General features: G+C 45.1%; 1 protein-coding gene and 2 pseudogenes across 8 annotated transcripts; 2 read left to right on the top strand and 1 right to left on the bottom strand.

Moving 5' to 3' along the window:
• The first annotated feature begins 42,277 nt into the window (after positions 1-42,277).
• Positions 42,278-213,865, top strand: RAI14 (retinoic acid induced 14). Of its 8 annotated transcripts, none has more exons than XM_051853524.3 (18): positions 42,287-42,486; positions 73,583-73,666; positions 144,053-144,183; positions 174,260-174,348; positions 183,780-183,844; positions 188,043-188,100; positions 188,933-189,003; positions 191,671-191,777; positions 192,387-192,565; positions 192,835-192,863; positions 193,914-194,000; positions 195,221-195,307; positions 199,981-200,038; positions 203,380-203,498; positions 205,072-206,604; positions 208,291-208,440; positions 210,753-210,818; positions 211,970-213,865. In XM_051853524.3, exons 2-18 carry the CDS (start codon positions 73,631-73,633, stop codon positions 212,045-212,047), a joined length of 2,943 nt encoding a protein of 980 aa, XP_051709484.3. In that variant the 5' UTR covers positions 42,287-42,486; positions 73,583-73,630; the 3' UTR covers positions 212,048-213,865. The 8 variants fall into 8 exon arrangements, with proteins under 8 accessions (XP_069912734.2, XP_051709484.3, XP_069912731.2 ...); XM_070056630.2 differs by having other exon boundaries at positions 199,984-200,038; XM_070056633.2 differs by lacking the exon at positions 193,914-194,000 and having other exon boundaries at positions 42,278-42,486; positions 199,984-200,038.
• Positions 157,392-170,574, bottom strand: LOC127492752 (large ribosomal subunit protein uL18-like; annotated as a pseudogene).
• LOC127492921 (U6 spliceosomal RNA) lies at positions 172,859-172,957 on the top strand (annotated as a pseudogene).
• Positions 213,866-217,315: the final 3,450 nt, after the last annotated feature.

Consider the following 217,315-nt stretch of genomic DNA (forward strand, 5'->3'; position numbering starts at 1 on the left):
AACATCAATGACTCTACTCCCAACCTGTGTGTACTGATGGTCCTCTCCTCCACTTAATGTTGTATAATTATTCAGAATTTCTCTACCTGGTTAATGTCACTCTTAGGATCATTGGTTGCTATCCTCACCCTGACTTGTATACTACAGTGTCTGTTAAGTGTTTACAGCAGGTTATAATGGAATGAACCACGGCCTTCAGCAACCAGGCAGTCAACCAGATGCTTCTCCATCCATACATGCCTGTCCCTGCGGAGCCCCAAGATACTCCCAGTGGGCCCCTGTAGACGACGTCCCCAGTCAGCAGGAAGTAGCCAGAGAGACTCATCATCACCCCCTTTCCTATCATCAAAAGATCGGGATGGTAGCTTTGGGATCTGCAAGGAAGAAAGGCCTATACTTCTGGGAATGGGAGAGTCCCTACCTGTACTTCTGGGGAAGAAAAGTCCTTGTCAAGGTCCCCGCGGGTGCCTAAAGGTCAACCAATGAGGATCAGACCTGCCTCAACCTTTAACTCCCACGCCCTGTATCTATAAAAGGAGCCCTCCCAACCTCTAACGTGCGACTTCCCTGCCCCCGCTCTGTTGGGACCGGTGAACCTCGCCCAGGAGCGGAATCCCAATAAAAGCCTGTGGATTAAAAAATAAATAAATAAAATAAAATAAAAACTATTCATGGATTTTGAATTTTTAAATGATTTTTTTTTTGGACAGGCAGAGTTAGACAGTGAGAGAGAGAGACAGAAAGGTCTTCCTTCCGTTGGTTCACCCCCAAATGGCCACCACGGCTGGCACGCTGCACCAATCCAAAGCCAAGAGCCAGGCACCTCCTCCTGGTCTCCCATGCAGGTGCAGGGCCCAAGCACTTGGACCATCCTCCACTGCCTTCCAAGGCCACAGCAGAGAGCTGGACTGGAAGAGGAGGATCGGGGACAGAACCAGTGCCCCAACCAGGACTAGAACTTGGAGTGCCGGCTCCATAGGCGGAGGATTAGCCCAGTGAGCCACGGCACCAGCCAAATTTTTAAATAATCTTACCTTTTAATTCTATTTTCATGAACTTTTTAAAGTACAAATATATAGAAGTCCAAAGATAGGGCACTCTATCTATTTGCTGTGCCATAATAGAATGCCACATATTGAGTAGTTTAAAACATGCAACTATATTTTTTGACAGTTCTGGAAACTGGAAGCCTTAGATCAAGGACCCAGCAGGGTTGGTTTCTCCCAAGGCCTCTCTCCTTGGCTTATAGATGGCTACCTTGTCTATGTGCTAGCATCCCTCGTGCATTTGTGTGTCCTAAATTCCTCTATTCCTAGGAGTCCAGTCATATTGAATTAGGACCTGCCCACATGAATTCATTTGACTTTAGCTACCTCCTTGAAGGCTCTATCTCCAAATACAGTCATATTTTAAGAGATTTCAACATTCAATGAGAGTGGGAAGGCACAATCCAACCTTTATTAGCCAGCTCTGAGGTCGATGAATTCCGTGGTTCAATTATATCTTTTGGCTCCAGGGCTTTGCCATCTGTAAGCTCAGTCATCCTTAATGTGTGGGTTTTATCCTTAGGCGGATTCCCTTCAAACTGTACAACTGTTGAGTTCCAGATACCACATCTAGACAGTATAAGGCTCATAGAATAAGAATAGTCTTGTGTGTCTCTCTTCATAAGCCTTTCAAAAGATCCCAGAGTAGACATATCTTGTCTCTATAGCCAATATGTCTTCATGTACACATGCCTAAACTAAATATCAGTAAGAAGAAAAAGATTGTCATGATTGGCTTGAGTTGACCAATGTTCTTCCCCTGAGCTGGGCCAAAGTCCCTGGGAAGACAAAGTTGTTTTAAGAAAAGGGGCAGGTTCTATGGTTTGGATGTTGAATGTGCTCCAAAAGCCTGGGTGTTGCAGACAAGGTCTCCAAGAACCAGGATCTGGTGCCTACAAACTAGAAAGGCCCTAGGTCACTGGGGATCCGTGCCTGCCCTCAGAAGGCAGCTCTCACAGGGGGATGTTATAGAAACCTGTGTTTGAGCCCACTGACTATCTCTTTACTTCCTGGCTCATCCTGTGATTCTGCCTCCCTATACACTCCACCATTGCCATCCATCACCCTCACCAGGGGCCAAACCAATTGGGCTGACTGCTCATGGACTTGAACCTCCAAAACTCTGAGCTAAATAAACCCTCTTTATATAGTTATCTTGGGAATTTTGTTATAGTAACAAAAAGCTGACCAGTATAAGGGAGAATAAGAAGAGCTAGATAGAAATATGGATCCCTTAGCATAAGCTCATCACCAACATCATGAAATTAACTTGCACATTATGTCATATAAATAGTGGGTTACTATTGAGACATTCTGGTTAGCACTGGGCATGTGTCCATATCATTCAGAAGCTATTTCTATACTAAAGAAAACTTGTTTAAGTTTAGAAGTTCTCGTTTCTTGTTGGTTTCATTCTAGTATTGCTTGTATCACAAAGGAGAATAAGGTTTTCCTGTTTTTTTCCCCAGACCATCCAAGAATTTAAAAATCTAATATGATCATTAAAAAAGCCTACAGTCTATTTTTAATCATCTATGAATCTTATTTCTTCACAATTTAGTTTGTTTATTTGAGCTGGAAATGTCTTTATATCCAAGATATAATGTTATTTCATTTTGTTTTTTGATGAGCAAACAGAAATGTGTGAATGAATAACACAGAGAGAAAGCTTTATTTCTCCTACAATTTCTATGTAATATTTACTTTCTAAATTGAGCTTGCTATGTTCCTGATGTGATTGATGTCTGTCTTCTTACCCAAGCTCTTCTCCATAAATTAATGCTATATTATATTTGACTCTTATTTATATGCCCTCATATTTTCCACCCACATTAACAAGCCACAACTTAAGCCTCCTGATTTGGGGATTTGTTTCTGATAAGCATAGGGCAGAGGGTTGAAAGAGGGCTTTCTCTGGAATGAATGGAGCCCAGATCACAAGAAGCACTGGTCACCACTTGCCTATGCCGGTGAGCCACATGGCAAGTGAGGGGGAGGGGAAGAACCATAGGGATCTGCGAGCCAAGTCACAGGTTTAAGCAATCAAGGAAGAAAATGAAATGGAAATCTTGATAACTACCATTAGTTATTTTTCATGAAGGAAAAAATAATAATAGTAATAGCTGAATGTTACTCATCCCATACTAGATGAAGCCTCCAAAGAGTTAAGTTATGCCTCATCATGAAAAATAAACCTAACCATCTGAGGCTAGGATGGGTTCCCTGGCAAACTGCATCCCCTGTGCCCTGGAGTATTCAGATGCTGTCCTCATCTGGGGGCAATGCCCTAGGACAAGTCTTCTCTCTTGAAGTAGGGTTTGGGCTAGATGATCTCTCTAGCATTCCTTCTTTGTGCTGAGTGTGTGATCCCTTAGAAGCCAGGAAAGCTATCTGATGCAAAGCATTTTCTTAGAGAACATTCGGTCCATTCTCTCTCACAACATAGCAATGCTCTTAGAGTCCTAACACTAAAAATGTGCCCCTTCGCTCATTTATTCATTCACTCACTCATTTACTCCACATTAGCACGTTGAACTACTAAGCTAGATTCTGGGATACACAGAGCAAACACAAGCACAAAGAAAGATACAGGCTATTCATGATTTACCAAAGGAAGAAGATAAACAATTAAATATATAAATCACATTGCTTTGCTTTGGCCGGCGCCGCGGCTCACTAGGCTAATCCTCCGCCTAGCGGCGCCGGCACACCGGGTTCTAGTCCCGGTTGGGGCGCCGGATTCTGTCCCGGTTGCCCCTCTTCCAGGCCAGCTCTCTGCTGTGGCCAGGGAGTGCAGTGGAGGATGGCCCAGGTGCTTGGGCCCTGCACCCCAGGGGAGACCAGGAAAAGCACCTGGCTCCTGGCTCCTGGCTCCTGCCATCGGATCAGCGCGGTGCGCCGGCCGCAGCGCGCCGGCCGCGGCGGCCATTGGAGGGTGAACCAACGGCAAAGGAAGACCTTTCTCTCTGTTCTCTCTGTCTCTCTCTCACTGTCCACTCTGCCTGTCAAAAAAAAAAAAAAATCACATTGCTTTGGATAAGTAAAACAATAGAAACACACACCTCGTAGAATGATAGCTATGGACTCTATCTTTGCGTTCAGTGAAAACTTCTTGAAGAGAATGAGAGCTAAACATAAATTTAGGGGCAAGCATTTGGCCTAGGGAATAAGACACTGGTTAAAATGCGGTATCCCCTATCTGAAATACATTTGTTCAACTCCCAGCTCCAGCTCCTGACTCCAGCTTCTTGTTAACGGAGACCCTAGAAGGAAGCAGGTACTGGCTTAAATAATTGAATTCCTGCCACCCACATGGGAGACCTGAATTGCATTCTTGACTCTTGGCCCTGGACCTACCCCTAGCCATTGAAGGCATCTGGGAAATGAATCAGAAGATGGCAGCACTGTGTGTGTGTGTGTGCACACACGTGCGTGCGCACATGCATACATTTGCCTCTTGAGTAAATAAACTATATATATGACAAATACAGAAAACATAAATTCAAAAATTCCAGGTAGACACAGGAGTAAGGTATTCTAGATAGAAGAATAGAGTGGTCAAGGAATCAGCAATGAAACATGAAACAAACATTGAGGTAGAGTAGAATCTTGATGGCCCAATTTGCAAATTAGATTTGCCAATATTCTAGAGTCACAATCAGACTCTGCACTCTACTTTTCCCAATCTGTCTAGCCAGGTACCAATTCCTGGCTTCTTCTGGCCTTCCCACACCCAGCATGGACAGCTGGAAAGGATACAGTGGCTCACTCAGTGGGTTGTCCTCTCCCTCAGACATATAGACCTTCCTCTACCAGCCAAAGCACCATGCTCAAATTCTCTCCCACGATAAACCTTGCTGCTCCACTAGACACCGGCAAGACTGGACTTCAAAAATAATCACCTTCACCTTCCTATAGGTTTTCTTGAGTTGTGTGAACTGGCCTCAATGTGCTACTTCATTTCCAGACAGTGCCATGCTTCTTAGTGACATGTCCTATAGTTTTGCAGCTAGTTAGAATAGAAACCTAGGAATTTAAAAATTCAAGTGGTTGCATGACTGATAATTACACAACTCAACTGAAAGCACAATTGAAAAAATGCCCCAGAAAAGACTCTTACCCTGGCCCCAAACAGCTGGGTCAGGATGACTTCATGGGTTATTTCACTTCTAATTTCTAGATTACAGGATAATTTCAATAAAGACTGTGATGGGCAATTACTGAGTCAGCCACACACTTGAGTTACTGCCTTTTCAACTTTTACAATGGAGTGGAGAGATGAGTCACATTTTATTACAGAGCATTTGTGTCTGGTAGAGCTTTAATCCATCCCATCATGAAAAAAAATCAAGTGCAGGAAAAAATATCCCAAGGAAGTCTTAGCACAGGGAAAATGATAGAGTGAATATCCCCTTTCTCTTTAAACACTGTCACATCACCCCATACATGAGTATTTTAACCAATCTGTGAATATTTTATAAGGCAAAAATTATTTCAAAATGTGAAATATATTGTCAGCCTAATTAATGATGCATGGTAAGACATTTTTTTCTCTTGAAACTGGCAGATTGTGTTGCTTCAAACTTGTGTTAGATTTCTCAGTTGTGAACAAATGCATAAAAATAGCATTCTATTCTATATTTGGGTCTAAGCCAATTAATGAAAATCAGGAAATGACTCACTGGAAAGTCCGAAATACCCTACATTTTAGAATTCATATTATCCCCCCTGCCGACATACACACATACACACTCATTTAAGAATGGACTTAAGCAAGACCTCAAAAAGCATACGGTGCTCACTTCACATGGAAATGCGTGTTCCAGAGAGTCTCCAAAACAACGAAACATGGTTGGCCGGCACTGTGGCATAGTGAGTTAAGCAGCCACCTGCAGGGCCAGCATCCCATATCAGTGTCTGTGTCCTGGCTGTTCCACTTCCAATCCAGCTCCCTGTTAATGTACCTAGGAAAGCAGTGGAAAATGGTCCAGGTGCTTGGGCCCCTGCACCTGTGTTTGAGACCCAGCCATTTGAGGAATGAGCCAGCGGATGGAAGATCAATTGATCAATTGATCTCTCTCTTTCTCTCTCTCTCTTTCTCTCCCTCCCTCCCTGCCTCTCTCCCTCCCTCCCTCCTTCTCTGTAACTCTACCTTTCAAATAAATTTTTAAAAATGCTTTTATAAAAAAAGAATGAAATATGTCCATTGATAAAGACTCACAACTGGGGACTGTGGTGCAGCAGTTAAGATGCCCCTTTGGAAGTCTACCTCCCATATGGGAGTACCTGATTGAGCCCTGGCTCCTGTGCTTCCAATCCAGTTTCCTGCTAATGCTAATTCTTGGAGGCAACAGATAATAGCTGAAATCCTTGGGTCTCCTGCCACCCACAAAGGAGACCCACCTTGAATTCTGGGCTCCTGGCTTCGGCTTGGCACTGTCCTGGCTGTTGTGGGTATTTGGGGAGTAAACCAGTAGATGGATGCTCTCTCAGTGTTTCTCACCCCCACCAGCTCTTCAGATAAAAAATGGAAATTTTTTTTTAAAAAAAGATTCACAATCAGAGTGAATTCTTTCCCTCAATACATATCTTAGAACTACTTAGTACGACAGACAGAATGCCTTTTCAACCCCTCTGTAAACTCTTATTATTCCACAAGCAAGAGAGGCTCATGGGGTGATCATTTGCCTTTAACTCTCCCTTTAAATATCTTTTGGGTTCTGATTAGCAAGTTTAGGGCTACTGATTTCCTCTTTGTCAAGGAGGGAGATTTCAAGCTCAAACATCTGTAAACACCATCAGCAGTGAAAGGCAAAGCCAATGGTAAATAAGGATGCTGTCATGTTTAAGAAAGCAACGGGGCCCACGCCGCGGCTCACTAGGCTAATCCTCCGCCTTGCGGCGCTGGCACACAGGGTTCTAGTCCCGGTTGGGGCTCAGGATTCTGTCCCGGTTGCCCCTCTTCCAGGCCAGCTCTCTGCTGTGGCCAGGGAGTACAGTGGAGGATGGCCCAAGTGCTTGGGCCCTGCACCCCATGGGAGACCAGGAGAAGCACCTGGCTCCTGCCTTGGGATCAGCGCAGTGCGCCAGCCGCAGCGCACTGGCTGCGGCGGCCATTGGAGGGTGAACCAACGGCAAAGGAAGACCTTTCTCTCTGTCTCTCTCTCTCTCACTGTCCACTCTGCCTGTCAAAAAATTAATTAATTAATTAATTAAAGGTTTAAAAAAAAAGAAACGCTGAGAACTCACAACAAACCTTGAACTGGAAGTGCCTGGTGTGCTCCATACAGAGCATAAGGCTGTTCTTTGAGCACAGTTTTAAAAGAAAGAGCCCAGGGCCGGCGCCGTGGCTCACTAGGCTAATCCTCCGCCTGCGGCGCTGGCACACCGGGTTCTAGTCCCCGATCGGATGGGGGCGCCGGATTCTGTCCCGGTTGCCCCTCTTCCAGGCCAGCTCTCTGCTGTGGCCCGGGAGTGCAGTGGAGGATGGCCCAAGTCCTTGGGCCCTGCACCCAACGGGAGACCAGGAGAAGCCCCTGGCTCCTGGCTTTGGATCAGCGCAGTGTGCAGGCAGCGGCGGCTATTGGAGGGCGAACCAACGGAAAAGACCTTTCTCTCTGTCTCTCTCACTATCCACTCTGCCTGTCAAAAAAATTAAAAGAAAGAGCCCAGGATTCTCTATTCAAGGGAGGCTGTAATCTAGGATAAACTGCAAGTAGACAGTAGGCAGTTTCCTTTTTAAGCATAAAAAGACTTTCTTCATTTTGGTCATGCGGAGAGCCTCAATTAAATGTGATGGGCATGGATAAAAATTAGACCATGGGAAGAAAAATGAAAATAAGCTTCAGTGGAATAAACAAGGCTAAGCAAAAATGACACACAGAAAAGGAAATGTGTTGGAGTTGCTACAAAGGAACTAAGAAGAGACTTATGAGTAAGCTCTTGAAGCAAAGAAAAGAATGTAGGCAAGGAGCTGAAACAGAACACAGGGTGTGTGGAAGAGAAGGGAGCAAGCAGGAGAAAGAAAATCCTGCATACTGTTATCACTATTAGTGACAAATGGTTAATTCCTATTTAATGCATGTTTAAAAGAATGAGCCATTGTAACATGGAATTCTAAGTCCGCCCACTGTAGAGGTTATACAATCCATTGCATTTTTGTGTAGGAAAATACAGTCACACTTCACTTCACAATGGGGATACCTCCTGAGAAATGCACCATTAGTCAATTTCGTGCTTTTGTAAGCATAACAGGGTATACCTACACAAACTAAGACAAGGATGTCATTAGACAATACAATCTTATGGGACCATCATCATATATACAGTCTTTCATTGACCAAAATGTCATTATATGGTACATGACTGTAAGCAAACCACAGACCAAAGCCACCAGTCACTGAAAATGAGTGCCAACCTATTTGTTGGTAAATATTCTTCCTGACACCAGAAGGTATTCTTGCAGTATCGTCTATGACTATCAGGGGAGATCTATCTTCAAAGGATGTACAGACAAGACCTACTTACTAGAGAGCCTCTGTGTAGCCTATAATAATTCATTAAAATTCCGATTCTACTCTCTAGGTGTCACCTCTACAGCATAATAAAATATCTGCTGATAACAAAATATGTGACTGACCAAACCTCTGAGCTCCAGCTGTACTTCTGGTAGATTTAGCTGTGTTCCCTTCATATGGATTCTTTCCAGAAGGAGGAGGATTCGGGGTGGATTCCCTAAAGAGATTTTGAATGCATAAATGGGCTCTGGAATGACAAGGCTCAGTGTTTGCAAACATGGAAAAGACTGAGCTGACATTTTTGTTTATAAAGGAAGGGCAAGGTTAAGGAGCTCACTTTTGAATGGTCAGACATAGTATATGGTCTCTTCTTACCTGTATGACAAAAAAAGGGGAAGAGGGTAGCTGGAATGGGAAGAGGGCAGGGAAATTGAACCAGCCAATAATTGCTACTACTGGATACGGAGCAGAAAACAATATCTTATTTTGTTTTCCCAAATTATAGGACATGGTTTTAGTGCAGTTTTTATAAATCCTGATTCAGCACCATGTGATCATGGCTATTACACATAACTATCAGGTGCAATTATTGGCAAATGGGATGTTGGGCAACATTTGATGGTAATCTCCTTAAGATAATTTTCACCCACACTGGTTGCCTAGACTACAAAACATAAAGACTACCACCATTTATACCCTCATCCTACTGGTCATTTACAATTCTAGAAATCTCATGGGAGTCAGGAAAGATCCCCTTTCAGATGTGGATCACAAATCTCTCACCAACTCACAAAATGAAGTGTCCACAGTGCACGAAGAACACTGCTGAAATGCATCAACCTGGCTAATGGGCACGGAGATTGATACAGCAGTTCTACGAAGCAGCAGGACAAGTATCTCCCAGTACGCTCATACCTTTTGCTCAGAAAACTCTCTATTCCAAAGCAGTAGAGGATTGCAAAGGTCTAGCTCCATGCCTGTTTGAAACAGCAAGACACAAGAGTCAATCTAAATATCAAACCACACGGCTTGCTTCAATAAGCTATAACTTGGATTGAAGTCATGTGGTAGATTGAATGTGATGTTGTAGTAGAATACATAATGACAGAGGACCCTATTCTCAAAACACTAAATGAAAAAACAACTTCTATGGTTCCATAGAGAATATTTCTCTATTTTGTTTTGTTAAAAATGCACACATTTGGGGCTGGTGCTGTGCTGTAGCGGGGAAAGCCGCCATCTGTAGTGCCAGCATCCCATATGGGCACCAGTACAATCCTGGCTGCTCCCTTCCGATCCAGCTCTCTGCTATGGCCTGGGAAAGCAGTAGAAGATGATCTAAGTCCTTGGACCCCTGCACCGGCATGGGAGACCCGAAAGAAGCTCCTGGCTCCTGGCTTCAGATTAGTGCAGCTCCAGCCGTTGTGACCAACTCGGGAATGAGCCAGCAGATGGAAGACCTCTTTTGCTCTCTCTACTTTTCCTTCTTTCTCTGTGTAACTCTGACTTTCAAATAAATAAATAAATCTCTTTAAAAAAAAAAAAAGGCATACATTGGAGTGGACATTTAGCCTAGCCATGCCATATTAGAGTGTCTGGGTTCAATTCCTACCTCCAGTTCCTGCTAATGCTGACCCTGGGAGGCAACAGTGATAGCTCAAGTTATTGGGCTCCACTTGGGAAAACCACATTGGGTTTCCTGCTGCCAGCTTCAGTCATGGTCACAGCCCAGCCTCAGCCATTGTAGGAATTGGTAAGAATTCTCATTCTCTCATTCATATTCTCTCATTCATATTCTTTCTCTTTCTCTCTGTCTCCCTCTCCCTGTGCTTCTCAAGTATTTTCTAAAGCTGGTACAAAGTAGAATTAAAAGATAAGTATATTTTTAATGTAAAAACAAAAATAATACATATTTATATATAGATGCATTAAAATATTAACAATGATCACCTCTGAGGAACTTGGCTATGAGTGATTTTTTTAAAAGATTTATTTATTATTTGAAAGGCAGAGTTACATAGAGAGGGAGAGAAATAGAGAATCTTCCAAGTGGTGGCTTAACCCACTACGCCACAATGCCAACCCTACATAGGTGGTTTTTAAAATTTTACTGCTCTTGATTAGTGAAAGATTATGTTCATCGATGAATAGTATTGTATAATAAGTGAAAATGTTGAATTCCTATTTTTAAAAAAATTTTTCTTTATTTATAAGTAAGAGTTACAAAGACAGAGGGAGAGAGAGGAGGAGAGGGAGAGGGAGAGGCAGAGAGAGAGGGAGGGAGAGGGAGAGAGGGAGGGAGGGAGATTGATTGATTGATTTTCTCTATCTGCTGGTTTCTCCCCATATGGCTGTAATGCCCACGGCTGGACCAGGCTGATGCCAGGAACCAGGAGCTTCTTCCAGTTCTCTCACAGGGGTTGTAGGAACCCAAACACTGAGCCATCTTCTGCTGCTTTCCCCAGACCATCATTAAAAGGGAGCTGAATCAGAAATGAAGCAGCCAGGACACGAACCAGTGCCCATATGGGATGCCAGTGTCACAAGCAGCAGCTTTACCCACTATGCCACGATACCAGCCCCGAGTTTAAATTTCTAAAATGAAAATGCTTTGTAAAATAAAGATTTTCAAAAATCCCAAAGCTTGGATCTTGATGGCTAGAAACTGAACTTCTTTCCTTTTTGCCTGTGCCAGAATGTGATCAGTAGGTTAAGTTCTTTGAAGGGAAAAGGTCTCAAATAAGAGACCAGGCTTCCATTCCCAAGCATTTGAGATTGGGCACCAAGCATCACTCTTAGGGGCTTCAATTAAGATGGAATCCCTAGGCCACATAGTGGGCAGTGCACTTGGTCCCTGCTGAGGACAGGGGTCTCTGAGGCCCACACACAATGGGCCTTTAAGTGTTCTCCGTCCTGATCCTATGCCCCTTTGGATCTGCCAGCCTTGCGTCAGCTTATCTGCAGCTCCATGACCTTGCTCTATCACTGTCACCGTGAGGTTACTATTCAAGGGCAACAAGTTGGATCAACTTCATAATTCCCAGGGCTCAGTGCAAAATGGAAATGCAGGTGTTTTGACACAGCGGTTAAGATGCTACTTGGGCCGGCGCTGCGGCTCACTAGGCTAATCCTCCGCCTTGCGGCGCCGGCACACCAGGTTCTAGTCCCGGTTGGGGCGCCGGATTCTGTCCTGGTTGCCCCTCTTCCAGGCCAGCTCTCTGCTGTGGCCCGGGAGTGCAGTGGAGGATGGCCCAGGTGCTTGGGCCCTGCACCCCATGGGAGACCAGGAAAAGCACCTGGCTCCTGGCTCCTGCCATCGGATCAGCGCGGTGCGCTGGCCGCAGAGCGCCAGCCATGGCGGCCATTGGAGGACGAACCAACGGCAAAGGAAGACCTTTCTCTCTGTCTCTCTCTCTCACTGTCCACTCTGCCTGTCAAAAAAAAAAAAAAAAAGATGCTACTTGGAACATCTTCATCCCAGAGTACATTGGTTTGAGTCCTGGCTCTGCTCCAGATTTCAGCTTCCTGTTAATGTGTATTCTAGGAGGCAGCAGTTGATGGTTCATGTACCTGGATCTCTACCACCCATGGGGAAGATCTGGATTAAATTCCAGGCTACTGCCTTGGGTCCAGGGCAGCTCTGGCCATTGTGGGCATCTGGGGAGTGAATCAGTAGATGGGAGATTTCTGTTTGTCTCTCTGCCTTTCAAATCAATAAAGATATTTATTTAAAAATGGAAATGCAGATCCCTTGTCCAAAACTTTTAAGAAGTTCAAGATGGTATGAACATTAACCAAGCACAGGCTTTTCTGAGTGTGGAGTCCTTTCAACTGCATAGGCTACACTCTCAGGGAGCCATCCTGGCCCCAGCCATCCTCTTGTTTCTTATCAAGGCTGTTCCAGTGTGACGTGTGGACACACTAATTTGTCTAGGGTCCCGAAGGAGAGGCAATCTTGAGAGGTCCCATGTTCCAGGACCCAGTTCTGCCTCACGGTGTTGTGTCAGGGCTGCATTGGTCTTCAGTGCCTGTGTCTATTTATCCTCCTGCTGTAGCGATGGGGGTTGGGGCAAGGAAAACTTCACAGCTGTCAGATCGGCTTCCTCTTTTTTCCCCAGAAAGTCCACTCTTGGGCTTCACATACCTTTGAAACAAAAGACGCTGACTTCTCATTATTCACCAGCTTACTTTCTGTTTTTTAATTCTTTTTATTATTTACTAAATGTGAATTTACAATGTGCAACTTTTGTATTGTTGTGGCTTCCCCCCCCCAACCTCCCTCCCTCCTGCGGCCTGCCCCTCTCCCACTCCCTCTCCCATCCCGCCCCTCATCCAGTTTCATTTTCAATTGCCTTCATATACAGAAGATCAACTTAGTATATACTAAGCAAGGATTTCAACAGGCTGCACTCACACAACCGCACAAGGTATAGGGTATTGTTCGACTAGTAGTGTTGTTTTTGAGTTTCATAGTAAAACACATTAAGGACAGAGATCCTACGTGGGGAGCATGTACCCAGTGACTCCCGTTGTTGATTTAACAATTGGCACTCTTATTTATGACATCAGCAATCACCCGAGACTCTTGCTATGAGCTGTCTAGGCTATGGAAGCCCCTTGTGTTCACCGACTCTGAACTTGTTTAGACAAGGCCGTATCACAGTGGAGGTTCCTTCCTCCCTTTGGAGAAAGGTGCCTCCCTCCTTGGTGGCCTGTTCCTTCCGCTGGGGTCTTGTTCACCAGGATCTTTCATTTAGGTTGTTTTTGCCACCGTGTCATGGCTTTCCATGCCTGTGAGACTCTCATGGGCCTTTTAGCCAGATCCGAATGTCCCAAGGGTTGACTCTGAGGCCGGAGTGTCACCAGCTTACCTTCCAACAAAAGGATGGTCGTGGCCAATTCATGGACAAGTGAATTAGAAATGTGTGGTCTGGAGTTCAGAGCAGTTAGGCTTTGAAAGTTATCCTGGGGCTGGCATTTTCTCTTTGTCTGATGCAAACATCTCACAAAACTCTACCTAAAAGGACCTTACAGGGAGTGGCAGAGCCTGTGCTGAAAGGCGGCAGTGAGAAGTAGGTGCTGGGGAGCCTGAAGCAAACTCCAAGTCCTTCATCTCTCACTGATGTGCTGGGTGGGTGCTCCCAGCCAAGCCCCGCGTGACTGCTCTGTGTCTAGGTATCCTCAGCTGCCAAAGAGAGTCGTCACAGGGTTGTCAGAAGAACAAATAAAATAGAGAGCTTTGTAAACTGCTTTATGAAAGGTAACACATATGATGAGTCTGAGTGAGTTATTACTCTAAATGACAGTCATTGGGATGGGGGCCGCTGTGGCGCCAGCATCCCATATGGGTGCCAGTTTGGGTCCCGGCTGCTCCTGTTCAGATCCAGCACTCTGCTGTGGCCTGGGAAAGCAGTACAAAATGGCCTAAATCCTTAGGCCCCTGCACACAGATGGGAGACCCAGAAGAAGCTCCTGGCTTCAGATTGGCGCAGCTCTGGCCCTTGCAGTCATCTGGGGAGTGAACCAGTGGATGGAAGACCTCTCTCTCTGTCTCTACCTCTCTCTGTAACTCTTTCAAATAAAAAATAGATAAATAAATAAATAAAATAGTCATTTGGATATGCAAGGAAAGGAAATGATCAACACTAAAAATAAATATGTGTATGTATACATACATGTACACACATATATAATATATACTGGGTTCTTTTAGAAGGAAACTGGTTGCTTTCCTGTGTCTAGGTTCACAATGTGCATCTATGCAAAATGTTTCATAAAATGGAAAATAGCAGTCCTTGTTCGGCCAGGGATACATGACTGGCTTTTGTTCTGGGATTTGGACAAGTCTAAAAAAGTTCCTCCTTATGAAACATCATTATAATAAACCATAGACAAGGGGAAAAGATTGTGTGCTTGTAGTTGTAGCTCCTTTATTTCAAGCGATGTTTTATATTTCAAACTAAATTTCCACAGAAGGCTCTGAGTATGGGCTTCACTTATACTTTACCTGATTTTCAGATACATTTCCTGGCTGGGACCTAGTTATTACATGTAAACCCCATGCATAAGTTATCCCTGGGTCACATAGGGTCCTCAGAGGTAGTACTGCAGGAGAGGGCCTTGTGGTATTGTGAATATTTTGAAACCTGGGAGGGAAAGAGCTGAATTTGCTTATGAAGAGGCTATACAGGGCAGCTGGTACATGATAAGCACTGCTTTGGACTAGAATCTGAGGAACTCTGTGTAACATTAGCCATCTAAGGAGGATCAGAATGGAATTGGCCATGGACCATTGGGAGATCACAAGAAAATAAGAGGGGCTGATGTAAAGCAAACCTCAGAAACCATTGTTCTAGATGATAAGAACCTGACTCCTCACAGCTCACCTGTACTTGTGTATTCATAACTAGATTTAATCAATATTTTTGATGATCCTGTTTTACAGACGTATTCAGGGACAGGCCTTGGCTACAGTGCCCACGTTCCATATCAGAATGCCGGTGTTCAAGTCCTGACTCCACTCTTGATTTTAGCTGGTTGCTAGGAAGTACTCTGGGAGACAGCAGTTGATGGTTCAGGTACTTGGACCTCTGTTCAGAAGTAAGAGACCCAGATGGAGCTCCTGACTTCTGTTTTCAGTGTGGTTCAGTTCTGGCTGTTGGAGCACTTGGGGAGTGAACCAACAGATGGAAGATCCTGCTCTCTTTCAAACAAAATGAAAATAAGTTAAAATTTTAAACTCTATTCTTTACAAATTTCCCAGGCTCAGATATTTTGTTAAAGCAATAGAAAACAGAGTGCTGGAGTCAAAGGCCTATTTGAATCTACTGTTCCAACTCTCCTGGTGACCTAGCCTGCAGGAATAACCAACTTTTCCTGACAGTACCCCAGAACTGTACTGTGTTTGCAATGTATACATGGAAGAAGCTAGGTGGTGACTGCCCAGAGAAGCCATTAATGGGGATAATGGAAAAGTGCAGCTATATCTTGAACATTTCCCAAGGGTGGAAGTTCTGAAAGCCTAGGGATTCAGGGAGTGGAGTGTGGTGGGACCCTGGGTTGGAGATCCACATTGTGCATGTACAGTGGTATCATGTACATCAGAAGCAACAGGAGGATCTCTGCATAGTGTTCATGGGGGCAAAGGCACAAGAATCTACAGAGACAAGTGATTTGAAACCATCTAAAGGCGAACACCTTACTAATGATTCTACCGACTTACTGGTATGTAAACTTCCCCAGATACATGGATGAGATTTGCCTGATAAAATTCAAAAGTCCTCATTCATTTCTGCATTTCAAGTATGATTTATTAAAGCCTCATTTCACCACAGCCTGGAGGGTTACCAGGCAACATAGTGTAAAGGAAGGAATGCAAATTTCCATTCAGAGAGGAATTTGTTCAAAGCATAGCTCAGCGATATTCTAGCTCCACTGTCTTGGCAAAAGTGTTTGAATCTCCTTAGTCTCAGTTTCCACATCTGTTTAATGGATATTGGAAAAATTATGGATGATCATTGTAAAGGTCTTGGCTCCATCAGAATTATATCCAGAGGGCCAAGCAAACAGGACTTTCTCATATGAACTAGGTAAGTTATGCAAAAAGAAAAGAAACGTCTTTTCATACCTGCAACTCAGGTAGTCACAGAAAGAGGTTCCAGTTAAGGAGTGAAAACGACTAAGCTTGAGCCCTCTGTTAGTGCTACTCCAAACAGCTCACAAGGGCTTGAGAGCAACATCCTCATCACATCCATTCATCATTTTTGACCTTTTCCTTTTGAGGTTGTGGATGGACACGATTAGAGTTAGGGAAATGACTGGCATACTCTCCTCAGTCATGAAATAATGTCAACACAAAAGCTCGAATAATATCCAGCAGCCTCAAAGCTCATCGGGGTGGTGAGCCTGAATTTACTTACTTTTAACTCATAGATGAGGACGGTTCTTTAAATGCCATGTCTCACTGCATCCAGAAATGAAACATTCCAGCTTGTCATTGATCTCTTCCAAATCTGGCAGAAGCTGGCCCCTCCTGTAGGCAGGATTCATGGACAGCAGCCTAACCCTGGGCCTTCCTCCTCCTCTGTTTACTCCGTGTTAGGTTATAATTAAGGGTTGCATTCTTGAGGTTTCTTGCCCACGGAGCCTCCCTGTAGCAGAGTTACTAGAGCGTTAGCCCTGCCTTTCAGAACAGGGAGACTTTCCTCTACCACTGTCAAAATATTAACTCACCCAAACTAGCAGCTTGACTGGGTCCCCGTCTCCAGTTCTTACCCATTCCTCCCAGAAACCCAGGGTCAAGACAGCAAAACCAGGAAAACCTGATGGCAACTTTTTGAATTGCTATTTTGCTTGTTTATTTAATAGATCACAATATCTACTATTTCCTTCATCCATGTTCATGTTTTAGACTGTGGAAGGCAAAGTAGTGTGAGAAAGAAAAAATGGTATAAGAAAAGAAAATATTAGAGGGCAACTCCATTGTTTGAAAATTTTAAAAGCAAATAGAGAGGGAAATGAGATGCCCTCGTGATGGGAAGCAAAGGTTAAAAAGGGGAGAGACCGAGTATTTTCTTCACTCCAGGAACACATAATCATTCAGGGTGTCACTGTGAACTGAGTCAGGGTTTTGAGAGTGGGAAGCTTGATTTCCCCCTGTGGTCCTCCTAACAGGATGAGGAGGACCAACTACAGTTCCAGGGTACTGGTCCCTTGCAGAAACAGAAGAAAGGACTCTTTCTCTCTTCCTCTCTCTTCTCTCTTTTCTCTCCTCCTCTTCCTTCTCCCCATGAGAAGTTAGAGCAAAAAGTTCTCAGATACAGATATCCACAGGGTGCTACGGGAACGCAGGAGGTAGGAGCTTAGCCTGGCTCCGAGGGAGAGGCCAAGGATGGTTAGAAAAGGCTTCTAGGAGGAGGCGATAGCTGTTAGTGGAGATTATCTCATTTCACTCGTCTGAGATGCCCTTTCTTTCCCACGTTGTCACATCTCTGAACCTGGGATTCGTTTGATAATCGATAGAGATTTACAATCGCTCTGGCCCAGGAAGCTGCCATGGCATAATTGTCGTTACCCACACAGGAGCAGACTTGGTCATTTTGTCATCAGTGTGTTTGTTAGTACTACACATGGGGAGTTTAGTTGTAATTTAATGTGTCTTCAAGAAAATTACACATGATTTGGTCTTGGAGAAAAAAACTATTGTCTACACAGAAAATCTTGGGAACAGGGTAAGGGCTTACATTAGACATGAAGAAAGTAGGTGTTTATCAACAGAGAATGACCACAATTCTGTGTTTTTCCACAAAAAAGGGGGGTTTACTAGGCTCAAGAAAAGAAGATTCCTAAAAGTAAATGAAGCTTCATTTCATTTTGTTCCTAAGATACTAGAAAGAGAAAGAGAGAGAGAGAGAGGACCAGCTGTCTATCCCACACTAAGCAATGTAGCTGCAAATTGGCAATCCCACAGGAATAGATATGGAGCCGTATCAAATGAGCAAGGGCTGGTGGTGCTGAGGTCATGAACAACACAGGACTGTCCTTAAAGCATTAAATCCAAGTTTAACAGGCAGAGTGGTGTTTTTCTCTTTACTAATTATAAATAGATTTGCCAACCAATGCTGTCTCAATTTGAGATAGTACAATATTTAGTTCAAAAGAACAGAAACCTATTTATATTAGCTTAAACCAAATGCGGTAATGTGCTAGAGCCAGCTTACTCAAACACAAAAGATGGATGCCTGTGTGCACATGCCCACACTCAGTGACAGCATGTGTCTATGTTCAATGACATCACAATAACTGGAATGTAGCCAGGAAGGGGTAGTTGCAACTTGGAAACCAGAGGGTCAAATCAGAGCCTTGTTGTCTGTTTACTTTCTAAGAGCTGGTTTTCCACTGCCAATGGGGAAATTCGTGGATTATATTGGAATATATCACAGAAGCTTTGCTGGGGTTTGTAACCAGGTAATGTAAGAACAGTTTCTTTCTTTATTTTATTTTATTTTATTTATTTTATTTGAAAGTCAGTTACACAGAGAGGAGAGGCAGAGAGAGAAAGAGAGAGAACAGTCTTTTTTTTTTGACAGGCAGAGTGGACAGTGAGAGAAAGAGAGAGACAGAGAGAAAGGTCTTCCTTTTGCCATTGGTTCACCCTCCAATGGCCACCGCGGCCGGCGCACCGCGCTGATCCGAAGGCAGAAGCCAGGTGCTTCTCCTGGTCTCCCATGCAGGTGCAGGGCCCAAGCACTTGGGCCATCCTCCACTGCACTCCCTGGCCACAGCAGAGAGCTGGCCTGGAAGAGGGGCAACCGGGACAGAATCCGGCGCCCTGACTGGGACTAGAACCCAGTGTGCCGGCACCACTAGGCGGAGGATTAGCCTGTTGAGCTGCGGCGCCAGCCAAGAACAGTTTGTTTCAATGGTTGTTTTCCTCTTAGTCTTGCTGGAGCCACATGGCCTCTTACCTCCTTTATTTTTTTTAAAAAGATTTATTTATTTATTTGAAAGTCAGAGTTACACAGAGAAAGGAGAGGCAGAGAGAGAGAAAGAGAGGGGTCTCCCATCCGATGGTTCACTTCCCAATTGGCCGCAATGGCCAGAGCTGTGCCTATTCGAAGCCAGGAGCTTCCTCCAGGTCTCCCACATGGGTGCAGGGACCCAAGGACTTGGCCCATCTTCTTCTGCTTTCCCAGTCCATAGCAGAGAGCTGGATTGGAAGAGGGGCAGCCAGGTCTTGAACCAACGCCCCTATGGGATGCCCGCGCTTCAGGCCAGGGCGTTAACCCACCGCGCCACAGTGCCAGCCCTCTTACCTCCTTTAGATCTACACATTTCTTCATTCTCTCTCCTTCTCTCCCTCTTCCTCTGTGTCTGTCTTCTCTCTCTCTCCATGGCCACCTCTGGACCAATCGGCTTTGGGTAAAGTCGCACCATATTGTGACTCACCTTTTCTAGAACTAGAACTGAGTAAGTTCTCAAGAAGGGGATGCAGGGGCGGGAGAACAACGATGGGCATCTCCAGTTCGTTCTTAAGGGATTTTGTTGGAGTGAAACAGTGACGAGGAAGGGCATTTAGCACTGCAAAATCAAAGGCTTTCAGAGCTAAGGCGAAAGCAAGCATGGTAGGAGACGGGCGGAGGCCAGGCATGAGGGCTCACGGGTCGTCTTGAGGAGAACTTATTCTGTACATGGCAGGGTTTCAAAGGCCCAAAATATCCAGCCAGGGCTAACTGAAGTCTAGAGAGTCCCGGTGGGCATGCAACAGCCCTGCAGCAGACGGAGGACAGTGGAGGCAGGGGGAAGCTTGCACTGTAGATGTGCCCATCAAGTGACATGCCTCCAGCAAGTCACTCATCTCCCACAGCCTCGGCGGGAGAATCTACAGAGTGAAGGTAAGGAACACCGACTTTGTCACCACCTCAAGGGGCGTCAGGAAGACAAAGGATAAAATCTAGGTGAAAACCCCTGAGGACTGTAAAACATGCTTCAAGTGTAAGGTCCTTACTCATCTGTAAAATGACGGGTTAGTCTAGATGGGACCTAATGTTCTTCAAGTTCTAAAGTGCTACAACTCCATTATTATCCTTATTATCTGATGATCATGTTAAAATTATGGGTTTTATAGGCCTGAAACACCCTCCTCTCCTCTTGCCAAGAAACTTAATGGGAGCCTCTTGGGTTTGGAAATTACCACTTCCTAGGCGGTTGTTTCCACGGAGACACCAATACCCATAAAGTTAGGCAGGAATGTGGACTGTTTGGGTTGGAATTGGAAAAGGAAATTGATTTCTAAACCAGGAATAGACTCAAATCCCCAAAAAAGAACAAAGGGTTTCTTTCTGTATATTACATGCAAATGTATGTTACATGTAACTGAATCCACATTTGGTAACCTGTCTGCTTTTTAAAATATTGCATATTATGCTACCACCAAAATGCCAAATGATTTAACAGTGGTTTTCGACAACTGTGGCTAAAACTTAGAGGTTTAGAATGATGAGGGTTAGAGATTCCTGCATTCCAGCCACAGTGCTCCATATTCAGAAACTTTCGTGTTTTAGAAAGGAAAAATGGAAACATCATCCTCTCCCTAGAAATATTTCATGCAAAGGAGCACAGTGAAGAGCCAGGAACAGCTTGGAAGCAGGGCTGCTCCTTGCAGAAGGTTCCTGCACGTCAGGCACTAGGATGCCTGCTTTCCTTGCATCCTCTCCTTTAGTCTTCATTACACCCCTGATGCAAGAGCTCTTATCGCCCCCATTATACAGGTGAGAAACTGAGGCTCAGACAGGCTAATCGGTTTGCTCAGGGTCCCATCGCCAGCAAGTGGTGGTGCTGAGCATACAGGGCCACAGAATCTGGCTCAGCACTTCACCCTGATTATCGTCTTGTCAGAGTTTGTCTCTGACTACTCCGTATGATTCCCTAAAAACAGGTTTTCCAAGCAAAAGATAACCTTAGCAATAGGATCTCGCTAGACATAGAGGCCTTGTGATCATTGCTTTGCAAGTGAGGAATGAGTAGCGAGTTCAATGTTCTCAGCAGGCGCACTAGGCACCCCCTTATCTGCAGTTTCATTTTCAGCCATTTCAGTTACCTGCAGTCAACACTGGCTTGAAAATATTAAGTGGAATATTCCAGAAATAAACCATTTATCAGTTTTAAATTGTGTGATGGAATCTCAACACTGTCCCATTCCTTCCCACCTGAGGAGTGAATGATCCATCCCTTTAGTCAATGTATCCATGAGGTATACAACCCTGGCATTAGCCGGCGCCCCGGCTCACTAGGCTAATCCTCCGCCTGTGGCACCGGCACACCGGGTTCTAATTCCGGTTGGGGCGCCGGATTCTGTCCCGGTTGCCCCTCTTCCAGGCCAGCTCTCTGCTGTGGCCAGGGAGTGCAGTGGAGGATGGCCCAAGTCCCCTGGGCCCTGCACCCCATGGGAGACCAGGAGAAGCACCTGGCTTCTGCCTTCGGATCAGCGCGGTGCGCCAGCCGCGGCGGCCATTGGAGGGTGAACCAATGGCAAAAGGAAGACCTTTCTCTCTGTCTCTCTCTTTCTCTCACTGTCCACTCTGCCTGTCAAAAAAAAAAAAAAAAAAAAAAAAAAAAAAACCTGCCATTAGTCACTCGGCAGCCATCTTGGTCACTGTACTGACTGTGGTGATGTCACAGTGCTGATGTTCAAGCAACCCCTATACAGTAGCCTAATGCTACATCACAATGCCTAGGTCATTTATGTCACTTTATCTCACCACAGAGACATTGTCATTTCACATCATCACAAGAAGAGGGGTGAGTACAGTATAGCTAGAAAGTTGGCAAAGAGAGAAACCACGTTCATGTATTTTTATTACAGTGTGTTGTTATAATTGTTCTGTTTTATCCTTGGTTATCATTACCCTGTGCATAAGTTATAAATTAAACTTTATCATAGGTATTTATGCAGAGGAAAAAAACATTGTATACATAGGGCTTGGTACTCTCCAGGGTTTCAACCTCTACTAGGGGTCTTGAAGCACCCTGCAGATAATGGGGTGACGGTGCCAATGGGCCGTGTTTTCTGTTACAGCAGCCCTAAGCATCAGAATCATTGTGAACTGGGAAAGGCTCAGACTTTCAAAAACCCTTTTGTCCCATAAATAAGTGGCAGGCCTCCTCATTCCAGCCAACAAGGATTTGAGAGAAGACAGCAGCTCTTTGCAAAACCTGGCTCTCCCCTTAGTGGTTGACCAAAGTATCAGTTGAAGCTGTTTCTTTTAGTTCAGGATGATAAAGCTTCTGGGAAGTGAATGAAACCCTGTTGAAAAAAATCCCTCCCTATTTTCCACGTAAATTCCTTCAATCTAATATATTTTTTTCATAGGCATTTAAACACACTTCAAAAATAGACTAGGAGAAAACCAAAAATTTGCGTTCGATCCTCCTTTTCTGTGGTTAACCATAAATGTTTGTGAGGCACAAAAGCCTGGCTGGGGAGCAAAATAATAATGTAGCTCAGTGAAACACTTCTATTTCTAGAATGTAATTGCCAAGTAGAGAGAGCCAGGGGCATGCATTTACTGAGCACTTACTAAGTGCCTAGTTGTGTGGGATAGCAAAGAAAGACGTGAAGATCTCAATTAACGGATGCCTTGGAACTGAAGTTGGGAGTAGCAAGCAAGACTTCTGTAAAACCTATGCAAGCAAAGCTGCCTCAGGGTGGCAAAGAGCCCCAAAGGATGCAGGAGCCGTGCAGCCGTCTCTGCCAGGCCAAGCTCCTCGCCCCTCGGCAGGAAGAGCCTCTCTGAAACTCTTCCCTTCTCTCTCACTTCATCAAGGGATGCCGTGGTGGGCTCCTGCCACCGCTGACCAGGCAGAGGAACTGGCGCCTGCTAATGAGCTACAGTTCTAACCAGTATTTACACAAACTTAAAAAAAAAAAAAAAAAAAAAAAAACTTATGTATTTAGGTGGTAGAGAGACACCCAAAGGCAGGTTCACTTCCCAAATGCCCACTACAGTGTGGGGCTGGGCCAGGTAGAAGCGAGGAGCCTGTGTGGGTGGCAAGAACATTGCTTTCCTCACTCCATTCCTGCTTGGTCAAAACAGACTGGGAAAACCAGTCATCGCACTGATGGAGGGCTTGGCCCATTGCAGATCAAACAAGGCTCATTTACGCTACAATAGGACTCCGCTGTGCTTTCTAATTGGCAGTTTGTCCTTCCAATTGTGCAGAAGTTTCAGACACCACTCTCTGGTTTTAGGGGGAAGCAGGGGAGCTTGGCATTCCCTGGGTCCGCTCATCCAGGTGGCTATCAGCTGCAGCTCAGCGTCACTCAGAGCCTTTCCGTGACACTGGCTGCTGTCACATGGAGATGCCGGCTTGATTCCCAGAACTGTGAGCAGCAATGATCATATCTCTGGCTTTTTTGCGTGTCTCCCCGCTCTTTCTAAGTACCCAGAGAGTGGTGACTCAGTGCCATGACTTGAATGTGTACATCTCTCCAAAATCCACGTGGACACTGGACTTGGGGTCCTTTGAGGGGTGATCAGGTTATGAGACATCCATGCTAGTGGATGGGATTAGTGCCTCATGAAAGGACCAGAGGAAACGGGCTAGCCCCTTTCTTCACTTTCGTCTCTTCCATGTGAAGATGAGCGAGAGGCACCGTCTAGAGCCCTGACGGAGACGCCACCAGACACTGGATCAGCCAGTGCCTTAATCTTGAACTTCCCAGCCTCCAGATCTGTGAGAAACAGGTTTCTGTTGTTTATGAATTACCCAGTCTAAGGTCTGCAGCTACAGCAGAAGGAATGCACCAAAATTCTTTGTCAGTTCTGGGTTTGTTTGTTTACTTATTTATTTATTTATTTATTGACAGGCAGATTTAGACAGTGAGAGAGAGAGACAGAGAGAAAGGTCTTCCTTTTTCTGTTGGTTCACCTCCCAAATAGCCTCTACGGCCGGCGAGCTGCACGCCAATTCGAAGCCAGGAGCCAGGTGCTTCTCCTGGTCTCCCATGCCAATGCAGGGCCCAAGGACCTGGGCCCTCCTCCACTGCACTCCCGGGCCACAGCAGAGAGCTGGCCTGGAAGAGGAGCAACCGGGACAGGATCTGGCACCCCAACCGGGACTAGAACCTGGTTTGCCGGCGCCGCAGGCGGAGGGTTAGTCTAGTGAGCCACGGCGCCGGCCTATCAGTTCTGTTTCTTACTCTGACCCCAGGGCCTAGCATATTGGCTGCAACCTAGGAAGCCATCAGAGTATCAGGTAGGACGAACAAATGAATGAATGAGTAATTAACCAGCGGATGCATTTCAGTTCATCCAGAGTGTCTGGTGAGACCTAAGGAGTCAGAAGTTCGACTCTGTGTCCCAGACCAGTGGTAAGCAAACTGTGGGCCATTTGTCCGCTTTGATACAGTTTTGTTGGGACACAGTCACATCCATGAGTTTAGTCATCTTCTCTGGTCACTTTGAGACCCAGTGGCAGGGCTGAGTTGTGACAAGAGACAATATGGCATGTAATCTGAAAGTATTTATAACCTGGCCCTTTAAGAAGAAGTTCGTTGACTCCCACCTTAGTCCTGCCCCAGGGAGGGTGACCTACACTATTGGACACCCAAAATTTGTGGGTTGTGGGAAATTAGTGCCTTGTCTTCATTTAAAAAATGTTTGTCCTCTGCATTAAAACACACTTGGGGTGGGTGCTTGGCACAGCAGTTGAGTTGCTGCTTGGGACAAGTGCATCCCAGATTGGAATGCCTAGGTTCAAGTCTTGACTCTACCGACTTCAACTTCCTGCTAAAGTGCTGGGAGGCAGTAGGTGATGGCTAAACACTTGGGTCCCCGGCACTCACACGGGAGACCAGGGTTGAGTTCTGGGCTACTGACTTCAGCCCAGCCCTGGTCCAGATCTCACAAGCATTTGAAGATTGAACCAGTAGATGGAACATATTCATCCATTCATTCATTCTCTCTGTCTCCATCTCTGTCTGTCTCTCTTTCTCCTCCCCCTTCCCTGCCTCCCTCCCTTTCAAAATAAACATAAACAAATATTTTTTTTTTTAAATATGCCCTGGCAAGACCATCATTATAACAGCAGGTAAAGCCACTGCCTGATACATTGGCGTCTCATAAGGGCACTGTTCAAGTTCCAGCTGCTCTACTTCTGATCCAGCTCCCTGCTAATGGCCTGGGAAAAACAGAGTAAGATGGATCAAGTATTTGGGCCCCTGCCACCCATGTAGGAGACCCGGATGATCCTCCTGACTCCTGGCTTCAACCTGATCCATCCTGGCCATTACAGACATTTGCAGAGTCAACCAGTGGATGGAAGATATTCTCTCATTCTCTCTCTCTCTCTCTCTCTTTCTCTCCCTCCCTCCCTCGCTCCCTCCCTCTCTTTTTCAGATAAATAAATCTTTTTAAAAAATGCCCTGGGGGACCGGCACCGCAGCTCACTTGGCTAATCCTCCACCTGTGGCGCCAGCACCCTGGGTTCTAGTCCCGGTTGGGGTGCCGGATCCTGTCCCAGTTGCTCCTCTTCCAGTCCAGCTCTCTGCTGTGGCCCGGGAGTACAGTGGAGGATGGCCCAAGTGCTTGGGCCCTGCACCCGCATGGGAGACGAGGAGGAAGCACCTGGCTCCTGGCTTCGGATCGGCGCGGCATGCCGGCTGCAGCGCACTGGCCATAGCGGCCATTTGGGGGGTGAACCAATGGAAGGAAGACCTTTCTCTCTGTCTCTCTCTCTCTCTCACTGTCTAACTCTGCCTGTCCAAAAAAAAAAAAAAAAATGGGGAATGTGCTGTATTGCAGTGGGTTAAGCAGCAGCTTGGGATGCCCATATGCATTGTCTGAATGTCTAGGATTGATTCCTACCTCCAGCCCAGCTTCCTGCTAGTGCACTTGAGAGGCGGCAAATGATGGCTTAGTCCTTGCTGTTGTGGGCATTTGGGGAGTGAACCAACAGATTGAAGATCCATCTCTTTCCCACCCTCCCTCCCTCACTCTTACTCTTTGAAATCATTTTTTAAAATACACTATTTTTAGCATGCAATTTAAAAAATAAACTTTTCACTTAGTTTTTTATATATTTGTTGACTAAAGGACTATTTATTGTATTAGTATAGATAGGTGAGGTTGCACTGCACTTACAAACCAAAAATTTCAACTGCTTACAATGGTCAAGCTCATTTCTTGCTCACATTTTATTACCCATGAGAGTTGGCAGGGGCTCTGCACATTGTAGTTACTCAGGAAACCAAGGCTGATGAAAGCCAATCTCTAAGCTACTCCCATGATTTCTAAAGATTGGCGGATAGAGGGATGGAGACCAAAATGAATCCCACAGAGACTTTGAAAGCTTCTACTTGGAAGAGACACCTGCCACTTCTGTCCAAAGCAAGACTCAAGACCTCATCTCAGTTCAACAGGGTGAAGATGTATATATTAGCCCCACAGGGATAAGCACAGAATATTGGTGGAAACTTCATAATAACTTGTAACTGTTCTTTAAGTGCTTTGGTTAGGAGAGAAAGTACTGGATTTGGATTGAAGATATTGGACTCTAATCCCCAGCAGAATTGGATCCATGGACATAAAAGAGAGGTCTCTTTCTGCAATCCCACCTCTTCAAGTACCTTGAGAAACCACAGGCTCCAAGAATCGCTGTTTTAAATAAGTCACTGGAATTTCAGATAGTCTTTAACATTACATATGTCCCCAATTTTAACACTTAAAATTCTTTTGAGACCAAATTCACCTAACGAATAACATCAAGATAAGGTTCTGTCCCTTAGAGCTGGTCACATTGCTCCAGAGTGGCCCATGGTTTGTGTCTGGGGACAGTGGGAACACTCCGCATTCCTTCACGCAAGTGCCGCGTGTCTCTGATGTGCAGCACCAGGACTGGCTGTCTCCCCGCATTTCCGTAGCTGGAGAGGGGAAATGTCTGGCCTGCGCTTTCAACATCTTATTCATCTCCTTCCTGGGAATCAGTGCACATCCTGGAGCCAAAAAAGTGGAACATCTGGGGTATGGATGGTGCAGGGAGCAGGGGTCACAGCTCAGCTGGGAAATTGAGCATGGGGAGAGATCTTCGGAATCGCAGGCCCACAACTGGCTGTGGCTGGGGCCAGACGACCAGGGAGACTGGCTACAGAGCAGCGCACGGGGCTGCTGCAGGAATGACAGGGAGTAGCTGAGCCTGTCTGGACCACTGGATGACAGTTACCCAGAAGGGGAACTCTGAACTGGAAAGGTGAAAGCTTTGCATCCGGTGCAAATAAGCAGAAGCGTTGGATGAGGATTGGAGGTCAGGTGTGTCCCAGAAAGAGAAAAGAAAACTCACGTTTGCTCAGACTGTCCTAACAAAACACCACGGACTGGTGGCTCAGACAACAGAAACAGATTTTCTCAGTTTTTGGAGGCTGAAGTCCATGATCCAGGCGCTGGCAGTGCTGGCTCGCTCTGGGCCCTCTCTCCTTAGCTCGCAGGGGGCTGTGCTCCAGCCACCTTCCTGTGTGCTCATCCTCCATGGGAAATTCATAAGGAACACAAGTTTTATTTCTCAGAGTTCTGGAGAATGGAAAGTCCAAGATCAAGGCCCACAACACGTGATGGGAGACTGCTTTCTGCAACCTCACTTGACAGAGGGTAGAAGGCCCAAAAAGGTGAAATCCATGTCCGCAAGTGGTCAGAGAGTAGCAGACGAGGAATCCACTCCCATGAGCCCTTGTTTATAGCTGCATTGACCATTTATGAGAAAGGAGGCCTTGTGACATAAAAACCTATTAAATCCCACCTCCCAACACTTTCGCACTGGGGATTATGTTTCCAACACATGAATTGGGGAGGGGGGGAGGTACACTGAGCACTAATTCTCTCTTTAGTGAGGATTTATCTGCTATTGAATCTATCTTTGAGACAGGGAGACACACACACACACACACAGGGAGAGGGAAAGATCCCATCTATTGCTTCATTCCCCAAATGCCCACAATGGGACAAGCTGGAGCCAGGAACTTAATCTGGCAGGGACCCAACTACTTGAGCTATTACTTGCTGCTTCCTAGGGTTTGCACCGGCAGGAATCTAAAATTAAGAGCCAGAGCCAGCACTCAAACCAAGGTATACCAATGCATATTTTTCCTTTTTATCTATTTCCATTTTATCTATTTCAAAGACATAGAGAGAGAGAGAGAGAGAGAGAGAGAGAGAGAGAGAGAGATTAATTCTGCCTACTGGTTTACTCCACACATGGCTGAAACAGCTGGAGCTCAGCCAAAGCCAGGAACCCTAAACTCTATCCAGGTCTCCCACATTAGTGAGGCGTGCAGGTACTTGGGCTGTCTTCTGCTGCTTTCCCAGGCACATTAGAGAGAGAGCTAGATTGGAAGTAGAGCAGCAGGACTCAAATTGGCACTGTGATAAGGGATACCAATGTTGTAGGCAGTGGCTTAACTACATCACAATGTTGGCCTCTCAACTAGCATATTAACTATTAGACTACATGTCACCTCTATCCATTATATTTGTTCATTATATTTTACATGTACAGAAATCCAACTTGGTTCTTTTAAGAATTATTTATTTGAAAGAATTACAGAGAGAGGTAGAACCAGAGAGAGGGAGGACTTCCACTCTACTGGTTCACTCTCCAAATGACCACAATGGCCAGAGCTGAGCTGATCCGAAGCCAGGAGCCAGGAGCTTCTTCCAGGTCTCCCATGCAGGTACAGGGGCCCAAGGACTTGGATCATCTTCTACTGCTTTCCCAGGCCATAGCAGAGAGCTGGATCAGAAGTAGAGCAGCTGGGACTCGAACCAGCGTCCATATGGGATGCCGGTGCTGCAGGCTGGGGCTTTAACCCATTGCACCACAGTGCCGGCCTCAGTTCTTTTAAAAACTGTCTAGTTAATACCGAAGATCTTTTGATCATTTCTTACCTTTAGTTTACCATTCCCTGTAACTTCATAACCATTTTAAGCATACTCATTTTATAATTCTATATCAAACAATACTATGTATAGTTTTTTGGGGGGTCTAATGTTCCACTGTTTCTTTTGGCTTATTTTGGTACATGTTTTTAACTTTTTTGTTTATTCATATTAGGCTCCTTTAAAATATATATTTATTTATCTGAAAGGCAGAGAGAATGAGAGAATGCCCATAGTGGTGGGACTAGACCAAGGCCAGAAACAAAGCCAGGAACTAGAAACACAATCCAGTTCTCCTAAGTGGGTGACAGGGACCCACGTACTTGAGCTATCAATGTTATCTCTCAAGGTGTGCATCAGCAGGAAGATGGAATCAAACAGTATAGAAGGCAGGTATACCAAGCCACGTCTTACCTGATGTACCACTTGCCCATGCCAGGGTTTCTTGTAATTAGAAGAATTCTGAAAAGTCTTGGTGGCAAGTGTATCTACCATATATCAGGTGCCTTGAGTGTTTGAACTAGAAATACTTTCCAAATAACTCTTCCAGCTAACGTTTCCCAGACTACATAAGCAGTGTAACCACCAAACCTCCACATGGTCGGGTCTGGGGTTATAAATTCTCAGGAAAGTCTCATTTTTGTTTTTCATTCCTTGACCAATACCTGAGACACACATTTCCTCACTGAATTCGCTTGGCCAGAGGAAAGGAGTGTTTTGTTTTGTTTTGTTTTGTTTTTTTTCCTAGTCCAACTTTTCATTTGAGGGTGTGGATGTCTGAGATTACTAGTTTTTTCTTTACTCCACTTTTCCCAAGAGAACTAGGTTTCCAGGATCAGCAGCTGTGACAATCAGTCCACACTTGGATTTTGCTTGCCACCCTGGTTGTGACATCTTTTTCCTTGTGAATCTCACTTCCTTTCTCCTGGGTTTAGCGGTACATTTATCCAAATGATATCCCTTGTTCATAATTCTTAAAAATTTTACCTATTCGTAAGGTAGAGAGAAAGAGAGCTCCCCATAAGCTAGTTCACTCCCCCAAAGCTCATCAAGACCGGCTAGGGCTGAATCAAGAATGGAATCCAGGAATTAGGAATGGAATCCAAGTCTTCTACATGGATGGAAGCAACCCAATTACTTGAGCCATCACTGCTGCTTCCTAGAGTAAGCCTTAGCAGGAATCAGAAGCAGAGTGGAAATTGAACCCAAGCACTCCAATATGTAACAATAGTGTTTCAACCAACCAGCATCTTACCCAGTAAGCCAAATACCCACCCCATCCACTATTTTTAAGTACTTCATTTTGGAGGGGAATTATTTTTCAAATAGCATGAGCTATGTGGCTGAAGGCAGAAGTCCATTCCCAGGCTCTGTGAGCTAGAGCTTTGGCAGCCACTTTGGCCTTCATCAGTCATGTCTGAAACATCTGTACTCTTCCTCTGATACAGTGGTGAAGGGAGCCTCCTTTCTGCCTAGCCTCTGGATGGGATTCCAATAACCCACAGATATGCTGCATCATAGTAAACAGATCCTGGGGCTGGAAGTCAGAAAATAAGAGTTCTGCTTTTGACTCTGTCCCCCAGACAAATCTCTAGAACTCTGATGGTGTTTTTTTTAAATCTGCAAAACAATCTAATTGTTATTAGTTTACTCATTTTTTTTAATAATTAGGAAGGTAAAAATGCAAGAAGAGGGTGGGAAAGTATTTTGTGAATTCCACAGAGTTCCTAAATGCAAGCTACTCTGTAACTGAACCCAGGTTAAGTATACAGCTCATCTCTGGAGGAAAATGCACTATGCTCAAATATGCCTGCTGTTGGAGTATCATCTAGCTAAACAGGGTCTCCAGATTCACTGGCCAGGATCAAAATACACTTTTTTTTTTTTTACATTTTTAGTAAATCAGCATATAGTACATAATGTCACAAACAACTGTACACTAGAAACATAATATCACAAACAACTGTACACTAGAAAGCAAGGACTGAAAGGAAAAACAACTCTTAAATGCAACTTGTATATTATTGTACTTCAGTCTACTTAAATATGTTTTGATTCCATTCATTTTGTTCTATCTCACTTCCCGAGTTTCTTCCAGTTCAGTTCTTTTCATGACATCTGAGCTCCTAAGGATAGATGTATCACAAAAATACCCGTATTACTGCTCCCTGATGCACCTGTGCAGCCACCTCAGCGAGGCCAGGAGAACCCACTCTGAACATCTCTCAACTCTCAGCTTTGCTGCTGTGTCTGTGTCTTTTATCAGTGACCTGTCCTTTGAGAAAAAGTATCCTATTGTTTGTGTTGTCCTCTGTATTACACAAGCCTAAAAATGTTCTTTTCTTCCAGTTGTGAAAAAAATTGCTACTCAAAGTAGTTTCTCAAACTAGCAGCACCACCGAGAACTTGTTAGAAATGCAGAATCAGGCTGGGAATAGACAGTGGTTAAGACACCTGTAGGGACAACTGGACATCCTCATCCCCTACTGCAGTACTTGAGTTCCAGTCCCAGTTCTGGTCTGATTCCAGCTTCCTGTTAATGCACACCCTGAGAGGCAGCAGGTGATGGCTCAAGTACTTGGGTCCCTGCTGATCCAACACACAGGTTGGAGACCTGAATTGTGAACCTGAATTGAGTACCCAGCTCCTGTTTCAGTCTGGTCCCAGCTTGGCCCAGCTCTGAATACTGCAGGCATTTGGGGAGTGAACCAGTGGATGGGAGATCCGTGTGTGTGTGTGTATGTGTGTGTGTGTGTGTGTGTCTTGCCTTTCAAAGAAGTAAAATGAATCAAAATTCAAAAAAAAAAAAAAAAAGAGGAAATTCAAAGCCTTTCTTCAAATCTACACAATAGAATCTACTTTCAAGAGATCCCAGGGGATTCACATGCACAGTAAAATTTGAGGAGCACCGATTTAAACATCATCACATGGAAATAGCATAGTTAAACCAGTAACAGGCACAAGTGCATATGCATAAGCAGGCAGACTTTCTCTTGTGCCACTCATGGGGATCCAGACTGTTTCTGTAGACAGACCAAATGCATGGGCTGCACTTGGAGAAACACACTTTCAAGTAGGAAAGCTACAGAGGTTCCTTGGAGCCTCTTGGGGGTTGGTTCCAAGTCTCTCCCTGCCCCAGCATACTACATTCTGCAGACACTCAAGTCCCCGACATAAAGTGGGATAGTATAGAGAACATGTGGGAGCCACACACATTCAATATGAGACTGGGGCAAGGTGGAGCTAAACAAATCAGCAGGGGCCTGGACTCCCGTGGAGAAGGGAGGTGGCCCAGCCAGCAGGGCTGTTTCTTCTGGCAGCCCCCTGGGGTCATCGCTGTCTGTGGCTCCCTCCTGGGAGAAGATCTTTCCTAGCCAGAGAGGTAGCTATCAGGTAGAAAGGCCTGGTTGAAGGCCGGCGCCACGGCTCACTAGGCTAATCCTCCGCCTAGCGGCGCCGGCACACCGGGTTCTAGTCCCGGTCGGGGCGCCAGATTCTGTCCCGGTTGCCCCTCTTCCAGGCCAGCCCTCTGCTGTGGCCAGGGAGTGCAGTGGAGGATGGCCCAGGTGCTTGGGCCCTGCACCCATGGGAGACCAGGAAAAGCACCTGGCTCCTGGCTCCTGCCATCGGATCAGCGCGGTGCGCCGGCCGCAGCGCGCTGGCCGCGGCGGCCATTGGAGGGTGAACCAACGGCAAAGGAAGACCTTTCCCTCTGTCTCTCTCTCTCACTGTCCACTCTGCCTGTCAAATAAAAAAAAAAAAAAAAAAAAGAAAGGCCTGGTTGACACCCTGGCTTGTCTTCTTCACTTCTGTACATTTCCTTTAGAGATGTAACTTCTTTTGCCAAAGGGCAGCCTCTCCGAGCCATTCCTCTGCCTCTGTGGAGCCCAAAGAAAGATACTTAAAGTGGGCCATTTTACTCTCCTACACCATGGATGTCTGTACACCTCTCTCCAAATAGGATTAGGGACTCTTCAGGGTCCAAAAACATCTCTCAGGAGGAAACTTCAGAGTTCACAAAAACATGGAATTAAAAGATTTGGGTACAAAACAGGTTTTTTCATAAAGTGCATTTTCATGAATTTGAGAGAGTTGGCATTTATGTATTTGATGTGGTATCTTATAGTCCATATAATTTCCATTTAAGACTCAGCAAATTGGGGTAGCTGTTATAGCATAGTATCTTAAGGCACCACTTAGGATTCCTACATCCTATATAACAGTGTCAGTTCAAGTCCTGGCTTCCAATCCAGCTTCCTGCTAATGCACCTGTGAAGGCAGAGGAAGCTGGCCACGTGTTTGAATTCCCACCCCTTACACTAGGGACCTAGATGGAGTTCCCGGCTCCAGGCTCCTGGCTTCAACTTGGCCCAGGCCTAACTGCTGCAGGCATTTGGAAGTGGAACAGTGGACAAAAAGATGGATAGATCTGTTTCCCTTTATCTCTTTCTGCCTTCCAAACAAATATTTGAAAAAAAAAAGTTGGCAAATAATATTCGATCATTGCTTAAATTGTGACCTATCACATTGTTATTAATAGAATTTCCATATATCTTGCTATTTTAATTTCTCAGATTTTATGACTCTATGCTCCTCCATATTAGTAACAATTGATATTATTTAATAGCTCTGCCTCTGTGCCAGACACCACTGGCACACATTAACCATTTAACCTCCCCAGTAACCTGAGGCAGGTATAACATCACGCCTCATTCTGTAGATGAAGAAACTGAGCCAAGACACAGCTCTTAAGTGGATAAACCACTTAATAGTTACTTACATTCACTACCGGACATTGTTTCTTTTGTTATTAAAAGCATTCTTGGGGGCAAGCATTTGGCACAGTGGTTAAGCCCCTGCATCGGATGCTCGCATCCCATAATCAAAGGGCTGGCTGGAGTCCAGGCTCCACTTCCAATCCAACTTCCCGGGAGGCAGCAGATGATGGCTCAGGGATCTGGGACCTTGCTACCCATGTGGGAGACCCTGATGGAGTACTAGGTTCCTCCTGTCTTCTGCCTGACTCAGCCTTAGCCATTGCAGGCATTTTGGGAGTGAACCAGCAGACAGAAGCATGCTCTTTCAAAGAAAATTTTAAAATTAAAAATATTCTCATTTTCAGCTTTACTTCATGTTTAAAAGCTGAGGGGTGGGCACTGTGGCACAGTAGGTTAGGCAACTGCTTGGGACACCCACATCGCAGAACTGAGTATCTGGATTGAGCCCCGGCTCCCCTGCTTTCAAGCCAGCTTCCTGCTAATGCACCTAGCAGACAGCAGATGACGGCTGAACATGATAGACTACTACTTAGCTGTAAAAAACAAGAATGAAATTCTCTTTCACAACAAAGCAGATGCAACTGGAGACCATTATGCTTATTGAAATAAGCCAGTCCTAAAAAGATATGTTTTCTGATTTGTGATAAATGAATATATAGACTACAAAATATACTGTATGAGTGAAATTGATGTTTTGAGATTTGATTGTTTTTAGCCCTCATCTATACTTTTGAGGAACTAGTTTTTCTACCTACTTCTTGTTGAATTCTTGATTCAGTGGAAGGTTAAGCTTGTGTTTACAAGGAAAATTGCAAGTATGTCATTGTAAAAATTTATAGAAAATAATAAAGGAGGCGTAAGGGTGGGAGTGAGGAGGGGAGAGAGAGAAGTATCATTATGGTCTTAAAACTGTATATATGAAATACATGATTTTTAAAAAGTAAAAGTTAAAAAGATATAATTTAAAAAAAAAAAGATGGTGGTATTAAGATGGCAGTGGATTGAGCCACCTGCTGGGATGCATGTAATTCATATCCAAATGCCTGGGATTAAGTCCACCCTTCACTTCCAATCCAGCTTTCTTCTTCAAGATTTGAGAAGCAGAGTTACAGACAGAGAGAGAGGAAAATCATATTCCATCTGCTGGCTCACTCCCCAAATGGTCACAGTGGCTGGAGCTGGGCCAATCAGAAGCCAGGAACTTCTTCAGGGTCTCCCATGTGTGTGCAGGGGCCCAAGCACTTGGGCTGTCCTCTGCTGCCAGCCCAGGTCACCATCAAGGAGCTGGATCAGAAGTGGAACAGCCGGGACTCGAACTGCTGCCCATATGGGATGCTGGCACTGCAGGTGGAGCCTTAGCCTACTATGCCACAGTACCAGCCCTCCAACTTTCTTCTAACGTACATACTGGGAATCAACAGATGATAGCCTAAGGAATGGACTCACTGCCACCCAAGGGGAAGACACAGATGGAATTCCTGGTTCCTGGCTTTGGCCTGGCTCAGCCCTGGCTGTTGCAAGCATAATTGGTGTGAACCAGTGGATGGAAGATAACTTTCTCTCTCCCCCTTGCTCTGCCTTCCAAATAAATGAAAATAAACTTAAAAAAAAAATAACAGAAAATAAGATTGCAGGCAGCTGCCAACTCCTTCAGTCTTGAGAAGCCATGGGATCCCTGGAGACTTAACATGCCTCACACACACGATTCTCAAGTTTCCCCAATTCCCCTCTAACCTCTCATCACTTCCCATCCTTCTGAAATGGACATGCAAGTAAGAACCCCAAGACTGGGAGCAAAGGCAGAGAGGTCCGTGTGGAGAATCAGGATCAGAACGCATGTGTGTCCCTAGCTGTGTTTTCTACTAACTCATAGGAGCACAACTATGTGGCTTGTAAATGGACACTACCCCTAAGAAAGCCGGTTTAAATGAAAATGCCCAGAAGCCCCGAGAGCAGCTAGGAGACCCACGCAGACCTCCACTCCCCTCTCTTGGTCCCAGGGCCCCAAGTTTCCCAGACTCCACGCCAACTTTGTCTTCCGGTCCTCTCAAGGGTCTCCAAAATTCCCTTCTCTGTTGCGTAACTTGAAAGAACCAGCTCCCCTCCGGTTAGGCAACAGTGACCTGGAAAGCCGTCACACCACAACCTTTCCACCCTCGCTTGTGGGTCTGTTCATCTGAAGCCAGCTTGTCCTACTGGCCGTTTGTGTTCTCAGGGTTCTAGGAATCCTCGGGAGGAAGTCGCTCTGGCCTTTCTTCCTGCTTCTCTGGCCTTCTGTGGCTCTTTCCTTCAGCTCTGGCTCTCCCATTCCTCTCCTCCCTTTGCCCTGTCATACAACAGATAAAAGACATTTTGGGGGCCTTAATCTTATGCTAAAATGCAAACAGCAGGTCAGCACTTGGTACGCGGTGTAAGACACCACCTGAGATGCCTGCATCCTACATTCTCGCATCAGAGCGCCTGGTTTGAGTCCTGGCTCCATTCCTAGGTCCAGCTTCCTGCTAACGCACACCCTGGGAGGAGTGCAGGACGCTCTAAGTAGCTGGGTCTCTGCCACCTATGTGGGGGACTCAGACTGGATTCTGCATTCCTGGCTTCTGCCTGACCCAGCCCTGGCTATTGAGGCATTTGATCCAATGGGTGGGAGATTTCTGTCACTCTGCCTTTCAAAAAAACAACAAAAAATTAAAACTCAAACAGGAAGTATAGAACAAGAAATTACAGGACTGTTGAAAAAGAAGACAAAGAACAGTGATGACTGTAACGAAGAAGAATCCTCATCCTGACTGTGAGAAACCTTCTTAAGGTGCATATTTGGAAAGAGGAATTTGTATGAAAGCAAAACAAACAAAGAACTTGTGGAATTTTGTTAAATATCTTCACAGTAGTGCAAATATCTCAAGCATTCACAATCTGCTGTGGAAAAGGTCTTAAAAATGTGTTTGCTCACATGGGAGAAAGATCAATTTCAGGAACAAGCAATCAACTTCATGCAGGCAACCAAGGATTTTAAAGGGAGCAAGCAAAAATGGAAAAGTGAAAATCAGTAACAGAAGCCAAACGGCTACAGAGCCTTTGAAAAGGATGAACAGGAAGCCATTAACAAATTCGAAATAACTCATCTGAAAAAGCAGTACGCAGATTTATTACGGGTGTACTACTGGGATAAGGATAAAGAAGGAACATGGATTAAAATTTCTTATGAGAAGTTGAGCTCAATGAAGAAAGCACAAATCTTGGCACTCAAATTTAACTCCATAACAGAAAATAAGTGTACCAGGTCAGCCAAAACAGCAGCTCGGTTAGGAAAAACCCTGTCAAGAGATCTTTCTGGAGCATCAACTTTTCCAAGGGCCACTACAAGAACCACCCCTCTTACCTCTAGTCACTCTGCTTGCAAGCTAACAGCCAGATAGCCCAGACATAGCTGGGAGAGCCAACCAAGCAATGTCCTCACCTGGTTTAAGGGAAGTAAAACACCCTTCCGTGGGCTACACCCCAGACGACTTTAATCAGAAGCCCCCAGTATGAGGCCAAGGCAGCCCCACAGTCTGACCCATTGCAGATAGAGCCACAGCACACCTCTTGCAACTTGTGGATTACATGCGTGTTGATTTCACCCACTGCAGAATTCTGTGACCCTCCTTCTCCTGGTCTCCTAAGAACCCACTCATTACTCTCTAAATGTGGTCAGCTTCTCAGAATATCCTCCCTGCCGCTGCCTTAAGTGGAGAATATTTCCTGGAATTTCTGATATGCACAGCAGAACCACCAACTTGGCACTACGGATAGTTATTTGAATTCTCTTAAATGTTCCTTTGAGGAAGGAGAGACCACCAAGATTGCGCTTCTGAGTTAGGGTGCTGCTTCCATGGTTGACATCACCTGGGCCTCGTCCTCTGCCTGCAGACCTGGAAGAGATAACGAGATCCACGTGGGAGTCATCTGGGAACAGGGGTGACCTGAAGACAACTGAGGAGTGATTTGAGAACCACTCTGGTCTCAGATCTGAGCTTTGATTCTTGCCTCCACTCTTTCTGGTTCTAGAGTTTGATCAAGTTGCTGGATCTGCTGTAATTCAGCGTAACACTACAGCCAAGGTGCTGTGTGGATTCAGAGAAAACTTGCACCTACTAAATTCTGAATCCATCGGAGCTCCTAAGCAGATCGGACTGTGCAGCACTTAAGAACAAAGTCTCTTGAGCCCCACTTCCCTAGTCCAAATCCTGACACTGCCATTTACTGTGCCACCTTGGACAAATTACTTAGTATCTCTGTGCCCCAGCGCGAGCACCATACCCACAGGAGTGACATAAGAAGGTCCCCTGACTCTTTTTGCACAGGACACTTCCGTGTATGCCTTTTGTCCTCATATCCCGACTGGCTTAGAAACTGCTAATCCCGTTGCACTCCCGAAGCTCCCCTGAATCTGAAGGACTGCCTCCCACAGGCTTGGATCCAACTTCCTGCTGCTGGTTACTCCAGGAGCCACCCATGTTGGAGACTGGATAGAGTTCCAGGCTCTTGGATTCAGCCTGCCTCAGCCTGGGCTCTTGCAGTCTTTTGCGGGGAGTGAACCAGTGGATGGAAGATCTTTCTCTTTCTGTCTCGGCCTCTGTCTCTCTGCTTTTCAAATAAAATGAAAATAAATAAATTGAAAAAAGTGTCCCTGATTGGACAATGAATTATATGATCACTGTAGTGTATATCACTATCACTTCTCCTGATATAGAATAGATCCTAAATGTGTTGGCTGCTAACACTACCCTAGATGTTGAAAGCATTAGAAATAAACCAGTAGCTATGAGCTCTTTCTGTCCCTCTCAAATAAATAAAATTTATGATAGGAAAAAAATAGGTGAATATAGTGTTGGTAATACTTTTAATCCAACATACCCAAAATATTAGCATAATTAGTATAATTATGACTTCATAATAAATCTTTGAAATCTGGCATGTTTTCTATTTATAGCACATCTATTCAGACTAAAATTTTTTTTAATTATTTCTTTTTATTTGAAAGACAAAATATGCCCACAGAGGCAGAGACAAAGATCTTCCATCTGTGGCTTCGTTCCTCAAATGCGTGCAATAGCCAGGGCTGGGCCAGGCTGACATTGAGAACTTGGAACTCAATCCAGGTCACCCACATGGGTGGCAGAGTCTCAAGTACTTGCTCCTTTACCTGCTGCCTCCCTGGCTGCGCACTGACAGGAAGCTGGAATTGGAAACGGAGCTGGGACATGAAGCCAGGCACTCCAACCTGGAATGCAGGCATCCCAACTGGCTTGTGTGGCCAGCAGCTACGACTGGCAGCCCAGCCCTCAGAGCTTACATTCTTTATGTGTGATGATGACTCAGAGTCTTAAGGCTTCTTAGGTCAGGTGCAAGGTTGAGAGGAGTAGCACCTGCCACTCCGTAAGCAGGGCACTGAAGCAGAGTTTTGGAATGCATTCATTGCCAGACATCTGAGCCTCTTCTGAGTAGGTGTCCAAGCTTACTGAGAGGAAAGCATCATAACACACCCTTGGAGAAATCTCTGCTGGCTCTTCAGCAGGTGGAAAACCATGGGACAATTGTGTTTCAGGCTGCCTGTACTGCAAGAGACTTGATAAATTATAAAAAGCAATGTTAGAGTTATTTTTAAAATTTCTCCCATATTATAGTTTCCTCCTATTGGAAACATCCCCAGAAAAATACAAAAAGTGTTTTTCTATGAATATTTGGACTTTTTGGTAGGTTATCTCCCTCCAAGCTTCTGACGGTGTTGTTGTGTTTTTGTTCCATTCCCTGGTCCGGGTCCAATATCTCCACATTCCTCTAAGTCATGCTGCTTTGAGCTAGACCCAGGAGTGCAATCAGATCCTGACCAAACACCAAATGAAGTGTGTGTGTGTGTGGGGGGGTTGGGTTCTGGTGTGATTCTATCTCCACTTCCGCCTTCAGGGGTGTTTTCTGTTACCTGGTTTAAGATGCTCCCAATCTGGCAAGAACTAAAGTTGACTTGAGCTTGGGCAAGGAATAAGGGATGTGAAGTTGTTTAATTTCAGGAACAAAAATATGAAGCCTACGGGTCAATGAGTTCCATTAATGGCATCTTACTTGGTGCTGAAGGGCAATATTCTTTACAGTTTATCATCGTGTTGGGGTGGCAAGACTCTGATGGTGAGAGAGCGATTAGAGAGCAAGGCTTTGCCATCAAATGACAGAATTTCGCCTATGAAGGATCCACAAACTTCAAGAGTAGGTTTAGGACATTAGAACCAGAAAAGCAAGCCAGCTTCACCGCACACTTGGTGAGGCTCGAATGGAGAAGAAGTTAAAGGACAATCAAGTCTCCGCGCTCTTAGTCCTCACTGAACCGCACATTCTACCACCGTTACCTTGATGTGGATTAAGGAGCGTACCATGCTGTTCCTCCAGAAAGGTTTCAGTACTTTACGCTGGTTAAATAGTCATTTTGGTTTTGCTGCCTTCTCTCAAACCCTTACACCTGGGCTAGTCTCCATCAAAGGGGAGTATTCAGCATCTTCGGAACCCAGCCAGCGTTTCTAAAAGGCCTGGTCATAAACACCCAGCCGTTCAATCCCACCTCTGACCACTAATCAATCTCCTTGGAGGAGGCAGGACTTTGGCTGATGGCTGAAACAGGAAAACTCTATAAAGTTGGTTTTGAGTTTCAAAAGGAGGGGTCTGGAAAGGATCTTGGCACAACCAGTGAAAAATAGAGTCCTTGTCTCCATAGCAACCTTTCACTCTGTTAGACTTGCTGATATGAGAGGGTGGGATTATAATCTAATGGGAATAGCATGCAAGCCACCTATAGGAGCCAAAGAGCTAATATAGGCAGGTCGACTTTTTGGAGGTGACCGAGACAGAGAAAAAAGAAGAGGGGGAGGGCTTCTGTGAACCAAAGGCTGATGAGCCTGCCAAGGTAGCCATCATTTAATGTCTGATATTTTATCTCCCTCAACTGGTCAACTGTTCTCATGGAATATGCACACGTTAAATTCACCAGGCAGCATTGTATACCCTGGACCAAGCTCCAAATCCCGTCTTCTCCAGCTTGGACAAGATTGAGTTGCTCAAAACGGCAGAAAACTCACACGTTTTCCCTTAAATGCCCATGGTTCATTAGTATGAACCATGATGAAACCACCGTACTGTGGAAAGTGCCCAAAATATTTGCCAGTGCACATTTCTTTTCCAGCTCGATTTCATTTGAGAGAGGAACAAAGGACAGGAAGAGGAATGTGTGTTTGTGTTACACTGACTTTGCCTCACTTCCCTAAGGAATCTTGGCCAGATGACGTCAGGAAGTGAAGACCATACAGCTACAGATACAGTTTTTTTCTCTCTTTGGCAAGTTCACCTGCTCCAACTAAGCCAGGCAGTTCCCTTGGGAGGAAGGGAGGGCTTGAGGGGAAGGAACAGATAGTGTGATGTGTAGATGTTAAGATAGAGCCAAGGCATCCTATACCCAACTGTGCTGGGCTCAATTTCACTTTTGTTGCAATTAAACTTTTTCTTTCTTTTAAACATTCAACTGGCTTACAGTAAATCCCAGAAAAGGACGCATACTTCTTTTTTCTACAAAGCTTTCTTCCCTTCGCCAAGGATGGAGAGCTAACTCGGAGAAGGGAGGAGGGGCTGTGGTGCACAAAACTCTCTAAGTTGCAGCTGCTTAGCATGACCTGAACGCATGGAAAGGCTGGCTCCAATTAGACGAGTAGGTGGAGAGCTTTGAAATCCTTGGAATTAATGGAGGAGTCCAGGGTGGTTCAATGGTCGCTGAGAGTGGGCTGGGGAACGGAGAGCCAGCTGCAGGGGACCTGGGGCCGTGGCTCCCTGCTATACCCCTTGCCTCCTTAGCACTGCTTGGAGGGCGAGCCCCTTTGTAGCCTAGGCAGGCAGGCAGGCGAGCCTGTGGATTCTAACTCCCTAGGAGAACTACCTGGAGTTTTATCTTGCCACCTGATGAGTGTTAGGAAGCACTCCCTTCAAACAATCGGTTCAGAGAAGGGGAGAGCGATCCAGCTAATCACTCTCTGTTCAGTCCCTTAGGAAAATGTAACCGATTGATTCTGCTTGGAAGGGGCTTGGGTCAGTGACTTTTACTCACGCCCCACGACCACAAAGGACTTTGGAAGTCGCTCAGGAGGGAATGCGATCTGAGGTCGCATCCGTCCTAAACCCAGGGGTCTCGGCACAGGAGGTTTCCACTAACTTGAGGTTCATTCGACAAAGTAGATCTGCGGGGAAGGGTCCCACGGTCCGCAGAAAAGAAAAAGAAAAGCAAGTCACGGACGCCACGGTGGCGCCAGGCGCGCGGGCCCAGCCGGGCCGGGCGGGCCGGGCCACCTCCCGCAGGTCCTGGCCAGAGCGCGGGCCCGGGTCACCTGACTCGCGGAATTTGGGGCCGTGCGGGTGGAAGGGGAGGGGAATGGTTAGCACCTCCCTTCCCGCGCCCGCGGGATCCAGGTCGGCGGGGGCCGGCGCCTTGCGGCCACGTGGTCCTGCTGCCGCTGCCCCCGCCCCGCCCGCCCAGCCCGGGAGCCACGGCGCCCGCTGACCCCCGCAGCGGGGGAGGAGGAGGAGGGACCGAGTCGCAGGAAGCCGAGCAGGAAGCGAGCCCGGCGGCCGCGTTTTCCTGGGGAAGAGGCGGGCGGGGCGGCGCAGCCAGCGGAGCCCGGGCAGCCGGCGCGGCCGCCTTGATGGGGTGAGTGCGCTGCGCGGAGACTTGGGAGGCTCCCGGCGCGGATCCCGCGCTCCGTTCCCCGCCTTTGTGTCTGGGGCGCAGGCGGGAGAGGCGGCGAGGGCGCTGGGGACTGCGCGGGGACGCGCGGCTCGCAGGGCGGGAGCGAGGGTCCCGCCGCCACCCCGTGGTCCGAGAGGCAGGGAGGATGGCGAGGACCCGGAGAGAGGGGGAGACCCAGCCAAGTTCGGAGCCCCGGGTCCCCGCGACCTGCCGGCCGGCTGCGCAGGGCGTTGGGCAGGGGTCGCAGCCGAGAGTGTGCGGGTGAGAATGAATGGCCAGACCCCGGGAGGGCACTTCGTGCCGCTGGCCAGCCGCGCCCGTCCCACCTGCCTCCTCCGGCTCCGCCGCCCCTGTCCTTGCTTCTGGGCTCGACCCGCCTCCCGGCTGAACTTGGAGGAGCTGCGGAGGGCTGCCCGCGCCGGGGGCCCCCAAGTGGCTCCGGACACCCAGGGTCCGCTATTGTTCCTTTCCTGACTCCAGGGAGCCTTCCGGCTGGCCCGAGGACACGGGCGAGACCACCCGGGGCCTGCCAGTGCCCCCCTCTCCCGCCCTTCTGGTCTTTCCCCACCGCAGTGCCGAGAGCGCGGGGCGCACGGATGCTGGAGTTGGGGCAGACTCGGGGCCCGGGGACTTAGGAGGGAGCAGGCGGTGGGGCTGCGAGAGGGGCGCCCGCCGTCCGCCGCGATCCCGGGCCTGGAGGGTGGGTGGGTGGGTGGGGGGCGGGGGTCCTCCGCACGCGCTTTCGCTCGGCTGCGGGCTTGGGCAGTTTGTGAACGCGATTTAGTTTCTGTAGTTTGCGGGCTTCCTCTGCTTACCCCTTTGGCTTCGCATCCCCTTTTGTGCAGGGGGCCTCAGAGCCCGGAGAGGCACCAGATGGGGGGATTAGGGCAGACGGAGACAGCGCCCTGTGGGGGAGTCAGTAGCGACCCCTCGCCGCCCACTCCCTCCCACCTCCACCCGTGTCCTGGGCAGGGGCTGTGTGTCCAGGGTCCCTTTCATGTCCCAGGGAGCCCGGCTCAGCGCAGCTTGACTTCACTGACGATCGACTGGGGCGAATCTGCTGGCCAGGGACCCTCGGCGTCTTTTGCGTGCGGCTCCCTGGTGTCTTGGATGGGACTCCGTTTTCTTTGTGGGATGGGGGAAGAAAGCACTGCCAGTCTCCGGGGCGAGTGCGGTCAGGGCTGCAGGAGCCTGGCCGAGAGAGAGAAAAAGTTGGTTTTGTCAGTGAGTAGGACTAAGCGGAAGCTCTTTGAGCCAGGACAGTGTCGCCGAGGTTGGCCATCCCAGGGATGCTCAGTCCCCAGCACTCCACTGGGCATTTTATTCCTAATGGGCATTATCTGATGTTTTGTTTGGACCGACGCTTGAAAAGTGTGTGGCACCCCCCCCCCCCCCGCCCCACTCGTGCTGGGCTTGTAAAACAGTCAATATGATGAGAGGAAACCTGTCCGTTCTCATCATCCTAAACGATGCTTGAATAACATGGACTGGGAAAGACGCCCCATGCTGGGCTGTCACTGCTTATCTCTTTCGCTGAAATCTTCATGAACGAATTTAGTGCATCATTTATACTCCTAAGATTTGTTGGGTGATTTTTTTTTCAACCATGTTGAAAAATCTTACTCCTGGTTGTGATTTAATGAGAAGAGTTGGTGTTGAGGACTCCTCCCCTGCCACTGGGGGCGTGATCTAGCATCCTCACCGCTGTGTGCTCGACAATGAACTTCTGTTTCCAGACTGCTGCTTCTGAAAGCATCTTCCAGGCAGGGACACCTCCTGGCACTCAGGCTCTGGAGGGGACAAGACTGAGATCTGGAAGTTAAGGATTGACTGGGCCCTTCTTCCTTCTTTCTTGCTTCCTAAAATAAAGTATGACATATTTCTAAAAACAACAGCAAAAAAAAAAAAATACAGTAAGGAACCTATTGTTCTACTGTGTGGGTTTAAAAGTTTCTAATATTTTATAACCATATCCCTACATAAATAACTGTAAACATAACTGTAACTTAAATATTTTTTTCCATTCCTTCTCCTCTGCCTGCATTCTTGGGTGTGAAGTCAGTACTATATGTTGCCAAGCATGTATTCCTGTGTATCTCCAAAGATAGGATGGGAGTTGGCTGGCTTGCTCAATGGTTTACATCAATGCCATCCTTTTTTTTTTTAAGAAAGGCAGAGTTACAAAGAGAGAGAGAGAGATCTCTCCACTGGTTCACTCCCCACATGGCTGCAATGGCCAGAGCAGGAGCCGGGAGCTTCCTCCAGGTCTCCCACGCGGGTACAGGGGGCCAAAGCACTTGGGCCATCTTATACTGCTTTCCCAGGTCACAGCAGAGAGCTGGATCGGAAGTGGAGCAGCTGGGATTCGAATCCACGCCCATATGGGATGCCGGCATGGCAGGCGGCGGCTTTACCTGCTGCACCACGGCGCTGGTCCCAGCGGCATCATTCTTTACACACACAGCTTGTATGTTTAAACCCACATTGTCGAGGTACATGTAGTTCTTTATTCACTTTCATTGCTGCATAGAACTTCGGCGTGTGAATAAATTACAGGATACTCATTGCTTTGCAAAGAGAAAATTAGAGTTCTCAGTTGTTCGCTATGACAGGCACTTTTTCTGCTGTGGGACAATCTGTTTCTGCTTTTTCTCTCTCACAAAGACTGGTACAACAGAGACTCTTCTGCACAAGTTTCTCAGTTACACGACTGCATAGCCGGTTGCTAAGTAGTGAGGTCTGTGTAATGCTGCTTTTATTATTTCATTCATTCCCCAGCACATGTGCAGGCTGTCTGTCTGGTGTTCCATGACTGTCTATTCAAGAAAAAAGCAAAATCGATCAATCAGTTTTAAACTCTAAGAAGATTATATTAGTTGGCTATGTAATTTGTTGCTTGCTTGCTTTTTTTTTTTTTTTAAAGAAACAGTGTTCTTATTGTAAAGTTGAAGCCTAACAGAAAACTGTGTTGTTGAGCTTGGGTAGCTGGACTGAAATCTTTTCCTCCTAGTCACTGCCGTGTGACCTTGGATTACTCACTCCACCTCCTCTTCCTCATTTCTTCCTTGGTGAGATTAAGGACTCTGAGTAAGCATTTACAGAAGCGTGTTCCTGCTCTAGGCATTTGTGAAAATGAATCTGTCAGTGATAATTTCGCTCCTAGTGGTCACCACTTAAACTGGAAGTTGAAGGCATTTAATGAACACATTGGCTTCCTCCTCATTCCTGGTTCGGATTTCTGCCTCCGAGCCCTTGGCACCTGCTGTCCCCATCGCCTGGAGGGCTCTTCCCCTACCTGGCTATATCCTGAACTCCTGGGTGTTGACTCAGATGCCACCCTTATTCTCATGTGCCCTGCGGCCTCTTCCCTACCGCCTTGCACTATGGCACCCATGCTTCTTGGCCTGCTGTGTGTTTTAGTTGGTATTAGTATTGTCTTTCTGCCCTAGAATATCATCTACATGAATCAAAGGCTTTACCCTCTTGTGCACTGCTGTGTCCCCAGTTTTTGGAACAATATTGCCCGGAGTAGGCCCTGAAATGTTTGATGAATGCGCAAGTAGAGTGGTGTTGCTGCTGATTTTCTATCTGGAATTCCCTTTTAGCGCATAGTAGGTATCCTAAATGGTGCTGGTTGTTCCCGACTGTAATTGAGTTCTCCAGACGACATATTTACAGGTTGCGTCAGGATAGAAATACATACGTCTTACAGAGAAACCATTCTATTTAAATATGTGTGATTTTTTTCCTATAAAGCACTTGTGTCTGTAGACTTTTTTTCACACAACATATTGCCTAAAGCTGGAGTCAGAGGAGCTCAGAGCTAAGACGATGCTCATAACCACACCCGCTGTTCTGGTCTTGATAACCTAGTTTCCTGGGTTACGTGTGGGAGGATGCATAACTAGGGGGTGTCTACCCTCCACTCCATTGGGCCTCTCTACAGACAGCCCAGCAGCCTCTGCCAGCCACGCCGACCGCACTCTGAACTTCTTCACACAGAAAAGTGAATTTTTCTCAGCTGTTGCAGAGGGTATGCTTGTCCTTGCCTTGACTTTGTATGTTTGTGAGGTATTTCTTTTTGGGGGGAGGGAGGATGGGGTGGTTTTCATGATGAAGGGAAAATTATGACCCCAATCTGAAGATTCTAGGTAGTATGGTACCTAGAATGCTCTAAGAACTGTCACATAAAGTCCTTAATCCATGGTGCAGAAAACATTCATTATAGTACAGTCCATCATTTTGCTAGAAGCCAAATGAATTTTCTCGACCTTGCATGATGAATATAGAAGTTGACAAAGCCAAACTAAATATATCAAAGGCCTTTTGGGTATATTATAAGTAGATGTTACAGAGAGGAGTCTAACCTTTTCTCTTTTTTTTTGTAGCAGTTAGCTGTGTAAGAATATGATACAAACAGTATACTTAAGAAATATCAGAGCCAGCGCCGTGGCTCAATAGGCTAATCCTCCACCTTGCGGCACCGGCACACAGGGTTCTAATCCCGGTTGGGGCGCCGGATTCTGTCCCGGTTGCCCCTCTTCCAGGCCAGCTCTCTGCTATGGCCCGGGAGTGCAGTGGAGGATGGCCCAAGTGCTTGGGCCCTGCACCCGCATGGGAGACCAGGATAAGCACCTGGCTCCTGGCTTGGGATCAGCATGATGTGCCAGCCGCGGCGGCCATTGGAGGGTGAACCAATGGCAAAGGAAGACCTTTCTCTCTGTCTCTCTCACTGTCCACTCTGCCTGTCAAAAAAAAAAAAAAATCAGTAGAGTATTTAAACATAACCATTTTGTTTTCTCTAATAAAATATTGAAAGAAATGAGTATATTATGGATTGAGGTATGGTCAGTCAACTTTCAAGCTGGAAACTCTAAGCATAAAATTATATGATTATTATTAACATGATGCATGATTTGAAGACAGTTCTGCATGGTTTATAGCTGCCCATCAGCAACTACAACTCCAGATGGTTCATCAAATGCCAATCTCCCAGCTCCAGCCATCTACAGTGAACAAAAAAGTGATTTTTTTTCCCAAAATTGATTTATTTATTTGAAAGTCAGAGTTACAGAGAGGGAGAGATCCTCCATCCACTGGTTGATTCCCCAAATGACTGCAGTGATCCGGGCTAGGCCACGCTAAAGCCAGAAGCCTGGAACTCCATTCAGGTCAGCCATGTGGATGGCAGAGGCCCAGGCACTTGGGCCATCTTCTGCCCTCCTAGGTGCACGAGCAGGGAACTGATCAGAAGAACAGCCAAGACAGCAACTGGCTGCCATGTGGGATGCCAGGCTGTAGGCAGTAGCATAAACCACTGTGCCACAATGCCAGCCTTGACCAGTGTTCTTTAACTTCAGCCTCGGCGATGGATATCACTAGTTTTAGTCAGTATTTTAAAAAGTAACTTCACTGGCTTACCCGTGCGTTTTAAAACAGAACATTTTATTGAAAGAAGCATACGTCGCTCTTCAAGGTCTTCTGTGTGTCTGGAAGAGTGATACTTAGTATGTACCTGATGGTCATTGAACTGCACATCCTCCCAGAGGTCTTAGTCCCTCAAGCTGACCATCAGATGCACAGCCCTCCTAGTCTAGAGGAGAAGTTAGTAACGGCAAGGTGTAGAAATGCATGGACTCATCAGCAGAAGGCAAACTGAAGTTCAGAAGATGGGAGAAAAATCACCTTTCCTCCCTGTCCCCTTGTTGGTGGAAGCTGGTGCAGTCTCGTGCCCAGGTGGGGCTTCGTGTTGAGTCTGGCCGCATCTAACCCTGGGTGTGGTCTGGTCCAGTCTTTGTGGCGTCTACTGAAATTACAGTGTCTTGTCATGTCACGTGACCACTGGTCACCCCGAGGCAAGGAGAAACCTCTGGGAGTTCTGCATTAGTTCACCCCTGCCCCGAGATAAACAGAATCCAGTTCTGAGAGGTTGGTTATAGTTCAACAAGACTACTGTGGAGTGAAGAAATACACTGACTCATTCCTTAGTTTTTTTCTTAAACTGACATCAAGTGAACTTCAGAATTTATCATCAAGTAACCCAATGTAAGCAACTCACTGCCTACTCTGTCAGTTTTCCTCACAATCATCTACTGTTATATTTGTTACCTTTTGGCAATTTGACTTTTTTCTTTTTTGTTGTTTTTTTAATGTCTTCCCTCTGTTGGTTCACTCCCCAAATGGCCGCAATGGCTGGAGCTGAGCCAGTCCGAAGCTAGGAGCCAGAAGCTTCTTCTGGGACTCCCATGTGGGTGCAGGGGCCCAGGGACTTGGGCCATCTTCTAATGCTTTCCCAGACACATTAGCAGGGAGCTGGGTCAGAAGTAGAACAACCAGGACTTGAACCGGTTCACATTTGGGATGCTGGCGCTGCACCCTGGCTTTCAACTCCCTATCCACGGTGCCGGCCTCCTTGACTGTTTTTGATTCCTGTTAGATACAAGCAAATTAAAAAAAAAAAAAGAAAATCACAGACAATTTAAGAATTATTTATTTGAAAGGCAGAGTTACAGAGAGGCAGAGAGAGAGAAAGAGAGGTCTTCCATCTGCTGGTTCACTCCACAAGTGGCCACAACAGCCAGAGCTGGGTTGATCCGAAGCTAGGAGCCTGGAGCTTCTTCCAGGTCTCCCACAGGAGTGCAGGGGCCCAAGGACTTGGACTGTCTTCTGCTGCTTTCCCAGGCCACAGCAGAGAGCTGAATCGGAAGTGGAGCAACCGAGACTTGAACCGGCGCCTTATTTGGGATGCCAGCAGCGCAGAAAATGGCTTTACCCACTATTCACAGTGCTAGCCTCATTTTTTTCCCTTATGATTTCTAGATGAATTCAGTTTGCTTGCCCTAGAATGTTTTTTAGAGAGCTAAATATCATTAACACCAGAAGCAGCATAGACCGCTTTTCACTTTCATTACATCTGTCCAGTTGCTTTTGCTGGCTTGTAGCAACTGAGTTGCTGTTGGTGGCATCTCAGCCAGAAAGACGACTCTGGCAGATTGAGCTGGTGGGTAATAAAAAGCCTGAGAAGTTCCCTTTTGCATGAGGGTGGCACAGAGTTAAATGGTTTTCCTCCTAGAAGAATCCATTTTGCAAACCAAGGAAGACCATTGAGCAATTATTCTTAAATATTAAGTCATAGTTTTACAAATGTGAAAGTTTTGGACTATTTTTCCTCAGAAGTTTACCTATATACAGTGATGCAAAGTTTGCTTGTACACAATGATACTCTATTTTTGGATTCATAATTTCAGTTTCAAGAACTTCCCACTCTTCAGGTCATCCATGAACCTCTCTGGAGAAGTCAGGTTAGGAAGCTAAGAGCTGTTGAATATGCCTAGAAAACCTTGTTGCATTTACTCAGTTTACCTTTAACAGCCGTCTCTCAGGGTCAAGAGTAAAATTATGAAGGATCTATGAGTATTTTCTGCCAAGTGCCACTACCCCCCTTTCCAGGGTAGTCATATATGAGTGAAAAGAAATAATTGTGGGTTTTAAATTTGCATTTATTTCAAACAGGGAGGAGAGAGAGGAGAGAGATATGATCTTGCTGGTGTGCTCTCCAAATGCCCACTGGGGCTGAAGCCAGGAGCCCAAAAGTCAATTTGGGTCTCCTGGTGGGTGGCAGGGACCTAAATACTTGAGCCATCACCTGTTGCTTTCAACGGTGTGCACTAGCAGAAAGCTAGACTGAGAAGCAGAGCCAGGACTCAAACCCAGGCACACCCATATAGGATGTGGACCGTCACGGGTGGCATCCTGTGTCCCAAATGCTCGACCCCCCGTTTGTGGGGTCTATACATTTATTTGGAACACTAGTCACTGGCTTCTCTGCTGACTAATCCACATACGATTGATGCTGTTTGATTTCTGTTGGATGCAGAAGATGCTGTGTAGATGCAGTAAGAAGTAGCTCTGTAGTGTGACTGTTTTAGAGACCTGAAGAGTCTAAGGATGGACCTCCAGTTTCTCACCCTCAGGATGTTGCTGGATTCAGAGTGGGACAGGCACTGCCCTCCTGCTCTCCAGGGGCAGCCATGTCCTGGCTTTGTTGTCGTGGGAGAGAAGTCAGATAGCCCGGGGCCCCACCTGACAGCACTGCTGGGCTCACAGGGCTCAGCCCAGCTTGGGAACTACCCCCAAATCACCCTCTGTGTTGCCCTCCTTGTCTTTGTCTTCCGGTCTGATGGAGCTGTCTAGCTGGAGACCCGAGGAAGGCAGGGCCACATCTCCTTGTTGGGGAGCTGAGCCGCAGCTAGAATCCTATTCTTCAAGAGGAAAACATCCTGCTGTGGTTAGCAGCGGGCACCCGGGGAGAGGACTGGCCACTGTCAGTCACACTCAGAACTGCTGTTGGTGTGTCCACCTTGGGTGACGTCCTCAAGCCACGGTAGTTATGGGCAGAAAGGGATGCGCCGTGCCCGGATCAGAAGGCCCAAGAAGTTCCGTCCACAAGTCACTTTCACTGCCCTGGGCCCTTGGCCCAGTGGCCTCACTCACTCTGATTTCCCGTGAGCAGAACGTGAAGATCCCCGGCTGAGCGGCCAGCCCTGCGCTTTGACCAGGTTAAGACTTGTTTGGAATGTGCTGTAGCACAAGCTGGATTATTAGTAGTTGGGAGGGGCTGGTGGTGGAGGACTCATTTTACAAACAAGGTTGAGGCCCAGAGAAGTGAAAATGACCTCTTGGAAAATGACAGGCACAGCTAGACATGACCTTAGTTCTGGCTACTCAGGGTGTTGGACTAATAAATGTGCGGCTCTGTTTCTGTTGAGTCCAATTCATAGCTAATTGTAACTGTCACAAAAGAAGAAGGGTTGTAGACATGGACAGTTCACGTTGAAGAACAGGGTGAAAACTGGGATCACAGGTGAGTCAGGGCACTGAGCAGAGGCCTCAAAGTCAGAAACGATACAGAGTCCAGGCCCTTCCTCTGCTGAGTGAGAACGCATAAACAAATCTATTTGTCAAGCTTTGTCAATGAGTTACTGGACTCTGTGGTAAGTCTCCTAATGTGACAAGATTGCTCAAGTAATTTGAACGTCTCCTCCCTTGAAAGTTGACACTTGGGTGATTGAGCACTTTGCAAAAAAATGGAGGGAGGACTAGCCTGTGTTGCTGCAAGGTGCATGGTGGCCTCTTGCGGCCACCCGCAGAATGTAGAAACTTGGGAGTCAAAAGGCTCACGGACAATGGCTTGTATTTTCTTTAAGAAAGGAAGCCACAAGCAAAATATTAGCCTCTGGGAGCAGGCATTTAGCTTCACTGTTAAGATGCCTGCATCCCATGTCAGAGTGCCTGGTTCGATTCCTGGCTGTGACTCCTCACTCTTCTTCCTGCTAAGGCAGGCAGGCCCTGGGAGGCAGCGGTGACGAGCCAAGTAGTTGGGCTCCTGCCACCCACGTGGCAGACTCAGATTGCATTTCTGGCTCCTGTTTCGGGCATTCGGGATGTGAATCAATGGATGGGACTTCTGTCTTGTCTGTTGCCCAAATAAATACAATTTATAGAGGCCAGCCACAAACACATCTGGCCCAGGCAGGATTCAGTGTCATCTATTTTCCACGTCAGGAGGTGGGAACGCCATGCAAGGTGCCGGTTCTTCCCATTCTCTCTCCGAGCACTTCGTGTTGCAGGTCCCGTGCATGTTCATTATAGGTAGAAGTTGATTAGAATGCTCTCAAAACCTTCTCGGGTCTTTAAAGAAAACAGAACCCTCAGATTTTCTTTTGGACTGATAACAGTTTTCTTTTGAGAAAAATATTTCATGTTTCTGTCCTATGAGCTTTTTCAGAATTGGAGAACTTTAAAATGGAGGCTTGGAGATTCTAATCAATATCAGTGCATCTATGGAGGTTTCCCTGGGGTTTTTGGTTTTGTTTTACTATGGAAAATGCCTTTCCACCACCAATCTTCTGTATGCATCCTAGGTGATTAGATTCTTTGTGCTTTACAGCTGTATAGGATGTTGCATGTGCTGTTTGTTTACTTTTCTGTTACTCTTTTAGAGTCTCTGAAAGCCAACGAGACAGAAATAGAGTGCGGCGACTTCCCCAAATCACACCTATTCCCAGGCCTGTCTCTGGCCAGTCTGTTTGGCTGTGTTACTGTTTGTGCGGTATTCAGCAACAAGCTTGCTTTCTTCCTCTCCTTTGAAACAACCCCTGATTATTGTAAGTGCATACCGCTTGGAACAAAGGGCATTTGATGCTCACTACATTGGAAGTAGGTGTTTATATCCACTGTGGCAAAAGCAACAGAAGGAGCCACTCACCCTATCCTGGTGCCATCTGCTCGGGCCTGAGATGGCGGCACGCCGGGCTGTGGGTGCTTTTGTGTGTGGCTTCCAGAACAAATACAGCCCCACACTGCAGCCTCTTGTCTTATTGGGTGATGTTTTCAAGATTCCACTTTTATTCCAATAGGTGCTTTTCAGTCCTGAAGAATTGCAGTATTTCATTTACAGTTTTTAAGTTTTTTTTTTTTTTTTCATTTTATTTGAAAGGCAGAGAGAGGGAGAGAGAGAGAGAGAAAGAAGGAAGATCTTCCATCTCCTGGTTCGTTCTTCAAATGCCCATAATAGCTAGGACTTGACCAGGTGGGAACTACAGCCGTGGACTCCACATGGGTGGCAAGGACCCAAAACTTAAGCCATCATCTGCTGCCTCTCAGAGACTATTAGCAGGAACTGGACCAGAAGTGGGGAAGCTGGAACTTGAACCAGGCGCTCTGATATGGGATGCACGTGTTCCAAGCAGCAACCTAACTGCTGTGCCACACATTCTCCCTGCAGTATTTCATTTAAAATAAAAAAAAAAAAAAATGGAGAGTCAGAGAGAAAGAAATACCACCTGCTGCATACCTGCTGTGACTGGAGCAGGGATGGGGCTGGAGCTAGGAGCCAGGAGAGCAGTGTAGGTCTCCTGTACAGGTAGTAGGAACCCAGTTACTCCATCACTGCTGCCCACTGTGCACTGGCAGCAAGCAGGAGACAGGAGCCAGCGCTGGAAACTCCACTGTGGGCTGTAGACATCCTCACCACCAGGCTAAATGACCAATCCCATGGATTTCTCCTTGAGTGGGGCAGTGGGATGGGAGTGAGGCCACCAGCCAGAGGGCTGCCTCCTGCCGTTGGATCTGTTCGGACTTCCCAAGGGAAGCTCTGCATGACCTCACAGCAGTTCTGAGGGCTGTTTTACCTCTCAAGGCTGTTGATTTTTTTTTTTTTTTTGACAGGCAGAGTGGACAGTGAGAGAAAGGCAGAGAGAAAGGTCTTCCTTTGCCATTGGTTCACCCTCCAATGGCCGCCGCGGCCGGCGCGCTGCGGCCGACGCGCCGCGCTGATCCGATGGCAGGAGCCAGGAGCCAGGTGCTTTTCCTGGTCTCCCATGGGTGCAGGGCCCAAGCACCTGGACCATCCTCCTCTGCACTCCCTGGCCACAGCAGAGAGCTGGCCTGGAAGAGGGGCAACCGGGACAGAATCCGGCACCCCAACCGGGACTAGAACCCGGTGTGCCGGCGCCGCTAGGCGGAGGATTAGCCTAGTGAGCCGCGGCGCCGGTCGGCTATTGATCTTAAGTACTGAAAAGTTTAGTCTGTTGGCTTGACTATTTTTCCCCCCCAGTGTTGTGTCCAGGATTTGGAAACTGAACTTCAGTTTAGCCATCTATGATCTGTGCTACTTTGGCTAACTAAACTTTCTATGCTATGATCTCCTAATCAGGAAGCTGCAAGTAATAGTAGTAGCATCTAATTCCAAAGTGGTTGTGAGCATTAAATGAGGCAATACTCATTTAAAAATGAATAAACTGTTGTGATATAAAATAAAAACTTGCAAGGTAGTCATTTAAGTGAATGATAGCTGTTGTGGCTATTATGATCATTGCTGATGCCATCATGTTCTGTGTCAACCTACCTTTAAAGAACTATAGATATAGATATATTGGCTAACATTATTATTTAAATTCTTATTTATTTTCATCTACTTGAAAGGCAGACACACACACACACACACTCACTCACATACACACATACACATATACCCTGAAATACACGGAACGAGGGGTGAGACTTCTTGAGATCTCTCCCATCTCTTGGTTCATTCCCCAAATGCCTGCAACAGCCAGGATCCTGGAACTCCATCCACGTCACTGGAAGCAAAGTAGCCCACATGCGCCAGCATTCCAGGTGGTGGCTTGATGTGCTGTGTCACAGTGCCTGCTTCATGGCCAAAATTATTACTCCTGTCATTATAATCTATAGCAAAAAGAAATTGGTCCATATGTTGTTGTGGCACATGCATTGTGCGTCTTCTCTGGAGTTCCAGTTTCTCTGTATTGTGCTTTCCTGTTAGTCCTATTTTTAGATCATCATTATAACGTGGACAGTGCAAAGACAGTTCCTTTATTAGTGACCGTTCTTATTCCAGATAATATTAACATGTTCCTCGGCTTCAGTAGAGAATTTATCTTGTTTCAACCATAATTCACGAAGACAGCAGTAAAATCTTGGTTGTGTTGAAGATGATGGTACTTACATGAAGCAGTGGTGAAGTTCAGTTCTCTATCAAATTCATTGTCCAGCTGTTGATATAGAAAAAATATAGACATGTTTTCTGATAGTCTACAACAGGATAATAGAGTTAGAATAGACTGGGTGTTCAGTTTTGTTTGTTTCTTTAATTTGGAGGGAAAGAGTGAGAAGCAAATTCCCATTCACTGGCTTATTCCCCAAACGGCCACAATGGCCAGGCTGGGCCAGGGCCAAAGACGAGAGCTGGGAACTCAGTCCTGGTCTCCCATATCAGCAACAAGAGCCCAGCCACTTGAGCCATCACCTGCTGCTCCCAGGATCTGAATTAGCAGGAAGCTGGAATTAGGAGCTTTGTAGGGTGGGACGTGGGCCAAATGCCCATCCCTGTTCTACAATCTTAAATTGTTGATGAATTATTCCTTCTCCATGTGGCACAGTGAAGCTTTTAAATGACATTTTTTAGAAAACATTTATTTAAATGATAGAGTTACAGAGAGAGGGGGAGAAATGTCTTCCATCTGATGGTTCACATCCCAAACTCCATCAGCTGGTTCACTCCCAGCTGCAATGGCCGGAGCTGGGCCAGTCTGAAACCAGGAGCTCCACAGTGCCAGCCCCTAAATGATAATTTATAATCATTGCTTTATCACTAACTTTCAGTATTTATTAAATCTGAATTTTGATCTTAAGACAGTTAAGTCAATGTCAAAACTGGTGGCATATACATTTTCTGTCTGCCTTATTAGTAAGATGCGATTATCAAGTCTTTGAAGGGAAAATCTAAATAACACAGATACAAGGCAGGGGCCAGTGTTGTGGTGTACTGGGTAAAGCCGCCGCCTGCAGTGCCAGCATCCCACATGGGTGCCGGTTCGTGTCCCAGCTGCTCCACTTCTGATCCAGCTCTCTGCTGTGGCCTGGGAAAGCAGAAGACAGCCCAAGTCCGTGGGCCCTTGCACCAGTGTGGGAGACCCAGAAGAAGCTTTTGGCTCCTGGCTTTGGATCAGTGCAGCTCTGGCCATTGTGGCCATCTGGGGAGTGAACCAGCGGATGGAAGACCCCTCTCGCGCGCGCGCTCTCTCTGCCTCCTCTTCTCTCTGTATAACTGACTTTCAAGTAAATAAATAAATCTTTAATAAAAAAAAACTACAAAGCAGCCACAAATACAAGCCAGATAGTATTATAAAAATTGAGAATTACCTAATAAATTAATTTCACCCATTTCTTTTAAAATTAACAATACATTTAATTTTACTTGGTATATCTAAAATATTTCTAATACGTAATGGCTATAAAATTTACCAATGATACATTAGTCTTTGAATTCATTATGTATTTTTAAAAATTTTTAGAAGTTTGAAAGAGTTAGAGAGGGAGCAGCGACAGAGAATCTTCCATTTGCTGGTTCACTCCCCAAACGGCTGCAACACCTGTGGGGCAGGGGGCAAGGCTGAAGCCAGGAGTTTCCTGTGTAGGTGCAGGGACCAAAGCACTTGGGCCATTTTTTGCTGGTTTTCCTATAGCAGGGAGCTGGATGGGAAGTGCAGCAGCCAGGACTCAGACTGGCACCCCCATGGGATGCTGGGCATTGCAGGCAGTGGCTGTCCCTAGTATGGCACAATGCTGGCCCCCATATGTGTTTCCCATGTACAGTGCACATCAGTGTGTCCTAGTCGCATTTCCCATGCTCAGTAGCCACACGTGGCTAATGGCCGCACTAGTGGAAAGCTCCAGTCTAAGTCCTGGGTTTGCTCATTTGTCCTACAAACCCCATGCCACCTCACACCTAGAATGCTCTCAAACATTTAATTAAGCTTGTGAGAGTCTGCCCTCAGCTTTAAACATTTCTGTAGGGAAGTGTAATGTCCTATGACAAACTAATGTTACCCGGTAAAGTGGACATTGGACTTTTTGCTTTACAGACCTGTATCTCGGCTTTGGTGCCAGTGTGTTAATCGATGTGGACTCTTTTCTCACAGTAAGGCGGGTTTCATAGACGAGTTGTGTATGATCCTGTGCACCTGGCCCACGCTCAGTGTTCAATGCATGTGACGTGAGCAAGACATGATAGGTGTCTCATCTTTACTCTTGAGGAGCCATGGTATTTTTACTCTGCAAATCCTCTTGCCATGGGGGGCGAGGTGTGTGGAGCAAGAGGGGAGCATACTCCCTCTTCATTACTGTTGGAAGCGTACCCTTCCTTCATGGTAGTGCTGTTTGTCATGCCTAGCCACAGAAAGTGACTGAAATCAAAAGGTAGACGGTCCGGGGTTTGACTCAGTTAAGGGAGTTTGTTTTTCACTGGGCAAGTAGCCTAGATCCCCCCCCCCCCCCCATGGCAGCCATGGAACAGCCTCAGCTTCTAATGGAAAAAGACCTGAAAGACTTTTCCATCTCACTACCAGGGTGGTAGTGTGGCTGGCAGGGCCTCTGGGGAGTGGTGCTGTGATGTCGGAGCCACTGTGTAAAGCTTGCCTTCCAGGCCTCTTATTTCGAATCAATTAGGGTGAGGGATGCACATTTGCATATTAATAATCTTCACTATTCATGGATTAACCACTCAGAGGATTTGTCATTGGCCCCTGAGGCTTCCTGGCCCTGCTGAGCCCCAAACCTGTACCCCTCCCCCTCCTCAGGGCAGCCTCACCATTATCTGTTCCTTGTTTCCTGCCTTGTTTCCTGCCTTTGTCACTCCGAGGAGCTAAGTCTGGAAAGCAGAGGGGATGGGATCCATCCCTTGCACAGTCTGGCATCCCAGCCCATTTCTGGGACCCACGACTGATTTCTCTCAGACCAGGCCATCACGGTGGCTTTGCATTTCAGGAAGGTTTTATTGTTTTAAATGTTTCTTATCAGTTGATTGATTTATCATCTATGAGAGTGAGTGAGTTCCCATTTGCTGATTCAATCGCCAAATGTCCACAGTGACCAGAGCTGGGCCATATCCAAGCCAAGAACTTACTCAGTCCAGGTCTCCTGTGTGGGTGGCAGGAACCTATCTGGTTGAGCCATCACCTACTGCCTTCCCAGTGTCCACATTAGCAGGAAGCTGGAGTCGGGATGTGGAGCTGAGCATTGGATAGATGCACTCTGATATGGGACATGGACACCCTAACCTATAGCTAGGCCAAGTGCTAACCCCCTTTTTTTTTTTATGATTTATTATTTGAGAGGCAGAGTTACAGAGAGGCAGAGGCGGGACGGAGAAGGGGGTCTTCCATCTGCCAGTTCACTCCCCAAATGGCCGCAGTGGCTGGAGCTGGGCTGATCTGAAGCCAGGAGCCAGGAGCTTCCAGTTCTCCCAGGCAGGTGCAGACGCCCAAGGACTTGGGCCATCTTCCACTGCTTTCCCAGGCCACAGCAGAGAGCTGGATTGGAGGTGGAGCAGCTGGGATCTGAACCTGCGTCCATATGGGATGCCAGCACTGCAGGCAGCTGCTTTACCCATTATTCCACAGCACTGGCCGCTTCATGAGGATTTTAAGACCATCTAGTGCAACTCATTTCCAGTTGATTGTGGTGGTTTCACTGAAGGAGAGCCAAAGAACAGTGCTAAATGTCAGAACAGAAATAGCCTAGAAGACTGGAACTTAGATTCACAGCCTCTGCCAGAGGTGCAGTAATGGATGGAGTACTTCGAAGGTGGGTGTGAGGGGGTGGGGTGGAACAGATCAGGGAACAGGTAATAGCCACACACCTGAGTGATAAACATGCCCCTCACCCCTGCAGTATGTAGGTTCACAGGGGTCATAGTCACCCAAATTGTATTTATTATGTTTATACCAGGGTCTACAAACCACCCATGGAAAATGAATCAAAACAGTGCATGGATTTCAAAAAAATATTTTGCACCAAATCATATTCATCTTTTAATTCCATTTCCACAGACTTTTTATGAAGTACCCTTGTTTGCCCAGGGACTGCATATTTCCCTTCTGCAGGTTTAGAAAGTAAATTTAGCTACTGGCTTCAGAAATGGGCAGAACAGACAGGAATTCAAGCTGCCACTGTGCTGCTGGGATTTTCACACTTCTTCTGGGTCTACGGAGTTGACAGCCCGACTGAGTAGCTGAGAAGGCACCAAAGTATTTGTCAGTACAAGTGACAGAAACCCAGCTTGATCTCGCTTAGACTAGAAGGGAAGTCTCCTGGCTATTTGTACATTCTGTGCTAGAATGGTGTGGCTGAAGCAGGACCTCAGAGATCCCTGGCACCAGAGCTCTCCCCTACCCTGCCCCCCCATCCCACCTCCTTTTATTAAAGACCCCTTGTTTGACTCTTTTTATTCATTCATTATTTTTTAAAAGATTTATTTATTTACTTATTTATTTGAAAGGCAAAGTTAGAGATGGAGAGACAGGCAGAGAGAGAGAGATTCTTTGTGCTGGTTCATTCTCCAAATGACTACAAACAGCTCCCTCCTCCACCACCCTCCCCCCCCCCCCATTGCTTTCCAAAGTGCACTAGCAGGGAGCTGCGTCAAAAGTAGAGCCAGGGCCGGCGCCACGGCTCAGTAGGCTAATCCTCTGCCTGTGGTGCTGGCACCCTAGGTTCTAGTCCCAGGGTGCAGGATTCTGTCCAGTTGCTCCTCTTCCATTCCAGCTCTTTGCTATGGCCAAGGAGTGCAGTGGAGGATGGCCCAACTCCTTGGGCCCTGCACCTGCATGGGAGACCAGGAGAAACACCTGGCTGCCGGCTACAGATCAGCGTGGTGTGCTGGCCACAGCGGCCATTGAGGGGTGAACCAATGGAAAAAGGAAGACCTTTGTCTCTCTTTCTCACTGCCCACTCTGCCTGTCAAAAGAAAAAAAAATAAAAAATAAAAAAGTAGAGCCAGCCAGGACATGAACCGGCACCCAAATGGGATGCTGGTGTCACAGTGGCAGCTTAACCTACGCCTACACAATGCCAGGCCCTCAAGCCCGCTTTCCACATACCGTTGGAACTGGGTCTCCAGTACCTGCCACGCCTACATTTTTCAGCTTCTTCAAAGAGATGAAGATCTCCTCTCCCTGCTTCCCTCCTCCAACTCCAGAAATCCCTATGGGCTTCTCTGATAGCCCTGATAAGGGCACATCCCATCTCCAGGGGGAGCAGCCACGGCCACAAGGAGCTGTGTGGGAATGGCAGAGAGGGAGGGTGGAGAGAGCGGCTGGGCCTGCTGAGCAGGTGCATTGTAGATGCACTCCAGCAGTGCTGCTGCAGGGGCCCGGGAGGCTGTCTTCCCCTGAGCAAGCACCTCTCAGCTGGACTGGCGGTGAAGAGCACGCTTACCTGAACGTGCAGCGCTCCTGTGAAGGCCCCGCTGCATAGCTGGGGCAGCAGAAGTCATTTCTGAACCCTTCATCCACTCCCCGACTCCTGTTCCTAGGGCACCCGAGTCCACAGAAGCCCTTTTACTACCTCATTTACGTGTCCCCTGTTCTGACAGGTGTTTAAGACCCTGGATGACTGGGTAAGGAGATTCAACACCCAGACAGTGGCAATGACATGGTTGTCCCCATTTTGAAACTAAGAGAACCTGTGAAATTCACAGTAAGCCAGCTTTGGACAAGTAAATATCTCTGGAGTAAAACAAACAGGAACTGAATATGACCATGGTTGGAGCCTGTCTTCTCTAAAGACGTTTTCCGTAACTCAGCGCTGCGTGTGGAATGCCTTTTCACTTTTAGCATTTGATCATTTTAAAAACAACTTCTGAGATGGTGTTTACATCCTGTAAATGTGTAAATTCACCAGTTTTAGTATACAATCCGTGATTTTTAGGAAATTGACAGAGTTGTGCATTCTCATTCAGAGCATTCCCTGTGTCCAAAAGGATCAGTCATGCCCACTTGCTGCCACTCTGTTACTGTTCCCAGCCCCCGACAGCCACGGGTCCCCTCTGTGTCTGTGTGGCATAGACTTGGAATCCTAGTGTGGTCCTTTGGTCTGTCATCAAGGATGATGTTTCTGGGCTTCATGCATGCATTTTCCTTTCCGTTGCTGGATGGTAAAAATGCCTCCGATTATCTCATTGACAGAACTTTCAGTTTTACTGTTTTGCGATTGTGAATATTTAAACATTCATATTCAAGTTTTTGTATGGAAGTATGTTTTCATTTCTCTTTTCCTGGTATATAGGAGGGGGATTGCTGGGTTATATGGTTAATTATATTTAACTTTTTAATAAAATGCCATGCTCTTTTGAGAACGGCTATATCATTTTTACCTGTAATGTTTGATGATATATATTTTATTAAATAAATTGTTCAAAGACTTATTTAATTGAAAGAGTTACAGAGAGGCAGAGGCAGAGAGAGAGACAGAGACAGATTTTCCATCTGCTGGTTCACTCCCCAAATGACTGCAATGGCCAGAGCTGGGCCCATTTGAAGCCAGGAGCTTCTTCCGGGTCTCCCATGTGGGTTCAGGGGCCCAAGGACTTGGGCCATCCTCTACCGCTTTCCCAGGCCATAGCAGAAAGCTGGATCAGAAGTGGAGCAGCTGGGTCTTGATCCAGCACCCATATGGGATGCCGACACTGCAGGTGCTGGCTTTACTCACTACACCACAGTGCTGGTCCTGATGATATAGGTATATTTTTAAAATTTCAAAGCAGAGAAATCTCCCATTTGCTGGTTTACTTCCCAAACACAACAGTTGGGCTGATCCCAGCAGAAGCTAGGAGCTGGGAACTCAATCCAGGTCTCCTACACAGTAGCAGGGAACTAATTACCTGGGCTGTCAGTGCTGCTCTCCAGAGTGTACATTAGCAGAAAGGGGAGCTGGGACAGCCCCAGGCGCTCTGATGTGACGTGTAGGAGTCCCAAGTAGCATCATGAGTTCTGTGCCAAAGCCCACCCCTGCACCTATAGATTGTTGAGTGCCTATAGATGTGAAGGTGGGTGAAACTCCAGGAACAATGGTTAGAGTGAGGAACTCAGGAGCTTACCCATTCATAGGCACATAAGCTTTGCCATTGAGACTGGGTGCTTGAGAGGTGCAGGGCAGTTTCTCTCTCTCCCTTTCTCTCTCCCTCTCTTGTTCTCTCCCCTCTCTCAAGATTGATCGATTGAAATTCTGCATTACTTCCACCTGCTGGTTCACTCCCCTAGACAGCTGCAACAGCCAGGGCTGGGCCAGGCCGAAGACAGGAGCTTCATCTGGATCTCCCATGTGGGTGGCAGGGGCCCAAACACTCGGGCCATCTTCAGCTGCTTTCCCAGGCCATTAGGGAGCCAGATCAGAAGAGGGGCATCTGGAACAGGAACCGACACTGACATGGGATGCTAGCATTGCAGGCAGTGGTGTTAGCGGTTATGCCACAACACTGGCCCCAGTTTTTAAGAGGTGAACACAGTAGTGCACTTGCAAGGTGCTATTGAAATGAACGTCAAAGCATACCAAACAGAATAGCAGGGACATTTTAGAGATCATCTTAAAAGTAACCTCAGCATAAGGAATAACAATCTTGTGGAGTTTCTTATGCAGAATGACTTTTGTATTCCAGAGATAGCTTGCTTTGATTAAGCCTGTGCTTTGGGTGGAGTTAGGGCAGGAGGCGACCCTGGGACTTGCCTTTGGTGGGCTCACCGGAGCACCTGAGTAGCTTTGACAGATCAGGTAGTAGTGTCATCAGACCCTCGGCCCAACCGCCTCTGTGCTGCTGCCCCTGGCTGAGTCGTGGGCCAAGATCAGTCCTGGTTCGTGGCAGGTTTAAGCCTCAAAGAGGAATGATATATTTGGTTCTGAAGAGAAATATCATCCCTTGGATTGGGGCAAGTTGTGACTATCAGGAAATTAATGTTCAAGAGAATTTTACCACGTGATCAGTATGATGCAATATCCAACTGACCTTTATGGTTTAAAAAGAATGTGGTTAGTTGATTTTCTTTGAGAAAAAAGTGAACTATTAGAGTTTAAGAAAGGGTTCATTGGTAAATTCAAACTATTGCTATGCACTTCCACCCCCACCCTGCTGTTTCTCTATCATCAGGACAATCTTTTTACAACCCTGTGCCTGAGTTAATCACAGAAGAGGTAATCTGTGTGAACACACCCAGCCCGTGATGAGTGCCCAGAAAGGTTGTTAGCTTGCTCATTCATTCCTCAGCTCTCATTCACATGAGTCTGGTTTGCCAAATATGACTGATCAGATGAAGTCCTAAAGAAGCATTGTTTTGTTTCCCACTGCCCAGATGTAATTGAGTTAGTATGTCCTTTGGTTCTGAATGAAGTCTGACTTTTCTCTTTATTCTTAGATTTTAAAAAGGTCTGCAGTCAATTTCGACTGCTAAATAACTCACAGTTCAGAACTTCGAATTCCAGTTTCAGATGATGACCAAAGTTGAAGTTTGTTTAAAGGTCAATACCGCCTCAGTCTCTCTCCTTGCCTGCTTGACCCTTCTGCCCTGCTTCCTCCACCCTCCCCCTGGACATCCAAGGTAGACCTGGGGGCAGGATAGCAGAGGATGAGGGTACTAGGGACAAGCAAGTTCTTACTTGACTGGTACTGTAGCAAGGTTGTGCTGTGTTTCCCGAGCCCGATGGGTCTTCTGGCCTGATTCTTTCTCTTGGATGCTTTCCGGGAGTATTATCGGGAGTATTATTTCTGGGAGTACTATGAGCTATCTGTATATGAGTATTATGAATATATTTGGGAGTATTATGAGCTGTGTCCCCTCAAAATTCATCTGCCCATGTCCTAACCTCTGATGCTTCAAGATGTGACTGGGTTTGCAGCTAGGGCCTTTAAAGAGGCAGTTAAGATCAAACAAGGTCATATGGGTAACCCCTACACCAGTATGACTGGTGTTATCCTAAGAGATGAGGACATGGACACACACCAAGGGGAGACCACGTGGAAACAAAGGGGGAGCTTGGCTCATTTGCAAACTGAGGACAGAGACCTTAGAAAGAAACCAATCTTAAAAAAAAGGAAGGAAAGAAGGGAGGGAGGGAAGGAGGGAAGGAGGGAAGGAGGGAAACAAGGACACCAGTTCTGGTGATAACTTGATCTTGGATTTCAGCCTCCAGAACTGTGAGAAAGAAGTGTGTTGCAGAGGCCTCCTTGTCTGTGGTAGCTTGTTGTGGCATCCTCCTGATGCCTCCCTCGGGCTCCAGTGCTGTACCAACACCAGGGACCTCACTCCTGGGACTCCCCATGATGAAGGTGATACACTCACCCTTGTTTGTTGTTTCTCCAACGGGAATAGGTTTCTCTGCTCTCCTCGTGCTTCTAATCTGTCCTACCCTGCAGGATCCAAGACCACTTGCCACCCTGTGTCGTGAGTTGTCTACGTCTGGTCTAGGCACAAGTAAACTCCAGCACTTGGGTTCATCTCCACACAGCAGCATGGAGCAGTTTCTCTCGTCCACCTTAGGTTTCCCAGGTGGATCAGACACCTATCTAATCCTTCCTAATGGTCTTGTAAGCCTCTCTCATGAGATTGACTAGGTGTGGTGGGATTCATTGCATAATTCTCCCCGAAGAAAAGTTCTTCCCCAATCTGTGTGCACTCTGATCCTTTTAGACTGTAGATGTGATTAACAGGTTGCTTCAAGAATCCTGTTACCAGTTTTCAACTGAATCCTTTGAAACTTGTGTGCTTGGCCACTTGGCTTTGGAATGAAGTGATTGTTGCATCTTTGTGCTTCTGATTTTAACACTTAGTGCCCAGCCATTCTTATCACTGACTCATTCTGTAGTAGGGCGCTTTAGCTCAGTGTTGACTATGAAGACTGAGGTCAGCGGTGGAATCTTGGCCCCATCTAGGATGAACTTTCTTTGTTGAGGAGCTTCCAGACCAGAAGGAACAGCGTCTCATGTGCAGTAACAACAGGCATGTTGTTTTGCAAGGAATTTGGGGCTTACCCGACAGCTCCCTCCAGAGTTGGGCTGTTGGAATCTGTCCTAGGGCCGGTGCCATGGCTTACTTGGCTAATCCTCGGCTAATCCTCCGCCTGCGGCCCGGGATCTAGTCCCGGTTGCTCCTCTTCCAGTCTGGCTCTCTGCTGTGACTCAGGAAGGCAGTGGAGGATGGCCCATGGGAGATCAGGAGGAAGCACCTGGCTCCTGGCTTCGGATCGGTGCAGTGCCGGCCGTAGTGGCCATTTGGGGGGTGAACCAACGGAAGGAAGACCTTTCTCTCTGTCTGTCTCTCTCACTGTCTAACTATGCCTGTCAAAAAAAAAATGTCCTAAAAACTTGCGTCCAGAGGCCTAGGATGATCTAGAGAACTCTTTGAAGTCTGTCATTCCATTATTCAAAATGATGGGGTCCTTTGGCAAGGCTTCACGTGTGGTTAGGAAGAGCTGTGTGAAGAGAGTATGGCAGTGGGAGGGAAATGGGCAGGCAGGAACGAAAAATGTAGACCAACCTGTTAGGAAGTTTACAGGCCAAATGGACTTTTTAAAAAGAAGTTAGTGCGGGGCTGGCACTGTGGCGTAGCAGGTAAAGCTGCCGCCTGCAGCGCCGGCATCCAGTTTGAGACCCAGCTGCTCCACTTACAATCCAGCTCTCTGCTCTGGCCTGGGAAAGCAGTAGAAGATGGCCCAAGTCCTTGGATCCCTGTTCCCACATAGGAGACCCAGAAGAGGCTCCTGGCTCTGGATCTGCCCAGCTCCAGCCGTTGCAGCCATTTGGGAAGTGAACCAGCAGATGGAGGACCTCTGTATCCCTGTCCCTCTCCCTTCCCCTCCCTCTCCTTTCAAATAAGTAAATCTTAAAGAAGTTTTTGCTTTCAAATGTGCATGGTGGGGGCCAGTGTTGTGCCGTAACAGGTTAAGCTGCCACCTGAATTGCTGGCATCAGATATGGGCAGCAGTTTGAGTCCGAGCTGTTCCACTTCCAATCCAGCTCCCTGCTAATGTGCCTGGGAAAGCCATGGAAGGTGACTCAATTGCTGAGACCCCTGCACCCACATGGGAGACAAGGATGAAGTTCCTGGCTTTTGGCTTCAGTCTCCTGGCTGTTGTAGCCACTTGGGTAATGAACCAATGGATGGAATCTCCCTCTCCCTCTCCCCTTTCCCCTCTCCCTCCCTCTCTAACTCTGCCTTTCAAATAAAATAAGTCTTTAAAAAATAATAAAATATGGCTGATGAAACCTGATGGTTGTACTGTGTCTACACAATTCCCAGTGAAGCTCTCTTAGCCTACTTAGTGCACTTGGGCTGGAGACAGCCTTGCTGCATTTAAGGGTAAGGTCTTAAGGTGCCTAATCCCCTCTCTGTCCTGCTTGTTCATCCATGACATGTGTGGATTATATGCCGATGGCCAGGGCCTGAGTACTGGAAGCAAGTGCATATCCTGCCCTGGTCTGAGATGTAAAATTTCAGATTTAATGAAAACGAGTAACAGGACTCTTGAAATCCTCACTCTTATCTGAGGTCAGATTGGGGTAAGATCTTTTTCTGGACAGAACTATGCAATGATTCCCATCACACCTACTCAGCCTCATGAGAGAAACTCATAAAACTGCTTGGAGAGATTGGACCCGAGTCTGACCTTTGGCAGACAGTTGTCTGGCCCTCGCCTGGAAAATAAAAAAAGGAGTGCCCCATCTTGTGGGAGAGGTGGGTGAGATACCCTCTCCTCAGCTTGCCCAAATTCTGTTTCTTCTAAGGCTAGTTACTACTTTGCTTTTATTACAAAGATTTCTCTTGATTTTTCCAGTCAAAGGCTTCCATTCTTTGAATTCCTACAGTGTTCAACACCTTATCATAATTTTTTCTGAATCATCCTGCTTTGCACCCTGGTCAGTTTTGAGTCATCCACAGCACAGTTCCTATAAATGAAATGTCCACATAGGTGATTTGAAGGACGAACCTGTGGTAGATGGAGTACATCAGGAAGCGGGAGCAGTATCCATTGGGCTCTGCTTCCCATTTTATGCCTGTGATTCCAGAAGCCGTGACAACCCACGGCACCGTTGTGCAGGAGAGACAGAGACTTGAAGTGGCTTCTACCTGCCAGGAGGTGCTGTGTTGTTAGGGACGTAGTTCTTGACAGTTAGTCTGGGGAGAATGTGTGTGTGTTGCTAGATTGAGAGACTTGAATGTTTATTCAGCTTTTGGTTAAGTTTTCCCCTGTGCTGCACTGACATTATTCTTGGAGGAAACAACTAAGACCGTGAAGGGAGGCCAGGTGGATGCTGATTAGGAGAAAAGGATTATCCTTACACCTGTTTGGCACTTTTCAATGATGGGAGAGAAAACTCCCCAAACCTGTCTGGGTGTGCACGTTAGTGTGTCCCTGTATTTCATGATGGAAGCATTTAGCTCGAGAACATTGTTATTTACTTCTCTAATTCTGGAGCAATTTAGAGGAAATTATTTTAAACCATTGCCTTTGAAACTTGAGGTATGGTTTTGTGGATGCTCTTGCATTCTTGCAATTTAGGGAAAAGGTGTAGGTGGGTACAGCTACCGTCTGCCTGTGAGTTAATGTTGTTCCTTAATGGCCTTGGGAACCAGCTAATTGCTTTCCTGGAATTAGAGCATAGAGCACTCCCGTCGCACACTGCTTTCTTCATTTCCGATCCTGTGAAAGATTCTAACACAGTTAAGGCTCAGAAATGTTGATCATACTTACTTGCTTAGTGTTTCTAGCACCGTGGTGCAGTAGGTTAATCCTCTGCCTGTGGTGCCATCCCATATGGGCGCTGGATTCTGTCCCAGCTGCTCCTCTTCCAGTCCAGCTGTCTGCTGTGGCCTGGGAAATCAGTAGAGGATGGCCCAGGTCCTTGGGCTCCTGCACCAACATGGGAGACTGGACAGAGGCTCCTGGCTTCGGATCTACACTGCACCGGCCGTTGCAGCAGCCATCTGGGGAGTGAACCAATGAGGGAACACCTCTCTCACTGTAACTCTACCTCTCAAAACTAAATAAAATCTTAAAAAGGTGGGAAGGAGGAACCCTTCTTTCTAACCACTTCACATCAGTGATGGTTGTGGTGGAGAAATAGCCAAATATAGAAACTGCATTTTAGCAGTTTAAGGGCATTTCTTCTTAACCTTTGTTCCTTTGAAGTTTGTATAAAATGAGTTTTGAGGTTTCTAGCCTAGAATTTTCCTAACTCTCAGAGCTGGATAAAGTGGAGCTAGGGAAGTTTTTTAAACTCGATGGCTTTGTTGAGCTCTGAGTTGCACACCCTTCCTCCCCTAAGGAGGACAGCTGCATGGTTTAGTGTGCTCACAGACTGCGCACCCATCAGTGGTAGACCATTTTCACCACCCCCAAAGGAAACCCTTTCTGCATTGTTATTTTTCTGATGTTTCAGAAAGTCTAATTTTTAGCTTGTGAAAAAGCTCTATAAGCTAATACCAAAGGTTTCTTTGATTGAGGTGAGAATTAGGTGAGGGTATCTCATAAAAAGCAGTGATGGAGAGTTGCATTATTTAAAGAGAAAATGAATTAATAAAAGTCTTGTGTTTTGCATCTGCTCTTCCCAGTGAGAGCACAGGCATGCCTGTCTACAGTGCCTTGTCATCTTGATGGCTGTCATGTAGAATGATTGGCAGCTAGTGATGGATGCTACATTTCTGTTACTTGCTTTGAAATTTTTTAAAATTTTTTTATCTGAGAGGCAGAGTTACAGAGAGACCTTCCATCCTGTGGTTTGCTCCTCAAATGGCTGCAATGCCCGGAGCTGGGCGGATTTGAAGCCAGAAGTCAGGAGCTTCTTGGGGGTCTCCCATGTGGGTGCAGGGGCCCAACCACTTGGGCCATCTTCTGCTGCTTCTCCAGCTGATTAACAGGGAGCTAGAATGGAAGTGGAGCAGCTGGAACTTTGAACCGGCACCCACATAAGGATGCTGGCACCACAGGCCTAGGCTACTAAGCCACAGTGCCAGCCCCACTTATTTATTTTTTTTTTTTTTGACAGGCAGAGTGGACAGTGAGAGAGAGAGAGACAGAGAGAAAGGTCTTCCTTTTGCCGTTGGTTCACCCTCCAATGGCCGCTGCGGCCGGCGCGCTGCGGCCGGTGCACCGCGCTGATCCGATGGCAGGAGCCAGGTGCTTCTCCTGGTCTCCCATGGGGTGCAGGGCCCAAGCACCTGGGCCATCCTCCACTGCACTCCCTGGCCACAGCAGAGGGCTGGCCTGGAAGAGGGGCAACCGGGACAGAATCCGGCGCCCCGACCGGGACTAGAACCCGGTGTGCCGGCGCCGCTAGGCGGAGGATTAGCCTAGTGAGCCGCGGCGCCGGCCAGCCCCACTTATTCTGAATTGAGCAGGTAGTAAATTAGTTTCTGCCCATTGAATAGGTATGCTTTATATTGCCAAAATGGTAGAACTCGGTTCAGATAACTTTTTCCATCCATGCGTGATCCCTTTTTGTACACACCCAAATCAGGCTGCCCTACCACCAGTTCAGCTTTACTGCAAATGTTTTGAAATGAGCCTTCTGACTAAGTGGCTTTCTAAGGGATGCCATTAGTGTAGCCTCACTACACTGACGGAGACCACTTTACCCAGCATAGGCTGTAGCACAGTCTGGGTTTTGGAAGTTTAGGATTAGGAATCAGAGCTGGAAGATCACCCCAACCCAAGGAAGACAAGTCCCTGAATTACTCATGAATCATCTGCAGGAAGAAGAGGTTGGTGGAACAGAGGGTGCCTGGCATTTTTCCAGGGACCTGGTTACTTCCCACTAGCCATGGCGTCCAGGTGTGAGATCCGTTTATGAATACCGGGAAAGCAGCGATCTATTAATAACTTTAATTACTCCCAGCTATGGTTACTGTTTCTAGAGTTACTATTTTGTAGGAACTTCTTTTCCCTTGACATCTCTCACTATCATCATGGAGTTATGCTCATGGACCACCCAGCTATCACACCCCCACAGCTGTAGCTTCCAGGAAGACACTCATTAAGCACTTAATATGTTCTCCTGGGAGCACTGGGAATTCATTCCTTGATTTAATCCTCTTCAAATAAGCGTACGTATACTTCTCTCCATGCTGGGCTAAGAAGGAAGAAAGGAAGAGGGAAAGAAGGAAGGCAATCCAAAAACAAAAACAAACACACACAAAACACAACATGCATTCAATTCCCCATGACCTCGAACAGAAACCTTAGTTACTCGGTGTTGCCTAAGACCTAGTGCTGTGTGAATCAAGGAGTGAGGTTCTGCCTTGGTGGGCTGCAGCATGTGGGCTGTCCAAGCCTTGGATGCTCTTCTCACCCTTTCCTGCCTTACTGACCTGGGTTCTTTGGTTGGTTGGTAGAGCTTCCAGCAGAGGGTGGCAGGAATTAAAGGAAGTGTTTCACTTCTCAGCAATAGTTGGTATTGAAACCGTGGGCCAATCACAGTTTGGGAATACCCAATTCTCATCATTTCTCCTCCAGTTCATCAAAAGGTGATTTGTCTTGATATGGAAAAGTGGTGCTGTATAAAGCTGACCAACTGGGACAAATGTGTCCCTTGTCTCGTCTACCTCAGTTCTAGTTCTCAGACTTCTGTGTGCCAAAGATTCAACCAAGGAGATTCCTGGCCGTGCCATTTGAGATGCAGTTTCCCTTGGAAGGGAGCAGGAGTCTGCCTGCAGTCAGCAAATTGTCTCCTGTTCTACTGATGCAGATGAATTAGGGGCTGACTTTGAGCAACACTGCCTGGGAGTTTATACTTGCAGTGCAGGTAACAGCCCAGCAGTCTCTGATTTAAATGCTCAGCAATTAACAATGTGTAATTGCAATGTGTACGGTTGCTAAGGCAACATGCATTCTGTCACTGCTACCAAGGCTGGGAAGATTGAAAGGGACCACAGAGAGGCCACAGGAACTGGTGGCCTCCAGATGAATGCCATTGAAGTGTTGCCTGATGACTGGCTTTTCAGTGGCAGCGGCTGTAATTGCTGGGTGACTTGCCGAGGCAGTGACAAGGCCATCCTGTTGCCTGCCTCCCTCATTCACTTGGCTGCATTTCTAGCCCCTGCTCCCTTCAAATGGGTTTTATCCAGAATGATTGGGAGTAAAGCAGCATGAGATGCTGTTGAAGGCTTTGGTTCACTCTGGTAAACATTTGACTGAGTCCTTAGTTCTCAGCTGGGATGCTGCTCACTTTCTGTCAGTGCATCTGCAAGTTTGAGTGTTTACTATATGCTGAGAACTTTCCTGTAGATTGTCTGCCTTTACTTAAATGCTCTTTAATTTTTTTTAATCTACATGCAAAAAATTTCAGATTTTATGGGGCTTTTGGTTCGTGTTCTGGTTGCGCCACTTCCAATCTAGCTCCCTGCTAATGCACCTGGGAAAAGCAGTAGAAGATGGCCCAAGTGCTTGGAGCCCTGCACCCATGTAGGAAACCTGGAAGAAACTCCAGGCTCCTGGCTTCAGCCTGGCCCAGCCCTGGCTGTTGCGGCCATTTGGGGAGTGAACCAGTAATTGGGAGATTTCTCTCTGTTTCTCACTCTTTCTGTATCTCTGCCTTTAAATAATTTTTTTTTTTTTTTTTTTTTGACAGGCAGAGTGGACAGTGAGAGAGAGAGACAGAGAGAAAGGTCTTCCTTTGCCGCTGGTTCACCCTCCAATGGCCGCCGCGGCCGGCGCGCTGCGGCCGGCGCACCGCGCTGATCCGATGGCAGGAGCCAGGAGCCAGGTGCTTTTCCTGGTCTCCCATGGGGTGCAGGGCCCAAGCACCTGGGCCATCCTCCACTGCACTCCCTGGCCACAGCAGAGGGCTGGCCTGGAAGAGGGGCAACCGGGACAGAATCCGGCGCCCCGACCGGGACTAGAACCCGGTGTGCCGGCGCCGCTAGGCGGAGGATTAGCCTAGTGAGCCGCGGCGCCGGCCTTAAATAAATCTTTATATGTGTGTGTGTGTGTGTGTAAATTTAAAACAAACCATACTTTGTACCATTTTCTCACATAGGATTCAATGTTTTGGTTGTAGTTCTGAATCTATATAGGGCAGAGGAAAATACACGCAGCTGCCCATCAGGCTCTGAAACCTTGTTCTGAATTCCATCATAAACAGGACTTGTGGCTACAGGCAAGTTTCCTAACCTCTCTGAGGCTGTTTTCCCTCTGGAAAATGAAGTGCTTATACTAGATCATTATCCTGACTTTTGAAGGTGACAGGGACCTTGCAGAATCCAAAGGAAATTTCCCTGAATAAAGTCCGTCTATGCAGGGGGACTTCAACACATTCGCAGGAAAATAGAATTAAAAGATAAGCTTAGGGGCCAGCGCCATGCCTCACTTGATTAATCCTCCGCCTGTGGTACCAGCATCCCATAAGGGCACTGGGTTCTAGTCCCAGTTGCTCCTCTTCCAGTCCAGCTCTCTGCTGTGGCCCAGGAGGGCAGTGGAGGATGGCCCAAGTGCTTGGACCCCTGCACCCACGAGGGAGACCAGGGAGAAGCACGTGGCTCCTGGCTTCGGATCGGTGCAGTGCCAGCCGTAGTGGCCATTTGGGGAGTGAACCGATGGAAGACCCTTGTCTCTGTCTCTCTCACTGTCTAACTACCTGTCAAATAAATTAAAAAAAAGATAAGCATAGTTTGGAGCAAAAGAAGTATTTTAGTTCATCTGTAGTTGCTCCATAATAAGCATTTTCCATGAACTTTATGGAGTCCTCTTGCACTTACTCAAAAGAAATGAAATTCAATTTCTGGAGACTGACAGACTCATCCTAAATGGGGTTATTGCTTAACACGCTTCCAGCTCCAGCTCGGCACTGCTTGCTCCCGCAAGGACCCAGAGGTGCTTGAATTGTCTAGAGTGATTCCCTGAGGAAGGAGCTGTTTGATGAGGCAGATTTTGTTGTTTCTGGCATTTTTCACTCAATTGCCCTGTGCATTGAGGGAGGGAGAGGGAAAACAAACGCTAAGAAAAATAAGTAGGGAACGAATGGCATCTGGAATATGAACCAAATTCCTGATCTTTTTTCATGATTGCAGCCCTATGACAGCAAATGGGGCTGTGCAGAAGAGTCGTTTCTGCATACGGAGACCGCGGTGTGTACAGGGACACTCGCACCGTCATTTGTTCTACTTTAGTGTCTGGGAACTCACTTATTTGTGGAATCTAAAAGCATGGCACTCACAGAAGTAAAGAGTACCATGTTAGTAACCATACTGGGAGGGAGAGGGGACTGGGGACATGTGGGGTGAAGGATACAACATTTGACTTAGACAAGGAGTTAAGCTCAAGAGATCTGCTGTATCCCATGGAGACTACAGTTTATGCACAGGGTGTTGTGTACTTGAAAATTGCTGAGGGAGTATTCAGTCCACACTATGAGATGGGAAGTATGTGGGGCAGTGGATGTGTTAGCTCAATCTAGTCATCCCAAAGTGTAGGTATTTTCAGAATGTCGCTGTATACAATGTGCATATGTAGTTTTTGTCAATTAAGATAAATGCTAAGTTTTGTTAAGTTGAACGTGTCAGAAGGTGCTAAGGAGTCTATCATGAGTGGACATGGCATGTTGTTTTCTGCTCCTGTTAAGCCTGACCAACTTGCCTGCACTGTCCAACCAGGAGAAATCCCCTGTAGCGTTTATCTGGAAATCTACATTCCTTCTCTCTCTCCCTCTGCTTAGGTGTTGAAAAATCTGCTCTAGAGCTTTGGAAGGCTGAATGGACTAAACATGAAGAGCCTGAAGGCCAAGTTCAGGAAGAGTGATGTAAGTACGCGGTGACTCAGTCTGCCTGCTCCACCTCTCCCCTGCGCACACAGTCCCCACTCATACTTGATAAGGCGCCGGGTTAATCAACTACAGACAGCAGAAGTACCCTGGGCCCCGGCTTGGGTGGATTCTGTGAATGGCATGCTCTCAGTTCCTTGCTGTCTGTGTATGTAGCTTTCAAAAATGACATTTAAAGAAAAAAAAAAAAAAAAAAAAAAACCAAAAACTTGGGGTCTGGGCCTTGTAGGGAAAAGAACATCTTAAAGGAAAGAATTGGTACAAACGTCAGCACTTCTAAATTGCCAGAGACTGGATTCAGAATGTCATTTGTAGAAGCAGCCGGGTTCATGGGGTGGTTAAGGAGTTAGCACGGTTCTAACCGTGCCGCTGGCTGGAGGAACCGTGCTTCGCTCCCTGGTAAGGCTTTGTGGTGTAATAACAACACCTATTGCTGGCTGCACGTCCACTCCCCCTGAATTCCTGGGGTTCTTACTCACTCATGATCCATGACAAAAGACTTTGGATGGGAGGAAACGGTTATGATGTCAGAATTAGGGAACAAAGTCTCCCATAGAAGAAAATGCAGAGAAATAACACAGCAGGACGCTTACACGCGTGATGTTTTCACAGGAGGTTGCCTCAGAAACCCTGCTGGGGCCCTGGTTTCACACGAGCTGCATTCCAGCTGCTTCAGAAGCACAGTTGCTGAATGGGAGAGATTTATAGCAGGGCGTGAGAGGGAAGCCTGGAGTTCTCACCCTCGATGGGCTTGCCCCACTCTCGTTTGACAGTGGGCAGTGGAAGGTGAACGTGGCTTTGATTGCCTTGCTGTGCATTCTGTTTGGCACAACTGCATTTCTGTAATACATGGAGGCTGCATCTTCTAGGGCCAGCGTGTCATATGCACACCCACTCTGGGCCGGAGCTTATCTCCCAGGGCCCTGCCATGACATGTAACTTACTGCCCTGATAAGGGGCAGGCCAGATGAGATGCTTCTAGAATGATTGCAAAACACTGGCTCACGTCAAGAAAGAACTCGAAAAAGAGTTCTTACGAAAAAGGTGGTTTCACCTTCTCACTCACTAGGGAAATTCAGAGACTATGACCTGCTTTGGCCAAAGTCATGGGATTGGCTGGAGCAACTACTTTAGGGTTTACTTCCTGCCACTGCGCTTTCCTCACGTGTAAGAAACCTCCTCTGCTCAGCTGCTGGCTGGCCGTATACCCCAGTCTACCTACAGGCCTTTACAAATGTGGGGAATATGTGTAGTAGTAAAAGCTATGTGCGGATTTCAAAATTTTTTTTTACACCAAAATCACCCTGTGATTGCATCTCCCATGGGTTGTTCAGAGTCCCCTCTCATCTCTGTTGGCTTTCAGTTAAGGGAGAAAAAGCCTCGGACGCTGGTGCTCGGTTCAGCAGAGAAGGGGTTTTAAATGGTGTGACCAGGTTGCCAAGTGTCTTTCTCCATTCCATGGGAACTTGCGTGGCTTCCACTTCTACAAGCCAAGATGTTAGCAAAAGTGTGTCTGCCGGTCTGGAGTTCCCTGATATAGTAACAGGGCCAGGGGACTGATAGGCACTTGAACTTTTGGTTTACAAATTAAAACCTGGGAGTGGTAGGGAGGGTGTGGCTGGAATCTTAGTCTTTAGATAAAAATTGTACTATTTTCATGATTAAAAAAAAAAATCTCCCAATTGTACATCTCCTCCCTCTCTTATTCCCACTCTTATATTTAACAGGAAATTTAACTGAAAAGTGATCCAACACCTAAGAATAATTGTGTGTTAATTACAGAGTTCAACCAATAGTTTTAAGTAAGACAGAAAAATACTAAAAGGGATAAAGTATTATGTTGTTCATCAACAGTCAGGACAAGGGCTGATCAAGTCACTGTTTCTTGTAGTGTCCATTTACACTTTGTTTCAGTGTGGGTGCAAACTGTTGAAATCTTTACTTAATTTATATTAAATCGATCTTCTGTATATAAAGATAATTGAAAATGAATCTTGATGCAAATGGAATGGAAGAGGGAGCGGGAGATGGGAGGGTTGCAGGTGAGAGGGAAGTTATGGGGGAGAAAAGCCATTGTAATCCATAAACTGTCCTTTGGAAATTTATATTTATTAAATAAAAGTTAAAATCTCAATGACAACACCAGTGAAAAAGCCACAGGAAAGGCCATGATGTTGGCAGTTAGTGCTAAAGAAAAGAAGAAATGCTAGAGGAATGTCCCCAAGGGAGGAGAGCAGAGGAAATTGGCGTGGTGGAGCCAGGCGATCTCAGCTGGCTCCCCAAGTCCATCCCAGACTGTTCCCAAGCCATGACACTATGCAGCTCAACAGAGGGAATAAAAGCAAAAAACAAAAAACAAAAACAAAAACAAAAACAAAAAAAACACATAAGCCCAGAAAACCATTTTGAGTCCCACTTGTTCAGCAGCCTGTGATAATGATCATAGCTCTCCCAGGTGCTGTGCCACGCTCTTCCTGGGAAATTCATTTCATCCCACCACAGACCTTATGCGGTAGGTTTTATCCTTAAGCCCACTTTACAGATGACACAACTGAGGCCTCTGGGAGCTGCAGGAACTTGGTCGGGGGTCTTAGAGCCCTAAGGGGTAGAAACAGTTTGGGGCTAGGGGCAGGGCTGTCTGATTGCAGAGCCCGTGTTTCCAAAAAGAGGAGTTCAGGGTGGAGCATCTAGGAAGCCACATGGGTGAGTGAATTTGGACTTGGACAGCTCTTTCCCTCTTCTCAGCCTGTGGCTCCTCACTGAGACATGGAGGGAGTGATGATATTGGCCTCCTGGGGTTGCACTGAAGGTTACATGAGCTAAGGGATGTCAGGTACTCATGTCAGGGCCTGGCGCTCCACGGAGGTGTGCCAAATGTTAATTACTTTCTCCTAGTCAGAAACCTGCAGTAAAGTTTGGGCTTCATTAGTGATTTGCTAGAGGGGAGGAGACAGAGGGAGGTTGGATGGTGGGTACCAACCACCCACGTGGGAGACTTCAATGAAGTTCTAGCTTCCTGACTTTTGCCTGGCCCAGAGTGGACATTGAGGGAGTGAACCAATGAATGGAAGATCTTTCTCTGCCTTTCAAATACAATGAAAATAAATCTTTAAAAATGCATTCAAATCATTTACAGCATCCAGAGGGCAAAATAGTCCAGTAACAGTTGTTTCCTTTGAGGAGGGAAACCGAGGGTAAGTGAGGGAGGCAGGCTTGTTTTTCAGTGTATACCTTTTGGTTTGCATTTTTTGTTATGTACATGCATAGCTCTGTATTGCTTCTTACAAGAAAAACAAGCATACAAATATTTACATCCAGTTAAATGAGCCAAACTGTAACCTTGACCTAAAGCGAGTGTCTGCCCCCAAAGAGGTATCCTTAAGCCATTAGCTGTCCAATTTTCCTGCTTGCTTTTGTGTGGAGGAGAAGGTGGAAGAAAGGGCTCTTTGTGTTTCTGGGGAGTAGGCAGAAGAGGAGAGCAGATCAGATTCGCACTTGCACAAAGAATACAGGTGACCGGCTGGCATGATCGAGTTTCAGCCAGCCTGTGTCTGGGAGGTCTGCAGGCAGATCGCTGTGTGGCCATTGAGAACAAAATCCAGGCAAAGTAGAAAGGGTGAGAGTGGCCCGAAGAAGCTCCCTGGAGCAGGCTTTCAGCTCGCTCTGAGATCACGATGCAGGTGGAGATTTGATTGGAGTGACCTTTCTGGAACACCTGACTTAAAATCGCACTGGCTCCACGTGCAGCGCAGGTTAACCAGAGTGCAGTGGAGGAACTGAGCCCGATTGTGTGGGCTGTGGTTAGACAATGTCATTGTCTACTGATTCTGATTCCTAAATCTGGGGCTCTGCACATAACCTCCAGATCTAAAGAACTTCTATGGTAAATGACATCTCACAGTTCACATTTATAACTTCAGGCCAAGAGTCCTTCAATTAGAGTTAAATACTAAAGGGGATAAAGAAAAAAAAAGTGAAGTGTGGTTTTCTTGTCTTTAAGAAGCTGTTGAACTTAGGTGACTAGGGGAGAAAAAGTATACGTGGGAAGTAACTAAGGCAAAATACGAATTGTACAGAAAGTAGATCCTAAAGAACATCTCGAGATGAAATAATCAGTTATTGTGAGTCCTGGTGATAAGTGCTGTAGATTTTCAGAGCGATGAGTTGTTCTGCAATGGAAATATTGGGGGAGCTTTATGGAGCTGCCTTCATTGTGGCCTTGAGGATGGATAGGATTGGGAAGCTGTTTTGGAGAGGGGGAGAAGCTAACGGGGAGAGGCAGCCTGCAGAGTGTGGTTAAGCTGTCACTTGGGATGCTTGCATTCCCAATTGGAGTGCATGAGATGGGAGTCCCACCTCTGCTTGAAGTCCAGCTTCCAGCTAATGCACTTGGGAGGCAGCAGAGGATAGCCCAAATACTTGGTTTCCCACTACCCAGGTGTGAGACCCGGATGGAGTTCCTGGCTCCTGGCCCAGCCTTGGCTATTGTTGGCCTTTGGGGAGTGAATCAGTGGATGGAAGATTCTCTCCTCCTATCAAACAAATAAATCTCTCCAGAAAAATTACCCCTGACATGCAAATCGTAATACTTCATGAGCCCAGGAGAGTGCCCCAGCATGGTTCTGGAAGTTTCCATGAGGACCCCATAAAGTTTTCATTTTAGTTTTTAAAATGTATAGACTGACTTTTATGCTCATAACACAAGCACAGAATGCTAAATTGTCATTATTTATATCTTTTATGACTAGTTTGAAAGTGGCTTCTTTACCTCTTTAAATATTTGCGGCAACTAGTATGTGGTTCCCCATGGAAAAATGAGCTGTCATCATGAGAAATGAGGCCAAAAAAGTTGGGATTTCCCTTTGCTAATAAAATGCTCAGGCTTCTGGAATTTCTTTGTAAATGCCAATTTTTAGTGCCTTGAGTAAAATGGGTGGAAGCTGACGGATGGGAAATGAGGTTGAAAGATCTTAGTAACAAGTCGTTAAGAAATGACACTCAGATATGATCGAGGGCTTCATGGTTTACTTTGGGTGTGAGTTTAATTTTATGAAAGATTTGTTCCCAATTACATTTTCCATTGTCATGGGGAAACTGTGGGCATGTTATTAAAAAAAAAAAAATCAGAATAGCCAGTTTGAAATGAGTGGCTCTGTGAAAGATGAAATTGATGGTGTACATTCATGTAGCAGCTCTTGAATGCCTGATTATTTTGCCAAGGAAATGCACACGCCCTGTGACTCTGGAGGAACCAGACGCATCCTGCGCAGACAAGGGCTTGAATTTGTTGCCTGCTGAGATAACAGCTCTCACGAAGGCCAACAATTAACCTCTCTGCCAAGGTGTTTTTTCAAGGAGTTTTTAGTAATTTACAGTAAGTTTTCACAGATGTTTAAGCCTTTCTCCCCCACCATGAAAGCTCAAAATCGGAGTATTTAAAATGGAAGCCCCGGCCGGCGCCGCGGCTCACTAGGCTAATCCTCCGCCTTGCGGTGCCGGCACACGGGTTCTAGTCCCGGTCGGGGCGCTGGATTCTGTCCCGGTTGCCCCTCTTCCAGGCCAGCTCTCTGCTGTGGCCAGGGAGTGCAGTGGAGGATGGCCCAAGTGCTTGGGCCCTGCACCCCATGGGAGACCAGGATAAGTACCTGGCTCCTGCCATCAGATCAGCGCGATGCGCCAGCTGCAGCGCGCAGGCTGTGGTGGCCATTGGAGGGTGAACCAACGGCAAAGGAAGACCTTTCTGTCTCTCACTGTCCACTCTGCCTGTCAAAAAAAAAAAGGAAGCCCCAAATGCATCAGAGATGAGTGCCTCGGGTGGAAGCAGGAAGCTCTAGGAGAGTTCTAGGGCCAAGGTCTGTCTGGGTGGGGTGGGCCATTTTCCAGGTATTGACAGCACTTTCTAAATGGGCTGTCTGCTCAAGGCCCGATTTCACAGGTACTGGTTTCCTTGTGCTGCCATACAGAGCACCACAAGCTGGGTGGCCAGCGCAGCAGAACAGGTTGTCTCCCAGATGTAGAGGCCGGGAGTTTGAGGTCAGGGGATCAGCAGGGTTGGTTCCACAGGAGGGCAGTGAGGGGGGAATCTGTCCCATGCATTTCCCCAGATTTTACAGGTGGTTGCCACAATGTCTTGGTTGTTAGGTGCATCCTCTTCAGCTCTGCCTTCATCCTCACATGTGTTTGTTTTTTAAAAGATTTATTAAAAAAAAAAAAAAATCAAGGCCGGTGCCGTGGCTCACTAGGCTAATCCTCCGCCTGCGGCACTGGCATCCCATATGGGCACTGGGTTCTAGTCCCGGTTGCTCCTCTTCCAGTCTACCTCTCTGTTGTGGCTCAGGAAGGCAGTGGAGGATGGTTCAAGTACTTGGTCCCTGCACCCACATGGGAGACCAGGAGAAGCACCTGGCTCCTGGCTTCGGATCAGTGCAGCGTGCCGGCCGTAGCAGACATTTGGGGGGTGAACCAATGGAATGGAGACCTTTCACTGTTTCTCTCTCACTGTCTAACTCTGCCTGTCAAAAAAAAAAAAAAAAAAAAAGATTTATTTGGAAGAGTTACAGAGAGAAGGAGAGGCAGAGAGGCAGAGAGGCAGAGAGAGAAAGAGGTCTTCCACCTGCTGGTTCATTCCCTAATTGGCTGCAACAGCTGTAGCTGTGCCAATCTGAAGCCAGGAGCTAATTCTGGGTTTCCCATGTTGGTGCAGGGGCCCAAGGACTTGGGCCATCTTCCACGGCTTTCCCAGGCCATAGCAGAGAGCTGGATCGGAAGTGGAGCAGTCATGACTCAAACCAGCACCCATTTAGGATGCCAGCACTGCAGGTGGCAACTTTACCTGCTGTGCCACAGCAGCAGCCCCCAAATGTGTTCTTTTGTCCATGTCTCTGTCCAGATTTTTCTTATAAGAATACCACTTGTACTGGATTAGGGCTTATGCTGATGACCTCACTTTATCTTGATTACCTCTGTAAACACCCTGTTTCTGAGGTCACATTCTGAGCGAGGGAGCATTAGGACGTCAACATACAGATTTGGTGGGGGTACAGTCCAACCCACAACACCCCTGCAGGCCTTTCCATCCTAGGGCTGTTTCTGCAGTGGGTCTGCATGCTCCCCTCTGAGCGTGCTGACTCCTAGACCCCAGCTCCACGCTTCCTCCAACCTGGGGACTATTTTCACTGCTAGAGAGGGGCGGAGGAGCAGCACTGTTTCAGCGTGTGCTGCCGCCTTATGTAGAACACGAGTCGTGAGACTGAGCACGCACGCGTCGCTGCCCTTCTGCAACAGTAGTTCGAGAAAGTGCTGTCATCTACTGGATGCTTACCAGGTGCCAGGCACTCTGCCAAGCCTTCTGATGCGCTTTGTCATTTAACGATCATAAAGCTCTGGCTGCTGAAGACCGTTGTTATAATAGCATTTTACAGAGGGAGGAATGAAGGTCGAGGGAAAGCAAGGAACTTGGCCAGAGTCAAATATCTAATAGATGGCCGACACTTTGAGACCTTGTTTTTTTTTTCTCGATGTGAGATCTTGCATTGTCAACTACTCTGCTCACCTGCTGACGTGGAGTGTTCTCATTCCTGAATTCTGAAGCTTCAGATTGTGTGAAATGCATCTTGCCCTACTGCCCTAGGCTTACAAGGGACCCACATGATGATTTTATATCATCCCAAGCGTGTTCTTGATGGAAAAGCTCACCAGTATCACTGCCCTTCCCTCATGGTGAAAAGGGGTCTGGGGAAAGCTCAGATTGTTTCTTAAGACCCAAATGCATTTCAGACTTCAGCTGTGTAGTGAGAGGCAGCAGATGCTACTCTTGCCTTCCACTGGAGCCAACGAAACATCTGTATCCAAACTGGAGCTGTGTACCTGGCGGAAACAGACCACAGCTTCCATCTCGTTACCCCAGTCTGTAATTCTTGGTTAAACTTGACACCTTTTCAGCTGGAGACAATATGAAACCCAGAACTTGGTTCCTAAGTTGGAGAAATCTGATAGTCTACCTAAACAATGAGTCATCTGGGTCATTCTCTTTATCTTTATTCTGAATTAATTACCTAATCATTCTGAACTATGGCTTTAGTTTTGTTTGACAAATTATGGGATATCTCCTTAGGAGTGAAACAGAAGTTGCTTCTGAATCATCCTGTGGAAATTTTCAGTGGAGTTTCTACCCAAAGATTTCTGCTCTTTGGAAGTTTTTCTTTTCATTTATACAAGGGTACTTCAAAAAGTTAGTGGAAAATAGAAATCAAAGGTAAATTAGTACATACAAATTTCGAAATCCATGTATAGTTTTTTCCATAATGCATATTTTCTAGGAACTTTCTGTGGACCCCTCCTATAGCAGTAGAGGTCAGCATTGGCCAAAGACCCCGTGAGTCTATAACAATGGCAGTGACTAGCCATGGCTTCCTTTTGGTCTGAGTGACTACCTTCTTCCTCTTTTAAGGATTTTTTTTTTTTTTAATTTATTTGAGAGAGTTACAGACAGTGAGGGAGAGACAGGGAGAAAGTCTTCCCTCTGCTGGTTCACTCCCCAGATGGCCACAATGGCTGGAGCTGCACTGATCCAAAGCCAGGAGCCAGGTGCTTCTTCCTGGTCTCCCATGTGGTTGCAGGGACCCAAGGACCTGGGCCATCTTCTGCCCTCCCGGGCCACAGCAGAGAGCCGGATTGGAAGAGGAGCAACCGGGACTAGAACTGGTGCGCACAGGAATGCTGGTGCCACAGGTGGAGGATTAACCTACTGTGCCATGACACCGGCCCCATACCTTCTTCTACTTTAAATATGAAAGTCATTGTGTTCTGATCACCTTTATTAATCATTCAAGTAGTTTATTACATTAATACAGATGCTTATACTCTTTAGGGCACCACTGCCTGAAGGGCTTTCATTTGATATTTAGAAGGTCAAGTGGTTGGATGGTCCCTCCTCTTTCCTTGCAAGCCCAGTGGCTGGTTGGCTGGGAAGTGTAGAGATCCAAAACTTAAGGCTAAGGGACCGCATGTTATATTTGGATATATTTATTCTGAGAGATATTTCTAATGCTAAGAATATTTGTCAACTATTTAGACTTGGTCTATATTTTTGGAAAGGTTTTGAAGACAGCATGAACTCACCACTCTGTCCATTCTTTGAAACATTGTTTCATAATTGAGAAGTTACAGGGACCTTCTAGGAGGTCCCAAGGGACATATTAGTTAGGTACAAAGTAATGTATTACAAGAAAACTCCCTGGAATACAGTGGCTCCATCACAAAAGAAGTTTTCTTCTGTACTAAAAATTTCAAGTGATCAAAGGGCCAGTGGGGCTGCTGTGCTCCATAGACATCCAGGGACCCAAGTCCTGTGGTGTCCTCTGCTCCCCTTGAGAGCTGCACTCTGCAGTGCATAGCCAGCAGCCACAAGTGGCTCTGGTGCAACTGAAAGGTGGCTAGTCCACATTGAGATGAGCTGTAAGAATATAATATGCACCATATTTCAAAGACTTCACACAAAAAAATACTAAGATAATTTTTAACTTTATTGAAGTACTAGCAGTCAGACATTTTGGATTAAATATAATAAAGTTTATTTCACCTGTTTCTATTAGGTTTTTTTTGTTAACATAACCATTGCAAATGTGATAATCACACGTACCTTACACTATAATTCAGTTTGACAGTGCTGTTCTAGTGTGGTATCCACATTCAATTCTTAGCATCTTCCTTTTAAAAAGATGTGACACTGAAGGTATGTAAGTCATTGCCCTCCTGTGGAGCTGATTAGAGCTTTGTCACATGTCCTTACCCCTACCTAGCTGCAAGAGAGGCAGGGAAATGTAGCCTCTGGCTGGCAGCCATGAAACCAGGGAAACCTCCAGGCACAGGGAGGAAGGATCCATACACAGTGAACCCATCCAAAGGCAAATTCCACAGGGTCTTATTTGAGAGTCAGCTGATGAAAGTGAGTCAAAATGTCCCCAAAGTGTAGCGACCAGCTACAGTTTGGATAACTTAGCCCTGGAAGTGACTATCGGTTACTACCTGCTTAGGGTGCATTGTCCTGTGGGTGGAAGCCTTGTGCAGCATGTTGTTCTAGGTGAAGTTAAATGCTTTTTCCGTGTTAGGAATGAAAGCTACTCTTGGACACTATCAGCTAGTGACATTAGGTAATCAGTCAAGCCTTTTTTTCTTGAAATCCAGTGATATCTGGAGTGACCTGATCTGGTAAGATGAGGGATTAATCAGGACTCTTAATTATACCACTTTATAGTCATAATTTCGGGGGTTGCTTAACACAGATAGGAGCTATCAAGGAATGATCTCACACCTCCGTTGAAAAGTTGGGAGCTGATGTCAGCCTACAATTATGTGTTATAAGCTTAGCTTTAGGTTATTCTGAGTTCATGTATTCAGTCACCATGTAATTTATGGAATTGTGAAACCTGAGAGTTCTTAGTTACATAGACGACTTTCATGTGAATATATGACAGTTTGACTTTCAAATTGTAGCGCTTAGAGTTTTGAGTGGATTTGCAGATTTGCTCCAAAACAGTAAAAATAGTGGAATGTCTTAATAGAACCTGTAAGGTCCTATTGCCCTGTTGGTTCATACTGGGTTTCTTGCTGATTCTCTTCCCCTAGTGTTGCTTCTGTAGCTCTTCGTCTTCAAGTACTTGTGCTGGTGGCTATTTTTTAATCCAGTGGCAGGATGCTATAGTTATCCCAATCAAATTTTGTTCAAATTGTCATATTTCATTCTGTGAGATAAATCTATTTCTCTAGTTTTTGCTCCATTATAAATTCCAACTCTTATCACATTGAGTCATCCACAGACTTGGTCGGCATGTGTGTTTAATCTTAGCCTGTCATTAGTAAATCCTGAGCAACTGACAAGTTCTGCCTTCTGAGATGTAACCACAGACATTCTCCAAATGAGTGGTACCTTAATCCACATTCTTCGGGGCTTGCTTGTTACTGACTCACACCTTCTGCAGCTTCTCAGCCCTGCTTTGTCTTGTCCCAGCTTTAGCCCTGACTATGTGATGTTGTGTATGCTCTATCATTGCTCTGTTTCTCACTTGTAAACTGGCATGAGGCCTGTACCTCCCTTAGAGCACGTGTAGGATAATTAGGATCAAATCCAGCGTGCAGTAAATATTCAGTAAATGGCAGCTACTGAGGCATGTGACCCCCTGATGCCCAGCACAGAGGCGCGCATTACAGGGTCCCTTGTAGTGTGATGAGTGAGTGACCTTGGGACGTTTCCTGTCTGGGTCAGAAAATAAGACTGACATGCATGAGGCACTGACTGCAATGCCAGGCTTTTAATATTTCAGATGAGGTCTGGTGTGAGTTTGGGGCTAGTTTGTCTTGACTGAGCAGGTAAGGGTTAATAAAGGGACTTGGGATCTACACCTTCGAGAGGGAAGGTCAAGAGTCGAAGTGGACACATGTGTATGGACCAGAAGTAGAAGGTAAATGTCGCCACAGGGATGGACTTCTCTGTACAGCTCTGAAAGTCTGGGTGAGGTGTGGAAGACAGAAGAATGAGGTTTCAAAATGACGACATTTGGGCAGTAGCGTGATTCAGGGGTTTGAGAGACTGTAACCAGAGAAAGGGGCCAGGATGAAAGCCAAGCCTAGGGTGGTGGCTGGTGTGGGAAGGGAGGATGGGATGTGAGTGGGTGTGGGGAAGAACAGGGAGGGAGCTCCAGTTCCTGCTGGTGCACAAAGGAAGGTCTCTGAATTATGCAACCACACCCTGCCCTGGCCCTGCCAGCACAGGGCAAGTGCCCCTCCATCTCCTGAGAAATCTGGCGTGGGCTTCTTCTTGGACTTGTCTTCTACTAAACAGCTTAGTGGAAACACACATCAGGAAACAAGAAAAAACCCTGAAAATAGGTTCAATCAAAGACGAATGTCTGGGGCACACTCATTGGACTCTAAAATGCACTTACCTGCCAGGTGTTATTCTAAGCCACAGCAATTGTAATTTGTCCCCCTCTGTTGGAGAAGTACTCCTAGCTCCATTTTGGGGTTGAAACAACTGCAGGAGGGTAACCTACTTTCTTCCTCTGCTAGCACCACTATAACAAAGTGTCACAAATGGACTGGCTTAAACCACAGTCATGTGTGGCAGTGCCACAGGCTTGCAGCCCTGGACTGAAGTGGGGGCTGGGCTGCAAGGGAGAACGCGACCCATGTCTCTTCCTGTTTCTAGGTCCATCACTGGTGATCGTTGGCATTCCTTGGTTATAGAAGCATCTCCCTCCATCTCTTATTTCCATGTGAGCCTGTCTTTGTCTAAATTTTGCCTTAAAAAGATTGATTTATTTGAAAGGCTGAGTTACAGAGATGGGGAGAGTCAGAGGGGGATGGTAGGAAGGGAGAGAGAGGCCGGCGCCGCGGCTCACTAGGCTAATCCTCCGCCTAGCGGCGCCGGCACACCGGGTTCTAGTCCCGGTCGGGGCGCCGGATTCTGTCCCGGTTGCCCCTCTTCCAGGCCAGCCCTCTGCTGTGGCCAGGGAGTGCAGTGGAGGATGGCCCAGGTGCTTGGGCCCTGCACCCCATGGGAGACCAGGAAAAGCACCCGGCTCCTGGCTCCTGCCATCGGATCAGTGCGGTGCGCCGGCCGCAGCGCGCCGGCCGCGGCGGCCATTGGAGGGTGAACCAACGGCAAAGGAAGACCTTTCTCTCTGTCTCTCTCTCTCTCTCACTGTCCACTCTGCCTGTCAAAAAAAAAAAAAAAAAAAAAAAAAGGAAGGGAGAGAGAGAGAGCAAGCAAGTGAGCAAGAGATGGTTCACTCGCTTAATGGCCTACAACAACCTGGGAGCCAGGATCCTGGAGTTCCATCTGGCTCTCCTCTGTAGGTGGGGAGGCCCAAGTATTGGGCCATCTTCCTTTGCCTTTCCCAGGCCATTAGTAGGGAGCTGGGTTGCAAGTGGAGCAGCTGGGACTCAAACTGGCCCTCATATGGGATGCTGGCATTGCAGGTGGTGGCTTAACACACTGTGCCACAGTGCCAGCCCTGAAATTTTCCCTTTTACAGTGACAGTCATATTGGATGAGAGGCCCACCTTATTATTTTTAAAGATTTCTTTAATAGAGAGCAGTTGAATGTCTATATGGGGAGGTAGAGCTCTATCAGCCACTGGTTTGCTTCCCAAATGGCTGTAGTAGCCAGCGCGGGGCCAGGCCAAGGCCAGGAGCCAGGAACTCCATCCTGGTCTCCTGTGTGGATTCAGGGGCCCAAGCACTTGGGGCATCTTCTACTGCCTTCCCAGTTGCCTTAGGAGGTAGAATGCACTCAGGCCTGTGCTACAATAAGCAGCAGCTTATCCTGCCTCCTGCCACCTTATTGTTAATTACATTTGCACTGACCCTACTTCTAAACAGAGTCACAGTCTGAGGAATTGGGGGATTAGGACTTCAACAATGAGCATTTTGGGACCTGTAACACTTGTCCAACTCACAAGGGTAAAACAGGAAATAGAGCTTGGACCTGGGGACCACAGCAGCTGTTGGTACACAGGTGTTTGCTTCGAGAGATAGAAAATAGGATGATTCCAGTTGACCGAGTAAGGGCCTGGAATTGAGTATCAAGTTCCTCATTTCAGTTTCCAGTGGCAACTGGCATATGATAATTATGGGTAAACTTTGAGGCCTGCCAGCCAGGGACAGAATTATCTGTCTGAGAACCTTTGGGAATAGAGATAAGAGGGAGTGGAGAGTATGGAAGTCAAAGTGGTTAAACCTGTTTCTGGAGGGCAGGGCCCAGAGAGGAGGACCTAGCAGGCAACCTCGCCCTTGTGGGCGGGGCTCTGTGAGGGGGAGCATAGGTTGCCTTGGGTGGTGGTTTCTGGTTCTGGGCCCTCTCGGGGAATTGTGTGTGCCCGGTGACTTGTGGAAGGTGAATTGCCTTTTGAGCTCTGGTCAGCAAGTCCAGCAGTCCGGGGAGTCTGTTACTGTAGATTCCTGCCTTTTCTGGTGCATTTGGGAAGCCACCTAGGCCCTCCTAGCATAGGGAACTGGTGGCCTGAGGTGGCAGGTGACCATGGCATGGAAGCAGCATGGGCCCATTGTGCCTGCAGCAGTCACTGTGGTGAATCGATGAATGAGTGTCAAAGTACTGATAGTCCGTCATCACCACTCACGCCTGTGGCCCCTCTGTTCAGTGTCCGGCACAGAAACAGGTCAGTGGACTGCGCTGGGTGTGGTTCCTTTAGGACTCTGAATGCCTCTTGGCCATGTCGATTGTGCTGTTGTGCAGCAACAGGCATCATTGGAGAGCCTGGTTTGGTAGTTCCAACTCCTCTGTGTACCACTGTCCCTCAATATTCATGGGACACTGGCTCCAGGTCCCCCCAAGATACCAACATCCTTGTATACAATGGCACAGTGAATGCTCTGGAAGTACTCACTTTACTGAATCATTGAGAATGACAAGGAAATTAATTTGTACAAATTTAGTTTAGATGCAATTTTCTTACAAATATTTTTGTTCTGTAGTTGGTCAAATCCAGGGATGCAGAACTCATAGATACAGAGGGCTGACCGTGAAATTTTTATATCTCTAGTTCATTAGCTCAAGTGGTTAGCTAAAGAGACCACAATTATGAACTGAGACCTCATATAAGCTAATTAACTACCCTGTATTCTGGGCAGACAATTACCTAGATTAAGACCTAGTTTACCAACTGGCATCTGTGTCTTATTGGCTACCAGGGAGTCTGACTGTCGTTGATTCAGAACTCTGCCTCTTGTTCTCGGGAAAAAAAACCCAGACCAAAACATTGCTAAGGTCTTGCTTTTGATGGGGCAACTGTTTCATCCTCATTTAAAGGATATTTTAATATTATGATTCAATTATTATATGACAGGTCCTCAAAAGGCTCATGGAGACGTGTTTTGAAAAAGCTTTGCTTGGTTTTCAATTTTTTGCACCAAGACATCTTTTAATTACATTTTCCTTGAACTTTTTGAAGTACCCTCTCATATTTGTGAGTCATTTAGCTAGAGCTTATCAAAAGACTTCTGAATGAAGTCTGAATATAGACCTATACCATACGATCCAGCCGTCCCACTCCTGGGAATTTTTGGAATTTACCCAAACCGAAAGGAATCAGCATATGAAAGTGTTCTGTACCCCCATGCTTGTTGCAGCACAATCCACAATAGCTAAGATACTGAATCAACCCAGATGTCTATCACCTGTTGACTAGATAAAGAAATTATGGTATGTCCACACTATGGAGAACTACTCAGTTGTTAAAAAAAAATGAAATCTTTTGCAACAAAATGAACGCAACTGGAAACCATTATGCTTAGTGAAATAAGCCAGTCCCAAAAAGACAGGTACCATATGTTTTCTCTGATTGGAGGTAACTGAAAGAGAGTAACTAAATGTAATGTATTGGAGTGAAATGGACATTTTGAGATTTAGATGATTGTTTACGGCCCTTGTCTCTTCTGTTGAGGAACAGTGTCTATTTTTCCCTTCATACTATTTGTTGAACTCTTTTTACTTAGTGTAGGATTAACTTGATAATCAAGTAAACTGAAAGGAGATCTTTATCAAAAGAGTGGGAATGGGAGAGGGAGGAGGAAGATAGGTTGACACGTGTGTGGGAGGAAGGGTAAGGTGAGAAGTATTACTGTGTTCCTAAATCTATATGAAATTTGTATAACTTACATAAAATTAGAAAGAGTTCTGAACAACCTGCTTCCAGCTAGGTTGAAGCTGGGAGCCAGGAGCTTAATCTGGCTCTACGATGTGGCTGTCAGGGACCCAACTGCTTTAGGACCTGTTGTCTCCCAGGGTGCACATGAGCAGGAAGCTGGAATTAGGTGCAGAGCTGACCTAGACAGGCAGTCCAAGATGGGATGTGGGCAGCCCATGCACTGTATCAGATGCCTGCCCTCACATCTCATGTCTCTACCAGAAATCTGCATTTCATAAATATTATCGACATGGCCACAGTTATAAGTTTTTATACACTTTAGGAGATCTATGTCAAACAATTAAAATAGGAAAGAGTTTATTATGGTAGTATTTATATCAATGAAAATTGATGGATGGAAGCTGTCTTTCCCTCTCCCTCTCCCAAATAAAAATTAAAATTAAAATTAGAAACCTCTTAAGTGAAAATTGGTCAAGTATATTTTGGGTATTATCACACAGCCATTTAAAATGTTACAGAAATCTATTTAAGCAAATCCATACAGTATCACTAAGAGTTGAAAGCAAGTTTTAACATATTTACGATGTTTTGAAATTTTTCATGTTTATCTCCCCTAGGAAAAAACCCTGTAAGGTATAAATACCTAAGAGATCTCAGAGGGCAGATCCAAGTTTTGTGAAGCCTGAGGTTTAAACAAAAATATTTAGAGTCCTTTTTGAAAATTATCTTGCTTTTGCAGTTTAAAAAAAAAGAAAAAAAGGCACAAACGAAATGACACAGAGAATGCACTGTGTGTGCCATTGGTAGGTGGTGGCCGGGGCTTGGAGGGTTCAGCTTCAGTGGCTGCATGGGAAACCAGCCTCTGGGGCCATGGTCTGCACACCTGCCTCTTAGCTGAAAGGGCGAAGACACCCAGCACACTTCTTCAGATTCAGTTACCTTCCAGGTCCTGCACTGAAGGAAGCAGGTGCAAGCCTGGTAGCTTACCCTAATGAGCAAGGTTCTTGGGGATTTGTGGCGCTGCTTTCTTTCACCTCCAATGCATCCATCTTCCTTCTAGTTGCGTAGTTTTCCAAGTGGCCCATCACCATCAGAGGCAGCCTCCTGGGGAGCTTGTGAAAATGCAAATATACCTATGATAGGGTTTACTTTATAAATTAGGCACAGTAACAGGTTAACAGTAGCTAATAGTAAAACAATTATAACAATATGCTGTTGTGAAAGTTATTTAGGGGTGGGAGTTTGGGCTAGTGGTTAAATGGCAGAATCCCATAGTAGTGTACTTGGGTTTGACCCCTGCCTCTGCTCCTGAGTCCAGCTTCCTGCTAATGCACACCCTGAGAGGCAGCAGGGATGGCTCGAGTCGTTGGGTTGCCGCCATTCACAAGGGATACCTGCGTTGAGTTCCAGGACCCTAACTCTGGCCTGGCCCAGTGCTGGCTGGCCCTTGTGAGCAGTTGAGCAGTGAATCAGAAGATGGGAGCTATCTCGTTCTTTCTCGGCCTCTCGGATAAATTGTAAAAACTGTACAAGCTATTTTTTTTCTGGAATTTTCCATTGAATAGTTTTGGACCACAGTTGGCTGTAGGTAACTGAAACCTTGGAGAGTGAAGCTGGGGACAAGGGGGTGTGCTAGATGCTAGGATCCTCCCTGAGAGTCTGTGTCCAGTGAGAGCATTGAATCCTCCTGTTAGGTGAGGCATTTGCAATGACAGTGCTTTCAATAAGGGTTTTGGTGGGTCCCTGTCCATCTGTGTACTTGGCCCTGGTTCTTTTCTAGCTCCACCAGGGAACAAGTTCTCGAAAGTACTTAACTGAATAACTACCTACTTAACTGAATAACTACCTACTAAGAGGTAGTCCAGTTGATTGGTTAGTAAGCTCAGATGCTGGGTGCTCCACTTAGTGTCTGACATAAGTCTCTGTTTCCAGGTCAGTAAAATGATTATTGGAGAATTATTTCCCTCCTAGGGATATTGTGAGGATTAACTTTGTTAGAAATGGCAAATATATTGTTGATTCCCCTTTCTCACCCTATTCTCAGTTGTAGATCCCTATCAAATCTAGTTTTTTTAAAAAATAATATTTCTTCAGTTTATGTGATTTGGCTCAAGGAATACAGAAAGGTTTTGGGTAATGAAGAAATGATTACCTTTATCTCCCTATGGAGTGCTTCAATTTTTGTAATAAAGTAGTTTATTTTATGTATTTATTTTATGTATTTGAAAAGGTAGGTTGCTGAGGTTGCTGCTTTACTTGCTCACTCCCCAAATGCACACAACAGCCAGGACTGGGCCAGGCTGTATCCAGAAGCCCAGAACTCCATCCAGGTCTCCCACATACTTGAGCTATGACATGCTGCCTCCCAAGTGTGCATTTAGCAAGAAGCTGAACATAGGTACTCCCGGATAAGACATTCCCAGTGTCTTAACCCCTGCACCAAATGCCTGCCATTGACTTTGCTTTTATGGCCCAGCTTTTACACTCCATGGGAAGTTGGAAAGAAAAAGTAGTCCTGTGAAAGTGGCATAAAGCAAGTGAGCCCAGTGCTGTTGACTCCTGTGGTCACCAGTCACGTGCATCTGCCAGGCACTGGAAGCATAGAGCTAGGAAGGAATTGAGTTTAAAAAATTGTATTTCTTTAAAATTTAAAAACAGTATTTAAGTTTGGGCAATTTGAGTTTGTTTATGTGTGTTTCTCAAAATCTAAATAGATGTGAAATGTTTGATAAAAAATGTAGTTTCAGAATTGAGATGTACAAGATTTTGAAAACTTATGGAAAAAGGAATGTAATATTGATTTTGAAAATTTATGGAAAGACTGTAAAATAAAATTGATGGTTTTCTTAGTAATTTCTTGCTGAAATGACAATGCTTTGGCTAATGTGGTTTACCTAAAATAAGTTCTTAAGATTACTTTCCCTGGTTTCTTTGTACTTTTTAAAATGTGGTTATCAAGAAATATAAAATGTGGCTTTCATTCAACTTCTTATGGACAACACTAAAATGAAAAGAAAGAAAATTGAAAAAGCAAAGCTCATACCTGTAAGACCAAGCCTGAAACGATAGGAGTCCCAGAGCAAGAGATCTCGCACTCAGGTGTGAGTCTTTACACTTGGAAACCACTTATCCATTTGCATTTGCTTTGTTGGGGGTGGGATTTATGGCCCCTTTGCTTTTTTCTTTTGCTGCAGGCAAATGACCCCTGTCTGAGTAAGTGATATCTTGCCCTTTGCACTTTGCCTTCTGTCCTGAATCTACTGCTTTCACACCACTGATTTCACTATGCAGCATCTCTAAAGATACATTTTTAATGCTGTGATGTTGGCCTTTACATTTTTTTCCCTGTTAAATGTTCTTTTAACATTGGAATGTAATTGTTCTGCCCCAGTGTTTTTCTCTGTCTGTACAAGGGAGTTACCATTCTTGGAGCTTAGATTTATAACCACTTCCTTATTTTTGTAATGCTTCCTAATGTACTTTTTAAAAGAGACTTGACCTTCACATAATTCAGTTTTCCTTGAAATGTTAAATCACCCCCTTCAGCAGCCTTGGCTTTATATGACCCATGGAATGTGCATTTCTTTCCGTTATTAAAAGTTAATCTCATTAAACTGAGCACAATGAAGATCTTTAGAAGATAAACAAATATAATGTCATTTAAGGATGATTTTCTGTGTTTGATTTACCCCTATGTATAGGACCCATTTTCCAAAGATCTCAGGCTGAGAACTGGATTTGTTTGAGACTGATAATTTAGACATTTACATGGACATTTTAAAGGTGATACTTGGATTAGTAGAGGAAAATTTGTTTCAGAACTTCATTGCATTGGTAAGGCGTTTTATTCCTGATCCACATAGTTTACTCTTTTTTGCTAGTTCCTGTTACTGCAAAAACATTTTTGTCTGCTTGAAACACCAGGGCCATCTTATGGGCACAGAATTAATGCTTGGGGTCCCTTCTGAATATGCCTCGTGTCACTCCTGGATCTTAAACTTTGTGGCGGGGATTGTATTTCATGAGCAATATTTAGTTTCCACTCCAGAAAAGTTTCTCATCCCCCTTAATAAAATACAGTCACTCAGTCAAGATCATTACAACCTCCATCTCTTGCCCCCATGCCTTATTGATTATGGCGTAGTTAGACAGTAAATATGGAAAACATGAGACCAGAGATGTTAGGAAAATGGCACAGTCTTATCTGTGGCGCGATCTACACCTGACACCATCCTAGGCCCTAGCCCCCACCGCCATTGCCATTGCTGGAAGCTAGGTGCCCACATGGCCCAACCACCAGCGTCAAGCTCCACCTCCATCCTAATGGGATTCGCTGCTCCTTCCCTGCCTGCCCCCCTGGCAAAGTTTTTATTTTATTTTTTTTTTACTTGACAGATAGAAATTATAGACAGTGAGAGAGAGAGAGAAAGAAAAGGTCTTCCTTCCGTTGGTTCACCCCCCAAATGGCCACTACAGCCGGCGTGCTGTACTGATGCGAAGCCAGGAACCAGGCGCTTCCTCCTGGTCTCCCATGCGGTACAGGGCCCAAGCACTTGGGCCATCCTCCACTGCACTCCTGGGCCACAGCAGAGAGCTGGACTGGAAGAGGGGCAACCGGGACAGAATCCGGCGTCAATATGGGATGCCAGTGCCGCAGGTGGAGGATTAACCAAGTGAGCCATGGTACCGACCCAAAGGTTTTAGGACCTGTTCCTGAACACGTGGCTCTCTTGTCTCCTCCCTCCCTCCTCTCCTCGCCTCTCTCCTTCTCTCCATCTCCTGATCTCTCTTGATCTCTTACACTATTCTCCCTCTTTCTCCTTCACCCCTTCCCTCCGGTCTGCTGGATTTTCGCCAATAAACCCTTTCCCTTACTCCGGGGTTTGGTGTGTTTTGTGGTGGCCTTGCAAGACAGGCAGAGAGGTTGGCTCAGCATTTTACTGTTATTTCCCAATAATGTCAGGACTTGGCGGGTGATATGGTGGACAAAACCATTTACTGATCGTAGCTCTGCCAGTTTCTTGTGTGACTCCTACAGGTCAGTTTGCCTCTCTGGATTTCAGAATGCTCTCAGAAGTCTCCTTAAGCTTTAAAACTATTTCCTGCTCAGCTCCCCTTCTGTTCCCATCTTTGTGTTCACTGGTAATTGCTTGTCTAAGAGTACAAAGCACTATTTTTACTGGAGTTGTGCAAAGTCCCACAGGCATCTGGGAAAGAGATACATTTACTAAGTATGCTGCTATCTCCCCAGAACCTCGTCACACTGTATCTCTTCCTCAAGTGTATACCTACCTCATGTCCTCCAGTACCTCGTCACAATGTATCTGTCCTCTTCCTTTGGCCCTAGACTTTGCTGTTAATCTCAACTAGCTAAAAGCAAGCAGGGAGGGCAGAATCTGACCCCACTGTAAGTAGAGATTATAATAACCATGGGAATGTGCAGGGCTTTCCTCACATCCCTTAAGCACAAAACAGAGCTGAAGACAGGAAACCCCTAAGTCTCTGGCAGTCTCTGCAAGAGCAAAGTCAAAGCTTTGAAAAATGGCAGGAAAGAGATGGATGCAGGAGTGGAGGAGCGAGAGGAAGGAAGGAAGGAACACACCTTTTATGTCTCTGTATGTCTGTTACATTTGAGTCTACGCTGCACCCCCATCCTGCCTTGAATGGAATAAAGAAAGGTTATCTTGTCAAGCAATTGGGTAATAGAAAAGCTAAGCTGCTTCTGAGCTTCATCTCTGTATGAGAGAAGATTAAATTTAATATATTCTTCAGAATCCCGTTTGAAGCACTGAGATAGCCAAATATAAGCAAACTTAAATGTTTTGAAGAAGTCTTACAGAGCGCTGACAGTATAATTATGTCTGCTGTAAAACTGGCAGGTAACTAGCTTGCCTCTTTCACCAAAACAAAACTGAACACTTTTCCCTTTAAATTTATTCAAAACCTATTTTATAGGTTGTATATTTGGCTTTAGATATTCAAATATTTTGCAAAACTGCAACAGGGAATATGTCAGTTTTTCTAAAACTATGATACAATTTTACTTTCTCTTAAGAAAATTCACAAGAGGAGGATTTACTCTCAAAGATTATGATGCCTGGGGCCAGCACTGTGGTGTACCAGGTTAAACCGCCACCTGCAACAGGGGTATCCCATATGGGCACTGATTCCAGTCCTGGCTGTTCCAGTTCCTATTCAGCTCCCTACTAATGTGCCTGGGAAAGCAGCGAAAGATGACCCAAGTGCTTGGGCCCCTGTACCCATGTCTAGCCTCAGCTGTTGTGATAATTTGGGGAGTATACCAGGGGGTAGAAAATCTTTTCCTCTGTCTCTCCCTTTCTCTAATTCTGCCTTTCAAAGAAATAAATCTTAAAGCAAGACTCATGCTGAAGATAAAATTGGCTGCCTGAGAGCCCATCTGGATCCATCTAGTTAAACACTGCCAGTCAAACAATGAGGGGACACTTATTCATCCTGAAATTTTCTAACGTCGACTTTCAAGCTCTGTGGCTACTTAGTGTCAATTCCAAACAGGAGGAGTTTTCTAGTATTTCTGAGTTTTAGATGACATACACTTCTGCCCCCCACCCCCATTGATGTTAGAAAAAAAAATCTTCACTGATATAATATCACTACATATTCCTGTCACCTGGGGAGTATTGTTTTTCAGTAGGTATATCTGGGGTAGGCATTTAGCCCAGCTTCCACTTAAGATGTCTGCATTCCACATTGCAGTTCCTGACTTTGATTCTAGGGTAGGCATCTAATTCAGCTAACAGTCAAAATGATTACAAGGCCACAATGGAGCACCTGGATTTGATTCCCAGCTCGGGGTCCTGACTGTACTTCCCTGCTAATGCACATCCTTGGAGGCAGTGCTGATGGCTCCAGTGATTAAGTTTCTGTCATCCAAATAGAGATCTGGATTGCATTCTTGGCTCCCACTCCAGCCTTTGTGGGCATTTGGGGAGCAAACTAGCAGATGGGAGTATTTGCACTCTCTCTGCCTCTCAAAATAAAAAAAATGTTTTAAGTTGTCTGCTCCTCATCTTCCCATTTAGCTGAACCAACATTTCTAAGGAGCCTCTGGGGCTGAATATGTGTAAGCATCCTTCGGAGGTTGTCTCGAGCAGAAGTGTGTAGAGCCACTGTACGGTAGGCAGTCGTACAGCAGGGAAGCAGTGTTGTAGATATTCTTGACTGACAGGCATCAGAATAAGTTGTCCGCCAGTGATGCAAATGGGCAGATGTAGTTCTCAGACCATTCTGGGAAAGCAAAGGGGTTCAACACCCACATCATTTCAGATGGTCTTTTGTGATTCCTTTGTTCTGCATTCAGATTGAGTTCTGATGCAAATACCTTCAGTGGATGTCCAAGGACATCTGGTTGACCTTGGTGAGAAAGCGTCCTCCACCTTCCTCTCTGATACTCACATGCTAGGGCTGCCATAGCAAAGTGCCATACAGTGGGTGCTTTAGAATAGCCAAATCTATTGGGTCATGTTTCTAAAGGTTAGAAGTCTGAAATCAAGGTTTGGGTGGGGCCCTGCTCCTTTTGAATGCTTCCTTGCTTCTTCCTACCTTCTTAATTGGCATTTTTTTTTTTAAGATTTATTTGTTTGAAAGAGTTACAGAGAGAGGGACTGTTAGCTCATTTTTCCCATCCATTGGTTCACTCTCCAAATGGCCACAAAGGCTGGAGCTGGGCCGATCCAAAGCCAGGAGCCAAAATCATCTTCCAGGTCTCCCACACGAGTGCAGGGACCCAAGAACTTGGGCCATCTTCTACTGCTTTCCCAGGCCACAGCAGAGAGCTGGATTGGAAGTGGAGCAGCCAGAACTTGAACCAGCACCCATATGGGACGCTGGCACTGCAGGTGGCGGCTTTACCTGCTACACCACAGTGCTGGCCCCATTTTACTGGCATTCTTCTCTAGTCCTCTGTTGCAATCTTCCATCTTCACATAGACACCTTCTCTCCATCTGTGTCTATCTGGGTGTCCATATTCTCTTTTCAGAGAATATTACTCTTTTGTATTGGGGTACCCTCACTATCTCATTTTAAGTTGACTATTCCTTTGAAGACACTAATTCCAAATAAGATCTCATTTTTTAAAAAGATTTGGAAGGCAGAGTTAAAGAGTGCTCTTCCATTCACTTTGGTTCATTCCCCAAATGGCTGCAGCGGCCAGATCTCCCATGTGGGTGGCAGCAGGTTCAAGTGCCCAGAGCATCATCTGCTGCCTTCCCAGGTGCATTAGTAGGATGTTAGATTGGAAGTGGAGCAGTTGGGACTGGAACCAATCTTCATATGGGATGCTAGCATTAAAAGCAATGGCTAAACCCAATGCACAATACCGGCTGACTCTAGGGTCATATTTTGATGTGGTGCTGGAGTGTCATAAGGCTTTTAACATTTTTATGAGCATAATTCAGCCTATAACACCAATATGTGCAGAAGAATCTCCCTTTGAAATATTTATTTCGTTACTTTTATTATATTCTAAGGATGTGTGTCAAAAAATCATAATATCTACAAATGACCTTTGTAAAATAACTTCAGATTTTTAGAGAGAAAGCATTGGTATTGGGTTGAGATGGAACGTGGAATGAACCTGCACATTTCAGTGGGTATGCCAGCCAAGAAGTCAAGGCTGATTTTCTGGTTGAGTTTCAGGACAGAGTGGCTTCATTCCTTGTTGGAGTCAAGGTCAGAAGACCTTGATCATATGTCAACATAATTCAAAAATATTGGCCTAATTGCAATTACTGGATAACAAAGGAAGTGAGAATTTCCAGCTTTAAAATCCAATAACGTAACAATTAATGCTGTTTTGTAGAATACAGTTACACAAATTCCCTCTGAACTATATAATGTCCAAGATCCCTTCTTTGCATTGTCAGAGATTCTTAGCCCCAGGATTCTGTTTTTCATTTACTGTTTCTGTCCAGTGCTCTGATAAGGGACATGGATGCTGGTTTGCTGATTTTATTAAAATTAGAACTGTTATAGCCCAGCCTTGAAAACAGTTCTGCTGAAAGGATAAATGTGTACTGAAAGTTGGCTCCGGCTAGCACAGACAGGGTCCATCAGAGACAGGGACCTTATGAATAAGTGAAAATTCTCCTGACATCTCCTTACAAGAGCACTGTTTTGTTGGGGGCCAGAAGTATTTGGTCTAGCTGAAGATAAAAGAATTTTTAAAAGAGTAGCTTTCAGGTGTCATAGCAGATAACTGTATATAGTACTTCTACCTTGCCACATAAGGTGGTATTATCTGCATTTTATAGAGGAAGAAACTGACTTAGAGAAGTGAAAACATTTATTTTCCCTTTCCCTTGGTCCCATCACTCATAGGTGGCAAAGCTGGGATTGGACTCCCAGGCAGTGTAAGTCACAGCCCTCATCTGTATCAGCAAAGCATAATAGCCGGATCTTCAAAACATGTCCACAAACTGCACCCTAGTCCACGCACAGCCTTGGGCTCTTACTGTGGCTTCTTAATTGGTCTCCTTGCCTGTCCTTCCCTCCGTCCCAGCCCCTAGTGTGCTCAGCAGCAAGGGTGATGCCTCCTGTCACCCCTCTGCTCACACCGCTTTACTGGCATCCCTAACCACTCAGTGAAAGCAAAGCCCTGGCCGCCTTGACAAGGCCCCTGTGCTGATCCCTCTCTGACCTCTTATGTACTCGCTTAGAGCGCTCTTGCACACATTCACACATTGGCACAGCCATCAGTCTGCCCAGCCCGCCTCAGCCTCACGACCTCTCTCACCTGATGTTCTCTGGTCCAGAAAGCTCTGTTGCAGGTCTCTAAGATGTCACCTAAATGGACCATCTCTGAACTGCCCCTCCCCTGCATCAATGGAAAATCAATATATGTGAATCCACATCAAGTCAGTAAAAACACTTAGTATAAAATTTGCTGTCCTTTCTTCCTATCCTTTTGTTTTAACTTTTCCAACACTGCTCGCCCTGGAAGTCTTGCCTGCTTGTTGAGCGTGTCCTCTTTGTTTACGACCGAACCCCTAGAGGACATGGGCTTTGAGTGACTCAGTGGAGAACCTGCAGCCTGGCCCGTAAGAGGGCTCAGTAAATCTGTTGAATGAATAAATGGATGAATGAACCACAGTTACCTCTGTCGTAAATTAAGGATGTTATCATCAGTCGTCCCAGAGTTCTGCTGAGACCAGACGCACTAAAGGAAATGAGACTTCACAAAAAGCTTTTTCTGGCAGGAATGTGATATGTTTGTATGCAGTATTTGGGTAGTTATACTACAGTACAAGAAAAACAACCGTATTTCCTCCTGTCTAGGAATTTAAAGTCTCAACAGAACCCTGCCCTTGCGAATGCCTGATGAGACGCATCTGGAGGTTCTGTGACGGATGAGGCCGATAGGCAGATGCTCTGTGCTGTAGGAGATATGTGGGTCCTAAGGGGAAGGCTGGGTAGATGACATGCTCTTATCCTCTGAGAAACATGGACATTTGGGTTTGATGATCTGGGTCAGGGAAAGGCTGCCCAGCTGTACTCTGTTCCACTGGGACCATTGCCTTGCACCCCAAGTCCCTTGTTCTGCCTCCATTTAGAAAAATCTGCTAGGGAAAGCTAAAAGGGCAGTAACTTTTTTTTTAAGAAAGGCTATTTTAAAGAAAAGCTGCTTTATTTTAAAATATTTGATTTGTTTGAAAGGCAGAGAGATCTTCCACCCACGTTTCACTTTCCAGATGCCTGCAACAGCCAGGACTAGGTCCGGCTGAAGCCAGGAACTCAATTTAGGTCTCCCATATTGGCAAGGACTCAGCTACCTGAGCCATCACTGCTGCCTCCTAGGATGAGCATTGGTAGGAAACTGGAACTGGGAGCAGAGCAGGGACTCGGACTCAGGCCCTCTGACCTGGGATGGGGGCATCCCAAGTGGCTCATTTTTTTTTTTTTTAAACAGGCAGAGTTAGACAGACAGAGAGAAAGGTCTTCCTTTTTCTGTTGATTCACCCCCCCCCCCCCCCCAGTGGCCGCCATGGCTGGTGTGCTGCGCTGATCTGTAGCTGGGAGCCAGGTGCCTCCTCCTGGTCTCCCATGCGGGTGCAGGGCCCAAGCACTTGGGCCATCCTCCACTGCACTCCCAGGCCACAGCAGAGAGCTGGACTGGAAGAGCAGCAACTGGGACAGAATCTGGCGCCCCAACCAGGACTAGAACCCGGGGTGCCGGCTTTTATTGTGTGACTGGCTAAGTATGAGTTTGCAGTTTAATTTTCGAAGTATCTCTTCTACTTCTACCTCTCCATGCCCTCCTCCTGCTTGGAGAGGAAGGGGAGAGAGCCTGGTTCAACCAGGTGAGCACCAGTAGGGGTCTCTTCCTCTGATGGGGAGTTTGGGGAGGTCCTGGGGGTGAAAGAGGAGGCTCATCTGGCTGCGGCTTCTTTTCCTTCCTGCCATCCATTATGCACTTTGTGATGCGACCTGCAGAATGTTCTCTAAGCCAGCGCTGGCACCCGGTAGGTGAATTTGAACGATGATGTATGTTCATTTTTTATACATTCTGCATTGTGTGTGCGCACATGTCCAGGGGTCTAGTTGTGCACTTCATAAGATAAAAAGCTTACACTCCCTTCATTTATGAATTAAACAGTGTTTCATTGTGGTTCATTTTTTGACCGTGTTTATTTTAGAGAGTTACCACAAAGAATGTCTTTGAATTATTCACATGCCTAAAGTTAATAAGAGAATCAAGATTTTGAAAAGCACATTTCTTATTTTCTTTTCTCCCCATTTCACCAGAGCTAAACAGTCTCTAGCCATGTAGACTCAGAAAAAAACAATGTGGGTCCAGTTTTAATAAAATGCAGCTTTATGAGTTGAAATTCCTTAGCTGTTTGACACAGAGTGACTTCATTAGATACTGTAATTCTCCTTCATCTCCCCAATTTGGGAAGAAAAAAAGATCCTTGTGGAATGCAGTGATTTAAGAGCTTAAGGAAAGCGAGGGAGTGTGGGGGAGGGATGGTCCTAAGGTAGACTAGTAATCCCCAGGCAAGGCTTTCTTAGTGGTGTCAATTCTGATTCCCACCCGGGGAGAAGAGAGGGCGTGAGCCCCACCCACCATGGCCCTTTGTCCGAGGCGGGATGAGGGGTTGGCTGTGCATTTGCGCAGCAGTATCTGCCCCTCCCCCCATTGCCTTGTGGGTCTGCTGTCTGAGGAAGGCTTTTCTGAGGAGCATGAAGTCCTGGCATTTTTCCTCATTAGCGCAGCTCTGAATGGAGTCTGCTCCTTTGCTCAGAAAGGGCATTGACCTTGGCCCGGTGACGCGCCCAATTCCTTCCAGGCCGGACCTTAAGCTGCTTTCCGGAAGGAAAAGCATACTGTGGGGTCAGCAGGGCATCCTGACGGATGAAGACAAGGCAAGGGGGAGCCAAGGAAGGGCTCATGTCTCTCTGCCCGCCATCACTGTCCCTGGCTCTTGGTGTGTGGAGTGGGAAGGCCCAGTGCTGGCGTCATCGTTAGCTGAAGACACAGCTGTTGGGCCTCAGCTGCAGCCTTTCCAGTGCATGAACAGCAAGCTGGATCTGGAGCGGAGTAGCTGGGACTCACACCAGGACTGCGACATGGGACACCAGCATCTCAAGTGCACCGTAACCTGTCGCGCCCACCACCCGCCCAGGTTCCCAACATTTCTAAGCATAAAAATCTTATTCCAGCATACATGTAGGAACTTCATGGACCTTGAACTTTTAGTGGCTGTTCTCTTATCTGTTGATTGAAAAGACACAAAATGAGCAACATCAATTATGTATTCAGTAAATCTGAATTATAAGTGTTATGAAATTTACTAAATATAAAAATTGGGTGTGGCAAATTGCACAGAATGACTGGGCCCCTATGGATTTATGGGCTCAACCCTACCCTCTGAGGTCCCTGCAGTGCCCCCACCCTTTCCAGTCCAGTGCCACAGCCGTAGCCTCCCACCCCCTGTCATTGGGAGAACAGGAGGTGTGTGTTTTGGGGTCAGGCACATGTGTGATCAAATTTCGACTCTACCACCATCAGTAGGACCTCGGATGAACTCCTAAACCTTTCTGTGCTACAACCTCCTCCTCTCTGAAATGGTGATCACCTTTTACTTCCTGGAAATTGGAGAAACTGAGTTTTCTTCACTTTCAGTAAGTGTCTGATACAGGAAGTAGACACTTAAATATTCATTTCCGCTTCCTGCCTGCTCTTCCCCACCTCCATGTCAAACTTAAGGCCAGAATTGTACAAAACCAAGATTGAGAAGTTAATTCCTTCTGCCTCCGCATGTTAACCTAAGCTGTGTTGTATCTTCTAGTTAGCTGGCACTTTAACAAGTGACCCCTGCATTCAGTGTAGTGTAAAACAAATATGTATCGCCCACTGATTCTCTGGATAGGGTGCAATGGGGACACCTTGTTTCTGATCTGTGATGGGTGGGACCTCAGCTGCGGAGAATGGAAGGCCGGGGGTGCCATCACCTGCTGGCTGTTGTTCGTTCAGTGTCTGGTGGTTGATGCTGGCTGTCACCCGAGACCTCACTGGAGGATTCAGAGCAGCATCTCATTCCCCTCCACATGGCCTGGATTTTCTCACAGTGCAAGTAGCTGGGCTCCAAGGGCAAGCATCCCAAGAGAGAGCCAGACAGAAATCTCATCACCTTTTATGGCCTCGCCCAAGAAGTCACACGGCATCACTTCTGCCGCCTTCCGATTCCAGGACAGAAAAATAGACTGCTTCTTGATGCAGGGCCATTCTGGGAGAATGTATGGGGACCAGGAAGCTTGCTGTGCTCTTGGTGGAAAATGCAACCTGTCCTTGTAAATGAGCAGTTTTCAAGCTTATAGGCACAGGGGCTCCCAGAATGTTCTGCATCGCCGTGCCATGGGTCACTGTGGTGGTAAGACCTGGTGCCAAGGCCTAGAAGACATGATTTTGAACTTGGTCCAGAACAGGTATCACTTTCCAGCTTTGACCTGGAGCCTAGGTTTTCATGTGGAAGCCAGGCTGAAGTGTGCAGTTGGTAAGTGACCTCCCTGGGCTGTGCTGGACGGTACCTGCTGGTGGTGATGGCAGAGGTGTGGAACACCCCCCGGGAAGCCAGGGAATGGCTTTCCTTCCCTTAATGGCCTAGCCTGATCGGATTTCATGATGACGGCCATGTTACCTGTCACCCACCTTGCCCCCAGTACTAGAAAATTACATTTTCCTGAGATTAAAAAAAAAAAAAAACTCCTTTAGATAATTATAGGGAGAAATTGAGTGTTTGCTTAGAACTCCCTGTAAATGTGAGGGCAAAGGATTCTGGAAAGTCACAGGGGAAGGATACCAGCTGGCTTCGAGTCAACAATAAGTTTTTCCTGATAGTATTGCCATGGCCATTTTCCCTGGTAAATAGTTACCTATTTATCACTTTTCTCTTGGGGCTTGCGTGAAAGTGAGATATCCTGAAAGCTAAACAAACTATAAAACTTGGAGCGTGAAGCCAGAAGGAACTTTTGCATAAAAGGAGTAGACATACATTTTAAGTCACATAGTTTGATTAGTCGCAGGGGTGCATCAAAAAGTTCATGGAAAATGGACTTAAGAAGTGTGGGGCAGGCATTGCGGCGTGGCTGGAAATGCTGATGGCTATGACAGCTATGCTGATGGCCTGGGAAAAGCAGAAGATGGCCCAGGTGCTTGGGCCCCTGCCATCCACGTGGAAGGTCTGGATGAAGCTCCTGGCTTCACCCTGACTCAACTCTGACTGCTACAGCCACTGGAGTGAACCAGTGGAAGGAAGATCTTGCCCTCTATTTAGTTCTGCCCCACCCCAATATTTTGAAATCCATACAATTTTTTTCTCATAATATCCATTTTCCATAAACTTTAGATTTTTATTATTTAGGGAGTTAGAGTTACAGACAGTGAAAGGGAGACAGAGAAAGGTCTTCCTTCTGTTGGTTCACTCCCCAAATGGCCACTACAGCCAGAGCTGCCAGGAGCCAGGTGCTTCCTTCCTGGTCTCCCACGTGGGTACAGGGGCCCAAGGACTTGGGCCATCTTCTACTGCTTTCCCAGGCCATAGCAGAGAGCTAGACTAGAAGAGAGGCAGCCAGGACTAGAACCAGTGCCCATATGGGATGCGGGTGCCACAGGCACAAGATTAACCTAGTGAGCCATGGCGCCGGCCCCTCATTTTCTATAAACTTCTGAAAGACCCCACATATGAGCCAGAGGTTTAAGGGCAGGACGGTGGACTGAAAAGCTGGAGTCCTTTGTTTTCCATGGAGTAGAGTTAGTCTGTAAAATGCTGAATTGCTTGTGGACTGTGAACATCATTTCAGTGGCCCCATCTGAGTTCTTTTTAGCTATCAAATAAAAATAATAGTACTAGGCCGACACTGCGGCTCACTAGGCTAATCCTCCGCCTTGCGGCACCGGCACACCGGGTTCTAGTACCAGTCAGGGCGCCGGATTCTGTCCCGGTTGCCCCTCTTCCAGGCCAGCTCTCTGCTGTGGCCCAGGAGTGCAGTGGAGGATGGCCCAAGTGCTTGGACCCTGCACCCCATGGGAGACCAGGAGAAGCACCTGGCTCCTGCCATCGGATCAGCATGGTGCGCCGGCCGCGGTGGCCATTGGAGGGTGAGCCAACGGCAAAGGAAGACCTTTCTCTGTCTCTCTCACTGTCCACTCTGCCTGTCAAAAAAAAAACTTTCATGAAGTCTCCCTGGACTATTTGGGGTATGAGAAATTAAGAATAATTTTGGGGAATAATGTACATTGCATGTAAAAGTGTAGCTTTTTTGTTGTTGTTTATTTTGCACTTAGAGATAGAAGCAGTGTATTCCCCTGAGAGAGATTCAAAGACCTGCCTAGGTTTTCTTTCCCTATTTCTTACCTTTTTCCTTCCATTTGCTCTTAACTCTTTTCTGTTTTCTTCCTTGTCACCCTATCGCCTTTCCCCCCATCCCCCTGTCTTCTGCTAGGACTCCCATCTCCCTTTGACTCCTGTCTGATGCCTTTCATTTCTGGACTCTGACCAGCTTGTGGTCAGCAGCATGCTATTGATGGATATCTGCAAGGCTTTCACATCATACCTGCTCCGGGGCTCAAGAGGGATTTGGCAGCTGATTTTAGTATTTCCATCCAGCCCATGGGGAGAATAATGATTAACCAAGTTCAAATAATTAAATCCATGCTGCCTTCTGTACTGAGCTGTATCCAAAGCATTGCCTACGTGACAACGTTGTACCAGAGTATCTGCCTAGATGCCTTGGGCTTGGCTCTTACTAAATCACCTCTTATTTTCTCTGCCAACCGGTGTCGACATATATTTACAGGTTCCTTTGAACACCATTGACTGTTCTAGAGCAAAGCTTCCCCTGAGTGATTCCTGCACAAAGCTGTCATGTGTGCCATGAAGTCGATATTCCTATATTTAATCACACCTTTCCTGTTAGACTCTGTATGGGCTGGGTTGGGTCCCCATGCTGAATTCCTGTGATGAGGTCCCAGCTCCCAGGAGCTTCATGTAACTGTTTGGAGAGAGGGCCTTTAAAGGGGGTTGTTAACATGAGGTCCTTAGGATGGGCCCTAGTCCAGTCTGACTAGTGTTCTTATGAGGGGGTAGAAATTTGGGCATATGAAGAGACCCCAGGGATATGTTATTGTCGCTCCCCCTCTTCGTGGAGGAACGACACTAAACCCTGCCTAGGCTTCTTATCCGAGTCACGGCACCATTATGTCGCTCCCCCTCTTCGCGGAGGAACGACACAGGACCCTGCGCTGTTCTTTTGTCTGCTCGGCCCTCCCCGGGTTTGCTGCTGGTTCTTCCCGGGTTGGCTACCGACCCTTCCACCTCCGTGGAAGGGCGGTTCCCCCTGCCACTTTCCCCACTTCCTCGGGGGAGCGGCACACCGCCAGCCGGCTCTCTCGGGGGCTGCTCAGGTGTTCCTTCAGATAGATGTTCCTGGTGCATGTTGTCTCTCTCCTCCTTTATAGTCCTCCACCAATCCCAACTCGGCTGCCCACACGCCGAGTACGCTGCTCTCCTCCAATCAGGAGCAGGTCCTGCTGCTTATTGGTTGAACTGGAGGCAGCTGTGTAGAAGCTGTTTCCTCCTCTCCCAGCGCCATATTGTGGGAGAGCAGATGCATAGAATAAGCCTTAATTCCAGTAACTTAGTCTAGTCCGAGTTGCTCCCCACAGTTATCACAGAAACAAAACCATGAGAGGACACAGTGAGAAGGCAGCTGTTGGCAAACCAAGGGCAGAGGCCTCAGGGAAAACCAATTTGCTGACACTTTGACCTTGGACTTCTGTAAATTACTGTTGTTTAGGCCACCCAGTGTGGGATTTTGTTATGGTAGACCTGGAAATTTGACACCATGTCCAATTTGAGTGAAAATTTGTAAAGCCACATACTCTAATGTGGTCGAAAGTTGACCAAGAGGAATTTGATTTCCCTCTTAGGCATCGGCTGTAGAGTGATGGTGTATATTAAAATTCTTTGGAGAAACAAAATCAGTTTGTGCAAGTTTATACAGTTATGTGTTGCATAGCAATGTTTTGGTCAAAGCTGGATCACATATGTGACAGCCTGTATTCTGTAGCCTGGGTATGTAATAGCCCATTACCATATAGGCTTGTGGTAGTATACTCCATGGTGTATATACAACCATGAAATTGCCTAATGGCACATTTCTTAGAAAGTATCTGTTGTTATTTATGTACCTAAAGAGGATGATGGAGATTGATTCTAAAGGAATTGGCTCATTGAATTTTAGGGGTTGGCAAATCTGAAGTCTGTAGGGCTGCCTGCTGACACAGACAAGAGTTACATCTGAGTCCAAAGACAGACTAGAGGCAGCCCCCCCTTTCCCTCCCCTCCCCTTCCCTCCCATTTATATATTTGAAAGGCAGAGTGACAGAGAAGAACAGAGGGAAAGACAGAGAGACAAGGTTCTTCCATCCAGTGGTTCACCCCTTAAATTGCTGCAAATAGCCAGATTTAGGCCTGGCTGAAGCCATGAACTCCACCCTGGCCTCCCCCCTGGGTGGTAGCAGACCAAGTATTTGGGTCATCGTCTGTTGTCTTTAGGGGCACATTAGCAGGAAGCTGGATCAGATGCAGAATAGTCAGCACTCAAACTGGGATTCCAACATGGAATGCCAACATTGCAAGTGGTGGCTTAACCCATTGTGCCACAGTGCCAGTCTCCAGAGTTCCTTTCCTGGAGCAGGGATCTAAGTCTGTTCTCTTGTGATCTGCAGCAGTTTGAACGAGGCTCACCTGCATTATGAACAGTGGCCTCCTTTACTCAAAGACCACTGATTTAAATGTTATCACATCTAGAAAAGGCCTTTCTTTACAACTTCTAGACTTGTGTTTAACCAAACAACTGGGCACCATAACCTACAGGGGCAACTTGAATCATTCATTAGCCAACACTTGTCAGATGCCAAGTGTGGTTGTCTGGACCCACTTTGTAAGAACAATGGGGTTTTAGAAGATGATTTAATAAAAGAACAATTTTAATTGCTGCTGTTAATGATGTGCATTTATGTGTGTAACCTCACTTAGTTCTGTCAATCAATCTTTTTTAGTGTTTATTTCTTCATTTTAAATTTATTTAAAAGGCAGTGGAAAAGAGCTGTATTTTCCATCTGTTGGTTCATTCCCTAGATGCCCACAACAACCAGAGCTGGGCCAGGCCCAAGCCAGGAGCCAGGAACTCCATTCAGGTCTCCCACATGGATTGCAGGGACTTAGTACTTGAGCCATTGTCTGCTGCCTCCCAGGCACATTAGCAAAAAGTTAGACGGGAGTAGAGGCGTGCTGCTCCAGTCATAATCAGCATCTGAGCCACAGGTTCTTCTGGCTTAATTTGTACAATGCCCTTTGTGGATTGTAGCAGCACCTTTAACTTATCAAAGGGTAATTGGAAAACCCCAGTAATGACCATTAGACTTCTTAAAGCATTTGTTGCCTTTCCTATAATTATTCCAAGTCCCTTCTGCCTGGCCGAAATTGTTTCTGCTATCACCTCTATGGCTTGTGCTCCCATTTGAGGTGTTAGTACCGAATACCCTGTGGCTCGTAACTCTGAGCAGTAAATACTTGGTTTCTGTATTGTTGGGACCACGGTACCCACCGATTGTTTTGGCCCTGGGGTGCAGGGGCACACATTCCGTTTTTTGGCTGTTGTCCATATACACCTGGTCTTTTTATGGGGCCTGGCTCATTTGGCACCCTTAGGGGATTGCCTGCCCTATGCATTTTAGAGTAACATTCACTGATGCAATGGTTCCCTCTTCTGCAGCGTGGGCAAAGGCCTGGTCTTCTCGAGTTCTCCATGCCCTGCTGATCTCGGGCTGGAAATTTCGCCTTACATTCCCTCATTAAATGCCCTTCTCTACCACATTTAAAGCATTTTCGTCCCCTCATATCTCGAAATTGTCGGGTCATTGCTACTGCAGCATGTGATCCAGAAGCCACATCATCCATGACATCCCTACAGATTTTCAAAAAGGTAGGGATCTCCTTATGCTGCCATGGTCTAAGAGCTTCACGACATGTTTTATTGGCCTGTTCATACGCCAATCTTCTGACTAAGGGCATAGCTTCTTCCACAGTTTCAAAAATATTTCCCGCTGCTTCCATTAATCTGTTCATGAAGTCAGCGTAAGGTTCGGTAGAGCCCTGCACTATCTTAGTCAAGCTGTGTCTTCTCACCTTTTCTGGGTACCACCTTCCAGGCTCTTCTTGCTATCTCTTACTTGTAAAAGGACAGCTGTTGGTAGTCGGGCCTGATCATCAGGATTGGCAAATTGCCCTTCTCCATTTAACATTTCCTCATCCCATGTTTGATTCCCTGCTCTATAGTTCTGCTCTGAGTATTCGAGCAAATTCTCTATAAGCAGCTAACCATAAGAGGAAGTCACCCCTGCCTAAGTCACCGCCTTTCCTAAGTTCCTCCAATCCTCGGGTATCAGGCCTTGCTGTCCTATGTTATCAAGGATTGCCTGTGTAAAACTTGCATGGGGACCACACAGTTGTACTGATTTTGCAATTCTTTAAGTAACTTGTGATCAAGAGGCGTCCAACCCCTATTTCCTTGCTGATCTTGAATTACAGGGAACACCTGGTCTGGTTCCTGTATAGCTCCCAAGCAGGTTTTTTATAAACAGCTTCCCTTTGCTTGCTTTCGGTTCTTGGCCTTTCAATCTCTTCCTGCATTCCTACTCCCCCTCCATCATTCCTTCTTCCTCCTCCTACTCTTCTTCAATCTCATGTGGAAAAAAAGGCTTTTCTTTACAGGAGGAAACTTTGGCAGTACTAAGGGGGCTCCCGGGGTGGCGATTCATCCTTTATGGTTGAATTTGCCAGCCTTGTAGAGCCAGGATATATTCTTGGCATCTCTCTTGGGGGCGAGGTTCCCTCTTCAGCTTCCTCTCCACCCCCCCCCCCCCCAAGCTTCCTGGCTCTCTAAGTCCTTCTTTGATTTTTTTTCTCACTTGTTCGTTACAATAGCTGCTCGCCTGGCTGCCCATGATTCTTCCTGCAACTCACTCCCCTCATTAAGCAATAATTCGATCCCTTCCGTGGGGTCCTGAAGCGCTTGATCAATGAGTTGCCACAGCCTTAGCACTTCTATTGATTCCCCAGCTGCGCTCAATTGCCGTCCCACCTGTCTCCACTGCTGTAGAAACCAGGGGGACGTCTCTGCGACTGCTCTTACGAATGCACGAAATTTCCTCCCCCCTCGTTTCCCTCGCTTAGAAGAAAAACTGCGAGAAGGTGGGGAGCAGGGAGAGAGAGAGAGGAGAACCACATTCAGCCCATAACGGATGAACTTTAGGGAGAAATAGAGGATGGTGCCCAGCATGAGGAAGAAGACGTAGCCAGTGGGCAAGGAGTAGCCAAAGAACTCCACTGTCTGTACCGTCCGCGACATGTTGGAGCGGCAGGCGTAGTGAAGACCGAGTCTACCGGGCGTCCCCAGAAAATGCCTCTTTCCTAGCTTCTATTTTTCTTCCCCCACCCCGTGGCTTTTTGCCTGGGTTCTTGCTAGCTTCTCCCTGGCACTTTCCGTCCGGCTTTTTTCCTAGGCTCTCCCTAGTCTCTCTCTCCGGTATTTTCCAGCTTCTTCCTCCAGTCCGGATCCGAGTCACAGCACCATTTGCTGCTCCTCCGCACGCGGAGGAGCCGCACTGGACCGGACGCTTGTTGTTCCCTTTTTTTTACAAGTCTTTTCTATAGTAAATTAAGAATGAGCAAACAGCGAACTCCCAAAGCAAGAATGAGTAGAGAGAAATGAGAAAGAACAAAGCAACGAACTTCCCCCGCGAACTCTCCAACGCACTCTCCAACCAACCCACACCACCGTGCCGGCTCTCTTCTCCTTTATAGTCCTCTCCACCAATCCGCGCTCCGCCTGTCCACGTGTGGAGCATGCCGTTCTCCTCTACTCAGAGGATGAATCGGCTCCTGCGGCTTCTAGTAGTCAAGATGAATCAGCTGTGTGAAAGCTGGTTACTCCTTATCAGCGCCATATTATGGGAGGCGGGCTTCGCCTCCTGCAGGAGACGGATTCTGCCTCCCACAGAGGCGGAAGCAGGACTCCATCCCAGGCACTCTGATATGGGATGCAGGCATCCCGAGCTGTGGCTTAATCTACTGCACCACAAGGCCCACCCCAAATCTTTTGTTTTAATATGTGTGTTGACTCTATATTATGTTGTAATGTACTCATTATTTCTAAATTTCAGTTGATGAAATGAGTATACTTTAGCCAATTAATGGAAAATAGAATTAAAAGATACATTTATTTTAGTGAAAAACAATTTTGAAATGCATGCATAGTTTTTTCATGATAGACATTTCCCATGAGTGTTTTGGAGCCCCCTGTGTGAGCATGGAGTGTGACGGAGACTGTGGACTGGTGTTTATTTACACATACCTCCAACATTCAACACTTAAGTTGCCTGGTCTATGTTTTTTCGCCTGGATGACTTGACTTGGAGCTTAGTTTTCCTTGGGACTTTGCATCACAATTGTACTTGTCTACCGTGGGAATTCCTGTGTTTAAAAAAAAAAAGTCTAGAGCTACAGTAGTGGTGGTATTTGGGTTTTACTTTTCTAGTGTTCTTCCTGCTGTCCACTGGATTGAGGTTTACAAAACTGGCCATCTGTTAAATTGAAGTTGCTTTTCTAAGGTGACAGCTCGGGAGGAATGGCAAGGCAAGATCTCCTAGGTAACCAAGCTTGTGCTCCATAAATGTGCTCTTTTAAAAGGACCTGGTCTCTTTAAGTTGCGCTGGTAACTGTTAAAGAACCTGAGGGAGGAAAAAAAAAGTGCCAAGTTCACTATGATTTAAATTCGTCCCTACTTTTCATTCCTGCGTAGAAACTAATTAACATCCTAATTATTTAGTGAGCCTTAAAACCAAGTGGCAGCTTTAAAACCTTTCTCTAAAAGGGATTTTTCATTGGCGATAAACTGAACTAAAGGGTTCAGATGAGTTGAAACTGCACCACCATTACAAAACACTGTCCTTTCTATCAATGTCTGTGACATCAGGGTTATGGCAGTAAGTTCTGGCTTTATAAAGCCCAAGAAGCTTTCTGGGTGTATAAGACCTGAGTGTAATTAACAGTGAGTATTACTTAGAGAAAGTAGAAAGACATAGAATGAATATTCATATGTCTGTGAAGGAAGGGGAGACATTCTGAGCTTGGGAGCAAGAGGAGTCGTCTCGTGAGGCGCACTTAGGAGTACATGAGAAAGGTTAAGTTGATCGGGTATTGGAGTGTCTGTAGAATAGACATCTCATTCCTTCCTTTGTCAGTAGCCGTATGCAGGCTGAGAACATACTTGCAGCAAAAATTGCTGCCATTCTTTTTTATTGTAAGCCTCTCAGCCCAAAAACAAGATAAGCAGGAGACATTGGAAGCTAACATACAAATAGTGACTGAACGGGCCAAGTATGGTCACCAGGAATCAGTTATAAGTTAAAAGAGAACACCAAAATATAACTCAACTATAAAGTGTGACTATTGTTCAGCTGTTTGATACTGAAGAATTATTCTTAAACTTTATAGCTATATTATTTTTAAAAATTTATTTTCCTTTTTTTTTATTTGAAAAGCAGAAAGAGAACTGGAGATAGAGATCCTTCATCTGCTGTTTCACTCCCCAAATGCCCACAGCAGCTGGGGGGCTGGGCTGGGCCAGGCCGTGCCTGGGAGCCCAAAACTCAGTTGGGGTCCCCCGTGTCATTGGCAGGGACCCAAGAACTTGAGCCATCACCTTCTACCTCCCAGAGTGCACATCAGTAGGAAGGTGGAAGGGCCACCATTGGGATTTGGGCATCTCAGGTAGACTTAAGACTTAACCACTATTTAACAGGGATCCCTTTTCAGTTAAATTTAAACACCTGAGAATAATTGTGTGTTAATTAAAGAGTTCAACCGATAGTATTAAATAGAACAAAAAAAAAAATACTAAAAGGGATAAAGTATTAAGTTGTTCCTTGACAGGACAAGAGCTGATCAAGTCAATGTTTCTCTTCATGTCCATTTCACTTCAATAGGTTTCGTTTTTGGTGCTCAGTTAGATGTTGCCGATCAGGGAGAACATATGATATTTGTCCCTTTGGGGCTGGCTTAATTCACTCAGCATAATGTTTTCCACATTCTTCCATTTTGTTGTGAATGACCGGATCTCATTGTTTTTTTAACTGCAGTATAGTACTCTATGGAGTACATATCCCATAATTTTTTTATCCAAACTGTTGATGGGCATTTAGGTTGATTCCAGGTCTTAGCTATTGTGAATTGAGCTGCAATAAACATTGAGGTGCAGACAGCTCTTTTATTTGCCAATTTAATTTCCTTTGGGTAAATTCCAAGAAGTGGGATGGCTGGGTTGTATGGTAGGGTTATATTCAGGTTTCTGAGGAATCTTTCCATAGTGGTTTTACCAGTTTGCATTCCCACCAACAGTGGGTTAGTGTCCCTTTTTCCTCACATCCTCGCCAGCATCTGTTGTTGGTAGATTTCTGTATGTGAGCCATTCTAACCGGGGTGAGGTGAAACCTCATTGTGGTTTTGATTTGCATTTCCCTGATTGCTAGTGATCTTGAACATTTTTTCATGTGTTTGTTGGCTATTTGGATTTCCTCTTTTGAAAAATGTCTATTGAGGTCCTTGGCCCATCTCTTAAGTGGGTTTTTTGTTTTGTTGTGGAGTTTCTTGATCTCTTTGTAGATTCTGGTTATTAATCCTTTATCTGTTTGCAAATATTTTTTCCCATTCTGTCAGTTGCCTCTTCACTTTCCTGACTGTTTCTTTTGCAGTACAGAAACTTCTCAATTTTAGGTAATCTCAATAGTTAATTTTGGCTTTGACTGCCTATGCCTCTGGGGTCTTTTCCAAGAAGTCTTTGCCTGTTCTTTTTTTTTCTTTATATATATATATATAATTATTTAATTTATTTGAAGGCAGAATGACAGAAAGAAAGAGTGATCCTCCATTAGCTGGTTCACTCCCCTAAAAATACCAGCAACAGTTGGGGCTGGGCCAGGCCAAAACTGGAGCCTGGATTCTACCCACATCTCCCAAATACTTGGGCCATCCTCCACTGCCTCCCAGGTGCATTAGCAGGAAGCTGAATCAGAAGCAAAGGAGCTGGAACTTGAATAGACTTTCTGACATGAGAGAAAAACTTTCCTTAAGGTTTCTTATAATGAAAAAGTTAAAATACAAAGGAAAAAAACTAACAAAACCCCGAGGACCTGACTAATTTACAAAAGAGAGCAAGTGAAGCACCCAACTGCATTGTGCCTCCCGGGAAATATTTATTGTTGCCTAACGACTGGACTTGAGTCTGATCAGGATTCTGCTGATTTACAGGAAGGATAGGCAAGAGAGAAACATGGTAAGTGCATGATGAGATACAGAGTGAGAAACAGAAGATTGAGAAAGCCTGGAGCATTCGCGCCTCGTACACTGGAAAAAGAAGAAGCGAAGGAAAATCTGTTGATTAAGAGACTGATGAGATGAGATGGAGCCACCAGTTACAGTGCAGTGACCTTATTAAATCCTGCTTCTCACAGACCAGGAAAGTTTCATGAGACAATTGGGAAAATTTGGATGTGAATTGCCTGTTTGATATATAAAGGCATCAGTGGATGCTATGTGCTAATGTGTTCATTTTTTAAAAAATAGTTCTTATTGTTTCTTGATATCTAGGAAATGTTTACTCATGTGGGGTGTACTTAAGATGTTCTGGTGAGGGGGCACAGATGTGTAGAGGACAGGAGACTGGTACCAGTTGATAGTCATTGAAGCTGGATGATAAATTATTCTATCTACAGTAAGGTATGTTTAAATATTTACATAGTACCAGTGTTTGCATAAATATTTACATAATAAAAAGTACCCCTCCTTATATAATCCTAAATGTTTTCATCAGTGATGATATCCAGTGTCCTCATACTTGGCTGGTGTCTTTTTTGATTTATTTATTTGAAAGAATGACAGAGGAAGGGACAGATCTATCACTGATTCACTCCCAGATGCCTGGAACAGGCAGGGCGGGGCCAGGCTAAAGCCAGGAGCCAGGAACTCTCCAGGTCTCCCATGTGGATGGCAGAGAAGTACGAGTGTGTGTGGAATCGAATAGAAGTCCAGGAGCTGTGTACTTCCTTGGGCCTTCCCAGTCACATGAGCAGGAAGTTACATCAGAGACAGAGTGGAGCCAGGCACTCTGATACAGGATGCAGGTGTCCCAAACGGGTCTTCACCCACTGCCCCACAGTGCTCACCTGCTCACCCCTGCTGGTGTCTTATATGGAAAGCAGTATTGCCTGATAATACTTTTAATAACAATATGCTCAGATATGTTTCTTTTTTTTATTTTTTATTTTTTTTGACAGGCAGAGTGGACAGTGAGAGAGAGAGAGAGAAAGGTCTTCCTTTGCTGTTGTCAGGAGCCAGGTACTTATCCTGGTCTCCCATGGGGTGCAGGGCCCAAGCACCTGGGCCATCCTCCACTGCACTCCCTGGCCACAGCAGAGAGCTGGCCTGGAAGAGGGGCAACCGGGACAGAATCCGGCGCCCCGACCGGGACTAGAACCCGGTGTGCCGGTGCCGCAAGGCGGAGGATTAGCCTAGTGAGCCGCGGCGCCGGCCCAGATATGTTTCTACCCATGTTCTTTTTGTCACTTTTGAGAAAAATATCTTAAATGTTAACAAAGTAATGTTATCAATTAAATTTTGTTAAAAAAACTTTTATCCTAGAGAACAACTTTGCATCCTGCAAAATAACTGTGTATCCCAGAAAATAACTGTTTGTTACCCCACAAGGATGCGATTGTTGTGTTAGCAGTAAAGAAAGCAGGAGGGAGATCAGAAAAGGGATGTTTATGGAAATTGACAGGAAATAAGATATAATTTAGGAGAATATCCAGTTATGGGTGTGAGTATTCCTTTTCTCATAATTTTTATAGAGTTATGTTTTATTTTTATAACCTTAAAGTAAATAGATAAAAATATGTAATCTCATGAATTGAGAAAATATTCACATATGCAGGTATTTAAACTACATTATTTATCTAAAACAGAGGCACTTTGTCTAAGAAAGTAATATCTTTTAAATTTTTATTTATTTTACAATTTTTATTTGAAAGAGAGAGACAGACACACAGTCTCCCATCTGCTGCCTCATTCCCCAAATGCCTGCAAAAGTTGCACGTGGGCCAGGCTGAAGCGGGAAGCTAGAAAATCTACAGAGTTTTCCCACATTGATGGCAAAGATCTGAGTACTTGAGCAATCATCTGCTACTTCTCAGGGTCTGCACTAGCAGGAAGCTGAAACCAGGAGCAGAACTTGGACTTGAACCCAGGCACTCTGATAGGGGTGTCAGGTGTCCCAAGCAGCATTCCACAAAGTAATATCGTCAAGGCTTTATTTTATATTTTAAGGAACTGGTGAATTATTTTGCAATTATGTACCTTAGATACACTCTGCTGGCAGACCTTTGCTCATTTATTTGTTTAGCTATGTACGTACGTATTTATTGTAGAAGCAGAGGAAATAGCATTGCTACTTTTGCCCATGAAGGTTTGTGTTTCCAGCCAGGAGGCTGTTGGCACAGTTGCCTTTCTTACACATTGCTTTTCCATTTTCCAGTTTCTTGGCACTCAACTACCTGAGTGCTTCTCTTCTGCAAAAATAGCAGGCAGTGTCTCCTAACTAGTTTAGGAAAAAATGACTTAACGAAATGCACGCTGCTTCCTTGTCAACATTGTCATCTCAAGTCCTCTTTGGACATTTGGGAGCCCTACAGTTGCTCTGACTGGGAGAAGTAGATTCTCATGCAAAGCAGACAAGGGTTGTCGCCTGGCCTGGCCTTCTAGAAGGCTGCAGGTGGCCAGGACCTTGCTGTACCAATGGGCATTTGCAGAGATGGTCCTAAGAGCCTGCAGGGATTGGGGAGAGGTTAATTAAGCAATTCCATCCTCCTTCCAGCGTCAGTTATCAGTTTTCTGAGGCCCTGGCAGGGATACACTCACAGGCCCCGGAAGTGGAGGTGACCTCTTGGGACGAGTTAGTGAAGAGTAGTGGCACAGAGCCAGCATGGGGCTGGTCAGCAGGCTCATGGCCATGGACAGCCAGCTTCCCACTGGGGCTGCCCTGCTGCCAGAGAAGTTCATGCCTGGGGAATGTGTGGGGCTCTCTTTTCCTCTCCACCAGGGTGCTGAGCTGAAATCCATGCCCCAGTACCTAGGAGGGGTTTTACTCTCTGCAATGAACCAGCAAGACGCGGCCCATGGACTTGGTAGTGTATGTAGACAGCAGTAGCACTGGGCCCTGATGTACTGCTGCATTGCTCACCTGACCAAGACATGTATTACAAGTGAAACTACTGGCTCTAACCAGGCACTGTGCAAAAACATTTACCCTGCTTGATATTTTAAAGTTTAGTATAGATTTGTGTGTGTGTACTTAGAAAATTTCTCCCCACTGCATGTAGGATGATAATAAGGCTTTAACTGACACACAAGGCAAACTATTACTGGTGTCCTCCCACCGCCATTTACCCTCACTCTATTCAGAGAGCCAGCAGTAGCTTCTCTGTGTTTAGAAACCTTCATGTGGTTTGTGCTTGCATTTCTGAAACACAAGCTGTTCAGCTGTTTTTGTCTGAAGTGGATGTTGCTACAGAAAAGCAAAGAAAAACCATTGTTTGATTCTATTTCAATTCCATGACTTTTACAAGTTAATTAAACGGGAGATAACAAGAGTCTTGAGGAATCTGAGGCGTAGAAGGTTCGGGAAGTTTCTCATAATTACACCTATGCCTGGAATTTAGCATCCCAGAACATAGGGCTTTCTCTGCCTTGTTCATGGTCTGTCCAGTGCATAGATGATGCGTAGTTAAGTAATATGAATGAATGAATGAATGAATGAACAAGAGATCCAAACCAGCATCTGAACCTAGGTTTATGAGAGCGTTATAATGCCCCTATTGAACCTTAAGAGTGTGTGTGTGTGTGTGTGTGTGTGTGTAAAATTTTATTTTATTTGAAAGGCACTTATTTTATTTGAAAGGCACTTATAGAGAGGGAGGGAAGGAAGGAAGGAGGGAGAGAGAGAGAGAGAGACAGACAGACAGACAGACATCTTCCATCTGCTGGTGTACTCCCCAAATGGCTGCAAGGGCCAGGGCTGAACCAGACCAAAGCCAGGAGCCAAGAGCTTGTTCTGGGTCTTCAACATGAGTGCAAAGGCCCAGGTGCTTCGGCCATCTTCCTCTGCTTTCCCAGGCGCATTAGCAGGGAGCTGGATTGGAAGTAGAGCAACTGGGAATTGAAGCAGCACCCATTTGGGTTGCTGGCACTGCAGATGGCAGCTTAACCCACTAACCACAGCACTGGCCCTGAATCTTAAATAGCAAGATGGAATTGATTTACTGAAATGGTTTTATTTGGAAGTTATCTTTATTTTTCTACATTTGCAGTCCTCGGTCATGCCACTTCTTGTCCCTTCATAATGTACCACTCTCACAACTCTGCAGAGTCTAATCCAGTCCTAAAACTCGATCTCAACCTTGCTGTCAGTCTGTTTTGTTTCTTCCAGTACAGCTTGACCCTGTGACAAATCACCTGAAGTATGAGGCGAGCTGGAATTTTCTGCACATTCGGTCCTCCAGTCTCTTCCTCATTTAGAGTCTACCTGCCTTCCCTGGGTGTTGGGGACAGAGAAGGTGACTCTGTACTTAACTGGAGGTGCTCTTCTCTTCCTGTTGGTGGCGGCTGCCTTTCTGTTGGTTGGTGCTGTTTGTTTCTGCAGCCCAGAGAGTGTTTTGCATCTCCCTCTCTGTCCCTGGGGCTTGGCTTCCAGCTGGGTCTTTCTCCTCCCTCTTGGGACCCTCTTACTGCAGGTGTTCTCTTACCTGGGATCATCATCTTGGTTAGGATACCAGAAAGATGGTTGACGCCAGGCTTTGTGACGTGATGCCTGTTTGACTCTCAGGAAGTCCACTCAAGCTGTGGGTGTGTTGGCTGCTTCCCTGCTGTACCTCCCTCCTCCCGTTTCCAGTTCTTTCCTTCTCTCAGGTTCAGAGGAACACAGAGGGACTCTGGTTCCTGTCCCCCTGCCTTATTCTACGACAGGCCAGGAGGCTGGTATTGATAGGGCTGGCTCAGTTACCTTTTAGTAACTTCAGAGGAGGTTCATGACCCCAACTTTTTTCAAAGGTGACCCACTTAGTGGCCGTTGATCTCTAATGCTGGTGCCTTAGAAGTCATTCCAGAGTTGATCATGGATGCTTAGCATTTTAATAAAAGGAAAACCACTTATGTTGTGACATCATTAGTGACTAGAAGGGTTAAAACACTTGTAAGCTTATGAATTGGGGCATTCGCTGGCAGCCCAGGAAGATTCCAGCAGTGTTCATGCATTAGACTACCCTGCACCGACGTGGCTACTCAAAGGTGTTCCAGGTGGAGCTGTTCCTAGACATGGAAACGTGGTGACAACGTGGGTGCCCATTTCTTTGTGTGCATAAACATTTTGATATAACTGTATGGAAAATGTTCAGCTTGTGTTACCTGGTAAGAAAAGTCAGATGATAGAGCCACACATTTGCTATCATCACAGAAAAATCCTAGAAAAAAAATCTTACTCTTGGGTGACAGTTCTTAAAGTGATTTTTTAAAATGATTCTAACTTTATATTTTAATTCTCTAACTTCTGTGAATCTTGTTTACTTATGTAAAATGTTTCTTAGAGAAATTATATTATTAAACTTATTGTGAAGTTAGACTAGGAAGGTACTTAAAATGTGAATAGAATCAAAAGTTTGTTATTTGATACAAAAAATTTTGAAATTCATGCATATGAGGATCTTCAAAAAGTTTATGAAAAATGTGTACTGTGAAAGCACTGTGCATAGATTTAAAACAAAGTAAACCTGTCTTTTTATTCTATCTTACGTGAACTTTCAGAAATACCATTGTATACTTGTATCATATCTTTCACATTTTCAGAGTCTTATACCCTTAATTACTGAAAATTTTTTACGTTTCTCATGGTCTCTGTGAACATGAAAGTTTTTCGTGTTTTTCGCTTACTTGGCCTAATAACTATTACTTCATCCCACAATCTGGCTTCTATTTCCACAACTGCATGTCCTAAATATTATTTGGCATTTATAAATGCATGTGGTAATTTGGAAGAACGCCTGCATTACAATATAAATCTTCCAAGTAACTTTAAGGATTATGCTGTAGGCTTCATCTTGAAGCCTAGGAAATGTGAGCACTCTTAACTTGGAAAAAGCACCTCCAACTGCTATTCATCTTCTATCCTAACTATTTTGTAATTTATTGGAGTAATTGAAGTGTTTTAGGGAAATTAATATTACAGAGTTTATTTAAGGGCCTAGACTTCAATAAATCCAGATGGAGTTTTAGTAGGCAGGGGAATGGTGGCAGGGGAGGTCTGGAGCCTTTTTGTCTGTATAAGCTAGGGTTAGCCTGTAGGCTCTGTGGGTTAGGAAACCGTCTACGGCCTAATTTCCTGTGATACTCCCATGGCCCAGTGCAGTACAAGGTGTGTGATGCCAGTGGTCTTGGTAACAGCAAACACGTACTTAGTGTTTAATATGTGCAAGGCTCATTACTCAGTGACTGTTTAAATTTGAAGGGCAGAGTTTGAGAGAGAGAGGGAGAGACAGAGAGTGAGAGAGATCTTCCACCTACTGGTTCACTCCTCAAATGTTCACAACAGCCAGGACTGGGCCTGGCTGATGCCAGGAGCCTGGAACTCCATCCATGTCTCCCATGTGAGTGGCAGGGGTCCAAGAACTTGGGTCATCTTCCACGGTTTTCCCAGGTGTATTAGCAGAGAGCTGGATCGAAAGTGGACCTGAACTGGTGCTCGTATGGGAAGCCTGCATTACAGGCAGAGGCTTAACCTGCTGTGCCATGACACCAGCCCCTTTAATTTGTTATTTAATTTAATCCTCAAAGGAGGTCTTTGTGGCATGAGGCTTTTAACCTGTCTTGTAGAGGGAAGGGAGACAGATTCAGACTGTGCATAGCAGTATATGAGAAAAATGCAAGTGTTGTTGATTCCTGGCTGGCCTAAAATTCCTGTTGTGGACAGGCCTTGGAAGGCCTTTTAATAAGGATGTGAAAATTTAGGTTAAATTAGAGTGTTTACATAAAAGTCTATATAAAATCTGATTTTGAACACATTGAGATAACAGTGAGAAGGGCAAGAGTTCTTTGTTGTTTCATGAAAAACTTTATAAGATGATTTTTTCTGATATTGTTTAAAATACAAAGAATCCCTATTGTGTGCCAAGTCCTGTAGTTGGTACAGAGTACAACATAGAACAATTCAGATGTGAGATAAAAACACAGGTAATCCTAAGACAGTGTATTGTTTGCTGACAGTAAAACTTGGGTGTTGACACTGGACTTGAAGGGTTTGGGACAAGTTATGGAAAGTAGTGCTAGCATCAAGGCTCAAGAAAAGCTTGAGAACAGTTTAGTTTTAAAAGTAGTATGAGAAATCGTTGAGTTATCTGAATTAATACCTGTCATTCTTTCTGAGTAGATCACACCATTCAGTAGAATGTTCCTGAGGTAAGGAAGGGGAATTGGAGGGAAATGCTACATCTTACATTTTGAAATACTGTCTGAATGTTTACTATAAAGTGATGACATCTTTATTTTCAAGTTCCAAGTTTATTTTACATTTTCATAAAATACGAACAAAGGGTTTACTACTTTTGCTTTGTAGCATTTACATCAGTCCAAATTTCCAGATTCTTGGCTTTTTGTTTTACTACAAATTTGTTTCTAATTTGTTATTGTTTTATTTGAAATGCAGAGAGAGAGAAAGAGAGAGAGATTTTCCATCTGCTGATTCACTCCCCACATGAAGCAGCTGAAATAGCTAGGGCTGGGCCAAGCCAAGGCCAAGAAATAGGACCTCTTTCTGGATCTCCCATGTGGGTGGCAGAGACCCAAGTACTTGGAGCCGTCACCTGCTGCCTTCAGGGTGCGGATTAGCAGGAGGCTGGATTCAGAAGCAGAGCTGGTGCTCTAACGTAGGTATCCAGGCATGGCGTGCCTCTAACTGCTGCACCGAACACCCACCTGGTGTCTTATTTGTATTTGCTTTGTGCCCAGTTAGTCTAAGTGTTTGTAAATTTGTAAAGGAGCACTTAGGGGAAGCATGCTTGGCCTCTGGAGATGTCTTCCTGTTTCTTCACAGGTGAAGGGCTGCTTGCCAGGACAGGCTGTTAGGCAATACCTTGGTTCTTTTCCGAAGTCGTCCATGGTGGTCTGCTGTCTTCTGGTGTTTGGTGGAGAGGAATGTAAGCCAGCCTGATCCGGGGAGCCTTGGAAAGTAACCTGTTTTCTACCTGGAGACCAATGGGACTTTTCCTTTACCCTTCAAACAAATAAAAATTACCAAGCTATGTCTCAAAATACTGGTCTTTCTCTGCCTCTCCCTGCCCCCAGCTAATTCTAACTACTGCTTGGAGAGTCCTTTAACTCTCCAGGCAAACCTTTTCTTTAGCTCAGTGTATTTTTGGTATGTCTTTTATTTTTTAAATTTTCCTGAGTTTCCTATGTCATATACTTCCTAGATCCATCTATCTTATCTTTTTTCCTCTCTTTTTTATCTTCCTTTTTACTTTTGAGGTAAGCTTTTCTTCTACTTTCTTTCTTTTTTTTAAAGATTTATTTATTTATTTGAGAGGTAAAGTTACAGACAGAGAGAGGGAGAGAAAGAGAGAGAGAGATCTTCTATCTGTTGCTTCATTCCCCAAATGGCTGCAAAGGCTGGAGCTGGGCTGATCCAAAGCTGGGAGCCAAGAGCTTCTTCTGGGTCTCCTGTGTGGGTACAGGGGCCTGAGCACTTGGGCCATCTTCCATTGGTTTCCCAGGCCAATTAGTAGGGAGCTGGATTGGAAGAGGAGCCGCTGCGAGACTCCGACTGGCACCCATATGGGATACTGGCACCGCAGGCGGAAGCTTAACCTACTCTGCCACAGGGCCAGTCCCATTGTGTTTCACTTTAACTGCGGATTTTCTAGTTAACTCAATCTGTTCTTCATTGCTTCTAAAGCATTCTAAATTTGGCATCTCCACTGATTCCAGATTGTTCTCTAAAGCCATTCCATAGACACATTTTTCTTCTGAATCTGGTTGAAAGCACATATTAGAAAACCTGTCTGGTTTCCTGTTTTGCAGGAACAAATGGGCCGTGATTCCTCAAAGAACTTGGCCTTCTTCTGGGCGGCTGGAGCTTTTCATTTGGATCGTGCTGTTTGTCGGTTCATATTTATAGAGGCAGGGCTATGCTTATCTGGAGTTGAGGAATGAGATATGGAGTCTTTCTCTATCAGATATGATAAGATTCCTTTGCAAATATTTCAGTCCAAAAAAAATAGCAGAAGAGAAAACTATAGCTGTTATTCTGCACTGTGCTGTTTTAGAAGTGCAGCCACCGAGGAATGTGTGGGTTGGAGGCACTGGCAGCAGGGTGCTCTTAGCTGTGCGAGATCCTGGAGATCGGACAGTGTCCCCTTCTTGTCTGAGCGTAGCTGCCTGCCTTAGGCACTGGTGTGCAGGCCAGCCCTGTTGTTGTTGTATGCTTGTTCGTTGTGCTGTTGGCTTGTGGTGTCACCCAGTGGGAACAGGTAGGTGTGACCACCTCTTCCCATCACCCTTCCCTCTGAACTGGGCACTGTGCATGGGGCTGTGTTGAAATCTCCAGGCATTTTCCTGGCAGGCAAAGGCAGCTTGTTGACATCATTGGTCTAATTGGCCTTTCTTCAAATTTGTGTCATCTGACCCCAAATAATAAAGAGTATCCTGAAACTTCTAGCGTGGGGCTATCATCCTTCCATAGTTTCTTGTGCAGATACAAGTTTTTCCTTCATTTTCTCCTCTGCAGTTCATTTTAATGGAGCAGTGATACAGCATTCAGGATACTAAAGATATTGAAGAATTTGTCTAAATTACAAACCTCCTTTGTAGCTTAGCCATCATTTCTTCTCTGGGTAAGTGCAGTTGCAGCTGAAGCTACTGGGCTGGCATACGATCCTCAGAGTATCCCATCTGTGCTGTAGCCAGTCAGTATATCGGGAATGTGAGTATCCATTAATCCTAGAGAAAGAGAACCTCTATTCCCAGTAACAAAATGGGATTTCCCTTGGGGTTGTGACCCATACCTGTATTAGCTAACACCTACTAAATGCTTACCGTGTGCCAGATACTACTTCAAATGTTTTATGAATATGTGCTTCACTTGATACTTCTGACAAGCCTAGGATAGAGGTTACCCATGATCTCTCATCCTGTCATTGAGACACTTGCCCAAAGTCACAGGGTGGAGCTAGGCTGTGACCCTAGGCAGTCTTTGCTTCCAGTCCATACTTTTCAGATTTATAATGTGCTACATTTCAAAAGGTAGAAATAAAATTGGAGATCTGGGATTTTGTACTGTTAGCAGTATTGTGTTTGGATTCGTTAGAAGGGACAGAAGGGAGCCAGTTGATGTGCAGTATTAGGGAGGGGTCAGGGTAGACATGTCAGGGTAATAGCATTCAAACAGTTGCAACCAAGAATCAGAAAGACTATCTTGGGGCAAGTGGGAAGATTGACTGCTTCCTCACTGGCTTTAGGGGCACCATTATCTCTGAAGCCCAGTGTTCTGCTTGAGCCTTTTACTATTTTACTTAATAAACATTCATTTGTCTCTGGTCATATGTCGACCCTCATGCTAGGGACCTGGGGTGTGGGTGTAAAAGCCACATCCCAGCTATTGAGTTCACAGTCTATGGGACACTTCTAACCAAGTTTTGATTAATTTACTCATTCATTTTTCAGTGTGTGGTCAAAACTACAGCTTCCTGACACCTATATTAGATTATGGTCAAAATCCACAGCCCAAGACCACATGCTAGAGTTCTAATATTGCTTGATTAGGGCTTTTGCTGATTTCTGTGTGTGTTCAGGTGACACTCTTCAGCTAGCTGAAACTCCAAGGTCGAATGTTTTTGTACAATCCCTTGTGGGCTCTAACAGGGCAGTGAATGGGGCTTCACATATGAGAAACTCCGTGAGTTTTCCATAGTTCTCCAGATCTACAGTGCCCTTGGTGTCACCTTCCTGCTGTCCCAGTGTGGACATGTGCCTTTACAGGGTTAAACCTTCCTGGGCAGGGTCGGGGAGATGGGAGTGAAGCCTCTGCCTGTGCGCATGCTCATCCGAAGCCCCAGATCAGACTGATAATAAAGGTCATGGCCGCTTGTCTTCTGCTCTTTAAAAGTGCTGACCTCTGCCTTCAGACATCAGGCAGAGATTATTTCTTGGAGCTAGATTTCTTCCCCCCTGTGAGTAGATATTGAAGTTTATTTTGGGTTTGCTATTATTGGAGTATAGAAAGACTATAACAAATAGACCCTTTCCTGAGAACTGGGAGAGTTCTGTTATAAATAAATCAGTGTTCTTGTCTTAAATGTATTAAAAGACTCAGCCTACTTAAAATTAACCTCTGATAAGATTAGATAGTGGGCTTATGTGTGTTATTCTGGTTATTTAAATTACTGTCTGTTTCTCAGACTTCTAAACCCAGTTGTAGCATATTAGACATTGGAATGAAAATGAAAGATTGGAACACTGGATGGCAGTCCCCTCTAAGCTGAAGAGGGAGAAAGTTATGTTTTTATTATTGTTCTTACAAGATTTATTTATTTATTTGAATGTCAGAGTTTCAGAGAGTGAGGTAGAGACAGAGATCTTCCATCTGCTCAGTGCACAGATGGCTGTAAAGGCCAGGGCTCAACCAGACCAAAGCCAGGAGCCAGGAGCTTTGTCCGGCTCTCCCACGTGGGTGGCAGGGGCCCAAAACACTTGGTCCATCTGCCGCTGCTTTTCCTAGGCCATTAGCAGGGCTGAGGATCAGAAATGGAGCAGCTGGAGTATGAACTGGTGCCCATATGGGATGCCAGCATCACAGGAGGCAGCTTTACCCACTGCGCCATGATGCTGACCCTCAAAGGTCTGTTTTAATGGAGCAATTCATCCAGATCTACCAGAAGTGATATTATGAGAGAATGTGAAAGTTTTGGGTATTAGGTACAATATTTTGGGGAAGCCAAATGTATTAAAATGTGTTACTATCTATCCTATATATTACTACTGAGGAAACTGACATTCCAGGGTCACATGTCTGTAAAGTGATAGAGCCAGGATTTGAACCCACAAACCTGGAATCTAAGCTCTTAGCCCTACATTGTATCCCTCTCTGTAAGAAGATATGAGATGGGGAAACTATATATAGATTGAGCATTCCTAATCTGAAGATCTGAAATGCTCTAAAATCTGAAACCTTTTAAATTTTCATTTTCATTTTTGTTTGAAAGGCACAGAGAGACCTTTAATCTGCTGATTCACTCCCCAAGTGGCCTCAATGGCTAGGAGTGACCCAGACTGAAACCAGGGGCCAGAGCTTCTTCCACGTCTCCCATGTGGGTGGAGGGGTCCAAGAATGTGGAGCATTTTCCATTGCTTTCCCAGGAGCATTAGCAGGGATCTGGATTGGAAGTTGTACAACTGGGATGTGAACCGGCACCCATGTGGTATCACAGACCCTATAAAAATCTGAAACTTTCCAGTACCCACATGATGCCACACCGGTCTACACCATGAAACTTTGTCTCATGCCCCAAATTGCTTAAACTATTGCTAGGAGTATCAGTTGTCTGTGAAACATGAATGAATTTTGTGATTAGACTTGGATCTTGGTCCAAGATTACCTTATGTGTATGCAAATATTCCAAAATGTGAAATATTTCTGGTCCCAAGCATTTTGGATAAAGGTTGTGTAACTTCCTGGGATGCTTGCGTAAAGCTTTGTTAAAGTGGATGTCAGGGAGTAGCTTGTGCGGAGAGAACACAAGATAAAAACAAGAGAGTAAAAGCTATTTGGGTAGTTACAGTGCAGAAGAGGAAAGAATAACTTGGGTTTTGGAGCCAAGAGCTTGGAGGAGGCAAAGCATTTGTGTGGGGGTGTGACATGCACCATAGCAAGAGATGAGCGTAGTGAAATTTAAGGTTTAAAACTGGATTAAGTAAGGCTTTGAATGGGGCAGACGAGACGGAAGAGTATGAGATCGTTGCTGGCTGTGCACAGCTGTGGATGGTTTTGCATAGGAAAATGAGGTAGAGCAATAGACAGGACTATGTAACTATCAGGGAAGTTACCTAGGAGATGGCAAGCTGGGAAGGATAGAAAAACTAGTTAATGGACTACTAAAATGGCCTAGAGGAAAAATGATAGTGTCAGGACCTCTTCCTTGATTCTAGTAAGCATCTAGATGTGTCATCATGCCTCAGGAGCTTGGCAAAGAGGAAGGAAGTATCTAGCATGATGCATGGCAAAAGTAAGGACCAAAAATGGTTTTTTTGGGCTGAATGAAGGCAGTAGCTAAAGGAATGGAAAATAAGTCAATGCCAATGAAACCAAAGACACAGCATTGGCAGTCCTTGGTGAGTAATTGGCTGAGATGGAGAGAGAAGTCTCCTTCTCCAGTTGGGTAGCTTTGTCACTCACAAGGCATGGGACCATGATGACAGGCTCCTCTGAAGGGGAGGGTGAGTGGCAGATGCTGTGAGCTTGGCTCAGGCCCTTTTCTCTCCATGGGGCATCTTGATTGCTCCTTGGCCCATTTAAGTCTCTGTGGCCTGAGAGATCTGAATGCCAAGGTTGACCCTCTTGTCTACTCCAGCATTTTAGCAGATACAGGTGTGCCGAAAACCAACTTAATTCATTAGCTTCATTGTTGTAAGGGAAGAGTAATTCTGGCTGACAATGGAATTACTTGGAGAGTTTTTAAGACACATTTGTATTTTTTCCCATAGGCTTGAATGATCCTAATATGTAGTCTTGCATGCTCCTTGAGAAACATTGGGTCATACATTTGCTTAATATTTTTTTTCATAAGAATTTGTTTGCTTTAGAAAATTTAAGGAACATAGAGGAGTAGATTTTTTTTATTTGACATTCCTACCAGCTCTGAGGTAAACACTATATGTAGCCATGTTGTTATGGGTTCACTCTTTTAGTCTCTATACCCAGTGCACTGCCCAGTGATTGTCAGTCAACAAGAAACAAATCAAATGCAATGCGTACTTTCTGCAGAACCCCCGCTGTCAGCCATTGTTATAGATGCAGCCTGTAGGGGCTATTGTATGCTGGTTGAGCCAGCCTCTCTCCATGTATACCTGTGTTCATTTCCATAGGCTACTGTAGCATATTTCCACAGAGTGTCTTAAAAAATAGGAGTTTGCAGCCAGTGCTGTGGCTTAGCAGGTTAAGCCACCACCTGCAAAACTGGCATCCCATATGGACAGTGGTTCTGTTTGTGTCCAGGCTGCTCTGCTTCCATTCTGGCTCCATGCTAATGCTCCAGGGAATCATTGGAGGATGGCCCAAGTGTTTGGGTCCCTGCCACCCACATGGGAGACCCGGAAGAAGCTCCTGGCTCCTGGTTTCCATCTGACCCAGCCCCAGCTGTTATGGCCATTAGGGGGTGAGCCAGCAAATGGAAGATCTGTTTCTCTCTGTCTCTTCTTCTCTTTCTGTAACTCTGCCATTTCAAATAAATAAATAAAATTTCAAAACAAAACACCAGGCATTTATCCTCACAGTTCAGGAGGCCAGGAATCCACAATCAAGACATCACCAGAGTCGGTTCCTTCCAGAGGTTCTGGGCAACAGCTGCCCCGTGCTCCTCTCCACGCTTCTGGAGGTTGCCAGCAGTCCTTGGAGTTCTTGGCTGGAGGAACCTCACACCAGAGGCTCTGTCTCCGTTCTCACCTGACCTTGCTCCCTGTGTCTCTGTGTCAACTGTTTTTCATAGAGGCACAACAATTGTTGGATTTAGGACCCATCCCAAAACAAGTATAATTCTACCTCCAGATCCTTAACTTATTACTTCTGTAAATAACCTATTTCCAATTCACATCACGTTCTGAGGTTCTTCCAGGTAGATTTGGATGTTTGGGAGATGCCATACAGCTCCAGTAATAATTTGTGACCTACATGTGCCCAGTGTTAGGGGACACCAAATATGGGAAGCTGCCTTGGGCCTCCTACTCCACCGTTCCTGTCCACCAGCTTTCTGTTAGTTCCTAGATAAGAAAATGAGTCATAGGCACATTGGATTCCATGCCTGGTGTAGACCCCAACCCCACTGCAGACCTATGCTCTCACATGTTGAACTATGTGACTCCAGAGAAAGTGTGAGCATATGTGAGCACATGTGAGATCATATGCATGAGTGTATGAGTGAGTGTGTGTGCATGGGTGTATGTGAGTGTATGTGAACATGTGTGAAAGTGTACACATGAGTGTATATGAGCATGTGTGAGGGTGTATGCATGTGAATGAGTGGGCACGTGTGAGTGCATATGCATGGGTGCATGTGTGAGAGCGTGTGCATGGGTGTATGTGAGTGTATGTGAACATGTGTGAAAGTGTACACATGAGTGTATATGAGCATGTGTGAGGGTGTATGCATGTGAATGAGTGAGTGGGCACGTGTGAGTGCACATGCATGGGTGTATGTGTGAGTGTGTGTACATGTGTGTTTGGGTGTGAGGAGAGGGGAGAGACATCAGACAACACAAGGAATCAGATCTCAGGTAGAATCTGTAACTCCAAGGACTCTTTCCATGGCCTCTGCATCTCTTTAGTTATCATTTTACCCGGGGCAGTCTATTAACATCTTATAAATGGCTGGATGCCTGGGCATGATCAGGGCTGGAGGCCACTCTGGTCCTCTACTCAGACGATTTTAACATTTAAAGTGCTCTTAGGCTAACTTTGTGGATGACATTCTTTTGTCTGGCTGCCTCTTGTGAAATCTGTGTTGTGCCCCTTGGGTGAAGACCAAAACTCAGGAGTTGTGGCTGCTTATTATTCTCAAATCCATAGCAGAAATACTTCTGGTGTATTCCTGGATTGCGGCCAGATTTATCTGTAAGTGTCCTGCGGCGAAGAAGTCCTGCTCAGCTCTAGGACATGCGTGTTTACACATGCACCTCTCATTAAGAACTGACTGCTTCTTGGGTAAATCAAATCCCACTTATCTACCTATAGATCTTCTTTAATAAGAGCTTGCTAGTCTCAGCAGCATTATTATGAACATGTTTGTGAAGTTAATAGTCCTACACTAATTGCCTTTGTAGAACTGTAAATTTTGTATCTAATACTGGGCTTGTTTTATGTGGCCCTTGTGTTTAAAAAGGGCTTAGAACTCAAGAGTTTCCAATCCTGACACTACCAGACTGAGGTCTGTCTGCCCCAGCTGCAAGATGGTAGTCTGGTGTTCTTGGAAGTCTGCCTCAGTGTGGCGGGTTCGTGTCGGGGTAGGAAGTGCAGTGGTAAGAGCACCTGTGCTCTGGGTGTGAATGCCAAGTCTTCCATGCTCTGACTTTGTAACTTTGGGCAAAATACTTCTGTGCATATTTTCATTTAATATTCATTTATGTATTTGAAATTTAGAGTTAGAGTTAGAGAGAGAGAGAGAGGACATCTTCCATCCATTGGTTCACTCTCCAGGTGGCTACATCAGCCAGGACTGGGCCAGGCCAAAGCCAGGAGCTTCTTCCAAGTCTCCCAAGTGGGTGACAGGGTCGCCAGTACCTGGGCTATCTTCTGCTGTTTTTCCTAAGCCGTTAGTAGAGAGCTGGATCAGAAGTAGAGCAACCCAGACTTGAAGTGGCGCCGGAGTCACAGGCAGCGGCCTTACCTGCTAGGCCAGAATGTGCCCCCACGCCCCTGCCACTACTGTGTATTTTCCCAACCTCAGTTTACTTCTCAATAAAATGAGTATAACAATGCCTGCCACAGGGTGAAATATTTATATGTTTCCTCAGGCTGCTCTAACAAATTCTGCAAACTGGATGGCTTAGCACAACAGAAATTAATTCTCCTATAAATAGAAACTTGGCTAGAAGTCTGAACTCAAGTCCATGCTCTCCAAAGGCTCTGGGCAAGAATCCTTCCTTCCTTCGTGCCTCTTTGTCGCTCCCCGTCTTCGTGGAGGAACGACACAGGACCCTGCGCTGTTCTTTCGTCTGCTCGGCCCTCCCCGGGTTTGCTGCTGGTTCTTCCCGGGTTGGCTACTGTCCCTTCCACCTCCGTGGAAGGGCGGTTCCCCCTGCCACATTCCCCACTTCCGCGGGGGAGCGGCACACCGCCGGCCGGCTCTCTTGGGGGCTGCACAGGTGTTCCTTCAGATATTCCCCTTAGATGTTCCTGGTGCATGTTGTCTCTCTCCTCCTTTATAGTCCTCTTCCGCCAATCCCAACTCTGCTACCCACACGCCGAGTACACTGCTCTCCTCCAATCAGGAGCAGGTCCCGCAGTTTATTGGTTGAACTGGAGGCAGCTGTGTAGAAGCTGTTTCCCTTCTCAGCGCCATATCGTGGGAAAGCAGATGCATAGAATAAGTCTTAATTCCAGTAACTTAGTCTAGTCCGAGTTGCTCCCAGTTGCTCCCCACACCTCTTCTCATTTCTTGTAGTTACCAGCTGTCCCTAGTGTTCCTTGGTTGATGGTAGCAGGATTCCCATCTCTGTCCCTGGTAACATGTGGCCTTCTCCCTGTGTTTCCTCTGTGTTGTTGAATCTCTCTTCCTTATAAGGACACCAGTCACTGGACTGAGGCCACACCCTAAACCAATATGACCTCATCTTAACTTGAGGATGGCTACAAAGACCCTATTTCCAAGTAAGGTCACATTTTGAAATCCTGGGAAGACAGGAATTTTCTGGGGACACTGTTCTATCCAGTATTGAGAGTTTTGATGATTGAAATGAAAGAAATTATTTACGGCACCTGGCAGGGACCAGTACTTAGTAGAAACTAAGCAAATTGGGACTGGCATTGTGGCATTGCAGGTGAAGCCACCACTTGTGATGCCGGCATCCCAGATGAGTGCTGGTTCGAATTCTGGCTTCTTCAGATCTGTCTCCCTGCTAATGCACCTGGGAAAGCAGTGGAAGATGGCCCAAGTATGTGGGCCTGTGCTACCCACGTGGTAGACCCAGATAGCCACAGCCATTTGGAGAGTGAACCAACGGATAGAAGATCTTTCTGTGCCTCCTTCTCTCTGACTCTTTCAAATGAAATAAATACGTCTTATAAAAGAAAACTAAGCTGCTTCTTCCTGTGGTTGACTCACGTCTTCAGCGTTCGCAGCACTCCTTTCTCGGTTGATAGTCACTGCTCTTTTTTGTACGGGGTCACCCCCATCTCATCCTCTTTTGGGGACCCCTGGATTGCTCCCTGATATTCTCCAGGATCCTGGCTCCCAGCTCCCATTTTTCCTTTCTCTCCCCGTCCTGGGAGTGCTGATTCCTCTAAATCTTTAAATCCATCTTTATCTAGCACCTGCTTTTTTGTTTTTAAAAGATTTTTATTAACTTGAAAAAGTTAACAGAGAGATCTTCCATCCGCTGGTTCACTTCCCAAATGTCTGCAGTGACTGGAGCTGAGCCGATCTGAAGCCAGGAGCCAGGAGCTTCTTCCACGTCTCCCATGTGGGTTCAGGGGCCCAAGGACTTGAACCATCCTCTGCTGCTTTCCCAGGTGCATTAGTAGGGAGCTGGATTGGAAGTGCAGCAGCCTGGACTCAAACTGGCACCCATATGGGATGCCAGAGCTGCAAGCCAGGGCTTTAACCTGCTGCGCTACAGCACCGGCCCCCAGCACCTGCTATTGACTTAGAAGACCATGCCCTGTGCCTTGTCTATATGGGACCTTGATGCATAGTCATTGCAGGCACCCTCTTACTGGCTCCTCCCATCCTCTTGACCCTGGAATCTCTCCTTTAATCTTTGTCTTCACAGTCTCTGAGCAGCAATCAGGCTAGCCATCCCTCGCTCTCCTCCCAACTGAAACTTCCTGTGGGAATACACATGGCATTCCCAAATGATTTCTTGATGGACTGAGTAACTCCTGCTCTCAGCGGGACATTCAGGGCTACCTAACTTTGCCTTCCCTCATTCCAGCTGTTTTCCCTTGGGAGCTATTGGAACTGTCACCATTTGTCAAGTCTCGCAGCCTATCCCGGACCCTGCTTGCTTTGCCCCCTGCTTGTCCAAGAAAACATAAAATGTGTACAATACACACTGTGGCTCCCTTTCCAGCTGCGCTCCGCATCTCCTCCTCCTCCTCCTCCTTGTCTGGGAGGCAGGACATGACCCTAATTGCAAAGGTCAGGGTTGAATCCAGAAAGCCACCCTCTCCCAGCCCCTTTTATTCGTTGTCCGCATCACCCGCCCTATAGTTTTGATGCTTGCCTCAGCCTGGAAGCAAGTTTCTTCCTTCATTTTCCTCTCCGCTGAACTGCTTTGCTTTCTCCTCGTGAGAGATCGACTGCACTGTAAATTGACTTTACACAAGTTCCATACTTTACATCTGTAAGGCGTGCTAATAATAGTGCCATCCTGCAGCGTTGTTGTTCATATTGAATTGACATGCAGTCCACCTCCTGGACTGTTGTAGTTATCCTAAGTTGCAATCGAATTTTCTCTGGACTTCCATAAGACGTAGGTAACAGCAGTGGTCTAGCACTGACAATGATGTAAGTAGGTACTAGGTGTGTTTTTTACCTCAGAAATCTGTGGACTCCTTTAGTGTTAGGATTATTGCATATAATTTTTGTGAATACTTCAATTTTTATAAAATTTAAATGTTTTTGAAAGGTTATGAGAGAGAGAGAGAGGAGAGAGCCATGCATTGGTTCAGTTTCCCAATGCCCATAATAGCCAGGGCTGGGCCAGGCAAAGTCAGAAGCCTGGAACTTGACCTAGGTCTCCCTGTGAGTGGCATTTTGCTAACTGTACTGCATTTAATATCCTGTTTTGTGTTGTTGGCATATTTCTGATATTGCTGAATTTTACCTCCACAACTATATTCAGTAAAGGCTATGCTAATCATGTAAAAGGCTCTACACAAATATTTGAATGAATCAATGATGGGAGTTGAGACTCCCTTATGTGTGTAAGTATTACTTTGCACCTAGTAGATCTCATCTAAGTACTGGCTGATATATTCAGTGAGGAAATATCGTATGGATCTGCAGCCTGCCTGTTTCTTGTCCTGCCTTTGAGGTATATGGTCCTTTTTTCTGAAAAGTGTGAATTTGAAACCTTCCCAGCCAGGATTCTGCTTGCTTTGTCTTTCATCTTAGCCTTGCTGATTATTTTGGCAAGACAGTCTGCTCTCTGTAAACTTGAGACAGAAATGCAGCTTGTCCAAAGAGAATCTCTCACGTAGACTCCTCCAGATGGCTGTACACACAGATTCATACAAGAGCTTTTCTAATGGTGATGTTGAGGGTTTTAGCATCTTTCTTTTAAAAAGTCAAAGAAGGGTGGCGCCGCGGCTCACTAGGCTAATCCTCCGCCTGAGGCGCCAGCACACCGGGTTCTAGTCCCGGTCGGGGTGCCGGATTCTGTCCCGATTGCCCCTCTTCCAGGCCAGCTCTCTGCTGTGGCCAGGGAGTGCAGTGGAGGATGGCCCAGGTGCTTGGGCCCTGCACCCCATGGGAGACCAGAAGTACCTGGCTCCTGCCATCAGAGCAGCGTGGTGCGCCGGCCACAGCGTGCCAGCCGCGGCAGCCATTGGAGGGTGAACCAACGGCAAAGGAAGACCTTTCTCTCTGTCTCTCTCTCTCTCACTGTCCACTCTGACTGTCCAAAAAAAAAAAAGTCAAAGAAACGCTTTCTCTCCTTGGCTTGCACTGTGCCAATAGATTATTTTGACTGGGTTGATAGGTTCCAAAACTCAAGGCTGCTCATGAACCAGATGTCTGTGCCCACTGTTTTCTCAGTTCCCAGTGGTTCAACCAAAATAAGAGAAGGTGATGCCATGTCTGGCCAAGAGCAGGTGTTGCCAGTTGACAAAGGCCCAACTTCATCACCAGTTAATGTGGTGTTTGCTACTCAAGATGCAGACAGGGAAGGTCTTTCAAAAGGCCAGGAAGCTTTAAAGGAAAACTCTTAAACAGACGGGTGTCATTTGGAAATGATTTGATGAATAAGAAACTTCCCGGCCAGCCATTGAACATTTCATTTGTGATATATTAGCTGGATTGCATGGAGCCCACATTGAGGGTAAGGTCTGCCTTTCCCACATGCTGCCCTTCATAGCTGAAACATTACGCATGTCTCTGGAGTGTAACATATGGCTTCCTGAACTTGCAAATGTGGCCTCATGTGCTCTGTTGAAATAGCGTCTGTTTAAACAGTCTCCTGGAAAAGTGAGCCATATTCAATAAAATAGTTAATTTCGCATCTGTGGATGTTTCTCTAGAGCCCTTCACAGTGTGACTTTTCAGGAACATAGTAGAAAATGTGCACTAAGGTGTTATCTGCCTCTAAAAGGGTAATAGATTATCCACTCTAGGTTGTAAATATTAAAAGATTCATAGAACATTAACCGAGAAGGGACAGTACAAATCATCTGATTCAAGACTAATATTAATCACCATTCTGAAGATGTCTAATTCTTGGGGCAATTTGCAAGTAGGTGAAACTTCCCGCATTTGCACCTTGATGGAAGTGGTGGGCTGGGATTTCAACTTAAAAGCCCCCTGACCCTGAAGTCTGCCTCTTCTCTTCTTGGCCAGGAGTTCATCACTTGGGCTAGTGGATGGCTGGGGTGGATGTGTAAGTGGGAGAAATCTCAGGAATTGTGTGCAGGTTTTTGTGCTTGTGTGCACAATTCTGAGAAAAGTACTTAACTTTGTCACGCTCTCAAAGGAGGTTTATGAGTCTTCAAAAGATTCAGGATCAGATATTTTTTGCACCAGTCTGTCTTCATTTTAGAGATGAGGAAATAGCAAGTCCAAATTGAAAGCAAACCATGCAAAGCGATTTGACCCAGTGTTGACTTGACCCATAAACTGAACCAGTAAGACCTCTTTGTAGATTGGGGGGGTGGGAGGGAGTGAGAAAGAGACATGGAGAGAAGGTAGAAGGGAGCTGGAGGGAGAAAAAGAAAGAAATCATTAGAAGGAAGTGCAACAGAAAGGGACCATTTATTTGTCTTTTTAAGTATTTATTTGAGAGACAGAGCTCCTGACCACTTTATGGCTCCCGAACCAAATACCTGCAATGTCAGGAATGAGCCAGGCTGAAGCTGGGGGGTGGGGACCCCATCCATCTCCCAGATGTGGTGCAGGGACTTAACTAAGCTATCACCACTGATTCCTAGGTCTGCATTAGTAAAAAGGTGGAATCGGGAGCCAGAGCAGGGGACCAAACTCAGGCACTGTCACATGGGACTCAGGCAGCCTAACTGCTATGCTGATCACCTGCCCCAGCAATGTACACATTAACATGGAGTGGTCAAGTGAGCGTCTGAGGAGCCACGGACCAGGGTGTGAGAAAGCATGGGGCCTCCGCATACTCCCAGGTGGCCCTTTCTGACACATGGCACGCTTTCACCCCTAATCACTGTCCTTTGTTGATAAAGTCCTCTCTAAACAATATGATTCCATTTTTCCTGTTTTTGTTTTTCTGTGCACCTAGTCATGTTATTGTGTGCATGTGTGTGTGTTTTGTTTCGTTGAGCAGTATCATTGGTAATATCCATCCTTGGTGTTGTATATAAGTTGTACTTTGTTCATTTTCATTCCTAGGTGATAGTCTATCTTCTGTATTTGATATTTGAGTTATTTGTAAATTTTGACTGCTGTGAGTAATGCTGCTGTTAACATTCTTATACACATCTTCCGCACACAGTTCATGAACAATTCCTGGAGGAAGACTGATACTCAGCAAACTTTTGAGGGAGACAGCATACCTAGTTCTGCAAGGAAAAAGTGAAGAATTTTTTTCTTTGCCTATCCCTGTCCTTAACAAGCCCTGTGGAGGAAGAAAGTCCTTTCAAGTTTGTTCTGTGAGTAGCCCTAGCATAGATTCTGCATGCCCCCAGACTGGCAGTAAGAGTGAGACAGCACCGGCTGCACCCGCATGATTTCAGGGCTCCACCCCAGCTCACGGGAGCCAACATCCCCAGGACGGGGCCTGGGAGTCTACAGATTTAACAAGCACCCAGGTGATCTCAGCACTGGGAGACGCCAGCTTCACCGTGAGGGAATTCCTAATGCTTGGCTCCTTGGTTGTGAAGGTTTGGGGGAAATGTACACGTGATTAACGTCTTGGAAAATTGGCCTTTTTTTTTTTTAGAAAAGTTACAGGAGTTACAAGGTTTACCAAGAATCTGAGACATGATTTAATAATTGGTTGCAAAAGAATGAATCTTACAGAGGAGAGGACACGTATTTATTGAGTCTAGAGAGATTTAGGTTAATCAGGAGGAAGGAGTTTCTGCTGAAATCTGCAGCGCAGACCGAGTATGTAGTAGGCACCGTGGGGATCAGAAATCCAGGCTGTCATCAGTGCCTTCGGGAGCTGGAGTCCGGAGGCAAAACAAGCACATCCCGCGCTCTCGCACAAAAGCCCGGATGCAGTATTTCATCAAGTCTAGACTGTGGGCTTCAGTCGAGACAGTCGAGGGCCTCTGGGACCGATGGAGCCGAGGGGTCACCAGGAGACTCTCAGAGCCTGCGAGGCCTGAGCAGCCTGCAGAAGTCAGCCTCTGCGGAGGAGGGCAGAGTGACAGAGCGTTCTAAAGCAGCCACTTCCACTTCCAGGGAGTTCTTTTTTTAACTGGGATTCCCTACTAATACGTTTTCTATCACCCCTGGTGTGCACACACAAATAAGGAACAAAGGTTTTGTAAAATGTTTCACCTTGTTCAATGTGGTGTGTCTGATATTTTCTATTTCATTTTCAATAGATTAATCCATTAATACGTTGAAAACTAATAAAGGGACCAGAAGTCCAAAATGGAGCCTGCTCTAAGGAGGGAGAGACGGAGTGCTAATTAGAAGAGAGGATTTTCTTTTTTTTAAATGAATTTGTTTATTTTTATTTACTTGAAAGGCAGAGAAGCAGAGAGATCTCCTATCCTCTGGTTCACTCTCCAAATGTCCTTAATTGCTGGCGCAGGATAGGCCAAAGCCAGGAGTCGGGAACTCAGTCTGGTGCTACCCCGTAGATGGCAGGGACTCAGGTCCTTGAGGCTTCACTGCTGCTTCCCAGGATGCAAATTAGCAGGAAGCTGGAATTGGCAGTGGAGCCAGGACTCCAGTTCAGACATCCCCATAAGATGCAGGTCCCAAATGGTGTCTTAACCACTGCACCAAATCCCTGCCTTCGTATTTGCATGGGAAGAAGAGAGAGGTAGTGTTGTCAATGACCAGGTGAGCTCGAGAAACCTTCCTTGATTCTGGAGTGGGAATGAATGACTTTGGGATGTTTTAGCAAAAACGTCAGACTTCATCTGTTTGTCTAACCAACCTAGATTGACCAGGCAAGATTTTTGAGTATCTTTTTTTTTTGGGGGGGGCCAGGCAGAGTTAGACAGTGAGAGAGAGAGAGTTATAGACAGTGAGAGAGAGAGACAGAGAGAGAAAGGTCTTCCTTCCGTTGGTTCACCCCCCAAATGGCCGCCACGGCCGGCACGCTGTGCTGATCAGAAGCCAGGAGCCAGGTGCTTATCCTGGTCTCCCATATGGGTGCAGGGCCCAAGCACTTGGGACATCCTCCACTGCCATCCCAAGCCACAGCAGAGAGCTGGACTGGAAGAGGGGCAACCAGGACAGAATCTGGTGCCCCGACCAGGACTAGAACCTGGGGTACTAGCACCACAGGCGGAGGATTAGCCTAGTGAGCCATCACGCTGGCTGAGAATCCTTTTGACATCTGGTTTCAATTTAGTACCTCTTAGCAGGGGATGGGGAAGGGGGTGGTGCTGAAGAATTTGCTTTGGGATTCCCCCCAGCAGTGACATTCAAAGTGATTCTTAAACATCTGTATGGTCTCAGGTTGAGAGGCTTTGGGACTTCTGGTATAGAAGTACAGGATAGAACAGCTTTGTAGGAGAGCATCTAGGATCTATGTGGGTAAGTGTAGGAGAGGAAATGATGGCATCTTAGATGCCGAGCTTCTAGAAGCAGCATGATATGGCCATGTGTGCATCCCAGAGCTAATTGCCAGTGTAACCAGTGGCCAGGACCAGGGGTCTATGCCAAGTTAGCATCGGCTTACTATTAGTGCTGCCCAGCGGTCTGAGTAATGGCAACTTGCCATGCAAGACTCATGCTCACAGCCCAGATTCCTAGATCAGAGAGGTCTTTTCGGGAAACTTCTTGGCCTCCACCGGAACATACCTGTGAGAATTTTAAGAGCAGAACTTATCTTCTCTCCTCCTTTCTCAGCCAATCACAGCCCGCTCTTTTCCTCTGTAGGGTTGTCTGTTCTCTGGGCTCCAACTCCAAATGTGTAAGCATCCATCCTGCTCTCTCTAGCTGCTTTCCCAGAGCCCTGTCTGCGGCACATCCGAGCTGAGTGGTGTTGAGGACTATGTATTCAATGTCTGGGGTATCGGTGTTCCCTTTGCCTCAACTGATCCCAGAGAAAAGTACCTCCTGGCCTGCATCCACCAGAGACTGTAGATAAGAGAGATGAACTTCAGACCTCAAGGCATGTGCCACTGACCTTGTCCTCCAAAGAGCAGGGAAGGGGGATCTTTCCTGCCATGTCCCACAGAAATTGAACTCCTAAAGATCCACGTGGAACTGATTTTAGGGAAGCCCTGCAGGCAGATTTTTCTCTGCTTGAGAGCAGAGAGCCTTAGCAGCACTGAAAAGGATTGGCCTTTCCTTTGTTTAAGTACTTTCAGCCCTGTCCTCTGAGATCTAATCTCCTTTTGATCTTCCCAATCCAGTTTTAATTTGGTCAGTTTCAGTTAGAGGAGGATTTCAAAAGCCAGCATTTATCCCATTTAGAATGATGTAGGTAGGAAGCATTGATTCTAAGTGTACTTCAATGATTTTTTTTCTTGATGCATTATGGGGGAAATGGGCTGGAATCTGGTTCTTGGAATTTGCTACACTGTTACAGTTGTTTGAAAGGTTGTTTAGTAAAGCGTCCTATTCTACTGACAAAGGCTTACCCAAGGGCAATATATTTCTTTTGTCATCCTTCAATAGGGGATAACACCTAATGTTTTCCTGGTGAGTAAATTGATTACTATAGTAGGAGTGTGGATTCCATCGGTCCCAATCCATTCTATCTTTATTAAAAATACGCAGAAAGTGCAGCAGGCATTTCTTGCAATGGTTAAGACAGTATGGGGGTGGAAGGAACGGTGCCTGCCTATAGGGTAAAGCCTCCACGTGCAGTGCCAGCATCCCATATGGGCACCAGTTCGAGTCCCAGCTGCTCCTCTTCTGATCCAGCTCTCTGCTATGGCCTAGGAAAGCAGTAGAGGATGGCCTGAGTCCTTGGGCCCCTGCACCGATGTGGGAGACCCGGAAGAGGCTCCTGGCTTTGGATCAGATTGGTGCAGCTTCGGCCATTGCAACCATCTGGAAAGTGAACCAGCAGATGGAAGACCTCTTTTTCTCACTCTCTCTTCCCCCTTCTGCCTCTGCCTCTGCTTCTCTGTAACTCTGCCTTTCAAATCTTTTTTTAAAAAAGATTCATTTATTTTATTTGAAAGAGTTACACAGAGAAAAGGAGAGGCAGAGAGAGAGAGAGAGAGAGGTCTTCCATCTGCAGTTTACTCCCCAGTTGGCCACAACAGCTGATCTGAAGTCAGGAGCCAGGAGCTTCCTCTGGGTCTCCCACGTGGGTGCAGGGGCCCAAGGACTTGGGCCATCTTCTGCTTTCCCAGGCCATAGCAGAGAGCTGGATCGGAAGTGGAGCAGCTGGGACTTGAACTGGCACCCATATGGGATGCCAACGCTGCATGCAGCAGCTTTATCCGTTATGCCACAGCGCCAGCCCTAATAAATAAATCTTAAAAAAAAAAAAAAAAAGACACAGTATGGGACACCCGTATCCCACTTGGTTGGGTTCGAGTCCCTGCTGCACATCCAATCCAGCTTCCTACTACTGTGCAGGTGACGGCTCAGGTACTTGGGTCCCTGCCATATGTGAGAGGACCCAAATGGAGTCCCAGGCTCCTGGTTTCAGTCTGGCCCAACCTTTGCTCTTGCGGGCATTTGGGATAAACGACATGGACAATCTCTGTATTCCTTCTCTCTGTTGCTTTTTTTAAATAAATTTTTTTCACTTTTATTTAATAAATATAAATTTCCAAAGTACAGCTTATGAATTACAATGGCTTCCCTCCCCAAAACTTCCCTCCCACCCGCAACCTTCCCATCTCCCACTCCCTCTCCCATTCCATTCACATCAAGATTTGTTTTCAATTCTCTTTATATACAGGAGATCAATTTAGTATATATTAAGTAGAGATTTCAACAGTTTGCACCCACACAGAAGCATAAAGTGTAAAATACTGTTTGAGTACTAGTTATTGCATAAATTCACATTGAACTACACATTAAGGACAGAGATCCTACGTGAGGAGTAAGTGCACAGTGACTCCTGTTGTTGACTTAACAAATTGACACTCTTGTTTTTGGCGTCAGTAATCTCCGTAGGCTCTTGTCATGAGTTGCCAAGGCTATGGAATCCTTTTGAGTTTGCCGACTCTGATCATATTTAGACATGGTCATAGTCAAAGTGGAAGTTCTCTCCTCCCTTCAGAGAAAGGTACTTCCTTCTTTGATGGCTCTGTTCTTTCCACTGGGATCTCACTCACAGAGATCTTTCATTTAGGTTGGGTTGTTTGGTTGTTTGTTTTGTTTTGTTTAGTTTTTGCCAGAGCTTTCCATGCCTAAAATACTCTCATGGGTTCTTCAGCCAGATCCTAATGCCTTAAGGGCTGATTCTGAGGCCAGAGTGCTGTTTAGGACATCTGCCATTCTATGAGTCTGCTGTGTATCTTGCTTCCCATGTTGGATCGTTCTCTCCCTTTTTAATTCTATCAGTTAGTATTAGCAGACACTAGTCTTGTTTATGTGATCCCTTTGACTCTTAGACCTATCATTATGATCAATTGTGAAGTGAAACTGATCACTTTGACTAGTGAGATGGCATTGGTACATGCCACCTTGATGGGATTGAATTGGAATCCCCAGGCACATTTCTAACTCTACCATTTGGGGCAAGTCCGATTGAGCACCAAAAAGGAAACCTTTTTTTTTTTTTTTTAAAAAAACTTTTATTTAATGCATATAATTTTCCAAAGTACGACTTATGGATTACAATGGCTTCCCCCCCATACCGTCCCTCCCACCCACAACCCTCCCCTTTCCCACTCCCTCTCCCCTTCCATTCACATCAAGATTCATTTTCGATTATCTTAATATACAGAAGATCAGCTTAGTATACATTAAGTATGGATTTCAACAGTTTGCTCCCACACAGAAACATAAAGTGAAAAATAATAGATGATTTTTTTTAAATGATGATGAAATCAGAGCAGACCTATTGTCATGTTTAATCCCAGTGAGAGTCAAGTTGGGAATTGATAATTTCTTTTTTTTTTTTTTTTACAGAGGATCAGTTTAGTATGCATTAAGTAAGGATTTCAACAGTTTGCACCCCCATAGAAACACAAGGTGAAATATATTGTTTGAGTACTCGTTATAGCATTAAATCTCAATGTACAGCACATTAAGGATAGAGATCCTACATGAGGAGTAAGTGCACAGTGACTCCTGTTGTTGACTTTACCAATTGACACTCCTGTCTATGGCATCAGTAATCTCCCTATGCTCCAGTCATGAGTTTCCAAGGCTATGGAAGCCCTCTGAGTTCTCCGACTCTTATCTTGTTTAGACAAGGTCATAGTCAAAGTGGAGGTTCTCTCCTCCCTTCAGAGAAAGGTACCTCCTTCTTTGATGACCTGTTCTTTCCACTGGGATCTCACTCGCAGAGATCTTTTGCCAGAGTGTCTTGGCTTTCCATGCCTGAAATACTCTCATGAGCTTTTCAGCCAGCTCCGAATGCCTTTAGGGCTGATTCTGAGGCCAGAGTGCTATTTAGGACATCTGCCATTCTATGAGTCTGCTGAGTATCTCACTTCCCATGTTGGATCACTCTCCCCTCAAAAAGGAAACCTTTTGAAGTGAAATGGACACTATGAGAAACAGTGACTTGATCAGCCCTTGTCCTGACTGTTGATGAACAACTTAATACTTTATCCCTTTTAGTATTTTTTTTTGTTCCACTTAATACTATTGGTTGAACTCTGTAATTAACACACATTATTCTTAGGTGTTTAAATATAACTGAAAAGTGATCCCTGTTAAATATAAGAGTGGGAATAAGAGAGGGAGGAGATGTACAATTTGGAACAAGCTCTTTCTCAGCTTCTGATTCTGTTCTCTCCTTCCTCTGCTCCGAATCCTTCAGTGGCTCACCAGTGCGTTTTCGAGTTAGAAGCTTCTCTGCCTTGTGCTGAAGACTCGTGTGTTTTTATGTGAAGAGTAAAGCCTAGCTGTGGTGCACATGCAGGTTTTCCTGTTACCACGGCTTGCAGAATTATGCTGTGGCATTTGGCGGGGTTGGCAGGGATTGAGACTTTGCTCAAAGCCATTTCATAGCTTGCTCAGGAAGAGGTTTTGTTTTGGTGATACGCTGTGGAGTCGGTAGCCAGGACAACTATGTAAAATCAGCACACAGCTCAAAACTCAGGACCCAGCAAACAAGCCAGCAAGAGTGACTGTGAAAGCAGATGAGGGATTGTGTGTCTATAAACCCTTGGGTGACCTTGAGCTGTTGGCCAGTGTGGTTCTGAACACAGTGGACTGGGTGAGCTGTGGACTAGGTCAAAGGCCAGTGTTCTGAGGCGCCAGTTGTCAAATTCAGTTAGAAAGTAGCTAATGTATAAACTGGCCTTGAGGTCTTTTTAAGTTGCTTCATCTCCCTAATGTTCGTTAGAAGAATTACCTTTAGTTCAGAGTCTGGTGACGGGGCTCTGCTTCTCAGTCTATGCTGAACTACTGATGTTTTCTTTTGGGAAACCAGCCTTTTTGGGTGTCCCCGTGGTGAAGGGGAAGGTATTTTTAAAGTTGGGTTCGAGCCGGGAGGCCCCGCTGACTCACATGGCAATGGCCCGTGTCGCTCACCAGCTCTGCCTCTCCCCTTGCTTTCTAGACCAATGAGTGGAACAAGAACGATGACCGCCTGCTGCAGGCCGTGGAGAATGGAGATGCAGAGAAGGTGGCCTCGCTGTTGGGCAAGAAGGGGGCCAGCGCCACCAAGCACGACAGTGAGGGCAAGACCGCGTAAGTGGGCAACACTGGTTTCCACCGATGCTTGTTCATGGGCTTCAGCGTTTTCCAGGGTCTGTCATATCAGAGGGAAATCCTGCAAGTGCTTTATGGGGTCTCTGTGAAATGACTGTTGCTTCCCCCACCCCCTGCTCCCATGTTAGAATAAGAAAGAAGAGACTTTCGTCTCGTTCCTTTCTCTTCAAGTTCCAAGTCATACATTGAACTTTGCCTGGAACAGCTATATTTGCTCTTGAGCATAACCAAAGATTTCACCGGACTACAAAAACCACCAAGGAGGCAACCGATGGGTAGGTGGGAGATGAATTCTATCCTAGATAAGAAACAGATTGAGAGGAAAAATAACTTGTTCCAATATCACCCTCAAACCTTACTGCTTATATTCCTAGTGATTTCTATACCATTTTTCGTAATTAGACCAGTAATGACATGAGTAGAATATTTATTGCTTTAAGATTTGGAATACATGGTACTCTTGTTGGCTATAATTAATACTGTGTATTTGAGTAAATGTGTGTGTGCCCCTGTTGTGTGTTGATTAATTTATACCAGCCTTACATTGGTGGTATACCAACGCGTGCAATGCCTGGTAGTATTGTAGAGCGACCATTGTCTTTGACTTTGGATCCAGATAGACTTCTATGAACTCTATCCTGTGTGATTTGTGTAATCCTTGAAACTCCACTTCTTTGCTGTAAAATGTGCATGATATTATTTGACCACTGGAGTAGTTGTGAGTATAAAAATGAGATATAAATGTAGGTTGCCTTCCGAGGAGGCTCTGAGATTAGAATTTGCATGCAAGTAGTTTCTAGAGCCAGAGGTCCCAGGAAGCAACCTAGATGTCCTTACTATGTGTGACTGGGATTCTTTAAGAGAGAGAGAACCAACATTCCGATTTGTTGGTTCACTTCCCAAATGCACCCAAGTGAAGCTGAAGCTGAAGCTGGCAGTTGAAAACTCAGGCTTAGTATCCCACTTGAGTGGGAGGGACCCAAGTACCCGAGCTATCGTTACTGTCTCCCAGAGTGTGCATTAGCAGGAAACTAGATCATAAGTGGAACAAGAAATGGAACCCAGGCAATCCATTATAGGATGTGAGCATCCCAAGAGGCATCGTAACCACTTAAGTAACCATGATGCCCGCCTCTTCTGTTTGTGTAACTATTTACTGGAATACAACCATACCAGTTCACGTAAACATTTTTCATGGCTGTTCCTGCACTACAAGGGTAGGGTTGAGTAGTTACAGTGCAGACCAGATGGCTCACGAAGCCAAAAACATTCAATCTGTGGTCCTTTACAGAAGTCTGCTTCCCCTAGGTTTAGAATATGCCTCGGGGTTATCCCACCCAGGGGATAAGGAAACTGAGGCATCCGATCCATTTCCTGTTTCTCAGAGGTTGAGTGCTGCTCCTAGAGGCCAGAAAATGTCCCCGCTGAGATGGGAGGAGTAACTGCTGCTATAGGTGGGCTTTGGAAAGAACTAGTCCAGTTCCCAGGACACAGTAGGCACTGGATAAATCCAGTTCCCTTCCCTTCCCATCAGTGGTTCTCAGTGCTGGTTTTAGAAACTATTGATGGTGTGACGGACCACCCCAGAGCTTGAGTCACTTGCTCAGTGGGGAGGTCTGGGAATCACTGTTTTTTGCCTTCAGTGTTTTTGATAGCACACCTGGTGCTTTTGGGCTACTCTTTGTACCACTATCCAGGTTCTTGATATCTAGCCCCCACCCCACTTTGCAGGAGTCTATGCGAGATGACCCTTTCCAGTCATCCTAGAGAAAAGGGAGATACGTGTTTCTGGTCGTGTGTATCCAAGACAGTGCTCACCAAAAAGAAGATAGACAATTTAGGTCAGCGAATTAGCCACAGTTGTGATCAACATAACCAGTTATGTGCCTTTTCATAGATAGTTGTTATGTGTAGAAAAAGATGACCAGAGTCCTATTTTCTCTTGTTTTCATTTTAATAAAACAAATATAACATCAAGTTTACCATTTTCATGGCTTTAAAGAATGCATTTCAGTGGCATTCAGTAAATTCACTGAGTTACGAATGGTATCACTGTGGAGTTTTAGAACTTTTTCATCATCTAAAAGGAAACCTTGTACCCACTCTGCAGTGGCTTCTCCAACTCCTGCCTCCTCCCCCAGGCAAACACTCACCTGCTTTGTACCCCTGTGGATTTGCCTGTTCTGGAAATATCATATAAATGGAGTCATATACTGTGTGGCCTTTTGTCTCTAGCTTCTTTCACTGAGCATAATGTTCTCAAGGTTCATCCGTGATGTAGCATTTATCAGAACTTCATTCTGTTCTCTTTAATGGTAAAAATGCATAAACCGGTTACAGAAAAATCACCGCCTCTATTTTGCAGATCATGAAACTAAGGCCCCCGAAACACAGCTTTCTTGGAATTAACTGCAGAAATAGCATTAACACCTTGACCCCTGCACCTAGAGGGCTACAGGGGTACATCAAGAAGTTCATGGAAAACAGCTTTAAAAGGCTTTTTGGGGGGTGCAGAGACTTTAAAATCCTTGCATAGTTTTCTCATCATCCACATTTTCCATGAACTTTTCGCTTCATAAGAACCCGAGGCAGCCCCATCTAGGCCCTGTGGGGCTTCGTGTTGCAGGGTGTGATTGCTGCTGCTGTGGCCCATGGGGCCGTCACAGGAGCCTGTGCCATGCTGTTTGAACTGCCAGCCTCTGATGCTGTGTGATACATAGGCCTTTTTTTCCTTTGTAAAGTTAGCCTGCCTCGGGTATTTTATTATAGCAGCAAAAAGCTAATACACGCGCCTTCAAGGAGCATATAGTTGACTTGCGCAAAGGTAACTTCAGGAAGTTTGTGGAGGGCTGGGTGTTTGGCCTTGTGGTGAGGACACTGGCTGGGATGCTCGTATCCCACATTGGAGTACTTGAGATTGACTTCCAGGTCCAGCTCTTGATCTCCGCTTCTGGCTAATGCAGACCCTGGCAGGCTGCAAGTGATGGCTCAGGCCATTTGAGTTCCTGTCGCCCATATGAGGACTTTGCATTTAGTTCCCAGCTCCTGACTTTGGCCTCAACTGTTGTGGGCATTTGGGGAGTGAACAAATAGTGGGAGGCATTCTCTCTCTCTCTCTCCCTCCCTCTTCCTCTCCCTCTCTCCCCCTCTCCCCCTCTCCCCCTCCTTTCTTCCCTTCCTTCCTCCTTCCCTTTCCCTCTTTTTCTTCCTCCCTCTCAAAAGACAAAAGAAAAATGTTAAAATGTTCATGGAAAATGCCATGAATTATCTTTTAAGTCATTGCTCCATGAACTTTTTGAAGGACTCATATATACGGAAAGGCAGAAGAAGTAATGAAAAGTGAAAAGAGAAGATAATTATTTTCCAGAGAAGGATTTTCCATAAGTAATCATCTGTCAACATTTAATTTTTCTGCTTAGAATATTCCTTTTGATGATTATTAACTGATAAAGATTAGAATTTACTTTTTAAAGATATCATGGAAGTAAGCCTTATCTGGTGTCACGATTTCATTCAGCATTCAGACTGCGGTGGGGCTGTGGGGTTCTGTGTAGTCTTTCTCGTCTGTTCGTTCCCATGTCACAGTGCAAGGTCAAGGGCTCAGTGCCGAGTGAGGCCCACGCAGTGTCACAGCTTTGGCTTCAGCCTTATCATCTCTGGAAACCTGCCCTTCTGTTCTATGGTTCGGGGTAATCTGCGTGTTCCTGGCAGAGTGTCCACCTGTCCATGGCACACTTGAAGATTTCTTTTCAAGTAGTGGAGGCTTTTATGTTGTTGCTGTCCTTTGCCTGGGTGCTGGGTTTGGTAGTAGATGGGCTCACACCTTCCCAGGATTCGCTCTGAACCTGGAACAGCCCAGGGCTGGGCTTGCGTCTCTGCTGCTGGAGCTCCCGGCTGACCCAGCCCATGGAGCTTGCAGGGTTGATCGGTGTTGGTGGACGTGTTGTAGAACTGTTGTGTCCCTCCCTAAGTGGTAAGGGACTCTTTGCACACTCTTGAAAATGAAGTCCTTACAGTACTTGGCCTCATTTTCTGCCTGCTCATTAGGATTTGCCTTTTGTTTTATAGAGGTCCATATCCAAATGACACTAGAGGCCTATTGTCTAGCGAGCTTTAGATGGTGATGAGGATGATGATCCATTTTATAGTTTTGCTGAGGATTCGGTAATTGCCTGCTGGCCTAGAGTCCCGATTTTAGCTCCTAAGGTCTCTCTGCCACCGCCCTTATCTACGTGTTCGCTCCTGTTTGCCTTCTTCTGGGGAGGGGCTGGCCCTGCCCTCAGGGAAGACCATGCCTGTTGGTCCAGATTCTGTGTCCAGTTCAAAGTGCCTTCCGCCCTGGTTTGCGTGGTCCTTTGTGGCCTTTTCTTCTCTTTGACCTACTTGAATCTTGATTTAGAGCTTGTTGTATTCTGTTGTATTGAAAGATCAGGAACCAAAACAGAAAAACAGACAAACCTGTTTTCCAAAAGACTTGAATACCGAGTAACATCGTAAGCTCCCTATGGAGGAAGATCACAGATTTTTTTTTCCAGTGTTGTATTGGTTTTTCCCATTGTTCTGGGCACAAATGAGGCAGCTTTCAATCAGTATTCCTGGACGTGACTTGGCAGTGTGGTTCTTAACGGAGAAGACACTGTTTCTGCTGACGATATCTTATGGTTAAATTACCTGGAGGGTGAATTAACAGGGATTCGGGAGGAAAAGGGCTCTTCTGGGGAATGTCCCACCTGATGCTGTTCTCAAAGCTTCCGGAGCAGTTTAAATAAAGAAATTCCCAGCCTTGACTGCCTGCAGAACCGGATGGCCCAGCAATTCCCAAGAACATGGCGTCGGAGCCTGCATGGCGGCAGGCTTCTCTAGACGCGGCCGGCGCCCAAGGTCGATGACCAGGGCAGGTGGTTCGGTCATTCCTTAGACGCTTCAGCTTCTTCCTGAGCTATTTCTTTTCAGGAAGTGTCAGAAGGTTCCCTCCCTCCCTCCCTGACTGATCGAAATGGGTTTAAAAGAAAATTGAATGACTGGAATTAATTTAGGAGAGAGTAACAGAAGGGTGGCGTCTGGGCTGGGAGGAGAGAGCAGGGCAGAGCCTTCTAGCCACGGGCTGTGTTTCTGCAGTCAGCTCGGCTTGCCCCTGCCCCTGCCCCTGCCCCTCCCCTGCCCCATCTGTTCTCTTTCCAGGGGCGATGTGAGGAAATGGGAGGATGTCAGTTCCCTGAGTAATCTCTCACTGTAGAAATCTAATTGTTTCAAGATGGTTTCCCCTGTGTTTCGGTGTGCCTTTAATTAAAAGTGTGTGTGTTTGTCTTAGGAACAACCAGACTAAATAAAACCACTGCTGGGATTGTAGCAGTTGAACCCGTATCACCAGGCATGTATGTAGACCTTAAAAAAATATACACACACGCAGGCACACACACACACACACACACAGACATACGGAGATATATGAGTATATATAGCATTTCATGTAACCTGCATTTCAGAAACCTGCTCTTTTTGGCTTTGAAAGCAAGAACTTGTGAGCATATTTTTAGATGACTCTGTAGAGATTCAATATAAGTGGGGGAGGCCTTGAACTCTGTAAATCAGTACAATACTGGGTGTTTCTGGCTGGTGGCTTGCTGTACTTTCTCTCTTCCTGTTTTCTCAGAATAGGGATGTGTTATTTAATACCAGCCATCCAACTTGGAAATCAAGCCCTATCACCTGGTCAGCTTTCTCCAGTTTCTCTCACCTATAGTTGCGAAAGTAATGTGCCAGAAACCACTACAAACTATATGTGTAATTTCAGCCTCTTTCCTTTCCTACAGAATGGCTGCATCTTTCCTACGACCTGTTGATGTGTGTCAGGGTGAAAAACTGAAATAGGAATACTATAGCCACTCTGTTTTGGGTCACATAGATTTTTGAAGGCAACATAACCTCTGCTCACACCTGTCAAGTATGCCCCAGTGTTTGTGTTTTATAAATCTGCTGGTTGGGAGGCACTCCCTGGAACTGAAATGCTCCAGTCGGGTGTAGGCCAGATACAAAAAAGGAGAAAGTATGATCCTTGTCTAAGGGATGCATTGCAATTGCTTGGGAAGACAAAAACCAATGGAGATACTGGAGAGTAACTAATTGCTAAGCTGTAAGATCTGACAGCTGGTGAGACGCTTTCTGCCTGAGGTGTGACGTGCTGTAGCCTTGAAGAATGAATCAGTAGGGTTTGCGTGGGTGCAGGGGAGGAGGACAAAGTAGGTAGCAGCATGAACAGAGGCCAACCCAAAGTGAAAAACGCTGATCCCGTGGCCTTGTTTCTCTCCCTTCCTAGAGAACTTATCATAGGCAAAAGTGTTTGGCTTAGTGGTTAAGATGCCCACATCCACATCAAAGTGCCTGCCTCCAGCTCTTTAGTCCAGCTTCTTAACACTGCAAAACCTGGGGTGCAGCAGTGATGGCTCGAGTAATTGAGTTCCTGCTACTCATGTGGGAGATTGGGATTGAGTTCTTGACTCCCAGCTCTGGCCTTGGCCTGCTGCAGGCCATTGTGGGTAACTGGGGGGTAAATAAGCATTTACAAGCCTTTTTTCTCTCTGTCTGTATGAACTTATCACAGAGGTTCAAGTTCAGGGTCCCAATAGACACCCAGTCATTGGTTCTGTAGAGAAGGGAGAGGTTTCCCTCTTTCCCCCTTAGTACTTATGGGGGCACATTGGCTGGATCTAGAAACCCAATCAATAGAAGCAGTAATTAGCAAGAGAAAAAGCATAGATGTTTTATTGAATTTACAGGTACATGGGGAGCCCCGCGCTGGGGTGAGTCTGAAGAGGTGACCCAAGCATGATGCTTTTTAGGCCAAGAACAACCAATTTGTGAATAAGTGAAAGGACAGATGGATTACCTGGGCTAGGGCAGCAGATTCTAGTGATGTTACTAAGAGATATATTGAGGGGAGATAGATGGGGGGGGGGGTTGAAAAAGTTCATGGAAATGCAGTTTGTGAATAAAACTATCCCTGGATTGATTGATTGATAATTTCTATCTATCCTCCTTCCTCCCTCCCTTCCTTCTTTCCTACCTTCCTTTCATAAACTTGTCTCTTAATTGTACTTACCACGAGCTCAGTGAGGTCCCTTCATAGAAGTTAGTGGCACATAAAGGTTACATCACAGATTTCGTTCATTCAGATTCGGTGCAGCCACAGTTACTACTCTGGCAACTAAGGCTGTTTTCTGGCCTTGGGAGGGAAGGACATCCCTCCCAGAAGAGTCTTTATGACTGACTGTGTGTGGGAAAGACAGGCCGAATGGGCATTTCTGAAATTATAGCTCCTCAAATGATTGTGGCTTGAAATAATCAATATACCAGTTTGGCATATTTTGATCTACTATGATTTTTTTTAAAGATTTATTAATTTATTTGAAAGAGTTATGGAGAGAGAGAGAGAGAGAGAGAGAGCTGCCATCTGCTGGTTCACTCCCCAAAGGCCACAATAGCCAGAGCTGGGCCGATCAGAAGCAAGGAGCCAGGATATGGGTGCAGGGGCCCAAGCTTTCCCTAGACCATTAGCAGGGAGCTGGATTGGAAGCAAAGCAACTGGGACTCAAACCAGTGCCCATGTGGGATGCCGGCACTGCAGACGATGGCTTTAACCTGCTATACCACAGTGCTGGCCCCTACTATGTTCTTAACTCCTTTAGTTCTCCACTCAGCTCCCCTGACCAGCTGTGAAAAATGCTGAGTACCACTCCTAGACATTCTGATTTAATTAGTGTGGACTGCAGTCTGGGAATGGGTTATTTTTAAAACACCCAGGAGATTACAATGGTCAGTCCAACCTGACAACTAGTGAGCTGGACATTCCACAGTGATACCCCACATTTCCCAGCACCTAGTTTCCTGACAGGTGCTATGTCCTAGCTATGGTTGGAACAAGATGTGGCTCCTGAACTGATGCAAATGTTTAAATGTTTAATAGTGCTAAGGAGGGGCCAGCACTGTGACTCAGTGGGTTAAAGCCCTGGCCTGAAATGCTGGCATCCCATATGGGCACCAGTTCTAGTCCTGGGTGCTTCTCTTCTAATCCAACTCTCTGCTATGGCCTGGGAAAGCAGTAGAAGATGGCTCAAGTCCTTGGGCCCCTGCACCTCTGTGGGAGACCAGGAGAAGCTCTTGGCTCCTGGCTTCGGATCGGCTCAGCTCCGGCCATTGCAGCTATTTGGGGAGTGAACCAATAGATGGAATACATTAAGAAAAAAAATTGAAAAAGCAGACACTGCTTGTGCACAGACATTTTTATGAGAGCTGAATTTTGGCTTGAAGTAATGTATAGTCAAAGTAACATAATTCTTGTGGGTTTTTAAAATTTATTTAAAATTTTATAGCAGATACATGAAAATTACATGGACCGATGGAGTACCATGTGGCGTTTCAGTGCATGTATACATTGTGTAATGTTCATTGTGTCTCCTCAGGCATACAGCAAGTATGTATAATGAAAATATTTAAATCCCTGTCCTCTAGCTTTTGTAAATAGATAGATAGATAGATAGATAGATCGGGAAATATACAGTATATTATCTATAGTCACCATGGAGCTTCTTATTCCTATTTAATATTGTAGTACCCATTAATCAACCTTTCCCCAGCACGCTCTACCCATGTGTCCCTCTGGCCTCTGCTAACTACCATTAAACTTCTTTAAAAAATATAGTTTGTATTTTATTTGAAAGGCAGAGAGAGAGAAAGCAAGCGAGCAAGCGAGCTGGCCAAAGATGTTCCATCTGCTGCTTCACTCCCCAAATGCCCACCAAGTCTGGGCGTTGGCCCTCCATCTGGGTCTCCCTGTGAGTGGTAGGGACCCAGACACTGAGGCCATCACCTGCTGCCTCCTGGGGTGGATTGGAAGAGGAGGAGCCAGGACTAGAACCAAGCATTCCTATATGGGGTGCTGGTGTCTTACCTGCACCTTGACTGCTGTGCCAAACACAGAGTTCTAAGCTTTGAACTTCTATAACATTTCCTTGTTTTTAGGTTCTGAATATGAGTGAGATAAGGCAATAAGTATCTATTTTTAGTTTATTTCACTAATGACCTGTAATTCCATCAGTTGTTGCAAATGGCACAATTTCATCATTTTTAGGGCTGAATAATATTCCATTCTGTGTGTATACTTTGTTCATCAGTGGAAGGACACTTAGGCTGTTTCCATTTCTTGGCTATTGTGAATAGAATGTGCTGCGGTATGCATGGGAGTGCGGATGTCTCTTTGACAGATCAGTTTCCTTTCACTTTGATGTATACTGCGTAGTTGGATTGCTGGATCTTATGATAGTTCTGTTTCTTTTAAAAAAATATTTTTGAAGAACATCCATACTGTTTTTCACAATGGCAGTACTGATTTGCATTCGCACTAACAGTATACAAGCCTTTGCTTTTCTCCGTATTCTCATCAGCATTTCTTATCTCTTGTCCTTTTTTTATAGCAGTCAGTGTAGCTGCAGTGAAGTGACATCTCATTGTTGTTTTGGTTCACATTGTCCTGATGCTGAAGTTTTTAAAATGTGACTGACGGCCATTTGTATGCCTTCCTTTGAAAAATGCTTATGCCCATCTTGTAACTGGATTTTTTTGTTGTTATTGAGTTCTCTGAGTTCCATATGTATTCTAGTTGTTAAACCCTTGTCAGATATATAACCTTCAAATATTTTCTCCAGTTTTTGTGAGTTTTCTCTTCACTCTGTTGATCATTTCCTTTGCTGTGTAGAAGCTCTTTGATGAGATGCCATTTGTCTATTTTTGCTTTTGTTTCCTGTGCTTTTGGGGTCTGATCCAAAAAAAAATGCTTGCCCATTTCAGTGCCCTGAAGCATTTCCTCTTGGTCTTAAAAGTGGTTTCAAGTCCTACATTTAGATCTTTCCCCCATTTTGAGTTGATTTTTGTACATGGTGAGGAATAGGGCTCTAGTTTCATTTTTTTGCATGTATACATCCAGTCTTCCCAGGACTGTTCTTGCTCCAGTGCATATTCTTAACACTTTTGTCAAAGATCAGTTGGCAGTGCTCGGCATGGGTTTATTTCTTGGATCACTATTCTATTCCATTGGTTTATGGGTCTGTTTTTATGCTGACACCAGGCTGTTTTAATCAATGAAGTTTGAAATTAATATTTTTCAAAGTTGGGTAGTGTCGCTCCCCGTCTTCGTGGAGGAACGACACAGGACCCTGCGCTGTTCTTTCGTCTGCTCGGCCCTCCCCGGGTTTGCTGCTGGTTCTTCCCGGGTTGGCTACTGTCCCTTCCACCTCCGTGGAAGGGCGGTTCCCCCTGGCCACTTTCCCCACTTCCGCAGGGGAGCGGCACACCGCCAGCCGGCTCTCTCGGGGGCTGCACAGGTGTTCCTTCAGATAGATGTTCCCCTTAGATGTTCCTGGTGCATGTTGTCTCTCTCCTCCTTTATAGTCCTCTTCCACCAATGCCAACTCTGCTACCCACACGCCGAGTACGCTGCTCTCCTCCAATCAGGAGCAGGTCCTACAGTTTATTGGTTGAACTGGAGGCAGCTGTGTAGAAGCAGCCATATTGTGGGAGAGCAGATGTATAGAATAAGTCTTAATTCCAGTAACTTAGTCTAGTCCGAGTTGCTCCCCACAGGTAGTATAATGGTTCTCGCTTTATTCCTTTTGCTCAAGATTGCTTTGTCATTTGGAATCTTTTGTAGTTCCACATTTTAGTAATCTTTTTTCTAATCTGTGAAAAATGTCATTGGTATTTTGATAGTGATTACATTGAATATGTAAATTGTTTTATGTAGTATGGTCATTTTAATGATATTAGTTCTTCTAATACATGAACACAGAATATCTCTATTTTGTGTGTGTGTCATCTCCAATTTTTTTCATCAATGATTTATAGTTTTTATTATAGTGATCTTTCACCTCTTTAAATTTATTTTCGGGTATTTTATATTTTTTGTAGATATTGAAAATGAGTTTGATTTCTTTTTCAGAAAATTTGCTTTTGGTGTATAACAATGTTGCTGAGTTTGATTTTTGTACATTGACTGTATTCTGCAACTTTGCTGAATTTGCTTATTGGTTCCAAAAATATTTTGAAGTCTTTGGGGATTTCCAAATATAGGATTACATCATCTGCAAACAGGGATAAGTTGACTTTCTCTTTTTCAGTTTGGGTGCTCTTTATTTCTGTTGTCTAATTTCTCTGGTTAGTGCTTCAGTACTATGTTGAATGAAAGTGGTGAAGTAGACATCCTTGTCTTGTTCCAGATCTTAGAGAAAAAGAACCTTCAGCTTTCAACTTTTCTGCATTCGGTATAATGTTAGCTGTTGTGGGAAATACCCTCACCTGTCCACTGGAGATGGAACTGAACTTGGAAAGTGCAGTGAAAAGGAGACTTCATTAACAGTCTTGCAAGATTGGGTGTCTGATGAGCAGGCATGCCCAGAGCAGTTACAGCAGGCAGTTTATATCCTGGCATGCAGGTCCCTTCCGGATTCCTCATTGGCTGAGTACTATAGAGCATACTATATTCCCATAGCCTAAATTACAAAGTTACCTTCTTCCTTCCTTCTCTAATTTCCTCTTGTGAGTGACTATTCCCTAACATTGTTTGCCTATTGAGTTTTGCTACATCTGCATGTCAGCTAACAGAATGGACCACCAGACATTTTCTTAGAGCTGTTGGCTTGTTATTTGCTGGCTTATTTATAATGAGGTAGGCTCCTTCTATATCTAGTTTGTAAAGATTTTTAATCATGAGGGGTTGTTGGATTTTATCAAATCCCTTTCCTCCATCTATTCAAATGATGCTGTATCTTTGTTTATCCTTTATTCTGTCAGTGTGGTGTATATCAGATTTATTGATTTGCATAAGTTGAACCATCCTACATCCCTGGGATGACTCCCAGTTGATCATGGTGATGATCTTTTTAATGTGCTATAACCTAAGGTTTTAATGGAAAACAGTATTTTGTATTAAAGATGGATATATCTTATTATGAAATTGTGTTTTAGAAGGCTTATAACCACAATAGGGGTGAAAATTGAGGAGCACATATTTGGAAATCAGGAATGACGCTTGAGTCACAAAATATTTCATTTTAAAGCTCTTTTCAAAGTTGGGTTGTATATATTGAAAGTGAGGGATTGTAGATGCTCTTAGGGGTAGTTGTTCAGGATCAACACTCTCTGGCTTTGCCCCTCCCTCTGTCCTCTGGCCATTGCCCTCTGCTGGCTGGCCCTGCCCTGCCTTCATGTGGAGGTCAGGAGGGCCTGGGAAGCCTGCATCTCTGTGATAGAGAGCAGAGCAGGGGAGGGTGGGGATGGGCTCAGCGCACACAGACAGTGATCTGCACCCACTCAGCTACTGACACAAGCGAGGGCATGTAGGAGCACAAGGTTCTCACGCTGAGCAGCACCACACGGTTCAGAGGTTGACGTACAGGATCTCAGGCCTGTGCCTGTCTTTTAGAGACATGCCTGCCTTCTTACCTCTGCCCCAGCTTCCTCCAACGCCACCATCAACACGCATCCTGCTGGGTCTTGTGTGTCATTTTCGAAGTCCAGTTTGCATCTCTTTCCTGAAACCTTCTCTAATTTCAAAGTGGGTGAGCTCTCTCCACTACCTCTGTTAAGTCAGCTAGGATTTGATGACTATTAGTTACATAAGTGATTTTTTTTATCCCTGTTATTATACTATTGGGGCTAGAGCCCATGCTTTCCTAATTAATGTGAGAGGAATTATTTTTATTATGTTGTATCTATTGCCCCAGTACTGGCCTAAAGGTATTCATCTGTGTCATTCATTTAGCAAATGGTTCATCATTCTCCTTTTATTATTTTTAAAGAATTATTTATTTGAAAGGAAGAATTACAGAGAGAAGGAAAGACAGGGAGTGGGGGGAGATAGCTTCCATCTGCTGCTTCGCTCTCCAAATGGTGCAGTGGCTAGGGCTGGGCCAGGGTGAAGCCAGGAGCATGGAGCTCTACCCCGGTCTCTCATGTGGGTGCAGGGGCCCAAGGACTTGGGACATCTCCCACTGCTTTCCCAGGACGTTAGCAGGGAGCTGGATGAGAAGCAGAGCTCGAACCAGTGCACATATAGGATGCCAGCATCGTAGGCGACGGCTTAACCCACTGTGCCACAACACCACCTTCACTCCTTTTAAAGACCTTGTTATTTACCCTCAAATATATCTCATCTGATATTCTCCATCTCCCTGGATATATCTGCAAAAAGAAAAATGTGAATCAGAAAAATTGGGGAATTAGTATAAAAAAAACCACCTGTTCCAGGTTGTAGGTACTAGAGTTTCGAGGTGTATCAGTGAATACAACACAGAGCAATCATTTGCCTAATGGAGATTTCATAATGGCCAAGTACTCTTTCCAGCTTGTGTTTATGAAACTCGACAATCCCTCCAAAAAAAGAAGAGCTAATGATCACGTTCTGATTCATGAAAGTTGATGGCAGAAGCCATAGAAGGATTTCAAGTCCTAATCACGGTAGCTGCTGTCTTGGTTTTGGGAATACTGCAGGGGTGAAGGAGTCAAGACTGAGGTTGGAAGGAGTAACATTTTCTATGAATGAGTGTGCCTGAAAAGTTGGTCTCCTAAGAATGGCCTTGTGGGTTTGTGTGTTTCAGCTGGGACTCAACACCCCAGGTAGAAGGAACTTTGCCCACTGTAGCATATGGACTTTTGAGTTCAAGTTCTCAGGTTAAGAACCTTGAGACAGACCCCAGGCTTGTCCCAGGTGTTGATTTCAGGCAGGTGTGCAAAACCTGTCAAGTGGTTGTGCTGGAAATGAAACCTCTGTCCCAGGCTGCTTCAGTGCTGGGATTACACAACCTTCTGTTTGAGAGCGTGGGTAACCCTAACATGCCCCGGTGAGAAGTCTGGGTGTGTTTGCCAAACACCTACATTTTTTTTTTAGTTTAAACTTTGCCTTTTCTTTCTTTTTTTTTTTTTTTTAATTTTGACAGGTAGAGTTATAGACAGAGAGAGAGAGACAGAGAGAAAGGTCTTCCTTCTGTTAGTTCACTCCCCAAATGGCCACCACGGCTGGCGCTGCACTGATCTGAAACCAGGAGCCAGGTGCTTCTTCCTGGTCTCCCATGCGAGTACAGGGGCCCAAGGACCTGGGCCATCTTCCACTGCCCTCCCGGACTACAGCAGAGAGCTGGACTGGAAGAGGAGCCACTGGGACTAGAACCCGGCACCCAAATGGGATGCCAGTGCCACAGGTGGAGGATTAACCAAGTGAGCCATGGTGCCGGCCCTAAACTTTGCCTTTTTAAAAAGCAGCACAATGGTGAGGTGTGCACGTCTCACAGCTTGTGGCATGATTTAACAAATGGTGTCATTTCTCAGTAGGGTGGTGAACAGCCAGCCCTTAGGGGCTGATGTCTAGGGTTGGAATTTCAGACTCTGCTGCTTGGTAGTTCTGGGACCTTTGGTAAGTTATCTTCTCTGTGTCTCAGTCTTCTCTTCTGTAAAATGGGGACCATAGTAGTTTAATCACCTCCCCAGTCTCCATTGGCTTGTTGTGTGGACAATGATGAGTCAAAACAGGTTAAGCTACCCCTCTGACACCAGCATCCCATATGAAAGTGCCCATCTGAGTCCTGGCTGCTCTGTTTCTGATCCAGCTTCCTGCCAGCACATCTGGGGAGGAAGAAGAAGATAACCCAGGTACCCAGGCCCAAGCCACCCGTGTGGGAAACCCAGATTGTGTTCATGGTGCCTTTTTGGTAATTTGGGGAGTGAACCAGCAGATGCAAGATTTCTCTCAATCTGTGTCTCTCCTTCTCTGTCACTCTGCCTTGCAGCTAAATGCACAAATCTTAACAAAACAGAAACCACGAGAAGATGGGCCTAGTGTACAGTATTTTAAGCAATTGACTGTTATTATTACTGATGCTAGCAGTTATTTAATTATTGCTTCGTGGCCTTTTGGCTAAGATCAAGTGTAGCTGTTATTTAATTGCCTTAAGTGTGGTCTAGAAGTGAGGGGGTGGACGTTAAGTGATGGGGACAGTGACCAGCGTGGTACCCAGGCTCCCTCCGTCTGCTCCCGGTACGACCCCTCCCCCACCCCCCCACTGTTCCTCTGCTGGCTCCACTGTCATGCACTCAGACTGCCACCCAGCTGCTGTGTGAGGCTTCCAGGGACGTCCATCAAGGGGAAAGAAATGAAAGAAAGTGCCCTGCCAAACTTCCGCTCTGAAACCTTGGGATCTTGCCAAGGGACATTCCAAATACCAATAAGCATCACAGGGATCAAAGTCGCTTTCTGTAAATCTTGGGGCTGCTTCCTCGGGCCCTGTAGTTACTTTGTTGAACGGCCCCGGCTGAGTTTTATAAGCAAAGTTAAACATCCCCGATTATAAAGGAACATGAAACGGTGTCGATTTCCTTTTTTGTGGAACATATCCATGCAGTTATTGTTAAGGCTAAAGGGGATTATGTTTTCAAAAGAATGTTGAGACAGTGGGGGCCTTGGCAAACATGATGATGTGAGGCTTGGAGCCTGTCCTTAGTCGGTCTAGGGGCGCGTTCTAAGCTTTCCTGTGCAAGCGCTGTCAGCTGCAATGCTTGTAAATGCAGCTTTGGAGTCCACAGCTTGGCGCTGGGGTCTGAGAGCCTGAATTTCTAACAGTCTCCTTCCTGGTCCAGGCCCCACTCTTTGGACAGCCAGGACTTAGGTGCCAGAAGTGCCAGGGCTTTAGCTACATCAGAATCTGGAAAGAATCTGCACATACTTGGCCAGTGGCCAGGGGCCATATCGCTGAGTCTGGGGTTAGAGGAATAGATAAAAGGTTTTTCTGCTTCTCTTACCTCCACATAATCCTTGACCTTTCTAAATGAAGAGATAAGCAGATAAGCAAACAAAATCTTTCATAAAATACCATGTGGTATAGACATCTGAGTGACATTCCTTGTCTCTAAAAAGAAAAGCTGCACTTTTTAATTAGAAGTAAAAGCCTATGCAGAGCTAAAGCCAAAAAATGTTTGTAATTGGCTCTGCGTTCACTCTTTTATATTCCAGTAGGGAAATTTTCAGCTGATGCTTAACTGAAATAGCTACTTCAAAGGCCTTATTAAGAAAGACTTCAATCTTTTGTCTCTAGACATTTTAGGCTGTAATTAAAATTCTCATTTCTTAAATTAAAATTTATCAGACAATAGCAAGTCTTGGCTAGGATGTGGACAAATTGGAAACCTCATATTTTTTTAAATTTATTTATTTGAAAGTTAGAGTTACACAGAGAGAGGAGAGGCAGAGAGAGAGAAAGGTCTTCCGTCTGCTGGTTCACCACTCAATTGGCCGCAACGGCTGGAGCTGCGCCAGTCCAAAGCCAGGAGCCTCCTCCAGGTCTCCCATGCAGGTGCAGGGGCCCAAGGACTTGGGCCATTTTTCTACTGCTTTCCCAGGCCATAGCAGAGAGCTGGATCAGGAGGGGAGTAGCCGGGACTCGAACCTGCGTCCATATGTGATGCCAGCACTGCAGGCCAGGGCATTAACCTGTTGGGCCATGGCACTGGCCTTCTATGTTGTTTATAGAGATGTAAAATGATGCAGAGACTTTGGAAAACAGTGTAGCATTTCCTCAAAAGGCCAAATGTTAGTGGCAGGTGTTTAACCTAGTGGTTAGGGTACCTTTATTCCATTTTGGAGTGGCTCTGTTAGACACCCAGCTCCAGTTCCTGATTCCAGGTTCCTATTCATGCGGAACCTGGAAGGCAGCAGTCATAGCAGTGATGCCTCAAGTTGGTGGGTTCCTGCCACTCACTTGGAAGAAGAAGTTGGAGTTCCTAGCTTCCAGCTTTAGCTCTACCCAGCCCCAGCCATTGTGGGCACTTGGACAGCGAACTAGCTGTCCATTTCTGTTTGTTTCTCTGCCTCGCAAATAAGACTGCAGATGTCTGTTAAAAAATGGTTGTGATACAGTTGAGCAGTCACAGTCCTAGATATACTTATATACTCCCTAGAATTGAAATCTGCATCCACACAAACACTTGCCATAGTAATCAAAAGTAGAAACAACTCAGATGTCCATCCACTAGTGAATGGATAAACAGAATGCAGTATACCCATACAATGGAACACTATTTAGGAAGGAAGTCCTGATCCATACTACATGAGTGAACCTTGAAGCCAGACACAAAGGACCACTTACTGTAGGATCCCAGCTTTAGAAGATTCCAGAAGAGGATTATTCTTAGAGACAGAAAGTAGATTAGTGATTGCCAAGGATTTAGGAGACGGGGAAATGTATACTGACTGCTAGTGGATATGGGGATGTTTTTCAGGTAATGAAAATGTCCTGGGGTTAGGTCATGAGGTAGATTGTACTACTTGGCGAATATAGTAAACCTAACTGTATTGTTACATTTTAAAAAGATTTTACTTATTTATTTATTTATTTATTTGAGAAGTAGAGCCACAGATAGAAAGAAGGAGAGGCAGAGAGAGGTCTTCCATCTGCTGGTTTACTCCCCAAATGGCTGCAATGGCCAGATCTGGGCCAGTGAAGAGCCAGGAGCTTCTTCCAAGTCTCACATGCAGGTGCAGGGGCTCAAGAACTTGGGCCATCTTCCATTACCCTCCCAGGCCATAAGCAGAGAGCTGGATCAGAAGCGGAGCGGCTCCTACTTCCCTGCCTGCCCCTTGGCAAAGTTTTAAAAGGACCTGTTCCTGAACATGTGGCTTTCTATTTCTCTCCATCTCCTGATCTTTCTGTCTCTGGATCTCTTACTGTCTCCTCCCTATTTTCCCCTTCCCTCCAGTCTGTCGAGTTTCCGCCAATAAACCCTTTCCCTAAAAAAAAAAAAAAAAAAAAAAAAAAAAAGGCAAAGAACAGGAGCAGCCAGGACTCGAACTGGCACCCGTATGGCATGCCAGCATTGCAGGCAGAGGTTTAACCTTCCACGCCACAGTGCTAGCCCATGAATTATTACATCTTAAGATGCTAAATTTTGGCTGGCGCCACGACTCAACAGGCTAATCCTCCGCCTAGTGGCACCAGCACACCGGGTTCTAGTCCCGGTCGGGGCGCCAGATTCTGTCCCGGTTGCCCCTCTTCCAGGCCAGCTCTCTGCTGTGGCCCAGGAGTGCAGTGGAGGATGGCCCAAGTGCTTGGGCCCTGCACCCCATGGGAGACCAGGAAAAGCACCTGGCTCCTGGCTCCTGCCATCGGATCAGCGTGGTGCGCCGGCCGCAGCGCGCCGGCCACGGCGGCCATTGGAGGGTGAACCAAAGGCAAAGGAAGACCTTTCTCTCTGTCTCTCTCTCTCACTGTCCACTCTGCCTGTCAAAAAAAAAAAAAAAAAAAAAGAAGAGAGATGCTAAATTTTGGCTGGCCCGCGGCTCACTAGGCTAATCCTCCACCTGAGGCACCGGCACCCTGGGGTTCTAGTCCCGGTTGGGGTGCCAGGTTCTGTCCCGGTTGCTCCTCTTCCAGTCCAGCTCTCTGCTGTGGCCCGGGAGGGCAGTGGAGGATGGCCCAAGTGCTTGGGCCCTGCACCCGCGTGGGAGACTAGGAGGAAGCACCTGGCTCCTGGCTTTGGATCGGCATAGCGCGCCAGCCGTAGTGGCCATTTGGGGAGTGAACTAACGGAGAAGAAAGACCTTTCTCTCTGTCTCTCTCTCTCTCACTGTTTAACTCTTCCTGTCAAAAAAAAAGAAAAAAGAAAAAAAAAGATGGTAAATTTTATGCTTTGTGAACCATATCTTTGGTCTTAATTTAATTTGTTTCAATAAATTATGTTTCGGCACAATATATTGCTTTTAATGGTTTATCCCAACGTTTTTCAGTTGAGCGCTACTGTTCTCTTGGGCTGGATTGATAATCTTTTTTCTGGGAAACAGTCCTGTGCATTGTGGGATGTTTGGCAGCCTCTTTGGCCCCTACACATTAGATACTGGCAGAATCCCTGTAGTTTTAATGTCCCCTAGTAAGTAAAAGAAAATGTCTCTGGATATTGCCACGTAGCACTGGGGAACAGGATGCAAAGCTACCCCATTTGAGACTACTGGTTTCCCTATACTCTTCTTAATAAAACCTGGCACTTAGCTTTATTCGCCACTATTTCTCAGTGCTTAGAACAGTATTGGACAAATACCTTAGCATTATAGAATCATATGTATTTAGCTAGAATAGCAGCAGTGCTTATAACAATGCAAGTATAGAAATAGAAAACTATCCCATACTTAGGCTAGTTCCGATGCCCTGCTACAACATTGTTAAGAACATTGTGGGGCTGGTGCTATGGCAGAGTGGGCTAAGCCACTACTTGTGATGCCAGCATCCTATTCTCTAAGTGCTGGTCTGAGTCCCAGCTGCTCTGCTTCCAATCCAGCTCCCTGCTAATATGTCTGGGAAAAGCAGCAGATGATGGCTCAAGTACTTGGGCCACTGGCACCCACGTGGAGTTCTGGAGTTAGCCCAGCTACCACCATTGCATCCATTTGGGAAATGAACCAGCAGGTGGAAGATCTCTCTTAAGCAGTGTTCTTTTGGCCAGTGGTCCATGACATAGGCCATTAGTGGGCACCAGTTATGCATTTGAATAGTCACCTGCTGACTCAGGGCACCAAGTGCTCCCTTAGCCTTAGGTGACACCATGCATGCCAGCCACCTGCCACCCAGACAGTGGGTGACCCCAGCTTATCAGTCACAGGGACTGTCCTCACTGAGTCCCTGCCCGAGAAAGGAAATCTACTCTCTGACATCTACAAATCCAGGTTCTGTTACTGATTGTCCTGCTTTTCCACTTAAGGAAAGCCAGCTTTCCATCTGCGTGTCTTATTAAAAGTTGGCTTTGCCTCCGACTCAGAGTCAGAGGTGAAAGGTAATCCCCTGCTTTGGGGGTCATCAGTCCCACGAAAGGTGCCCAAAGGTGAGCAGCTCACGCCTGATCTCTGCACAAGTGTGGGCTTGGATGGGTTTTGTCATCTTTGTCTACACCTTTGCTTGTGAAAATACACACAGCTTGTGTGCCCTCTTCTCTCCTTCTCCTCCCCTAGGCACCTGCTCACACGTTTCAGTTTGGAAGCAGTGGTGGCTCTGACTTAACTTCTGCTGGCCTGTCCTTTCTGCACAGGGAGACACTTCCTTGCGTTAAGCAGCATGTCAGACCGTGCCCGCTGGGTGTGGGTGGGGCCACAGTAGTTGGTACTGCTCTTCTTGTTTTGCTTCTCTCATGCAAGGTGCCCAGGAATCAGGACTCATATCCACATCTTTGCACAGGCTGTGCCCTCTGCCCCTCTTCTGTTTTCCTAGCTAAGTCCCTGAGTCCTCCCTCGGAGACCCCAAAAAGCCTTCCTTTTACCCATTTCTACCCCCAAGAACAGGGCTGTTTTCTGGGTTACCATTTATATTGGTATAATCAAAAAGCATTTCGTGGTCTGGCGTTGTGGCATAGTGAATAAAGTATGCTGCCTACAACACCAGCATCTAAATTGTTTGAGACCCTGCTGCTCCACTTTCAATCCAGCTTCCTCTTAAAGCACCTGGGAAAGCAGCAGAGGATGGCCCAAGTGCCTGGGCCCTTGTACCCACATGGGAGACCTGGAAGAAGCTCCTGGCTCCTGGCTTCTTCGGCTGTTACAGCCATTTGGGTAGTGAACTAGCAGATGGAAGATCTCTCTCTGTCTCTCTTTCTCTCCCTTTCTCGCTGTAACTCTGCCTTTCAAAGAAATAAATAAATCTTAGAAAAATAGTTGCTGATAGTTTTTGAGTGATTCCTGCAAGCTTTACATTTTGCTAAGTGCTTTAACACATAATTTGTTTATTCCTCACAGTCCACTTTACAGATGTGGAAACTGTCTAAGATTATACACTGATAAAAGGCAAAGTCAAAATTCAATCCTAGGTAACAGGAGCCTTTAAAGGTTCCATATATTACCTCCCTAGTATTATGTTTCTTGTTAATGCTTTCTTGTCTGTTTTTGCCTCTCCTCTGAACTTTAATAAATTAATAATGTTGGAAGATTTGTTAGCATTTCAACATCATTGGAGCATTAGGAATATGCAGCAGATTTCCTGAAGTTAAAGCCTTAAGGTTAAAAAAAGAAAACTTTAAGGTGATTGGATATCTAAATTAAACACACAGAAGTAATAACAGCAAAGTGCTTTCCCTCCCCGCCCTTCTGTGCAGTCCTGTTTACTCCAGTGCTGATGAATAATTTCTTTATGGCCTGGGCCAGGGAAATGAGAGGGAGAAAAAAATAAAGGCAGAACTCCCGTGGCTTTGTCTTTGTGGGAAATAAGCACAATGACCCAGCTCTTTTTGTTGGTAGCTGGCTGTTCAAGTGTAAGGCACCGAGGTTGGACGTAGATGTCTAAGTCTAGTCATAGAAAGGAGATGGGCTGGTAGGGGTTGCTGAGTCAGTTCATTATCTAATGTGGGTCTTCCTTGCTCTGCATTGTCATACCTTTCATGAAAACAAGACAGAGGTAAGCCAGTACACTGACCATTTTTTGGCAATTGATGATGCCAACTTTTTCAGATCATAGACACTTTATTCCAAGTTGAATACTAAAGTGATTTTCTGGCTCAAGTTGTATGGCAGTGACATATTATTAGATAAGGGGTAGGCTATTTTAAGAAGTTAATGAGATTGTTCAATAGACAGCAAAATATGCCTTGATAGTTATTCTTTCCTATTTTGTATTTTATTTTTGATTTATTTACTTATTGGAACATCAGAGAGAGGAGAGATATCTTCCATCCATTGGTTTACTCCTCAGATGGCTGCAACAGTCATGGTTAGAACAGGCCAAAGCCAAGAGCCAGGAGATGCATCCAAATCTCTTATGTGGGTGGCAGCAGCCAAGTACCTGAGCCATCTTCCACTGGTTTTCCAGGCCATTAGCAGGGAGCTGGATCAGAAGTGGAGAAGCCGGGACATGAACCTTTCCCCATATAGGATGCCAGCATCCCAGGCAGTGGCTTTACCTGCTATGATGCAATGCCAGCATGTAGCTTGCAGATTTTTAATTAGTGAATATATGAATATATTAGAGTAGAGTCCTTCCTTTGTATCCAGGGGGCATTGGTTCCAGGGTCCCCTGCAGATACCACACTTTGAGGATGCTCTAGTACCTTATGTAAAATGCCATAATTTTTAGAATAGAACCTATGCACATTCTTCAGTATACTTTAAGTCATCTCTAGATTACTTATAATACCTAATACAGTGTAAATACTATATAAATAGTTATCATACTTTATTATTTATTTAAGGAATAAGGCAAGAAAAAAAGTCTGTTAATTCAGCACAAACTCAGTTCTTTTTAAGTAATTCTGATCTGTTGGTCAACCTGGCAGGTAAGGAAACTGCAGAGATGGAGGGCTGACTGCAGTATATGTGTGGTCTGTGTACTCTATATACACTGACATATATAGTACATAGTGACCCTTCTTCAAAGTACTTGAGACCAGAGTGTTTCTGATTTTATAGTTCTTCAGATTGTGGAATATTTGCATAGACTTTACAAATTGAACATTCCTAATCTTGAAAGTCAAAATCCAAAATGATCCAAAACATGATTTAAAAGATTTATTTTATTTGAAAAAGTTACAGAGATAGAAAGAGGGAAAGACAGAAAGAAAGATCTATCATCCACTGGTTCACTCCTCAAATGGCTGCAATGGCCAGGGCTGGGCCAGGCCAAAGCCAGGAGCCAGCGCTTCATCCAGATCTCCCACGTGTATGGCAGGGCCCGAACACTTGGGCCATCATCTGCTGTTTTCCCCAGGCCATCAGCATGGCACTGGATTGGAAGTGGAGCAGTCAGGACATGAACCCACTCCCATATAGGATGCTGGTGTCGCAGGCTGTGGCTTTACCCAGTATGCCACAACACTGGCCCTCAAAAATCCAAAGCTTTTTCAACATTTCATTGGTGCTCAAAAACTTTTGGATTTTGGAGCATCTAGATTTCAGATTTGGGAGATAGTTTTTCTTTAGTGCCTTACTGAAAAACCCTTGTTATTCTGCACAGTATGTTCATAGAACTTAGACTTTCTCAGTTTTATACCATAGTTGTAACATATACTTCAATGAGAGCTGTATCAATGGTTATGATAATATTGACTATGTTGGAGTCAGCCTCAAGTGGCATGAATGAAATCTCAGCATGGTGGCAGAGTTTAGCACCTGACGCAACTCTATGTTTTCTGAGAGTATTGGTTATGTTTTACAAATGACAGGGGCAGTTGAACTGGTAAGATATGTGTGTGGGTTTGTTCACTTGTTTGCTGTTTGGCTTTGTTTTTATTGTGATAGTTTGTGAATCCACATGTGTGTGCCCATATTTTGATGGATAGTGGTTATTTTCTCAAAATCTGAATTTTAGCAGTTCTTTATTGCATAGTAGGATATTGTAAATTGTACACTGGCTTTTATTTAAGTTGATTATTTTTCTTACCCTTGGAGAGGTGTATTTTTTTTTTTAAATATGTATCTGAAAGGTGGAGTGCCATAGAGAAAATGAGAGACAGAAAGAGATTTTGATGTGCTAGTTTACTCCCAAATGGCTGCATTGGCCAGGACTGGGCCAGAGAGAGAGAGAGAGAGAGAGAGAGAGAGGTCTTCCATCCACTGGTTCACTCCCCCAGATGTCTGTAATGGCCGGAGCTGCGTTGATCCAAATCCAGGAGCCAAGAGCTCCCTCCAGGTCTCCCTTGTGGGTGCAGGGGCCCAAGGACTTGGGCCATCTTCTATTGATTTTCCAGGCCATAACAGAGAGCTGGCTCAGAAGTGGAGCAGCTAGGACTTGAACCTTGCCCACATGGGATGCCAGCACTACGGGTAGCAGCTTTACTTGTTATGCTGCAGTGCCAGCCCTTAAAAATAAATTCTTAAATTTTTTTTTAAATTAAAAAACCCTGAATTTGCTCTTATAAATACTCAACTATATACAATTCCTGCAGGTGATTGCTCACAAAGAACCAACCCTAATATCATTCGGAGTCTCTTTAGGAGACTCTGCGCGTGTGAGCTGGCAGGGAGGTTGATGCCCTGGTCTGTGCTCTTATCCCACCTTCTCCTAGAAGCATCCCGTGAGTCAGACCCAACCAGGAGCCACAGGACAAAGCAGCCTGTTGGATGCAGCCCATTACTGGAAGACTGCTTCCTGGGCATAGACCTTGGGACGAGGGTGAAGGATAGCAAGGAGAAGACCCAGCAGCCCCCAGAGCAGACTCACATGTTGTGTTTCTTGGTTTTGTTCCCACTTCCCAGAAACACACCCTCTGCAGGAAGGAGCAGTGAGACACATGGAGTTCCTTGTGCCTCTGGAAAAATGAATCCGAAACTTCTGACTAAAATGATCGGCAAGTTCCCTTGTCTGTGTCTTGGGTTTTCCCCATGCTGTGTATCTTAGATAGCAGAGCAGCAGCTTGAAATTTGAGACTTCTTGGAAAAAACATTTTGAAATCATGTTTAATTTGATCATGTGAAGTAAGAATGGTTTTACAAGCCCAAAATATATTAGGTGTGTGCATTATAAAATTCCAAGACTGAGGATCTGGCTGTATGTATTTACCTTTACATTTGGTTCATTTTATCTATAAGGACAGACATTGCTGAAGCTTTTTGTAAAATATATGAGAATAAGGCCGGCGCCTCGGCTCACTAGGCTAATCCTCCACCTTGTGGCGCCGGCACACCGGGTTCTAGTCCCGGTCAGGGCGCCGGATTCTGTCCCGGTTGCCCCTCTTCCAGGCCAGCTCTCTGCTGTGGCCCGGGAGTGCAGTGGAGGATGGCCCAGGTGCTTGGGCCCTGCACCCCATGGGAGACCAGGAAAAGCACCTGGCTCCTGCCATCGGATCAGCGTGGTGCGCTGGCCATGGCGGCCATTGGAGGGTGAACCAACGGCAAAGGAAGACCTTTCTCTCTGTCTCTCTCTCTCACTGTCCACTCTGCCTGTCAAAAATAAATAAATAGCCGGCGCCGCGGCTCATTAGGCTAATCCTCCGCCTAGCGGCGCCGGCACACCGGGTTCTAGTCCCGGTCGGGGCGCCGGATTCTGTCCCGGTTGCCCCTCTTCCAGGCCAGCTCTCTGCTGTGGCCAGGGAGTGCAGTGGAGGATGGCCCAGGTGCTTGGGCTCTGCACCCCATGGGAGACCAGGAAAAGCACCTTGCTCCTGGCTCCTGCCATCGGATCAGCGCGGTGCGCCGGCCGCGGCGGCCATTGGAGGGTGAACCAACGGCAAAGGAAGACCTTTCTCTCTGTCTCTCTCTCTCACTGTCCACTCTGCCTGTCAAAAAAAAAAATAATAAATAAATAAATAAATAAATAAAAACATATATATATGAGAATAAAATTATGAATTTGGAAAAGAATATTTTTTTCTTATAAGGATGTAAACATCGTCTAGGAAAATAGAGTCCCCAGAAAGAAGAAAAAAATCTATTTCCTGACCAAGTCTAATGGTGATTCTGAGCAAAACAAAACCACACATAACAATTTATGAAAACATAAGCAGGAAAGCCTTGATTAACTGGGTCCCTCAATAAAATGCATCCCACTCATCAAAGATGTCAATTTGAGATGACAAGCAGGGTTTCTTTTTTTTTTTTAAAGATTCATTTATTTATTTGAAAATCAGACTTACACAGAGAAGGGGGGGAGGAGAAAGAGAAAGAAGAGAGAAAGAGAGCTCTTCCGGTCTTTCATCTGCTGGTTCACTCCCCAATTGGCTGCAATGGCCGGAGCTGTGCCGATCCAAAGCCAGGGGCCAGGAGCTTCTTCCGGGTCTCCCATGCGGGTACAGGGGCCCAAGGACTTGGGTCATCTTCCTTACTTTCAGAATCGTAACCAGGGAATCATTTGGTACTGTGAGGGATGGACAAGCCTCCATCCACAGCTCCCTTCAGGGCTCTAAAAACGTTATTGCCAGTAGTAGTTCTGGCAAGGCCTGCATCTAAATAGCAGGTGAAGGCACCAGGTTGACCATCAGTGCTTTCCACATTGTATTCATCTCCAGTCACCTCCACTTGGCCTTCATAGACCTTGTCCATACCAAACCTGTTGAGAGGCCTGTGAGCTAGCAGCAGGTCAGTACAATAGGCCGCAGCATCATTGGTCAGGCCAATTATTATTTTGGCAGTTCATGTGCATAGCTGTGCAGACTATCATATCCCCTTCTATACAGGCATAGCAATCTGACAAATGATATCTCTATTAGTTACACAAACTATCATCCTGCATTTGGGTGTGTTGTACTTATTTTTATCCTGATCACCAAGGATTTCCGAGCATAGTAATCAGTTTTACCCTCTCGCCATCTTTGAAACTTCACTTGGTATCTCTTAGAGGAGGCCTTGTTCGTAACAACTTGAACAAACCCCATCCTGTGGAACAGAGACCTGCGACTGCAGTTTCACACAGACCTGCCTAGACACTTTTGATTTAGATCTTCTCTAGTCATAAGAGACAGCAAAATGAACAGCTTAGAAAGCAGCACATAAATATTAAGAAAAGAGGTAAATATTAATCAGTTTGAAAGCGTAGTAAACCAGGGATATTTTGATCAATATCCCTGAAAGTAGAGTTCAGTAATTCAGGCTCTAATTGATGTATTCTCAAGAACAACTAGTTTTGTTCTGTATATTCATCTAAAGCTGGGGAAATTTTCAAAACTTTCCACCAGGATTAGTAAAAATAAAAGATTTACTACTTAAAGGTGAACTTTACTTATTGTGAAATTAAGTTACCCCGACAATGCTGAAAAGCAGAGGTCCTGTTTTACTGCTTCTTTGAGAGATTCTTTGGGTTCAGCCGCATTTAATTAGGAATTCCATTCCCTAATCATTCCATGTAATCAAAGTTTCACTGTAACGTGAAACCACCTTCAAAGTGGATTTGGACTGTAAATAGGCATTACACATAGATTGCTGCACAAATATAGAAATAGTTGGGGTGATCAGAGCCAGGCTGGCTATCATAATAGAAAGTTAGAGCCAGAGGAGAATTAGAAATCATTTGACTCAATCCCCACCCATTACAACAAAGCAAATGTAGGCAGAAAGAGGTGAAACTCACTCCCCCAAAACACATGCATAATTACGTTAGGGCTGATTTGCAACCAGCACTGAACTGTATCCCATTTGATGATCTGTCCCCCTCACTGACTTGGGCTAAAGTATCAGCTGTTGTGTTTTCTAGCTGGGCATGATGCTGGGCTCCAGCATAGATCTACCATGTGTGAAAATTTTGCCAGGGCATTAATTCAGAGGTTCGGACACCAAGGAGCTACAAGGCAGATCGCCTGAGGACAACTTCCTAGTGCAGGCCTGAGGCAGGAGGGGAACCTGAAGGCCCCTTAACCTCTCTACAGTAATGAGACTGAGAGATGGGAAGGCTTCGATAACAGGCACCTGCCCGAAGCTTGTGGCCATCTCAGCCTCTCGGCCTGACTGCTTAATGGGTTTGTGCTTTGCTTCTTTCTGCTTGTAGAAGGCTCCTTCACCCCGGGATATGCAGGGGTAATTGGCTTGGCTCTGGGGTGTTAGTCCTTCTTTTAATGGCTAGTCCAAAGATGCTGAGCGCGATTTGTACTCCCAAGTGGCATTGAGTTCTGGAGCCAGACTATGAGCATTTTCTAATACTGATTTGCAGCTGGGAGTAGACTCATGTATCTAATGGAGACAGTAATAGGACTTACCTTTAAAGGCTGTAATGGGAATGAAGGTAGATAATGTATAAAGATAAGATGCTTGGCAGGCCAGCACTGTGGTACAACAGGTTAAAGCCCAGGTTGGCAGTGCTGGCATCCCACATGGGCACCGGTTCAAGTCCTGGCTGCTCCACTTCCAATCCAGCTTCCTGCTAATGCACTTGGGAAAGCAGCAGAGGATGGCCCAAGTGCCTGGGCCCCTGCACCCATGTGGGAGACCTGGAGGAAGCTTCTGGCTTTCTGGAGGAAGTGATCTGGCTCCTGGCTTCAGATCGGCTCAGCTCTAGCCATTGCAGCCATTTGGGGATTGAACCAGCAGATGGAAGACCTCTCTCTCTCTCTCTACCTTTTCAAATAAATAAAATAAATCTTAAAAAAAAGGATGCTTGACACATATGAGGCACTTATATACAGCACATTATATATTCTATATGTAGATGTATCAACTATATATGTATGTGATATATATATATATGTATTATATACAGTGGATTTGGCTTTGATGTCCAAGAACCATAACACTGCTTGACTTGGACAAGTTTGTCTTTTTAGACTACAGTACTTGAAAACGATGGCTTTTGGCCAGTGCCATGGCTTACTTGGCTAATCCTCCACCTGCAGCGCCGGCACCCCGGGTTCTAGTCCCGGTTGGGGCACCAGGTACTAGTCCCAGTTGCTCCTCTTCCAGTCCAGCTCTATGCTGTGGCCTGGGAAGGTAGTGGAGCATGGCCCAAGTGCTTGGGGCCCTGCAACCGCATGGGAGACCAGGAGGAAGTACCTGGCTCCTGGCTTCGGATTGGCGCAGCACCGGCCATAGTGGCCATTAGGAGAGTGAACCAACGGAAGGAAGACCTTTCTCTGTCTCTCTCTCACTGTCTATAACTCTGTCTATCTCTCTTTCACACTGTCTAACTCTGCCTGGCCAAAAAAAAAAAAAAAAAAAAAAGATGGCTTTTTTCTTGCTTCGGCAGCACATACTAAAATTGGGATGAAACAGAGATTAGCACGGCCCTTACACAAGGATGATGTGCAAATTTGTTAAGGAATCCATTTTTAAATTGTTTGTAGTCCTTGTCTTTATTCCTGTGGGACAGCAGTCTCTACTTTTTACTTGTTCAACACGATGTGATAGTTAGTGTGCACTGAGCCTATGATTATAAAGTAAATAAAGTTGTTATTGCAAAAATTAAAGGGGGAAAAAAGAAGGAAGGTGAATGGAGGGAGGGAGTGAAGGAAGGAAGGAAGGAAGAGGCTTATCTTCTTGGAACTGTATCTATGAAATACATGAAATCCTTCCTATTTAAATTAATAATTTTTAAATAAAAATGATGACTTTATATAAAAGCACTAAACAACAGAAGCAAGTTAAGAAAGACTTATTAGGAGTGGACTCTACTTTTCATAAAGAGACAAATATGTGGTTAATCTTACTTTTTTTTTTTTAAAGATTTATTTATTTATTTATTTGAAAGGCAGAGAGAGAGAAAAATGTCTTCCATCTGCTGGTTTACTCCCCAGATGACTATAACAGTTGGAGCTGTGCTGATCCAAAGTCAAGAGCCTGGAGCTTCATTCTGGGTCTCCCATGTGGGTGCAGGAGCCCAAGGACTTGGGTCATCTTCTACTGCTTTCCCAGACCCTAGCAGAGAGCTGGATCAGAAGAGGAGCAGCCGGGACTCAAACTGGCACCAGCTTTACCTGCTACACCACAGTGCCAGCCCCAGTCTTCCTTTTCTAAGCCAGGTCTTTTGTCTGCAAACTGAAAATCAAACTCCTCTGCTCTCCCACTTAATAATATTGAGAAGTCGGCCGGCGCCGCAGCTCAATAGGCTAATCCTCCGCCTGCGGCGCCGGCACACCGGGTTCTAGTCCTGGTTGGGGCACCAGATTCTGTCCCGGTTGCCCCTCTTCCAGGCCAGCTCTCTGCTGTGGCCAGGGAGTGCAGTGGAGGATGGCCCAAGTGCTTGGGCCTAGCACCCGCATGGGAGACCAGGAGAAGCACCTGGCTCCTGGCTTCGGATCAGTGCAGTGCGCCGGCTGCAGCGCGCTGGCTGCGGCGGCCATTGGAGGGTGAACCAACGGCAAAAGGAAGACCTTTCTCTCTGTCTCTCTCTCTCACTGTCCACTCTGCCTGTCAAAAAAAAAAAAAAAAATTGAGAAGTCAGCAAGGAAATGATCGGATCCTACTGAGCCTCCCTTCCTTCAGCTTTAAGAAGCAGTGGATAACAATACCTACTATGTGGCTGGCTGTGAGAGCTCAGGTGTGAGAGAGTGAACTTGAAGAAGCAGAAAATTTTGTTGGAAATGAACTCTTAAAGAGTGGACATCTCAAGGAGATTGTGTCTTCCTCTCTTTCCAGTTTTCATCTTGCTGCTGCAAAAGGGCATGCGGAGTGCCTCAGGGTCATGGTTGCACACGGTGTGGATGTGACAGCCCAAGATACAACCGGTATGTTGTTTTTAATCTCTTAACGCAACAGGCCAGTGTGAGGGTAGGTATCAGTAGGTGAGCCGTATTCATTGTAGTAAAGTTCCAGTCTACAAATGAGCCAGAAGAAAATAGAACTCTACCCTCCCCACAGTGACAGGGTTCTGACGTTGTTCCGTCATTTGTGCCTTTGCAAGTGTTTCCGTCTTCTATGTGGTTAGTCAGCAGGAGCCTGCACACATGTTGCCTCCCATTTTTGATAATATTTTCTAAGACTATGTATACACCACACAGTGTTATCCAGTCCATGTTTTTATGAATCACAGTGTGAGGGGCTGAGTGGAGTGAGCTGTTGAGGAGCTTATTTCTTCAATGACCTGAAGACAGAAGCCACAAACTCCACCTGGAGCAGCTTCCCATGATCCTTACCCCGTACTATGCTTCAGTGCATCCAGCTCATTGGCAGACTGGGTGGCAGGAAGGGAGGGAGAGCGGTGGGGAAAAAGAATAAACAACACACACACACACGAATAAACACACACACACACATACACATACACATACAAGAATAAACACACCCACATACACATATAAGAATAAACACACCAACACATACACACAAGAATAAACAACACACACATATACACAAACAAGAATAAACAACACACACAAGGATAAACACACACATATACACATACAAGAATAAACAACACACACACATACACATACAAGAATAAATACACATACAAGAATAAACACACACACACAAGAATAAACAACACACACATATACACACACAAGAATAAACACACACATATACACAAACAAGAATAAACAACACACACAAGGATAAACACACACATATACACATACAAGAATAAACACACACATATACACATACAAGAATAAACAACACACACACATACACATACAAGAATAAACAACACACACAAGAATAAACACACATACATACACATACAAGAATAAACACACAAACATATACACACACAAGAATAAACACACATATACACATACAAGAATAAACAACACAAACACACACACACACACCCCAGACTCTTCTCTCTGTGATCACACACACACACACACACACACACACGAATGCTGACAAATGATAGGCCAGGGAGACGGGAAGGAAAGGTAGTGTATGCAGCATTGTATTTCATAAAGACTGTTCTCCAGGAGAGAGTCCCTGGGGATCCAACCTGGGGTGGTGCCCCTGTGGGCCACACAAAGGGCCAAAAGCAACTAAGAGCTTTTTATTTCTCTGTTGCACATGAAAATATTTGGATTCTAATAGGTTTTTGTTTTTTTATAGAAATAGAAAACCAGCCAAACTCCGTAGTTTTTCTCCAAGTGAGGCTTTCCATCAAGTCCCTCCCATCCAAAAATTGGTCTCTTCAGAGTAGTTATCTTGGACATCCAGGCAGTTATTGCAAGAATGCTGTTATAACAAAATATGGTTGGAAATTTACACTTTAAAATTGTTTTCAAGATCTCTAGCAATTTTTTTTCATATAAATAACCTCAGTGGTTGGGAATGTTTATCCTTTGAGAGTAAGTTTTTTTAGGACAAGCCGAGAACTACTTGAAGTCAGCTCAGGTAAATGATGTGTCAAACTGGTAAAAACCATTTTTGGTCAAACACAGGGAGTGATTGAAGTAACAGAATCATTTTCTTGAGCAGAGACAGGGAGTTTGGACAGGGAGTTCCAAAAATATTTTGAGAAATAGCAATACCAGTAGAAGAATGAATGGTTTCCTAAGTTACTACCTTAATGGAAATACTAAATTATGTTCCATTAGTGGAATTTATCTTTAGTCTCAGAACCTAGTTATTGTATTTATTTTTAAAGTTCATGCCGTTACTTTTATAAAAAGTTTTAAAAAGATTTTTCAATTTAATTTGAAAGAGTTTCAGGGAGAGAGATATTGATCTTCCATCTACTGCTTCACTCCCCAGTGCACTGGCCAAAATGGAGCCAGGTGCTTCCTCTGGCTCTCCCATGTGGGTGGCAGGGGCCCAAACATTTGGACCATCTTCTGCTGCTTTTCCCAAGCCATTAGCGGAGAGCTGGATTGGAATTGGAAAAGCCAGAATGTGAATAGGAGCCTTTATAGGATGCCGATGTCATAGGCAGCGGCTTTATCCGCTATGCCAGAATGCCAGCGTAATTGTCATTACTTTTAAAGTCATACCATATACACATAAGGCAATATAATTGGCCAACATATCCCCAATGAGATGTAGTTCTTATTAAATAGAGAGGATTTCCTCTCTAAGAAAGTCATAACTCAAAAGTATTAGTTTAGAATGACAAGACTGGTACTGTCATAGTTTTATTTCATTGCATTTGGTATTATGAAATAAATAACAGCAGTCTAATTATTTCCATCATAACCAAAACATCTTTCTCACCACTCATTGATTATAGGAAAAATGAGTTTCTTTAATATATGCTCATTGTAGAAAACTTGAGAAATACAGAAAACTACAAAGGAGACAATTTTTTAAAAAAAGATTTATTTATTTAAAGATTTATTTTTATTTGAAAGAGTTACAGAGAGAGGTACAGACAGAAAGAGGTCTTCCATCTGCTGGTTCACTCCCCAAATGGCCACAGTGACCAGAGCTGAGCTGATCCGAAACCAGGAGCCAGAAGCCTCTTCCAGGTCTCCCATGCAAGGGAAGGATCTCCTACTGCTTTCCCAGGCCATAGCAGAGAGCTGGATCAGAAGAGGAGCAGCGGGGACTCGAACTGGCACCCATTTGGGATGCCGGTACTGTAGGCGATAGCTTTACCTGCTATGCCACAGTGCTTGTCCACCCAATTTTTTTTAAACTATTTTGCTAGACATGCTTCTAGATTTTCCCTAGCACGTTTTCACACAGGTTAGATCACATTCAATATTAAGTTCTATATCCTGCTTTTTAATTTAATATTCCATCAGTAGCTTTTCTCCCATTAGCAAGCTCTTAAGAAGCACAGGTTTCTGTGGCCACACAACGCCATGTGAGATAAGCTCCTCTTACCAACACAGTCCTTACTGGGATTCTGAGAGCCAGTGCGGTGCCAACTTCCCTGCACACTGCCTTGGCCCTGGTATCCAGGAAGCAGCCCTGGAGCCAGCACTGTGGACCCACCCTGGGTGCTTCTCAGGGCTGGTCAGTGGGAACTGATTTAAATTAGTAGAATCCACACAGCACTTGTGGCGCCGGGCTGTTGTCCAAGCATCCCATGGGTTGCAAGATGTGTCAGAGCCAAGTCACTTCCCTCTCATCTAACATTTCTCGCAGTGAGGCCAGCGATCGGCTCCTCAGTCTTTGTTGTTTTCTTCCGAGGACTGAGCAAGGCACCGACTTCCCATGATTTCTTAAAAGCATGATGAGAAGAGAACAAAAGAAGGAAAAGGCTGCCTGGAAAAAAGTGCATGGGAACGTATGTTGAGCTATCTAGAACAGCATTGCCCAATTAGCAAGATAAATTGTGATGGCTCTTCCTGCTTGTGCCTGTGTTTTCCTGTTAGCTGTATCTCTGGCCCTGTAACTCTGCTTTGCCAGAGATCATATTGGAATACAAGGGAAGGGCTAGGGCATTGGTCACTGCACCTTAGTGGTCATTGGCAATACAATGCATTTTTATGGTGGTTAGAGGATGATAGCTTTTAGAGTGTTGTCTTCTCAGTGAACCTGGGGTACAATCACAGCACAACACCTTCAGTGATACAGTGGTGGTGTGAAGATCTTAGCAGGGACAGGCATGCATGGGCATGAATGCTCTGTGTCTTTGGCTATGATAGAATCGCGAATCTTGCCACTTCCTTCTGTTTTATACCCTGGAATTTCATATCTTACGAGAAAAGTTTTGACAATCACCCAACCCACTGCTGTTATTTTACAAATCAGAAAATGAAAGCCCAAAGGCTCAAAGACCATTATGATTTGTGTTTTTATTTTGGAAAGATTTCCCCAACCCTGAATTATCTAGTTGCCAAGCGGCACCACAGGCACGCAGTGATCGCGTGGGAAAGTCAGCTTCTAAGTGCATGGGACCATCCATGGAATGGATCCCTATTGCTTGGGACCTGGGACCTTTTATTGCTTGTTTGTTCTTGCTCTTCATGGGTAGATAAACTAACTTAGAAAACACTTCTGGGAAAACAGTAAGATGACTTCTGGGCTTTTTTTTCCCCCAGACCTGCATTTAGCACTGGGGAATGGGAGGTAGAATTAACTAGAAAGATTATCAGAAGAGGCACTAGCTTCCAGGCTCCCTTTACTAACAAGCCTATGCATTTGACCCTGTGTGACAGAGTCCTAAAAGAAGAGTGCCTTAAACAGAACAGGACTTTCTGCAGCCCTGCTCCCACCACAGGAACTGAGCCTTCTCCTTGTTGCCTAACCGTCCAGGTATTTGTGTAGGCCCAGTTGCCTGTATGACTCCCCAGAAGTCTGCATCTCACAGCAGTATGGGTAGGGAAAGGGCAGCCAATCATTGTATACACATGCAAGGGACCTTCAAGAAGTTCTCGGGAAGTGCATATTATGAAAAACAAAGCGTGAATCTCCAAATTTTGCAACAAAACAGATTCGTCTCTTAATTCTGTTTTTGCATGAACTTTTTGAAGGGCCCTTCTATTTTTTTCTCAAATCTCATTGGACACAATGTGAATTTATAGAATGCTGGGAAATTCTGGACAGCCATTTGTTCATTAAAAATGGAAGGTTTGGGTGCAGGCCTAATGGTTAAGATGCCAGTTAAGACACCTGCGTCTTATATCAGAATACCTGGGTTCCAGACCTAACTCTGGCTCCTGACTCCAGCTTCCTGCTAATGCAGACTCTGGTAGGTAGCAGGAGTAACTCAAGTAAATGGATTCCTGCCACTCAGTTGGGAGACCTGGATTGAGTTCCCTAGCTCCCGGTTTTGGCTCGGGATCTGGCTCTTGAGGCTATCTGGATGGTGAACAAGCAGGTGAGAAATGTTACTTTCTTTCTCTCTCTCTCTCTCTCTCTCTCACACACACACACACACACTCAACTCTTAATCAGCTCTGTCACTCTGCCTTTCAAATAAATAAACATTTGTAAAAAACATTGAGGTAATGAGGATTTCTAAGAATAATGCTTTTTGAATATATTTAAAATTGTAAATAAGTGAAGACATAAATTTACACTGTTCATGTTTGAAAATATTCTTTATTCAGAAACTTTTTTTTTTTTAAATGTTTGAGTGTTTATTTGAGAAGCAGAGGGACAGATAGTGAGCTCTTATTCACTGGTTCACTCCCCCAATGACTGCAACAGCTGGGACTGGTCTGGGACCAGAGCTAGAGCTGGGAACTCAATCAAGGTTTTCTACATGGATGGCAGGAACCCAGTCACTTGAATCATCATTGCTGTCTCCAGGGTCTGCATTGGCAGGAAACTGGGGTCAGGAGCTACAATCGGGTGTTGAACTCAGGCACTCTCTTGTCGGAGGTGGTCGTTCTTAATTGCTAAACTCAATTAGCACTCCTGAAGCTCTGATTTTTAATAAAATAGTTTGGTCTATTTGAGTAACATTTATAGTTATTTGTAAGTATTTCTGTTACTGGAAAATATGGTTTCTCAAATTTTGGCCCTTGGATATTTGTTAGCCATATTTTTGTAGCTGTTGACTTCACTGATATTAAAATTTTTCACATTGATTTTAAAAACATGCTGTCATTCCCATCAATAATTCCCCCAGCATATTCGTCAGTTTTTCCTTATTCTCTCCAGAGATTCTACAAGTTAAAAGAAATGGTCACTGTTTGAGGCAGTTTAGGGCAAGATGTCCTATGGCTGGGGATGCTATGACTTCCTTACTTGGAGTCTTTTTCAATAATAGCATTCCTAGACCACCTGCAATGGTCCAAGACTCTTAGGTTACAAATTGCATCCGTCTTTCTTTTTTCAGACAAAGTTCTGCTGGAATGCACTTGAATTAAAGTTGTTCTTTTTATTTGCCTGTAGGAAAATTGCTTTCTGATCTTCCAGACAGATCACAGTGGTATGGGAGCCAGATGTATGCATTGTCTCATTATAGTGGGATTTTGTCACTAATAGAATATATTCTCTCCAGAAAACTTTACATTTGGAAAGAGGATTTAGTTTTAATGTGAGCAATGAGAGACATCTCACTTCAGTGTAATAGTGTCCAGGGAATGATTTGTCATTTGGATTTTGAAACTATTTTAAGTGAAAAAAGACTTTTGTGCTGCTGGTTAGGAAAATGCATCCCAGGGCCAAGGGAGAAAGGAATTTTTGCTCCTCCAGCAACCCTGCACTGACTTCCAAGTAAGACCAGAATTATTGAAGTGGAATGAGAGCCTGTTATTTATGTTATGATATGTTGTTGAAACTGCCCTACCTTGTTGTCTTTGGAGAACTGTGCCTTTTTCAAATGGGTGCTGTCCATGTAGAACAGCTTTTGTCTGTGGCACAGACAAAAGTTAATGCATTGCGTGCACAACATAAACAGTCTCCAGCTTACAATCAGGATGTGTTCCAAAAGTTCATTTGTAAGGCATTTGTTTAAAATTCAGAATGTACTTGTCCTTAGAAACAGTGGTATAAATGATGGTTGGGAAGGCCAAGTCAGCCCACCAAAGCCTATTTAATGCATAATGAAACTAAGCTCCTACTATTATGCTTTATACATCCTGGAAGGAGGAAGGGGAAGAGAAGATCTTTGTCTCCAGACTTTCCAGGTTCTCTTTGCCCTCATTTCTTAATCTTTCCATCTCAGTATCCCACTTCAGTAAAGCAATTCCCCCTTACACACACCTTAAGATCTCTCAGTACAGTTGATCTTATGGTAGAAGGAGCCTCGTCTTTTGACCTTGTACATGCTTTTATACAGCTCTGATGACTCTCTAGTCTTTAAATATGTTTCCTGCTCACATGGTTCTCTAATTAGTGAGTTCTGGTCGGTGTTACACAGTGAAGCCTTAATTCAGAAAAGACAAAGGTATTTTGGGACCAGGCTACCAAATAAAAGCCACTAGTTCTCCATTGTGGGTAGTTTTGCCCCTTGGGGACATTTTTGAACTTCATAACTGGACGTCTTAATGGACAGATACCAGAGATGCTGCTTAGCATTCTGTAATGCACAGGATATCTATCTGCGGCAATGACACAACTTAAAATACCAACAGTGTTAAGGTTGAGAAACCACGGTTTAAGCCTGTCCAGAGTGTTCATTGTTTATGGGTACTGCATGAGGCTCTCGTGGTCAAATAGCTGGGGAGTTTTGGCTTTATGCATTTGCCAGATGTGTTGGGTTGGCTGGGTGTCATAGCCAGCCACCTGCTTCAGACATTTGAAATGAGCATATTGTCCAATTCACATTGACAAGAATTTATTAAGAGCCTACTATACACAGTGGTGTTGTCGGCACTGGGGATACAGCAGGGAGTGAGACAAACAGAGGTGTCTGTGCTAACCAAGTTTATATTCTAGTGAGAAAAGAATCGTGAACTACATGAATGTGCATGTGTGTGCATTTGTATGTAGAGAGAGGTGGGAAGGGAGTGATAGAAGGGATTCGGTGCGATGATGAATAAGGAACTAAAGCATGGAGTGGGTATAAGAAGTATTGGAATTTTATTCACTTTTATTTTTAAAGATTATTTATTGACTGGCGTCACGGCTCACTAGGCTAATCCTCTGCCTTGCGGTGCCGGCACACCGGGTTCTAGTCCCGGTCGGGGCACCGGATTCTATCCCGGTTGCCCCTCTTCCAGGCCAGCTCTCTGCTGTGGCCCGGGAGTGCAGTGGAGGATGGCCCAAGTCCTTGGGCCCTGCACCCCATGGGAGACCAGGAGAAGCACCTGGCTCCTGCCTTCGGATCAGTGTGGTGCGCCGGCTGCAGCGCACCAGCCATGGCGGCCATTGGAGGGTGAACCAACGGCAAAGGAAGACCTTTCTCTCTGTCTCTCTCTCTCACTGTCCACTCTGTCTGTCAAAAAAAAGATTATTTATTTATTTGACAGAATGAGCTCCCATTCTCTGTTTCACTCCCCAGATGCCCACAAGCCGAGATCTGGGAGCTCAATCCAGTTCATCCATGTGGGTGGCAGGAACCCAGTTATCAGAGCCAAATCTGGGAGCTGGAAACTCAATCCATGTTGCTCACGTGGATCTGAATCAGCAGGAAGCTGAAGTCAGGAGCTAGAGCTGGGAATCAAGCCCAGGCTTGCTTGCTTGCTTTTAAAAAAAAAAAATAAAAATATTTATTTACTTGAAAGTCAGAGTTACACAGAGAGGCAGAGAGAGAGAGAGAGGAGTCTTCCAATTGGTCGCAACGGCCGGATCTGCACCGATCTGAAGCCAGGAGCCAGGAGCTTCTTCCGGGTCTCCCACGTGGGTGCAGAGTCCCAAGCACTTGGGCCGTCTTCTACTGCTTTCCCAGGCCATAGCAGAGAGCTGGATCGGAAGTGGAGCAGCTGGGCCTCGAACTGGCACTCATGTGGGATGTCGGTGCTTCAGGCCAGGACGTTAACCCACTGTGCCACAGCACCAGCCCCAAGCCCAGGCTTTCTGATCCGCAGTGTGGGTACTTAACTGTAGTCTAAATGCCCATTCCCAGGACTTGGAATTTTAAATGGGGAGATCAGAAAGGCTTATTCAGAAGGCAGCATTTCAGTGGCATACACAGGAGGTCCACGAACAAGCTGTGTGACTGTCTGTCACAGGGAATCCAGGCTAACTAGAATCCATCGCAAAGGCCCTGGATGGGTAAGGCTTCTGCTCCAAACCCCGAAATTCTGTCGGTCCGTTGGCAACTGAGGGGGCAGTTGGGTAGAGAATTCGGATTTCCTAAAGTTATCTGACCACAGAAGCAAAGTTCCGTGTTGGAATCGTGAAAAGAACTTCGAGAAATGTCCCTTTCATTGTATGTTGCTTACAACTCTTTGCTGCCTTCTACATGAGAACATTGAAATCTGAAAACTTCAGGCGATGTCCACTCAGAGCAGGGTCCACTTGGAGGCAAGGGAAACCAGAGGCCCAGTGTGCAGCTGCCTCCAGTGGCCTCCTGGGCCGCAGAGTCCTCTCCTGCTGTGACTGTTGTGGACCCAGGAAGCTTGGCACACTTGATGACAGTGGAAGGCAGAACTTCTCAGCTGCATGTCTGAGCCCACTGCAGGTTTCTAGCCCAGGGCTTCCTTGCACCCTGGGAGAGCCACAGGTGAGGCCTGGGCACCTTACCTGGTCGGCTGGGTACACTAAACTCACTCCACTTTGGTCGGGCTGAAGAATGGGAGGCCTTACTCTGCAGACGAACAGTTTGGACTTTGTGGGAGAACAGTTTATTTCCTCATAGTCGTCATTCAGTACATAGATAAGAAAGTGACTTAGAAAGTGTGATCTTTTTTTCCGCTAATTTCTGTTTATTTAATCCATGTAGGACGCAATGCTTTGCACCTCGCAGCCAAGAACAGCCACCATGAGTGCATCAAGAAGCTCCTTCAGGTAGAGTACCAACAACTTTACATAATAAATTGTCATTTGACTTATTTTTTATAATTTTTATGTATTTGAAGGACAGAGAGAGAGAGAGAGAGAGACAGAAACTGGGATCTTCTTTCTGCTGATCTATGCCCTAAATGTCAGTAGCCACACCTGGGCCAGGCAGAGGCCGGAGCCAGAAACTGAATCCACATCACCCACGTGGGTGGCAAGGACCCAAGTGCTGAGCCATTACCTGCTTCCTGTCTGGGTGCGGATGAGCAGGAAGCTGAAATAGGGAACAGAGCCCGGATTCAAACTCTGGCACTCTGATGTGGGGTACAGGTATCCCAACTGCTAGGCCAAATGCTGGCTCCTAAGTGTGTTATTTTTAAAACATTAAAAGTAACCCTATCTGTGAAAGAACAAATATCCCTCCCCCCCACACATACTCACACATACTCCTTTTTTTGTTATTCATTTGAAAGGCAGAGTTACAGAGAGACAGAGGCAAAGGGAAAGAAAGACCTTCCATCCTATGGTTCACTCCCCAAATGGCCACAGTGGCCAGAGCTGGGCCGATCCAAAGCCAGTATCCAGGAGCTTCTTCTGGGTCTTCCATGTGGGTGCATCTTCCACCACTTTCCCAAGTTCGTTAGCAGGGAGCTGGGTCAGTGGTGAAGCAGCTGGAACTTGAACTGGTGCCTATATGGGATGCCAGCACCGCAGGCGGTGGCTTTACCCAAGACACCACAGTTATGCCCCCTCCCCCCTTTCAGTACCACCCCAGAAGCTGTCTTCTGAGAAGCTCTGCTGTTCTAGTGATCGCTGGGAGACGGCTTCCTTAGAAACTCCCCTGGCAGACAAGAGCATCCGGATGCAAATTGGGAGACTCTTCCCGGGGTCTAGCCTTTTACTCATCTCCTGGCTTTCCTTTCTATTGAACTTGTACCCTCTAAATGGTCGGATTTTAAAAAGTCTCTTTCCAAACACTTCAAAATCTTACCATACAGGATCTCCAATATCAACAGCTCTTCTTGAGAAGAAAAATTTCAGCGAAATTTCCTTTTTGTAACTTGCTGATCTTTTAGTTCTTAGCTTTTGTTCATGTGCTCGGTTTTCTTCTTCTTCATGATTTTAAACCGAGTCCCTGGTTTGATAACCTTGCCAGGAAGTTTATAATGATCCCTTAAGATGACGACATCTGTAAATGTTTAAAGATGAATATTTAATGAGCTCCCATTAGCAGTCACTACAGTGATGTCCAGCTGTTGCCAGTCAAAATGCAAGCTGGCTGTTTTCAGGAACAACACAGAGCAATAAAAGGCATGCTTGGAGTACTGTCTGTGTACTGGAGCTCTTGTCCCTCGGGTTCAGGAGCACTGTTGGGGACCCAGCATCTTGCTTTAATTTGGCTTTGAAATTCTAATGCAGAAGTGTGGTCACATTCTTCAACTCATCCTGCCCTTCTCATCACATAGCTTCTTGTCTTGCGTTATGTGATGCATACTAATGCCAGTTCCCTTAACCTTAACAGGTCTTGGAAGCAAAATTCAAGGAAAAAAGAATCCATGTCTATGATGTTGCACTACGAGGCTTTTCCCTGAAGATCATTAAAATAGAACTTTTCTTCCCTGTCTCCTCCGGGACCAGGCTCTCTGGAGAAATGAAAGTCACTGATTTGCAAATTGCCCGAGTCTACCATGTTGGCCCTCCCTCAGTTTTGTTTCTTTCCCAGTTTGTGTTTTAAATCTCCATGCCCATCCTGGCTGGGCTCCGCAGACTTCGCTTCTGGCTCTGATTTGAAAGACGGGTTAACTGACAAGCTGGAAGCCCTCATGGGCAAGCACCAGATATTCTAGCCTGTACTGTAATTGTATATGTGGTTATGCAAATGGACTGGTTTTTCTCTGGAGCCTTTGAAGCCTTTAAACAACTCCTTGTGTTGTTCTAAAATTAGGCCAAAGCATGACAAGTCGAAACGTGATCTTCATTCTTCTTACCATGAAAGGGCATGTGGTTCATGCTAAGGTAGCCTGCTCTTAGCTCCTCAACCTCAAATGGTCTGACCACTGTTCCTCCTGGATTGTTGCTGGAGTCGTGGATGGGGACCTGCGAGGTCCTGGTGACAGCTTGCTTTCCTTGGGGCCCTGCATCTCCATAGACAGCGCTTCACCTTGGCCTTGGCCGCCCAAGCTTTCTGTGATGGAGACTCCATCAATTCCCACTTCACCCTCACACCTTCTGCACTTACCTAATTCTCTGGGCTTTCTATGCCTTGTTCTTTCTGTCTGCCTGCTGGAGATAGTTCCCCCTCTGCAGGGGTTATCATTTTCCAGTTCTACCTGCTCGAGGCAGTGGGCAATAGAGCCTTGTGAGACTTCAGACTCTCGTGAACTCTCTCCCTCCCACCGTGGTCCCTGCCATGTTTAGTTATACCAGGTGTTCTGGGGCACCACTCACTGTGCCAGTCCTTGCCTATCTGCTGATGACCAAAGCATCATGCCAGTGGAATCACAGTCAAGTCCATTGCAAATCTCACAGCACTAAGTAGGAAATGACCAAGGTACAGGAGAGAGGAGTGAGAGCCTCCTGGAGGAAGTTTTATTTAAGCTGAAACCCCTGATAAGCAAAGAGCCAAAGGGAAAGCATTCCAAGCAGGTGGAACAGCAAGTGCCAAGGGCCTGAGGTGGGAACCATGCTGGCCAGGAAGGAAAGAAAGCCGGTGCGTGGGCCTGGGGCAAGCACCCAAGGAGGAGCAATGGCAGCAGTACAGGGCCTTGTGTGCCATCGTAGGCAGAAGGTAGTTAATCCCAGGCGCTGTGTGGAACTGGGAAGGGCTTTTAAGTGCACAGCAACAGTCACAGTTTTAAAAGATCAGTCCAGTCCTATAGACAGTTGATTGAAAGGGAAAGGAGCAAAACCAGGCGAGGCCCACTGGGAGGCTCCCTTAATTGTCCAGGTGAGAAGCTGCTGGCTTAGGAGTTGGTAATGAGAAAGAGAAGGGAGTAGAGGGGTTTTGGAGGAAGAATTGACAGGACATGGTGATAGCTTAGTTGTGGGAGGAGGAAGGGAAGAAGGAATCGAAGATGAGTTGGTGGTTTCTGACTCATTGACGAGATGGACAGTGGTGTTGTGAACAGTTAAGAGTCAGAGAAGGAGCAAGCTGGGCGTGGGGAAGAGCCAGGTGCTGTGCGTGTTTGTGGGGGCCTCTGAGACACCAAAGCATCAGTGACGTGAGCAGCGGATTATCAAGCCTGGTGCTCAGAGGTAGCGTCTACTGTGACTGGATAAGAAGGCAGGCTCCAGCCCAGCCCGTCTGGCTTTAAATCCCGGTTCCATGATTTCCTGTGACTTGAGCAGTTTAACTTTTGTGCCTCAGTTTTTGTGCCTCATTTGAAAATGGGGGCAATAGTGGTATCTAATTAGGATTATTGGGATCTTTAAAGCCTTAACTGCTGGCTCATGATAGATCTTACCTGGCTTGTGGTGTTGAGAGCTACCCTAGGGAGCCATTAGCTTCAGACTTACGGATGGCCAGGGATGAGTTTTCCAAGGAAGACAGCACTTAGGAGGAGGAGCAGCCAGAGCAGTGGGAGGAAAACTGGAGTAGGATGGGCCAGGCAAGGGCTGGAGGAGCTGGGAGGAAGAGTGAGTGGTAGAGAAGAGGGAGGGGCTGCCGCTGAGAGGTGGTCAGGAGGAGGACAGAAACACTGATTGTCATTGGAAACCTGAGGTTGGCTACTGACCTTTACTTGGACTGTGTCTGTGGGGTCTGGAGAGCAAACACCCAACTGCAGTGGGCTCACGGGTGGGAGGGAGGTGAGCACCCTGGACTGTATGGTAACTCTTCAGAGAAAGCTTGTTTCCTGAAGAGGGACGGAGAGTTAGGGCAGGGAATGGGGGAAAGGCAGGTTCAGGATGACAGACCCTAGGGCAGGTTTCTTAGCTGGTGGGGATGCTCGGGTGGCTGTGGGGTGGTAATGCAGGGGAGGAGTGGACGCTGAAGCGCCAAGAGCATGATGGGCTCCCTGTGTTGCTGTCATGTGGAGAGGAGTCTCCCTCCTCGTGATAGACTAGAGGGCCCTGGAGTAGAGCAAGGGGGGCCTATTTATGTGTACACCCTCCGAACATCGCATCCCACCTTGCAAGAAAAGGTGGAGCTAAAAGGAATTTGTGCAGGCTATGATATTATGCGTATCTCTTTATTTTTCTCTTATAGTCTAAATGCCCAGTTGAAAGTACTGACAGCTCTGGGAAAACAGCTTTACATTACACAGGTAACTTTTCATTCTCTTCTTTGTCTTCTTCTGCCATAACAAACACTAATGTTTCATTTCCCTTAACTGAATGTTCTTTAAAAAATTATTTTATTATATATTTGAAAAGCAGAGAGACAGCCCCCATCTGCTGGTTCACTCCCCAAATGCCTGCAACAGCCAGGGTTGGGCTGGGCTGAAGCCAGAAGCTGGGAACTCCATCAGGTTCTCCCAAGTGGGTGGCAGCGACCCCAGTATTTGAGCCATCACCTGCTGCCTCTGCAGAACTGTGTAAGCAGGAGGCTAGAATCAGGAGTGGAACTTGAACTTGAACGCAGCCACTCCAGCATGGGAGTGGGAGTCCTAAGCAGTGTCTTAACTGTAAGGCCAAATTCCTGTCCCTAAGGTTTCTTCTGAAGCTAACAAATATGCATATGCACTGTGGATTTTTAGGTAATGTGTAATACAGATGTTGATTTGGGCATCATTATTTATATCAGCTTTGTTCATCAGTGTTTTGTCTTACTGTCTGTCACACAGCTTCCAGTGAAAAGTATTAACACTGACTTCTGGGGTGATTAGATACACACATTTCTTTTATTGATAGTTGTGAGAAAGCTAAGGCCCACAAAGAGCAAGCCCAGCGTTTGCCTACAGGCAGCTGGTGGTTGCTGGCTTAAGATCTGGGTAATTGAGATGAAGCACTAATTTAAAACACCATTTACAAAACCTACCGAGTGCCACTTCTCTTCAATGCAGTTAGAGTGGGCACATCTGGATCAGGCAGTGTTTGCTGCCTGTGGCTGCGAGAGATGCGTGCTGACTGGCTGTGCTGTTTGTTTTCTTCCCTCAGCGGCACAGGGCTGCCTCCCAGCTGTGCAGGTTCTCTGTGAGCACAAGAGTCCCATCAACCTCAAGGATTTAGTAAGTAGCAGGTGGACCCTGGTTTGCAGGGCATTGTGGGATATCTCTGAGAGCTTTGAAACTTTGGAGACCCAAGTATTTGGCAAAACTTGGTTGCTTTTTAATCTAAATCTTTTTTCTGCAAAATAGACTTATACGTTACCCCTCATCAGTCCCTAAACCAGGATGCAAATGTTCTGTATCATGCACTTCCTATACATGTATATTTGTTTCTAAGGATATATGTGTAGTCTTCTATCAACCTAAATATGAATAAAATTTAATTTCTTGATTTTTTTTCAAAAATTCTGTTTACTTTCTGTTCCTCATCCATCACTTTGGATAACTTCTGTTTAGGATTTTCCAACTTTTTTTTTTTTTTGTTTTAGGATTTTTGAATTTTGAAGACCACTTTTTACTTGTTTTACCTCATTGGGCTGTTTTGATAATAAATTTTTATGCCTGTTGCCTTTGGTTACATGGTTAAATTTTACACTGTGGTTTGAGAATTGACATGCACATACTTATACCTGGTGCAGATACATAGAATCTGTAAATAAATGCATTCTCGCTAAGTCTCAGTACTTTATAATCAGGAAGTATTGTGACCTCACAGAGGTAATGTTTACAAATCTGTCTGAAATTCTACTGTAAGATGCAAGTTAATCCTTAACTAGCAGTTGTAATTTTAAAATTTCCAGTTTTTGTGGTGTATGCACAATGGAATACTATACAGACATTAAAAACAAAGAAATCCTGTCACTTGGAGGAAAATGGGACTGGAGGACATGATGTTAAGCAAAGTAAGCCAGGCCCAGCAAGACAGAATGCAAGCATTGCATTTGTATGTGGGAGCTAGGAACGCTGATCTCAGAGGGAGCAGAGTGGTGACTGCAGAGTCTGGGAGGAGGAAAGGGGAGGGTTGGATGAAGGTCCCCAGATACAGTTGCTGAGAAATAGGCTCTGGTGTTTTACACAACAGGGTGACTGTAGTTCAAAACAGTTTTATAAGTAACTAGAAGAAGGAAATTTGTAACTCCTAGCACAAAGAAATGATAAATGTTTAAGGAGATGGAGCTTCCTTAATCTGAAACTTAAGCATTATGTACATGTATCTAATTATCACACTGTAGCCGATAAATATATTCAATTATTATTTGTTCATTAAAGATTTTGAAAGAATTGAAAAGCTTACATTGAAAAAATTTAGAATCCCCATTTTTAGTAGTTAGATTATGTTGTAACTTGTCATTTCCCTCTTCCTGTTTGAATGTTTTTACCTTAGAAATTACTGACCATTGACTTATGGGATATCTTTCATGGGCTATGTTCCAGAACAAAGTGGAGTAACAGTTTCTCTGTCTGGTTGGTTTTATTTTCACCAGGCCCTTCTTACCCTAAGTTACAAAAATACATGCCTCTTTTTCTAGCATATTTCTCAATTTTTATAAAGATTTATTTATTTATTTGAGAAGCAGAGTTACAGAGAGACAGAGAGAGAGGGGTCATCCATCTGCTGGTTCACTCCCAGATGGCTGCAATAGCCAGAGCTGTGCTGATCCGACACCAGGAGCCAGGAACTTCTTCTGGGTCGCCCATGTGGGTGCAGGGGCCCAAGGACTTGGGCCATCTTCCACTGCTTTCCCAGGCCATAGCAGAGAGCTGGATCGGAAGTAGAGCTGCTGGGATAGGAACCAGTGCCCAACTGGGATGCTGGCATTGCAGGCAACAGCTTTACCCACTACGCCACAATGCCAGCCCTTTCTAGTGTGTTTTATGTTGCAATATTTAAATTCTTTATTTTTAAGATTTATTTATTTATTTGAAAGGCAGAGAGAGAGAGAGAGAGTGAGTCTTCCATCTGCTGGTTCACTCCCCAAATGGCTGCAATGGCTGGAGCTTGGCCAATCCCAAGCCAGGGGCCCAAGCACTTGGTTCATCTTCTACTTTCCCAGGCCTTAACAGAGCTGGATCAGAAGTAGAGCAGCCAAGACTCGAACTGCCGCCCTTATAAGATGTTGGCACTGCAGACAGTGGCTTTACCCGCCAAACCACAGCACTGACCCCATAATATTTAAATTCTTCACCCTATATGTTTATGGGTTAAAGATTCTATTTTAATTTTTTTTTCCAAATAGATTGCCAGTTTTCATGACATCATAAATAACTATTTACGTTGCTATGTTAGGAATAGACTGTAAATAGTCTTCTGTTGTGGGTTTGTAGTGAATAAGATTATGAAAAGGGTATGCTTTCTGGGAAGAGATGAGCCAAATGGCAGGACATGGTTCAGGTCACTGGGACGAAGCCGCTGAGAGCAGCAGGACATTCTGATGCCAGGTAGAGGCAAGTCCTTGATTTCTGCAGAACTGGCCCTCAGTGTACATGATACGCTCGCCCTGGACCTTAATGTCTGTTGTCATCTGCCCTCTCTCACATCACCCCTCAGCTGGCTGATGGCTGAGGGAACAAGCAAGCCCAGGAGGGTGAGCCTCCTTGGGAAAAGCTAAATCCCTGAATTCCCTAAGAGTTGTCCTAGGATACAACGGAGGTTGTACCAGGGCACAAATAATATCAGGATGCTTTTCAACACCTGAACCAGCAGTACAAGTGAAGGGAAACAATGTGAGAAGAGCAAGGTCTTTGTAATTCTGGCACTTGGAGTCTGAGTGTGAGTTTGTCTCCTAGGACGGGAATATACCATTGCTTCTTGCAGTGCAAAATGGCCACAGTGAGGTCTGTCGTCTCCTCCTGGATCATGGAGCAGATGTCAATTCCAGAGACAAAAACGGAAGGTAACCTCAAAATCAGGCTGAAACGGTGTGACGTTAGCAACAGCCGCACTCTCAGGGTCTTTCAAAATATCACAGCTGCATTTAGAATCATTTGTTAAAAATGATTTTGTTTCCTTGTTAATTTTTTAAATTAAATCATCATCAAGCATCTGTTTTGACCTAAAAGCATTTTTCTGCAGACCTGTGTGGGCATTCTTGCTGATGATATTATTAAATACTAACTTGAATAAGCTATTTCCTGTGATTTTTCTTGCAAAACAAGAGTAAATATATTGGTTTCTTTTAAAAAATAGTCTTAGCAATGGATAGGTTATTTAAAATGCTTAAAGTGACAGAAGCATTAGATTTGCCCAGTCATATTAAACTCTGTCATACTATGTCAAAGATTATGGAAGACCATGTTAGCTTGTTTGATGAAATGTGGTTTTCATGTGCTAATTTCATCTGAAGTTTTAAAGAACCACCACCTAAATTCATCTCATGAGCCTTCTACTTCAAATCCCCATAAGATTAAGTGTGTAAAGAAAGCTGTTCCTTGTTTTCAAGATCATTGGTATCTAAGGAAAGAGTGTTCATATTCAGTACTAATTCTGTGTCTGTTTTCTTTAGAACTGCTCTCATGCTGGCGTGTGAGACTGGCAGCTCTAACATTGTGGAAGCCTTAATTAAAAAGGGTGCAGACCTAAACCTTGTAGATTCTCTTGGACACAATGCCTTACATTATTCCAAACTCTCAGAAAACGCAGGAATTCAAAGCCTTCTATTATCAAAAATCTCTCAGGATGCTGGTATGTGAAAGAAATAGCCAATGTTGTTTTAAATTTATCCATTCTGTTTCCCCAGAAGGATAAAGGAATTTGTGCAATGTGATGTATTTTATTAATCTTAAAAAATATTATTGAAAAGTAGTGAGATATGAGATATTATGGTTATATATATATGGTTATATATTATGGATATAAATATTATGGTGTGTGTGTTTGTGTTCCCACTCCAAAGTCTACTAAATCTTTATGTTTCTTACAATTCTTTTTTTTTTTTTACTTTTCTTCTATAGATATCAAGACTCCAACAAAACCAAAGCAGGTATTTATCTTTAGGGTAGAGTGTTTCATCTTTATTTGTGAGGGTTTGAAAATGTTCAGATTAAACAACTCCATGGTTTGATAGAAAAATAAAGACTATATTGAAAATATTTAAGGGCTGAAATATCTTTGGGATGAATGATTGATTCAGTGTTAAAAATTGGTAAATGTTTTCTTATTTAGTTACCTTATTTTAAAAGCATGCAACTTTAAATTTGCTACTTATGTATCCATCTTTTTCTGGAATGTACTAATATTTCTGCTGCTATGAAAATGTTTGATGTGGTTTAAACTCTGAGACTGAGTAACAATACTTTAAATACTTGTAGTATCACATGGACTACAGATTTTCACTCATGAAAATGTCAGATATTTCATGAAAATAAGAGATTTAGCATTTTCCTTTTATTTTAGTTGTGGTTTTTCTAAGATGTCAGATCATGTGACACAGTAGAAATTGCAAAGTTTGCCTTATTGTTTTGGGGTTTTTCCTAAAAGCATGCTGTCACTCTGTTTATGTTTGGCTGCTATATTTATTTAAACATTAAGTTTCTCGAAGAATCATGAAGAGCAAAAATACTCAATACTGCATTTATTTTGTGCTAACTGTATTACTTAATGTCAGTAACCTTCAGAGATGATGTTCCCTCCTTCCCTCATATTTACATTTTTTAATAAAAGTAATGGAAGTAATGCAGAAGTGTGGGAAATAACACTACTTTGCATTGAGATGGATAGCTGACTACGGGCTCTAAATCGTGGTAGACATCTCCTGATCTCCACTTTCCCAGTTCTCCACACCAACTTAATCTGATTTTGTCCTTTTGTTGTTGTTGTTTTTGTTATTTTCTTGCTATTAAAGCATGGACTGCTGAAGAAACTTGGAGCATGCATATTACTTATTTTTATGTTGGTAGCTGATTTGAGATCTTGATAAAGAAATGCTGCATGAACTATTGAGGTGTTTCTCATTGGTTTGATGAAGCTACTTGCTCAGACTTTACTAACCTAACTAACCCACCTCCATTCTGTGGACTGTGATAACTTTCAGCATGATCAAGTCTCTAAAATAAGCTCAGAAAGAAGTGGAACTCCAAAAAAACGCAAAGCTCCACCACCTCCTATCAGTCCAACCCAGGTAAAACCAAAGCAAACAAATAATCAACAAACTTACAACAACAAAGCTGTCATTTTATTTTTGGGGCCCAAAAGGAATGCCTGAGAACAGACCTTTGTGTGCACATTTAAATTTTCTTTAGCACTCTAAAGTGATGTATTCTGATAAAGCTTTTGACTATCAATATAGAAATAATGTTGACTCAACTATTTCAAAACTGTAGAATTGAACATTATCTTTTTAAAAGCCTCAAGGAAATTTCTCACAGACTTATAACAGTGAATTTTTTCCTTAAGATAGTAAGTGCAGTCTATTTTTAGTTCCTTGTTTTAACAGCTCTAGTAAGTGGTAAGAGAATGGGTAGCTAGTGAGGAAGTTAGAAAGTTAATTTTAGTTGGTTTCTTAAACCACTGCTAAAAATATTCATCTTTCTAATTACATTGATGTTTGGCTAACATTAAAAGTAGTTTTCCTTCTTAGCCAATAGTGACTATTACATAGAAAAGAAGCTCAGAAATCTATGAAATGGCAGTTTTAAAAACAGGCTGGGGTTTTTTACTTAAAAAAATCATAGGCCATAAAAAGAGTATCTTATAAGTAATTTAAAATATGTTAACAAATTCATTAATGGTACTCTTAACTTGCAGTAGAAGTTTTGTAGATTTAAAAAAACTAATTCTCGTTAATAGAGTAGTAAAATTACTTAGTTATACTCTGCAAATTTTTTTTAAGGATTTATTTATTTATTTGAAAGGCAGAGTTACAGAGAGGCAGAGAGAGAGAGAAAGTCTTCCATCCACTGGTTCACTCCCAAAATGGCTGCAATGTCTGGGGCTGGGCTGATTTGCAACCAGGAGCCTTGAGCAGCTTCTGGGTCTCCCATGGGAGTGCAGGGGCCGAAGGACTTGAGCCATCCTCCACTGCTTCCTCAGGCCATAGCAGAAAGCTCGATTGGAAGTGAAGCAGCCTGGACTCGAAACAGTTCCCATACAGGATACTGGCACTACAGGCGGTGGCTTTACTCACTATGCCACAGCAGCAACCCTCTGTAAACTTTTAAAAAGTATTTGCAGTAGCTGAATTGCATTGAAAATATGAGAGCCTTTGAGTAATTAATGATAGGGATCCTTCTTGTTAGATTTAACTACATCAGTTAGATATGTTTATTCTTCAGGAATGAAGAAAAGGTTTTAAAAATATATTCTTAATGATAATTTTTACTTATTTATTTTTGTTTTCAGTTAAGTGATGTGTCTTCCCCAAGGTCAATAACTTCAACACCACTTTCAGGAAAGGAATCAGTATTTTTTGCTGAACCGCCTTTCAAGGTATTTCCTTTCTGTGTTTGCTTTATTACAATATATATATTTTTTTGACAAGCAGAGTGGACAGTGAGAGAGAGACAGAGAGAAAGGTCTTCCTTTGCCGTTGGTTCACCCTCCAATGGCCGCTGCGCCTGGCGCACCACGCTGATCCGATGGCAGGAGCCAGGTACTTATCCTGGTCTCCCACGGGGTGCAGGGCCCAAGTACTTGGGCCATCCTCTACTGCACTCCCTGGCCACAGCAGAGAGCTGGCCTGGAAGAGGGGCAACCGGGATAGAATCCGGCGCCCCGACCAGGACTAGAATCTGGTGTGCCGGCGCCGCAAGGCAAAGGATTAGCCTAGTGAGCCACGGCGCCGGCGTTTATTACAATATTTTAAGATATAGAATAGGCATTTATTAAGTAACATGGTATTGAACAAGAGAATACAACTGAATCATTGATTCACACTCTTCTTAACACAAAGATTAATTTATTATATTTGCTGGCACTAATGCCATACAACAGACAGCATGAATAAATTATTTGCTAACCAGTAATTAATTTTTTCATTTTCTAAAAAAATTTCACTTACACGTAGAATCTGAAAAAGATGGACTCATAGAGATCAGAATAGTGTCTAGGGCTGCCTGGAGGATGTTGGTCAAAGGGATACCACATTTCACTTCAACAGGAGGACCAAGTTCAAGAGATCTCTTATACAGCCTGGTGACTGTCCTTAAAGGCACCATATTGTATTCTTGAAATTTGCTAAGAGAATAAACTTTAAGTGTTCTCACCACAAAAAAATGATAAGCGTGTGAGAAAATGCATATGTTGATTAGCTTGATTTAGCACTACACCTCAAATACACATTTTTTATATATTTTTTAATTTAGTAAATATAAATTTCCAAAGTACAGTTTATGGATTACAATGCCCCCCCCCATAATTTCGCTACCACTCCCACCCCTCCCATCTCCCACTCCCTCTCCCATTCCATTCACATCAAGATTCATTTTCAATTATCTTTATATACAGAAAATCGATTTAGTATATATTAAGTAAAGATTTCATCAGTTTGCACCCACACAGAACATACATAAAGTATAAAATACTGTTTCAGTACTAGTTATAGCATTAATTCACATTGGACAACACATTAAGGACAGATCCCACATGAGAAGTAAGTACACAGTGACTCCTGTTGTTGACTTAACAAATTGACACTCTTGTTTATGGCGTCAGTAATCTCCCTAGGCTCTAGTCATGAGTTGTCAAGGCTATGGAAGCCTTTTGAGTTCGCTGACTTTGATCTTATTCCGACAGGGTCATAGTCAAAGTGGAAGTTCTCTCCTCCCTTCAGAGAAAGGTACCTCCTTCTTTGATGGCCCCGTTCTTTCCACTGGGATCTCACTCACAGAGATCTTTCATTTAGGTCTTTTTTAAATTTTTGCCAGAGTGTCTTGGCTTTCCATGCCTAAAATACTCTCATGGGCTCTTCAGCCATATCCAAATGCCTTAAGGGCTGATTCTGAGGCCAGAGTGCTATTTAGGACATCTGCCATTCTATGAGTCTGCTGTGTATCCCACTTCCCATGTTGGATCGTTCTCTCCCTTTTTGATTCTATCAGTTAGTATTAGCAGACACTAGTCTTGTTTGTGTTATCCCTTTGACTCTTAGACCTATCAGTGTGATCAATTGTGAACTGAAATTGATCACTTGGACTAGTGAGATGGCATTGGTACAAGCCACCTTGATGGGATTGTATTGGAATCCCCTGGCACGTGTCTAACTCCACCATTTGGGGCAAGTCCAACTGAGCATGTCCCAAATTGTACATCTCCTCCCTCTCTTATTCCCACTCTTGTATTTAACAGGGATCACTTTTCAGTTAAAATTTAAACACCTAAGAATAATTGTGTGTTAATTACAGAGTTCAACCAATAGTACTAGAACAAAAAAAAAATACTAAAAGGGATAAAGTATTACATTATACATCAACAGTCAGGACAAGGGCTGATCAAGTCACTGTTTCTTGTAGTGTCCATTTCACTTAAACAGGTTTCCTTTTTGTGGTTGGTTAGTTGTCACTGATTAGGGAGAACATATGATATTTGTCCCTTTGGGACTGGCTTAATTCACTCAGCATAATGTTTTCCAGATTCCTCCATCTTGTTGCAAATGACCGGATTTCATTGTTTTTGACTGCTGTATAGTATTCTATAGAGTACATGTTCCATAATTTCTTTACCCAATGTACTGTTGATGGGCATTTGGGTTGGTTCCAGGTCTTAGCTATTGTGAATTGAGCTGCAATAAACATTAAGGTGCAGACTGCTTTTTTGTTTGCCAATTTAATTTCCTTTGGGTAAATTCCAAGGAGTTGGATGGCTGGGTTGAATGGTAGGGTTATATATCAGGTTTCTGAGGAATCTCCAGACTGACTTCCATAGTGGCTTAACCAGTTTTCATTCCCACCAACAGTGGGTTAGTGTCCCTTTTTCCCCCCATCCTCTCCAGCATCTATTGTTGGTAGATTTCTGAATGTGAGCCATTCTACCTGGGGTGAGGTGAAACCTCATTGTGGTTTTGATTTGCATTTCCCTGATTGCTAGTGATCTTGAACATTTTTTCATTAGTCTCAAATACACATTTTAAAACATCACGATGTTTAGCTTAAATATATACAATTTTTATTTGTCATCTGAAAAATAAGATTTTTTTAAACAGCTAAATTATGGAATTGATCAGCTTCTGACTGGTAATCCCTCCCTTCATTGATTCCTAAACATAGGTTATTTAGGAAATGACAAAAACTACATTTTAGAAAATGCTTTACATGGGGCCAGCGCCGTGGCTCACTTGGCTAATCCTCCACCTGTGGCGCCGGAATCCCATGTGAGCCCCGTGTTCTAATCCCAGTTGCTCCCCTTCCAGTCCAGCTCTCTGCTGTGGCCCGGGAAGGCAGTGGAGGATGGCCCAGGTGTTTGGGCCCCCGCACCCCCATGGGAGACCAGGAGGAAGCACCTGGCTCCTGGCTTCGGATCAGCCTAGCTCCGGCCGTGGAAGCCATTTAGGGGTGAACCAAAAGAAGGAAGACCTTTCTCTCTGTCTCTCCCTCTCACTGTCTGTAACCCTACCTGTCCAATAAATAAAATTTAAAAAAAAAAAAGAGAAAATGCTTTACATACGATATTCTATCCTAGGTAAGTTCCTGAAACAAAAGGAAAGATATTAGTGTACAGAATGGTCCAATCTGAATAAAGTCTATCATTGGAAAATATTTTATGGAAGTGGGATGATATTTCCATTCCATATTTGTTTACCAATCACTAGGAGATTATACATGGGAAGAAATAAAACTCATAATAAAATTAAATTCAAATGTATTATTTTGTATTTATTTTCCTCATGTAAGAATTACTATAGTTTTCTTTTAACTCGGATGTATAATGATCTTGAAAATGATTCTATCAGCCTATCATTTCCCTAGCTTTCATTAGACTTATATAATTAATCCATGTTCTATGACATTCTATTTATAGAAATTCTAGAAAATGCAAAATGGAGAGTTGTGGTTGGTACTGGGTGGGTAAGAATTGGCTGTAATGAAGAATGAAGAAACTTTTAGGAGAAATGTAGATACAAAGGGTCTCTGGGTTTAGATGAAAAAATACATGTCTGTTTTCATATGTTCCCAACTAAATGCTAGCATTGATTTTACTTACGAATAGAGACAATAAAATTTTTAGGAGAAATGTAGATACTATTTGATTAAGGTGGTAATTCTTTAGGCATATATTTCATAATGTATAAATTATAATCTTTAAATGTATGCAGATTTTTAAATTTATCCGGTTGAAGAACAAATACTCTTTTTAAAAGTGAAAAGATAGCCTTTTATAAAGATAAACACTTGCCAAAAAAAGCCACTTTAATTTTAGCATTTGGGGCTTTCACAAAAGTTTCTTTGCTGAAAAATTCTCTTGTCACTGTCTGAGGCTCATCTAGATAAAACATAGTAAGTTCTGGCAAATCACTGTAATACTTTGAAATGAGAGTCTTGCTTTGAAGTTCCAAGAACTTTTGCAATCAATTAACAAAGCAGATACTGAAGAACAAAGATTTAGAAGAAATATTTAGGGAATCAATTACCAATCCACAACTATATGGATTTCTTTATCTCTTAAGTTTCCTTAACCTTTCCCGATGGGTTTCATGTATTACTATTTCTCTTAGAAAGAATAGTAACAATATATTAATAACAGATAATTTATGAAATGGTAAAGCCGAAAGATCTGCTTTGAATATATTTTTATCAATGTGTAACACAGATAGATACAACTTTTGTTTGATTTCATGATGTAAGTAGTATTTGTCAGCTCAGGTTTTTAGGACATAGCCCAGTAAACTATAATGTAAAATTATTATAGTCTTAAAGATATTTGTATTGTACAAATGAAATGAAAATTCTGGAAAAAGTTTTGAGAATATACCCTCTGGAGCTGTCTAATGTCTTAGAAACTATACCTTACTGTACAACTGTCACTTTTATTCACTTATATTTTAAAATGTCTTCTTTGAGATTTTTCCGGTGGGATTGCAGTGTGAAAGTCACAGAGGAAAATCTGTTCTGTTCTTTCATGCCATGTTATGCTTAGGAATATTCTTCTAATTCACTTTTGTGTCTCAGCAGGCTGAGATCAGTTCCATACGAGAAAACAAGGACAGACTAAGTGACAGTACTACAGGTAAGATCAAGGAACAACTTTTGAATTTATTTTTCATTTTATTTGAAAGACAGAAAGATCTTTCATCTGCTGGTTCTCCCCCAAATGCCAGCAACAGCCAGGGCAAAGCTAGGCAGAAACCAGGAGACTGGAAATTAATCTCAGTCTCCTATGAGCGACAAGGACCCAAAGACATGAGCTGTCAATCACCTACTGTCTCCCAGGGTGCATACTAGCAGGAGGCTGGATTGGAAGCAGATTCAAACCAGGCACTGCCATGCAGGGTACAGGCATCCCAAGGCACATGTTAACTACTGTGCCAAATGCCTGCCCCAAGGAGCAACCATCTTTGTTCTTTGAACAAACTCTAGACCTTGTTCCTTTTTAAGAGAGCGTAGACCAAGCCAGGCCCTGCGTAGAGGGGCAGGCATCATAGAGCTGCCAGTGTTGCATAGGCCATATTCTCTGTCCTGCAAGGGGCCTTACCCTGAGTTTTAAAGGGTCTCTGGGTTTAGATGAAAAAATACATGTTTGTTTTCATTTGTTCCCAACTAAATGCTGGCATTGATTTCACTTACAAATAAAGCCAATAAAACCCAGTGGCATAACTGACCAGTGAGTGTGTCTCCAAGAGAAGTCACAGATGATTTCCCTTCACCTTACCATTCCTGCACATATCTTGGAATATCATTTATAATACTGCTACCAAAAATCATGGCAGTTATTAAAGTTGCTACCAGAACTTGTTAATTGGTGTGTGATAAAATAAGCTCTTAAATGATTGTGGATTCACCATTTAGGTAATGTATTTAAAAACATTACTTGGAGTGGTAGGCGTTTGGCTGTCCAGTAAAGACACCGACTAGGATGCCTGTGTCCTGTATAACAGTACCTGGGCTCCATCCTGGCTTCCAACTCCCAACTCCAGACTCTGGGAGGCAGCAGGTGATGTCTTAAGTGATTGGGTTCCTGCCACCTACATGGACCATGTGGCTTGAGTTCCAGGCTCCTGGCTTTGGGTTGGCCCAACCCTGGCTGTTGTGGACATTTGGGGAGTGAACCAGCAGATCTGAGTATGTGCACACGCTCACGCTTGCTCTTGCACACGTGCTCTCTCACATACATACATACATACATACATTATTTTGAGATGAACTCCATGGGTCCAGCTGACAGCACTGGATGCAGCTGAGTTATTTCATGAAGGAGAAGCAACAGTGCACCCTGTTTGATATTTGATACCATAGTGGAACCTTTCTACTTTGGGTTTGAAGTAGACACACACACGACAGGTGTTATAATATCATGCAGACAGGACTGAGTCCATTATATCTTTTTTTTTTTTTTTTTTTTTTTGACAGAGTTAGAGAGAGAGAGAAAGGTCTTCCTTCCATTGGTTCACCCCCCAAAATGGCCGCCACGGCCAGAGCTACGCTGATCCAAAGCCAGGAGCCAGGTGCTTCTTCCTGGTCTCCCATGCGGGTGCAGGCACCTAAGCACTTGGGCCATCCTCCACTGCCTTCCTGGGCCATAGCAGAGAGCTGGACTGGAAGAGGAGCAACCGGGACTAGAACCCGGCGCTCATATGGGATGCCAGCACCGCAGGGGGAGGGAACCAAGTGAGCCACGGCGCCGGCCCCCTGAGTCCATTATATCTTTGCAGAAACTGTCCTAAGGTCTCAAGGAATATAGTACAGAATCTTCAGGATCAATTTAATATGTAGAATCAGTGGTTTCTAAGGCTTCTTTTTGCCCCAGCATTTAGTTTCTCAGTTTATGGTACCTGGAGCCTTTAATTTGCAGAATTCAAAATATTAACTTCCTAATTCCCAGCAGAGATCAACATTGATTTAACTTAACATATGTTACAGTGACTTTTAATTTCTTTCTTTTCTTTAATTTGAGAGACAAACTGACAGCTCCCATCCCATCCACTGGTCACTTGCCAAATGCCTACAATAGCGGAAGCTGGGCTGTGTCTAGGGCTGCAGCCAGGAGCCAGAAGCTCGATCCAGGTCTCCGTTATGGGTGACAAGGACCCAACTACTTCAGCCATTGCTGCTTCCTCACAGGGTCTTTACTGGCAGGAAGCCAAAAAGGAGAACTAGAACCAAAAATCACACTCAGGCACTCTGATATAGGACACAGGCATCTTAACTGCTCCCACTGTATACTTTTAAAACCATCCATTATATCTAAGAAGTAATTTCTATTGCTTAGAATTGCAATTATGCTCCCAGTCCTCTGGCTCACTGCAAACTCACCAGACTTCACGCCAAGAGGACTGAGAAAGCAGTAGCTTGGGCCTCAGAACAGTGAGTTGTTATCAGAAGCAAGCCTTTTTTTGCTGAGAAAATGTTATTTTGTAGCCTTCCAAATGAAGACTAAAGTTTTCATCTCTGCATTAAATGGCTGTAAGAAAATGCAAAGCCTACCAGTAAAAACAATTAGATCTGTGCCGTTCAGACTATGGTCTATAAACTATTGCTATTTGGCTCCAGTTAAGGAGTTTGTACCATAAAGTCATGCTGCCACGTCGCTGAAGGATGCTATGTTGTCCAGCTGACATTTGTTTCATAGCAAGGCTTTCTGGATGAAGGAAGCAGTGCATTGCATTACATTCTGAGCGAGTTCCTCCTCTTGTCTCAGTGAGCGCTTTGAGTAGCACTGCTATAGATGCTATTTCCACCTGATAAACTGCAGCGTGTCACAGGTTGGCGCTTACCAACAGTAACTACTGCGGGACTCAGGAGATCACTTCTTGCTAGAATGGTCAGAAAGTGCTTTGAAGAGGAGGCAGAGTCTGACATGGGCCCTGGAGGATGCCTGGGAGTTATCCAGGCTGAGAGTCGCTGCAGGAGAACTCCTGTGGGTTGAGAATGAAAGAATCAGTTCCAGGGAGTTAGAGATCAGGGTGTAACAGGAACCTTGAATCTGAGGAACGTGGAAGCTAGGAAAGAAGTGGTAAGTCAAACACCTGAAAAAGCAGATTGGGGCCAGCTCCTGAAAGTCATGGTCCAGATAGATACAGGAAGTTAGAGATCATGTTTGGAGGGAGAACGCTCAAAGCACTTAACACCAAAGGAATGGCCCTAAGGGTGTTTGGGAAGGTATGATAAGTGAATGGAAGGCGTGTGACCAAATCCATCTGTTTGCAGAATTCATTTGTATACGTATTGTGCTAGGAATACCCCTGTAAGGAAAGGCCAGTACCTGGGAGTTGCTGCTGTAATCAGTCCAGCTGGTGGGAGCTTCGCAGTCAGGCCTAAGAAGAATTGGATGAGGCTGGAAGATGAGTTTGTTAGAGAAATACCCATTTCATTCTTCTTATATTCTTTTAAATTGCCTTTCTCTTTTCCAAGGTGCTGATAGCTTATTGGACATCAGTTCTGAAGCTGACCAACAAGATCTTCTTGCTCTATTGCAAGCCAAAGTTGCTTCCCTTACCTTACACAATAAAGAATTACAAGATAAACTACAGGTAGGAAAACACTGCTACCACAGACTGTTCTGTAGCTATTGGGGTTTTTTTTAGGGATAATGAGATGTATTTTGTTTTAAACATATACATGAATTTCTTCTTTTTTACATGTAGTTAGTTATAGGCATCCTATAGTTTTCAATTATTTGACTCTTGAATATTGTTCATTAACTCTTCCTATAAATCATATATAATCAATACATGGTATGATATTGTATATATATATATAAATATATACACGTTGTATCTATATATATATAGGCATTTGGTATATACCACAAAGTATATATAAGTATATATGCACTATATATAAATATATATTGTGTATATGTGTGTATATAGATACAGATATGCGTTTGGTATAGGAGTTAACATATTGCTCGTGACATCTACATCCCAAATTAGAGTGCCTGGGTTGGAAACCCTCCTCTGTTTCTGATCAAGCTTCCTGCTCATGTGCACCCTGGGAGGCAGCAGATGATGGCTCAAGTGTTTGGGTCAATGTCAAACGTGTGAGAGACTCAGATCAAGTTCCAGGTTCCTGGCCTTGGCCTGACCCAGCTACAATTGTAGGCATCTGGGGAGTGAATCAGCAGATGGAAGTTCTTGCTATCTCTCTCTCTCTCTCTTTGCCATTCAAATAAAATAAATAAATATTTAAAAACTTATTTATATTTATATTTAAAAACTTATAGATATGTACAAGCCACATTTATATGAATTTTGCTTATTAGATATATATAAGCAAATAGAGATATAAGCAAATATAGATATAAGCAAAATTCATGTAAATGTGCTTTGTGTATAAAAATATACAAAATTTGAAATATATGTGTATAATATTAGCTTTTCATTTTGTGAGTTGATCATTTACTAGATTTCAGAACTTCATAAGAAATAGCTGTATTTAGGCCGATTGTCTCTTAGCAACTATAAGGATATGAGAACCAAAGGAAGTGGTTGGATCAGAAGTTATACAGACAAAACCATCCCAGTGTTTTTATTTTCCTAAAAACAGATTTTATTTATTTGAAAGGCAGAATAACAGAGAAAGAGGGAGAGACAGAGAGAGAGAGAGATCTTGCATCTGCTGGCTCACTCCTCAAATGGCCACAACATCCAGGGCTGGCCCAGGTCAAAGCCAGGGGCCTGGAACTCTGGGTCTCTATGTGGGTGCCAGCGGCCCAAGCATCTGGGCCATTTCAGCTGCTTTCCCAGGCACACTAGCAGGGAGCTGGGTGGGAAGCAGAGCAGCCAGGACTCAAGCTGGCACTCTGATACAGGATGCCCGTGTCGCAAGTGGCTGCTGAATCCGCAAGGCCAGCCCCAATTCCAGTGTTTCTAACGTGACACAAATACTTTGTGCTAATTAAGCAAAGAGTGAGCTTTGTGGTGTTTATCTGACTCGCGTGTCCCAGGCCATATTTTCTGCACGGTGCCAGGGTATACATGTAAACGGATCCAGCTGTGCTGCTTGTCCATGCCTGCGTTTCAGATTTGTTGCACTACTTCCAGTTACAAGCTTGCCTCACCACATGTTCAGTGCCATTTAATTCTTGCTTTCCCACCCCAGGCCAAATCACCCAAGGAGGCAGAAGCCGACCTCAGCTTTGACTCTTACCACTCCACCCAGACTGACTTGCCACCATCTCTGAGCAAACCCAGCGAAGCCTGTCCCCCAGAATCCAAATCATCTCCATCTGTCTTAACAGATCTCTTGGGCAAATCGACTGCTGACAGCGATGTCAGAATTCAGCAACTCCAAGAGGTTTTGCAAGACTTGCAGAAGAAATTGGAGAGCTCTGAAGCTGAGAGGAAACAGCTGCAAGCCGAACTCCAGTCCCGAAGGCCCGACCCTGTGGGCTTGAACAACACAGAGATTTCAGAGAATGGCTCTGACCTCAGCCAGAAACTTAAAGAAACTCAGAGCAAGTATGAGGAGGCCATGAAGGAAGTCCTTAGTGTGCAGAAGCAGATGAAACTGGGCCTCGTCTCGCCCGAACACGTGGAGAGCTATTCCCATCTCCGTGAGCTGAGGGTTACAGAGGAGGAGTTGGACGTGCTGAAGCAGGATCTGCAGAAGGCATTAGAGGAAAGTGAGAGAAATAAAGAGAAAGTGAGAGAGTTGGAGGAGAAACTTACAGAGAAGAAGAGCACCGTGACTAAGCCGCCTGGGGAGGAGTACGAGGAGATGAAACGCTCCTATTGCTCTGTTATTGAGAATATGAATAAGGAGAAAGCGTTTTTGTTTGAGAAATACCAGGAGGCTCAAGAAGAAATTACGAAACTGAAAGACACGCTGCAAAGTCAGATGACGCAGGAAGCCAGTGATGAAGCTGAGGACATGAGAGAGGCCATGAACAGGATGATCGATGAACTCAATAAGCAGGTGAGTGAGCTGTCGCAGCTGTACAAGGAAGCGCAGGCCGAGCTGGAGGATTACCGGAAGAGGAAGTCCCTGGTGGACGTAACAGCCGAATACATCCCTAAAGCAGAGCATGAGAAACTGATGCACGTGACGAACGCGTCCAGGGCTAAAGCAGAAGAGGCACTTAACGAAATGAAGTCTCAGTATTCCAAAGTGTTGAACGAGCTGAGCCAGCTCAAGCAGCTGGTAGATGCGCAGAAAGAGAACTCTGTCTCTATCGCAGAACACCTGCAAGTGATAACCACACTGCGGACCTCTGCGAAAGAGATGGAAGAAAAAATCAGCAGCCTTAAGGAGCACCTTGCAAGCAAGGAGGGGGAAGTGGCAAAGCTGGAGAAGCAACTCCTGGAAGAGAAAGCTGCTATGACCGATGCAATGGTACCCAGGTCTTCCTATGAAAAGCTGCAGTCATCCTTGGAGAGCGAAGTGAGTGTGTTGACATCCAAGTTAAAGGAGTCGCTAAAAGAGAAAGAGAAGGTCCATTTGGAGGTGGCCCAGATCAGAAGCGAGGTCTCCCAAGTGAAAAGGGAGAAGGAAAATATTCAGAGCCTCTTGAAATCCAAAGAGCAGGAAGTAAATGAACTTCTGCACAAATTCCAGCATGCTCAGGAAGAACTGGCGGACATGAAAAGGTACTCTGAGAGCTCTTCAAAACTGGAGGAAGATAAAGATAAAAAGGTTGGTGAAATTCTCTTGCTGTTAGATTTCCGGCAGTGTGCTCTGAACCTTCACCCTTTACTGTGGTAGACATTTGTGGTGTGAGCACTAACATGTTGTAGATACTCAGAGGTTCTATACCTGACTGTCAGTGTTCCCAAAGCCGCAGAAAGAACGGTGTGCTGGATATTTATTTTAAAAATATAAACAGTCTCCTGCCACTTCCCCTTGTACCTAGGCCTCTGTGTCCTTTAAAAATCATTCTACCAGAAGTCTTGTTGGTGTTGGAGATCAGAAGTGAACTTGCAGACGGGAAAGTGTTTGTGACCCATCTAGAATCAGCTCCTCCCTTTGAATCCAGAACAGATTCCTTCATTCTATGGAAACCCAAATACTTCTAGACTTAATTCTGCTTCCCTGAGCTCCATGAGGCTTGGCCCACCCCAAGTCAGCATTAAAACTCCCCTCCCTGCCTCCCCCCATTTTCAAAGGTGCATGGGAAGGGAGGTGAGGGGTGTGGGGAGCATGTATTTGGAGATGGCACAGGCAGGGGAAGGAGGGACACAGGGGGAAAGGGTGGATGGTTCTGCACTGGAATTGGCCCTGCATCTGTGGACCCCTGTGCCAGAGGCTCTCAGTGCCATTCATTAGAACACTCTTTTCTTGAATGAAGGAGTATTTAAAAAAGAGCTTCAGAAGCCAGTAGGGATAGGAGGTTTGGAAGTGGGGGCGGGAGTGAGGTGGATGGTTGCATTCTCTTTATTTTTTCTAAGATTAATTTAATTAGTATCTGAAAGGCAGCATGACAAAGAGAAGGAGAAAAAGAGAGAGAATTATCTTCCATCCCTGGTTTATTTCCTCAAATGACTGCAATGGCCAGGGCTGGGCCAGGCTGAAGCCAGGAGCCAGGCACTCCATTTGAGTCTCCTACGTGGGTTGCAGGGCCCCAACACTTAGGCCATCATCTGCTGCCTTCCCTCATGCATCGGCAGGAAGCTGGATGGGAAGAGAAGCAGCCAGGTCTCAAACCAACACTGTGAGTGTCAACACCGTCCCCTGTTGTGTTCCCTTTGTCTAGAGATATCAGGGTTTCTAGAACTTACTCCTGATTACCTATGTCCGCATTATTGGGCAAGACATAGTTATCTTCAAATAAAGAATATGTGAGGCTTTTTTAACCACACCCCTTTGAAGGGTAAAAGAAGGAAATCAGCCTCACAGCTTTTGTTACATTCATGCAAATCAAAACACAATATATAATTTAGGAGCCTTTATGTGAACCTAATGGATGTAGAAGAGTTTGTTGGTTTGCTTGATATCTGTCTCTTATAGGTTTTCTCTAAAAAGTCAAAAGCGGGGAGCAGGTGTTTAGACTACTGGTTACGCGTCCCACGTCAGAGTACCTCAGTTCGATTCCCAACTACAGCCCCTGACTCCAGATTCTTGCTAAGGCAGACCATGGGATGCAGCAGTGATGGCTCGAGTAATTTGGTTCCTGCCACCTACATGAGAGACACAGATGGAGTTCCCAGCTGCCGACCCCAGCCCCAAATAAAAACTTAAAATATTGAGCACAAAAGAAATCACTCCAAAGTTTCAGATCCCAGGGGCCACTATAGAAGACCATGTTCGAAGCTTAGAAATAGCTGGAATTTTGCTTCTGCAGACATAATATTGTCTATTGATACAGGTTTCCTTATTCACTAGATCAATGAGATGGCGAAGGAAGTCACCAAGTTGAAGGAGGCCCTGAACAGCCTCTCGCAGCTCTCCTACTCAACAAGCTCGTCCAAAAGACAGAGTCAGCAGCTGGAAGCGCTACAGCACCAGGTCAAACAGCTACAGAACCAGCTGGCTGTGAGTGGTGTTGCTTCTGCTGCCTGGTTTGGGGTGGAGGGCAAGGCAGGTCACGTGCCACTCGGCTGGGGTGGGGCAAGATGATGTGAACACAAAGATTCCCAGACTGAAGGCATGTCGTACTTACGTGAGCAGTTGGCTGAGGACGTCAGTGAGGGCAGAGGAGGGAGCTGCTGGTGGAATGCCCAGCCTTACCTTCAGTGCGACGGGTCCTGTGTATCTCTGGGAAAAGGAATCAGCAGGACAGGGAACAAGGCTGCTGCTTCTCTCACCCACCAGCTTTTCCCCTTTATTTTTTCTGCACCTGTGTTCCCCAAGTCGTGCAGCAGCTAAACTTTTTTTTTCTGGGGCCACAGTCTCTTGTAGCTGCGTATCTATGTATTTGAACTCTAGGCCTCACCTTAGTTCACCCAGGAAGGCTCCTTCATGTCTGAATTGGTTTCCTATGACTTTGTAGCAAGTCACTGCCAATTTAGTATAAAACAATGGGAATTTATTGTCTTATAATTCTGAAATTCAGAGATCTGAAATCAGTTTCGCTGAAGTCGAAGTGTTGATAAGGCTATTTCCTCATGGAGGCCCTAGGGGAGATACACTTCCTTGACAAGTTAACAGCTTGTAGGGGCCACTTGAATTACTTGGCTTATGGCCCCTTCCTCTGCCTTCTGTCTGCTCCTCTCCTTCTGCCTTCCTCTTAAAAGGACCCCTTTGATTACATCTAAAGCCATCTAGATTATGCATTATAATCCAGATTCCATCTCAAAAGCCTTAATTACATTTGCAGAATCCCTTTTCCCATGTAAAGGTGACATTCCCAGGTATGGGGATAAGGAGGTAGGCATTTCTGGAGGGCCATTATTTAGCCTACCACAACATCTGTTATGTTTAGTTTACAAGACATGCTACTTTTGCCACATGAAATCAAGGGTTCATCTGTCCTGAACTGTCAATTCCATTACAAACAAACCACGGATTACATGATGTCTTTAGTATAAATGTAATACTAATGAATTCAGGTTTCTGCAGTGTTCGTGGCAATACTAGCTCTCTAGTGGTAATAGTTCTAAGCAGCGGTAGAGTAATCAGAGGAGGAGATGATGTTTCTTACTGCGTTCTGTATGTTATTCTCTTGATAAAAGTGTGATTGCAGACCTGGAGATGACATGCTAAGGATTTCATACTTCTTACAATTATTCAGCATGTATTTGTTGCGCTCCTAGTTTGTATCAGTATTGTACATGGTGCTGATAAAAATGAATAAAACATAGCCCCTTCCCTCATGGAATTTCCAGTCAATAGTTAAGTAAATATGGCAAGCTCCATTGACAAAGACATGGCCTGCGAAATGTAGTCATGCAGAGGAAATGTCTACTCAGACTGGGAGAGCCGTGAGACATTTCCTACAAGAAGTGGGAAGCTGAGCAAGTTGAGCAGCTGAGAAGCCAAGGTGTTACAGGGATCATTAATGCAGATATTAAGTCAACTAAATGCTAACAAAATCAGGGATGGAAAAGAAGACAGTGTCGGAAGATAGAGTCATAAATAATTGAGTAGGATTTGCAGAAAGGTAGGGAGGAGATAACAAAAAGAGAGATACCAAGTATATCTTTTTATTGCATGAATTTCAAAGCCCTGAGTTTTCAAAGGTTGTCCTTCAAAAGGAAGGAAGTGAAAAGGAAGTTACTGATGGAACTTTTTGAAGTAACACATACATGATAGTCTCAGTTTCCATGATTAGGAGGAAAAACCTCTTCAAATGAGAACAATTCAGAACTCTGAGAAATTGGAGTCATTGCCCAACAAGGATTCCAACAACTGTAAAGAATCACTTGAGATTGGGGTCTTCACCCTGTTTCCTTCCAGTACCCTGACAGCTACATATGTGAGCTCTCTAGGGGATTATAGTTCACTGCTTATGTAGTAGGTGGTGACCAGCAGCTCCCTTAAAAAGAGAACTTTTTTCAAGAATTTAATCACAATCACTAAATAAGTTAATTAAAATTTGGACATTATAGAAAAAGATGAAGCATACAGAACACTCTAAAAAGTTCCCATAAATGATTGAACTCATGAATGTACTTCCAGAGTTGACCCGAGGTGAAACAGGTAGATTTTTTTTCCCCTAAGAATACTGGTTAGTATTCAGAAACTCACAGACCAGTGGGCCCACAGCCATTTTAGAAATTTCATATTCTAGCATGTAGTTGGGGAGTCACATAAGTAGCAGTTGATGGCTTTCTCAAATATTTCCTTTTTTTTGTACATTAAAGATCTCTGAAGCTCATTGATAATATCCAATTGTCTCTTCCTAGGAATGCAAGAAACAACATCAGGAGGTCATATCAGTCTACAGAATGCACCTTCTGTATGCTGTACAGGTATGAAAATTCCACACAGAGTGTCTGGACAGCCTAGCTGTCAAAGCTTCCATCACTAAGCCAGTAGAATGAATAAGAGTTAGAAGAGACCCCTTTTCGGTTTCTTTTCCTTTTGAAGGTTTTTATTTAATGAATACAAATTTTCATATGTACAGCTTTTAGGGATATAGTGTTTCTTCCCCCCATACCCGCCCTCCCATCTGCACTTCCATCCCACCTCCCACTCCCTCTCCCGTTCCATTTTCCATTAAGATTTGTTTTTAATTGACTTTATATACAGAAGACCAACTGTTTACTAAGGAGAGATTTCAACTATTTGCACCCACACAGACACACAAAGTATAAAGTACAGTTTGAAGACTAGTTTTACCATTAATTCTCATAGTACAACTCATTAAGGACAGAGGTCCTACATGGGGAGCAGGTGCACAGTGACTCCTATTGTTGATTTAACAATTGACACTCAGTGATCACCTGAGGCTTTTGACCTGAGCTGCCAAGGCTATGAAAGCCGTTTGAGTTCACAAACTCTGTTGCTTTTTAGACAGGGCCATATGCAAATTGGAAGTTCCCTCCTCCCTTCAGAGAAAAGTACATCCTTCGATGGCCCCTTCTTTCCACTGGGGTCTCACTCACAGCGATCCTTCATGCAGAACCACCTTTGCCACTGTGTCTTGCCTTTCCATGCCTGAAATGAGGAGACTCCTTTTCACTGGAGCGTTCTTCAGTGCCTTTGCTGTGCTTTGGAGTTTGTGGCGGGAGCACTGTGCCCAGTACACTGGGATAGCCTCACCATTTACTGAGAAATGAAGGAAGATGGGTCATGCCGATACTCCAGTCTCCCAGCACTGCCTTCCTTCTTTGACTGCTGGTTTTCTGGCTGGTGGGGCCCACATTTGCAACTGAGATCCCAGCTATACTACCAAGGCCTTTGACAGACCCAGCTTCATCATCCACCAGATAGATAAGAGCAGAGCTCTCTCTGGAGCCCAGTGCTTCATGGAAACGTGGGTATAGACAGGGCTGACATTCCTCTGCAATATGGGAGAAGCAGCCAAGGGCTTCATTCCAACTGGCCGTTGATTCTCCAGGCAGAAAGTGCTGTGACTTAATATAGGTTCTGATGAGTGTCTTTTGTTTGCATTTCCTAGGGTCAGATGGATGAAGATGTCCAGAAAGTCCTGAAGCAAATTCTTACCATGTGTAAAAACCAGTCCCCGAAGAAGTAAAGTGAATTCCTTGGCAGGACACTGGCCCCTTGTTGTCCATCCTTGTGTTTGATCTGGAGTTGTTGGCAACCACTGCCATTGTTCTAGTTGTGGTATGCACTGGGACCCAGCATAGCTTCTTCCCTTCCTGAGAGGGTTCTGAGAATTGGTTTCAGAGGACTGCCCTCCTCAGAACTGCACAGAGATTTCAAACCAGCAGGGGTGAAAGTTCCTGTCATCCCTTTGGATTCCAGAGCTAGGATCAGCCACGCCCAGAGGTCTGGTCCGGATGCTGGCAGGTGGCACCCTCCTCGGTGGTTTCATCATCCCCAGGGATGTGCTGAGGCCTCCATGCAGTGAATGCTGCTTCAGTTCCTACACTCAGCCTGTGCCATTCGGCACAAGAGAACTCTTTTTGCCTTTGCTTCCAATCCCAAAACGTGATTTAATTTCTAACCAAATGGCACTAGTTGTGAAGTGCATGTTTAATATCCTTTATCTTGACAGCCTGTGGATTTAAAAGCTCTGATACCATCTGCACCCTGCCTCCATCTGCCTTACCTATCTCAACACCTTGCTTATCGGTCTCATGCTTTGATAAGCACTATTAACTGAAGTACGAACTTTGAAAAGAAATGCAAAATGTCCTTAAAAATTTTAAGTGAATCGTTGACATATTGCAAATTTTCTATGCAAACTTGCCTCCTTCTGTTATTTGTGAACCTCAGGAAATCCGAGCATTTGTGTTTTCAACAAGGGACAGTAAACTGTGTGTTTACAGCCAAAAGAAATGCCTCATAAAAATTCTTAACCTCAATTTTTAAGAAGTGTTTTTTTCTTCTCTATAATATTTTTATTGGCTCTTAAAGATGTTTTCATATCTAAACCCCGAAAGTGAAATTACATTAGATTGTATTAACAGAATATTTTTTAGGTAACCATGCTTACGACTTTATAAAAATAGAACTGTTTTCAGCTACAGCAAAAGGTAGTTATGTAGCCCAAACTTAATAGGAGCTGCCCCAGTACCCCCAGGACTTCCTGCCATTGTGTCCCCAGAACTGTTGTGTATTTCTGAAGATAGTATATCCCCTTTTTTTACCCATTGAAGTTGTTTGAATGCCCCAACTCTACAAGCACCCATAAGTTATTTCTGGAAGGATTGTTAGTACCAATCAGTAATTCAACTTTGAAGCTAAAAACTCTGAAATGGTAACATTATGGTGCATAACGTGGGTATTGGGTAGGGGGGAGAATTTCTGTTCAGTTTACTTTCAGGTGAAAAAAATGTTTCTAACTTGCTTGCAGCTTCTCTTAGGGCATCAAGCTTATTGAGGAGATAAACAGAATGCAGACCTCCTCAAAGTGTGGAGCAAAAAGTGAGGGCCTGCTTAGAAAGGGCCCGCGTCCCTTCGGGCTGCCCAGGCTCTGAGGGCACGCTCGGCTGTACTGTCTGATTTGTTCATCTGTATTGGATGAGGACCAATGACAGCAAAACAAAAATGGCTTTGAAACTTGCTGTTACTTTTCTTAAGTTGTTTAATTATGGTTAAGCAATTTGAAAAACGCTCCAAAGAAATGTGAAAGGACTTTGTCACAGCACTTAAGAAAATATAAAAGAGCATTCCCCGACAGCCCCCGCACAGAAATGCTGCAGAGTATAAAACTTGAGACATTTTGTAGGATGCCTGACAAAGTGTAGCCTTTTATCTTGTTTCAGGATACATATTTATTACAAGTACTCTGGTTAAATATTGAAAAGTTATATGCTGTAGTTTAGCTTTTTGTCTTTGTACTTTACAGAAGTTATTGCAGAAAATAAACTCGTTTCATTTTGCATCTCTGCTGTTGATTTTTTGGTGTGTTCATAAGCATATCTGTGGCTTCTGAAAACCAGTTCAATAGCATTTCATTGTGATGGGTTTTTTATGTTTGACTGTTTTCATCTATTTGAAAGGCAGAGTGATGGGGGTGGGTAAGGGGAGAGAAAGAAAGGGAAAGGAGTATTGGGATCTTCCATCCTCTGGTTCACTCCCCAAATACCTACAACAGCCAGGGCTGGGTCATGCCAAAACTCCATCCAGGTCTTCCACTTGGTGGCCAGGGGCCCAAGGACTTGAGATTTCATATGCTGCCTCCTAGGATGTATTAGGAAGAAGTTGGATGGGAAGCTGACTAGCTACATCTCATTCCTTTTAACTGCTACAAGGTACTTCATCATATGATTGTGCTCAATTTTATTGAACTATTTCCTCATGGATGGGCATTTAATCTCCTAGTGTTTTATAGCTGCAAAAATAAGATGGGGCAGGCATGGTGGAGCAGCAAGTTAAGCCACCTCTTCCAACAACTGCATCCCATATCAGAGTGCTGACTTGGGTCTGGGCTACTCTGCTTCTGATCCAGCTGCCTGCTAATGAGCCTTGAAAGCAGCAGTTGAAGGCTTGAGTACTTAAGTTCCTGCCACCCACATGGGAGACCTGGAGGGAATTCCTGGTTCCTGGTTTTGGTGTGGCCCAGCCTCAGCTGCTGGAGCTATCTGGGAATGAAGCTAGCAGATAGTAGATATCTATCTCTCCTTCTTTCTCTCTCTGTCTTCAAAATAAAAAAATTTTTTTTCAATGATGCAATAATTCTCCTGTATATAAATGGCCTTACACACACGTGAGGAGTCTTTGGATAATTTTCAAATTGTCCATTTTTCACATTAGCAACTATCATGATACAGGCAGTAAAAAAAAAAAATTATCATCATATTAGGTGAGAAAGAATGGACTTTTTCTTCATGGTGGTTGAAGTAAGAGCAGCAGTTCTCCTTACATAAACTTTGTTAAGACGGGCCTCAAAGCCCTTAATAATTAAAGCCACCCACCTTAAGATAAACACATGATGTACTGTGTGGGGAAAATGCTCCTGGAAGATGCTGAAGCGCCACTTTTTGCAAGGTGGGATGACTCTGGACTGTCAGGTGCTGAGAGCAGCAGAAACAGCATCCCTGAAGTTGAGGGCGCAGCTTTCAGAGCACAGTTGAAAGGTAGACTGCAAGGCCAAGAGAAGCTGGAATATAGCAGGCCAAGGAACAAGGACAGCCGCAGGGTAGAATGCCTGCTCCCCAGCCCAGGGCAGAGAGCTGCCAGGCATTCTGGGAATGTGGCACCTTTGAAGACCGATCAGAGCAAGAACTCAACTGTGGTGGTCACCATAAGTGGCCATAGGAGCCGATGGAGGGACCAAGATGGATTCATTCCATTGTGCGGAAAGGCTCTCTGCTGAGGAGTAAAGCAGAGATGGAGGTGAGCAGGAAGGAGGAAAAGAGACATTTGTGCACGTTGATTATAAACCAGGCCCTAGAATGGGAAGGAGAAGCATATTCAAACAATGTGACTGGATATACCAGAGCATTGAATGGAGGGTGTGGAAGAGAGAAGGGAGCAGGACTCAGACAAATGATACAAATCTCTGACAGCCAGGAGATGGATGAGTGGGGCGGGCTCCCGTGTGTCACCTCCAGATATTGTAAAGCCACACATTTAAGTCAGGTTAAATACACTGCTGGCTGAGATACTCCCCCCAGATGCCCATGTCCTGATCCCCAGAACTTGTGAATGTGTGACATGGCAAAGGGCAGTCAAGGTTGCCGGTCAGCTGATCTTATAGAGGACCCCAGGTTATCCAGACAGACCCAGTGTAACAAGAGGAGCTTGTGAAAGTGGAAGGAGAATCAGAGACTGGAAGATGCTGAACAGCTGGCCCAGAGAGACCAGAATGCATGCAAGTCACCTCTAGAAGCTGGAAAAGGCAAGAAAACAAATTTTCCTTTAGTCTCCAGAAGGCTCCATCCTTGCTGACATTTGTCTTCAACCCAGTGACACCCATTTCAAACTTCTGACTCCCTGGGATTTTGTTAACAATAAATCTATGCATTTTTTTTTCAGATTTATTTTATTTATTTCAAAGAGTTACAGGGGGAGAGGTAGAGACATTGAGAGAGAGGGAGAGAGAGCTTCCATCTGCTGGTTCACTCCCCAGATGGCTGCGATGGCCGGAGCTGAGCCCATCTGAAGCCAAGAGCCAGGAGCTTCTGGGTCTCCCACGTGGGTGCAAGGGCCTAAGGACTTGAGCTATCCTTCACTGTTTTCCCAGGTGTATTAGTAGGGAGCTGGATCGGAAGTGGAACAGCTGGGACTCGAACCAGCGCCCATATGGGATGCTGGCGCTGCAGGCCAGGACTTTAACCCACTGTGCCACAGCGCCGGCCCTGATCTATGCATTTTTGAGTCACTAAGTGTGTGGAGAGTTGTTAAAGCAATAATAGGAAATGGATACACAGGACAGAATCTCTACTGATGGAGAAATCCTAAAGATGATTCATAGTTTACTGGATGTTGAACACTGACTGTATGTGCTAGGCATGGTGCTGAATAGCAACAGCCTGAAGTGGTAGCAGGTGGTCAAACTATGCCTACCACTTAGCAGTACTCAGTATTCACTGTGTGGGGAGATGGACTTTTAGATGGCTGGGCTGCCTGTGAGGTCCTGCATGACCTGATGCCCTACTACTTTATTGACCCATTCTTCTTTCAGTCTCCTCCCCATTTTTATTGTCCCATTACTGTTCTAGGCCTCATTAATTTTGGTCCTCAGGACCTTTGCATATGCTGTTAGCATCTTAGACTACTGTCATAAATATTTGCATGATTTGCTGCCTCATTTTCTTGAGATCTCTGCTCAGTGTCATCTTGTAGAAGAAGCCTTCCCCCATGACCACATCTTTTTCCAGATCCCTTACCTGGCCTTATTTTTCTCCATGCCATTTATCATATCCACATAGGTAGTTCACCTGGCTGAGGGTGTGCGTTCTGCAATCCAGCCACCCTTGGTTCCAAGAGCTGTCCTCTAGAGTACAGAGTCTCAGCCTGGCTGGAAGAAAAGGCATTTTCCTAACTCCACATCACTGTTGCCCACACCCTACACCAGGTGCCTGACTAACTTGCAAAGGCATCCTGTTTACCAGCAGCTGTTTCTCTTCATCCAGTGGAAGAAAAATCTCAGGACGGCAAAATCCTAGTTTCTTTTTTCACCTTTACTTCCATAATGCTCACAGGAGCCCCGAGCACAAGGTAGGCATTGCATGGGTATTGTTTGGGTAGATGAACAGAAGCAGGGGGAGTGCTGAGACATCTGCAAGCCAACAGACTGTGCCTATTCGGCATGGTGTCAGGATGAGACTATGGACAGTGCCCCGTGGGAGCTCAGAAACAAGGCATCAAGCCCCGACGTGTGAGGTAT

This window comes from Oryctolagus cuniculus, chromosome 14, assembly GCF_051225735.1.
Source record: "Oryctolagus cuniculus isolate XC-2025 breed Fujian yellow rabbit chromosome 14, ASM5122573v1, whole genome shotgun sequence".
Classification (NCBI taxonomy): domain Eukaryota; kingdom Metazoa; phylum Chordata; class Mammalia; order Lagomorpha; family Leporidae; genus Oryctolagus; species Oryctolagus cuniculus.

Bases quoted from the DNA above. Each gene is read 5' to 3' on its own strand.
- RAI14 (XM_089312699.1), top strand. From the start codon at position 143,902: ATGTTTTCTTTTGGGAAACCAGCCTTTTTGGGTGTCCCCGTGGTGAAG. The intron at 183,845-188,042 runs GTAGAGTACCAA...TTTCTCTTATAG, and splicing joins GCATCAAGAAGCTCCTTCAG to TCTAAATGCCCAGTTGAAAG. The intron at 191,778-192,386 runs GTAACCTCAAAA...TGTTTTCTTTAG, and splicing joins TCCAGAGACAAAAACGGAAG to AACTGCTCTCATGCTGGCGT.